Here is a 250557-nt window from a genome sequence, read left to right as displayed (position 1 = left end):
AACTGCTCAAAGATGTGAAGAGGCCAAACAAAGAGTCTGCCAATGCTGACCAATGAAAAACAAGCAAGGGGGTGATAAACACTGATAGTTACTTTGCACTTTTTTCCTCAGCAACCTCCATGTCTCTCTCTCTCTCTCTCTCTCTCTCTCTCTCTCTCTCTCTCTCTCTCTCTCTCTCTCTCTCTCTCTCTCTCTCTCTCTCTCTCTCTCCCTTTCTCTCTCTCACTAACTTCTTCATAGTGGAGTCCCTCAATCTTGCTCAATACTCATCCATCATTCTGTCAGCACTGCTGTTTCTCCAACCCTGTGCATCCAGTCATTCCCAGCCTGCCCGTGCTCAGGCCCGTATATGGCGGGGCCATCCGGCAGGGGAGCCACAGGGTTAAATATACTCTGAAGCTCCAAGAATGCCAAACTCCTCCAACTAACCTGCCAGGCGGAGCGGGGGGGGGGGGGGGGGGGGGGGTCCAACACACACAGTGGGCACATGTGCTCATTGTCTCATTAGCATAAGCATTTTCTGCAGAAATTCTAATGAATGTTTCTAAGACATTTTGTCACACATTAAATATACAGAAATAATAAAGTAGGAGGTGCAGATTAAAACAGCTGGAGAGAGACAGTTTGAGATACACTTTAAGATTGTAGTCTCATCACCTTGATTGTGTTGAACTTTTGATTTTTTCTAGACTAAATATAATAATTTATACGCTCGTGTTTCAAACAAGTTCCCCCTTTGTAGTTTCTACACTTTATGACAACAACATATATTCTTATATATCTGCTTGGCCCAGCACTTTTTTTTTGACTGTATGCCACACTTATACCCAGAAAAATCATTTAATGCAATACATGAAACTGCATCAATGCATCAAAGTGAAACATTCTGGATTTTGTTTGTGCATAATATTACATGTATTTCCTCGTAATTTGTCATATTTGCTTTGCTGAGATCACAAGACCGCATAAACACCTTTTTATATATTTTATTAATTCAGTTATTTGTTCAGTTATATTTTGTCTAGAATTTATTTTCCAACATTAACTCCTAAATGCAGTTTTAAAGCCCTCTCTTGATTATGTTGCCAGTCTAAAAGTTGTGAAATTTAAACATTCTGAGTCTTGAAATACTGGAATAAGTTTATTATCATTATCATTAGATGTGTAAGTTATTAATCAAAGAAGGTCAACTGCCTCTGTAACCTTTGAGTCCTTCACAAAAAACACATGATCTCAGTGTTCTTAATGGTAGCTACAGCCCTGTTTGTTTAGAAATGATGTCTGTTTGAATATAAGGTGCAGTCTGTAAGTATTAACAGCGCCGTCTGCACACAAAAAAAATTCAAATTGTTGGTCCCCGAAGAATCTGTGGGACTGAAGAGGTTTAGGACTGTTTGCTGTACAGGATTATTGGCTTAATGCGTCTGTAATTGGAAATTACAGCCGACACAGACTATTTTCCACACTTCTCTAGGAGACAAAAACAAATAATAAATCAAACTGAATTACATACAACCAGTCTAGTAGCTGCCACTGAGCCATTTTGTTGATAGCATAAGCCTTATAAAAGACTGGACAGGCTTCAGTAAACAAAACCACAACACAGATCTTGGAGACAGTGTGTAGTGTGTGTGTGTGTGTGTGTGTGTGTGTGTGTGTGTGTGTGTGTGTGTGTGTGTGTGTGTGTGTGTGCGTGCGTGCGTGCGTGTGTGTGTGTGTGTGTGTGTGTGTGTGTGTGTGTTTTCTTCGATCTTCTTGGCTCTGTTCCATTGCAAAGGCCAAATAGATCTTCTAAGAAGGAAGTGGCTCTTTATCAGTTTCCAATCTCTTCTTGGATGACTGAGGAGTGACTAGGGCAGAGGGGGGCGTGCTGTCAGGAGATTTTGTGACATAACACAGCAACACGAGAGCCTGGAGTGTGTCCTCACTTCGTTTTATCAGGGACGCACTTACTTAAGAGAGCACCCGACCTTTGTTAACTTCCAGGGACAGTTTTCGGGGGGCACGTGGCAGTAAAGTGATGAAGCGGGTGCAAGAGAGGACAAGAATTATGGGGTGGTGAAACAGAGAAGAAGGAGATTTCAGGCGAGAGATTGCTGGGATGGCAGGAGATGGGAGAATATTCACACATATGAGCTGAGATATGACAGTCACTATTAAAAAAGCTACTGTCACCGCAACTGTTGCAGCACTATTGTTTTGCCTAAAAGTATATATTTCAAATGATCACCTTGTATTTAATAAATGATATGAGCATCAGTAGATAATGCCAGACTTACTGTATTTACATGCCCCTTAAAACAGACTGTTGTAAGAGACCCAAGCTGTTTATACATGTTTCATTCATTTAATTACTCTAAAACACCAGCATGCATGGGTTTTGTTCAGTAATTTATAATATTTAAACTGTTTAAATGTAATGTATTAAGATTAAGAAGATTAAGAATGTATCTGATCAATGTAATGTAATTATATCATCATCTTATTTGAGTGTGGTTGGGTTATGTGATACATGACTGTATAATGTTTTTCTTTCATTTTTATATATTTTTATATTTACTTGAGATTGTAATGCCTGTTGTGCTCTATTAAATATTATTGTCTGGACCCCAGGAAGACTAGCTGTCGTCTTAGCGTCAGCTAATGTGGATCCTTTTAAATAAACACATTTATACTGTTGTGCAACCATCACCTCTCCCCTTTATTGTCTCTTCCATATATGCACAGATGTAAATTTAAATCTTCCAGAAACATAGTTAGAAAAGGCTTAAATTACCAAATGACTGGGTTTTATTGGCAAGTAGCAGCATTAAATGAATAGTTTAACAGTTTTACTGAGAGCTAGTTTAGAAGAGTTATTCTGCTGTCATATAATAAATATGAAGCTGGAACCAACAGGTGGTTATTTTAGCTTAGCATAAAGACTTGAAACAGGAGGGAACAGCTAGCCTAGTCTCTGTCCAAAGGTAACACCTACCATCACCTACAAAACTCACTAATTAACATTTTATGTCTCTATAAAGACAGGTGGGCTTTTAGGAGGGGGTTATGTGATTGACTGTTTCTTACCTGGGTGCAGTTGCCAGGCAACCAGTGGACACTCCAAGAGGTAACTTCCACCCAACAATTGCCGTTTTTCAGTTAGATTTTTGCTTTGAAAAATCATTTATCAATTATCAATAAGAAATGAAGTTTTTTGTTTACATCCTCACATCATATTTACTACTATATTACTACAGTGCATGTGAACACACTGTGCACACATTCCCACCTTGATGTAACCTTCAAGCCTCAGTGTAGCATCTAGGGGGGTCCACGCTTGCAGGGTGTCACATTCTCAAACCTCCCTGAAAGAACACCGAAATTCTGCCATTGTGTCATAGCTGCCTGCCCACATGCCCGCTGCACTATTTATACCAGAGGAGCACAACTGCTGCTATAGGTACAGTTACAGTGGGGCACTTCAAACCCCAGCTGCCCTGCCTCAGCTAATAATACAATGCAGTATACACGCTGCTTAAACACACACACACATACACTACTGCTAGCTCTGCTGCTACTTTTGGCCTTCGCCATCCTACCTCAAATTGGTCCCTGTTTCTATCACAGTGATGAGCAGCCACAGACAGCCAGCCATGACGTGCCCACCTCCCACACCGAAGCGCCTGCCAACAAGCCCTCACACACACGCACACAAGCACACACACACACATACACACACTGGTTACATCATGACTGAGCCTGTCTCCATCCCAGCTCCAAATCATTATGCACATAATCATTTTATGGGGAAGTACAACATGGAGTATAACTGCAGTATGTTTGTGAATGTAATGAAAAAGCCCAAGAATGCAAAAAAAGGAAAACTATTCACAATGTAGAAGATATTATATTTTTGTCATTTAATTTTGGGTTGAGATTTTAAACAGACTACAGAGCACTGAGGGGTCAACAGTGGAGGACGTCCTGTTTTAAGAATACTTGCCCCCTCTCTTGTCCGTGCTATCTCTGGACACTTAAATGTGCTTAAGATTACAACCACAACAGAAACATGTAACCCTAACCTTCTATGAGCGACAGGTTGCACCTTGAAAACATAAACATCTGACTTTTCCCAGTTGATATGAAACCATTGGTTAATCAAAGTCACATCAAGGTTTGCAAAGTAAAGTTAATAATTCACTGATGGAGGGATAACGTCAGTTTAATAAAGGAAAGTAAATTGTACTTCCTTAACCTGAACAGATCATATCTATGTTATTATGTGAAATGTTTGGAAAATATCAGACCATTAAATAGAATTGCCTCTACAGTTGTTTTACTTTGAGGAAATTGTTCATTAAGGGGTCACGTCCAGTACATTTATTAAAAGTTTAATTTATCTTCAGCAAAATTAGAAATCTGTCTTTACAACATTGAGGAAATGTCCTTTTGAATTCAAATCTCACCTCAAACACTTCCACCTCAAATGACTTTACATCCATAATGCACACCTAATCATTCTTTCCAAGTAATGATCCCAAACTAGCTTTTCAAGAATCACCTCCTCACTGTGTGTGTGTGTGTGTGTGTGTGTGTGTGTGTGTGTGTGTGTGTGTGTGTGTGTGTGTGTGTGTGTGTGTGTGTGTGTGTGTGTGTGTGTGTGTGTGCGCGTGTGTGTGTGCAGCACTATCACTGTGCAGCATTATCACTACTGTGTTTTATTAGCATTAGAGCGCAGTGCTTAGAATGAGCCGCAGTAACCTGATCCCAAAGGGAGATTGAGCTAAATGTCAGTGAGCCACCTTGAGCTTTGCACCACTATGGCAGCACCGCCGGTCAGAGGGGAGATACACAGCGGAGCAGCTTAAACACAAACTGCAGCCTGGGGGCAGAGAGGGAGACACATAGAGCGAAGTAAAAACAGAGAGAAAGAGATGATGAGACTGCAGAGAGATGTGATAAGGAATGAGAGAAGTCTGATAATGAAGGATGTCACCTGGTTTATTTTATGGTTATTACAAAATTCACTAATCTCACCTCCCTGACTGGGATGGAAATACTATAAATAATAAAAAAGACATCTCACAACTCTCCAGCACACCATGCTTTATCCACGAAATAAAGCTTAACAACATTTCAGACAGGAAGACTATCTTTTGCATGCTCACATCGTTTTTTATTTCTCATCCCTCAATTATTCTGATCCTTCTCATAGCTCATAATTTCTTGCTTTCAGTTCTAGGGCATCAATTAAGACGTCAGCTGTTCACATCACCTGGTCACATTTAACCAATAGCACATTGACACATCTTCTTTGTCAGCCTATCATATTGCAGCTGTCTTTTTAAATATGTTTTTTCCCTCTCTTGTCACAGATTCATCAGTGCATCACTTCATCAACCTCATCAGCCTGATCAGTCTCAGCAGAAATCATCAGCCATCACCTCCAGTGTCTGGACTCCATGGGGGGATCTATCTTGCTACTGCTCAGGACTGAAGCCCTTCGATTCAAAATCTCCCTGCAGAGTCCAAGCGAAAGACTTTTGACATTACCTAATTATCAATATCTGTATAATAAACAGCTCTTTTTGTTTCATTCTCTGGTCTCTCCTGATTGAAATGTTCTTGACTTTCTGACCTTCATCAAGATGGTTCCATTATATATGATTAATCAATTCATCATGTGACTGAAAAATCACTATATTGATTGACCAGGATGGCCACATGATGAATCATAATGTACAGTTCCAGAAATTCACAAGAAAAACACTGCAAAACATTTAGCTTACATATCCTGTTGAGATGCACATTTTGCAATTTTTAATTGAGGATATTAGAAGTTACTGATGTAACCAAACCTTTAGCATCACAAAAACATTCATAACTTCAGTCAGTTTAAAGATAAGATCAAAGTCCTTATCATGCATATTGAATTTTGATGATGCAGAGTTTCTCTTTTGCATTTGGCCAATGCATTATACCTTTAACAAAAACACATGCATGCATTTTTATCACTTCTGGCCCTGTCATACGTCGTAAAATGACAGCACAGGATGGGACAGGGTGTTAGTGTACATGGTAGAATATGCTATTTACATTTATATCCAATACACATTTTGTATCATACATACATATCTGATACAAAGTGGTGCAAGGGCTTGACATGACTTACCGTAGTATGATGTCACATCATGCGTCTTATAAAGTCTTATAAAACACCATAAAATGAAATGGTGTTGCATGTCATGTCACCCAACAATATCAGCATCACAGTCACAGTGTACGTGTTTACACTAGAACAGCTGTTTAAAATGTCTAAACCGATAATTAGCAGCTACTAATAGTTGTTCTTTTTTCATACATTATCAACAGCCTGCCTCTCCCAAACTGTGGACCTAGCATGCTTTCCGCAGCAATAAATGGGGCTTAAGTGAACTGAACTCACATGCTGTTCATAGATCCTAAAAGCTTCCCTCTCCCTCTCCCTCTCCCTCCCTATGGTTCTCTCCTTCACCCAAGCTCCTCTCTCCTCTTCTCTTTCCTCCTGCTTCCTGCCTGTCTGCATATGTGTGATTATGACGGCATTGCTCTATCTATATCACCATCAGGGCCATCAGGTCACTGGAGAGGAGAAAGAGTAGAGTTGGATCGTATGCATGATTTTCTTTAGTCCCAACACTGCTTCATATTAACATCACTGCTTTTGCTTTTGTAATGTACACCTAAGACATCAAAGGAGGGTTTTTTCTGTAAGAAGACATGAAAACAGAACAATTTCAAACTTCAAGTCTGAATAAGTTTGCAAACTACAACTGCAAAATCAGAAGCTCTTGTCTTATGTCCCCAAACATGCTCAAACATGCACAGAGTAATACTGTCATGTGTCCATCAACGTCCCCGACCTCTCATTCACAAAGTGTCACTGTGATGTTGCCCCTGCACATTGTCCTGACCATGCATGTTCTGTTATGCCCATCTTATTTCCAGCTTGCCGGGCAGTGGACCCCCTCTGCAGTTGTTGCCCTCTCCCACCCCCCCACCCCCCCGCCTATTCTTTACCACAGGGGCCATCCCTGCCCACCTATTTGTGACGTTCTCAGCCAATGAGGAGTGAGTGCATGGTGGGCAAGCACCAATGAGGCCACTTTTTCATCTGTATAAAACTTTTCAGGACAGTTTGCCGGGTTGCACTTTCTGTCAGTCCAGGGCTCCGAGAGGAGAGCAACAGCCCAGAGAGAGAGAGAGAGAGGGGGTAGAGAGAGAGCAAGTGTGAACGCAAGGGGGTTGCCAATTCTTAATCCCAATCCCACACTTCAAGAAAGTGGTGGGTGATCATTCAGCTTTCAGTTGTCCAATTGTTTTAACTTTCAAGTGTGAGACCAGCTCAGACTGATGTGTTTCTGTGTTTTTGCTTTATCCCCTTTTTCCTGAAGCCTCTCCGTTTCAGCAAGGATGGAGAACGCACATGCCAAAGAGTCACCGGACGTTCTGTCCCACTTTGGCGTTACTGAAGAGACGGGCCTCTCACCTGACCATGTCAAGAGGAACCTGGAAAAGTATGGCTTCAATGGTGAGGAGACAGAGAGAAAGAAAGAAAGAGAGAGAGGGGGGGAGGGGGAGGGGGGTGGATGGATGGATGATCACAAAGGAGCATTTTGGATGGAGCATTAAAGAGTGGAAGGAAAAGAGTAATAATGGTGAAAATGACTGAGGAATCGCAGAATTGGAAGGTGCTGGAGTAGGAAGAAACATGGATGAGTTAAATTGATTTAGGTTGGAAGGCACAGAGACAGAGACACAGTGCACATGAGAGGTTTAGCAAGATAAAATGACACAAACAGACTCTGAGGGAATAAGGAAGAGAAGGTGAAGGAGGAGATGTAGTGGGAGTTGATGGCTGAAAGATGAACTGGCACAGAGTGTGACTTTGTGATGGTCTAATTACGGGAAAGTATCTCAATGACACAATGTGAGAGTGATGTTTCTGCAGCAGGTGCCCCAGAGTTTCAGGTTTCTGAGGATAGCTACAGTGAAGACACTTTATTTTCATTTTGAGCGCAAAAGTTTGAGTTTTTTACTTTGAGGCTGTAAAGTGTGGTTGAAAGCTCCTGAAAAGGTCAGAAAGTTAACTCTGAGTTCAGATTTTTTTTTTTCAAATGGAGTAATTATGACTCCATCCTGACACTTGTGCCTATCACAGTAACAGAGACTGTATCCTTTACTGTCAGCCTTTTTTCCACAGCAGACAGTTGAACCTGTCAGAGCAGGAAAAGCACAGGTGTAACTACTATCATTAACGACTCCTCTGTTTCATGCAAGTGTCCCAGTGAGCTGCGACCCTGGAGATGGGACACCTAGATGGAGCAGAGCCATCATTTATGTTATTTATGACACCTGTGCTTTTCCCTCTGTGACACGTCAAAACGTCTGCTGTGGAGAGGTCAGTTTAGGGAAACAAAAGCTGCTTGACAAGAGCAGCTTACATAGTAAACATTAAAAGCTTTTATAAGCTTTTATGTCTTTTAAACTGTAGTATCAATTCAGTAACTCATGCTCAACCAGAACATAGTGACACTGTATTTGGTATGTCACAGCTGACAAGTGGATGGTGACAGAGAAACAGCAAACAAGAATAACAGAGTAATTCAGGTCATTGTAAAGGTCATTCCCTTGATATTAATTATGGGATGGATGTTGCAGGACAGATCAAGTCTAAAATAAAAATACCTGCACCAATTCAGTAAAAGATTTAAATTCATGAATAGAGAGTATTGATAACAGGTTGTTATAGTATGTGTTATAGGGAGTGGAATAGATTGTTGTTCGGTAATGCAAATTTCAGTTTATTGTGTGTTTTGATCTTTAAAAGGAAACTGTGTTAGCTTTACTGAAAATGATGTATTAAATGTGGCATGTAGTTACGCTGTGCTAATAATCTCTGTCTCTCCTCGCCTACAGAGCTGCCAGCGGAGGAGGGTGAGTCCACTGTAAACACCTGCTTTTCAATCCTACATGTTGAAATCACACATCCTGCTGATCAAAGGGCATCTTTTTACTTTGCACCACACAGACACACCTGTTCCCCTTACTTCCTGTGATGACAAGTCACAGCAGTCGTTTGTTTAACACCTGTCACTTCAGGCTTCTTACTCTGTAGTACCAATGGCTTGGCAATACATAGAGACACAAACAACTGATGAGATGTTCACGTCATATTCTGTGGCATGTAATGGAGATGATGTGACACATTTGTTGCTTTAAAGACTTCAGCTAAACCCAAGCTAGTATTTCTATTTGATCTGCCTGTATACAGTATGATGTACCAGCGCTTTTACAGCTGTCCGTCAATATGTCAACAAGTGATGTGAACACAAAGTCAGAGAGTTTGAACTCCATAGCATTTAATGTGGAGAGACATGAAATAAAGTGATGTTATGGAAGCAAATATTCATGATCAGCTTTATCACAATCAATGTTTAATTCATATGATCACACATTGTTTATTGCTGTGTGTGATTTTGTTGTTGTTTTTTTCATCAGGGAAGAGTATCTGGGAGCTGATTTCAGAGCAGTTTGAGGACCTGTTGGTCAGAATCTTACTGCTGGCCGCCTGCATCTCTTTTGTGAGTTTTACTTTCCCTTTTTCACATGATGCAGTGCATTTGTATTTGTAACACTCTATATATTTGTTGTTTTTTTTTTTTTACATAGTATCATAAAGACTGGAGTTTGTAAAATAATGAAGCCTGCAGAGACATTAGAGATTTTAAGGAGCGTAATGATGAAAAGACAGATTTAGTGTTTGTTCCACTTAGGTTAAAGATGTTATTTGATATATTTGATATTTGCTCACCTTTGCTACAATTGTAGTCCTTTTTAAACTACAACTTACTTACTATATATCTGATTATATATATATCTGGTCTTTCATTTTCAAGTCAAGATTAAAACCAAATACACAAGTATAAAATAAGACAATGATCTGGCATTTTTATCTTGAGAAATGCAAGAATCCAAGTCACTGACAAACATATTTCAGTTAATATGAAGTGTCTGGAAAAAGAAAAGAAAAAGCCAATGGAAAAATTAGAGAATACATTTACTGATATGTGTCAATTTAATATTCATATATATCTCATTATTTTCCTCTCCAGACTGTTGTCTAATTTTCTAATCTGCAACAAATAAAAGAGAGTTTTAACACAGAAATTCAAGCCTGAGAGCCCTCAAAGTTAAAGAATTGATTATTTCATCTGAGAAATTTAAACCCAACAAACCAGACATGTAGCATGATGAAGCTGACCAATAAGAAGGTGGCATAAAGAATTACTCCCACACTCAACAAGTTTCACAAATCAAATGGTTATGTTTAGGTCTATGTTTGACTCAGAAAAAAGTAATAAATCAATGTCATCAAAAATCTGCATCCCTCGGAATAAAGCTGAAACAACAAATATAAATAGTACAAATTTGGTAATTTCAGAAATGTACGTTACTGATCAATAAATAAACTGGCCGTGAAATAAGAATGTGCTGCGGTCCTCATCGTTGAGATCTGAGCCGTATCGTTTCTAACCCCTTGCCTGTTTTCTTTGAAATCACGCTCAGGCGGACAAACACAGCATGTACATCACTGAGTTATTAAATTACATTTGGACCCATGTCCTCACTCTCATTTACGCAAGGAATCCCTCTCTCGCCCTCCTCCCCTCCCTGTCACTCTCTCCAAAACTGTTTTGTTGAGAGTAGGCTGGACACATTGTCTTAATCCTCCATCTCTGCCCTCTTGCCTCCCTGTACAGCTGTCATTATGGCCTTAGAAGGCCTGACGGCTCTGTGTGTGTGTGTGTGTGTGTGTGTGTGTGTGTGTGTGTGTGTGTGTGTGTGTGTGTGTGTGTGTGTGTGTGTGTGTGTGTGTGTGTGTGTGTGTGTGTGTGTGTACGCACGCACATATGCATGGCAGGATATTTATTTTAAGAAAGTCTCAAGCCAGGACAAGAAACTGTATCCTTGAACAAAGGTCAGGGATGGAGGGAACGAGGGATGGCTTGCGGCAGCGGGAGAGAATGAGAGACAGAGGGACGGGTAGGGTGTGTGGGGGGAGTCAGGGATTGGGTTGCACAATGGCATTGTTTGTTACAATGACAAACGAGAGCAATAGATTCAGAGTCGTATATGGTTTCTGAAAGGGAGAACACTAAATAGTACAAGTACACAGCCATCCTATTCATACACACAGGAATGTCCTGCCGCTGCAACGTGCTGACAGGCTCTGACTCTCATTTAGGAGATCGATTGTGTCTTTGAAGAGAGGCAGGGTGAAGACAGACTGGAGCGAGCGAGCAACACAGCCTATTTTTGGGAAAGCCTTAGAAAAGATACAAGCTGGAGAGCAAATTAAAAACACAACAGATTACAATCATAAGTAAAAAAGTTACATGCTGTTAGGGAGGAGCGACTCTTTTCTCCTCTCTCTGGTTCGCTTTGCTGGCCCGTAACTAATCTGTGTCAATGTCAACATGAAGCTTTTCCAAAACAGACCTGTGTGTAGTAACATGGTACTCCAACCTCACAGGGTTTCACACGTGTTAGACTATATAGGTTCTGGAAAAGAGTCACATGTAGATATGTGGGGGAGAGATTTGACACATAGAACAATGACAAAGTTTAAGCCGGTGATGGTTCATAGCGGTCATACCATGACCATTTAATGCTTGCCAGCAGTAAAAGATAACACTGTCAGCCTGAGCAACAGGTGCACAGCAAACTGAAAGACAGCAAGCAGATCACCAACCAGTAACTAATTAGCCTCTTCAACCCTGGATGATCCACTAATATATCCATCATTACAGATGAAACACTTTTGAAGCCCACAGAACTTTAAAGATAAAAAAATACTGTTATGTATATCAAAGGCTGCATAATAGCTAACTAATATCCTTCACAGTATATTCTTTTTTATTTGACTAATTGATCAATTGTTGAGCAACCAAACATGTGAAAAATGTACCTCACACATTCCCAGAGGTCAAAGCAGCCCAAAACATTATTCAACTTACAATTATATATATTGCAGGTATACACTTGATGTTGTCCCAGAGTGTGTAAAAAGGTTTTTTTCTAACTTTACTGGTAATTAAAGTGAAAATAAAAGCTTATGGGTTAAATGTTGGTACTCTGTATGTGAAAACGAGCTAATTTAGTGCTAAATTGATATGACGATCAACATAAATTCAACCAACACTTTTAATAATTGATATTGTATAAGTAGCTTATTGAGCAAAAAGGTCAAATATTTTCTGGTTCCAGCTTCACAGATGTGATGATTTGCTGTTTTTTCGGTTTCATATCATTGTTAGATTGTTGTAAATGATTCATTGATCAGTTGGGAAAAAATAATTGATGCATTAAGCTCCAAACTAACACTGTCGCTAACTCTCTCTCTCAGGTGCTGGCTTGGTTCGAGGAAGGTGAGGAAACTGTCACAGCCTTTGTCGAGCCCCTCGTCATCCTCCTCATCCTCATTGCAAATGCTATTGTTGGAGTGTGGCAGGTCAGTGAGAACACACACACACACACACACACACACACACACACACACACACACACACACACACACACACATGCACAGGAACAATTGCCATCACAAGGACACATACCCGTCCCTGAATGCAGTCTTTTACACACACCTAAATAGACTCTTATACTTAGTAACAGTACATAATAAATCACACACAGCAGAGGCCTGTTCAGGTCGCAGTCCTTTGTCCTTTACGGTGAGCACACACTCCTTCCAGAGCAATGGCTGAGAGCTGAAAGTTCAAGGGAAGCCAGAATGAGTGGCATGACGTCAACAGGAGGTGAAAGGGTGAAAGGTTAAGCCAACTGACCGAGCAGAGATGAGTGGAGAGGAGAGGAGGGGATGGGAGGGGATAGGCGGATTGGGACCCATCCTGCCTTGAAAGCTCAGAATGCATTCTGCTTCGTTACAATCCACACTGTGCAATCCACAGTAAAAATACAGTGGGACGATCACGTTACCACAAGCCCGTGTCTGTGTGTGTGCATGGTGGAAGGGTTCATATCAATCCCGTGGCAGTCATTTGGAAACTATGCACAAGGATTCACACATGGGGGGTATGAGGGAGAATGGAGAGAGCGAGAGCGGCTGGCTAGGCTTTACACTTTGAGGCGGTCGGGGGGTAGCCTTACAAGAAACCACAGGCTGAACTGCAAATCAGGCTTTTTTACTTCCCTCATAAACCTGTTGTTCAGCTCCAGGCTGCAAACACACACGTTGTGACCACTAAAGATGTGTTAACTGTTAACAAATATAACTTTATAACATCCTATTACATGAATGATGAGTAGCTGTGAGTCTTCATTTACTCATAAAGTGTAAAAGGAGAGTATAAATGGTTGTGGTAACTATAAATGAACATTTTGATCTGCAAAGATCCATATGACATTGAATTTTTTTAATTTAATTTGTGTTTTTGAGCAAGTGTGCATGCTTTCCATGAATATCTTTAATGGTGAACATTAGAGAGATAATAGTAAAATAAAAGGCTAATGATTGCAACAATATAACAGACAAACTGAGACCAGTTTATTTAACACTATTGATAGTTTTGAGAAAAATGCAGAAATATTGTAGGAGAAAACATTATTTTTTGTTTAATACAACATACAGGTGCTGAAAATAATGGAGCAAAAACAAAAGAAATGGCACCACTGTATAATTCGGAAAAAATACAAGTTAGCTTTATCAAGTTCTCTTTTCTCATATTGTTTTTTAAATGGTGAACAATCCCAGCTGAACTTTGAATGAATGTCATTACTGATTATATGTTATGACCATTTGTAAATAGAAAAGCGTAACCAGCATAAACTTGTGATTTAGGGCTACACAAATAAAATTGGTTTGACATGGTTGAATGTGTCACAGTGGTGATGTGTGAAATAGCGTTATTTATACTGAATAAGAGAATACTGGCCCAGTTTATCTAGAGTTGGCATGACCACGTGTTTTGTTTTGTGTGTGTTTTTTGCAATAGGAGCGCAACGCAGAGGATGCCATTGAGGCTCTGAAGGAGTATGAGCCTGAGATGGGCAAGGTTTACCGGTCGGACAGGAAGAGTGTGCAGAGAATCAAGGCCCGGGAGATCGTTCCTGGTGATGTGGTGGAGGTTTCCGGTACGATTCCCTATTATGTAGAGTTTCTCATAACTGCCTTACCTGATACATTTATTCAAAGTCTATTCAACCACTGAAAACACTTAAAAACAGTTAGTGATTTGACAGCAACAGTTATATTCAGAGTATATATTGGCATCTAGTTGGTTGACCCAATCAAGACAATAAATAGACTTGAAGACTACTGAAGAACATAATAGTCTCAGCCCACAATTAAGAACATTATTATAGGTTGAAATACGGAAGAAAAACATCCCATAAAAATCCCATAACTTCAGCATAATAACGTATTTAGTCATATTGATGTATGACTCAAAGCAACTTTGCTAAATGTATCTATATGGTGTGAAAGGTCAGGACTGATGGTGGACTCATGTTGTGTCGGCACATGAGTAATGTAGGACAGGAAGAAGTATTTGCCCAGTTCCTCATACTCCACAATATGAGCCTATAAATACTAGTCCCTTTAATTTAGCTCTGATTATGCATGCAACACAGCTGAGCAGAACCATTAGAAATGGAGCCACCAGTCTGCTGAACAGTTGTTTCCATTCAGGAAAGGAGACAAGTAAGCAAAAGAAGCAGCTAGCATAGGGACATTTAAATTCAAATATATATGTGCACATAAATATAATAACTGTCATACTTGCATAGAAAAACAGTTAAAAAGCAACAAAATTCTTGTGAGGGAGAGATTTCTTCTTCTTGTATGTAAACAGTATGTAAATCATAAGTGGTAGGCATTGTACATGTGGATACTAGCTGAATAGTACTGTGTGCACTAAGAATATAAAAATATTCAGGACATACCTTAAGAATGTAAGCTGTGACTCATCAAAGATTTCTCAACCTTTCTGAGCAGCAAGTATTAAAAGATTCAACGCAGTTAAAGATTTGGTGATAAAGTCTGAGGGATAGTTTCAACCAAAGAAAACAAAAAACATCCTCTAGTAAATTAAAAAGTGGTTGCAGTTTGGCTTGTGCACATGTGAGTGACCGGCAGCCTGACATGTTTTTTGACCTCTGTTAAACATAAAGAAGTCTTATAGCTACTGGATCGCTGTCCGTTCATATGCTTCAACAGACTCACGTGCATGTAGGTCTTAGTGTATGTGCGTGAGTTTGTGTGTGTGTGTGTGCGTGCGTGCGTGTATATGAGTACAGGGATACTGATGTCCTTGAGATTGAACATGAGCCCTTTTAAGGCAGTCACAGAAAAAGGGGGTGGAGGGGAACCGAAGGAACTTGCTGTGGGAAGAAAAAAAAAACAAAGCTTGAGTATAAATACACTTAATATCGACTCGCTCGCTCCCTCTTACTCTGTTTGCTGTACACCTGTTCTTTTCATTTCATGATCTCCCCAAGGTCTCTCTCTCTCTCTCTCCCTCTGACTGTGGTATCAGTTTTCAATAACAACACTACCCATCCAGAGTGCTAAAACCAGTCAATCAACCCTGTGCCCCCTGCTCCCTCCATCCTGTTTTAATGCTGCGGTCAGATTGACATGAAGCTGTTTGTCATGTAAAACCTTAAAGAATATATAAAGAAAGGCTTTGAAAGTTAATAAAGTATCTCTTTTTGTGTATTTCTCTCCCTGTGTGTGTTTGTGTGGACTCTAGTTGGTGACAAAGTGCCAGCTGACATTAGGATCATCTCCATCAAGTCAACAACCCTGCGTGTGGACCAATCCATTCTTACTGGTAGGTCTTACATTACAAAAAAAGATGACATCTTCTTGATGCTTGCTTTCTTCTCTGATCACCCCACCTGACACATGAGTTGTGTCTCCTAGGTGAGTCCGTCAGTGTGATCAAACACACTGAAGCCGTCCCAGACCCCCGTGCCGTCAACCAGGACAAGAAGAACATGCTGTTCTCTGTGAGTCTCTCCTTCACTCCCTGCTGCTTTTTCACTGAGAGCATGTTAAGTGTTGGCAACTCTGTATGATCCTCTGTTTCCTGAACCCTGCTTTCTTTTACCATGGCTCGACTCTTTCTTTTTCCACCTGGTTGTCTTCATCAAACTGATAAACTCCCCTTGCTGTACATTCAAACAATTTTTTTTTAGTCAAGCCCCTTTCCCTTTCCTCCATCAAATAAACCTTTTTCATTGCAGGCATTTTCACTCACCATAGCAGCAAATGCACAGATGTATGGCTCAGTTGAATTTAGGTGAGCCAGTGAGCCATGACAATAAGCGAGCATACACAATACCAGGGCTACCCTGACACATCGAAATGGAATCATGTTATTAAATACACCTGTGCTTTCCCTATTGCAACATGCAAACATTTTTTAAATATGACCCCCTTAAAGAAGATGTATCTACATTTTTAATTTTAATATACTGGTAATACATTTTTACTATTTACCATTGGTTCAGATGGTATGTTTCATCCTCATCATGTTGCTAGATCTGTTCTGGCCAAAGACAATGAAAATCTGCCGTTTAATGCACACCTGTAACTAATTAACTTACTTCACTCAAACTACGAAAGTTGTTTTTTTTTTTACAGTGATGTGTTACTGTCATTTCATCTATGTCATTTATAACATTGTGCAGAACAGTTACCAATTAAAAATCACCTCATATTAAAACAAACCTGTACCTTCTTCCTCTCTCTTAAAATTCTGCTCAGGGCACCAACATCGCTGCTGGAAGAGCCACTGGTGTTGCTGTTGCCACTGGCGTCTCCACTGAGATTGGAAAGATTCGTGACCAGATGGCTGCCACAGAGCAGGAAAAGACCCCCCTGCAGCAGAAACTGGACGAGTTTGGAGAGCAGCTCTCCAAGGTGGGAGAGGCAGATAAACAAAAAGGCTTTCAGAAACAGTGCCGGTTTTTATTCATTTAGTGACGTTGTACAAATTTCAAGACCTATAGCTGTTCTAAATTACATCTCACACATGCCTCTGACTGTCCGGCCTCCAGGTCATCTCCCTCATTTGTGTGGCTGTGTGGATGATCAACATTGGCCATTTCAATGACCCCGTCCATGGAGGCTCCTGGTTCCGTGGTGCTATCTACTATTTCAAGATTGCTGTGGCTCTCGCTGTGGCTGCCATCCCTGAAGGTAAGCCCCTGGGATTAACTTCAATTTAGTTGCCCAAGAAGATTATCATATCTAAGATTTATCTTGTGTAGCTTGTCATGTGACACTGCAGCTACCAGTCCATTAAAAGTGAAATGACGACCATTGTCTCATGATTGGTCTTTACAATCTTACACAGTATTATACTTTTTTTTAAATATTAATGTGGATTTCTTTCAAGGTATGATCAGTCTAGTTTTGTCAGATTGTGCTTATATTTTCAAGGCCCAAATTTACAAATGTACAATAGAAAAGGACAAATAAGTTAACACACCACTTATCCTCGAGAGAGATTTGATGCTTTTATTAGCAGGTGAGAGAAAGCTGAACAGCCTAGACATCTTTATAATCTTCTATGTATTCTGCCAGCTCCTCCAGAGTGTTCTCAGGCCAGCTGGCATATCATGTCCCTCAGTGTGTCTGGGTCTAGCCTGGGATCTCTGCCCAGTCTGTTTTTTCTGACACCTAAATAAGCGTCCTCAGCAGGTGCCTGAAGCACCATATCACGCTGCTCCCAACCTATAGAAGCAGCTGTTCACATACAGGACACTCAACTATTTTTTTTTTATCGGATTTTCTTGGTCACTACCCAACTCTGAGAATGGATTTAGAGTTGGAAAGACATTTAGCCAGTAAATCAAGAGCCCCCATAGTCACTCAGCTCATACTTTAGTCCAGTACATTGTCCACTCTAACTACTCTGAATAGGACCCTAAAATCGTCAAACACTTCCACTTGGAAAACCAAATCCTCTGCTGCATGAATGGGACTGATTACAATTTCTGGGACAGAACTTGAGACGCTCAAACTTGTTGCCATTACATCACAGTCACCTGCAAACTGTGCCAACTCACATCAGAGGCCACAGTTTGATGATGCCACAAGGACAAAACAATCTGCAAACACAGATGCCACCAAAATGTCACTAAACTGGACTCTCTCCACAGCTCCTACACACCCTTATCACAGTCCACTGGCCTCATCGATTACACTAGATTTTTGCCAAGAATCTGGACAGAGATCTCAGGAGGACTGACTGGCTTGTAGCAGCCTCTCCCACAGGAATACCTTGGACAACACAGTAGTTTGGGTGTGCTCCAACTAGGGCTAGGGTATCGTTTAAAAAATGACAATACCAGTACCAATACCAATACCCTTAAAGTGATACCAATACCAATATTTTTACCACTTATGGTCCTCAGCCAAATGATTTCTACACAAATACATTGTTAAAGTGATAAAAGTATTAAAATTTATATTTTTGTGGCTTCTCAGTGCGCTGAACTGCCAACTCTGAGAAATACACTGCACTTGACGTCACCACCACAGACTATATGGGTTGTAGCTGGTAGCGGGAGTGGGGTAATCACACATTGCTGTAAATCACTTGCAGTGATTGGCTGTAAGCAGCAAAACCATATAAATGGGGGTTTTTTTAGATCTGAGTACAAAAAGGATAGAAGGCAGGTATCATTTGGCTGCAGAAGTTTTGATACTATTTGGTGAAGGGTTGTTTTGGACGATAGCTTTAAGATATCGTAGCTCCAACTGACTGTTAAAGGCCCTAAAATCCAGGTGTGGAACAGACATGTCCTTCTTGTCACCTGGTCCCTTGGCTTGAGAAGTTCCTCCTAATGTTTCATCCATATTCTAATCTGCCCTTTCTGTAATCAGCATGATTATGTATTTCCTCCGTGCATCATAGGCCTTCCCGCTGTCATCACCACCTGCCTGGCTTTGGGAACACGTCGTATGGCCAAGAAGAACGCCATCGTCAGAAGCCTGCCCTCTGTGGAGACCCTGGGCTGCACCTCAGTTATCTGCTCTGACAAGACTGGTACCCTCACCACCAACCAGATGTGTGTAACTAAGGTCAGTTCATAAACACAGGACATACATTTTTCAGTAAAGAGAGTCTGATGGTGAATGAAAAGGAGAGCAGATCCAATGTGTTTTTTGGTCATGTTTCCACACAGATGTTTATCATTGAAAAAGTGGATGGTGACAGCATTTCCCTTGGTCAGTTTGACATCTCTGGCTCAAAGTACACCCCTGAAGGAGAAGTGTAAGTGTCAAAAGAGTTCACACATAAACAAAGTAACCTATTCCTGAACAACAATATTGACAAAATGTTTTTTTACCAGAACGAGGAACGGCCAGTTTGTGAAGTGCGGACAGTATGACGGACTGGTTGAGCTCGCTACCATCTGTGCTCTGTGCAATGACTCCTCACTGGACTACAATGAGGTCTGCAGATAATTAAAGATATTTTGTGTTAATAGTATTTATGTCTACATATGACACACTGCTATGTTAACCCACTACTTACTTTCTTTTGTCCTTTCTTTCTTTCTCTCTCCATGATGCAGTCAAAGGGTATTTATGAGAAAGTGGGTGAGGCCACTGAAACAGCTCTGAGCTGTTTGGTCGAGAAGATGAACGTGTTCAATACTGAAGTGCGTGGCCTTTCCAAGGTGGAGAGGGCAGACGCTTGCTGTTCTGTAAGTTCACAAAAGATCCCATACTGGCTGTACTGAGGCATCTCACTGAAACAGAGAAAACAGAAATTAAATTAAATTAAAGTGTAATCTAAGCTTTTACATTTTAAAATTCATGTTTAGAGGCCAACTGGTGATGTGAAGCACCAGGTTGATTTTGTGATCTTTATTGTTTAGTTAACCGTATTTTCCTGCATTTTCTGACAGGTGGTTAAGCAGCTGATGAAGAAGGACTTCACACTGGAGTTCTCCAGAGACAGGAAGTCCATGTCAGTCTACTGCTCTCCTGCCAAGTCCGCTAAAGCCCCAGTTGGAAACAAGATGTTTATCAAAGTGAGTTTGTGAAACATGACATATACAAAAAGATCTATGACCAGAAAAATATTAAACATTATAAGATATAAAAGAAATCAATCACAACAGATCAAGCTTCTATATGTGAGGAATGGTCTGATTGGAGTAGTCAGATTGCAGTTTTCACCCCCTCTTTAGATGATATGGAATATTTTATTTTTTATGTACGTAAGCAAATGAAAATATTTTTTAAATGTGTTACCAGGGTGCTCCAGAAGGAGTGATTGAACGTTGTGCATACGTTCGTGTGGGCACCACCCGTGTACCCCTGACTGGCCCAATCAAAGACCACATCTTGTCAGTCATCAAGGAGTGGGGCACCGGACGCGACACCCTCCGCTGTTTGGCACTGGCCACCCGTGATTCACCTCTGAGGAAGGAGGAGATGAACCTGGAGGACGCCACCAAGTTTGTAGACTATGAGGTGGGTGATTGAGTAAGAAATTAGGCGCTACTTTGATGACACTACACAAATGTTGTTTAAATTCTTGCATGCAAGTAGCTCCAAAAGACACTAAACTTGTCTTTGTTTTTGTCTCCAGACTGATTTGACCTTTGTGGGCTGCGTTGGCATGCTTGACCCTCCTCGTAAGGAAGTTATGAGCTCCATCGAGCTGTGCAGGGCAGCTGGTATCCGTGTCATCATGATCACTGGTCAGTATTTCTCTATTGCACTCTTATTGTACAAGAACTCATTCAAAGACTTAAACTCACACTTCTTTTCTGTCTCCCCCCAGGTGACAACAAGGGCACAGCAGTGGCCATCTGCCGTCGTATCGGCATCTTCAGTGAAGATGAGGATGTCACTAACAAAGCTTTCACCGGTCGTGAGTTTGATGACCTCCTTCCATATGAGCAGAAAAATGCTGTCCGAAAGGCTTGCTGCTTTGCCAGAGTGGAACCATCCCACAAGTCGAAGATCGTTGAGTTTCTGCAAGGCTTTGATGAGATTACTGCCATGGTAAGAAGAAGAAAGATTAGCCTATCAATTTGTTGAGTCTATTGCGCTAAAAATGGAATGATATCGTTTGACTTGAAAGATGGATAGCATTTGAAGAACTTTTATGACACTCATCAATACATTATTCCTCTCTATTTTACCCTTCAACAAGACCGGTGATGGAGTAAACGATGCCCCTGCCTTGAAGAAGGCGGAGATTGGTATCGCCATGGGCTCTGGCACTGCCGTTGCCAAGTCTGCCTCTGAGATGGTCCTGGCTGACGACAACTTCTCTTCCATTGTATCTGCTGTTGAGGAGGGCAGAGCCATTTACAACAACATGAAGCAGTTCATCCGCTACCTCATCTCCTCCAACGTAGGCGAGGTCGTCTGGTGAGTAATTGTTAATTGTGATGATGGGGATTAGGTGTAAAAACAAGTACTTCTTATGTGAGATTTACAGAAAATGTGGCAAGAGGATTAGCCTGAGAAATGATGGTAACAGTGGTCACCAGTGGATCCTTCATTTGAATTAATATTTGCTTAACAACACTTTCAAAAATCACCTTGTTGGTCAAAAATGACCAGTGAGCACCTGGTCAGGGAGGAAAGGGCAAATCTACAGGGTAACAAGATGATTAACAGGATTAGAAAGCAGAAGGAAAACATATTTCTGATACACCAAATTATGTAAATGTTTTCATCTTTTACTCAGATCTTTGCTTATATCCATCCTTTCTATTCATGGGAAATGTGATGTAAACACTGTCATCACTAATACTCTCATGTGATCTTATATGAACAGAAATACAAGCCCAAATCAAGGATGAAAGGGATTGTGCCAAGACAATAATTATGTTTCTCATACCTCTCTAGTATCTTCCTGACTGCTGCTCTGGGTCTGCCTGAGGCTCTCATCCCCGTCCAGCTGCTGTGGGTCAACCTTGTGACTGACGGGCTTCCTGCCACCGCACTGGGCTTCAACCCTCCTGACCTGGACATCATGGGCAAAGCCCCACGATCCCCCAAAGAGCCCCTTATCTCTGGCTGGCTCTTCTTTAGATACCTGACCATTGGAGGTACAACATATTATGCTCTTGTCATTAGTTTTTATACCCGTAAATTATGTCAGTGCAGAAACGTGTTTACTTTGATACTTTGGCAATGCAGATAAATCCCTCATGTACTTTGACATTTTCGTTTGGCATTTCTAAAATGTGATAATGTCTTCGTTTAAAAGACAAGCTACATAAGACTCTGAGCTCAAGTGTTCATCTCAACAGAATCTGTAATTTTCATCGAAATTATTTTGTTACCTTGGCAACACAACAGCCTCATGCACCAAATCAACACTGACAACAGTATTTTCAAAACTTCTTTGGCAGCCATTGCAGGTTTACCATCCACATGTTCATTTAAGTGGATTTGAATTTTGCCATATGAACAAATATCAGCACTGCTGTTTTTTTGGATCAAAGCTTTCAGACTTCCTAATTTAGCGTGACAATATCTCTTCCAGGTTACGTTGGTGCTGCAACTGTTGCTGCAGCTGCCTGGTGGTTCCTGTACTGTGAGGAAGGCCCAGGAGTCACTTTCCACCAGCTGGTTAGTATTTAATGCTCTGTTATTACTGAACTTTATCTATATCCACCTCCTTCCGACCACTGTAACCAGAAACATTTCAGCTTCAAAGAGACTACCAGACTTGAGTTATTAATGATCTTTGTATCTACCCTGTCAGTCCCACTTCATGCAGTGCAGCGAGGACAATGAGGACTTTGAAGGGGTCCACTGTCAGGTGTTCGAGTCCTCTCCTCCAATGACCATGGCTCTGTCAGTGCTGGTCACCATCGAGATGTGCAATGCTCTGAACAGGTTTGACTACTGATTGAACTCACAGGGCATTGCGGGTGCTTCCAGCTGAGCACTTTTTATTCTTGTTCTTTCAGTTGGATGTTTGAGCTTCACTGTGCACAATGATGTACAGTATGTGCAGAGTTTGACACTAGAAGGCTAATTTCACATTCATCTGCTGAAGGGGGAATTTTCTTAGTGCTCACTGGAAAAATCTGTGCTTAATGGGGTGTTTATTTAAGTAACATTTTTAATGCTGCACTTTTGCTTGGAATCGCTACTTTTAGTCGTCTGATTCTACCTCAACAATATGCATACAAAACATCAGAAATTTGGCATTGTGATTAGCATGATTATACACACTTCATAACATGCTAGAAGCACATTGGTATGCAGATAAGTTCACATTATGTTTACATGAAGCAGCAGCACTTTCATGATATATTAACGTGTATGTTCCCTCAGTGCTGAACTGTTTTTGGAATCTAGTTTTCATGCTTATTCTTCACACACTTTTGTACACATTTATTTTCATGCATTCACCTCAACACACAGACACTCGTTCGTGTGCACTCACACATTTTCAGTCTGCATTAACATAACACTACGCCTCCCCATCCAACCCCCCACCCCTCCGTCCCCCAGCTTGTCTGAGAACCAGTCCCTGGTGCGCATGCCCCCCTGGAGCAACGTCTGGCTGGTGGCTGCCATGAGCCTCTCCATGTCCCTTCACTTCATGATCATCTACGTCGACCCCCTGCCCGTGAGTCTGGCCTCCTGCACTACAGCCCTCTTCTCTACATCAAACATCCATCCACTCCTCCCTGCACTGGCACACTCACACACCGCCTCTCCAGCCTCCATGTTCTCGCTCACATCATTGCCCAAATAACTAACAGAGGTGGCACACAATCAAACCAGAAGCTCAGCTCTGTGAGGCCTTTATGAACTTATCAAATGGTCTGACGAAATAGCTTTTCTTCATTCTTTCAGATATTTTTTCATGCCTTGACAACATTGAACATGTACAGAGAATATTTTCAAAGAATAATGTTTAAAGTGACCAAACAGAAGAAAACAGATACAAACTCACAGAAGGGAATTGTTCACAGTTTAAACACATTCTTACATGAGAGACACACAGACATATACTGATTATTATGATTATTTTGATGTTGCCATCCACAATAGTAGCACCTGTATAATTAATATACAGCTGTTTCTAACTAGAGGTTGTACATACAGTTCAGCAGTTTTAAGACAGTGTCGCTCTCTCTTCTCAACAGATGATCTTCAAGCTCACTCACTTGACTGTTGAGCAGTGGCTTATTGTGTTGAAGCTCTCCATCCCAGTCATCCTGCTTGATGAGCTTCTCAAGTTTGTGGCTCGCAATTATCTGGAGGGTAAGCTGAACATCTAACTGGTTTAGCATGTATTATTAATTAATGTATTTCAATTTTTGGGGATTAAAATTTAAACTGTACATACAATATAGTGCATTTTATAAGGAGCACAGATTATGACATATGGAATAAGGCATATTAACTACACATATAGGAAATTTTATTTCATTAAAAAAGGTTATTCTATTCCTACTGCATAAAGTGTTTGTTTAGGATTTGATGACAGTGTGCATTAAAATGTTGTTTTTATTGTACTTAAAAAGTACTATTAAAGTCTCCCATCAACAATAATCACATGAAATAACATTTTCTAAACCACATTTATTTTAATTCCTTACAGTACTAGAAAATTAGAATAACATTATGCAGCAACCATTTGTAGCTATAATAGTTGGGTACAGCTGAAGTGCTGTGCATAAATTGACTTGTGATTACTTGTGATATAAACGAAAAATATGTAAACATCCATCTATTCATCCTCCTTTGACATTTCAACCTTGATTTGTGCATTTCTGGTCTCTTTTTCCATTTATTTTTAAGTAAACATGTGCTCAATTAATGGAACCTGCAGAATAATTTAATGCCTTTTAATGTATTTTTAACTGTTAACCTATCTACCTTTACTTATTCCTTACACAGCTTTTATTGAACTCCACCCTCCTTTTTCTAATCTGTGCTGACTCTGATGACCTTTATCTAATTTTCCTGTCCTTTGATGTTCTTTTTCACCCACCGTTGCCTTTCTGACAATCCAGTCTAAACCCGTTTCCCCCTACTCCATATCCCTGTAACACAACAAGGTATTCCCCAGCCTCAACCTAAAGGTTGAAGCACTCTGCATTGTGCATGTCTTTCAATTTTCATGTTGGGTTTTATACAGTGTGTGTCTGTTCCCGTTTGTCTGTCTTGCTTATCTTTCTGGACTAATGAATTTGGATGCTGAGTGCATCTGTGGTCAGTCCTACTGACTCTAAATCTGTCCAAAAATGTCAGTGGAAATCTAATATTTATTATCAGCATCATGCATAGTATTACATAGTTGATGTTTATTGTTTATTATTGGAATCTTGCAAAAGTAATGTTGGGTTACTGCTTGAAGTAGCGTGTTGATCCTCGTACAGTAGAAATAGTAAATTGCTGGTGGGTAAATTCAGTGTGTTCTTGCTGTTTGACTTACTGCAATCAAACTAATATTGTGCATTGTGTTAAAAAGGTTATATGGCAATCAAAATGTTGCTGGATTGTGTTGTATTATTTCTGCAAGAAAATGTAATTATAAAAAGTTATAAAAGTTCTAGAAATGTGTAAACTGGGTCTGTCTGTTAGGTGTGTCCGCATCTTTGGTCCAAACAACTATTGGACAGATTTCCATAACATTTTGTACATATATAACCGGTCTTCATAAAACAAACCCTTGTGCCCCCATTAGGTTCACATTTATGATTTTGAGTGAAATGTCTGGACAATGAAATTTGTCCCTTATCTTTTCATCTAGCACCACCATCAGATAACTTCAATCTGTCCAATACTTTGGTGTATGACCAAATACCTGCAAAACTAATGACATTCCCATCAGCCTCAGCTGTACTTTGTGTTCTGCTAATTAAATAAATGTTAGCATGCTAAACTAAGATGTGAACATAGTAAATATTATCTGCCTAGCATCAGTATGTTATCAGTCATTAGCATTTAGCCTTGCACAGAGCTGCTAGCATGACTGTACACTTTTTTTTCACGTTTCTCATCCAAAGAACGTGTTAAAAATGCATCAAACTATTTAAATTCTCTTACTTGGCTCAGTCGCAAAGTGAGGAAAAAGTTTCTATTGAGTGTGGCAGGATTGTATGCAGTGAATGGTTCCCTATTAAATTAATGACACACAACTGATGAGTTTCTGTTTTTGTCCATCCAGGAAAAGTCTAGATGCAAAGTGCAACGAGTGCAAAGAGCATCTGAGGCAGAGAGAGCGCTCAGACACAGAGGATGGAGAGAAAACTCTGAGTGCTCCAACTGAGAGTGTGCCAACAGTCACTTGACATGTTTAAAGCTTCAAGTGGCATGAATACAAAAGAAAAGGCCATCTGAAAACACACCAAAAAAAAGCTGCAAAATTATTATTTTTCTGTGTATGTACTGAAATAAATATACAGTATAGATAAGAGTTATTAAAACTATTCTGTGTTGATTCTATTCTTAAAGAATAAAGATATGTAATAAAGAAACTGTCAAACTTGGACATCAGTGTTCAGTTTTTGTGTTAAGGTTTAGCACCATCTCATGACTTTAATGACGTCGTGCAGCAGAGCACGACAGGATTATCATGTAGTGAATAATAATCAGTGAATACCTGAAGACCTCTACAGCTGTTATATTAACATTCAACCTATTTTGAGTTTTTTTACTTGGTTATGATCACTTTTCTTACTTTTTTCAATTGGTTTCTGGCTTGTCAATGAGAAAATTGCAGCTATGATTAAAAATTCAGTAAGTAAAACAGGTAACATATAAATTAAATCTACTACATTAAACTAAACTAAAAAGTGTTTTTATATATTTTGTGTCCATATTTCAAGTTGTAAAGTTTATCTTGTTGAATCAGAAAAATTCAGACGTATCCAAGTAAATCCAAATATGTTAAATGTAAATTTTACAATATTTATCCTGTTTTCTTATTTATATAATTACATATATTACTTCAGAGATGTTTCTGGTGACCCTTCTGCATATTAAGCGACTCCGCATGTTCTGAGCCCAGGATTAATAAAAAAATAAATAATTATTTGATTATAAGCCTAAAAAGTTGAAGGAAGAAAAAATGTGACAACTTATCAGTGTGTCATTTTTCAGTTTGAATCAAGACAAAACAAATTGGCACATTTCTTAATTTTTACTCAGCTTCTTTCTTTTTCCACGTCATCATATTTGCTGGAAATCTAAAATCTACTGTGGTTGTAGTAAGAACACAAAGCGTTAATGCTAGGCTAAGACAAAAAGACAACAAATTAATATACTTAATAAAATCACATCTAAATTGCAGTTAATTTAGGGGAGTCCCTCTGTTTTGCATCACTTCATTATTCATTATTGCACTGTGATCCGTTGCTTCCAGAGGTCCTCATATCTCTTCACAAAGAAGATGCATAAAAGTCTGCATGTGAAAATCATCATGTAGTTTGCATATTAATTACCAAGAGTGCAAAAAAGTGTTGGACTGTTGAGTGTTTTTGCTGGAGTTGTGTCAGTTTTATGAACAGAATATATTTACATGTCTATTACTACAGTAATAAATGTGTTACTGGATGTATGAAAAAATGGAGTGTGAGACAATTTTAAGTAGTCACGGTTCATCAAAAATCACTTTGGTCAGCAAGCAACCGTTTCAGTCATAAGCAACTATTTCAGACACCAAACCACCATCTCTGAAACAAACAATTGTGTCTGTCTAGGAGTATATACACCTTCCTCAGTGTCACTATACAAGTGCTAGCAGCACCAGCTGTGATGATTCCAGTGGTCTCTCTACCACAGCATCAGTATTTCATGCGGCCATGGTCATTTGAGCTTTATTGGTCACTCTAGGGGGGGTTTCATCTTGGTCTCTGCTCTTTGGTTCCAATGTGACGCTCTGAAACTCACGAGGCTTCAGCAGGTGGGGCGCCAGGTTCACTGACTCCCTCCTCCAGGATTTCTCTGACCTGTTCAAGACTCTCAGCCTGCCGAATCAACTCCAACTTCACCTGAAAAGGGGAGCGAGACGTGAGTCAAATAATATATGTCTATTGATTTTAATCCTTGTGGATGAGTTTTAATTATTAGGGACTGATTCGTTTACGTTTCTGAAAGTCATTTTCTCAATTTTCTACCATCCTCCACTTCTTACCTGCAGCGACTGGGAGAGCTGCACAAAGTCCATCTGAACAGTCTGGCTGGTGTCGACCTGGGAGCGCAGGCTGATCACTTGGCTGCGCAGCTCCAGACACTGCTGCTGCAGGGCCGCCTGACAGCCAGAGAGAAGAGTAACATTAATGCCCCTGTGTTTGTCAGACCCCTAATGGTATTGGTAATATCAAAAATATATACTGTAGCATACATAGATAAATAGGATTCTAAACATCAAGTCTCATTTCAGTCATGTCAATTATCAATATATTGCCTACCACCAATAGTCATAAGTGTTCAGTTTTCTCATTATAAAAATCAGAATTAATATTTCTGCCCTGCCATGCCACTAAAGTTCACCACACACAGGATTTTCCACCAGTACAAATAACAAAAAAACAGGTTGGATTTACTTTATCATTAGTGAGTGTCTTGTTGTTGCTCTGTACATGAGAGAGTGCCACCCGCAGGGCTTCAAGTTCAGTGCGGCAGGCCAGCAGCTCAGCCTGCAGCTGATCCTTTTGTGCCTGGATCCTCTCGGTCTCCGTCTTTAGACTGGAAAGCTGCACTGTAGAAACAATCACAAAGCTCCATTAATATTAATGTTATTCTCTATGAAGCCAATTTATTATGTTGTTGTTATTATTATCAACACATAAAGTCTGAAGGCATTTCATGTATTAGCAAGTCTGGTAGATATTTCTTAATGGTGAACTAAAAACTTTCTCCCTTGTTCCAATGCTGAATGCTCATTAGATGTCATGTATATGAACGATTGCCTTGCTAGGTGCAATGCCAATTATCTAAAGGGGATTTAGGTAATTGGCATTGCTAAATACCCAAATCACCTGTGTGATTTTGCCATTTAAGAGGCATCTGTACTGCATAGTTGTGACACTGATGAGGGCTAAAAATATTCTTTCTTCCGGTCTTCTGTAAATTAAGTGACTTCTGTCGTTATTCTTCAAGAAAAATTACAATTAATTTCAAGTTTGGTTTAATTTTCCCAGTTTTGACGATCAATTTGATCAGTAACAATAATTGGGTGCTGAACAAAAGGGATACGAAAGTTAACAGTAAAATACATTTAAATAAAAATGTAAATTTACACCAGTCAATGGCTTACCAGATTAATTAGTTTGATTTGCTCACTCACCTTCTAAAACTTCTGATGACCACAGTGGCGAGTGACGAGCAGGCAGGAAGAGAGGAAATGAAGAATTAAAAATGTGTCACAGTGAAGACAGTATTCAAGAAAACCCTTGATAATAATAAAAGATATAAAGCACAGACCATACTCCTCTGCCCGGCTGTCCAGCTGCTCCCTCAGGTTGACTATCTCAATGCGAAGGCGCTCCTCACAGTGTGCCCCCTGCAGGTTAGAGCCCAACAGTGAAAACACAGCGCTGTCTCCTTTACAGCTGTGTAGCTGAAGCGGTGCTGGTTTCTGAAGTTCATTGACTAATCATTTATCAATCAGAAAAGTTCAAGCACAAACACTATCCGACCGCCTGTACTGCAGGACTCATCAAATTAAAAGAAACCAAAACTAGAACTTTACTGAGGGGATTTCTCCTCTACACAATCAAAAGCATCAGAATGGTTTCTGTTCCCTTTCCATTTAAAATGACATTTCAATGACAATGTGAAAATACCTGACTAATTATGCTACAATCCCTGTTTATGTGACTAGTTACTTAATTGATTCTAAGCTGGTTTTTATTACCAGCACTTATTGGGGCGGATAAACTGTAAACGTAATCGTACCTGCAGTGTTGCTGGGAATGATGAGCTGGACTCTGGTCCCTCATCCTCGACCTCCTCTCCTTTCAGTCTGGACAGCTCACTGCACATCTTCCTCTGGGAGAGGGACAGCTCGGCCTGGACTCACAGAAAAGCCATCGCACAAATGCAGGTTTGAACATGTACTGAATGAATATCTTTTTCTCTGACCAACTAATAACTAGCGGCTATTGCATAACTATATTTATGCACACTTGCCTTGGGAATCATGTTAATTCTGTTCAATGAGTGATATATGATGAATCATCACGCAGATGACATACAAATTTGAGTTTTTTTGCGAAAAAACAAAGATGTCTTTTATATTCTTGGCAACTTGACATTTTAAAAGGCTAATTTAAATAACACTTGACATAGTCATGTACGCTCTGCAGGATCGACATCATTATCACTCACCAGCCGACTCTGGACCGCGTTCTGTGATAGGCTAAAAGATTTCTGTAAATCCTGAAGGAGGGCTTCTGAAGTCTGGACCTGAGACTGGAGACTTGACACCTGAACAAACACACACACAAACACATACAAATAAATGATACAAGTCTGCACATCAGATCCAGTGTGCACGTGTGTGTGTGTGTGTGTGTAACTGGCTCACAGGTTGTATACTCATATTCAGAGGAGTGTCGCCCACCTGTTTGTGTGTGTGGTTGGTCTGTGTATCCAGTTCTTTCTCCAGCTCCTCCTTCTCAGCTTGCAGTCGACTCAACTCCCCACGCAGCTCTGACACCTGCCCAACAAACACAGCTTTATTTTCTATTTTCGTCCCTAATACAGTAAGTCCATCTTAAAATCAAATTCTTGCGAGTGTATTTGTGTTCAGAAAAGTGACAATAATCTAACGCAAGTATGAAAACAAACCTTTGGGACAAATATTACAGTTTAAAATCCAAACCTGAGCATTAAGTGCATCCCAGTCACTGTGCGTGACCAGCCGATGTCCAGCGGGCGGCAGGTAGATAGCTTCAGGCACCAAAGTTCCCGTGGAGACCAGCGAGTCGGTATCGTCCTGAGCGTGAAGTTTTCTGGGCAGAGAGGGAGTGTCTAAGGAGAAGGAGGACAACGAGGCAGAGTCGCAGTTCCGCAATGAAAAATACCCCTCAGTGGTATGTGCCGCCCCTTCTCCCTCTGCTGCCGCCTCGAGCTCCGCTGGTTGGCTGTGCATCCTGTCGGCATGAGACAGGCTGTTGGTGATGGAGGGCGGCGATTCATTACTGGCAGCTTCTGCTTCCATCCTGCCTTTTCTTCCACTGATCTAACAGGTGGAGAGAAACAAAAAGGGTGGGATTGAGTCAAAAAACACTTGTCAACAAATTTGGGAAAAGACACACAGTTGCACACTGACCAGGCTCTGTCCGCTGGCTCTCCTCCACTCCACTGGCTGAGACTGCAGAACAGCAATCCTGGCCTCATACTGCGCTGCTGTCTCTAAAAAAACAACAGGATAATTAAATAATAATAAAGACTTTCACACCTTAAACAAAGAGCACAACTTAGTATACATAACTGTTTCACTGCCCTCTGCTGAGTTTTTTTCTGCTCAATCTAAATTTTGTATGAAATATCAAGCAGAAAACCAACTGAAAGTGTTGGCCTCAATTCGAAACCACACAAATGGGAACCAAAAACGAGTCATATATCTGTTTTAATCTCTCTGTAAAGCACTTTTGTCAAACTCTGTTTTTTTAATGTGCTCTATAAATAAACTTGATTCACTTGACTCTAGTTCCCTTTACTCATTTGCACTTTTTAAAATGTTTTATCACCATCACGGTGATAAGTTATCAGCGGTTTCCAGTCGCAGTTAGTATACTTCTGTATTTACAGTAAGCAAGTTCAGGTACAATAATGTTTTTTTTTTACCCTCTCCCAAAAATTAATAACATGCTTCAACTAAGAGTTGAAATGCATAGTCTAGTCCTTGTTTGCCCAGATCTGCTTGAGGTTTCTTCCTTTTTAAAGGCAAATTTTTCCTTGCTGCTGTCTAAGTGCTTGCTCATTGGGAAATGTTGTGTCTCTGTAGAATAAAGAGTACAACCTGCTCTATGTGAAAAGTGCCTTGAGATGACTGCTATTGTGATTTGGCACAATATAAATAAAATGTAATTGTATAGAGAAAAAATAAAAGCCAAGGTCTGTCTAATGTTCTGGAGAGGCTCTTAAGTTGATGAATTAAAACAAAGCTGTCAAAAGTTGCTTTTTATTGTATTTGTTGCAAACTGAAAAGTTCTCTTTTCTTAAAACTTTCACTTATCCTTGTAAGTATGCAAAGTGTGCGGAACAATATTTTCTCTATGAAGTTGTTTGTGTTTGTCCAAAGAGATGTCAATCTTTGACTCATGACATCAGTTTTGCATTTTCCTTGAAGACGTTATGAATAAGGCTCCAAACACAAATGGCGTTTGTTACACTGTCAGTTACAGCTGTTATTATGTGAAATTATCATACCATGTTCACACAAAGACTGTCACAAACACACCTTTAATAGACACTTACAGTCAGACAATACACACACACTGACCTCTGAGAGCCTCTTGCAGAGACTGAATCTCTTGATCACATTGTTTTTGCAGCTCTGCCAGTTCCTCCTGTTTGCTCAGCTCACAGATAGTTGCCACACCCTGCCAGTGTTCGGCCTGAGCTCGGCACTCGGCTAGTTGGGCCTGAAGGCTTGTCTCTATGAAATGACAAACAGACCCTTCACTATGTTGCTTTGAGGGTTTTTGCTTCAATTGCACAAACATGGAAAACAGTGAGATGAAGACTCAGAAATACTAACGATAAGAGAACATTTTATCTAACATCTTTTATCTATATGTTGAGAAATGCTTTGCATCGTTCAAGATATGAAACACATTTACGGCATCTTCCTTGTTGCTCTCAAAGTGAAACTGCCTGACAGTTGCATAAATACTATACACAAGTCTCCTAACTAGTTAGTTTTTGCACCAATTGACCATTTTCTTACAGTTTCTGAGTCTATGACAGGACACATAAGTAGTTTAGTACACTGGAGATCATTGAATCCATAAATGATTCACATGAGTAATGTGGTGAAGACTGGAGACCCATAACAACCCAGATTGGAAAGCCTTTATCCAAGCTGGGTTCCTTTTCCTTACTCATAATCATGATCAACTGAGGATCAAATTCATTATTGATCCAGCCATTAATCCTTGTTTACATTCACAGACATCAGTAAATTGAGAAAAATGCAACATTAGAGAAGTTGGACCCTAGGAATGGTTGTCACGTTTCCTTAATAAGCTACTTGAATGATTTGTCGATTATTGAAAGGACAGGCTCACATCTTTTCCAAGACTGTCTTTTAAAAAACAATGGTCAGGTGTCCATATGAACATCGAAACAGTTTCTGAGTGATGAATTGATTCCTTCTGCTCATACGAGATCCCTTCGTAACATGATTTGAATGAGAGCCATAGGTGACAAAAACTACAGTACTGGTTCTGGTTCTTATTGCAAAGTTTATCTGAAGGTCTAATGAAGCTTCAGCAGTGTGAGTTCATCAAATCAGCTATACATCTTCTTAATTGACCATCCTTTTAGTACAAGATTTTCCTTCTTGGTGTTTTTCCAGTAAAACCAAGTAGGAATTTGGTACTTAATAAAAAGACCGTAGCTTTGAAAATTACCAACTGGTTTCATCAAACTCAGACTGTTAATGTCTCATATTAGCTTTAGATAAATCTTGGAATGTGTCTTTACACAGAATGAGGAATGTGGATTTTGTACCTGATCAGTTACATTGTAATCACTCAAGAAATTGATCTCTTAATGGCCAGTGTGAACAGGAGGGATGATACTGCAAGAAAAAACTGCATCAAAGTACAGATGAGCACCTGGTGGTTGTTTTAAGACAGACCTGAAAAATAAAATATAAAGATGTGAAGTACTCTGAAACCAAAGGCTCTCCGGATAAAGTTGAGAGAGGATTAATTAGAGAGAAGACAAACTAAGCTCCGATTAGGTGTGTGTCATATCCAATCATTCACAATAATATTTATACAATTTTTAATATATATATACAGTATCAGTCAAAAGTTTGGACAGACCTTGCCATTCACTTAAATGAGAAAACGTGTCTAAACTTTTGACTGGTACTGTATATATCACTCACCTATAGTTCTATGTTAGTGAAATATTGGATCATTTGAACATTTATTGAAGTAAAACCATGTGAGTGGTAAGTATAGAGGGAAAAATCACTATCTGGTGGAGCTGTTAACCCCGACTACACACTGCTTTTAATAAGACCTCAAAATCCAAAAAGGTTGAAAACCACTGATTTCATTTTCAACTATGTGTTGTTATATTATCCATTGTGTCAAATATTCATCTATAAAGTAACTAGAGCTGTCAGCTAAATGTAGTGGAGTAGAAAGTACAATATTTCACTCTGAAATGTAGTAACGTATAAAGTAGCAGAAAATAATACTCAAGTGAAGTACAAGAAGTTCAGAATTGTACTGTAGTGCAGTATTTGAGTAAATGTACTCAGTTACTTTCCACCACTGGCTAAATGACTTAAATGTGCTACACTTGGTTACTACTAAGTATAATTTATATAAAGGTCATATATAGTTATGCTAGCTAGCTGCTCTGTTACTATGACACACTTTAGTAAAGTATATGCTAGGATAACAGCTGTTCAACCAAGTTAAACAGAGGTCTCAAGTTATGCTAATATCTGCATTTCTGAGAGAAATGACAGCTGAACTGGATTTAAACTCACATTGGTAAGGACCACTGGACCCCACCCGGTGGATTATAAAGGACCCCGAACACCAGTTTGGACACAAATACAGTGTTAGCTCGCGGCTAGCTTCGCCCGTTCGTTTCTATGGCTGGAGATGCTAACAGCTAACACACAGGCCGATGGTTGGCCACCTGAACCACAATCAACAGGTTTCACTGAAGACGAGCAACAAGTTAGACTGAAGTTAGTGTATGCTGGAATTCAAGGTGTATAGGAGTCAGTGTCACCTCATATACAATCCTATTACATGACACAAAGCAGATGAATGTTTAACGCTGTGGTTTTTATTACCTGAGTCTTCACTCCTGGAGCTCATCTTCTCGTCAGACTGCTCCATCACCGGCGGCGGGGGGTCTGACGAGGAAAAAACACAAAAATACGACTATAAAAAGTGCGACAAACCTGAAGAAGTCATCTTGAAACGAGCACCAGAGCTTTTGGTGTCAACTTCAGGAAACAACTTTCCCCGGTCTAAGCCTGCGGAAACACGTCAACCTCCTTCCTGTTCACAGATGCCTTTCCCTCCCGCATGGAGTTTAGTTTCACTGCTTCTCTGTTTGTTCAAAAAAGGACACACTTCTGATTTTTTTTTTTTCATGGTGGTTTTTTGTTGTTGTTGTGTTGCATCCAAATATCCTCTGTGGAGAGTCATGGCCACTGATTGGTGACATCTGGAGGTCACTGAACTTAAATTACACTAAAAACACATTTTATATTGCAATATTTCTTCATTTCTTTTTTATTTCTTTTTGTTTGTTTGTTTTTGCAAATAAGATAATTACATAAGAAAAAATTGTGAAATATATACTTTTTTCTTCTTCCTATAGTTCTCTCATGACCCACAACATGTAAGTTTTCCATTTGATGTCATAAAATAAGAAAAAAAACAACTGTAATGATAATTGAATGTTTTAAATTATCCTTATGGTATCATAATGAGAGTAATTTTAAGGTGTCAAAGACATTTTCCCCCTAAATAAGGATACCCTCTGGTGGATGAATGCTGCTACTGGGGAGGTGTTTATGTTCATTTTAACAGTAGGCCTATTGAGTAACTCAGATGAGATATTTTATATTTTATTTGCATACTTATTCCTGAATCTGTCTTTTCATTTTAATGCACTGTATGTGATGATTGCTCACAACACTGACAATATTACTGTTCAACCCTGTGGCAAATTTGAAGGACAAATACAGTCTGAAAACTCCTTAGGAGACATTTATTGCTCCCTGCCCAAAAATAGAGAAAACACTGCACATCATTTCTGCTTTTTTCAGATCGCTTGCATTTCATTTATTGTTTTCTTTGCCAACTTGTCTTTAAGAGTGAAAAGGATGTTAGAAATGGTGTTACTGTGTCATGCTGAATTGTGCTGCAGAGTTGCTCTGTCATGGCTTCATCTGCAACCTAACGTAAACTTCTGTTTGCATTTAAAATTGTGCTTTCACAGTGCAAAGGACAAAATGGGCTTTGTTGGTCTGTTATCAGCTTTAACACGGTATTGGCCCTCGTGTCCTGCAGTATAACGTCCTCTATGTGGTAAGTAGGTTACATTTCATGCTGCTCATGGGAAAGGTCATGTAATCATAAAGTGTCATGTGTGTGATAGACGTGAAAGTAAAGAAATCAGTAAACTTGAGAGGGGCTTGATAATACCGTACATATTATGCTTAATAATCCCTCTGAGTAAAATAGCAAGGCTCTATTCTTAGTGACCAATAAACTTTAATTGTTTTAAATTGTGAAATAATTAACAGAGGTGTTTCAAAACCAAGCCTAATATTAAACTTGAAACTAGGAAACAGTATTTTATCAGCGGCAGCTTGGGAGTGTCAGTCTTTCTGCACCTGCTTCCTTTACTTGACAAAGGCATATAAATATAGGATTGATAGTTTCCTGTGTTTGCTTTTCAACAAAAACTGCCCTGAACCAGAAATTACTGTTCTCACCCAAAGTAGCAGACACTGGAAATTGTGGCTTTCAGATTCAAATCAAGCTTAAAAATCTATGATTATAGCTGAATCCTAACGCCCACCTACCGTGGCCAAAAGAGTGGGTGTATTCACTGAACTGATTAGACTCAGCTTTTCAGTCCTCATCTCTCTTACATGCCTCTCATTGATTTTCATCTGCTTATCTTGAAATCTGATATGAAGGAAGGCGTGCATCCTGCCTCTGCATCATCCAGGTGTGGCAATGCTACTGTGCAGCAGAGAAAACATGTACAAAGGGAATATGGCTACACATGTCTATACATGTTGTACATTTTGTGCTACACATGAAAGCTTGATTTTGTTTAAAAAAATACACATTTTCTCTGTAGTTGGTATTTCTCCCCCTTTTGTCAAGACACCAGTCCAACAGAAGATGACATTTTTGAGATGTTCAGGTTTGTGCCTGAGAAATGTTTATCCAACATCAGAGTCAAAAATGTTAGATGTACAAAGAAATGATCACAAATCACTGTTCTAGCGATTTGGTAGGGGGAAAAAAGTAGAATCTCAATAAAAAAGCTTTGTCCCTTACTAAGTTGACATTGCTTTTTATTTAAATCAGTTGTAATTAAAACACAGTCACAATGTAAGAAAGAGAAATACAAAATGTTGGTCTGGTACCGATAAAATGTTGATTGCTGGCTTGCAATCTTCATTTCCTTCTATAACAGGAGTTGTGCAGATAATTGAATATTCTACATATTAAGTAACAGACATTCACTGTGTGAACTGCATTTATAGCAAAACTGTAACTTCATGATACAAAGCAACCAAAGTACTGTATAAAATGCTGGTGAAAGTCTCAAAAAACATTAACTCATACAAAGTGACTCATGTAAACCAGTGCTATTTGTTGTTTAACCAAAATACAATTTCTCTGATAAAGCAATATTATAAATAGTTTGACAATTTTAAATATCTTAAGTGGTATAGGCCTGTATTAATAATGGAGTGGAGCAGAGGCACAGAGTACATGTATTAATGTTTACAAAAAAATAAGTGATCAGTCATAAGAGCTCATTTTGCCTTGAGGCCAAACCCTACTTCTCTGCAGGTAGTGTGTTTAACAGTTTGTACAGAGGAAACATTATCTAATAGGTAAATTGTATTACAGTATGCACGGCACCAGAACTCTGATGGGTTTCTATGAGTGTACAAAGACACAGCATTGGCTTTTTGAGTGACATGAAAGCTAGAGTGAAACATTGAAAAGGTGAAATTCCATTTGGTCCTATGTCACTGTGGGGATGCTGAGTCCTCAGTGTACATCTCAGTCTTTCTTCACAAGTCCATGTCATGATCGCTGACACTCTGGCGTAGATAATCTTCATATAGCTTCTTCTACAGGGGGAGAAAACAGACAGTTAAACATACTGCAATAATGCCTTTTTACTGCCAGTTACATTTCATCAGTTACACACACACTACCTTTTTGGTCTTGACCACCTCCTGAACATACTCCAGCTTCTCTTGCAGTTGCCTTTTCTGTTTGCCTGACAGGGTTGCCCGAGTCCTGCATAGAATTAAAAAGGGAAACACATCAAAGTCCAAGAATTCATAATTGTTATTAACATAAACGGAAGTTAGGAAAAATGTGTCATGAGCAGTGTTGCAAATCTACAGAGTCCTAATCACATTCAGCTGATTATGAGGAATCTGCTACCAGTGTGTGAATAATTAAAGCAGACACACAGACTAAAGAAGACAGACTTCCTTTTCAAAACTAAGCTAAAATCACCCACGTCATCCCATAAAGAGAAATGAAAGTGTCACAGCTGAGAGAGTGCAGTAAAAAAAAAAAGTAACAATATGAAGTTGAGATCAAATCAAAAATTAGACAGTAAGAAGTTGAATTAAGTAACATTTGTTCATTGGAGATAAATAAGCTGAAAACAGGACTGAGTGTGAAATTAACATTACATTATAATGAATTAGAGTGGTGACAGTAAGGTGTCCTTTAAGTAAGTGACAGCAGAGCTGGGTTTTTTCAAACCAAAGTCTCTGATGGCATTGATATCTTATTCCTCTACCTGAAGGAAAAGCGTGCGATGATGAGCATGAGGAAGGAGAGGAGGACCATTCCGCCACCGCCGTAAAGCCGCTGCTCCACTGAGAGTGACTCAAACACGGTCACTAAGGGAGTCTGTGAATTACAAGAGAAGCTAGAATTAGAATCAACTGCTATGAACATACACGTTATATCACGCACACGGTCACACATCGGCCCAATGAATGCAGTGAGCTCTCACCAGATAGAGCGCAAGTACGGCTCTGCCTTCTTGGCCCAAAGCCATCTCCAGCAGCTCCTTAGACAGAGTGCCCAACACCAGTAAGGCCATCAGAGCCATTGGGACGGTGAAGCCCAGCAGAGTCAGAAAGCAGCTCTTACAGCGCGCCCGTCGGTTCTCAGTGCTGGTCTGCCTGTAAGGGCAGAGAGTCAAGGTTATTCTGTGAAGGCAACAATGACTGATGCTGCTTTGTGTATCCCATTAATCTTTATGTTTGATAAAGTTATTCTCTGCACAAGATCACACTTACAGCTGGATTATTGACAAATCCTACCAAAGACTTTATATGATTTCTAAATATAAACAGGAAAATAATCTCATTAAAATTATGATCAGAATAAAAGGCTTCATGACACAACAGCTACTGTCAACCTGCATGCCTCTAGTGGCATTACAGGGAATAACAATACCTTAAACTACCAGGATCTCCTGAAAGGGAGTGGCATACAAAGAAAGTATGTGTGTGTGTCATAGACTACTCTCAGTGACAAATTTAAGACTAAAGACTAGTTGAAAGGGGACGGCTTGTCAAATTGGGGACAAAGGCAGTGTCTCCAACTGGTAAAACACTGATTTTTGGGTCAGCAGTTATGGATAGGGTTAAGGTAAGTCTCCAGGAAATTTATGTATGTCAATGTAATGTCCCCAGAATTTACCTAGGACAATGTGTGAGTAGGGTCATAGGCAACTTTTGGGAACAAATTTCAGAAGCATTAATTGGGGACAAAAGCTGTGTCCCCAGTTGGGAAAAAGGATTTTTGGGTCAGTAGTTAAGGTTAGGGTTAGGAAAGTAGTGATGATGGTTATAGTTAGGGTAAGTCTCTAGGAAATGAATGTGAGTCTATGTAATGTCCCCAAAAGAGACCAAGATCTTACATGTGTGTGTGTTACCTGTCATTAATGAGCATATCAGTGATGGCCTCGCTGATGGTCTCACAGTCCTTCTCCAGGGAGTTGAGTGTATTCTGGACTGTCTGGTTAATAGTTTTTTCAACGGTGCGACAGACCTCCTCAATCTGATTGACACAGCGACTTGGCTAGGAACAGGAACACGGACAAAAAATTGAATGGATACCAATCAGGGAGTTTATATTACAGGACTTTATTTGTAATGACACGCAAAGTTGAGGATCACCTCGTTACCTTGTTTGGATTAGGAATGTAGATGGTGGGCATGTCAAAACCACATTTGTTGAGTCCCGGCCGCTTGCAGAGCTCCTGAACAATCTGCATCATTACTCTCTGTTCCAGCCAGTCACAAAAAATAATCAAGTCAGTCAGAGGAAGACAGAGTAAGGACATCGTATCCTGCTTTTTAGTATCACTGACACACTATCTTTTAATTCTGTTAGAAAGGACTGGAAGGGATGAAAGTGAATGTCCATGTACTGGAGTGTCCTGTTCTCCTAGATACTTGAAATAGACCAGCACTGGTGCAGATACTTAACAGCAGCTTTCAGCTACCCACACACTTTTACATGAAGAGGGCATGTTCTACTTTGAGTTATCAGTCCTCCTAGAGGGGCCTAGGTCTTACAAAATAAAGCAGTGCACAGGACTTTTTTCAAGCCTTGGAGATGTAAATGGAAACTCCTCCTTTAGCTTCTAGAAAAGGTTTTTACATTTGGTGTCTGAATATTGTATTTCTGTTCAGCTGAATGTGGACATACCTGTCTGTCAGACTCTCCCCCGGCCTCGTCAGCTTTGCTCAGGTAAAAATGCAGCCGATCTCCGTGTTTCTCATTTAGGCTCTCCACAATGTTGAGAGTGCGCTTACACAGAGCCTGACCCATTGGGTCGAAGAAGACCAATATCAGGTCACAGACATCGCCTGAGAGTGACAGTAGGAAGGACAATTATTTATAACTCCTCATTTTGCACTATTTAAAGAAAACCATTTAAAATAACTCAGTTTCTCAACAGCAGTTGTCACAATGTCATAAAACAACAGAGAAGGTCAGAAACTGGTAACCCACCCAGCCACAGGATAACCTCATCCACATCAAAGGGATACTTCATATCACCATCCACCAAGCCTGGTGAATCCACAAAAGTCACCAGGCTGAACCGTTTCTGCCGCGACGTGCAGATCTCTGTGCTCAAGTACTCTGAAACACCTAGAAATCAATGGAGGGAGATCAGAGAATTGTGTTAAAAAGTACCACGGCAGTTCTGTATAATTTAACTATTAATGTTTGATATTCATTGCCTAACATTCAAACAATTCATGATGAAGCCAAAGTTCCCATGTAAATTGCAGCACAAAAAACCTGAATGAATACTATCTCTGTTTATCTTCAGTGTTTTAATAGGATATGAATTATGAGGGTGTTGCCACACTGATCCTGTCTGTTTCTTCATGTGTTGTTTTTTGTTGCTGCCTCCTCAACAGTGATATAACACTGAAGGAAGTCCAAAATTGTCCAATAACAAAATATACAACAAATCTCTTGGCAGTTTAGGAATGCATCAGTGTGGCAGCAGCCTGAGGGGAAAACAGAGTGCTATTGTGATGAATCTCCTGAACAACACATGGAGGATTGTGATTCAAGCTGAAAATCTTACCTTTGAACTGTTGCAGTGGCTTGAAGTGTGGATACAGATGAAGTGTGGCATTTCCCTGCAAAAAGACCAAAACCGAATCAGACATAGTTTTTGAACCAGGTGTCACGCTCTCCAGAAGTACTGAAATCAATACTGAACTTATTAAGGTTTACATAGCAACATAACAAAAAGTCACTATTTTGAGGAATAACTTTTAAAAGTAATGTTTGGACTTGACATTGCAATATATAATGAAAAAAAGATTTATATAATATATTGTAAGATTACCTTTTTTGGTCATTTTTTTGACCAAGACCAAATACACACCCATTTCACAGTAAGCGACTAACGTAAGTGTATTTGTAAGAGGGTACTCACTGTGAGAGATTCTCTCTTGCGTCCACTCGTCACAAAGCTGAAGCCTTGCGTCTCAATCGCCACTCCAGTGCGCTGGATGTGCTCTTCAACATACCTGACAAAAAACAAAGCAGAAGCAAAAAAGACGCTGGTATCAAACAACAGTTTGATGCACTGATAGAGTTGGGGGAGAAAAAAAATCAATTCAAGCTCTATTAGGCAGCAAAATCAATAGATTTGTGCATACTTTGTATTAGCTGGTTCAAGTATTGACAACAAGCTCTGTACTGCACTCATGCATTATTAACAGCATATGTAAGTTAAATGTTCCTATAAATTGCACGCAAAACTGAATGGTACAGACACAAATTATATTAGACAGACATAAGACTGGTAAGTGTACCAAGTAGACCTGTTATTTCAATAAAACATGCTATTTCTGTTGTGTGCAGTTTGTATTTCCTTGTGTTTAACTGGCTAGACAGACTTGCTCTTTCTTTCATCCTCTGAGACATACTGTTGTTAAATAAATATTACCAGTTGATGAAGGAGCTTTTCCCAGCAGAGTGGTTCCCCATCAGCAATACAGTGATCTTTTTCCTGGGCGGCAGCAACTTCACACCAACAGATTCAGCCACTGTGATCAATCCTGAAAACCAGAGAACATGGTCTTAATAATCACTTACAGCCAGTAGGCGATTTGAGGAGGGATGAGGTAGGATAGGATTCGCTTTGTTGGCAAAAAGATCAAAATGCATCTCCCTTGTTCAGCTGCCATCCTTCCTCTCCTAGTAGCAGAGACAGTGCAGGGGCAGAGGGGTTGTTTAGTCGAATATGTTTGTCCAGTCTGCCAGACTGATTGATCCTTATCTGACTGAAGTTTGTGCAAGTTAGAACCTATGGCCCCAGACCACGGTGCTGAACTATCAACAGTCAACTGTGTTAACAAATCACCTACTGCTTATAGCTATTTTCCACCTGGGGCACTGTTTTTTAAGAAACAAAGATGTTCATGTCAATCAAGTAAAAACTGGAGTCATCATGTGGTTACAGCAGCATCTGCAGAAAAGGATGGATGTGATTAACTAAACTATACCTCATTCATTCCATGACATGTCTCAAACTATCCCAAAACTCATATAGTTTATGAACTAACCTATGTTACATTACACAAATATGAGTGAGTTTGATAGTATTCATTCATACAGTTAACAACTGAAAAAAAGCAGAATTTACATTAATAAAACAGAAATATAACTATACCTGATTGTAAAGTATAGAAATATAAAACGATACATAACTAAACTTACATACACTCATACATACATATGCATTTACAAATACAACCATATACTTACATACAACCATGCATACATTTGAAATGTCATAAAGACAATATGAAACAAATCAAACAAAAACATAAAAGATAAACCCCAAAAACCTCAACTATCCTTATAGTGTAGATTAGACAGGGTGAAGCTGACTCAACAAGTTAACTAGCTTTAGTTTGCATAGAATCAGTCACATCTAAACTGATGCTTATTAGCTTAGCTAACGGTTAGCCTCCAGCACTGGGGATGCCGTTATGTTAATTAGCTGGTTGGCAGCCGGTGAACCACCGGTTTCCTATCTTAACTTTGTTTTTATTAAATGCGACCACCATGTCAAAGAACGACTAGAGCAGCGAGTAAAACAGTATGACAGCCAACTCACCGCTGTCGGGATCCGTGTAGAGCTGATGACAATCCCGCAAGATGCGCTCATCGCAGGACACGCCGCCAGATAGTGTCTCTGCGTTGGCAGCAGCTCGGTTTTTGATTTTTCCGGACATGGTTAAACAATACTGATATCAAACTTTCAGGTAGAGTCGTCAGAGCATCTACAATGAACGACACGTACTGCTATGACTGAACAAAGCCGGTTTGTCTTGTTTGAATCACCCCGGTCCGCTGACACCAAACACTGGCAGAAACGTCTCTCAGCCACGTCGCCAGCTTGTGGCTTATGTCGCACAGGTTTCTGGGTAATGTAGTTTGTCCTTTGAAAAAATATAAACTGACCAATCAATTAAATTAAATTAAAAATTAAATACGTAGCGTATTTTAAATATAAATACACAATTTATTTTAAAAAAAGTAATAGGGGTGTTGTCATGATTGTTAAAACCAAGGATGATCAGAAGTAAAAATTTCCTTCTTTTCTTTTGGCAGATCAAGTGCTAAATGTAGTGAGCAGAGTAAAATATTTGAATCACATCATCAGGGGTGATCCATGTGATGATGAAGATGTGCAGCATCAATGTTGCAAAATGTATGCACAAGCTAATATGCTGGCAAACACGTTTCATATGTGTGCGGATGATGTAAAGACAGCTCTTTTTAAAGGATATTGTACTCCACTCTACACAGCCCATCGTGGTGCAATTATAGCAAAGCAAAAATGAAGAAGCTTCAGGTTGCATTTAATGATGCATTCAGAATCGTGCTTAGGCTTTCAAGATGGACGAGAGATATGTTTGTTTCTAACAATATCCCCACCTGTCATGCTGTGTTGAGGATGTTAATGTACAGATTCATGGTTTGGTTAAATTAATCAAAAATGAAGTCATGATGCTCATTAGCCCAGCCTACACAAATTGACACAAAATACTCATGATTTTGGAAGCATTGGAACACATATCCTACTGTCTTGTCTTTGTATTGTCTTGCGTTTCATTTTATTTTGTTTTGTTGACCTACAGATGTGTCCAAAATAAAGTTTCTTCTTCTTCTACTTCTTCTTCTAAGTACCATCAATACTCAGATACTAAACAGCAGTATCTGGATCAAATGTCTTTTTTGTTTATTTTATTAGGGCAAGAAAAGCGGTTGAGTGCAAGTAACAAACATTTGGCTTAATACTAGATGCAGGTGTGTTAGTGTAGGTATGTATGTGTGTGTATCTGTGTAAGGACATAAAAAGGAGGGAAGGCTTAAAGAGCAGAAAAAAACTGCTGCATTGCAATTCTTAAATCTGCACCTCTTTGTCTGTTTACTGCGTTGTCCTTATATTTGAAAATGTATAACTGCGGCACCACATTATAGCTTGCTGTTGTGAATAGACTATAGGTCAAGGTCAGACATAAAAACATACTCAATTTAGTAAATGATTACAGATGTAGTCTGTGGAAATATTTAGGCCTGCATCTAGGTCGTGAAAAGAGCCATCCCTGTGCACACAGCATAGACACCAAACAACTTTCCATTGTAAGACAAACACAATGAACAAATATCTGTGTGATGCAATTTATTCCAAATTAAGCATATTTAAATTTCCATCCTGTTATTTGTGCATGAAAAAAACAAGTAATAAAACAACTAATTGTATTTTCATTAATTTAGTAGCACCTTTAGTAGCAGCTCATAGTGTGTTACACACATTTAACGATTAGTGTTTCTAGTGCAACCATGTCCGCTGAGACATAAAGACAGCTACTGTTACACATACTTAAGACAATGAATACAGTACACAATGATTACTTTATATAGATTTTATGAGGAAAGATGCACACATTAACTTAATGATTTGCAATTTTAAGTAAAAACAAGAACACAGCATCAGATATTTTAGTGTCACACACTAAGAATAATTCAGCATAAGTTTCTTTCTTGTTCATTTTCATAATTTAATTAACAATATTTGATCATTTGCTTGTAGAGAATCTGATTGAGAATTGCTCTCTCTATCTACCATTTATATAAATAAATCACATTTCACACTTCAGAGCCTAAGGTTAGAGGATTTTCTGACACTCAGTTTGCCAATTTAGATACACCACAACTCTCCACGTTGCACAACAACAAAAATTCTATAACTTCGGATACTGTAAATGCTCCAGTGATGCTGTTAAATCGCCTGCACGCACTTAGAGCCTACTGGAGTATGAATATGCATCTGTATGGGTGGGAATTTTTCAGATCATATCACAAAATGTACTTGTTAAAAGATTGAACTGTATAATTAGATAAGAACCTCCCCACGCATAGCTGCTGATGAGAGCAAATAAAAAGGACTTATAGGGTTTATAAGATTAGCAGTGCCTCGTAGAACTGTTGTGGAGCTAAATCAATGAACTGTTTCTTGTAGGAAGCTCCCACTTGATTAACCCAATTAAGGCCACATTCTTCTCGAAAGTGCTAAATGGACATCCTCTCTAGTTTGATAGAATAACGAAAACTTAACATGTAGTGAATCTCAAACTTTTATTTTAATGCAAACATGAGCATGTTTTAATGCTAGGTAAAAAATGTGGGATGATGCAGCTTTCTCTGAATATACTAACTCAATTAAGCTAATTATGCAGCTTGGCTTCCTGTTGACGACAGAAATGTCCGCATGTTACTGTTTTTATCATGTATCTTAACAGATACCAACCGTTTAAGGTGTAATTCTGCATCCCCGTTTCATCGCAAAGTATGGCCAGCAGTGAGATGACACGTAACAATGTGAACATTTGGAAAGGCAGGCTGTTCAGTGTGAAATGGCCTTTGCATCCACCATCTGTTACCACTTGAAAACATGTCTATCCTCCAGCTTCAGCCTGTCCGTGCTGAGCTTCGCTACACAGCCAGGCTGTGAGGAGATCTTCATATTCTATTCACATGTAAAGATCAAAGTCAGTCTGCACCATTTCGTTCTGATTGCCCCCCTTATCACACTTAAATTAATGTGGTATGTGTTATGCTCAGCAGCTCATTGTGTTTGTTCTAACACGATCACACTGGTTAATGGGATCCTTGTTAACATTGAATACATTAGCATAATTTGCTTCAACAGAAATAATGTGGTTAGCCTCGTCTTTTGCTGAAGTGTGCCACTGAGCAGCATCTTGCTTTTAACAGGCACATTTTTTTATGGATATGCACATTACTCTTTTTTTTCTTTTCACTGAGTGAAACACACGTTTTAAAATAGTAGGAAAAACTTTATAAGTTTTCATTCAATTCATCTATATTCATTCTACTATATCAATCTTAAACTTCACAGCCACAATGTTGCTTAATGTGTATAATGGACTTAAATAAGCGTGTCAGAGTAATGAGATGCATATTAGGCTTTCACTAGTATCACTTTGATTATTATGTTGCAGTTAGTGAGGGAGGATCCACTTAAGGTTAGGTGTCATGCATCATAAATCCTCTCAACGAACGCAGAGCAACAGCACTCTAATGTATCCTTTATCGTTATGCCAGACCAGAATCTTTTGTCCTTGGTTACCAATGTGCTTTCCTCTCTTTGGAAACCAACTCCAGGAAATGAGAATGATTCGCATAGAGGGGGAAGGACGAGTCAACATCAACCCACTGGACTTGTCCTGCGTCATCGCCAGCTTGCAACGGCAGCTCACTCACGCTGTCGCCTGCAGTATGACAAAGATATCTCATTGCAAAAAACCTGCATCTTTATTTTTTGCTTTGGAACGATAATAATTTATTAAAAAAGGTCTGCAGGTTTCTGGAGATGTTGTGTAATGAAGTAAAAGAGTATTAAAGTACATTTGAATTGTGAAAATTACAAAAAAAAGGATTAAAAATACAAAATACTTCACTATTATTGATACCTGTATCATCGTGGAAGTTGACAGCCACAGTCTCCATCCAAGCATTGTCAGTGTTTCTGGGATCATCCACGTAGCCTTTATAGACCTGAAGGAGAAAAATGACGACATTCATTTTACCACATGTACAAGCTCACTGTGTATACTATTAGTGCTCCTCATTCTTTAGTTGTTGACTAAAATCAAAGTCACAGTTTGCATTTTTCTTTGTCAAGTTACAGACCTGAAACCCTGACGATTTGAAGAGTTTGGTGATGCGTTCATGGATTTCCGCTTTCTTTGTTTCCGGGACTGCCAGCGAATTCAATGCTTCTTCCGAAAACTCCCTCTGCAGCGTGAGAGAAACCTGCTCCCCTGGATCCACCATCCCCTACAAGACAGGCATGTACATTTGGAAGTGAATTTGCGTGTGTTGTCTCTCAGCTTTCTTCAATTGCTGTGAGGACATCTCGTAAAAGTCACCAACCCCAGGAATGGCCCACTCCCCGCAGTCTCTCCTCTTGATGGACACAAACTGCAGGATCGGCCGTTTGGAGACTGAGTGATTTATTTTTGCTCCTTTGGCATCGATTTTCCACCTGTCAGACGATAATATACATCAGGCCATCGGGCATTCATAAATCTTGAAAGTGCTTAAAGTGTTTTTTTAAAGAGGTTTTTTCCTCTTTTGAATGATAGCAAATAGCAAATATCTGGTTATAACTTGTATAAAGTAAAGAAACGTTACCTGGTGACAATGGGATCTGCTGCATGATTGGGTCCCCATCGTCCCAGCAAACCTCTACAAGACAAGCCTGTGCGTCCGTGAGGATTTCTGGATGAGTAGAGGGTGAATTGGCTAATTAAGTCAAATTCATTTAAAGCTGTTTTGAGAACATCCATTTTAAAAAATGACTCGAAAGCTCAAAATGAACATATGCAATACAATTTTGTGAAGAGCACACAGATCACTTATTTACTCTAGCCAGCCATCTTGGCATGTTTGTGTGTTAGTATTAAAGCTTCAATAAGAAATGTCTTTGAAATTAAAATTTAATGAAAGGTTCCTGTAATGTGAAAGAGCTGCTAATACCACAGACCTCGCTGGGAATCAAGACAGACAGCACTTACTGCAGGTCATAAGTGTAACATTAGCCAAGTTGACACCATGCTGGCTAATTGTCTAGTTTCTATTTATCTAAACCAGTAAAACCAATCCAAATGACAGTGTGGGAAAAAAACGTGTAAGAAGCATTTCTCTTGGTATTCAACCACTTACAGCGGCTTTCCATTTTCCACTGTGTAGCTGCCCTCAAAGCTCGTTCTGTCCACATTACCGTCCACAGCGTTGAATTGTGGAGAGAAAGCGCTGCAAAAAAAAGCAAAAGTCATTAAACTGACAAGAAAAACACAACATTTGACACAGCTCTACAAGGTTACATCTCAAAATATCTCACAAAAGCCAAGAAAATAACATATTTTGGACTAGATAATAATGTATGTGTTGCTCACCCAATATCAGGGTCCGCCCATACTGGCTTATTTGCCACTGAAGGACTGGTGTAGCAGACTGGATCATACAGCGGCCAGTCCTGACTCCAGTCCACCTTGTCATCAGGCACAGGGAAGCGTTTGATTTTGGACCCTGGATATTGGGCACATCTTGATGTAATGTGAGGCGCTGCTGAGGAGGGCATTTTTTGAACACTTGTCACGTAGCGGTTACAGTAACTGGTACTGATGGGTCTGATGGTTTGACTGGTTCTGAATGGATGACCAGGCAAGCAGGAGACGGCAGGCCTGCAGAGAGAGAAATATGGGATGTAAAAATCCAGTAAGTCTTCGCTCTTCCTTCCCTGCAGCAGCATACCTCTGGAGCAACTACACATATACTCATAAGGAAACCCCAAACTTTACTGTTTGTCATTAGAGCTGCAGAATAATGTCATGACAAAAGGATGGCAGCTGTTACATTAGTTCACCCTGACTTATTATTTAAGTTTCACATTTCATATTAACATGATTCATATTAAATAAAAAATAAAGTATATGATTTTGCAAGATAAGTCACACTGGCTACTACTGTAACACTGGCTGAAATCATATCGCCTGGCTCTGCACATATCATCTGTGATCCAGGACATGGACAGAAATAGCTGCTGCAGCCTAGTGTTAGTGCATGACCGAAACTGTACAAATATCAGCAGCTTTTAGTTCAATCTTTGTGCATAACCGAAACTGTACAAATATCCGCAGCTTTTAGTGAAATCTTTATGAGTATATCATCCTGTCATACCTAACTCCGGAGCTGCATACGGTGTACGGAAGTCCGAAGAGGGTGAGCGCTAGATGAACGCGGCCGATCCAGTTCCGTCGCAGAATGAAATGTACCATTGAGGCAAATAATCAATCACTAGTACAAGAGGCACAAACACAACATGAGGGAAGTAACCAGGAAGTGCACCCTCCAGCGTAGTGACGTCACCAAAGAGGTGCGGCACAAGGTGCGATCGTTTCTATGGTGATCAAACAAATATAATAAATTAATACATCTTAGTTATGCGAGGTATTACATTTACAAACTAATTTATTTGATATAGTGTATATTTGACATCTATAATTTGTATACATTCATTCAAACATCAGAAACCCTGTTATTATTTTTTTTCGTTTAATTTGAACACATTGTTTTGCTAAAATGTCACAAAAAGTAAATTAATAAAATAAATAAATAAAATATTGAGAAATAAATACTAACTAATCTTTTACCATGTTGTTGTTTATGAGGTTTTTTAAGAGGATTTCAAGAGGAGCTCAAGAAAGGTGCTTTAATTCTGTTAAAGGCCTTACCTGTGGTCATAATACTTCCACATAACATGATTGAGAGGCATAAAGTTAAGTCAGCTCTATAATTCACCGTTCACATAATATTCAGTGGCAAATAACCGAATAAAATCGTGTGATCTCACGTGATGAGCAAGTAGGCCATCCTGAAAATCCTGCCAGAATGTATGTAGAGTATATACTAGTACCTCCAGGATTTTGAGGGTTTTCTTTAATTATTGTTTATGTGCTCTTTTTGCAGTAAAATTGCATGAATTGGGAAAAATTGCAAGGATTAAAAAAAACAAAAAACAAAACACTACCAAGAACCAGTCATATGAAAAGTCATATGCGATCACTGCCTTTAATAAAACATACTACAAATCACAGACACAACTATATTTAAGTGGTAATTTAATTGATTTAATTTAAATAAATTATTATAATAAATTATTATTAAAAGTTTCAACAGAGGATGCCATAAATGTGGTGGCTCACGGCTATGTCTTACAGTCAGACATAGCCTATTCACATTGTTTAATAAATAGTTTAATAAATAAATGTGATTTTATAAAACATTTAAAAGACTTTTTAAAGATGTATTGAATTAACTTTTTATGATAGTGGCCCATTTTAAAATCTGTGCTTTTAACACATTTTTGTGTGTATATTCCTAATGTATAAACTTTTTTAAGAAGACCAACTTCCACTACCGAGTTCACGTGATTTCCTGTCATCTGCAGAGGTCCAAGATTTCTGCCTCCATTTCCGCCATTTTGTCTGCAGCTAGGCGTGATGAGCCAAGTTACCATAACACAAAATCCTGCAATAGGTTCAAATCACCAGTGATCTGTTGATTTGTTCTTTTTTTGTGGAAAAATTGCGATAATTTAACCAAAATGACAAGTTCTCACAATTATTGCTGTTATTTCTTGATTGTGTGTTAAATACTGCGACTGCAAAAATCACTATTTCCTGGAGGGACTGATATAATGGAAAATTCTCAGAGTTGAACTGTAGCCAACTGTTGTGACCCCGCCCACACAAGTCACCCTAGTGAGCATTTCTAACGCACCTGTATTACTGTGGTTTGGCACGCGCATTTACGCTCGGTGCTGAGACCAAATCCGTGCGCGCGCACGAAATCCATTACCACTCGGGCAGCAGAGAGGGCCGTGATCGAGTCGCTCTGCTCCGACTATCAAACAATCCGCTCGTTGAAAGCCTCGGACGGACTAGAGACGGCGCAGCGAACAGCAGCGGAGCTCCGGTGAACCAGTGAGACAGAGCGGGACGCTTCGGAGAGGAAGGATGGCGGATACGAGCAGCACCGCGGCGGCCGGGGCCGCAGGCTCCAACAGCGCTGCTGCTGCCGGGCCGACGGGCACCGAAGGAGCGCCCGGGGCTGCGGGGGCCAAGACACCGGCCGAGTCCGTGAAGGGCCAGATCTTTGACGTGGGCCCCCGCTACACGAACCTATCGTACATCGGGGAGGGGGCGTACGGAATGGTTTGGTGAGTGGTCGTCGCTGCTCGGCTGCTGTAGCCTGACGTTAAATCAGAGTGCTAGCTTACTAAAAGCTGTCCTTTTTCATAAATACTCGGAGACAGAACACTGTAGCTGCTGTATTCTACAAGCCTGTATACGCCAGCTCAGTCATGATGTGTGTTTTTACTATAAATATCCAACATTGAGACATTAAAGCAGTCAATCCTGTGGTTAGCAGGTTAGCAGACTTATTTTAGCTACAGGCGTGGCTATGAGCTTTAACAGGAAACAAGATCGGGAGTGATTGCGCAGGACGTAGTTTGCTATCCGTTGAGAAATCTTTTGCAAACTGCATTAGACCGCAGATGTTAGTTACAAGTTACAACTACAGCCGGTTTATACGTCCGGCATCAGCCAATCACAATAATCTCTACTTGAAGTCTTACTGCTAAATATTCAGCCTGCAGCAAAAAGGCTGCTGCAAAAGATGCAAGTGGGATTTGGCAATTGTAGCGAGGCCTTTCCTCGTGTTATCGCTGTTATGTGATCTACAGCCTTGTGTGAGCACGTTGGGCAACCCTGTTGCACTTGATATCGATGCCAAGTCATCGCTATCGAGGCTGAACCGTGAACAAAATCAGATGTGACAGTGCAAAGTGGATGTTAGCAGGAGAGCTGGGCCCACACCACAGTGTAGTTCACTGTCATCCCCTAAACAGGAGTGTGACAGCATAGTGCTGTTGTGTTTGTGTCATCGTGGTCATGTGACTCCACTGTTGCAGCATTTGGTGTTTGTAAACATTGCCTACACCCACAGTGAAAGACAACGTATTAATGGCACGATTTCCACCATCATCAGTGATTTAGGTGTGCGGATGTTTTGTTGCAGTTTTAATCAGTGCTGTTTGTTCACGTCACATTATTTCAGCCAATAGAGAAGATACATGTGAACTGTGTTTAGTAATAAGATATAATGCTTTTAACAATAGGTAAGATGTGGTGTAACTGTTGTTCCTGTTGAGGGTGAATGTCTTTTTGGTTGAGTAAATGATAGGTTTTTTTTAATAAAATTAGGGCCCCAAATTTACAGAGGAATTAACAATAATCTCCAAATTTCAAGAAAAAAAACATCCAGATCTTTTCTCAGCACTGCCTGGTCTCCATCTACTCTCCACCTACACCACACTGAAACTGCACCTACACTGAGGCCTACACCTACAGTACTTCACTTCATATCACGGCAGAAAGACATGTGTCACATGTGCAGACCTGCTGCAACGCCCTTTTAGATCCTATTATCAGCCCAGTTTCTGATACCATCATTATGTGCGAGCTGTGCAGTGTGTAATATGAGACGTGTTCTTCTTCTTTCCACATCCTCCCTATCCAGCTCTGCTATGGACAACGTGACAAGCCAGCGCGTAGCCATCAAGAAAATCAGCCCGTTTGAGCATCAGACGTACTGCCAGCGCACGCTGAGGGAAATCAAGATCCTGCTGCGTTTCCACCATGAGAATATCATCGGCATCAACGACATTCTCAGGGCACGACACATTGACAACATGAGGGATGTGTATCCTTTTGTACGTTAAAGCAAGAGTCTCACTGCATTTGTCCGTGTTCATGCATGTGCCGCCCGGTTTGATTTAATTTAATTTAGAAATTGTGTTCTGCGCTTAGTCTTTGACAGTTGAAAGCATTTCACTCCTCCGTCACGTCATGTTACTACTTCTGAACAGATGCAACACACCGCAGTCGCTGCTGCCTAATTTTCTTTCAAATCAGTCAAGTCATTTTAAAAAAAGCACTGAAATATCACCAAGCCGCGTTTTTAGTGGTTAACTTACTAAAGTGTCACTTTAAACTTGTTAATTTTAACATTCAGTGGTCAGTAACAAATTAGTGTGCAGTGACTTAACTGTAGCGGTCCTTAACTGTAGCACTTTGTTTTTTCATTTTAATTGTGTAGCTTTGAGAATGCTCCCATGACAACACTTTTATTGTGTTACAGCACTTTTATTGTTTTATTGTCATAAATGATTGTGATGCATGGTGAGATCAAACCAAACAAATAAACAGCTTCAAGTTAGATTAGGCCATAAATTCACAGGTACAGTTGATATTTATAGTTAGACAAATGTTTGCAAACTAAATGTAGGCTATAAATGAAGTATAAAGTTGGATTGGTTTGAGCTTCTTGTGTTGCTGGTAATTATTTTGAATAACGGTTTGTACATCACAAGCATCATGTCATGGATGTTTTGTATATGTTACAATATTTCAGAGTTTAAAATGTACCAAATACTCAGTGATATGAAGGCATAGATGAAGCGTGTTTATGTAATTTCAGCTTTACCCTGCTAATTATATTTATCCAACACCCTTTAAATTGGATCATTTGGTTCAGATTTGATTCAGCTTGTCTGCTGTTATCATTCATGTCAGTCCTTCCACACAGCAGCAGTGACAGTAGTGACCAGTCGCACTGTAGGCACGGCCGGTCAGTGAGTTGCTGCCCTGACAGTTCTTCTGTGAAAAGCTGCTTTGTCCACTGAAAAAAGGGAGAGCAAAATGTAAGATGTCCTTGTGCTTTTTGTGGCGGTTTTGTTTGATCTGCTTCATTGCACCGCTTTGTTTTTGTGTGTAGTTGCTGACTTGCGATGTCTCTTGATTAGAGAAGGTGTGACCAAATCCAGGGACGACACAGACGCTAGTTAGTGTTTCAGTTGTATACGTAGCTCAGCAGGTAGGAGCATTGCTCTCCCAAATGTTAAGTGTCAGTGAGAAACTTCATTTTTCAGTAAGAATTTGCTTTGGTCACATTAGTTGATGATTTGATTTATGATTTGAGGGACACACTTATTGCACCACAGTTGTTTGCACCCATTTTACCAACTCAACTAATTTTAATTCTTGTAGTCTCCGTTTTTCCTACAAGATGTAAGTCCAGACAATCAGATAGATGATCATTTTGCTCAGACAGCTGTAAGCCGAATCAGTCAGCTGCGGAGTGTGATTCCAATGATATGTGTCGCTGCCTCTCTTAATATCCCAAATCGTGTGAACAAAATTTAATATGATGTATTTTAAAGCTGCACTGTCTGACTTTTGTCTCCCCCTTCGGGTAGTGAGAGCAATTACAAAAACACAGTGGACACATGCTTACGTCACAGGCTCCGCCGTAGCCTACTCTGTCGCTACAGTTGCAACTGTAAAATATTGGGTGTCATACAACCCCCACAAAATCACTTGTTTTACTATCAGAATTGGATCCGTTCAGTCCAATAACTTTTGGAAAGTCTAGAAGAGCCGCACGATTACATTTTTATCCCCGCTCAAGTTAGCAGAGCGCTAACTAGAAGTTAGCCAGCTTGGCCAGTGGAAGTCTCCAGTGTGCAGAGTATGAGCAGTATGTATTCATCCAGTCAGCGCAGGAATGTTAAACCCGACACCAGATTAAAAACTCTGTATTCTGTGAAATAAAGAGAGATTTTCCTGGCAGCAATAGGCTTTATCAGCAATGTGTAAACTCATTTGACAAGGGCTTGAATGTAGGAGACGTTCATTTATTTGTAAAGTCCCACACTGCAGGTTTAACTCCTAAATGTGTTGCTAGTTAATTTAGGTAGAAACATTCAGTCCTTACGTTTCTCCTGGTGTCAGTGGATACTTTCGGCCTTGCTGTTGTTTTTCTTGACCCATACGCACTCCCAGCTACATCGTGCAGACTCTGATGGAGACAGACCTGTACAAGCTGCTGAAGAGCCAGAGGCTGAGCAACGACCACGTATGCTACTTCCTCTACCAGATCCTGAGAGGCCTCAAGTACATTCACTCAGCCAACGTGTTGCACCGTGACCTCAAGCCCTCCAACCTGCTCATCAACACCACCTGTGACCTCAAGGTGAGCTGTGCTTCTAGACACACGCACCACCATCACTGGTGACACGTAGAATATGTATTTTGTCCGCAGCGTTTTCAGAAAAAAAGAGAACTTTTGGTATTTTAAAGAGGATATTTTAAAAATCTTCCACAGTGCATTGAAGGCAAATGCTTATTTTTAGTTTGCTACACAAGACCCATAAGTTTATTTTAAAGTGGCACCAGTAGCAAGTTACACCAAAAATCCCAAAAATGTTGGATACGGGGGATGGACTGACCTAAGTCCTTCCTTTCTTGTTATGACTCTGCACATGGAGCCAAGTTGTTACTATTTAAAGGTGACATAGTGCACATTTCCAGCTCTAAAAGTTTTTAAACTGAATTATCTTTGCATGATTTACAGTTTCAAAGAACTCCTTATTTATCCTATGAGGGCCCTTTTTATAAGGTTAGCCTCTGTCTGAAACAGCTGTTTTAGCTCCTGTCTCTTTAAGGCCCCCCTCCCGATGAGCCCACTCTAATTGGTTAACTCCCAGCAAATGCATCTTGGCCGACTTCCAGTGGCTTGGGAGGCTACATAAAGGGTAGCAGTTGGATTTCACTTATATTTCTTTGTTCTTTACTTAAAATATATACTTTTCAAATACTTAATCTTAGCAACAACAACTGTTTGTGGGCATGTTCAAACAATCTGACGTCATCACGATGAGGAGGTAGAGGTAACGTTATAAAAGGAGCGTTCTGCACAGGCAAAGTTTAAATCAATCAACACAAGTTTTGGAACTGTGGCCATATCAAACATAGACATCTGCCATTATAATAGCATATAAATCACAAAAAGGACAATATCTCCCCTGTTTAAAACCTATTACATAACTAGATATCAGATAGAGGTTTATATATCTTGTCTTATTAGAACTGTTTATTGTAAAGCTATGATGTTTTTAAATTATAAATACTGAGTCAAACTCAGTAGATAATCCATAGTAAAGAACTCACAAATAAAGGACTGAAAATGATTGGGACTTTAAAAAATGTACTCTTCTTTAATTCCATTTTTTGTTGTATGTATCTTATTTTAGCAGATAACTGGCCAAATGTGAAGTAGCCATAAGTAAAATACTCCTGTAGAATTTACAATGGAGCTTTTAAATATGGATCTAAACCAATACCATTTCTTGTCTGTTAGGCATCGTTACATAAGAATCGAACAGCGAGGGCTTTTTTCTAAAGGCGTTTTCCATAAAACAATACAGCAACAGGATGTTAAGTGTTTTGAATGTGAGGGGCGGGACTTCAGGTGCTCCTCAACTAGAAATATGCTTCTTTCTTCACATCCACAGTCATGGATATTCATATTCCCAACCTGAATAACTAGAAGATGAAGAATATTTATGACCCATGATCTATGAAATATTAAGATAAGTGGAACTAATTTATGCCAAGTCAAGTTACTTGGGATTGGTGGAAGGCATTCTGGGAATTGCAGGAAACCATTCAATTTAAGTACACAGCATAGTAGTTCAGATAATGGCTGAATTAAACACAGATCAGTGATGTACAGTCATGAAAAAGGATCGGAGAACTGACAACACATTTTAAAAGTAATAGTGAGCTGAGGTGATCAATCCCCAATTTCACTTCTGGTTAGTTAGTTCCATTAAAGACAAATTCAAAAATAACACACAAACATACGTATGCTGTTGTTTCCTTTTGGTGAAAAGGAGCTCTCTTTGCTGCTTTGTACAGCTTCAGAGTACACTTGTGAACTCTCAGCCGCTAAACATCAGTCCCTGGATTAGTTGATCATGTGGGAGTGAGTGAAGAACAAAGGCAGCACATGTTGCAGCAGCTCTCTGATATAGTCCACTCTGGGACAAAAACATATAAAGATATAAATCGCTATAATCACAGATACACTTTAAAATAATGTTACTCTATGTGGGCGTTATTTTAGTGCAATGCAACACAATACAATTGGTTTACACATTTTCTTTCAAATTAATTTTGACCAAAGAAAATAAATGCGAGAAAAAGGAAAAAAACATGAGAATGGACAGTTAGAAAAACATGGTCAAATTAATCCATGAGTTTCTCTCAATCTCTGTCATTGTGTACAGTACTAAGCTGAACTGAGCCCTGTTCTTTAAAGATTATACTCTTTTTGAGCTCATCAGGCCAAACCGACAGGCCCTGACTTCAGACGAGCTATTACATAACAGTCTGCTGTGGTGTATAACTTTTTTTATTTAGAGTACCTATAAGGGCAATTTTCTTAAATTGTTGTCAATTAAAGTTAAAAAAACGAGCTGGCAGACTGATGTTTCTGACCCTTCACCCTTTTTTTCGTCCTCAGATTTGTGACTTTGGCCTGGCACGGATAGCTGACCCTGAGCACGACCACACAGGTTTCTTGACTGAGTACGTGGCTACACGTTGGTACAGGGCTCCAGAAATCATGCTCAACTCAAAGGTAGGCGTTAGTTTGTTGAGCTGGTGTGGGTTTTGTATCAGAACACAGAGTTTCTCAGTTTGTTGACTGTCCGTATGTGTTACGTGTTCGTGCTTTAGGGCTACTCTAAGTCCATCGACATCTGGTCAGTGGGCTGCATCCTGGCTGAGATGTTGTCCAACAAGCCCATCTTCCCTGGGAAACACTACTTGGACCAGCTCAACCACATACTGGGTGAGACAACGTTTTCGCTCATTACTACAAAATGCTAACAGTATGAGAAGCCATATTGAGAGTGCCCCTCATTCTCCCCTCTGTGCAGGCGTCCTCGGCTCTCCATCTCAAGAGGATCTGAACTGCATTATCAACATGAAGGCGAGGAACTACCTGCAGTCCCTGCCCGAGAAACCCAAGATCCCCTGGGAGAAGCTCTTCTACAAGGCAGACTCAAAAGGTTATTCATTTGTAAATGTGGAACGTCAAGGGATCAAGCAAGAAATATATAATGAAAGTAACTAAACCTGTAGACTAATCTGGGTTCGTAGGTGTAGGCTAAATTACCCACAATCAGCGGCAGTTCAAGCAACAAAGCGTTTATCTTATCAGTGACAAAGAAAAAGTAGCACCAATATATGGTCGCTTGTAACTGCCTTTTAAAATTCAAACTCTATCCTGTTATGAGCCTGAAAATGCTTATGTATGCGCAAAGGGGATATGACACCATTGACAGGTGACCAGATGTAAAGGACCATTCATCTTATGAAAAAATGTTGGATTTCTGTGTGTTTGAAACTTGTTAGAGACATTTGAGATAATGTACACAACTCTACAAAATGCATAACATAAGTGCATCCTCTGAAGTGGTAATATATTAGACTGCAAAATTAGCCTGACATTAATATCTATCTATATAATATATTTTAACAAATTATTCCCTGTATCAATGATCAATCTGTCTGTTTTCTCAACTAGTAGATTAGTTGTTTAGTCTATAAAATGTAACAAAATGGGGAAAAAATGTTGATTACTGTTTCCCAAAGCCCAAGATGGCATCCTGAAATGACGTTGTTTGTCACGACCAACAGACACAACTTAAGATATTCAGTTTATAGATATATAGTTTCATAGAGAAAGGAAATATTATAGAAAATATTCATATTTGAGAAGCTGGAATCAAATAATTTGGACATATTTTTGAAGAATGATTTCAAAAAATATTAATGTGCTTGGTTTAGTGTCAGAATAATAAATAAAGTTTGATGTTATGTTCCTGTACGACCTGGTTACTGATCTAACTGAAGCTTTTCATTATTCATCCAATGCAGCTCTGGACCTGCTTGGCCGCATGTTGACCTTTAACCCCATCAAGCGCATCAGCGTTGAGGAGGCCTTGGCTCATCCTTACCTGGAGCAGTATTACGATCCCACAGATGAGGTACGATCGCACACACACAGGTCAACTTAAGATGGTTTGAGTCACTCCTGCCAAAGCGGCACTGCTTCTAGTGAAGAAAAGCAGCAGAGAAATTACTATAAAGACCAGAGAAGGAGCAGGTTTAAAGAATAATTACATTTTTCGGAATGGTGACAATTTGCAGAAAGTGAAGAAACACAACAGACAAAAATACACTTCAAGTCAACCACATTTGCACAAATGTTGGATGCAGAAGAGCTTAGTTATTCAAACATATAGTGGGCATGTTGTCACCATTGTTTTCAACCACAAGGTAAGATTTAATTGTGAGCCTCTCTGCTTAGTCCTGGGAAGCCTCTTAACCGTGTTTGGAATGCAATTAGTGTTGAGTTTTTTTCCACGGTTAAGCTCGAGAGAGAGGTTAAAGAATGTAATCACTAATCACATCTTAGTTTATGTAAATATAGACAGAATCCCAGCTGAGATACTGTACAGTGGAAAATGAAAGTTTCCTGGTTTACCGGTCTACTTGGTGGTACTTTTTCACAACATGTACTCACAAACACTGAATTTTGTAGCTTCACATGGCTTTGATATGGAAACACAAAGCTAACATTAAATTGCACTTGTCCTGTTTCTTTTATTTTCATATCTGAAACACATTTTGGACATTTTACTGCAACATTTGGGCCACAAAGCAGCAGCCTTAACGTTTTATTTTCTAAACCACCACTGTTGCTGTTTTTATTTTGACACTTCCATTTCTTATGAGTTTAATAATTGTGTGCGGGATGGTGCAACACTGCGATCGAAGTAGTATCACCACTTAGACATTGCAAGACTTAATTTTTTACAGTGATATTTTAAGGAAATTGCTCTTCTTTAAAATGTGTGTTTGTGTGTGTGTAGCCAGTAGCAGAGGAGCCTTTCACTTTCTCCATGGAACTCGACGACCTTCCCAAGGAGAAGCTGAAGGAACTGATCTTCGAGGAAACGGCTCGTTTCCAGGAGACTTACCAAGGCTCCTGAGACACTCAGGTACATGAACAAGTTAAACTGAATACATGCATATCAGTGTTCTGGAACATATTTCTAGTCTGAACTTGAGATCTCATGTCAGATAGCCTGATGGTGGTTTGACAGTGTGTTTATAAGAATGTCGTGCAATGACAGGAATTTACAGATGAGGAAAATTAATTAGTAATAGAAAGCAAATGCAAAATAACTTCAAAGTATCAGTTTGTGGCAGAAAGCCACATTCTTTATTTCATTTGTTTTATTCAAACTGCAAGAGCTTTGAGTAGAGATAGATGTGATGTGTGACCACTAGATGTCAGCAGAGAACAAACCATTCATGCAATATTCAAACATACCCAAACCTCCTCAGTGGCGAACCTGTTAACTGTCCCATAGCTACAAGAGGACAGTGAAGATACGCACAAACATGTAAGAATCATTCTTGGACACTGTTTTTCCAAAAATGGTGATTTCTGAGTAATGTTATCAGATAAAAAAAACCCAGTTTACATAATTATTATACAAATTGACATTTTGGTCAAAATATTAAAACACTTTTTGCAGGTAATTTAAAAAACTCAATTGAGAGAGAAATTATTCTTTGTTAGTTTCTTTTCAGCTTAGGGTCTTGTTTTCTTAGTTTTTGTTCTGAGCCCACTGTGTGTATGAAGCACAACAGAGAGACAGACAGCAGTGGAGAGTGGGAAAGTTACTAAACTCGTTACATTACAGTACTCTAGATGCAATAAAAGCTTTGTGAGTAAAAAGCCAAGAAGAGTTATTTATCAATACAATACGTGCAAAAAAAACAGACTCCAAATGACAAAAAATATTACTGTGAAGAGTGTGATTTGTATCACAACATAATAAAAAATAGAGCATAATTTGAAACAATGGACATTTCCTCTTTTCACATGATACATCGCCATATCACACAGCCCTATTTTATCATATTATTTTACACTATAGGGGAAAGTTGTAGTTCTCCTGCATCCTTCATTTTAACAAAATCTACAAAAATGCTTAATTTGAAAGAAATGTCTTTAGGAAGTAATTCAAGTCAGAACTTGTTACTTTTGGATTTTTGTAAGTGCATTTTTTCTTCTTTTTTTCCCCCCTTTTTAGCCCTAAAGAGTGACAAAGCCACCCTGAGGCTTGGAAGCAGAAGAACCCAAACGACATGCTAAAACAAAAGAAAACTGCATCTTCAACAAACCAACAAAAAGAGAAAAACAACACAAGAAATATGAACATTTAACTGCTTATCTTTCCATTTCCACTGCAAGAGAGCTAAGTTTAACTTTAATTTCTGTGGTTGGGTGGGGTGGTCGTGTCTGTTGTACTCATACTGTTTCAGTTTTGTCCATGTTGGACTCTTCACTCCTCTCATTACGCATTTATTTTTCCTGTTTAACGTCCCTCCTGCAGTAGCTCTCTGCCCCTCTCCTCCCCTGTCCTCTTTTCATCAAACTCTTTTTCAGCTCTCCTCCACCTGTTTGTCTCTCCTCTCTCAGTCGCGCTCCCTCATATAACTCATACTACTGTATTAACCAACACCATAACTCTTTTGTCTTGATCCATGTAAATTAGAACCAGAAAAAAACCGAGGGCTAAAAGAACGGGGATGCTAATCAGGTGTGTGTATGTACATACGAAAATATAAAAGCTTTTTTTTTTTTCTTTTTACGTGTGCTTGTCGCAGGTTTTCGTTTGTACACCGTTGTTTGAGTGTTTTCGGATCAGTTCAGAGTCGTATTTGTATGTTTTGGGGTTTATATTTGCAAGTCATTTTTGAACACTTGATTTTGAAACAAACATTCAATGTTTTTACTGGCATGTTGGCAGGTTTATAGATTTCTTTGTTGTCGCTCTTTTTTTTCTTTTTCTAAAAAAAAAACACAAAAAAAACCTGTGTATGATGTTCATATGAATGCATGCATTCCTGAAATTAACCAAAGTGGCAGAGAGATGCAAGGAACTTGTTTGGGAAGCAGCTATGAAATATATGTTGATTTTGAATTCTACAGTTTTTAAACACATTTTTCTTGCCCTACCTACAACTGGCAGACAAACCAAACTCAATTTGTGGAGGGTCTGTTATATTCGGGAGGCGCTACATAATTGGAACAAATCAGATTCAATCAAATATCGTGTGTTGATTCAGATATTACAACAGTGGTGCCCACAGCAGCCCCATTTTCCAGAACATTTATGGTGCTTTTATCATGTGAAAAGTTGTGTTTTTCTTACGTCAATCCTTCTTAACAGCACCCACATTAGCAGTAAGATAAGAAAAATGAAACTTGAGAAATTATTATTTATTTGGAAGTTGCAGCATCAGTAGAAACAGCAAATAGCACGAGTTTACAGATATAAGACACTGGTTCACAAACAACTGTACATTTTTGCCCCTTTCCACTAAATGGTAACGTCAAATAGCTGATCCAGTGTCAGAGTGACATTCCCATAGTAAATTACATTCCTGTAACAAATACAGCTGACTGTTTGTCTCCATCGCCCTGAAACCCCCTGAATCGTAAATGTCACTTAATTTAGCATTTTCTAGGGAGCCCCTATTCTGGAAAATGGGCCTGTTTGACAGCATCAGCCTCGTCATACTACCACCACCCTGTTTTTGTACTGCGTTCATATCTTCTAACGTTTTCACCAGGACAACTGCGTGAAGTCTAAAGTGAATGCAGGCTGGCACTTAACGGGCAGTGAAGGTCCAAAACTAAAGAAATGTAATGAATTCATAGTGGCCTCTCTCCAGAAGAGCAAGTGCAATTTCCAACAAGTATTTCCAGATCATGATCTCTCTCTCTCTCATCGCAACTCAGTGACCCTTTACAAGAACTGCATCTCTTTTACGACTACTGAGAAAACTCTACATCTTACAGAGTCATCAAAAACAAAATAGTCCAACCACAGCCAAGCAACCATCATCACTTCGTGCTTGTGTATATATTCCTTCCCCTTCTTTCTGCTCGTTTTCTTTTTGTGCTCCCGAGCCTGTGTGTTTTTCCGGCTACTTGTTAACATGCTGGATGTTGTTTTTTTTCTTCAGTGTGGGTGATAAAGTGCCGAGGTGATGTGTTCACTATAGGTCAAGGATCTTGTGAGGACGCCTGCCTGGCTAACTGTGCTAAGCTAACAGTGGCATGTGTATTGTTCCTGTCCGTCTCTGTCTCCCCCACCCCCCACCCTTCTCTTCGCTCTGGATGTGACTGTACTTAAGTGCTGCTTGGTGGAGCGCCACCTGTGTGGGTCCAGCTCAGTCTGCACTAATATTCGCCTGTTGCACTGGGACCAGTATAAAGAATGGACCAACACATGCACTGGATCCTCTCTCAGGGCAGGCCTGTGATGCTGAGTAGACCCAGATCTGGAGCGCTCACTGGCTTCACCCTCTCGCAGCACTTTTTTTTTTTAACTTCACAGGCTGTTTCTCTCAGAAGCCATATAGCCAGCACTCTGCGTGTGGGGCTTTTTGGTGCATGTGGTGAAATTCACTGTTTTGTTCACCCTCCCAACACTCACCACGCTTTACTCTAAGGGCTGTCTTCTCCCCCTCCTCCTCACTCTTCCTCCTCCTGCTTTCTGTTCTTCGGTGAAGACCGTCTAACCCGTATCACTGACTTTTCTGCTGCCGTTTTCCTCCTCCTCCCTCCTCAGAAAATCCAAGTCACAGGCAGCCATACAAGCTGGAAACTCGCTCACATCACACGTCTCAATCAGCACGCCTGCACTTTGTCTTTCAAGCCACGCTCGCTCCCCATCGAGGTTGTTGTTGTTGTTGTTTGTCATCCGGGTCGGTCTTTCCCTTCCTGTCTCTGTTCGCTAAGCTTTAAGTTTCACCTGCTGTGTGTGTGCTTTTTTTTTTGTCTGCAGTAATTTATGTCTGTGTACAAGCGTTTGTGTATCAGTAACATAAAGCCAAGACTCTTTCTCCTGTTCGTGTGTGTATGCATATGTGTGTGTGTGTATTTTGAAAGTGTGTACTGTTTCCTCACAGCTTGGACACTCTCCCTGCCGTTACCTGTGCTTTTATTGTTTCTTTTTCACCAACTCAGTCGCACCGATATTTTGTACGCATTACATATGTATATTTGCCCTCAAGCCAGCCGGGCACTGCTTGCTTTTTCTTTTTTTCCCATTTTTTCCCCCTGCCCACTACCTGCCACCAGACCAAACATCTCACTTGGGTAACCATGGGAACGAAACAAGAAGATCACAATCCACCTGACACACTCTCTCACACACACACACGCACACACACACTGACTTTGGTTGGTTTTGCTAGGAGGTGTCCTCACAACACGCTATGGGGTGATGGTCCTCACATGTATAGCAAAACAAGCATGTGTGAGTGTATCTGTGTGTTTGTGGAAAGTTGCACTTAAGCGCACCGTATACATTCACACGGTAACCACGAGTCTAACGGCCTGTCTGTCATGAGGCCTGTTTCCAGATATTGTTGTTTTTAAATGGCTGTTCTTATTATTGCTATTGTTGTTATATTGGTGAGTTGATGTATTTTCTTTTTTTTCTTTTTTTTTTTTTACATAAAAGGGAGTTAAAGTTGTATCTTTTTTTATTATTAGGATGTTTTTATTTCTGTTTTTTTCTTCCATATTTCTCTTATGGGCGTGATAATTATTATTGGCCGTGTTTTCAACCTTCTGAAATGTTTTTTTTTTTTCTTCTTTGATTTCCCCTTCAAGATCTTATAAGGAATTATTTTAAAAGAAGATATAAGTAGATTGTCAAAGAGATATGAGTTATTGAGGGTTATAGTCTGTATATTCTATGGGTATTATGAATTAAACGATTAACAAAGAAACAGAATTATATACATATAATTAAATAAAATTTCCTGATACTGTTCTGATTGTTTGTGATTTTTCCCCCCCTCTTATGATTTTTTTGTTTTTGTTTTCTAAGATGATGTCACTGAATTTGGAATAAAACTAACAAAGTAAGGCTGAGAGTTGTATGAACAACTACGTGGCATTTCACGACAGCTTTTCCCATCTTTCTTGCCAACATGTCTCAGCACGGCTTCCCCCTCCAGCCTTGACAATTCCCTTCAAAAGTGTTTGACCATTAACAAGGTGACAGCAGGCATGTGTGCTTGATGTCGGCACGAGCAGGAAAACAGAAAAGTATGCAACCATGATCCGTGTTTAAAATCGACCGGGATACCGACATCCTTTTGTGTGTCAAAAAGCTGCAAATATGAGAAACCGCTGGAAAGTTTTGCATTGCGCTGGAGTGAAAACATTACGTGTTGTAACGTTTCAGAGCAGACTCGGCCTGTCGCTCCATTGTTTGTCACAATCCAGCTTTGCCATTGAATGCAAACAATACAGTACTTCACTCTGCTGACTTTGTACTGCATGTATAGCGAGTGTGCATGCCAAAATGTTTTCATATTTCTGACCTTTGGGTTCACACATACTCACATCTTACACCACCTTTGTCAAATATACACAGGCTAAGGAACCTGCTGTGCTGCCTTTGTCTTTCCCAGTTATCAGCCCAACCCACTGCTATAAACTATGTCCGTTCTTCAACTCACCTGAAATCTGAACATTTACATATTATAGCTGTAAAGCAGAATAAATGTAAATAATTCTTATTTTCCTGACTTTGTACCAGCTGGAGGTTAATCATAAGGATAATTTAGTGCACTACCCGCTCCCAACAATGAAGCAGAATAAAATAAATCCTAGAAATGTGTTGGCAAGCATGCAGTGTCTTGTAAACTACAAGTGTAGCTGAAGTTTTGACCTCTGCGAATACGATTTTATTCAAGTGACATTTTTATAAAAATTGAATTAGCTTCTTTCTCTTCCTTCTTTTTCTTTCTTTTCGCTTCCCCACTGGGTTTTTTGTTACAGCTAGCGCTGTTTATTTTCTGCTAAGTGATCCATTTTCCCACACGCTAGTTGATAGAAACTTACCACATCACATTGTGACCTACTGACCAATCATCAGATGCTCAGCTGTCAAACTGACAAAACAGTCAAACCTAGTATGTTCAAAATGTAATATGACGTTTCCACCTGACAGCAGCATTATCCAATTGGAATAAAATTGTTTTTCTTCTCCATGCAGTTTGGAAGTAGGTGAAGTCATGCCAGCATCCCCTACTTTTCATGCAGTCCCCTCGTATGACATGCACACTGGTGTCCCAGCTGTACAAAAGCAGTGTAAAGAGGTGAAATATGCCTATTGCCACAGGCAGGGGAGAGGCCAGTGTGAGAGAGAGAGAGAGAGCTTGAGGTGAGGTGAGCTCTGGGTTATGAGCTGGTGCTTCATTAACTGATTTTACAGCTCTGAAGGATACGTGTGTCTTTGCTAAGATTAAAAAGGACATTTGCCGGTGAGGAAAGGTGGGGAATTTCTGTATTGTGACACCTTAGCGTCTTCTGTCTTACCAGTTTGTCGAGTTTTTATCTTACAAGCAAGACAGAACAACAAGGTTACTAACAGGTTGACTTCAGTCAAGCTTTTCGATCTGCACACGTCTTTCGAACCACAAAGGACATTCGTGCTAGTACACACCTTTCTTCCAGTTTTGTTTGCTGGTCAATGTCCTAATATACTCAGTGAGGTTTTTGCAGAGACTCCGTGAAGAGAATGAGCAGTTTTTTCTACTACATCCTCCCGGCGCTGGGAGGATACACGCTCACCTCGATGTACCTGCTGAAGAACCCCCACATTCTCCACAGGAAGAAACGCACAGCCTTCTTTGCCAGACACATCTCACACAGAGGAGGTAAGTGGGCATCTGTCAAAAGAAGAGATCCCTGACTCAGCAGGGCTGTCAAGAAGGATTATTGACTAAGAAGTAACAGAAGAGAGAGACTATTTATTTAAGCATTTCTGTTTTACTTATCCACATTTTCACTTTCATCAGAAGCACATTGTTGCCCTGTGGATTACTCTGCATGAAAAACCTTTGTAGTATTTCTGATGATTACAAAAAACATTTGATTATGATGTGAAAGTTTAAAAAAAAAAGTTATATCTGCTAAAAAAAATAATTAAAAAAAATCTGCAAATAAAGAAAGGAATGAAAATATAAAGTCAACAAACACTACCAGGGGAAATCAGAATCCTAATACTTTTTTTTTAAAGGTCTTTTTATTGAAAAAACATTTTATATAAAGAATATGTCAAGAAAAAGATATAGATAATAATTGAAATAGGAAGAAAAGAAGGGGGATTATGTACTTGGAGACTACCGTACTGGGTTTTCTCAAGGAGTGTCAAGAAGGAATGTCACACTTTGTAAAATTTGTTCTCTGTTCCTAGGGTAGTATAACGGATTTTCTCTAGTTTCAAACCGGGCACACAGTCTTTAATCCAGTGTGAGTGGGAAGGAGGAGCAGAGTCCTTCCACTGAAGTAAGATAGCTTGTCAAACCAGTTATGACGTAAAAGCTAATATGTTCAGTTTTGCTTTAGGCAAATCTAATCTGGATCATTTAATGCTAAAAAATGGCAGTGAAATGATTTGGCTCAGTTTGGAAGTGAAGGGTTTCTGAAATGGTTTGAACATGCAGAAGTCTGATGTCCAAAACTTAATCAAAGAGGGACACGCCCAGTACATGTGAAAGAGTGAGGCAGTTGCACATTTGTCACATGTAAGGTCAACATCAGGGTACATTATGCTAATTTGGTTTTAGATATGTAGATACAATACAATACAATACAATACAATACAAACAAACAAACCTTTAGTTGTGAGAGTGCATGTCGGGCGCACATGGAGGAATGTATTGATTAAGGATTGAGTCCCATGTGCCATCTGTAAACAGAATTTAGGTCTTGTCCCCAAACAGTCTTTATAGCTGCCATTGAGGGGCAGTGTAATTTTGAAATACGGTTGTAGAGGTTTGACAAGGTGCCTTTTGATATGAGGTTCACAGAAGGATGTATCAACAGTATTGACGGGATTTATGAGGGAATTGGAATATTAAATGATGTTCATAGTTAACTTAAGACCGCAGGATTCAAGGTGGAAATGCATCCAAAATCAAACAGAATGCTTTCCATAACCGAGGGTGTTTACCATTCCAAATGTATGATACTATTATTATAAGAGTTAGAGCCTCTAAGGGCCTTAAAAAGGATTTGAGGATATATTACAAGTGTCTAATTTAAAATCACTTCTTGTGTTGCAGTTAAGAGGAGGGCTGTATCAACATCTTTACAAGATATCTGAATACTGAGCAAATAAGACCGCTAATAACATGAATATTCTCAGAAAGGGGCTAACAGCAACACAAGTTAGACAAAATGAGGCTCAGTGTGAATATTTTCTATATTTTGGGATTGAATGGGGCTTTTTTACTGCCATCATGAACCCTCACTCCTCTGTTTGTTGCCAGGATGCGGAGAGAGATTAGAAAGCACCATAGAGGCGTTCACAAAGTGAGTATACCAAACTCAAGTGGTGACCTACAGCTCTGACAAAAGCTGTAAAAGATTCCAAATGCACTCAGGTATTATTACAAAAATAATGCATGGATTCTCATGTATTTTCTGCATCTTTTCCTCTGTCTCCAGTGCGGTGGAGGAGGGCACAGACATGCTGGAGATGGACTGTTTCATGACACGTGACGGGCATGTGGTAGTGTCACATGATAAGAATCTGTTGAGGCTGACTGGCCACGACGTCTCCATCTCCTCACTCAATTTTCAGGTGGGAGGACAGATCCAGCAGGATTGTTGGTTAGGGCAAAGGTCGCACAGCACTGGTCAGGACAATATATGGTCCAAGTGGTGGTTTTCTAGTTTATTCTGTTGCCCACCGTGTTGGTATGCACACTTTTTTTCATCCACGGTAATCTGTGTAAATCTTATGCTCTTTGTGTGCATCTAAATGATTCCTCAGACACAGTTTCTGAGTGTTTATATACTGGAACAGCAATGGTGCATGTGGCAATTCAGTTTGAATAGATGATTATCCTAAAATATGTTTATTCTTTTCATGGTTGCTGTTATAATCATTATCACAATGTTTGTTTGTTTTTTATTTTCATAATTACGCTTCTCTTCTTCGTCAACTCTTTTAGGATTTGCCTTTGTATAAGGAAAGACTGCCAGTGTTATTTTATACAGGTGAGTTTCTCCCTCTACTCTCTAATTCTCAATCATTAACAAAAAGCCATGTAATGAAGAAGTGGGTCAGTACAAGCGTGTGTGTGCGTTTATGTATGGTCTTTCATAGGCTACTTGCGCGGACAAATGTCTGACTTAGGACCAGTTAAATAGAGATGGTTTGTCCAATAGGGGACAGCTGATTTTTGGGTTACGGTTAGGGTTAGGTGAAGATTACGGAAAGTCTCCAGGGAATAAATAGAAGTATATTTTAAATCCCTATAAGTGACTGTGATCTCATACATGTGTGCTTCCGTGCGTGTGTGCTTGAATGCAATGTGTCACCGTCTTTTTAACTCCTACCATCCTTCAGGTCACTACAGCACTGGTACAGACAGGAAGTTTACTTTGCTGGAGGACGTGTATAGGAAGTTCCCCAGGGTTGCTGCTACCATTGAGATCAAAGAGAAGAACAGTCAGCTGATACACAAGGTCCTGTACACCCAAAAAAACAACATCCCTGACCACAGCACAATCTCAGCAGTTTCCTTAGAAAATGAAAGAAAGTCAAAGGGAAAAAATGTTGACAACTAACATTTAAACTGTGATACAATATTTGACATGAAAAGTGTTTCTCAAAAGGTTTAAGATAACTTTTAAGAAAATCAGGATAATAAAACATGGCTAAATTAGACAAAAACATTTAAAAAAAAAAAAAGTTAAACTAACTTAATAAGCAATAGAGCTAGCAATAATCACAATTATTCCATAAAATGGGTAACAAGTAGCTCTGTTTGAAGTTGATATACTAATTAAGTCTGATATGAGACTTAACCTGTTCTCATCTCTCTCTATTTTGTCCACTGCAGTTATACTGATGTCTCCTGCTCACAATTTGCACTGTAAAAAACAGAAATGCCTAAGATGTTTGTGTTTTTATCAATATTTTCTGTGCAGCTGTGAGTCTCTCTTGTTGTACGCTTTCTTTGTCATTCTGTCTCACCTTCATAACTCATCTGTGACCCTCCCTCGTCCGTCTGCAGGTGTCTGATCTGACTAAACGCTACAACAGGGAGGACATCACCGTCTGGGCCTCTGAGAGCTCCAGCATCATGAACGAATGCTGCAAAATGGTACATGAACCACCTGGGGGAGACAAAGTTACCCATGTAGAATCATTCTACCAAATGACAAACATCACTCCCCACTTTCAGAAAAACTATTTCTGTAGCAGTTTTGGTATTCATAAGTCTCTCTGTCTCTCCTTCTCCTCATAGAACAACTCCATGCCGCATGGTTTCAGTCTAAACCGAGGCGTGCTGCTTCTGCTGCTCTTCTACAGTGGCCTGCTACCCTTTGTGCAACTGAAAGAAGATTTATTGCAGTTCTACCTGATGAGCATCTTCAACAGGTGTGGCTGCAGACTTGTGTGTGTTCATACTCCCTCCTTAAAATCACAGCAGCACTTTTACTTTCATTTCTACTCAAACTATAACCCACTTCTCTTTATGTCTATGCTCAGAGTTTTGTGTGGTTTTATCCCTTCAGGTTTTTTCTTAATCTTATGTTACGTGTAAGATAAATGTGTCACAGTGTGAATGTGTCTATTGTATCTCTCTTTCTCTGTGTGTGGCAGGACATACATTGCTGAGAGACCAATCTTGAGGAACAGACTCTTCATCTATTTGGTAGAAAAGTGAGTGATGCTGAAGTTGCCACAGTTGTTCTTCTGTGGATTTAGATGTCTCAGCTGCTTCTGTCTCTTCATTTGATCTTAGACTGAATGCATGATGTTGAGTTTAGGTCTCTGTGGTGGGCATATCATCTGTTACAGGACTCTTTGTTCTTCTTGTTGCTGAAGATAGTTCTTTTTTACTTTGGCTGTGTGTTTGGGGTCATTGTCATGTTGCAGGATGAATTTGAGACGGATAAGATGCCTCCCTGATGGTACTGCATTATGGATAAGAATCTAAAACATCTAAAGTGTCTAAAACTTTTACACAGTCAATACATACATATCAAAAAAAGCCTTTATCTTACTCAAACTAAATATACAGCAGTTAATCTATGAGTTGCAACATTTTGGGGAGTAGCGAAGCAGTTTATATAAAAGCAAACTCAACTTCATGCAAAAACATACTATAGTACTTCTTTTTAAACTTCAGTTTATATAAAACACTCAATTTTTAATGCATTTTTTATGCTGTCATTCCAGAATAACTATGAGGAAGAGTCTCTTTAAGCACCTAGAAGACCGTGGAATTCAGGTATGACATCATTATCATAAATATACTACATACCTAAATGCAAAGTTTTTAAAGTGACAGGGATGCCTAGAAAACAGGGGTTGTGAAATATGAAAAGGTTAAGTAAAAAAGGGAACACACCATATCATTAGAAAAAAGTGTTGAAATACTTTGCTCCTCCACAGGGGAACTGAGATTTGTATTTATCTTCCTAAACCCTTTATCTGAAGATGTCGTCATTGATCAGTATCAGTGGATGCAAAAACCTTACACTGTTCTAATCTCCACATACAACAAAGACACTTTCAAGCCCGAAAACCTGTATGTCAACTGTAGGATTTAATTTAACACTAAAACATCATGGTTTAACTCAGGAAATGCTTCAGCAAAGACAAACAGTAAAGCTCACACAGCATCATCTTTGTCCTGATGTGACTAATCTCTGGCGGGATGAGATCACCCCCATCGTCAGGCCATGAGTGGTCACTGAATAGTTTGAGCATGAAAACAATTGAAGTCATATGCTGTGGCCTTATCAGTTGCTGAGGGCCTCACCACATCTGAACACTTGAATAACACATTATGAGGTAGTGCTTCCAAGAAAAGGTCCTCTCAGTATCATCCATTTAAACACAGAGGGGTAAGATTTCCTCCAGAAGAGCGCCACACTCCATGATATAATGCGTTAACATAAAAAACAAAAAATGTGCAAAGTGCATAAATCCATTGCATATGTTAGTATAAGTGCTGTTTTCTGTATGTTTCAATAATACAATGCTCAAAATTGCAGGAAGGATGACAGAGAAACAGTGAAATGTATGATTTGAACTTGAACAGTCATGTCTGTGATTGCAGGTGCATTTGTTTGTGTGCAACACAGACGAAGACATAAAGGCAGCGCTTGACCTCGGGGCCACAGGAGTGATGACTGACTACCCAACTCTTCTTTCAGATTATTTTCGCAGAAATAGAAATCAGGAGTGACTTCCATAATCATCCGATCATAATACCTACTTTTAAAAAAAGAAGATAGCAAGACTTTAAGAGAAAAGTAAATATAAATGATGCGTGAGATCAAATAGCAAAGTTGCTTATAGGCAAGAACTGCTCCCCTCCATTTTCCATTGTAAGAGGTTCGAGAAAAGGCTGCCCGCTAAGCTGATTGTTGGCTGTGCTTTCGCTAGAGCTGCTTCTATCACTGATTTCTAATAATGGCACCCACCACCACATTTCGTCATATGCAGATGATATGTTATTATGCATCAATGACACTAATCAATGTATCCCACGCATACTAATCATTTTTGACCAATATATACGTTTTCTGTACTTAAAATATATAGCAGAAAACGGCTTTATTACCACTGAAACAATCTGTCTCTCTACCTGTCCAAGTCTGTTCCAGTCAATAATTTTACTTATTTGGGTGTAGAAATGTTTCCTTCTATACAGACATTAATAATAAAATAATGATAATAATAATAACTTTATTTCTATAGCACCTTTAAAAACAAAGTTTACAACGTGCTTTGACAGACAAAGCAAAAGCAGTACAGTAGTAGTAGCAGTTCTTATGGTGAGGCAAGCAACCATGCATTAAACTTTCAACTATGTAGTGGGAGAGGCAGGTTGGGGGTCTGTCTCTTCCTAATTTCAAACATTGCTACAGGGCTTTTACACTTAAACCCTGCTGACCTGCTTGACACCAATGCAAGGGTGTTGTAGCGTGCCTTGGAGAAGAGTCTGGTGTCCTTACTCCCTCCAGGATCTTTTATATTTGAATCTGCCCTTCACTCCATGCTATCGTAACTATGGTCATATTATCAATCAATCAATCAATCAATCAATGTTTATTTGTATAGCGCCAAATCACAACAAAGTTATCTCAAGGCACTTTACACATAGAGCAGGTTCTAAACCGTACTCTTCAGGTTTTAATTTTAAAGAGACCCAACATTCCCACATGAGCAAGCACTTAGCAAAAAAAAACTACCTTTTAACAGGAAGAAACCTCAGGCAGAACCAGGCTCAAAGTGGGCAGCCATCTGCCTCGACCGGTTTGGGTAGAAAGGAGAGAGAGGAAGAATAGGAGAGAGAATGCTCCCTCAAATGCTCCCTGTATGGAGATCAGTGGAGAGGTTGCGTCTTGGAAATCTAATTTCCCATTATTTAATAATCCGAGACTACTGATTGGGAACCAGCCGATACAGTTTTTGCAGTTTTGGGAGAGAGGCATCCATGTACTCTCAGACATTTATGGATATGAAGGCCTAGGTTCTTTCCAAGATCTTTGGAAATGTAATCTACTGTGCTGCTCTTATTTATTTTATTTGCAATTACAGTTGGCTCTAAAAGCCAGTGGAGTTCCATGTTAAAGTCTTCTTCCATTAAATTCACTTCATAAAACCATACATTGCATTAGAGGCACAAGTGGTTTCTAATATGTATTTGTTCATTTCAAAGCATGCTTACAGGCCCCTGGCATTAGGTGCTTTATGGAGAGCCGATTTTCCAGATCTGGACTGATATTTGATTGACATAAAGTCTGGTCTAACATTTTAATAGCCTCCAGAAACCCTGATCATCTGCAAATTCATTAGAATTTTATTCATGAAGCGTATTTAACTCCCAGAAAGCTTTGTATAATGAAAGTGACCACTGATTCAACTTGTACTTTGTGTCATTGAGGCGACTGGGACTCCAGTCCAATGGATCCTAGGGTAGATGCGTGGGGGAGGACGGGAGGGAGGGGAACCACAGGGGGTAGGGTTTTGTTTTGCTTTCATTATTATTGTTTTGTTCTTTTTCCCCCTTCTTTTTTTCTTCTTTTTTTCACAATATGAACTTTTGCTGATTCTCATAATTGATTTCAAAATAAATAAAAATGTGATTGCAGAAGTGGTGTGTGAGACTCATTTCCTTGGCTGTGACAAGATTACTGAAAAGACTTGTTGGTCTGAACTATCGGTAAACTTTTTGTTAAACAAATCTTAATCACTGTTGATTAAATGACTTGTTTGAGGTTCATTTGTATGACCTCCACCCACAATCATTCCAGACACCGCCCAGAAGAAACAGCCATTGATTTTTCTCAAAACAAATCTAACTTTTGCTATGGTGAATATTTAACCAGCTTGACCACGTGACCTGATAACCTAATGTGTTGATAAGAGAGTAAATGTGACATTGTTTTGACTGTGTCTCATACTATTTCCTGCCATTATATGATTAGTGGGATTTAACAAATCAGGTAAAATTCACTCACATGTATGCTTAATTTGCATTTATGAGGTATTAAGATAAACACAAAAAGATCATATAAGGACAAGACTATTGGTTCCATGGATACACATACTGATGTAGTATCTAGACTTTGCTGTGCATCTGTTTTTAATATGGTATCTCATCTACAATATATGTGCATACAAATGAAGGGTTTACATGTGCAGTAGACCTCACCTGTGTCCTTGTTTTCCCAGGCCACGGTCAAAGTCCAGCCACACTGCTGTGATAATAATCAACCAGTCTGTTGGTGAAACAAAGACTGTATTTTTCTGACCTGGTTGGCAATGCCTTACAATGTGACGAGTGAGTTAATGGAATATAAGTGGATCAGTGAAGTCATTAATACAATAGGTGCAAAGAGCAAAGGTCTGCTTCCAGTCAACCAACAGAGAAAGGAAGCCAATAGGACACCAAAGTCATGTCAGCATGTCTTGTATGTTTATTGATATTAAGTGGAGTTTACATTCATGCAAATGCATTAAAATATGTAGATAGAAAATGCAGTACAGCAGTTGAATGTAGGACTCCAACTAACGGTTATGTTCTCAATTATTCAATGTTGTTTGCTTACTAAAATGTTGTTTTTTCCTGGCAAACAGCCAACAACCCAGAGATGTTCAGTTTACTGTCATAAAAAACTCAATAAACCAGAAGATAACATTTGAGAAGCTGGAATCTGAGAATTTGGACAGTTTTTCTTGAAAAGTTACTCAAATGATGAATCTATTATCAAAGTAATTGGCAACTAATTGATTAATGAACTAACTGTTGCAGCCTCTAGTTAAATGAGTCTATAAAATGTACACATGTACAAACATAACAAACAATCATATGTTCCCATTCCTTGTCCTTCATCTCAACCAGAACTAGTGACAAGCCAAAAGGGAAAAACAAAAATAAAAATAAATAAAAATTAACACATAAAGCAGTTTCTGGCCGAAAAGGTTTGGTCTGATCCCAAGTTACATAAAACGCACAAAACATCCATAACAATTGGCTACATACATAATGAACACACAAGAATATAGTGAAAAACACAAATACATGCACAGACTTCCTTATATATGCATTTTACAGTTTGTTTATGGGTTAGTGAAAGTGTCTTTGAGGAATATTCCCTCTGGCTGCAGGATGTCAGAAAGTCCACATGCACATGCACTGAGGAGGAAAGCAAACAGACAACCTCAAGTCAGACATTCAAATACATTAAGAAACCAAAGCAACTCCCCTATCCTTCCTGTCATGACCAAGGATATTCAAACTTTTCCTGAATCAAACAACCTTACATTCTTGTACAGTTAGTCAGTTGCAGTTTGCAGCAAGTCTACAGTGGGAAATGTATCCCAAAAACCCACAAGCAGGAAATGATAAGCCATTAACTGCATTTATGGAGCTCTACCAGCAACTAAACAGATAGCCACAAAGAGCTCATGTGAAGTCGATTCTGATTGGTTGACCCACATTCTCGACGTCACTGCTGGGCTCTGATTGGTGGACAGGGATTTGTTTTGCGCTCACTGACGCGCTTCGGACTTCCTCCTCTGCGTGTTTTCATAAACAAACCACATCTTAGTCCCGCCGGGGCCGCCGCACACAATCCTGTCAGTCTGCCAGCATTGTCGGATTCCTGCTCCCGTTTTAACGAAGTGCCGCGGAGGAAACTTTGAGAGGTGGTTTAACGTTAAAAAAAAAAAAAAAAAAAAACACACAGAGAGAGAGAAACGCGGGTGAAAAACGGGAGCACAAACCGGAGGCTGTCTGTCTTTATTGTCCGAGCCGTCAGCGTGGCGTGGTCGACTGCTGCACCGAGTCCTAAACCTTAAACCTGACCACATACCTGCTTTCATCGGATGCTTTGAAGACTATCTGTGGAAGAGCCTCGGTATTATCAGGTAAGACCAGGAGAAAATCCTGCACTGCGCATCTGAGCCACTGTTAGCCGCTGCATGTTGTGACTGTGCTGTAAAAAAAATAACAAAAAAAAAACACGCAAAGCTAGGTCAGAGCTAGTGGGGCCGACTCGTCCTGCAGCTGACAGATGTGTCAGGCCGTTTTTGTTTCATTATGTAGCGACTGACAGACAAACGGTGACCACCAGTGCTGGAAAGTACAGAAACGGTGCAGCACACGTTGCCAGCAGGGCCTGAATTTGGGTTACTGGTTTCCTCTAATGAAGCGAGGAGAGGAGAGGATTGTTTGTGCAAGCTATTATGAACCAGGAAGCAAGCTACACGATAAACCAATCTGCCAGGGGGTAACTCAACTTATCGAGTCAGTCTGTGAACATAAATGTTATGTCAAATGTTACTTTTATTAAGTGCGTCTGATTCTGAATAGTGACAGACAGATATGAATAAATGCATGACTACAGCACAGTTAGGCTGTTTGTTTTCAAGTGCTGCTGGCAACACACATTCATCTCTCTACTGCTATGGAAGCCTTTTTCTGCCAAGAAAACAAACTAAATAGCAAGATGAATTGTGAATTATGTCTATAAGTTTTCTACTTTTAAGTCAAAGTGATGAGGTATTAGGTCAGACCTAACATAGGAAGTCAAAAACTATCATAATGTTGACACACTGTATGGCAATTATGAGTTGAACTTTTCAATCTCTTACTTATACAATGTCTATATATAAAGTGTTGTCTTTGTTTTGTCTCTATTCCTTTAATCAACTTGATCTATAACATGGTCAGATTCAGAAGTTCCTAGAGCTCAAAGTTTTCTTTTAACATTTCTTAGTTTTTATATTCTGTTCATGGAGCGAAGGAAACAAAAGCAGCAAATCATTTGTTAAACTTAAACAAGCAGATCATTTGACAAAAACAAATTGATTGTTGGGAACTTGTTATCTGATCAGTAAATGGCCTGATTGATACAGTACTATAGTTTATGAAGATAGGTCAGCTCAGGTAACTTTCGGATAAAATTCTATAGTGTCTTATTGCTTTAATTAAATGTGTAAGAAGTTGTTGTAAACCCTGTCGGTGTGTGTGATGTTCTTGACTTCCTTGCTGATAAGAGTAAAGTTATTAAAATTTTTAAAAAAAGAGAACAACCAGCCAGTCACCTGATTGATCTGCATGTATCAGGAGTCCCAGCCTGTATACCTCCATCTCTAACACCATGCACAACATTCAAGTACCATCCTGCTGTCTTTCTCCTCAGACATGGTGAAGTTGACAAAGGCCAAAACGTTCCAGGCTTACCTGGACTCGTGCCACCGTCGCTACAGCTGTGTGCACTGCCGCGCCCATCTGGCCAACCATGACGATCTTATTTCCAAGGTCAGTATGCTGTCGTCCTTTTCATTTCATTTCAGTTGACTCGGACATCACTACATGGCTCTCATCTTGATTAGGAAGTAGGAGGGACTGGGAAAACTGGTATGAAACATCTGAGATCTTAAACACTAGAACTGCCAGAGGTCGCTGTGTGCCTAAAACTGGCAGGAGCTTACTGGCTATTGAATTTCTTATACTAAAAAATGCACTCTGTCATTGGATTTAGGAGTTGTCCTCACAAAAAAATGTCTGAAGTCATGAAATAAGTCTTATTAATCATAACCTATTGTTTCATAATCTAAATATTTTTAACGTCAGTATTTAATCAGTCTAAAATGACAATGAAAATGGGTGCTAAATGGAAATATTTGCATATTTTGGTGGTGTGATATTATTAGAAAACATTCATCACATAATATAACCCATGCTATTTAAATGACCAAATTGGCCTAAATAATAATGAGCCATAATAATAATAAACAACCAGCTCTTATTTAATGTTGCAACTAAATTGACAAAGCTACACAATTTCACCTAATTGTTAATTAAGAGAACATCACCAAGACACTAGAGGTAACCATTAAAGCTTTTTTTAAATTTATAACATGATAACACATATGTATTTCTCTTTTGGTTTCATTCATAAAAACAGGGTAAGACCTCGGGCAGATTAAGCTAAATAGCCCATTAACAGTAAACGGTAACATGGCAAAACAAATTGAATGAATAATCAATTAAATAAAAATAAGTTCTACTCTGTGAGTGGTTTTTTTTTCCAGGTCATTCTATACTTTAAGTATGACTTGATGTAATTGTCAGATGCCGTTGCCTAGCAACTTAAAATGTTTAAACATAAACTGTGTTGAAGTAAATGTATTTCATGTAAGGGTACATTTTACCCAATCACAGTTCTAGTGTTAAGTACCTGGACACTGAGATCGACCACCACCTGTCCTTCACACTTCACTCATCAAATCATCTTCACACTCAATATTGCATTGTGGTAGAACTTCCTCAAAGAGAAAAAAACAAGAAAAAAAAACCCTCATGAGAATCATCAAGCATGCAACTAAAGTCACCGGCACCACTTAAACCTGACTCCCAGACCTACAGTCACACAGTAAAAAGAAAGGCAGACTCCATCACTAAGGACCCTTAACATCTCCTTCACCACTATGTTCAGCTACTCTCATCAGACAGCAGCACCTCTGGCCAAAAAGAGACCGTACAACAACTCTTTTATTCCCACTGCAATGTCCATTTTAAACAAGGCCAAAGACTGTCACTACTTTTAATGCACACTTGCTCTCATCTATTTATGGAATTGTTTGTGTTTTAATGTAATCTTATATAAGTCTTTCATGGCTGTGGGTTTTAATGACATTTGTGAGCTCCTAACCTAAGACAATTTTCTATCATTATGTGAAGTATGTCAAAACTTCAACATAACATTAACAATATAATAAGAGGTTTCTCAATGCTTCATTTTGGAAATATTTAGTAAAGCTGGAAAAATCACAGTCAATAAATAAACCTCATGTTGTGTTTGTGAACTACATGTCAAGTGTTGTTTTCTTTCCTCCATGTCTCCTAGTCTTTCCAAGGCAGTCAGGGCCGGGCCTACCTCTTCAACTCTGTGTGAGTATTTTGTTTTAAAATTATACCTCACAACTACGTGACTATTCTTATCTCTGGTTATCAGGCGTATTGTTGATCAGGATTCATTCGCCCTAAAGCGATTTTCAGGCAGTTAGTGTTAGAATTACCATCACCTCTTTCCAAAGGCCTTACTGAAGTATTAATCATTGATATCAAGACTTTTCAGATAAGATTAGTTGCCCACTTAAGTGTCTTGATAGGTTGTAGGTACAGAAATATGCTCATGAATTTATTGTTTTCCCTGCATCTCATCACTGAAATAGTCTGGCGCCCTCTGAAAACAAATTCCTAGAATCAGACATGTTTGCACAAGCCTCATTGTCAACACATGATTTGATTAGCTACAGAGTGGACCTTGAAGTTGGGTGAGTTCACTTTAGTCATGCTCCTCTTGGGTTAGTAGGTCAGGCTCTCGCTGTAAGATCTGAGGGCCCCCAGTCAAGATTAGTTCAGCACTTAATCTTAAATTCATCAGCATCTATTCAATTTAAAGCTTGATCAGTTTAGATGAAACTCTGAAACGCTGTATTGTTTGGAAAAACGCTCTTCCCATGACTGTTTCATGAACTTTAAAAGATCTTGTAGTGTTTGGAAAAAGGTCTGTCTGTACTGTCATTGTGAACCCCCCCCCCCCATAAATCAGACAGGAGTTGTTGTTTGATGGTTCGGTTGTCTGGTTTTAGGGTGAACGTTGGCTGTGGTCCTGCGGAGGAGAGGCTGCTGCTCACAGGACTTCACGCCGTGGCCGATATCTACTGTGAAAACTGCCACACCACGCTGGGCTGGAAATATGTAAGTACACCTGCAAATAAGATGCTGGGTATTTTAAAGTTACTGCCAATTTGATATTATTGCAGATTACAGGAATAAAGACTATAGTTTGAAATGTTAGAGGAAGCACAGTGCTACATACAGGAGTCAATATTTATGAAAAACTAGCAAAATCTTCTTCTAACAACCCTGATGTGCTTCCCACCTGCAGGAACAGGCCTTTGAGCTGAGTCAGAAGTACAAGGAAGGGAAGTACATCATCGAGCTGTCCCACATGATAAAGGACAACGGCTGGGACTGAGAGGGAAATCTCCATCTTTCTTCATGACTTTTTTCAAAGTTGCATCCCCTTCGACTTTACAAGGGTTCCAGTGTAGCTTCCTCATCCCGCGTATGAGCCATCGCTGTGCCACACTTTCACTTCGTACGGCTTTGCCAAGAATAGCATGTGATGCCTTATCTTTTTCTGTTCTTCATGTGTCTCCAGCAGCCACGACAACACATTTGCTGATACTGCTATCCCAATTGCTAGTTGTGCTGGGACATGGAGTGAATGAGTGCAGGGTTTGTGTGTGAAAGACTGGGAGACAAAGTCACACAGGCACACAGGCACTCTCTCTCTGTCTGTCTGTCTGTGTGTGTGTGTGTGTGTGTGTGTGTGTTTGTGTGTGTGTGTGTGTGTGTGTGTGTGTGTGTGTGTGTGTGTGTGTGTGTGTGTGTGTGTGTGTGTGTGTGTGTGTGTGTGTGTGTGTGTGTGTGTGTGTCTGTGTGTCTGTGGATTTTTAAGCGTGTGTTTGAGTGATATCAGCGACCACCAAGAGAGTCTCGCTCTGTGGCGGTGAGGCCAGTGCAAGTCAGATAATATGGCATTCTTACACAAAGTATTTGGGTTTTCCTTTAGAGTTTAAGGTGCACACTTAGATGTGTCTGGCCCAAACCGAGAAAAGTAGTATAACCCATTTCTTATTATTTCCAGTGATCCAAGTGTATGGGAATGCTTAGAGCAGTGGGAGGACTTGTTTTTTTATTATCTATCAATGAAATTGATGTTTTTATTGTCAGATCAAAAATACTTGTTCGTATTTTGCCAAAAGCAATCAGGGTGTTGAATTAGTAATGTTTAAAGCCCGCAAAAGTATCCTGCAAGAATTCATACAGCTGGACTATGAGTGAGTTCTGTTTGTAGGTATACATTTTAGTGTGTGTGTGTGTGTGTGTGTGTGTGTGTGTACGCACATGCATGTCTTTCTATCTTTGAGAGAACCAATTTCTGTTCAAAACCAGCGTTGTGAGGACATTTTGGCAGGTCCTCACAACTTCAAAGTGCAAGACGTGTGTTAAGCCTTGGTTTTAAGGTTTTAACATTAGAACTGAGTTTAGGGTAAGGCTGGGTTTAGACACTTAGTTGTGATGGTTAAAGTTAGGCTAAGGGGTTAGGTAATGCCAATGAGTACTCAAAAGGATATAAAGACAAACGTGTGTGTGTGTGTGTGCGTGCTGAGGAGTTGTAAACTGGACGGTGTTGAGAAAAAATGAATCCGGGGTTCACATCTAGAGTTTCCACTGCACAGTTTTACTTAATGCTGATGAGATCTATCCTCCATGTGTTTGTGTATAGCCTAACACTGAGCTGCCCTTACAGATACATTTACTCAGTTGTGATTAGGATTATGTAGCATATTTATGGTGATTTTTAATGTCTGCTTCTTTCATTAAAGTGTATTATTTTAACCTGATCTTTCATTAAAATACAGTGTGTCTGTAACATGTGCAGTGCAGTTTTCTTTTGCAACAGATGCTTTTCTTAAGTTACTCACGTACCTCGTAAGGAATAGAGATACTTGAGTAAAGAGGACTTTTTGCATGATACTCTAATTATCGCCACATGATTTTTTAACTTCCTCTTTAATGAGGTATTGCTGGTGAATGTGATGAAACTGTGTTGAAATCAACTTTTCAAGTTCACAATTTGTTTCAACTGTAATTTAAGATGAAAACATTTATTAACATTTGCAGAGCTCTCATTTATAGGCAGATAAAAATCCAACTGAGTGCTCTGACTGGTCTGCAAATCAGCCAGCAGATGGTGATGTTGGTACTGTTAGATTGTAGGAATATTGGTACTTAAAATTATATCAAAATATCATTTATAAATGAAATTATAAATGTGCGAGATACCCTGCAGGTCATATTAGACTGCTGCAAATAATACAGTTCAATTCATTTCGTGCAAAAAAAACAACAGAAGGTATATCAGAGCTTGTAATAAACTAAAATGTTATATAAACACATTTTAGATGTATTATTCTAACATTGTTACATTATTCTGACATGTAAAATATAGAATTAGCTACTAGTTCTTTTTGGTATTTTTGCAAATCTGTTCTGTCCATTAAAATATGTTTCCTGAGTAAAAGTTCTCATTGGCAGATTATAAAACAAGTGAATTTGTTGTCTTGCACAAAAAACAAATGCAGAAAAGAAAACATTCTGTAATTTGTTTATTTACTGACAGTTTATTTGCTCTAATATTACTTTTATTCAACTTGTTAAATGTTTTCAAAGCACAGACAGCAAATAAAAAGAAAGCCCTTTTATGTATCTTCTCAAAATTAAACTTGAGGATTTGTGGTGCACTAAAGTTGTTCCACAACAGGCCATTATATTCAAACAACAAAGTAATGATTATGACGATTACAGAAATGTGACGATTCATATAGAAAATAATAGGTATTCTTCTCTTGCAGTATGGGAATGGTGGTTACTTGGAGCCAGAGCGGGTCACATGAATGAGGTCTGACCAGAACTAATACCTCTTTTAAATAACACAGGGTGGAAAGATTGCTGACAGTCATGTGTATGCAGAACATTTTCAGCCGTCTGTTCTGCTTTCACTTTTCAATCTACAAAAATTGACTGTTTAAATACATTTGCATGAGACAGCTGAAGAAGTTTGCTAAAGAGGAAATCGGAGGAAAGAGTTAATGAGAGAGAGGATATCTTGCGTAATATGTTGCTGCATACATGTCAGCTGTTCTACATGGTACACTTCCTTTTGTCCACCTAGTATACTGAATTGTATTAATTATGATTATAAGTGTTTGGGGAAATGCAAGAGTGTCGGCCCATTTTTGACATTTTAGTTAGTTTTAGATCATACAACTGGGGGAAACTTACGAAAAAAATGAAATTGAGAACTTTAATTTGGACCCATCTTAGACAATTTATGAAAAACCCTGATAAGCCTTATGTAAGTGTTGGAGCTGGAAGGTCACTGGAATTACATATTATAGGTGTAATTAGTAACGTGGTCAATACTGCTTGAGTCTGGGAAGAAATCTAATTTGGGGATTGAAGACTGATAAAAAACTCAACCTGCCAAAAAATGAATATAAATAAAGCTTATAAAATTGGCCGAGTATCAATGATATGCATGTATTTTCTATTTCCAGTATACAGAATGTGTATCTAAGAAATCACAATTTGCCATTTATTTATCTTTGGTCTATTAATTATCTCAGTTTATTTTAATCTATTTTAACTCTCGTGAATTTAATGATTTCCTTTACAATGTTCCCATTTGCATCTAATTTAGTCCTACATGAATTTATTATGTTTAGTTATTGCAAAGCAGGGGGAAATTTGGTGCCTTGCCAAGCAACCAAAAACAAAACCGTAAACAATTTTCTAGTGTAATATTCTAATTCATAATGATACAAATGTATAGAAAAAGCCTTTTCCCAGAGCTCTTGACTCTCAGTTTGATGATACTGCCCTGTATTTTTGACTGTATGGAAAAACTTTAACAAAACTTCAAAAGCAAGCCAAGACAAAAACCATGACATGTTGTTCTTACGCAAAATACCTCCTTCCTCTCAGGATAGAAACCAGCTGTGATAACTATCAAGACTCCCTGAGGGATGCTGTGGGGAAAATACACAATTAGGAACAAAATATGATCTGGTAAAAATGTAAATAAACTTTTTTTTTTTTTTTAAAACACAAAACCCCCCCCCCACGCACGCACACAGGACTACATGCAGTCAATGCTCTAAAATCTTTCCAGAGGAAGGAAAAAATGTTCTGAGGTGAATTTTGAGGTGAAATGTCCCTTTAGCTAACATCAAAAACACCCATTTCCATTTCACAGTGTCACCTTGACAAAGGTTGCTCAGGGACAATTTGCTTCAAGGATAAACAATCAGGCCTGTCTTAGTTTGTCTGACAGCTGGAGGGTGTCTAATGTTGATTTAAATGATGTTTCCATTGTAAGAACAACATACCTCAGGCACACACTGTCCTGTACAGCAGGATGGAGACATATATGATGGATGTGTTGTCACGACTCTGTTATCTGGTCGCCTCTAGATCATACCATGTATTTGTAGATGTATTTTTAGCATGTCGTGAAAGCGCAGGTGTTTGTGGTTTATTGTACAAATATCTATTTGGCACCTAATATTTAATACGCCAGCGTGTGGTGACTACAAGCGTTTCAACTGCAGGCAGTGCACTTGCAGCAGATCGTACCACATTACAAACAGAACAAACTAATCTCATCATATACTAGGATATTACACATTTCTGTCATATATAACAGCTGGGAAAATCAATATCAAATCAGAGTTATTTCTACAATGATTATCACGGTGTAATAAACAACAGAGGTTAGATATTTAAAGTGTGCTCATATCGAGCATCCCCGGGTCCGCGCAGGTGGATCCTTCCGCGATGGATGGTCACGTGATTTTTTCCGTTTCGCCATTTTCCCCCCTTCTCCACCGGTACTCTCTACAGACAGGGACGTAATCGCTTCTCCTCGCTCGGTGATTTAACCTGTCCATAGCTGACGGTGGGAAAAGGGTAAACTTAAGACAGCCTGCTTTGTAGCTGTATCTCCCCGTGAAAAGTGCGAGAATGTCTTCTTCTGAGGAGAGCCCCGAGTACTCGCCTTTCTTCGCCGTGATGGGAGCCTCTGCGGCCATGGTCTTCAGCGGTAACTACATCAGCTCCTTCATCTTCTTAATCATTATTATACATATTTATGTCCCTCTCCCGCTATAAATATATAAACACATTTTATGTATCTATAAATATGCCTATATGTTTATGAAGTCATATATATATTGTAGCGTTGAACTCTCGGTGGTTGGTTGTAGCTGAGACGGTCACGGCTCAAGCACCTGTCAGGGATGCGAGTCAGAGGCGTGGGGAAGGTCTCCACCGACATCACGCTGCTGACCATTAATAGCTCCTCACCAGCTGGGTTTTTTTTTTTTTTTTGATCATATCCAGCTGTCATGCTGTTTTCTGGTGGCTGCATGTCGGTGACGCAGACCCTCACCGAGGTAACAACAAGGCAGAGGCCAGTCTCTAATCTGTCAGGAGGGTTTATTTTGCAGCGCAGCAGAGGCCAGATCTGAATGAATTATTAGAGAAATGCGATTTTTTTTTGCTGAGAATGAACCAACATCCTGGCTAATGTAAGAATATACAAGGAAAATCCCATCCATCCGCCCATCCATTCATTCATTCATTCATAACCGTCTGTGTTTAGCATGGAGGATACACCCAGTCTGTCACAGAGACAATATAAGCCAGTGGCGGATTTAGTGATTTGGGGGCCTCAGATTAACACCGTCTTGCTATACTTCTCACCCTATCCCTAACTGGGAATGTTGGGATTGGCAGTGGTAGAAGAATCACTAAAACTATTAATGCCACACAGTAAGAGTAAAAGTCCTGTGTACATATTTTTTACTTAAAGCTGCAGTATATGTGAATTTAGTGTCATTTAGTGAAATGAACTTGGCAAAAAATTGATATAATATTAATAGGTATGTTCATATTAGTGTATAATCCCCTTAATATAAGAGTCCTTGTGTTTTGTTGCAGTTTGCATCTTCACCACTAGATGCCGCAAAATCCTGCACATTGCACCAGTGAATGAAAGGAATTATTAGCACAATGTACTTAAATTTACTTAATGGCTGTTCAATGTGGATATTTAATTCTGACTAATTTATATAATACTGGACAGTTTAATGCTATAAGAAAAATAATGCATCAGTACTTTTATTTGTTATATTTTGTGAGTAAAATTTGAATCTGCAACATAGCCACTAACATTAATCTGTCAGGTAAATGTAGGAGAACACAGTTTCATGTTTTGAATTGCTTGGGGACCTTTTGTAACTTATTTCATGATACAATGAGTTAGTTGAGTAACATAATTAAATATTTTTCATATCTAAGCATCATAATAAGATTATAGCTCTTTGGGGCCCTGGGCAGTTACCCACATTTCCTAATGGTAAAGTCCACCCTGCCCAAAACTGAATTTACAATATAATCTTACAGAGCTTTTGTGGTAGTTAAGTCAATCCGGTGATGTCAGTTTTATACAGATAAAGACAGCTATCTCCTTAATGAGGAATGGAGTTTTCGAGTTTGTCCATCTCATACAATTTTAGGTGAAGATATGGTATGTTGTTGAAGCGTCTTACAGCCCATGTCGGAGCTGCGTCTTTTGTAGGTTATGTCTGTTTGAGCTGACGTGTTTCTCATTTTAGGTAATGTAATAACAATATGGAGCAGACTGGAATAATAATAAATGTTCTTTATATCTATATGTACACAGCACTGCCTGGAAGCATGACATTGTCATCTAGTTTTGGAACAATGCCTTGACATTCCACTCTGTCCCTGATTTTAAAGTCTGCATTGAACTAAAATAGCTTAAGCAATCAAATAAAAAAAAGAAATAACATCAATTTTTTAACATAAGCATTTTTGATGTGGATTCTTTAAAAAATGTGGAGATTCTCTCTAAAGGATAAACTATTTAATGGTGACGCCCTTTTTAAATTTCCTCAAACACATCTTTGGCATCTCCGTACAGCAATTTCTTAATGACTTCTGTGGCCAATGTATCAGTCAGACGCTGTTAAGCATTATTTTCTACAGCACAGACATAGAGCGACACCTTAATCTAGGAGTATAATTTTGTCTGCAAAGCTTTCAGTCAGTAAAATGTTAAACCCATATGCCAGTAAACTCAGCATGGCTGCTGTTATACTGTCATAGCAGCAGTTTAACGGAGTCGCTCCAAGATTTTTCAGCATGACCATTGCATGGAGGGAAAACACGGTTAATGTATAGGAAGGAGGATAGGAAAGCTGACACTTCATAAACACTATAGCAACTCAATCAAGCATATAATAGCTGACAGCTGTATAAGCCTGAAGACCCATCGCACAGAAACATGATGTCCACCTCTATTCATTATATATAGGATGCAGATATACGGCACTGTGGGAAACCAGCCAGCCGAGGAATTGGCTCTTGATGCAAGTTAACACTATTTTAAAAAAGACCTGCAGAAAATATGAGCAAACCACTGTTAAAATAGACAGGATTTTTATAATAAAGAGAAGTGCTGTTCAGTGCAAAGTCGTGAAAATTGTTTTTTTTGCTCATTAACAGTTACTCATAAGCTCCATCACACCCAGGGCAGCAATTGAGAAGAGATAGAAGCAGTGTTGTGTGATTTATTTATTAATTAGCTTTCAGCGGGTCTTCATGATAAGCAGGTAACATCCTGCATTCATCGCTGCTCGCTGCTTGTGACCAGCACAGTCACATATGATGATCAGTAACTGTCCTGCACCGATTGCTGCTCTCCAGGTATCAGAGGCAGGCGCTGAACACTACAGATTGCCTACATTTCTTTTCATATTGAAGATCAAGATATTGATCAGTCATTGATTATCCTATGTTGGGTGATGTGTGTGTGTGGATGAATGACCACATGAGTTGAGCCACATACATGCAGGTTATGTAGTGAAAGCCGTGCAGTCATAGGGAATCTGTCATAACACCAGCAGTAACTACAGCCTCATAGGAATGTTTGTGACACCTTGTCAACAAAAACTGATCCCATTAAGCGTCACAACATGAGATTACTGTAGATTATTCTAGATTGCAAAGGTACACAATAAACTAACTGGAACACGTTTGCAGTTATGTGCAGCATTAATTAAGCAGTAAAACTTGAGGTGGCAGCAGAGCAGAGAGAGAAACATCTGGAGAAGCTAACATCTGTGGCACGAGTCATGAGCATAGTCAGATAATAAAATATTTCACGGGGTAGGGTTATATGAGGCAGTAAGGCGCTATAGTCTGATGAGCTGCAACTAACTATTCTCACTCAGCACCATTTGAAGCTGTAATGTTTCCAGTTTGAGTTAAAAAATGAAACCTCTCTGCCCTCAGGGCTCATTCGTTCGTGAAGATTTAACACTGACTGAACTGAACTGCTGAATTAACAGGAACTCTCCTTCCTCTCTCGTTCAGCATTAGGAGCAGCATATGGAACGGCGAAGAGCGGCACAGGCATCGCTGCCATGTCTGTGATGCGGCCAGAGCTCATCATGAAGTCCATCATCCCTGTGGTCATGGCCGGTATCATCGCCATCTACGGGCTGGTGGTGGCTGTGCTGATAGCAAACAACATTTCTGAGAGAGTCTCTCTTTACAAGTAAGATGAACCGTTTTTAACACACAACTGGTGCCGTAGTTGATCACGACACTTTAAGTCATATTTATACTTGCATATTATTTCCGCTGAAGTTATTTGTGTTAATTGAGAGACACATTATTTCATATGTTTTACTTCTCTTTTGAGTTGAATCACACACACGAGTGTAACCCCGAACCTCTTTAACTCATGAACACACAAAAACTATAAAGCAATGTCAACTGGAAGCTCTTTCTTACCACTAGAAATCCTGCTCTAATGATGAATATATGTCTAATATTCACAGGTCTCTGACAAAAACATCTCAACTCACTAAATGTTTGACTTCATTTTTGTTGTCCCATTCTTGTCTTGTTTTTCTGGCCAGGTAGTAAACCATTAACTTGTCTGAACTTGTTTTGGATTTGGCTAGCTGCAGCTGAAGAAGGAATTTGGTGAGAGTAGAGCGTCTGAACATCAGACTCTCTGTGGACTATTAGATCTAAAGTGAATCTCAGAGGGTTTTGCTCTATTAGTGATCACACTATGCCTTGATGAACCGAATTTCTTCTGGGAGACCATTAGAGTAAATCTTAAATTACACATTTGATTCATCACTCATATTTAATTAAGATTTTCTTGGGCTTTTTGCTTTTTATTTGAAATCTGGAAATCATGGAAGAGAAAGGGGAACTAATCAGTCAAATCAGGGACTTCTCCATTATATTGCATGCATCTGAATCATTAGACCCTTCACTGTTAATATTAAAGACTTTTGCTTAATGCAGTGCACTCTGCGGTGTCCGCTACTTTCCTGGCAATGTCACAGCGCCTACAAGATTTCGCCGAAGTGACTTCTGGCCTGGTTCTGATTCTCGTGCTCGTAAATGATCACAACCATCAGAATGTAATGCAGCAGTTTTCCACATGACTCACACCTTTTCTCTTGTTTTTGTTGTTTCTTCCGATAGGAGTTTCCTGCATCTCGGTGCTGGTCTGAGCGTGGGCCTGAGCGGTCTGGCAGCTGGTTTCGCCATCGGCATTGTGGGCGACGCCGGCGTGAGAGGCACCGCCCAGCAGCCCCGGCTTTTCGTGGGCATGATCCTGATCCTCATCTTCGCTGAGGTGCTGGGGCTTTACGGCCTCATCGTGGCCCTCATCCTATCCACAAAATAAGTGTGCAAATCAACATCATCTCATTCATTCCACATCAAAGCAGCAAGAACAAATAGGAGATTTTCACCTACTTCCATTACACCCCGCGGGTCTGGCAGGATGGGATGGCAACAGAAACATGTTGGCGGTCGACTTTGACAGCTCTGTCCTCAATAGATGTGATCTATCCATATTGTTTAAAGCCATCCAGTTGTGTCAGGTCCTGTGTGTACAGAACGGGCATGAAGATGTATTGGTTGTTGTGGGATGATGTGTGGACAGTCTGCCTGATGTGTTGTCTGATCTTAACCTGTACAGTGGTCCAGAGTCACTCCACCCCCTTGTAAATGTAGTAACCAGTCTGTGCTGTGAGTGTGAGTATCAACGTTTATCCCCCTGCCCAATCCCCCTCCTTTCATATTTGTTTTTTTCTTTTTTCTTTTCGTTTGTTTGTTTTTTCGTTTGTGTTTTTTGTCATTCTTGTTTGAGACCGCAGAAGAATTGTGCACATTAGTATTTATTTTTTTCATGTTCTTTTCGGGGACCATTTTTGAATCACCGTGGCGAGGAGCCGTCAAGACATGTTTTTATTTTTTTTCACTATTTATGGGAAGCTATGATGATTTTGACTTGATGAATCTGTCTAAATGGAATACTATTTATTGAATACCCTATATACATAAAAATATATAAATTATCTGTGTATAGTTAGATTAATTGCACTGTGGGTAATTGTTCAAAGTGCTTGGAATTCCTCTGGATGTAGTGTGATTATTAATGGAGGATGTCCACATGTTAACATGGAGTTGACAGTGTGTATGTGTGTGTGGGCGTGACTATGTGTGAATGACCTGAGTGCATAATGCGTGCAAGTGTATTTATGTATTTATGTATTTATGTTTACTATGACATTCTCAAACACTAGTATTGTTAACCAGTAGTGCTGCTGTCTTGATTTTTTTTTTTTTTTTTTGTTTAAGGTGAGAGCTCACTGTTCAGCCATGCCTGTCAGATTTCCAAATAAAACTCAACCTCCTCCAGAACATCCAGTGTCGGGCTTATTATGTCTGATAGGAAAAAAGTATAAAGAAATTAAAGAAGTTCTTTATATAATAACAGCATGAGTAAACTTACAGTAGCAACAACATTCAGATATTCAAATGTGTAATTAAAGTGCAACATTTTGACATCAGGTTCACACTAACTGACCAATACATTGATCACCGTCACTCAGTTTAAGTGGAAGAATGGAGTCGGACAACAATAGGTAAGAACAGCTGTAGATGTACTTATAAACCTTCCTGTATTTAACTTCTTTTCAAGTAAATTTACAATATTTCTTGTAAGACTGACTGTCTCACACCAGTGGTATTCTTGAAAACAGTTTTACTTAATTAGACCATTTCCTATAAACAATGTTTTCTATTTGAGCCAGGGGGTTTCTCATTAATAGAAATTTCTTTAGAGCCCTTTCATGTTTTCTTTTGCAGTGATGAGAAACATAAATGTTGTAGCTTATTTATTTTCAAGTATTGTTTCCCACTCTCACTAACTTGTATTAAGTCTACTAGATGGCTTGGTTGGATCTCATCTAAACATATGAATCATTTCACTCATATTGTAGTTAGATGTACAGAAAGTACAGTTAGCATCAACATCTGCAAAACGTGAAAAACATAAGTGGGGTATATGCTATGTAGGATTTTCTAAATGTATTTCTCTAGCCTTATTATATAAACAGACCCCATCCCCTTGTAGCAGAGGGTTGTTTAGTTGATTATGTTAGTTTAGTCTGCCTATATCGTTTATCCTTTATCTGACTGAGGGTTGTGCAAGTTCAAAAATATCAATAGCCTGACTGAGCTGTGTATTGATAAATCCATGGCAATGTCTGTGGTGCTAAGTAGCAATTACCGATTTGTAGGCTAATTGTGCCTTTTTTCTCTCAGTCCCACCCTTCTGTCAGTTTTGTCTTGGATCTATAATATTCTCTAAATGATATACTATAAATGCATAATTCTACACTATATTGCAGTCTACATAGTCTATAGAGTGGAGTAGTACGGGCACACCGCTGTCTGTAGTATTCCTACAATATTCCTATAATATTTCTATGATCATTCAGTAGCATCTTTGCTGCTGAGAATACCCCAAAGAGCAAGCCACCTCTGTAACTTAATATCTTAGGGGATACATGACTACAGATATAGATTTTTACTACAGATGTTTGGTGTAACCTGGGGGAGGAGCAGGCAATGTCACAAAGGAAATGACCCTGCACTGATCACAATACACTTATTAATGATCACAAAAAGCCTTATTAAAATACTTAATGTCCACATCCAGTAAAAGAAGTATGTATTTAGCCTAATAACAGTTCTATTAAATCAAAACTAGAATTGCAATTATAATATTAATAATTAGGACTAAATGGTAACATTGCAGTTATTGCATGGATTTTAATCCTTTCACACATAGTGGTCACTACAGTGGACAGCTATTCAAAAGATGTTTTCCCATATATGCATGGATTTTGATGGCATAGTTGCACTTCAGGCAGCACAGTGTACACTAGTGTATGATTCAATACTCTACCACTTCACCTGTAATAACTTTTTTGGTTGTAAATAAATTGATATATGTTATTATGATGTAATGTAATGTAATTTGAGGGAAAAGATAATGAATATGTTTCTGTTATTCCTAAAGAGAAATAATAACACTTAGGAAAATCATAATTCATGCATGAAAGGGTTAAAGTGGAAAAATTAATATATATACATTTATATTTAACTGAGTAATAGTGTGTCATAATTGTCATTTCTATCATAAACATAATTTGAAACGTTCTGTTGGGGATGTTGTAATGTATTTTGAAAGTAAAAAGCTTAAAATTAATTTTATTGTTAATATAATTACACTTTTTGTTTGTTTGTTTGTTTTCTTCGCCTCACTGTTGGCTGCTTTAACATTTTAATACATTTCCCATTTGAGATTAATAACGTACCTTTCTGTCTAGAAAGTTTTACGTGCAGTTTAAATGGAAGAAAGTGACAAGACAAAAAAAACTGTAAAAACAATAGTGAGAGGGTGTAAAATACTGGATGTAACAACCCCACACATGTCCTGTAGTTGAGATGACTTGAGTGTTTGTATGATGTGCAGCTGAGAGCTCTCCAAGAGAGCCTGGCTGTTATTGTTTACGGTCAGACTAAATGTGAAGTAGGTCACACAGAAAGGGGCCGAGACCCTCAATAAGCTGTCTGGAAAGAAGCGTCGTCGAGGCGCAGCCTGTCTCCGGTGTTGTCGGTGATTTAACGTGAATGCTGGTCGTGAACAACAGGCAGGTAAACATTAAAGCTACATTTTAAACCAGCGCAGATAGCAGCGCGCAGCTAAGCTAACCAGCTAGTTCACGCTAACTCCGCCTCAGATATTCACCCTTCTCGTTTTATTTGGCTCAAAAACTGTGAACGCACGACGTTCAACCTATCTATCGGTGTATTGCGCTGTATGCGCACATACTGCCAGCAGTCTGAGTTGAATTATTTGGACTCTGACCTTGTTATAGCCAGCTAACATGTTACTTGCATGGTGGGTAGCTAGCGTTAGCTGCTAGGTGGCTAATCAAAGCTAGTAAGGAAAACAGCATCACACACCAACAAGAGTAATATTATGACATTATATAATAAGAAATACCTGAGTACTGATATCAAAAAATTGTTATAGTGTGTGTGTACTGATACAAAGAGTATGCGTTTTTGTGAGCCTTTGCGGTTATTACAGTCCTACAAAGTGTATCAGTGGGCTACATTTTTTCGTTGATAAGATTAAACTCTTAATGAGTTTCGTGTATAAACTTAACATTGCAGTATTAAGTTGTAATACATATCTAAAAGATGCAGCAGATTTTTACTGGTGTAAGAAAACACTACTTTACAGCAGTTTTATGAAAGTGCCCAGTGAAGAAACCACTAAGTTATGTCATGCAGGGTCATTTAAACGCTCCAGGGGAGCTCCAGTGTGCACAAAGTTATAGCAGTAATATTAAAAACAACCCAGATTATATTTCTTCAGTCTTTAGTGTCTACTTCTATTGAGATAATCGTGTGCATTTTTCTCTTTCAGCAGCTGGACGGATGCTGTTCTTTCAGCATCTGGACTAAACCTGACCATAAAACTAACTGTCAGGACCTTCTGCTGGTGAGACTTTGTTGCTGCCATGTCCAGGCGAAGCAGGAACAGTCATGCATGGCGATATGTTTGGGGTGGAATACGACGGGATGCTGATGCCCGGGCACTTGTGTTGGCATCTGAAAGTGAAGAATGGAACTACGACCGTCTAGAGGTAAATACACAGGTGCTCTCTCTGGATATACATAAGAAGTGTTAGTGGATGTGTGTCATACGATACCATTAGTTAACAGTGCAGGAGACAGGATTTGTCAACATGAGAGGGCTGTCAGACACTAGTTTGCTTTTGGCCATTGTAAACAATATTTTTGTTGATGTTAATGTCTAATGCTAACTGTTCAGTTGTTCACATCCAGTGTATCAGAACACAAGTTTCCACTGATGGGATTGAAGCATAATGTCCACCTATCACTATCAAATTTCAGATTTGCACATATTTTTCAAAGCAGGCTGACATCGAGCAGTACTATGTTGTGACATAAGCAATGCTGCTGACATTTGCTCTGGCTGTCTGCATTGTTGTTTTCAAGTACAGTGATTCAGACTCCGAGGCCGACTTTTCAGCTGTAATGGTCCCTCCGGTCCCCAGTGCAGTGCCTGTCACCGGAGAGTCCTACTGTGGCTGCGATTCCCAGGCTGAGACCAGCTACAACCCTCGCCTGCGAGGTTTTCACCAAGTGAAAGACTGCCACTGTGGAGAGGATGACCAAGGTATGGTACAACTGCTACATTTCAAGGGATAATGATAGAATAATAATAATAATTTTATTATGATTTATTGGTTGATTAATGTACCTGAGTTACACAACTGCATTCAGTTATGTTATTATATTGTTTCATTGGCCTTGAATAAATTACTTAATGTCTTTGATGTTTAGAATTTGACTGGGTTTGGGATGCTAACAGTCGATCGACAGCAACATTATTGAGCTGCGACAATCGCAAAGTGAACTTCCACTCTGAATACAGCTGTGGTACAGCTGCAATCCGTGGCTCCAAGGAGCTGGCTGAAGGGCAGCACTTCTGGGAGATCAAGATGACTTCCCCAGTGTACGGAACAGACATGGTAAAGCTCTCCTCCTGACATCCTTACATTAAGTAAACTAAAAACGGAGCAAATGTTTTGTCTAAGACGAGGCTGTAATCAATGCAGTGATGTTTGTGTGGAAGCTCAAGCTTTTTTTTTAGTATTTGCTCAAGATATTGTTATTTATTTCTTTGCAGATGGTTGGTATTGGTACGACTGATGTCAACCTAGACAAGTACAGGCATACGTTCTGCAGCCTGTTGGGAAAAGATTCAGACAGCTGGGGTCTTTCTTACACTGGTAAGACTAACACAATATCTACATGGGCTGTGTAGCAAAAGTAGAACATTAGCAGAGGAGCAGCAGCAGCTTACTTATTACTCTCTATGTCTACACAGGAAGTATGAGTGTAGGTATCCTGTGTTTTTAAAGCCCAATACACAATCACTGTAGTTGTTCATGTTAAACAGAAGAAAGTATACACAGCGTGTAGAAATATGCTTTGGGCCATGGTTATTTGCACATAGCTCAAGGGAAACACAAGTATTTGTTCCATAAAACATGTGTGAGACAGACAACTGAAAAACATGGCTGAAATGCTGCCTGTGTAGACAAGCTTTTACAAAAGAAGTTGTGATTAATGCAGTATTAACTGGTTATTGCATAAATTGAATATCATCATTGGTCGTCTTCCTTTTGTCAGGCTTGTTGCATCATAAAGGAGACAAGATGAACTTCTCTTCCCGGTTTGGACAGGGGTCCATCATTGGAGTCCATCTGGACACGTGGCATGGCACACTGACTTTCTTCAAGAATCGCAAGTGTATAGGTGAGTACTGACAAGCAAAATGCAACACTGATCAGAGTGCCGGTGGTTTTTTTAAAATTACATAATCTGACTGACTTGTTTACCAAGTTTACCAACCGTAACAACTCTATCTGAAGCATTTCTCAAGAAATAGATGCTGATTATGTTTCTACACAGATCATAGGTCACTCATATGCAAATGTGTGCGACCTGTTTATGATATTCTATATACAATACCAGTCAAAAGTGTGTCCAAACTTTTGACTGGTACTATATAAAAATATTGATATGAGCACTTTTTTTTGGTGGATTCTGTGTAAATTAATACATATGGTCAACAGCGTGATATTGGATCAAAATGTTCCACATGAACATTAAAAATGTTGTCACCATTCTCTATTTAGGTGTTGCTGCCACAGAGCTACAAAACAAGAGGTTCTACCCAATGGCGTGTTCCACGGCAGCGAAGAGCAGCATGAAGGTGATCAGGTCCTGCTCTGCACCCACCTCCCTGCTCTACCTTTGCTGTGCCCGCCTTCGCCAGCTGCTGCCGGACTGTATAGATACCCTGGACGTGTTGCCACTGCCACCAGGCCTTCGCCACTTGCTCCACAACAAATTGGGTTGGGTGCTTAGTCTCAACAGTGGCACCACAGAGGATACACCAGAGGGGCCCGAGCGGCCGTCGTGCTTGCCTGTTCCACCGTTGGCTGGACCATCCTCCTCTGAGAGCGACTCAGAGGGTTGTACCTCTGACCCTGAAGCCTGTCAGAGGAAGAGATGCCGCTGGACTTGACTGGATAGCATGATTCCTACCTCCCCTCAAACACTGGCAGACGTTACTGTCCCGTGGCATCTACTCTAGTGTTACCTACCTGCCTCAAGCTTTCCTAAACATATGCGTTACCCAGTAGAGAAGAATAAAAACCAGGATTAGTTGAGCAGGGGGAGCAGTACGTACTGTAGGTGGGAAACTGACGGCGGTATCTCTGCCTGCACGTTTTTACTGTGATCTTCTCTCATGCCAATCACACGTCTTCATGCTCATCACACACTTAACATCCAAACCAGCTTCAGTGATAAGTGACAAGATGTGGCGTTATTTTGTTAGTCAGCATAGTTTGTTGCAAATCTGTTGCCATTCATGAATGAGGGATCAGTGACATGCGAGAGTGGACTGTACAGTGTAACACTGAAGTATGTAAGTATGGCCATATTTTGGTGGTCAGTGTGGTATATTTGCAAAAAAAAAAAAGGGGGTCAGAATTTAGGCACTATATAACTTTTTTCTGTGTTTTCATCTTGTATGCAAATAATGTATGTTGTTCTCAACCTAAATGCTATTCATGCATTATCACATCTGTTAGCTGTTTTACTGGCATCTGCAATTTTCTGTTAGGTTGCCAAAGTGAGAATTAACTGTGTCTCATGAGTGGAACAGACAGGAAGTGACACACAGACTTCTTAATGTCTTCCCCACTGGTCATAGCTGTAAAGATGAAAACTTTTAGTCTTGAGTCTTTTTTGTCTTACAAGGAAAATCTCCAACCAACTCAAACACATCTGATTTCTCATTTGTTTCTTCTTGAAAAACTTGTAGGAAAAAAGTTTCAAGTATTTGTTACATTCATGGCAACATACATCCACCCGTCAACAGCTTTTTAAAATCTCCTTTCCAAACATCATGCTACTTGTTTGTAGAAGCTATGGATGTCTTTTTTTCTAACAGATTGAAGCAGTGTACGTTGTTGTTAGTGTAGCTCTATAAGTCCAATGATGAGACAAGTATATTATTCAAATTAGACTTGCAAAAGTCACCTGTCATCACTGTTACACCTTATCATTTTTAAAAGTTTTAAAAGTTTCTTTCATTGACAAAAAAAAAGAAGAAATTTTAAGGTTAAACCTTTTGTACTAATGTGTTTACGTTCGTTTTGGTTACTCAAGGCCTTGTTACATCACTTCCTTTACCATCTCCCTTCGAACCCTTATTCATTAAGGTTTTTCTCTGTTCTAGTATCAAACACTCAGCGCCTGTAATCCAAAGAGGTGGCTGTTGAACTGTTCCTAGTTTTCCCATTAAAGGAGGACTGTGGCTGTGGTCAGCTTGACTTTGATTACAATGGTGACAGTTTTTCACAGCAGAAAATGGTTATAGAACCTTGTGTGTATGCTTAGTATGTTTCTAACAATAATCACTTTGTGAATATATGGCTAAAAACACAGTTTCCATGTTGTACCACTGTCTGACGACAATCATAAATCTCACTGGATATTTAGCTATATTTCGACATAACTGACTATTCAAACAAGTTTAGCCTTTTGCTTCAAAATAAAAAGGTGGATTAATGCTGCAGTAGTGGTCTGCAAGGTTTTTCTGATACAATTTGGTTTCTGTGAAGACTTGTCGCCTTTTGTAACAGGCTGAATTCAAGCTCAGCACATCCATATTGAACATGCTTACAAGCCTGCATATAAGCACTCAAAAAAATTTAAAGATTAACTTAATGAATGAATGGTTGCAGACAGGAATGGTTCTTCTGGGTCAGATGTGTAAATATTTCTCAGTTTTAGCTTGTTTGGAGTACCAAATTATAATGATATAAGTATTGTAATAGTGTTTGACCCAGTCCTCCGACTGCTGCATCAGTCACAAATCTCTGATCATGTTCACTCCTCAAGAGGTTGTTTAGGAAGACAGACTTAAAGACTTAAGGTACTATGCAATCCAAGCATCTTCTGTGATAACGGTTTCAGGAGAAAGTGGAGGATGGCACAACACCAGTAATGTAACCGCCAAGAGGATAGTTGTAGTCCAACAGATGTAATGTCTTCTTTCACAGTATTAATCTTCACATTGATGCATCCAAGCACTTTTTCTTACTGTTATACTGTAAATAGGAAAATTCTAAGTGTTTCTTCTATACCATGTCATATTAATAATACTGTATGTGAAGGCCTTTACTCGCCTTTTTCTGTATAACTTATCAGCATGATTTTCAGCTGAAAATAAAATGAATGCTAAATATGCACAAATTACTTGTTTTGTTTCTTAATTATCAAGGAAATTCATTGGACTTTTTCTCAACTACTTCTCCACGCTGGAGACAAATGATGGTGAGGGCAGACTACGGGGGCAGTTATTAATGCTGACTCACTCTTGCTGTGGGTTTCGGTGCAGCTGTCATGCGTCATCGTCATCTTGCCTGCACTGTGCATGTTATCTAGAAAAGATTTAGCTAGAACATCGTTTCATATGTCTACATTACCCAATGTTGGTATTAGATTAATACTGTGCAGTGCATGTAGAGCTCACAAACTCAGCTACTTATGGTTGGCAGGAAAGCTGTGAACAGGGGGGGAAAAAAAGGTTTTTATTAAATTAAAAATTAAAAAATGTCAATTATTCAATAGTCAAATTCCACAAAAATCAAACTATATTATTGAAAATTATATTTAAATCAATAGAAAGGCCCACATCATTTTTTAGAGTCATAAACACCATCTGTCTCACTAGCAGGTATTTAGAAAATGTGTCAAAACATTTCTATGTTGTTAAATATCCATTTCTCTGTTAGTGTACAAACTCCACTTAAAATCTACTCAATGTGACACACGCGGAACTAAAGTACACCGGCAGTTCACCCGGAACACTTTGCAGTGGGACCGAGTGAGCGGAAGTTGTGTGCCTTTCTTGCGTGCGGAGGTCAAGTTTGTTCTACACATCAGAGACACTCAGGTACTTTTAACTCCAGATATCTGTACACTTTAAACAGGATCGATAGTTCGGTATCAATTATTATTAATGATCAGCTGACGTCAGTGTGCAAGATGATTTAAAAGGTTTTTCACAATGAAGCTAGCTCACAAGTTAGCCTTGTTACATCAGGACTGTAATGTGTTGACAGTGGTGGAAGAAGTATTTAGATCCTAACTAAAAGCACCAATGCAGCAGTGCAACCAACATAGGGGTCGGGCCCCTCCAAAGAATCACCAGATACATATTGAGGGGTCGTAACATGATTAATGGGAGAGGAAAGAGGAAAAAACTGTTCTGATGCACAGATTTTTCTTTTTAATCTTTGAATTTTAGTGAAATAGTGGATGTTTGAAAATGTATTGAAATGAAACCATGTGAGAAGTTTAGAGGGGAAAAAAATAACTATTTGGTGGAGCAAAATCTTCATCTGAGTAAAGTAAATCACCTTTTCTCTCTGCAGGATAAGTGTTGACTGCTGTGTGTCAGTGATCAGACAGTCATGGCAAAGAAAAAGCAGCTTCGCCTCATAGCAGAAATGGCTCGGAAGATCCGGGCATACCGGGAGCTGAAGTCCCGGCCGAGGGATTCCCAGAAGTACGCCCTGGACTATGAGACCATGAAGCGGCCATATACTGGGAAGATGCTGCCTGTGCTGGCCTGGCAGGATGTCCGCAGAGAGAGCCGCCTCTTCTCCCTGCTGGCAGGCATGAGGATGTTCGGGGTGGGTCGCCTCTTTACCCGCAAGTCGTGGGTGGACGATCACACAGAGCCCAGCTACTGGGAGATCACCAAGGTCAAGGTGGACTACACATCTGAGGTGAGAGCAGCCACATTCATTCACTGGTACTGATATTAGAATAGGATTACTGCAGCCAAAAATGTTTCATTTTGCAACAGTTTTTGGTCAACAACAAGCAAAGAAACATTGTGCTATTTGTTTTTGTTTTGTTTTTTACTACTACCAATGAAGAGTCATCTTTAATCACTTCCTTCAATAAAAGCAAAAGGCATATCACAGAAACAAGTAGTTTTCGGTGCAAATTTTTACATTTCTTTCCTGAACATAAGAACCATGATATCAAAGTTACATAAAAAAGAAGAAACTAATGTATTTGAGTTCCATTAATAAGCCTTTATTAAATAAACTTTCACCTCAACATCAGCACCAAACAAAATCAGTCAATAACGCAATTAAAATAAGTCTAGTAACATTATAGTTTCATTTCCAAAGTGTTGATTTTTATGTTTGAGGTAGATTATGTCCATCTTTGCTGTCTGAACAACAAATCATCTTCCACTTGAAACCCAGCTGAATATGAAAGTTACCACAACACAAAATGCAACAGCTGTTTCAGATCACAAGCGGTCTCTTGTTTTGGCCGTTTCATGTGGAAATGTTGCAGTAATTTAGCAAATTTGCAAGCTCTCGCAAATATTGCAGAGATTTGTTAAATTTGCATTCATTATTAGGATGGCAAAATCGCAGTATCCGGGGGTCTGATTGTCATGCTAAATATGTGAAGGTGGAGGCTCTGATAAGATAAACCCTGTAAAATCTGCTTCTTCCTGTGTTTTCAGAACATGGATCATGGCAAGGCATGGGGAATCCTCACCTACAAAGGTAAGATTGCATCATTTGATTTATTTGATATGAATACAATTATTTTATAGGCTGATTTTAAGAAAAATAATTTAGACAATACTACTTTTGGGCCAACAGTAAGGCTAATTATCCACCAGAATTTAAGCATATTTTTAAAAACTTGACCTTCATATTGGGAAGTAAAATTAATAGATAGTATCATTAATATAATTCAAAAGTTAACTTGAAGAATTAAATCTGAAACATTAAATTAGAGCTGTAACTAACAATTACTTTCAATGTCAGTTAGTTTTATTTTCTTGATTAGCCTACTTTGTGTGTTGTATTGAAATGTTGGAAACATAGTGAAGAATTGTTCCCAAAAGCTCAAAGTGACACCTTCAAATGTGTCGTTTTGTCTGACCAACAGTACAAAACTCAGATATTCAATTTACAACGATCATAAATAGAAAAACTGAAAATAGTGAATGTATTTGGCATTTTTGCTAAAGGAAATGGCTTAAATGATGGGTGAGAGTGACTTGCACTCAGTATTTTCTTATTCATTTATTCAAATGTTTTCCTATTTTATAATTTATATATTTGTGTATGGAAGTATTTCTATTTTTATTTATCAGTTCTTTAGTTTCCAAGTATTTCCAGTATATCTAAAAATGTTCCAAATGTTTGGGAATTGTGAAACAACACGTTAGATATTGTATAAATAAAAAGCATGTATATATAACAGTAAACCGTAGGTGATAATGATTGTGTAATAAAACTGCTTTCAGTAACTTGGTTGCATTTTATACTTGGCAGGGAAACAGGAGACTGAAGTCAAGGAGTTGGACAAGGTGGTGTACCACGACTGGCGCCTGATTCCCCAACACGCAGAGCAGCAGTTCAGGGACTTTGAGCCTCTCCCGGAGCCGCCTGTGCGCCACGTCCCGTATCCTCCGCTGCTCCGTGCCATGCTGCTCGCCCAGCACAAGAAAACATACGGCCAGGCAATGACAGACGAGCCACTTATGCCTTTAAAGAAGGAGGTTGTGCTCAACAAAGACTATTTCCTCAGGCAGGACCTAGATAAGCAGAGGAAAGAGGGGACGTCGGTGTGAGGCTCAGAAGGGTTGTGAAACTGAAGGACATTTTGGACTCAATCAGTGTTGAGAGAAGTAACAAGAAAATCTTCTGTCCACGCCTCGTCTGCTAAATCCTGGACTCAGATTAGTTCTCTGCTGTTGTCATCTGGAGAAATCCTCTGTGTGTGTAAGATGTATCTGTGTAATGTGCTGAATATTAAAGTGATAAAATAAGGTGATTAATGGAGATTTTTTTAATGCTTTTAAATACAGCCAGGTAGCACTGAGAAACTGCTGTAATCCCCCAAAGAGAGAATGATGTAGCAGCGGATGTTGCCCATGCCCGGCTATGAGGATGGCAAGATTGTGTTGTCTGACACAGCAGCAGTAAACTTTGTATGGGTTCTGTGCGTGGCTGTCCTATCAGAACGATGTAGACACAGCAACCCAATGAGGATTTAGATATAGACACATTTTATTTGGATAATACTCATGCTCATAAAAATACATTCTCTGTTATTGAAGTATTCAGCCCAACTCAAGTAAGCAGGCTTCTAAAATTTCACAAAAAATTAAGTGCATCATGTTTCCATTACTTATTGGCACCATGTTTGCACAAGTGGATGCACATGGACTTTAGCATTACTGTGGAGAATTCACAGTAATGCTAAAGACAAGCCTGATCAACCCACAGACAGCAGCTGCAGTGTGATTTTTGGGGGACATAATATATGATATCTCACTATATGGCACTATGCTTATTAGGTCATCATTTCATAAATTAGATGTTGGGGACGTATTGAAGACTTTCTGCGAGGAAAAGAAAAAAAAGACAAAATGATAAAAATGACAAAGATAAATACACATGGTTACCACTCTTGCTCTCATGCCATTTTTATGTGGCACACACATCTGTAAAAAAAGCATCATTAGCTCTTACATACCCACATACTAATAGTCAAAGTGACAGAAGTTTCGCCCCCTGCTGGTCATTAGAGATAACTCGTTTACCACGTGCCCGCGCTTTATTCCTAGGCAACGTGCGCGCCCCCTTTCCGTCCGTCCTCCTTCTTACCTCCTTCAGGTTGCTCTGTCCACTGGCTGCAATGATTTGCCTGTTCCTGACTTTATTTTCCTACATCTTACGGCCAGGTTGGTGATATTCTTATTTCTACCTGTCACCTGTCATCCCCCGGCCCGCTACTGTCGTTTTTACCCGGATAAAATGCTTCCGAGGCCGCCGTGTGTCAGCAGGAGACCCGGGTAGTTCTACTGAGGGAGATTGGCTAACTTAGCTGCGGAGAGGAGCGGAGTTAACCGGTGAAACTGTTGATAGATAACACCGTTTTTCTAACAGAAGTGATGGAGAGTGGCTTTAAAGTGTGACTAGCAACATGTAGTCTGTGTGCTCTAATCTTAAAATAATCTTAGAAGATGTTTTAGCATGTTGCATGTCTTCTTTGCGTGTGTGCGTGAAACTACGCTGAGCTAATTAATCAGCCCGCAGCCTCCATGTGTGCTCCTCCCGGTACCCTACACAGTTGATTTATCATCCTATTAATAGTCCGCGTGTTAGTGAGCAGACAGCATTCAAGACAGGCCACTGCGGCGACATGGGGCCGAAAAAAAGGTCACGGAAAGATCTGCATGGACTTGAAGATTTGGTGGTTAAACACGCACGTATTGATGAAGCTGGTGAGATTCAGCACAGCTAAATAAAATAAAGAAAAAACAATGATGTAAATGTGAGGTTTGCTGCAGGACAATGCTGTCGGATTCAGCAGGGTTTAGGCGTTGTCATGAGAGGACTAAGTTTTTCCATCAGCTCTGTTGGCTTGCAGAGCTGGAAGTGGTCTGTGGAGGACCAACAGTGTCTTCTAAATAACTAACACATTACATACATCTCAGGAGTTGTATGTAGTTTTTTTTTTTTTATGGGATGTATGTCACTGACTCACTGAGTGATGAAGTTACATCATTGGCTGGCAAAAGGTTGGCACAGCCAAGCATCCCAGAGGGCATTTCGCACCGGCTGGCAGCAGTGGTGGAGATTTTAAACCCTAAACCTGTTGTCATTTTTTGCAAGACTGTTTATATGTCACTTTATTCATTTTTTTTTAAAATTTAAAATGTTTAAATATGTTTGGGCTGTTTTGCCTTTATTGGACAGTTGGTGGCAGAGAGGCCAAGAGGAAACAAGGGGAGAGAGAAAAATGGGTATGACATGCAACAAAAGTCCCTTGCCATACTTAAACCAGGGACGTTGTGGGTGTGTGTCATACATTGTAACCACTCGGCTATGAGGGTGCTCCACTTTATTAAGTTTTAATGTTTTCAGGCGAGAAAGGAAATATTCATTTCCCCAATATGTGGTCACTTTATCCACATTACGCCTATTTGGAAATTTGTTCCGATGTTTTGGAGATGTGAGCTGGTCATCTCAGAGGGGGAGCATGAACTGATCTGTGCCGCTCTTTGGTGATTTACAACCGGCTCTAATGTCTCTGGAGCATTTGGATATATGATATAATTACATACTTGGTATTGAGAAAGGCCATCAGTCAAAGCCCGGCATACTTCCTGCGGGCTTAGTTGCCATGATCCAGCCGTATACTGCACTTTGACCTAGTCTTGTTGAAGTTTAAACCTGTGCACTGCTGCATGGGAGGGGTTTTTATGTGTGTCCTCAGGGACCAAATAAACAGCATTTTCAGTTCAAAAATATTTTTTGTCCCCCAGGGGCAATTTGAGGCAAGAAACCCCAAATATGACAATGGCAGCAAGAGTTTAAACACACAAGGACTGATAGCAGCAGCCGGTCTACAACTGACCAACAATATCCAACACCACAAAGGCTCATATCATGTCAGAAGTGTCAACATGTGAGGCATGAATAATCAGTCTGTACACAAGATAAACTGACTGTTTTTTTGTACTGCAGTTGTTCACAAGTCTAATGGCTGGAAGCATGAAGTGTGGATGATCTGTTTGGACACTTCTCACTTCACGTCTCAGTCACTGCCTCCTCTGCTAAGGTGCATGAATGCTGCTCAAGGCTGAGTGGTGGCCCTGTTGTCTGTTTTAATTTTGACCTTGTGTTTTCCATCGCTTTAGGCTGGACTGGTGTGAATGAACGCACCTTCATTGCCGTGAAGCCAGATGGCGTGCAGCGGAGACTGGTGGGAGAAATTGTGCGGCGCTTTGAGAAGAAAGGCTTCAAACTGGTTGGCCTCAAACTAACGCAGGTATGTTTTATTTCTTCTAAAAACATTTTCTCTGGAGACTCATATTTATAAAATTGTTTTATATGAATATTGTGTGTGTGTGTGTGTGTGTGTGTGTGTGTGTGTGTGTGTGTGTGTGTGTGTGTGTGTGTGTGTGTGTGTGTGTGTGTGTGTGTCAGGCGACTGAGGATCTTCTTAAGGAACATTATTGGGACCTGAGGAGCAAGCCGTTCTTCGGTAACCTTATCAGCTACATGAGGTCTGGACCAGTCGTTGCCATGGTAAGATTCTTCCTTTTCTTTAACGTACATGTGTCCTTATTAGGGTTGGGTACCTTTCACATTTGAACCGATACCAGTACCGGTACCTGGTGCTCGGTTTCGGTACTCAACGATATTTCATTTTGGTACTTTATTCTAAATCTGTAATGCCTGAAGTATAAATTCCCAAAATTATTACTTAAACATTTTTTGCCGATTTATTTTGAACATTTTAAAACAATATAAAAGTATGAAAATATGAATATATAAAAATAGACTATTATTATCAAACACAATTATACACCGTACAATGTGTAGTGAAATGTTAGTGGTACCTGTCTAGCAAAGATAAAGATAAATTTAACGCACACAAAAAAATTAAAACAAAAGAATAAAGATATAAATATAAAGGGTGCAATTATTAAAATTATTCTAAAAATATTTATTCATGTGTTTCTGTTGTTAACACTGTTTTCCCACAATGCTTCTGTGTAGTTTTAGCGCCATTATAGAGTTACGCATTGTGAAACCATGACTGAGTTTAGTAGGTGTAATGATGTTCATGAGATTTCTCGACAAGCACTATTGGTGGTATTTTGCACCCATGAGCATGAAATAAAAACTATCAAACAGAGACACAATATCCTGCACCGTTTGGTTTGACGTGAATGAGGCCTAATGAGACAGAACAGTTTGTAAAGGTGCTGCAGTCTGATTTAACACAAATGAGTCACACTTTGTAATATTGTAGTCACGCTGCAGTCGTGTGTGTTTCTTCAGGTGTGGCAGGGTTTGGACGTTGTCAAGACCGCTCGTAAGATGTTAGGAGAGACCAACCCAGCAGACTCGCTGCCTGGAACAATCCGCGGAGACTACTGTGTGGAAGTGGGCAGGTAAGATCACCTGATGATTCAGCTCCTCTGATAAACCTACTCTACATGAGAGAGGGAGAGAGGGAGAGAGAGAGAGAGAGAAGAGTACTTTTAGGCCGTGTGCAGCCTCAGTGAGAGCCGACTGTTTCCATTCTGGTCCATATGAACATCTGCATCTTTACAGAAAGGCAGAGCAGCATTACATTTTGTTAATAATATATAGAATTGATGCATTTTTATATCTTTTACAGTCAGAAATACTATTTAACACTATTTCTATCTTCTTTGCACAAACAAGGACAAAAAGTACACAATAAATACAAAGGGCTTTTTTAGTATTGGGTGACATTATTCTGAGTCTGATCTCCTAAAGGCCCAGCGGAACCACACAGATGTTTTCAGTGATTCTGTCTGATTTGACGTCTGCTCATGTTAAAGTGTGACGGATGTTGTGCTCAAGTCATAGTTCACGCCATGAAGACCTGAATGTGACAGGAAGCTATACAGAAAAATAAAGAAAATAAACTTAGTAACACCTATTATTATTATTACCCTGATTCTGGCAGTAATGAAAGACTCTTATGACATTTTGTCATTTTGTCCTGAACACGTTTGTGGACTCTGTGATGCAGGAACGTGATCCACGGCAGCGACTCTGTGGAGAGCGCCCAGAAGGAAATCTCTCTGTGGTTCCGGCAGCACGAGTTGCAGTGGTGGGAAGACAGCAGCAACGACTGGATCTACAACTGAGACTTTACATGTACTGCCTGCATACTGTCCTGTAGCTCAACCAGTGTTTTTGTTAATTTTAATATGTAGAAGTGATAAGAAGGATCATATCATACCTCAGATGAATATTGTTTTGGCTTTAGTAGCTTGTAGCCACATTGAAAATGAGGTCACGTTGCTGCCTTGCTGGATCTCTCGCTGCTGCTTCTTTTTCCAATATTTTTTTCTATCTGAACCACAATAGAGGTGAAATGACTTCACCAAAAATGCACGCAACGAGCAATAATTTGATCAGTATCAAACTCTCTCATACTTAGTTTTTAAGCAATAAGCTTGGATTTGGAGCAATAGATATATAAGCATTTATTTAAAGTGCAGCACAAGAAACTGTATAGTGTCTATATAAGTATACAGTCAATGTATTAAATATATAATAACATCTAACCTATTCACCAGTTCAGTTTGTTTTACATTAACTGAAATTTGAACAAAGCAAAAAAATAATTTTTCCCCGTCACTTGAAACAAACTCCTTTCAGTTTTCACTAAAAAATCAGCCAGATGTTCATGTTACTACTTATTCCTCGCAATGTAAATCATGGATGCATCAAGAGAAATACATACAGTGTTGGAGGCGGTGCTTCGTTCATTCCTGTGAAAGCTGCTCAGTGGAACATGAAGCTAAAAAAGTTTGCCTTCCAGTTCTAAAATTACCTGGATCTTCCGGGATTATGTGGCACTCCAGATACTTCCACCTGCCATTTAGCCCTCCACTAACCTGAATAGGATTAAAATAATCAAATTTTGCGTCTTTTTTCCCTTCTTTTTAGACTTTTCATATGTTATAGGACCGAATTGATTCTGTTAGTCAAATGAGTCATTTCACGTAGGTTGTGATATCCACAGATTTCCGGATGTCTCTTTTACAAGTTTTTTTTGGCCAGGAAGTTGTAATTACACAGTTTGGCCACTATGTCAAATTTGTTCCTGGGGGCTTGATGAAAATCCATCATCTGCACCAGGATATAAAGATGTGATTTTAGTAAATTAAAAACTGGAGTATAACTTTGACCTGGGAGCAATCAAGCAACGCCACCAACACAATCACAATTTTCATTTTCATGTACCTTTTAAATTCAAATTCTCCAATGTTGTAACAGCAGATTATTGCACACACTTGGGACTACTTGAATGTATGGTTTGAAGTTTTAACAGCTTTCTCAGAGCATGGAGCTCTGGTTTTGGTTTTGTAATTTTATCATCTCAGGCTTGGTTTCAAAATTTGAAATGAAACCTTAATGCACCAATTTAAATGTGCTTTTGTGGTACGTGTGCTGTTGTCATTTTTCCAGCAACTAGCCAGTCTTGTCACATTCTTGCTTTTATAAAACACCATGATGCTGTATGGATTTACAGAAACAATAAATCATCTTGAAATCCTTTTTAAAATGTTGTTTACTCCGTTTCTGTGCTTTACTGAAGTGAGACGCACACACACACAAACACACATGAGCTGTACTGTTTTTTCAGCACACAAATATGTTTAATATTTAATCCACACAGATAGAGATCAATGCATGAATTTCCATACTGAACAAAGAGGATGGGCTTCAGCGTGTCTGGAGATTTACAATCATCCCTGTACACTTAATGACAACACACCACCGTGCACCTGCTCTACACTGAACCGTCCGATCAACAGCCAGTCAGATGAGGGAAATGAGCCGAACCCCTCGACACGTTAAGATCAACACCTTTCGACTGTGTTTCCTACAACCCTGTTCGCACGACTCCAGCATTTAGACGTAATATCACCAGATATTTCCTGTCGTTTGAGGTCTGTCACCACGCACTGACGGCTTTCATCGGGGAAGAAAATGAGCAAACGTGTCTTTAATGGTTACACTTCAAATAGAGGTGACTGCTAGGTGCAAAATATTTCAGGTAACAGCCAAAAAAAGCTCAGACGTCTGTGCTGAATTTGGAGTCATTCTGACTTTTCATTTGTTACATGTCGGCTTAATCTTCACTTTCCCTCAAAATTTTTACCTTTATCATTTCGTTGCTGCACCTGCTTTTTTTTTTAGGTTTTTTTTTTGGTACAATTGGTGCATGTGGGGGCTCTGGTCTTTGCTTTAAAACAAAGTGGAGGCTTCACAGATGACAAACTAAATGGAAGAAGAGGAAGAGTAACTCTGGGGCAGATGCAGGACAATTAAGGTAAATATAGAAGGAGATACGGTGTGCTTACAGGATGAATATAAGATCGATACAGAGGTGGGAGGTAGTTATGAGGCTGGGTTACAGGGCTCATGGAGATAGTTACAATGCCCTGGGTGGGACAGAAACAGGATGGCAGGCAGATTACAAGGTAAGAGGGGGTACTTACAAGGCATTAAAGTTACAAGGTGACGGGGCAGGAGGGGGTATAATAGTTACAAGGGGACGATACACAGCTTGGAGGGTCGTTTTAGAGCCGAGGGTGAACTTTTACATGACCGGGGATAATTACAAGGTGTGGGTGGCTGGAAGCTTTTGGGGAGAGGAGATGTTTTTGTTTTTTTAAGGAGATGGGTGGGAGAAGCATTAAAGCAAATCCAGGTGTCACTCAGGTACGTAAGACACCTGCCAGACGATGATGTGGCTCCGCTCAGCTTTGCACAAAGCAGGTTTCATCTGTGTAGCCCCGCCGCTATCTCCTTCTTCCGTCTCATCGTCCTCTCCATCGCCTGAGGAGAACAAATATATGCAGAATTTCAGAGCAGAATTTCCATAATGAAAGCTTATTGTGCTGGCAACACATTAAAGAGTAATGTGGCAAATGTTCAACTCATGAACAGCAGCACTGGTACTGGTTGGTAATAATCTTGAAAACGAGAGTGTTAGTCTCTACACAGAGTATTCGCTGCCCTCCAGTGGTTACCATGAAAGAAAAACAACACTTTTTTTGTTATTATTTATTCATTTACTTATATTGTGTATCCCCGAAAAGAGACAATCCAGTATATTCATGTCACTGATGCGTTATCAGGTGTGTGTGATGGGTGCACGTGTGATTGCTTACCTATACGGAAGTCGATGTATCCCTCTCCTCCACTCAGCACCAACACGTTTTGAACACTCTGGGCCTCCGTCTCTGGGGGCGCTGTGGAGCCCTGCCCCTCTGATGGACTGTCCAGCACACTGCCGTTCAGGGTGGCCAGAACATTACCTGCGTGACAGCGATTTAAATACTGGTTATCATTTGATGTATTTCTTGTTATATATTTTAAAAATGTTGTTTTTAAACTAAGGGGTCCATGTCAGTCTTTCATTCAATATCTTTAATTTTACTGTAAACAAGTTATTCAGCCTCTGTCTAATGATTACTTTATGTTGTACTTTTGTCTGAGCCAGATGTTAGACAAATCATAGTTATGAAGATTTCTATGTCTCTTTAAAGTGTTGATCTGAGAAATCTCCCTTTAGAGGAGTGTTGTTCAGTTTCAACTCAATGTCAGTTTAACTCTAGCTAGTTGAACTCATGAACTTTTTTCTAACCGAGGGTTGTTTACTGACCTTTGGAGTCAACTGTAAATCTGTTAAGGCACCTTATATTGACTGATCATGATATGTCTGTGACATCATCCTATAACCACTATGATCTGTTTGTAAGAAGGTGTAACAGTTTGTGGATGTGTCCATTTAAGGACCTGACCTCACATCTGGAGAGGTATAAAGCTGTCTGGTTTATGTTTGCAATCTTTAGAGAAAGGGCCGGCTGAACAACATGCTTTCCCTCAAAAATACAAGATCATTTTGTACTTGACTTACGGTACATTTGTACGATTGTTACTGATTGTGCAATGAACTGTACAGTGTTTACAACTGTTTGAACGATTAACAATGTCCCGGAGGAACATCTAATTGAATTTAGGTACACAGGTCAACAAGGACAGAATAACATTTAAATATAATTAATCTCATGATCCTAGTTGTTGACAGCTGTAGACATCCACTGGTAAACATCTAACTATAATCTGACACACTGATGACGCTGTCAGCCTTAACGTGTTGGTGGCAAATTGCAGTGTGTAAATTAAAGGTGGCTAGTAAGAGGGAGTGAAGATGATCATCTATTGAATCAGTTTCATTCCTACCGGGCACAGAGACGAAGAACTTGACGGCATCACGGTGTCCATGGAAACAGAGCTGGGCCTGTGCCATGGAGCAGTAGGGGATGAAGCTGCCGCTGCTTTTCTCAGAGCCCTCGTCACTGTACACATGGATCACTCCACCGGAGGATGTAGGAGAGACTTTATTGGCTGAAGGAAGTAGAGCCAAAGAGTGAGAAACTAACCAACCAGCAATGTTTAGTTTAGAGAAACACAAGCAGATCACATTTGGCAAAAAAAAAAACAACAAACTAAACATACTGCTAACACCCACAAAATACATGTACCCAGTGCCTACAGAACAACAGAAAAAAGAATAATTTCAAAACATTTAAGACAGATAAAACACATCATCTGCATGCAATAAATCTGCTACACAAACATACTGTATCTCTGATGCAGTATGACAAAGATAAATAGCATGCAAAGCAACCGGTGAATGAACGTACTGCTCATGATCAAAAGTGAAATAAACAAGACGTCCGCAGCGATGGTAGCAGCTCTGTTATGCTGAGCTGAGCTAAATGCTAAAATCAGCATGCTCACAATAATAATGTTAACATGCTGATGTTTAGCAAATAATGTTAACCATTAATACCATCTTAGCACAGCAAGTTAGCATGCTAACATTCGCAAATTAGCACAAACCACAAAGTTCTGCTGAGTCTAATGGGAATGTCGTTAATTTTTCAGGAATTTGTTCCTAGAACACCAAAGTTAGCAAGAAGTCATCTTCTCAGGAACATGAATGTACAAAATGTCATGGCAATCTTTCCAGTAGTGGTTGAAATATTTGTTGTTGGAACAAAGTGATGGACCAGAGGCAGACAGACAGAGACTGCCATCCTTAGAGGCCTGACTGAATGTTGCATTTGTCTCTTTGTAGCATAAAGAAACAAGCAGCTGTAACAACACCATAGAAGAGGTCTGCACAGTTTGAGGGGACATGAGGGTTTGACTGGGTAAGAGGAGGGAGAACACAACAGCAGGAGGAAGGGAGCGCTCCCACTTACCCCTCAAACCCAGGAGCTGTCCCCGGTGAAGGACCACCGCTACAGGAGGCGGAAGAGGAGCAGGGTGAGAGGAGAGCAGAGGAGAAAGAGTACAGCAACAGTAATAGTTACGACAAAGACTGTCGGGAGGGAAAACAGAAAGTGGAAAAAGAAGACGGGCAGTTTGTGGGAAGAGGAGGGATTAAGCTAAAGAGGAACACAAATAAAAAGCGCTACAGTGTGTGTTTTATGTGAGTCTGTGTGGGTGAAAAAACACCAGTAAAAATCACACTGTTTTGTTTTTTGATAGAAAACTGCAGTCTCCTGACTCTCATTTTAGTTCATTTACTTTATATTTGATACAATTTGATTATGAGGTTATTACAGTCATGTTCACTGCATTAGCTGAATTTCAGATAATCAAAAAAATCAACATGCATGACTTATTTGCTTTGGGCTAAAGGACTCTAAGATAAAATGTGCTTCTACACTAAATATTCAGGTAACTAACATAAAAAGAGACACAAAAAAAACATAGGACCACAAAGTAACCTTCATGGCGGAGATACTAACACAGCCTTTGGATGATTTTAAACTACTGAAAACTTTTTGAAATATTTTTGCGTATGTTTTCTGTTCTGAAACACTTAAGTTAACTCACTCTCTGTCAGTGGGATGGAGATGATCACACCGTTTCCGGTCCCTACCCACAGACGATTTCCACCGATCAGAAGAGCTGTGATTCGCACAAAAGAGAAGCCCAGCTTGCCAGTACCTGTGAATTACAAGCAGGTGTCAGTGGAGTGGAGCAACAGACTGAACGAGCTGCTGATAAAGTAAACTGCAGCTGACTTTGTCTCTGAGAATGAGATCCCCCCCCTAAAATGAGACATAGCCTCACCCAGCATCTTGCTGACGTATGGCTCAATATCCACATCCTGGAGGTGCTGGTGTGTATGTGCGTGGTAGAGTCGCAGGGTTGAGTCTAGCCGGATCGACACCCACACACCGTCACCGATCCACGCCAGCTGCCGCACCTGGCTCTCCCTGCGAGGGTGGGCGTCGAAGGACTTCTACAGAGATGTGAAGAAAATCAACACAATATTATAAGAACATTACACTTCAAAGAAAATGGCTGCACCATAAGAGAAAAAATGTGATTTGACAGTGGTTCATGACTCACCTCAATCTGCATGCTCTTGGGCTGAATGACGTGGATCTTGTTCTTGTAGCCGCACCACACTTTATCATGGACCACAGCCATGCAGCGGATGGAGTGATGAGGGCGGCCGAGGTCCATGAGGTGATAGTTAGACAAATCCCACTGGCCATCTGCATAAGAACACAAGCACAATGCAGAGCGTCATTCATGTGTAAAGAAATATTTAAGTGATTTCCAGTCGCATAAAACTGAACTTCTGCAGGCTTGAGAAAAGTTGCCCTTTGATTAATTCAAGAATGAATGATGAGACAAAAATACATGCAGCTTCTCTTAGTGAACGCACTAAATATGAAATGGAGCTCTGTTTGGAATATTTAAAATGCCAAATACCCTCTGATCTGTGGAATATGGCAAGAGTCCCATCAGCGAGTGCAACCAGCACACGACCCTTCACATGCCTGAAATTAGAAAGAAAACAGAGACCTTTGGAGACACAGAGATTTGGAGAAACACTTTCTGTTTCATAACGTTTGCCTAAAGATACACAGAACTGTCACAGCGAAGGAAATGCAGTAATGGGTTTCTTACACCAGACTGAGCACCGAGTCTTTGAGTTTGATGGAGTGGAGACATTTCTTCCAGTTTCCAACTGCTGAGTGGACATAAAGCCTTGAGAGGAAACAGAGGCAAGTTAATCCAAAACAAACACAAACTGCATGTAGAGTTCATCAGAGACACGTCATCTTGTGTTGTGTGTGTACTACAGTTGTGTAGCTTTTACAAGTATCAAAAATAATGTGTCTATTATGGTAGTACTGATTTAATACAGGGTAAAGAAATTACTGTGGTATGTTTTTGGTAGATACTGTGGGGCTTCAGCATGAGTTCAGCTGATGGACTCACCAGCCGTTCTGGGCCCCGAGCCACATGGTGGGGGCCACGCTCGTGTAGTTTTTGGCCTCTTCACCTCCATCCTCCGTCTCTGGAGGCACAGACGTTTCCTCTTTGGACTGACCTGTGCCCCTGTGAGGACAGACAGCAGGCACATTTATCTTTTCTAGTTTCAAAGTGGATAACCTGTTTTAAGTTTTATGCCTTATAAAATGATCATTTTACGTTTTATTCAAGACATTCATGACTACTGACTTTACATGGAAAGAGTTTGACCTCTTACCTGTCAGAGGTGTCTGCTGAACGAGGCGGGGGATCAGTGAAGACGTGCTCAGTGAACGGACCCGGAGGTCCAGATCCCATTGTGTGGCTGGCCGTCGACTCTGGAACCTCGGTGGCCTCGGTGGCTTCTTCAGCCGACTGGGCGGGGTGAATCTTTCCATTCATAGGGGGTGCAACAGGGGCTGAAGCACAACACCAATGAAATAAATGCAAAAAACGACATCGATACTTTTCTCACCTTTCTATGTTAACACAAAGGAGCATTTACGACGTGCCCACCTTGTCCTTTGTCCATTATGGGAGTGTCAGTGCGTGAGGAGCAATTGCTACGAGCAACACTGCAGTTAGTGGCGCAGCCCACTAGCGTGATACCAGCCAACATGCCCTCCACACTGCCGGTGTCCTCACCTCCTCCTGCACCTCCATCACCTGGATCCAACACAATCTCTCCTGCTGGATAGTCACTCTCACTGGCAGCTGGATACAAACACATAAACAAGGACACATGTCAACACACTGCAGCTCAATCTTTCTTTTTAGTACAAAAGACTTCACAACAAAATTATTGCAGAATATATGCTTGGAAAAGTCCTAAAATAAGGTTTGTAATATTAGGGTTTAAATTGTTTTTCTGAATTTATATCAAAAATCACCAGCAAACTAAATGACGACCATTTACATTTTTACTTTGTATTATTCAATATAGCTCTCCAGGAAATCCGCATTTCTGCAACAATGCAATAAAATATACAAAAAAGTCAAATCTATCATGATGACAGACTTACAAAAATACGACCCAATGGCTTTAAAATCAGCACTTCCTGTCTCACCTGGCACACTGGAGATACAGAGCACGTGAGCGTTGCAGACGTTGAACTGGTCGACCAGTGAGCCTGGCTGGTTGGCGTCGATGATGACCACCTTGCTGGCAGAGTGGGTGCTGGTGAGGATCCACACTCGGCTGCTCATGGTGTCTGTTTCCTGGAGCTCCTTCGACTGGGTGAGTAGAGGAGGGAGAGGGGAGTAATGCCATGATTCATTTGTAGGAAAACTATTTGCTCCATATTTCAGTCTTTTACTGAACCACACTCTGGTAGAAATGAAATGAGTAATTGTACAAAAATTGGAATGGGTGTCAGTCATGTTGAATCAGTGATTGCTGATCTACCTTCCTCTTCTCTGGGGAGTTGTGGCTGTTCTTCTTGTCACCTCCCTCTTCCTCAGCATGCAGGGGGTCGCTACTGCCTGAGGCTGCCTTGCCTGGTACCGACTCCTGGCTGATGGCCCTCCATCCTGTTAGGTCCACTCCTGCTGCACACCACAGCTAAAGCAAGTGCAAACACACACATACACACACACACAAAATTTAATAAGATGTAACTGGTCAGAGATTTAAGTTGTCCTTTGTCCCCTGAATTCCTCACCTTTCTGTTGGGGTCCTTCTCCACCAGAGGGCGACAATACACTGGGACGGGAACATTCTTCATGCGGTTGTCCTCTTTCTCATTGGTTGTCTAAAATCAGAGGTTATAAGTGGTTAGGAGACAAAGCAAGTTATGAATTATTGTCTGGTTCTCTCACACATATCCAACGTTACTGGACACTAATGGAAAATGTTTGTGTATGTACTGTATACATGTACAGTACATATACAGCAGGCACTAAAGGAAAACTCCACTGTTATCACCAATTTGTGACGTTAACTGCATTTCAGAGGTTATTTTATATCAACTGCTGTAGTCACATTCTTTCAGTCTATTTTCTTCTACAGTTCTTCTACAGATGACCCATACTTTTCCACGATGCCACTGGACCATCCCCGGAGAAAGTGTTTGAACTTCTACATCATACATGAGGATGAATAGCATAAAACTACCGAGAAGAGCGAGAGCTTTTCCAGTTGAGAATAATTGACTTGCACTACTTACTCAAAGCCTAACATGTCTGTAGGGAGTTGAATCAGAGATTAAATTGATATCTTTGCCTCTTCTATAATGGATTTATAATTTACATATCAGTGCAAAATAATGCATTTAGATTGAATCATCCACCAAAATATGATCTTTATGCCTATTTTATGCTATACTGATGTCATTCTGTTTTCAGAAATAACAGGAAATAAATGGCTCCATATAATTCCTTACTTATGCTGTCAGAATAATTTCAAAAATGCTATAATCATACAAATTCTGAACTCAGCAACTAAAATGTATTTAAGAGTGGATTTTTCCTTTAAAAGAACACTAAGATCAAAGCAGGAGTTAGGTGATGAAGACATCAGTGTGTTAAAGGGAAACTTTGGTATTTGCTCAACATGGACCCTGTTTTCCCATCATTTTAGCTGACAAGCACTTTTAGTGAACGTATATTGATGGTGCACTATTGCCCTGTCAGATTACATTGCAGCCTGTTTCACAGCTGCTGGCTGCACTGCTCTTGCTCAATACTGGATCAATTAAAAAAATTGTTGTCCCCATTAGTCCCGTAGGCACAACATTTGGGAAAATAAGGTCCAGGTTGAAAAATACCGAAACTTCCCTTTAAGTCGGACAGGTTGAGACAGACAGAGGTTAAATGTTTAAACGTCACAACAACATTGTCAGAGAGAAAAAAAATCAGTTGACGTCAACTCCACAAAGACAGGAGTTTGTTAGAGAACAGTCTCAAAGAGGATGTGTGTACAGTGCATGTGTGTGATTAGTTTGAGTTTATGAAACACAGTCACATCATGCCTCAAAATACAAAGATCCCCTTGATTTTCATGCATTTCTAGAGTGACATTTCATGGCAAAGTTGTACTTGGATCATACGTTGTAGGGGTCTTTTTTTAAAACATTCACATGGACTCATCACTGCCTCAGTTTGCAGTACAGAAAAATCATCTGGTTTATTCTTTGGTTTGTCTGTCTGTATTTCCTGGTTATTAGTCATCTGCTACTACCTAGGGGTCAAACCTTTAGTGGGAAGGTTAAAGTGGTGAGGAATCTGTAGAGATGCATGCTGGGACTCTGTCGGTCTCACTTGCCTGTGTTATTTTCTTCAGCGGGCTGTCCTGAGCGCTCTCCGTCTGACCACCAGTCTGTGGGAGACCAAAGTTAGAACCACCTGCCTACCAACACACAGCCCTCTGGCCTCTGAGCTGTTTCTGTAACATTTGCTAAAATCTAGTGTCCAGCTGTGTGGGGAAATTACTGAGCTTTAAAAAAAATTAACTATACATTTGCAATCTGTTTTAAAGTTGTGTCTTCTATAAGAAGCAATGGGCCAACATTGGTAGGGAAGACAGGAAGAACATTTTCTTGTTTTAGTCTTTTCATAAAATTTGTTGACAATGAGAAAAAAAACTGAATAACTGCAGCCTTTAATTTTCTTTCTGTTGGGAGTTTCAGCTAATTAAGCAGTTGTGATGTTTATGTTGCATTGCTGACCGTCTTCTGAAGTATATCATAGATTTTACTTGTATTATTTTATCAATAAAATTATCAACTTATAAAGAAGTTTCTCTTCTTTTCTTGAATAGATGGAAGCTAATTTCTTCACCTGTAAGGTAGGAAATCCTTCTACAAACATGTTGTTATTATGCTTTGACTTGGAAGATGGACTAAAACATACAAATAATCAGCATGGGCCTTTGTTTGAGTCATGACATGATCCTTTAAACTGGACCTTACATAGGACAAATCACCTGGCAGATACAGTCTTATTGATCTAATTCTGTTCGTCCGTCCGTACGTGCTGGGATGTACCAGTCTGAGCTGATAGGAGTGCTGCTGACCCTGATCAGATAGCATTTAAAAGCTCAATAAATAAAATTCACAAGAGTCTTCTCACAATATGAATGACAGGAGAAAAGAAAAAGTCAAAAACATCACACGTCTTAGAAGAAGCAGCTCACAGGGACAATGGCTTGTTACTAGTTGGAATAATGTTTAATCCTCTTCACTCCAACATGTAGGGATTAAAGTTAAAAACAGGGTTTTTTGAGCTCAGATAAGAGAAGCTTTTGAGCTTATTAAATAATTTCAATGCCTATTTTCATACATCACTTTTTGTAGGTCTGAAACAACTCTGCATGAGAAATTCAAGATTGTAAATGTGTAGAAAAGATTTGGGGTCCTGCTTTTGGGTGTTAAAGCAGGGTTTAATATTTGTACCTGTAACTTAAATGAGTGGGTGCATGTGTAACTTTAATGTCACAGTTTTCAGTTTTAAATCTGTTTGAATTTAATACGTTTGCACCTCCCTGGCTGTAAGTAAAGTATATACATCATCAAACAACTAAGAGGTTTTTCACTCCATGAAAACTGAGTTGTTGGTGAGTTTTAGATGTACATGTGGAGTCCCAGATGGGTCTCTGACCATGTGAGCCACGTGTTGTGTACCTGTTTAAAGCGAGACGGCACGCTCCAGCCACAGGCCTGCATGATGCCATCGTCGCGACGCATGTGCTCTCGGACCTGCCGGTACTGTTCACGCCGCTGCTCTCGGCGGGCCAACAGTGCCGAGTCACTGAGGAGAGACGCAACACCGTTACTCGCCAGTCTGAAAGCAACGGGGAGGGAGGGAGTGAAGAGAGAAAAAAGCGAAGCGTTAGCAGCCTGGCCAGCCAGCAGCAAGAGGCAGAGAGATGAAAAGATGGAGAGGAGAGGAAGAAAATAAAGCAATAGCAGTGGAGTTACTAGCACTTCTTAAACTAAGCTTTATTTTGGCTCAAGCTAAGCTAATTTTTCATCCTGATAAAGTGGAAATCATGAGAAGATTCTTCATATTTAGCATTTCTGCCTGCAAAGAAATAAAAGAGAAGAAAAATGGAAGAAAATGTGTTTTTTTGTGAGTGATGTTTCTGTGGCCAAAGACAAACTGAGACAATATGAGAATTCAAACTGTGTCATTCAATCACACTTTACACTCAAAATAGGCAGTTTAAAGAAATGTTTAACGAAATTTGAGGTCACATTCACTCTTGTGACCTAAAACTAAGTTTTATTATTAAACAGAACATCATCTTTTTGAATCACAAAAATCAGAAAAAAGGTTGTACTGTAACTCCAGATTTATGTGCACTGATGTGTTTTCTGTATTCTTTTCTTTTCTACAGTCCTGTTCAGAATATTCTCCCTATTTACGCATGAAAAGATTCTTCTGAAAGGGATCTGAAGGCACTGACAAGCAATCCCAGGTGAGAACGGTGTGAGAAATCAAATAGACTCAACACCTCACTGCATGTTGATTATTTGAGAACCTGCTGGAAGCTTTCTACTCTCCGAGCTGGCACAAGCAAGCAAGCAATCGGATGCTCAGACCGAAGCAAAAGTGGGAGGCAGATAAGGTAAGAGGGTTAGTGTGAATTGAAGGTATGCTGCTGTTTGCTGCTCACTCTTCGGGGAAGAACTCCAGTGTGCGGTTGGAGGTGGAGATCTGACACATGGTGTGGCTGCGTCGCTGAGAGAAACCAGCCGGTGATGGAGACTTGTAGTGGATGTTGACGCTGTAGTATGGCCGCTTGACAGGCGGAGGGCTGGACGATGTGCTGAAGAGACGTGCAAAGCTGGTGGATGCAGAGAGAGAGAGAGAGAGAGAGAGATAGAGGAGGAGGAGAAGAGGTTTTTACTTTTGAATGTTGTGTTATACCATTTTGTTTATCAGTGTGTTTCTGGTTATACTGCAATAAATAAGTTTATTAAAGGCAGAATCTCACAACTGCCAGATGGTGGACTTCTTCTTCTCTTGGATCTGAGGACCCTCCCGGGACGCCCTGAGAGGAGAGAGAGGTGTGAGGCAAAAAAAAGTAATAGTAAACTACAGACAAGGGCATTACTTCTACAGTTCAGTGCATTTTCATGAATTTTGATGCTGAATGTGGTATGTCCACTGTAAAGAAAATAACCTTTTTAAAGGTGTAGTATAGACAAATTATTAAGTTTACTATGCTGAGTTTAAACCTTGAAACCCTCCCTTCCTGAGGTCATCCACGTTGTTCATCACTGCATCTCTGTTTGTCTACCTGATCATCTCAGTCCACCGTACGGCCTCCTGCAGCTCCATCAGCCTCTCTTTGTACTGGTTCCTCTCCATCAGGACACGGGCCATCTCCACCCGAGTGAACCGCCGCCGCTGGGTCATCGTCATGTCACCGTCCTGCATGGGTGATGAAAACTGGACACAAAGAGCCATTTTCTAATTAGGTCTGAAAATAGGCATTTCAGTATAGTAATGTTGATCTTTTTCCAGATTAATCAAACAAAGAAAACTTTAATATGTGGTTTTAAGAAGCACGAGCGCTGCTAAAATATAAGCAGGAAAGTAATTGTATCAACCCATTCATGGTTTGTCTGATATTTTACTACAATGTGAGATTCAACATTTCTGAAGAAAACACATCAACCTGCAAAAATAAAGCCATCTTCATCACAAATGCAAACTGATTCCAAGTAAAGGAGGAATAACGGAGACGGTACAGTAGCAGTTTTACTCACATCATCACCTCCTTCATCCTTGGAGTCCCGAGACGATCCGAGAGCCTCTGCTCTTAACCTGCAGCTCCCAAAACAAAAACACATTTAAAAATCTGCTACACAGGTGGGATAGAAAGAGAAGCCACATGCATGCTGGTATTGAGCCTGGAAGTCCTTGTTTTGATATGGCTTCTGGAGCTGCTGTGGGCTAAATGTAACATGTTGGGGCATAACCAACTGGTACTGTTTGAGTTCACAGTGTTGCCTATACGTTCACAAATTCTTATACAGAGTTCAGTACAGAGTTCTGCACCTTATAGCTAGAAGGTAGTTCTTAATGTTTGAAAAAAAGTATTGTTTTGTGCTCTTAAGCTAAAAGAGGTGTCAGGATGGCCCAGTGTTTTATTGTTTTTATTGTTACATAGGAACTAGGCTTTGATTATTACTCCAGTCGTGACTCTCTTGGAAAAAAATCCTAATGTCCGTGCAATGGTTGAAAGACAAAAAAATATATCAAGAAACAAGAATAACATCCTATGTTATCCTGGATAAGTTTGGAACAGCCCCACAGTGTCTGGTTTTAAAATAAAAATATATTTTGTTGAGTCGTTGGATGCTCTCCATTTACGATCCTCAAATTTACTGCCATCCATTTCCCTCTGAGAGTCTCTGACTTTAAACTGTCTCATTTTTCATAGTCTCCAAAGTGTGTCCACAACACTTTGAGATTTATGTGAAGTGAAAAATGTTATTGTGAGTTTTCCAGATCGGCAATTTATGGCAGCAAATGTACCAAATCAGCTGTAACTGTAAGTAAAAGTCCTCTTTATTTTTGCTCAAATGTGATACTTATGCCTACATACTGTATGCTGGATACACTCTGCACTGATTTTCAAGAGTTTAAGAAGCACATTTTAACTGCAGGGTAAGTAAACATGGCTCAATTATATGATGAATTTGCTATATGCACAGACACTAATGAAACGAAATGAGTGAAATAATTATTATTATTACAATGAGCTCCTTTAAGATATATTCTTCTTTATAATAAAACCAATGAGATGAAACTCTGCTGAGATTAAAAAAACAACACAGAAAACCTGAGATCTGTATTCATATGTTTTTTCCTCTGGTGCTCATACTTGTACACCACTGAAAGTTATCAAAGCCTATCATGTTACTCCTATTCTGTGTCTGTTGCTAGGATGTATTCATTAGTTTAGTCACGTAGGGTCACTATGGTATGGTATGAATTACAGGTCAACAGTCACTTGATGTATTGTTTTCTACCTGCTGCGTTTCTATTATTGTAGCACCCTCCAAAATGTGTTTCTCATTACTTTAGCATTATAATTATAAATACGATGGACAAACACCTACTGATACACAGAAGAAGTTCTTTTACGTTTGACCTAAACATTTTAAAGCAGCATATTTTCTTCCATAAAACACAATTTGCTGTTATTTTCACCTCTTCAGTTCTTCCTCCAGCTCCTTCACTCTGGCGTCCACCTTGTTCTTGGACTGCCTCACCGCCTCCAGCTCCTCCCTCAGCCCCTCCTGCTCTCCTGACAGCTCGTCCACTTTGGCAATAAGGTCGTTTTTCACAATGTTGAGAGCATTTCTGTCAAGTAAAGAGCAGAAAGAAGAGGAAGTACGAGATGAAAAACAAATCTAAGAAACTTCAAGTTGGGTTTGTTGAACATAATGAATCAACTATTGGATTGTCTCACATATTTCAGTTCCTATTAGACCCCCTATTATAGTTTTTTTCCCTTTTGGATGAAGATCAACACCACACAAACACTCTCATCTTCTGTGTGTCTCTTACTTGGTCTCTAGGAGCTGTTTGTTCTCTGTCAACAGGTTCTCCACCTCCTTGCCCATCCCTGAAACAGTCACATTCATGTCTATGTTACTTATCACACACAATACACACTATCCAATCAATCTATTGATCTGCAAGCAGAATGCATTTCCCAGCAAGTTGTGGTGTCGCTGCCTTTTAGACCTGATGTAGGTCAAATGGTGGACAACCTCACAAAAAGCAAAAGGTTTAATAATCTAATACAATTTAAATTAATGGGCAGATTATTGATTTAAGCTCTTGTATTAACGAGGAGACAAAAACAGTATGAAAAGGAAGACTTCTTGTTAAATGAGTGAGCAATTTTTCTTTTTACTGGCAGACAGATGGACAGCTGTGAGAAGTCTTAGAGGGTCTTAGGTTATTACAGCATTTACATTAGCATTACTGAGCAAAAACTGTCACATTTCAGTGAGTTACTGACTGCTGGTGAGAAACACTTATGATGGACAAACAAATTCAGGAATTCAGTGTTAATGTTGTGGTCAACCTGTTCATTTTGTTATTAGGTATTGTCACGTACAAGCAGCAAGCACTGTGCAACATAAGCCAAGCACACACAAAATTTAAAGCAGAAATTTCAAGACTGACAGAAAATTCTGGACATGAGAACAGAAAAACAACAAGCAAAACAGAAACAAGAAAAAAACAATACAAACAATAAACCCAAAAAGCCAACAAGAGGTTCATATAATATAAAAGGCTGGTTGGGGTTTTGTATTGTATGCACAGATCACGCAATTCTGCAAAGTTCAGGTGGTAGTTTGTGTTCTGGCTGCAGAGGCAGACAAATAAGAGCTCAGTTTTTGGGGTTCAACTGGTAGTTTTAACCACACTGGTCTAGATAACAAACCAGTGACACCTGACACCTAACATCGTGGTGATTTGGTCAGCCTGAAACTATATTTTTTGTTGAACACTTATTTATGGAAAGTTGTTATGCTTCAACACTCTGCTAGTTATCATTTTAAAAAGCGGAGCTACGTCTCACAACAGCACCGTCTAACTGAAATCATCTGACTGGAACAAATCCATTATCAAAGCCACCTGAGCTTTTTTTCCAGACATGATTTTTTCTTGATTCAGGGTTCAACACTGCCTCTGTATCTGTATCATTAGACTCATGTTGATGTTGATTCATGGTCACCACCACTGGCCAAATGTTTTCTAAACGGCCCTTTGCAGGAGCTCTTTATTGAAGGAAAAGAAAAAACTCAATACGTAAGATGCAAAAGGTGGCAACAAATATAAATATAAAGCCACACAAAAAAGGAACCTGAAGGAAAAGCTAGAGGACAGGGAATGATATAACAAGCAAATGTGAGCAGAAAGATGAGCACAGTGATTCTGAAGGCAAGTGCGCCTTACCGAAGAAATCATCACGGACTGGAGGCAAAAGAAGAAGATGGGAGAGGAGAGAGGGAGGAGATGGAAAGAGGAAGCGTAGAGGAGGAAAAAGAGGAGAGAGAGGGTGCTAATAAGCATTTATCAAATTTGGATTTGAAGAAGAGCAGCAGGGACGAAAGGACACAAAATGTATTATCTGGCCCTCACACTGAAATAGGGTCAAGCAAGTGAATATTTATGTTACCTAACGCATAAGACAATCTATTCAGATATCATCTAATTCATTTTAAAGTCCCAGTGAAAAAGCATTCTTAAGATCTGTTTGCATCTCTGACTTAATGTCTTTCCTGTTTTCTTGTCATTTTAAGCCAATTGGATATCCGCCTGGAAGAGGAGTGCAGTTTTATTTTAACGGACTGAAGGATTTAAAAAAAAAAAGTCCATAACGTTGGCTGAAAATTAAAGACGTAGCAGTCATTTAAGACTCATCATTTCACTGTGACTTTAAAGAAATAAGAAACTGCTGTTTTTAATAGATATTGGGCACTGGCATCACCAAGTGGAACATTAAATCTACAGAAATCTGCTGATTCATATCTACTCTTCCAAAGTGAGTTTGGAGCACAGAGGAGGCTTGAGAGAAAAAAAGGAAAAAGATACCAACCAATGCATGTTCATATACACACCTGAGAACTCGCCTATGGGTGTCACCAGCAGACGCACATAAAGGGAAAAAGGAAACGGGTCAGAGGTTAACAGATGGTCAAAAAGACGGGTCCAACCTCCCTTCCTGTTTCTTCGATATAAAACTGACATCTTAGTTAAATAATGAGTATAAACATTAAATAAACTGCTTTGAGAATCGGAAAAATAGTATCTAATTATTTGAAATAGGCTGCATTACGGTGCCTCTGCGTCTTAATAAAAAAAGAAAGAGGAAAAAAAACAAATAAATTATAAAAGTAACACTGCATGAATGGGCAGCTGGGATTGGGGGATGTAGCCAGTATGGTTTTCCAAGGATGACTGTGCAGTGAAACAGGGATGAGCTGCTGTGTTCAAATCTTGGCCATGCAAGGTAAAAAGTAATATTCAGTGCAGTGGCACATTCACACAGCATCACATGGAGCTCCTGCCCTGCAGTTACGCAAAGCAAAACAAACACTGGCTTTGTGTAACGCGCATGCATCCGCCTTTATTTCCTTTTCGTTTGGGTTTTAACTTAACCATATATTAGCATACAGAGGAAACTTCAGGCTTCACTTTCATCACTTGGAGGTGAGGAGTGATCACCTCAGGTGGAGGTGAAGGAGGCAGCGCTTTCCTTCATTTTTAAGCATTTCCTTCGGAGTGAAATACTCACCACCGACCAAAAGAGAGGAGATCACCATCAGACTTTGCAAAGTGATTCCATTGCACAGTTTGTTTGACCTTTACTGCCAATCTTTAAGGCTTTCTGATAAATATATTAACTAAAGAGCCCAGAAAAAGTTATGACAATCAAGCTGCTGTTCGTACCTAGCAGCTCGGCGCCTGCATCCACATCTCCAATGATGTCCGACTTGGCATCTTTGATCTCGTGGTAGAGAGAGTCCGTGTTGATGCCGAAGGCCTCGTTCACTATGCCCTGAGAGGGGCTGAAACACACATATAGTAACATACTTTAACTTCAGCTATACGATTCAAGAATCTTCTATGAACAACAGGCAGTTTCATTTTGATTGTTATAGTAGGAAAAACAAAAGTTTCACTAATAACATTAACAAGATCTTTGTTATGTTCAAGTGTCCCAGAAAGCCATGACAGTGCAACAATGAGGGAGCATGCACAACACCAGCACCCTCAGCCATCATTAAGTGTATTATATAAACATGTGATTTTTCTAGTGTGACATGTCAATAGGGGCCCATCTCCACTGGTCTTGTTTTGATGAAAAACGTTAAAGGACCAACAACTTTGATATGTTTGAGCTTATTGACTACAAATCTTCCCTTGACACTTAAACAAGGCCAAATACAGACATGATGTTCATTGTGAGGCATTACCTAACTCAATAAAGCAAGTCTCTGCGAGATGGTCATTTCATGGAGCAATGAATGGAAATCAATTGCTGCCTTGAGATAAGATAAAAACACTGTTGTGTGACATAGACGTCATGTGAAGCGTTTTGTAGTGAGCTCAAATGTGCAAAAACACACGTATGGTCTGTTGACTTATTTAACAAAAGTAGGTCAGTTTGTAGTAGTGGGTAGTAGGTCAGTAGATCATGTTTTCCCGGGGATGACGACGGACATTGATCCTCTCAGCAGTCGGGTTTCTAGCAGCTGAGATGATTGGCTAGTCTCACCCGGCAAGCAGCTCCTCACATCTCCAAAAACGTCAGAGCTAATTTTCAAATACGTGTTATATGGATAAACTGAGCACATATTGGGAATCTAAATGTTTACTTTATCATGTAAAAAAAAAAAATTAAACTTGACTGTTACTGTCCAAAATGACATGCTGATGGTGACACTGATTTTCAGGATTTTCACTTTATGCGATATGCATGGTGTGCAACCACTGTGTAGTTGTACCTGTTTCCGCCTCCATACACACGGGGGTCCACACACATGTCCAGCTCAGGAGTAGAATCGATGATATCCTGAAATTCAGACCACTCATCACTGCTTCCCATACCTGGGAAAAAAGAGACATGCTGTAATTAAACCACAATGACATTTTCAGTTCAGATTCAGTTGACAAACATTTTGATTAAGGTTTTGTTGAAACACTTGAAACCATAAACGTGAGAAAAGGATGACAGTCAGAAGACATATTTGGCGACTTCCTCTTACCGATGCTGACATTCCTGGTTTCCTGGGAAACCTGCACTTCCATGTTCCGGCTGAGCCGCTTGGCACTTTTCCTGCGGTTCCCAGCTCGTACTGCCTCAAACTCAGATTGCGGGGGGAAGCCCTCGTTGATGGGGGTGACGGTGGCAGAGGGGACGGAGGAGGTGGGTGTGTTGGACTTGCTGCCTGTGCTGCTGGGTGTGGCTGCCACTGAGTCGGACTCTGATCCATCCTCCTTGTTGAGTGGCAGCAGTGGTGTGAGACGGTGACAGAGGAACAAACAAACAGCATTATATGAGCATCATATGTGGTGTGATGATGAAAAATGTTGACTGCTCAGTGACTTGCTGTTGCATGAAACCCATGAATACAGATAACTTGGATGTTTTTTCGAACTGCTTTTATTTTGAATTGTTTATATCCTAATATGCATTCATGTTAACCTGCATTTATACTCTCTGGATAATTTAATAGCTAAAGACCAGGAGGAGCCACAAGAAAGCAACACTCCATGCCATGTATTTAGAAAACTGACCACACACAAAGAGCTCAGCTGTGAATTGTTCTCTATTTTTTCTTACCGTGGCTGTTTCTCTCACTATATCTGTCATCAAACTGTATGAGCAAAGTTTAAATAAAAGGAGGACCACTTGGAAACAACGGCTCTGACTCAAAGTGTAAACTAAAACATGAGGACGCATGGTAGAAGCTCCACGATCACACAAAAAAATAATCACAGTTATAAAGAAAAGTCCATGGAACAAGAATATGGACCCCTGCTTGCTTGAGTCAACGTATATACCTAACAAATCTGACTTTAAAGGGCAGATTTCCAAATGATGGGAATTAAATAGTTTTCCTCTAAAGTGACACAAGCAGGCATGGGAGGGGAGGTGGTCCTTGTAGGTGTGGCTAGCAGGATGGGTAGCGGTAAGGCTGGCCCCTCCCTCTTCCACTCCCCAGGCCGCAGTTGTGGTCGTGGAGGAAACAAGACCGCTGTTGTCCCACCTGATAGGCGGAGCTGTAGGCCGACCAGCTGAGCTCGCTGACCTGCCAGATGTCTTTCCCCGGCATCATCTTAGCCACCCCGAGACCCCCACGTACCATGCCCTCGCCACTGGGGTACAGGCTCAATGACGGCGGGCGCTCCGCTTTGCTGCTGGCACAGGAAACACAGAGAGGAGATAGTTAGTTTCTCATTAATTAATTTACTTCATTTTTCCTCTCCATGGCCACAGGGTTAAAACAGACAACCACTCACATTCATAATTAGGATAAACTTACAAGAGTAATTCAACGTCTTACGAAAGGCGCTTAGTCACTTTCTTGCTGATGGTTAAATGAGAAGATCAGTACCACTCTGATGTCTCATGTATCGCTAAATATAAATCCAATAGTTACAGCCAGCAGCCAGTTAGCTTAGCTTAGCATAAAGACTTGAAAGAGGTGGAACAGGTAGTCTACCCTTTTTCCAAAGGCTGTTTGCCTCTGTCTCCAGTCTTTGTGCTAAGCTACGCTAACCAGCTGCTGGCTGTAGTTTCACACTTACTGCGGAGACATGAGAGTGGTGTCAATACTCTCGGCAAGAAAGCAAATAAATGTATTACACAAAATGTCAAACGATTCCTTTAAAGAACAGGTTCACAATTTTTCAAGCCTGTCCTAAAACACTGGTCAGGTGCTCAAATGAACACTTGTTTTTCTTGCTGTAATCATTCCTGCTTTTCATACTGGTGATTAAAAGATCCTAAGACAGACTAGAACAATTCTGAATTTGTCCTTTACGGTCTCCAGTTCGCTCAAACTACATGTTATTGGAGAAAAACAGAACATCCGGGGGCGATTACATTAACACAGGGAGAATATACAGAAGAGCAAAGGTTGCAATCAAACTCACATCCTGATATATTAAGAAAAGGTAATATGTAAATAGAGCAAGACAGGGATTTTAGGAGAAAGACTGTTTTAAAAGCCCTAGGCCTACAAGGAAAAGAAAGAGGGGCTCTGATGGCATGCAGTCCAAGTGCAATGTCTCTTTATTTAATAGAGAGACACTTATTGGACCAAATGCAAGTCATTCAAACAGGCAGAGCCAGCACTACAGGCATATACATAATTATATACCTCAAATATAACATCAAACAAAAGTTTAAAGGTATTTCAGGTATCATTTGATTGAATAGCTGATGAATGGTACCCAAACAAAATTGTTGTTTTTTGTGTAAAGTTCAATAAAATAAAAATGTTCCTTCCACATCCAACAATGATACAAATGAAAAATGTACACATCTTTTAGAAGATAACACTACTATATGACCTACAGCAGGCACGGATTATTTCTTCCTCACTCAAAATGAATGCATATCCTTATAATTGCATCATTTTTGCATTTAGTATATGAATGTTTTGCTTTGGGAGGAGGGACAGACAAACACACAAGCAGAGCAGACACAAACACATGAGGGAGAACCTAAACGGAGAAAACTGGAAAACATGACCTTTGAACCATTCCTTATTTCAACATTTGTTGTTCAAATGCAACATTATCGATACATTCTTGAAAATAAATAGCCTAGCAGTTACAGGCAACAATAACTAATAAGGCAAATGCATAAATTAACATTTCTTTGTTCAAGACGCTGAGGCATGGTTAAAGAATAAGAGGGGGCATCAGCAAAGTCCAAGCAGGCCAGGTTTAATGGCGGAGCTGAGGGAAAAGGTGCAAGGGCAGTTTGTGGGACCATGTTGGATTTACCTTTTCCTCCATGTGTGGCGTTGACTGTGCAAACAGCAGCACAGAGAGCAAGCCAGCAAGACAGACAAGACAGACAGACGCTGATTAGATAGAGACAGGAACATGCCATGACACATGAACACACACAGACACACACTTTTTCACCTTCATAAGTCAGTTCGCAAATATTTTTTACAGGTCTGTCTTGTAAAAAATCTGAAAAGAAGTTATATTTTTATACTTTTTATTAAATCAGCCTCTGATAATCTGACATTAACTAGATTTCAAAGCAGCTCCTCTTATTTTATCAAAAAGTACTGAATCTAAGCCTCATGGGTGCTTATAATGCAACCTAATCCATCCCGACAACTATCCCAAAAAAAATCCTTTGCAGACATCAGCTCTATTCAGTGCTCTACTTCTAACAGCCACTGAAGATTTGTAGGATTAGGATGCTTTTGATGAGACACTGTGGCTGAAGAGATTTTTAGGATACTGTAGTGAACAAGTTGAAGGAGGCAACTAATCTGTGGTTGGGCTAGAGAGGCTACACCAGATGTCCCGCTCCTCGTCTTGTTTCGTGTTCATAAATATTCAAGACTCATGAGCGAAAACTGCTAGCTGGCAAACGAACTCCAAACTTTCTTTCTTTTTTTCCCTAATTATTTCCCACATGGCTCATAATGGCTGCTGTTTGTGTACGTCGCCTCTCCTCCTTGTCCGTAGGCAGCACCAGCTGTTTATCGTGGCTCCCTGACAAACAAGTGCCAGCATCGACGCAGCGAGCATGTAGAAGCATGAACAGCCTGATACATTCAGGACAAAACATGAAACATCGGCAACAAGACGATGGGTGAACGTTACAGTTCGAATCAACACAAAGATATACACTCACACACACACACACACACACACACACACACACACACACACACACACACACACACACACACACACACACACACACACACACACACACACACACACACAACCTTTACACTCCCACACCAACAACACACAGGAACAGCAACTCACGTTCGTCCACAGCCAGGGCCATCTGATTGGCTGTTGCTCCCTGCTTGCTGCATTTTGGACCGCTCTATGTGCTCGACGTACGTCTGGATCATCTGTGATCCAGGATAGCGAGAAAGAGGTGTAAGAAAACAAGCAGAGGAAGATTACATGGACTGCTGAAAAACAGGTGTTGCATGTAAAAGGATCGCAGTGACTTAACTACAAAATCTGTGAATGACTCCACCTTGGTAGAGCTCAAAGGACCTTTACTGTAGCTTTTGCATATTGTTTTTTCTTCACTATAAATCACATGCAATTTATGTTAATGCCGACTGTTTTTCTCCACACACATTTTTGATGTTTTGTCTTTTTTCTATTTTCCAGGCAGGCATTGTTTTATACTTGATTTGATTTGAGTCTTGTGTAAGATAATCCATCTAAGTGCCAGCTTTGTAACATTATCAGTGCATTATAAGACAATTTATACTTTTCAAATTAATTTAAAGTGCATTTTACATTTAGTCATTTAGCAGACGCTTTTATCCAAAGCAATGGCTGGAGTGTAGGGAAAACATTGAAATAATGACATTGTTGGCAGTAAAGTATCTGATTTGTAGAAAATGACCTAAAACATGCAAAACCATTGGTATGCTCCTTAACTGTATGTTGTCTCTTACCTCAGTGTGGCGTTGGTGCAGAGCGTTGTACTCTTTCTTCATGTCTGATTCTCTCTCTTCCAACCGAGTGACTGAAAGTGACAGGAAAGTGTTCAACAGCAAGAAACTAGGAGGGATTTTACAGGTATAACAAGGTGAAAAAGTAATGAATTCAAATAGCTCCGACTCTAATTCTGCACAGTTGACAACATCATATGATATTTTATCACCAATTAAACATGAAGGCTTTGGCAATCAAATGTAACAGTGTAGAACTACAACAACTTTGTTATGTATTTAAAATGCTGAACTATGTGGGTCTACACTCCAATAAAAAAATACCAAGAAAAACACACACATTAAAGGTAGATAGGGAAGAAATACAACTTAAGATACAACAAAAAGCTAGTTCAAAAGCACCAACAATCTAAAAATATTATGTTCTCCAAAAGCAGTGTGTCCACTTCCCTTTCCATCTTCCCCATAGACTTACAATGGAAATGTATTCTTTATTTTCAGTGTAACTTTTTCTTTTAAAAAATCAGTTTCCTGGTAGAGGATTAGAACTAGACCTAAAGTGCTCAAATTTAGTCTAAATACCAAATTGGTCAAACTGGAAGTGGATTCAACCCCTATACTGCTTATCTAAAATTACCTTTTTTTAATGTGCCTTGTTTATTTTCCCCCTAGTCCTGACTTAAAATCTAAACATGGTGTTGGAATTAACTTTCACTCTACGACAGTGGCTCTAATTTCAGCTCTGTCCGGGATATTCATCAATAGGGGCCACATTATGGGAACGTAAATGTTTGTAGTAAAGGCGTGTGTCCACTCACTCTGATCAGAATAGTTCTTTGTCTTGAGCTCCAGCTGTTTCCCCTGCAGCTCCAGAAACTCCACCTGTATCTGCAGGTCCTTCTTCTCAGCTTCCAACGCATCCTCGAATTCAATGAATTTCTGATAGAAGACACATGCAAAAATTTGTATGAAATCAATTCACAAACTGTACTTCAAGTGACAATTATACAATATTTTAACTATTGTATACAGATTTTATTTGTGGAATTAATATGGAAACATGCTAAGATCGCTATACTTGTGGCTAGTACAATTGTACAGTAATTATGAAATTGTTTGCAGCAGCTATGTTGACCTTTCAGGACAAGGCTTAGGTTACAAATTTAAAAAGATTAACAAAAGCAGTGTTTGGGTGAGAATGAGGTAATTATTAAAGACTGAAGGTTGGAGTTGGTCAGCAACTCAATAAGAAATCTCCATTTGTCCCACATGTGCACATAAACTCTGCAACTGAGCAGCCAGAGGAGGTAAACACAGAGTTGCCTACTTCCTTTTCACACTGCCTGTGTTTTTTTATAAAGCTGTTCACAATGACGTCCTTTTTTCAGTGCAGCAAGTCCATGAAGTCTTAATACTGTAATCCTCTGACTGCAGGGAGACCATGGAACCAGGAATATGCAGCAGATATGCAGCACACAAAAAGGCAACGGCTGCAGTGTGATCACCCAGTGAAAATACAACTAGTGTTGATACTTCAAGACACAGGAAAACAACAATCCTTTGTCGTTTGCAGAGTGGATTTTAGCAGGGAAACGAACAAACAAGTCAGTCCCTTCAGCTACTGACTGCCTCCACCTCTGAAGGTGGAATGGAATGTGATATTGCACCTACGTGCTAGCCAATTTAACAAGATGGGTTTATGTAGCAAAACACCTTAATTAGTCACAGAAATGTAACTCATTTAAAGGTTAATTTGTATCATAGTATTAATTACCAAGCTGTTTGAACAGCCTGTGTTGTTTTTGCACCCTTTAAGACCAATGAAATACCTGAAAATCTATAACTATACACACACAATCTTCCCCATCTCTCACAATATTCAATATTCATATTTGACAACAGTGACGTCCTTCAAATCCACTTTGCTTTTTACTGCTTTTACCTGAATCAAACACTTAACCTCTCTAATCTCCATCCAGAGTATTTTCTATTAAAATACAGCATTATGAAAGTAAAGCATAGGTAGGACGTTTGTGACTTTGGGATTATGAAAACAACATTTGATTCATGTATACAATAATTACACAGGTTAATTAATAGTTTATGTATTTATGGCCTGGAATATTGTGTTTTTCTGTCCCGTATGAATTATTCATGAAGTGGCCTTGTGATGAGTGGAGGTAATGTGCTTCTCTGACAAACCATGGCTGCAGTAAGTGCTTTTGATTTCAGTGTGGTCACACTTTCAACAATGTCCCCCTGAAGAGAGAGTGAACAAACACCATGAAAAAAGTGACATGCCGTATTTGTCGACTCAAATATGCTTAGATGGCGGTTTTGGAGAACTGTGGTCGTGTTGAATCAAGAAGCCTATTTCATTGGTTGTCACTTCTTTTTTCTTTTGTCCAAATTATTGATCAGTGCTGACAAGTTTAATCAGGCGTTGGTGTTCATCTGACTAAAGTAAATCACATCAAGAGAGAAGGTGATGAGAAAATGATCAGATAGAGCTGAGTGATGGGTAATCTATTTCTGTAATCATACTGCGAGAAGTTAATAACACCGAAAACTGCGTAGCAACAAAGATGCAACGAAATGAGTTAACACCACTTGAATAACTGTGATGTGGGTGTCTTAGTGAAGGCTTCACGAGGAGACAGGGAGTTGTTGGCTTTGTTTACAATTAGCTAGAGCCTAATAACCTTGTAATCTGAGCCGCTTTTTACTCGTTGCTACCAGTGTCTTGCTCTCAGTGTGCACTATTGTTTTCCTCAGTCTCTGAGATTCTCTCTCACTCTGCCCTTTTTTGTCTCATCAGCCTTAGTTTTTTTTCTCTCTCTCTCTCTCTCTCTCACTCTCTCTATCTGTCCAAATAGGCCTGTGCGTTTACTTGCTCATCCTGCAGCTCTCTAAACCTCCGTCCCTTTCCGTTTTTTCTGCTTTTGTTGCTCTGCCTCTGCTCCTCATAAGCACAAATCAGGTTACAGTGCCAGGCTCCCTCAGTGTGCTCTGTGTACTATTGATTTCCTATAATACCCCACCCCTCACACGTCGTCCCATCCCCCATTGTGCCCTCATAACAGTCAGACAAAACGGTCTCTCTATTTATAAGTTATATTCAAATTTGACACCTAATTTGAGCTGAGATGTAAATTCGCTTCGGTCAACAGCTGCAAGCATAACCTTGCATTGAAAAGAGACATTAATGCCAAAACAAATCAAGACATAATATAATACATCTGACCAAAAAAGATGATTGAGTATTAAAATCTAAATGAATTGCTAATTACAAAGTTATTCAAGATACGACCACGTTTTTACAGTAAATGAGTTTGTCTCGTCATGAAATTAAAATAAGCTTAAATATGCTTACACTGAAATATTAATATCAACCAACAAGCCCTTTCTAAATTAACAGCTTAAAGTGAAAACAAACTACATAAACTGACATAGGGAGAAAACACTGAGGGGAGAACAGATGATGAACAGACTAAAAGCTGAGCTAAGCTGATACTAGCAGGGCTGCCAGTGATATGCTGAGGCCTCTTTGGATGGGAGGAGGATTAAAGTTGCTTTATGATGCCTGCTGGGTCCCATGGCTGCTGTGACACCAGTCACAGAAAGACAGTGGGGGGGGAAAGATTTGCTGGAGGTGGAGTTTAGCCGGTAATGTAATAGCTCCATATTGATGTCCGCGTTTATTGTTTGTGTCCCTGTTCTTGCAGAGTTTTCAGTCGTTAACGCACACTCTGAGTCGTGCTTACATCCTTCGCCTGTTTCAGAGCTTTGCTGCCTGTCACTTTATCACCCAATACTGTATGAGCTGCTATCAAGTCTTTACTTTCTGTTTGCATACTGTGTGCTTTTTACATTTGCATATGAGACTCAGCTCAAGTGTAAATTAGAAAAGAGGGTTAAAAATCAAACAAATGCCTGGTTTGTAGGTGTGTTACTGTTGTGAGAAGAAAGGTTAGTATTGCAGTGGTGGATGTAATGTTAGTGGAGGTAGTTGTAATAGTAATAATAGTGGTAGAAGTTGTTCTGACAGTAACACCTGCAAAATTACAAACTGAGGAAGGTCCAGTAGCAGTACAGATGTATTAACAGACATAGTGGCAGTAGTGGTATCACAGCTGGAATACAAAAGCTTCATACTGCCATCCACACATAACACTGTTTGTTCAACCTTTAAGTAGTGTTTACTTATATGTAAGGTAGTCTGAATGCATGTTAACTCTGCTACAACCATATCCTGAAGAAACATTCCTCCACTAATATGCCAATAGCATATCTGTGACTGTACACTGACCTCAACATCTCTGCTTACATGGTATATCACTTAATTATAGCAGTAAATCAGCCAAACAGATTTAGATTAAGTAGTTCACTGTTCCCTGAATTGTGAAGTATCCTATAAAGCATTTCATTTTGCAGGAGTTTACCTTGTTGCGTAAAAACAAACTCAGAAATTATTTAGTAAATGTCTACTCCTCTGATATTAGTGTAGTTTTGATTGGGGTGCTATTACTTTCACTTGAGTAAGGTGAAGTACTTTTACAAAGCCACAACTAGTTTTAGCACATCTTCAACAAACTGAGTATTATAGGCAGTTGTGCTAAAATAATGTATCACGTGCTTCTAAATTTGACTATAACAGAGGTTTTTTAACAGCTCTAAGTGACAAAATAATGACTAAAAATATACTCAACACTGTCATGTCACAGGCCTAAACATGAGTCACATGTCTGATTCAGCCTCCCTGCTCAGACAGGGCACCGTGACTACGGAGAAGCAGCAGGAAGTTGGATGTGATGATGCGGCTGGAGGCCCAGCCAGTGCCGGGGGTTGCTCACCTCCTCTGCCTGCTTGCGCAGCGCTTTCTCCCTTTCATACTGCGTGATGAGCTGCTCGTTGTCCTCCTTCAACAACTCCAGCTCCACTTCGTGCTCCTGGTTTTCGGTCAGCACCCCGTCCAGGTTCTCCAGGACGTTCACCACCAGCGGCATCAGCTCCTTTACCACCTCCTCATCATAGCTGCGGATCAGCCGCTCGAACTCCCGGTAGATGCTGTTGGCCAGGCCCGACACCCGCTCCGACATCACGGAGCCGGAGCCGTAGTCGTCCTGATACACCACCTCGTCTATCTGCAACTCCATCATCTTGGCAGCTGGAGCCGGCTTCTGTTTTCCAGATGAGGAGTCTGCGCTCAAACAGTGTTTTAAGGCCTATAAGGCGAGACCGTTAAAGGTTTTGGATCCGGTCAGGACAGGAGATGGGGGGGCATGCAATCACAGTCTTTCCCCAAATAGAAATAATAATAATTTTAAAAAAAAACACTTATGCCATTTTGCAGCAGCGCATATTTACTTCATTCAACTGGCTGCTGTTGTGTGTGACGGCGTATAACCTTGAGATCGGTAGTGAAAATATATTTATATTTTGATGTAAAGAGGGCCCCCTCCTCCTCCACGGCCAGCCCGTCGTATCGCCTCCAGACGCGGCCCTGCTATCGCTCTCCTCCGGCAGAGAGCATCTGATCTCAGCGGGCGTGCAGTGGGCCAGCCTGTGGATCGGCCCTCGCTGAGTCCATGCCGAGGAACCAAATTCCCCCGTCGATAATATTGCACCTGCCTCTCAGCAGCCGCAGCCATGGACCCCAGCCATTACTGGCAGGGGGAAATAAATAATATAATAAATAGTTAAATAAATAATCTAACGCTCCCGGTCCCCGCCGACGCCCGATCCGCCTCTATAACGCCGTTTCTTCCATGTTTTGTCCCTCCTTTGCAGCGGTCCGCCGATGCTGCTGGCCAGGCTCGGGCGTTGATGGTGATGTCTCCCTATGGGAGAGGCTCTCCCTGCTGTTCAGAGGAGCCAGCTGACCGACTCTGGCTGACGTCACACCGTCTGCATTGAGCGAGCACACTGGCTGCGTCAAGCCAGACATGTGACGCCGGAAGTCAGCTTCGAGGATTCAAAATATAGCTGCAGAGCGGTCATGATCATGTGGTTTTTGCATAATGATACATTCTCAGCTTTTCAACGATGCCAAAAATGATATATTTATTAATTTTTACTTTTCAATATAGCTTTTACGACCAAATTATATGAATATTTTAAAAATAATTTAAATAGCAAGGGTCCCCTCCACACATGTATTAAGACATATAAATATATTCTGCTTGGAACTATAAGGTATGGCTGATATGGTTTTTCCATTGAAAATGTGTAAATAGCTTTTTAAAATTCTTTAAATTACATCTGCTCCCTTTTCCTCATTAAAAAGTCCAGAGTCTATGACTATGTAAATATTGTTAATTTCAGAAGTTTTCCTGTTGGACACAAGATGTCACCTTGTTCACTGTAAAGTCCATTCTCAGTGTTTGTCCACTGGAGGCTTCAAGTTTCCACATCACAGTTGTGCAAGTTAAATACTGGAACACGAGTGGCTTCCAAAGTAGTTGTGATGTCACAAATCGTGCTTGTAAGCCCCTAAAAATCTGATTTTCAATAAGCACAGAGAAGCCGTCCAATGTCAAACAGTGCACAGTGAAGCTCAAAGAAGAAGAAAACATTTTTTTGAGAAGAGGGGGACTTTAAACATTATGTAATTATAGACGAGCTCACTTCTGAAATGTCTGATCTTATAGACACTATGAAGCCTATTGTAATATTTTTTTTTTTTTAAATAAGATTTTATTTGGTATCATCATAAAGATCATACATCATAAAAATGACCCTAAAGCAAATAAACAAAACACACATTTCACAGAGGGACAGTTTTTCCATTTTAAGTACATACAACTCATTATACTTCTCCCCATATGTATTTTTTCTTTTATTGGGTTAGTTTTTTCTTTTTTGCAGCTGTTATTATTATAAATATTTTGTAGTTATACTAATCTGTAGTCAGGAATGTAGAAATATAGAAATTTACCAATCTACCAATACAAGTCTTTTTGTTTTATTTTGTAAACAGTCATATATCAATTGCCTTAAAACTCAACCTGGCTGTAATGTGTCCGTCACTGTACAACTTGAACTCCTGCTCGATTCATTGACACCCACAAAATCTCAGATTAATTTCTTCAGTGGTAGATACAGCCACATCTTTTATATTTAAGGGGCATGTTTAGAGGATCGTATGCACTGTATTTTGGAGGTTAAAACAGGAAGTTGTATCTTTTGCTTTACTATCTTTGCCCACTTAACACAAATCTGCTGCCATACTTGGTGCCAGAATTTAATAATAATGACAATGCAATCTCCAAACATGAAATACAATACTTCACAATCTACAAAAACAATAGCATGTGTTCCTGACTGATAAAAAAAAAACCTAATTATTGCTTTATTTTTAAAGTTAAAGATGCAGTTAAAATGTGTTAGTCCATTATAAAGATATTTCCCATCTGACAGAGTTAAAGAACCTCACTTTAAAGCACTTACGTTTTACTGCCAGCTCATCCACTAAGAACAGCGAAAAGTGTCTGAACGGTGGCAACTAAAATGTGTCTTCTTTTTAATTTAAGAGTTGTGTATTCGAAAGGATTTGTGCTGAGGTGCTGCCAGCGACAGCCCGATCAACTTTACATACACATGCACATTAAAGCTTAGTTTAACGGTGTCTTCACATGAGAACTAGCTATGAACATTATAGGTTAGTACGAAGCAGGAAATTGAGTCAACATTTCTGTTCCTGAAAAGAATATCCCTTATTACGCAGTTTGCTTATACAGTGAAAACTGATGAAACTGCTGCTCAGAAATGAGAATCAGCCGTCAAATCATCATTGAGTTTAAGAGGCTGCAAACAGGAAACATGTTTCTTAGCATAATTATTTCACCTTCTGAAAGTATATTTTTTAATCTACAGTCAATCTTTGCAATCTAAGCAGCATTTTGATGTTGTAGTTTCTCAGTGTGGTACTAATATTAACTGTTTACACTGTTGGGTAGTTTAACCTATAACAATGCAGCACATTTTTATAGATCACCATATGTTCCGTATTAAAAATGTAATTTATAAAGTTACCAGTGATTCAGTTGTCAGTACATGTCCAGCAGTTGTGTATAAGGTGGAATAGTTGAATTAGAGTAGAAGCATCAAGTGGCATAAAATATTAATCAATTGATAAAGTGCAGTATCTGAAATTTGTGAAGTACAGCACTGAGTAAATGCACTCAGTTATGTTCCACTACTATCAACAGTGAATTCAGCAGAAATATTAAGTCTTCAGAGGTGCATTCATATATTTTTTTCAATAGGTGCTTCTCCCAATCCTTGACTTGAAATCCAAAAGTCAGCCTTCAGTATGTTGATGACTTGCTATTTACTTCAAAAGATGGCGCTGAGGTGCCACACAATGAATGCTGTTCAATACAAATAAATGACATTTGGGATCAATATATCAGCATGTTGAAATGAAAACATGAAGAGATAACTTTACAGCTAAACTAAATTAAAATCAGATTTTTTTGCACCTGAAAGCCAACATGGACTTGCCTCATCGGTTTTTGATCAAGGCAGGAGTGGAAGTTGTCTGTCTACACTCAGGTCTTTTCAGGTACTATACTGTATATATATTTTTCTCTTCAAAAGAGATGAACAAAGATGTCAAATCTTTGCATAAAGAGAGAAGAATATCTCCCATATGTATATTTTGTACATGTTTAAACTAATTGGATGTTAAAATAAACCAAGAAGCATTACTGCATGCATTAGATCAAAAACATAAAGCTCATCACAGAAGGCCTGATGAGCATTAGCGCCTGACTGATACTAGATTTTTGGAGCTGATGCTGATATTGCCGGGTAATAAAATTCTGATATTGAAATATTGGCCGATAATCTTATACTTACAGAATATACATAAACATATTTTTTGCAATGATCCCTTAAATATGGTCAAAGATTTGTGACAAAGATGTGTATTGGAAGTATGATACTATACAGTTTACCAATAAACTTTATTGTATAAAATGATATAAATGAACTCAAACAGTAAAATTCACTATGAATCTAATCATTATAAATAGCTATGGTTAAAGAACCACATAGAACAAAAACATATCTACATATAATTAAGAAAAAGGATCAAATATATAAAATCCTACCTGTATAACAACATATATGCCAATACCAATGTGTACTATGTATGTATATGTATATGTATACACACATACACATTAGGCTGATATCAATTAATAATATCAGCTGACAGATACATTGATGGGACTCTAATGAGCATCAACCTTTGAAGATGGTCTTGTGTAATATTTAGTCCTTGCCTCTGTAGATTTGCATTTGCAGTGCAACACTAATATTATCATTAAGTAATAATTATGCCCTGATTAGACCAGTGTCTTAAAGTAAAAAGGAGAGATGGTTAAAAAACCAAAAGATACCACATACTGGACAGTATGTCCTGTATGAAAATCACTTCCAGACAGTAACATTTATAAAAGGAAAGGAGTCCGGTCGAGAGCAGACGTCTTTCACTTAAACAGTCGTTGAGCGAGTATAGCCTGGGCTATTGTTCGTAGTGGAGGGGATTGACAATGGAGACAAAAACTGGTCAATGAAGCAGAAGAGTAAAAAACAAAGTGGGTAGATAAGGGGCCCGCTGAGACAAATCAATCTTAACTGCTCTCAAGTTCAACATTTCTTTACAGCTCTAGAAAATGTAGAAATACTCAACATTTCAGGAAAGTTTAATCTTAAATATGTGTAACAGATTGCAGGGTGAGGTTAGTAAGTTAGACTTCGGCCTCACATTGTATATTTTCAGACTTGCCTTGCAGTGCTGGCAGGACTTGAAGCAGGCCGTCACTGGTTTCACATGTACATGTGACGAGGTCTAAATGATCACACCACATATGGCACTCTTCAGGTTGCTGCTCTGAAAGACACACAGCAGGATTAATGTACAGTATGCACGTCAAGCCAGTGTTTTGAGATAATCACAACAGTTGCTCAATAATCAAGATGATTCAAGTCAGAAAAACAAGAAACAAGCTAAACCACAAAAAGGTAACAAACTTTTATTGACTCCATGTCTTTTTGTCAGTTGGGTTTTTTTTTCATCAGCACAGAGCTTCAGTTGTCCTTCTTGTTTCCTTCAGTAGGTGGCACTGAAATACTGTCAATATTTACATTTCACACTATTCATCAGTTTTCTTCTGAGGACTTGCAGCAGAAGGTGGGTGGTCCTTTAATACCAACAACCAGTTTTTGAGGTTTAGGCCTACTCATTGGTGTTGCACCAAAATGAAGAAAACAGACTCATTGTTACATAAACTTAAATAAACCCGGTGGTGGTTTGAGTTGTAAATGAACCAGAATGTGTTTGTGCAAAAATATTCTCATATATCATTTCATTTGCTCAGCCACTTTAGATCTTTATATTGTTTTTTTGTGGTTTAACTTCTACATGGCCACAATAAACAACAAAAGACATCACATTTCTTTAGTGATTATTTGTAAAAATGTACAATTAATATCGCACAGTGATGGTAGTTTTAACAAAGATAAACGCAATATGGATTCATGCTGAAATTTCACATCTTCTACCCAAGATCAAGGCCAACCTTCAACATGAAAACAGGTGAGATCAGATGAATGGAAACACCTGTATAGCTGCAGTGCTCATCACTTATCCCATGTTGTTGTTATTGCATACAATGCACCCTGCTATTTACTCCTCTGTACTGTTATTTGAAGTCAACTGAGTCATGAGTTGCTTGTCTGTCTGCTCTTTTGTCACGCATCAGTTCACAGTAATTATGGTTACCCTGCTGCCCAGATTCTCTCCTACAGACAAGCTGCATGTGAAAAGAGCTGATTATTTAAGGTTCTTGCCATAATCATCTAAGTAATGCCAACTCCACATTGACCTGTCATTTTTGCCCACAACTGAGATTATTATGGCAAGTGTAATATTTTATGGTTGACATAATGTGCACCTACAAGCTCTCATTTAGATGGGTTTGCAATAGCTGCACACCTCAAATGTTTATCAATAATTATATTTACAATTAAAGGAGCCCCATTTTTATTGTGGACAGCTACAAACTGGACTCCTATCATTCTTTGTATTTGTTGAAATGCCTAATGGACAGAAAACAAGACAGTCAGGTAGACATGCCAGCAGCTTTGTGAAGTTGTACATGGGCATAACCCAACGACAGGCAGACATAATGCTGCTAGCATGGCTAAAAACAGTAGTGTTTCCCCCCTTTGAGGAAGAATGCAGCCATTTTAATATGGAAACAAGCAGCTTACACAGAGTGCAAGCTGGGCAAATCATTAATGAAGTAATTCAAGAATTAACAATAAATCTCTATAAATATTCTGAGTGCGATTGTTTATTTTGTTTATTTTCCAAAAAACATTGAAATAACAAACTCCAAATGCAAAACAACAGTTTTTATTGCAATACACAGGATTTTTTTCTTCTGCTGCGCTCATTGCCTGCCAGGCACATCAACATACAGGGGACAGGCTGGCACCAGAATACCATCAATGTGCATCATGAAGTGGGAGGAGAGGTGATTATTAATGAGCCCACCTGGACTCAGATAGGCCACGTGCTTGTCCAGAGGTCACTTGTCTTCAGCCGTTTTAATTTAAAACATAAAACAGAGGCCTACCCCAGGCAAATTAAAGGCATGTTCTCAGATAAAGCAAGCAATGAGGACAAAGCAGAAAAGTACCTGCACAATACATTCGCAGAAAATCAAAATGGAATCAAAATATCATTAAAGAAGCAGAAATATTTGGGAGTAAACATTTTCATTCATTGTTTAAATGTCAATTTTTTGTGTCTCTCCCTGAACAGAGTTTGGGCTCTGGCAGCAGATCATTTATATGAGACACATGTTGAGATGAGAGGGAGCAAAATTAAGTCACAATTGATGGGAAGGCGAGAGAGTGAATGCTCAGCTGATTGCAAGGCTTTTGATTTTAAAGTAATTCACTGATGTCTAACGTGTTATTACTTTGAAAATAAACTGCCAAACAAAAGATTTGATGCTGTGATTGAATAAGGATCTGGTAGCTCGTGAAAAAGGTGGCACTCGTGGAACTCCCTGAAACATTTTACATTGGTGAGAACATCTGTTCACCCCCTCCTGACTGAAAGCCAGCATACCAAGGTTTAAAATAGGTATCTTGCAATTAGAGCAAATGTTTGCAATCAATTTACGCTTTTGATAATGGTTACACAAAATCATTTGAGTTCAGGACCATTTAAAGCTGAAAAAACACACAACCAGTCTTTCTTCTGATGTCTAAACAATTCTTGAGATGCAAAACATGTTTTCAGAATGAAAAGTAATTGTGACTTGAACTACATTTACACATGCAAAAAAAATTGTGAGAACAGTAACCACAATATTGAGACTTAACAGTTAAAGTGATTGGGTAATAGTTAGCCTGTTGATTGAACGGTTTGTGATTGTATGATTGCAGGTTTCAAGGTACAGGAAGAATTGAGCAGAGAGCTGGAAACCAGAAAGGAACTGAAAGTGCAAGAAGTTGAGGGCAACATAAGACCAGGAATCTGTTGTCAAAACAAAAATTCCTGATCTTTGATTAGTTGTACAGGTGGAATAACCGTGAGGGGGGAAGGGGTGTTGGAATGAGAGAAGATTAACAGCAGAGCAAACAAAGAACAGGGAGGAGTGGTGTGTTCAGCTGATCAGTAGAATACCACACTAGACTTTCCTCCGGGGGGGTTCAGGACCTTGTTGTGAGAGCGAGGTTTGGGTCCCAGGTGAGGCTCGTGGTTCTTCAGCAAAGTCTCGTCAGGAACTGACGAAGAGGAGGAAGAAGTGGGTGCCGGCTCTGGAGAAGGGGGGACAGCAGCAGCAGCGGCAGGGGTAGGGGCAGGGGCAGGAGCAGGGGCAGGAGCAGGAGAAGGAGCAGCAGCAGCAGCAGGCTCCTCTTTGGCTGGCACGACAGCTGGGGCGACAGTTTCCTTCTTCACCTCAGGTTGGCTGACCTTGGCCTCTGGCACTTTAAGAGAAGAAAGTTCTTCATAGATATTGCCAACTCGGAATTACAAATGCTAAGAGTCTACAGCCACGCTCGCAGCTCTGCGAGGCTGTACTTTGTGTTTTCAGCCTAATGCCAACGTCAGCATGCTACCATGCTCACAATGACAGTTATTTATCTGGTGTGGGCAACATTTCTAAGAGTCATCATCTTAGTTTAGTATGTTAACATTTGCTAATCAGCACTAAACACAAATTACAGCTGAGGCTGATGGGAATGTCTTTAGATTTACATGCATTTGGTAAAAAAATAAAATAAAATCAAGTATTAGACTAATTGAGATTGTGATACAATAATGGAGCTTATAGTTACAATTCCTCCTGACTGGACCATTAACATCTGTACAAATTTCATAGTAACTGCTCTATGGTTGTGTAAACATTTCACTCAGAACCACAAATGTGAAACTTGCGGTAGTATGAGAGAAAAAGTCTGGGGAAAATAAATGTCTGTACCAAATTTTGTCAAAATCCGTCGTGTAAATCTTTTTCACTCGTTGAGTGAGGATTTTGACCTGCTGATGTAGCTAGAAGGAAATAATAATAATAATTTAAAAAATTAAATAAAATCAGTCAGTAAGATTCATGCTCTGGGGAACCACTAAGCCCCAAACAAAATTTCATGGCAGTCTGTCGACATATTTCAGTGTGAACCAAAGTGGTGGAGTGACTGACACTGTCAATGCCTGGAATCACGCTGCCATCATGGCTAAAAACCAACAACACATTTTCCTTAGAGAACGTAATGAAGAGTAATGCATTCAATTATACACACACAGGTAATGTATTTTTTCCTCCGATCCAACTAAAGACACAGGTTGAGATTTCATAAAACCCCTAAACGGAAAACTCAAAAACCTTTTTTAATAATCATATGATGTGGACTGGGGGACCAAAAGGAGACACCGTTTTAAAAAGATCTAGCTATAGTGTAATCCCTGTGATCTACATAATGACAGTCTACCTTTCTCAGCTACAGTGGGTAGAATGACTCAACATAAAATCAATTCTGCCACAAAGAGATCACATTTTTCATTATGAAACAAAGTGAAACTCACCTGATGATTTAGGTTCAGGTCCCACATTTAGATTGTCCTGTTAAAAACAAAAGATAAGGAATGTTTCACTTGGTAATTAATGAAAGAACTTAGCACAGACTTTCTTCTTCCTAAAACAAAGCTAAAGCGGCTGCTAAAGTAAAGTAAATACATCCAATAAGTCGATATAACTGTATATGTGAACATGGACTTGAATGCCAGTTGGCCTGCAGTGCCATGTAGACAAGGATAACGTGCCATGGGATGGGCACATTTTTCAAGTCATACTACAAGGCCGAAAACAATTTGGGGCAGGGGTTCCCAACCCCTTGGGCCGTGGACAAGTACTCAGAACATTTACTATCGGGACAGAATGAAACCATAGGATTTGGGGGGAAAAAGCTGAATAATTATATTATGTCATAGGGTATTATGATGAGAGTAAATACCTTGAACTTGGCACAGTCTGTGCTGCATTACCTCCTTCCTCTCTAATGCGTGTTTTCTCTCTTATTACCAACCACAGTTATGTAAAACTGATAAATTAGCAGATTTCTTAAAAAGTTGGGCGCTTAAAATTTACTGTGTCACTGCTGAGACTGTTAAAATAGACTCAGTGGTCTCAGCTGACGATATTCTGGTTGCATAAACTCTGTTGACCTATGCAGAAGCCTGCTTGGTACAGTGGAGTATGTATCACACATTCAAAAGAGAAATATAGGATAAAATGAAGCAACAAGCATTGACTTTTGGGCTGAATTTACACAATGAGCAGCAGATAATGAACAAATAATCAATTTGTGACAAACTACTCTTTAAAACAAACAAACTTACTGGCTGATGTGTCTAAATTACCATGAGTCAGCAGAGGAATAGGAAAGGAAATACAGCACAAGTCTAATTGGAGAGAATATTTCATACATGGCCTACCTTTGGCTTATTTGGGTGGCTTCGGGTTGGGCTTTGGACAGGTGCACTTTCTGCAGCCCCAAATATGTTGCTGGAACGTCCACCTGGAGGTATGGGTCTCTGTGGTTGAGCTGGAGGTTCAGGTTCCCCAAATATTCCGCTACTCTTCCCACCTGCATGAAATATTACCAGAGGTGTGTGCAATGTTACAGCAGTGACCATGACAGAAATCCCACACTCAACTTTTATTTTGATGATTAATGAACTGCACTGCCCCCGTTTCACATCCTGCAAATTCATGACACTGTGGCAAAATGTTGTTACGTATACAGGATCAAGAGATATTTTGACATCTATATTGAGCTTCTACATGACCAATCTCCCTTCAGCGACAAACTATGTACATAAGAAAATGAATATATCACACCTGGGTTGCTAATAGCACAGTAAAATATTGAAAGGGTGACCCAGCAGTGCCGGCTTGGAAATTCACTTTCCAACAAATCTGATTATACCAGATACTTAACCGAATCTGGAGGTCGGGTTAAGCCCAGGCACAGAGAACAGAGAAGGTGCCTATCACATTTTATTAACAGTTTTCACACCCTTGACATTGATAGATGCTTCGACTGGACTGCCACTGCACATCCGTTAGCCCAGACAGGCTGGTCTGACCTGGAGGATTAGAACGTCTTGGTACACTCTGGGGTTCCTCTGGTGGAGCAAAAACTTTAGAGGCCATCTTATTTGGTCTTCTTGATGCTGTATCATCTTCATAGCCACCGAACAGGTTACTAGAGCCACCTCCAGGAGGCTGCAACACCCTGCAGAAGAAAAAAAAAAAAGAGTAGTACAACATCCATAGGATAATATTTATTAATGCATTAAGATTAACTACTTAATACAGGTGTGAAAAGACAAGTAGACTGTAAATAATGTTAGGTATTTTTTCATTGTTTACTTAAATTTCTCTTACTAGATTAAGGCCATGACGATGTGCCATTTCATTAACACTTATCTGAGGATCTGTCAGTCCATGACAAATATAAAAAGGGGACACTAATGTCTCTGAAACGACTGAGTCATGATATTCATGCTTACACTTATAAACATGATGTCATACTTTTGCCCTAGTGCATACAGGGTTGAGTAGGAAATGGTGCGAAAAATAAGATAATAATAGTAACATTATGTACAGTAAAGCAACAGCATTATCAAACGCTGCCAGATAACAGGACATTTGATAACACGGCTAACTACTCGGGAAGGGCGCCACAGCACTCCTCCATAGACTCGGCGTGGTGCTTTCTCAAGTTAATCAAAAGGCCACAACAGACTTTAACTCGACTATTAAAAGATAATTGATCAAAGAGCTGACGCTTTTCAGATCAGTAAGAGGAAACTAAATATCCTTTAACATGAACAATGTGGCCGCTACGCCGGAGTTGACGAGTACAAAGAAGAGCTGTCTCAAGTGGCTTCACACTTCCGCAGCAGACAACGCCTGGTCGGGTTAGCTTGGAAAAGGCTAGTCCTTGACGCTGACAACTCGACTTCAGCGACCACACAAGAGACTCACTTCCAGCTGGAACAGGGCTGAATGCTAGCGTTGTGTTTTAAGACATTAGCAGGGGATTAAAAGCCAAAAGCCGTGAAGAGCTCCTGTCAAAAAAAAATACATGTTAACCTACATTGAGAGAGTAGCTGACCGAGCGCCCAAATAGACCGCTGGCCATCTCATTTAGAAATAACCGGCCTCTAAACTACAACATATTCTTCACCTTGAGCTCGGTTTCGACCCAGTCTCCAACCCCTGGAACATGTTCGTCGAAGTCATAGTGGTTCTGTTTTGAGCCTTCAAGTTTCGGAAGACAACTTCGTCAGTTTGCCAACTGGACGAGCAGCAAGTTCCTCCTGCCTGCGACTGCCCAACCAAACTCCTTAGTGACGAAATGCAGCGTCCCCAGCTGTGACGCAGAGGAATATAAAGCGTCTGTTGAGGGTTGAGGTGCGCTCGTTTCAGTACACAGGACGCCCCCCTCAGTGAAGATCGACTATGATATTGTAATTCACTGAGTCTTTTGACACAAAAATTTGGTCACGGCAGCACTGACAGCACGGTTGGGTTTTCTACATCTGATTTATGCATGTACTGAAAACATATCACCTGTCGCAACTCGTAAAAAAACCGCAAATCTCCGCCCTGCTGGTCCGTCATAGAGCCATGAAACAACCACATCCGTGTGTGCTACCTCGATATGTAACACTTGTTTTGCTCACCGGGGCGCTTGGACTGAACAAAGAATTTTCACTTTACCTTAGGCTGAAAAATCAACCGCTGTAAACTGCAAATACTATTAAATCAAAAGCCCCTGTGATGTATTGTATGTGTATTGCAGTTATCAAGTTGTATCCTAAGGCGAAGACAGTGTTTTGCTGCCTTGAATTCCGAATCCGCTTATCAGAGTGAAATTCGGTGTATACTGGTGTTTAATACAAACATAACCTATGAGTTGGGCCTGCTGATTTGATCTTCAAAATGTCAATCACATTGTGGGCGGAACCTATAGTTAGAGCGCCAAAAAAAACTGCAATGCAGTGACGCCAATCTGGTTGAAATGAAATTAGTACTAATGAACAAAAATGTAACACTATTTAATCGTCAAACCCGCTTTGAAGTTAAAAACATTTTTTTTATATTTATTTACTTTATATATGTATTTACTTTTTTTTTCTTGTCGGGAAACTTAAAAGGCATGACAGGAAGAGCATGGCGATTGGTCCTTCGCAGGGCCGCTCTCAATGACGATTGGTGGAGCCTTCTGCCAATCACATTTTAACCGTCGTCATGGTGTTTTTCTGACCAATAACAGGGTTTGTTTTCGAGTCGTAGTGGGCGTGCCAATACGCGTGGAGACTCGCTGTGCTGGAGCTGTCATCGGTAACAAGCTGGAGTGCTACCGTCAGCTAAGGGATGCTAACCAGTATCTCTATTGGGAATACCAACAACAGGCTTCCACTTCAGGTAATTAAACATTGATAGTGTTATCAGTAGCAGGGTTCAGGCTCTGCTTGAATTATTAGTTTAGTTACAAGCAGGTTCTTGTAATCTTATGGATTGTTTGAGTGCCGTAACGTTAACGCTAAGTTAGCTAGCCAACAGCAGCTGCCATGCTAGGTAGCACGTTATGATATGACCACAATTCATTTCATACAGCTAACTACAACAAAGTTAAATACTACTTTTACTATAATTAACTTTAACTATTGTCACATTGCATTACTTAAGTGATGTTAACTCTCTATACCCGCTGTTAACATACTACAGGCACTGTGCTGTTAGGACTGTAACACTGTAGGAGAGTATGTATAGGTAAGTATAGATATTCATTTACTGATGGAAGATTTCACTTAACTTCAAGCTACACTGAAACGATGTTTTGATGCTGGGTAAAAGTTAAATTATCACAACATCCATCTATTAACATTACAATGAAGCTGTAAGAATTATAGATAATGCAAGTAAACATCAATTAACTTAACTAGTAGTTTCGGGGGGTTATTGTTATATATCAGTCATATTTTGTGTCTGGATGGCGTTTAACTGAGAGTTTGCGTTTAGATGACACACAACAGATTGTGTGGGAATGTAGATAAAGAGGTTATTTATCATCACTTTCAAACTTCAAGCCACTTATGGCCAATTAATCTTCCTTTGTTATAGCTTTCTCTTGCTGTCACCTCTCTGTGCTGCCTTCCTCCTGGTTATATTACCTAATAAATAATAATACTAATAAATAGACTGGATGCTGACAATCGAGAAAATCCAATACATTTAGTATTGTGCCACCCATAATAACACTATTTTACAAATGTAATACACCAGATATTGGTTCGCATCGGGCACACAAACCTACTTTCTGTACTGATTTTTAAACTTGTGATTAATTATTTGGCGATAGTATACTGTTAGAAAATGGAATATCATAACAATTACAGGATGCATATTAAATTAATCGTTTTGCAGATATAATTTCTGCAAGGCGACGGTGACGTATGACAAGCAAAGTCCACTTGCACACAGGTTAATACAAACTATCTGCGCCTATCAGTTCAAATGAGCTCAGCTGATGTTAACGGGAGAAATCTTCTTCATTGTATCCTGTAAATATCCCACATTGGTGTGTGGTATAAAAGTTTTATTTCTTGTTTGAAAGAAGCATTGAGTAATGTTGTTGCTGGTAGAAAACAGTTGAACTGCGCAGAGAGTTCAGTTCAGTCGAGGCAGGAGCAAGGAGAGGGCAGAAAGCGGAGAGATCGGTCTAGGATTTATTATGCCCAGTTTGACCAGTAATTGCCAATATAACCAATCGGACCCATGGTGAAGAGAAAGAAGACGTCGCCCACTACCGAAGATCACGAAAATGGGTAAAATTGTGTTTGAAATAAACACTTTATTTAGAGGGCGAATGCACCGAGAGGTTTTCGTTGTCGTTTCTGCAGGGCGCTAAACTGAAAAGCGCTCGCATTTGAATTTAGTTGAAATTCAACCTTAAATATTGCCCATAAGAGCCGAAAGACAGCTGTTAAAACACCGCAGTCAGTTAATGAACTCATTTGGTTGTTTAATAAAATTGATGTGAATAGGTTAAATGCATATATTTGGTGTTGTTTTGTCGGGACTGGAGAGGGGATTTGAAACAAACAGCGGCGGCCATGTTGAGAGACAGTGAACGTCGTCTTTAGAAGTTAATTTTTTCACACCGCTTTGCTCCTAATGTGACAATTTCCCCCCTGAATGTGTTTTGGCAGCATGACACCGGGCTCCAGGGAGGGGATCGGTGTCGATGGGAGGAGGAATCCGTCCAGAAAGCCCGAAGGTTGCGAAGAGGAGGAGAGCGGAGAGCAGGCGACCGAGGAGCGCAGTACAAAGGGAGACGACGGAGTGGAGAGTCTTAATCCATCAGCTCCGGGTTTCAGCCCCGGTTCAGCTCCGGTTCTCCCAGCCTCTCCGCCGAACCGAACCGGACTAGGCTCGACCCAGCCCTCCACGGATCCCGCCCCTCCGTGTCACGATCAACATCATTTTCTCCGATCAAGTGTCCGACCTCCAAGCAAACGGATCCGGAAGGATTCAATCGGCTCAACCATCAATGGACATGGCGGGGCAAAATCGAAAGGTACCATAGGTGACCAGCTCAGAGGGGATGTGGGATTAGCAAAGTGGGGGGTCTGCTCTCAGGTTTAGTAGTGTCACTTTATTTACAGTTTGTTTATCAGTGATGGGTAAAGTGACGCAGCTTTTGTGCTGTGCAGTCCCTCCGGGCCACTGGCTGGCATATAGTCCGGGTAGAGCTCAGGCTGCTCCAACACAAGTTGCAACATCCATCCTGTGAAAAGGAGAAAAGTCACAGGCCACAACTTACTTTTCAGTTAGATTGTAACTTGACTATTTTCAGTCGCAGTTTCTTGGAAACATGACGTAGTGAATTTAAAAAAGAAAGGTTATTAATGACTGTTGTAAACAGAGTGAAGGAAAAATAAATCCCATATTCATAATATAAAAATTGTATTTATACACTGATCCAACCAATTTGTGAATTACAGTTTTTGTATTAAAAAAAAAAATTTAAATGTGAATTTTAATAATAATTGTCAAAATAGACAATAGTGATGTGACAAACAACCAAAGATGTGTTTGTGGTGTATTCTCATTGTAGGAAATAACAACCTGCTGGAGCAAACTGGCTGACACTTTGTCTGTTACACTGTGAGAAATATATATGCTAAAGTCCTCTGTGAACTGACAGTAATATTTAATATCTGAGTATAGAAGTAAAACTCTCAGGCAGACTGACTTTTAAATGCATTAAATGATTGCCTTATTGAATAAAAATATTGATCCCTAATATTAATAGAAAAATGTCTTGAATAAATGTATCCTTTAAAATTGGGCATCCTTGTCCTGATCTCCATACCACAAATCTCACAAGACAGGTGGGGTAGTAGGGTGGGGCAGAAGCATTAATATCCATTATGTGTGAAACCTGCATCACCTGAGGTGTCCTCTGCTCATGTGAAAGCCCGTCACTGATGTGGTGTCAGCTAGAAACCTGAATATTCCTTACTCCAGAATTTGTATTTGCTCATAAATTTACAGAGAAATTAGTACTGCTATGCTTCAGGTGTTTTATTTTAGTTTTGTGTGTGTGTATGTTGCTAATCAAGGACAATATTTGGGTTTTTTATCTTACTTTTAAAAGTTCTTTATAAATGAATTGGACTCAGATCGGACAGAGGTGAACTGTGACCATATGTAGATGAATTAATTTGCTCTGACAGGTATGACTAATGGATTTCGTTTGTGGTTGGAAAAGAGAAAGTGATTATGATTGTTAAATCAAATACATACACATTGCGCAAGTGTTGACAAAGGAAGCCCTGTTTATATTGATTTGATGCTATGGTTCACATCTATTTTGAAAGAGGCACATCTTAAGTTAGTCCGTATGAACCGCACAATGATTCGATTTGTAAATGAACACCCATTTTGGCTGAAAATCGACTGTTGCCTTTACATAGTGCAGTGCTGCAACAGCCTCTGTGTTTGTGTTAATACCTCCTGGCGTTGTGCTCTGTGCTCAGCTAAACTTGGCCATTCAAGCCCACCACGAGTTGATTTTGGAACCGCGCACTGTAGACCTGGCCATAGGGACTGATTGCTTTTCCTGCCTCCTTGCCAGAGCTGTACCACGGAAGGGGAAGCTCTGCAGGTTGTGCGTTGTAATGGCAGTGGGTGGTTTTGTATGCATGGATTTTACCATCTCCCAAACCACGCACCCCAGAACTACAATTGTACGTTTTTCCTTTGCTATACAAAACAAGCAGTGCGGTAAACCAAAACATTCTTACTCTGATATTTAACTTGTGTTTTTCCTCTGAATGTTTGATGATGGATTTGTGGGCTCCTTCTCTGTGTAACACAGGGGCTGAGAATGGTTCTTCCTCTCAGGGGGCAGTGGGACAGTCGGGGCCTGTGGCCGGCTCTACTGGGGGAGTGTCCAAGGCGTCCAAGGGCCAAGGGTCTGCTGACAAGGAGGAGCAAGCTGGTAACCAGAAGAGGGCCCGTCGGCAGTGGGAGTCTTGGAGCGCTGAAGACAAAAACAGCTTTTTTGAGGGGCTCTATGAGGTACAGGATGGAAACTAATGGGCTGTGATTACTTATTATTATCATTTTACAGTAAATGGGCAAAAAAGGCATTGATGTTTATTTATTTTAGGACACTTAAACCAAGCTAAAATATCTCTTCATTTCTTTTGACATCATCTACTCATTTTTTTCTGGTGTACAGCACGGGAAGGATTTTGAGGCTATCCAGAACAACATTGCAATGAAGTACAAGAAGCGAGGGAAGCCTGCCAACATGGTGAAGAACAAGGAGCAGGTCCGCCACTTCTACTACCGCACGTGGCACAAGATTTCCAAACACATCGACTTTGCCAATGGTGAGACGCCATTTGTGTTTGACACCCTAACAATACAAATATGTGACTTTTAGCATTGCATCTTGTCTCTCATATCCGGTTTGTTTAAGTCATCAACGAAAGCTGTCAGAAATGTAAGCGTGGCATTCATACGAGTCCTGGATTTAAATGGGGCTTTAGACAAGTATAGTCCAGGTCTAGTTTTTCAACAATTCTTACAGTGATCTCTGTACAGCTCTTTGTTAGGCTGGGTCACTTTAAGTACCAAAACATACCGTATGTAAAGGAATTTCACCAGATAAGCTAAGCTTTCCCATACAAAAAGCCCTCAATGTCACTGTCCTGTTATCTTTCTCTAACATGCGCAAGCCTCCTGGGTCGCTAGTTACAAGGGTGTTATGACTTGTGTTGTCTTTCCTCCTTAGTGTACTCCCGGGTGCTGAAAAAATCCTCTCAAGAGCTGTACGGTCTCATCTGCTACGCCGAGCTCCGCAAAAAAGTCGGAGGATGTAAGTGAGGGCTGCACACGTGTTTGAAGGGACTGTGTGCCTTTTTTAAAGATGTTTGTGCGTTTGAGTGTTTTTGCTGCTGGTAGTTGGGGACACAAGGGATGTGATTAAACGCTGCATGCTCCCAGTCATGGGGGACAGCTGATCCTGAGGGATGATGTTGTAAAACGGAGCTCTCCTTTTTGTTTTGTCTCCGACAGTAATGGATGATAAGAATGTGGCAAAGCTGAACGAACTCATCCAGCAAGGGTAAGTCAGTTGCACATGCACACATCTGGGATTGACAAGTATGCTACTTTTGATTTGATTTATTTTATCACATCTGCAAAAACACTCTTTCACCTGTGGAAATATAAGTCTGAAATTTGTGCACATCATTCTGTTTATTGACAAGTTTAGTTTCTGTTTGTTTTGGGGTAAATTTTGGGCTGCATGAGGATGATGATAATATTTAAAAGCAAACATTGTGATGCACATAAGTGAGTTTCAGGTAGTCGCTGACTGTCACATACACGGATATGTATCATGGGGACAGTCGGAGATCATGATGACTTGTGCCAAATGCAAGAAAAATCCATCACAACAAGAAAAACTCATAACTAATGACTGACTAATAATTAAAGGGAATTATAAAAAAAATGGTCTCAAAACAAGTTGAATCATCACCTGTTAGTCTAACAGAAGTGACAACACACAAAACACTATTACATACTACACTGCTACTATATAGTAACACGTTTGTTATTTTTGTCTGGTCCAGTTGTTGAGGTTCTATTTAACAAGCTGTATTAATGTGAATTATTAGCACACTTGAAAAAATGCAGAGAGACAATGAGCACTGCAGTGAAAAATGTAGTGTGACCCAGAAAAGTCGTCCTCTAAAAATAATCAAGATTTCTCTGCTGTTCTGTCTGTTTGACCAGGGCCACCACTGTGCGCTCCAAAGGGAGGAACCTTCGAATCAAAGCACCCATGTGCCGTGCACTGAAGAAACTTTGTGACCCAGATGGTGAGCATGTGCACGCACGCCCCCAACACACACTGTACATACATACCAAATACAAAGTAAACAAATAACACTGCTGAAAATATAAACAATGTCAATGGCGAGGCACAGGGTTTGTGGGGGCGGGGCTTTGGCAATAACAATGGCAGCGTGTGGGCTAGTGGCGTTTCCATGGTAACACTGGGAGCAGATTGAGCGGGAGGGAGATGGTGGAGGTGACTGGTTGGACCAACTGTCATCTACCAATAACATTCATTCACCAAAGTTAGAGAAAAAAATACTTTAATCAATGATAAAAAAAATCTTAATCCAACCTGTCTCACATTTGGCATCTTTTACCTATACTTAGGCTTTTTTTTAATGCTATAACAGTCCATTAAGTATGGACGCCTGCTCTCTCCCAGTGAAGCCCAGCAAAACCTTTTCTCTGAGCTCTGCCAGTGTTTTTCAGTCAGTCTCACTGTGTCTTCATGTCCCTGCAGGAGTAAGTGATGAGGAGGACCAGAAGCCGGTACGTCTTCCCCTGAAGGTGGCAGTGGAGCTCCAACCACGTAGCAACCACTCCTGGGCCCGCGTTCAGAGTCTCGCTCACAACCCTCGCCTCAGGTCAGACATGCTCATCTCTGTGAGGAGTCAATAACAAAAAAACATTTTCAAAAGCGTATCATAGAAAGCGTGTCATAAAAATGTATTCATGATTAACTTTTTACGGCTGCTAACTGCATTTACTTCTGTTCAGTATGACAGTCATGAGTGTCATATCTGCAAATGTATTATGTCGTAAGGCTGCTGCAATAACTGTTTTGAAAAGTCCCTGTTAATGACATCTGACATTTGTAATGCAAGAAAAGCCAAACTCACATGGTTCTTTACATTACACCCATGTTTGCTGTTGTTTTTCAACAGCAGAGCTCATTAATGTAGTGCTTTCTGGCCAATGACACCTAGTTTTCAGATGTTGGAGTTTACATGAATGCATCACCAAGGTGTTTTGAAAATGGTCTGTGGTCACACTCACAGCACCACAAAACTGCAGCAAAACCCCCCAAAAATATGTTGAAGCATGAAAACTTAATTACACAACCCATTTTCATTCTGGATTATCAGACTACAGCAGCTTGTAAATTAACAACTCTCTTTTTTTTTGTCTTTTCCAACACAGGATGGTGGTTGAGCTCCACAGGAAAGTCTCCAGTCTCATTGAGTATCTGAAACAGAAGTGGGCGTACCACGACCAGCGGATTGTATCCTTTAACACATCATTTGATTACAAATTTGGTAGAGCATTATTAGGACCAATTTGCTATCCCATTTCATTAAGTAAAATGGTGTTGAGTGTGCCGAGGCACAAACAAATACAGAATTTCACAAAAATCGTTATTTTATCATTTATCTGTTGTACAGTGTAAAATGTGTAATCATCCGTGGAGTGTGAATAGAGCAGTGATACTGCACTTCAGCTGCAAACATTTGGGAGGACATTCCTGTTTCTATCAGTTATATCAGAGTCCTTGACACTGGCACTTTCAGCTCAAGAGTCTGATGGAGAGGGAGGCTCTGGAGGGCAGCCAGTCCAGCACAGCCTCTTCCAGCAAATCCCAGCCGGAGGAGCTCTTTCTTTTTCCGGCTGAGAGCAGCACCTTGACGATGCTGCCCGGTGTGGCACGTGTGGTTCACTCCAAGGCCTCCTGCACTGTTCACTGGCTAGAAAGCGGAAAGAACCGGCCTAATGCAAAGGAGCTGCCCACTGCCCAGATCCTGGGAATACACACTGCTCCACCAATTCGGACTGGTGCAAAATCTGGACGAGGAAGCACTGCCGCTGCTGCTGGAGTTGGTGGCGCTTCAGTAACTGTATTGAGTGACACACGTCGGACTGAGTCCCTAAACCCGGAGCCTTCATCAGACAGTTCTGCAAAGATAGAGGAGAAAAGACCACTACCTGTCTCTGTCCCTGCTTCCTCTCAGCAGGCTCCCAGAGAAGATGGAGCTGGGATGGGCCCCTCTGAAGGGAGCAAGAACTGCACTGGAGCAGAGACCAGTACCTGCTTATCGTTGACCAAAAGCAATGATAAGTTGTGTAGTGGTGCAGAGAGCTCATCGGAGCAATCTAAAGAGGAGCAGAACAATAGCACTTCTTCTCCAGAGGCCAACCAGACACCTCCAGGCAAGCCACCCGTGGCTGCATCAGAGGAGGGCATGCCGCAGGGCTCTGCCCCGGCGGCCAAAGAACGGACTGCTGAGCAGATCAGAGAGGAGGGCTGGAGCCCCCGTGATGCAGAGAACGTCACCCTGGCTGAGCTATACTTGATGTTAGGAAAGCCTGGCAAGCTGCAGCTGGAGTATGAGTGGCAACCTATCGCAGTTACTGACAACACCCAACAAAACGGACAAACCTCGGCACAGACTAAGCCTAGCAGGACACACCGCGTGTTGCGCTGCCTGCTCAGACTGGTTGCAACTGAGGTCAATCCGAAACCTTTGGTAGGGATTAAATGTTACTTCTCACAATGTAGATGCTGGTTGCCAAATAACGTTTTAAAATGTTTTGTGGGCAGAATATCCTATATTACTGTGTTTGATTTGTCTACCAGTGAAACAGAAATGAACTTGTATCATAAGGCAGATGATTGGAAACGTGCATCGCAGTGGCATGAATGAAGGCAGCAGCTTAAAATAGATATTGTTATTAAGTGGTCTTCAATCACGTGCAGCAGTTGGACAGCAGCATGTGTGGTGTATATTCTGTGGATTCATAAAACTGCATGACTAAGTGTCTTTATCCACATTAAATCCTGGATGAATAGACACATTTAACACTGGTACAATGTCAGCTGATTTCAGAACTGGCAAAGGGCTGTAAATTGCTCTTTGCGCCACCATTAAACTCTTGTAAAAGAGTACATGTAAAGCCAGATGGTGTCATTAATGTGTCCTCTCCTCCAGGCTCCAGAGCTGTGCTCCACAGCCACATCACCACTCAAAACCCATCAGGAGGAGCAAAACCAGGCCCTCACGCCTCCAGGAAAGGGTCCATTAGCAGGTGTTCGCAGCCCCAGCTGTGGCAGACAGCAGGCCTCTATCCGAGGGGCCAGATTACACCTGCCAAACGTTGGAGGCTCAGGTATCAATGTGCCTTCATTGCCCGGCCTAAATTCCATACTACACGCATTAAATGTGCATTTTTAGTGTAGATTATTCCCTGTAAAGAGTGTAGTTCCTAGTACTGTATCTGCTTGTCATTTGCACAGCTATATTCTGACCCACGTACGTCTTCTTATTTTATTGATTATGTGTGTTGATGGTGCTTAAGTTGTTTATTAGACCACAGGAAGTCATTAGGCAGTGCATCGCTTTCATTTACCACATTTTCTAGTATTGTAAGCACAGCACAAATATATTGTAGTAGTTGTGTGTTTTTATTACATTTTTATGTTCCTGTCCTGTTTAGGTGGTCGTAATCTTCCCCGCTCTCTGCTGGGGTCGACAGCAGGCGGCGATGCAGAAGGTGGTGTGTTCGCTGTACCCACCACGCTCCCCCCCAACAGTTCACGCCACAACAGAATGTTCTCCCCCAACAAGGAGGCAGAATTGGCCTTAAGGCAACAGCTCGACTCCATCAGTGTAAGACAGAGCAATGTATATTTTTTTTTTACAACAGAACTACGAAGTCCACATTACAATGAAGTTGTTTGTATTGATTTTTTTTTTTTTTTTTTTTTTTCTCCTTGTAGATGCAGTCAGATCTTTTTCTTTCTAGACCGCGAAAACCTCGAAACAGACAACTTCGGAAACCACTTGTGGTTCAGGTAAGAAGAAACAAAAAGGTGTTAGTTTATCCATTTAGTTGTTTGTACTTTTAATGTCTTTATTATGGATCTCTGACATGTTGTGGATCACACTTTTTTTTTAAAACAAACAAACCTGCATCTATTTAAATTTGTGCTTTTTTGTCCACAGCGAACTCTGTTACCCCGAACTACTGGAGACACTCCTCAGCATGTTTGCTCCTTCTCCATCCTCTCCAACTCCTCTGCCACAGGTACGCTTTCAAACATCTGGATCCCACTGTGAAATATTGTATGTTTGGTGCTGTGGGACAGTGAGTTTTACTTTTCTCTATGGTGTAGTGTAAACCTGTCATTACTTTACACTACATAACGTGTGGTGATGTATGTGTTACTATTCATTGTGCTCATTACACATAGCCAAATATAATTTCTCTGTCCGCTAATCTCTCACTGTCTTGCTTCCTGTTTCTTCCCTCAGGAACTGGATCTTTCCGGCCAATCCAGACCCGTCTGACTCCTTCCTCCCGCCCTCTCCCCAAAGCTTCCCCTGCTGCCTCCAGCTCTGCAGCGGCCAATCAGCTCTCCAGTAAGTACCGTAAAAACCTGTGTATAAGTCGCACCTTTAACACAATTTTTTTTATTTAAAAGTGGGGTGCGTCTTATACACCGGTGTGTCCTATTCACCAATAAAATACAGAGAGAGGTTGGATCTGGATATGATCATAGGTATGAAAAAGGCAGTCCACACTTAGAACAATAACTATAACAATAACTATAACTGTAAACATAATGATGTGAGCGTCCACACTTATGAACGATAATGTCCGTACTGAACCGTAAACAGCGGTGTCAAGCACTCGCTGTCCACTACAGCTGTGTTGGGAGCTAATGAAAATAGACCCGTTAATGCTGTATGTTGTATGGAAATATGATTGTGTGTTGAACAGGGTTAGGGTTAGTATTTCAGACACTGGTTGCTGTGATGTTTCAGTATTTACAGACCAAACTGGTGCTGAAGCGCAATGTGTAAAAGCGCGACTCGGGTGCAGTAGTCTATTTGCGCACAGTGACAGCTCTGATGAAGAGTTTTTGGGACTTGAGTAAGCACACAGGTACACACTGTATTAAATATGTAAAGTTACTGTGTTCTTTTAAAAGGTTTAAATGAAACTCAGCCTAACCCAAACCTGGTCTGAGTTAATATACCGGTCCAGTTCAGTTAAGCAAATCACTACCGAACCATTAACCATCAACCCCCAACACACTGTTTCAGGTGTAATGTGTGTTTTAATTGATTTCTAATGAAAGTAAATTGAGAAAGTTTTGAAGTACAAATATGTTTATAAATGAATAACTACTGGTGCATTCAAATAAACCAGTCTTTAAAAGGAAAAGTGTTTTTCCCAGCATGACAGCCCCCCCCAAAATAGACTGCAACTTATACACTAGTGTGACTTATACACCGGTTTTCACGGTACCTCATCTATTAATGAATCCATTTATCTCTCCTATTTCATGTTTTTGGTAAATTCCTGATAGATTGTAATTATGTTGTACTGTTGAAGTTTAATCAGTTTTACCTTTTGTCATGTTACGTGTCACGTTTATTACGTGCAATAAACAATATGCTTTTTACTAAATGCCCTCAACAAAATAAGAAAAAACACAGTAAAGTTAAACCACCTAAAGAGAGTTGCACATTTTTGTTCTACATGTTGTCCTTTTGCCTGCCACCTACAATTTATATAAGTGATATTCCTCCTTCACTTCTAAAATTAAGTTATTTTTGTTTGAGAAAGAGTTCCACCGTCTCAAATGATATAAAATGATTGGCCTCTTAACTCCCACATGATCTCCAACAAGGTTTTGTACAAACACTCTTTTGTGCAGGGCTAAAAAGACAAAAACAACATTCTTTCCAGCTAAACTCTCCTAGAGGAAGAATTTGAGTACATTTAAGTCTTCATATCCTCTCCGACCCCTCAGATTACCGCCTGCTTCCTATTTTTATATTCAAATTGTTGTTGAGATTATTTGCTGAATACAAACATGTAGTTTGCAGTTTATTTTCTGGTAAAATCCCTTTTGACATGCTAGTCTGAAGCATTGTAAACACTTATCAGGTCTGTGCAGATGTAACAAATCCCTTGCTTTTATACGCTGTTTCTTTCCTCTCTTAGGTGCCATCGACCTGGCAGCCAAGTCTGCAGGCATCATCCCTGGCAGTCCCTGTCGGGAGCTGGATTCTCCCGCTGTTGATAACAGCACCCTGCTTGGCACCACGCCCATTGTAGATGCTGAACCGAACTCTCAGCTTCTACAGCACAATGTCCCAGAGGTCAGGAGCACACACACACACACACACACACACACACACACACACACACACACACACACACACACACACACACACACACACACACACACACACACACACACACACAGAGTCTCCTTTTACCCTGCAGGATGCCACAAATTCTTCGAGACTATAATTCAGTTATTCACCAAATTCAGATTTTATGATAAGTTTGGTTACAATGAACCATATAAACATCAACCTGTTTCCTTCATCTGGAGATTTTAAATAGGTTTTTGTGTGAATGTAAACACACTGTCAAGATTTTTTCTGATTACATATCATTTGATTAGATGTGCGGTGGGAATAATGTATTCATTCTCAATACCAGATCCATGCTCGTTAGCTTTGGATCACTGCTGACTGAAGAGACTGCTGTGTTTGTTCTGGCAGACAGTGAGAAATAGAGAAAACTCACACATGTCGACCTGAAAACTCCTCTAATAATATAAGAAATAAAAGCAGAGAAGATCTAACAAAACCGTCCCGTTAAGTGTTCATCTTGTTCTCTCCACAGAATGGTCTGCCTCCACCGTCTCCTGGAGTGACTGGTGGTGGAGACTCGCTCCTCTCTCCACCCAGCGTAGCCTCACTCCTCGACATCTCTCTCCCCGGCCCCCCTGAAGAGGCTCTCGCTCCCGGAGAACCTCAAACACACATCAGTGACTCCATCATTGAGCTCGCCATCAACTCTGCCCACTATGGTGCGTGTATGTGCTGATATCTATTCTTAGAAACTGGCAAAAAAAAAAATTGACAGACAAGACAGGAGTTGAGTTTTTTCTTAGACTCGACCGCAGTCAGTTTATTGAAATGACAAAGAACAACAGGTTGTGTTTTCTTTGGAGAGGTTGATTAATGTGAAAGACAGTTTTAAAGTATTTAAAGTACTCTGCTTAAGAAACATGTCGACATGCAGCGGACTCCACTCCCGAGCTGGCGTCTTGAACGTCGTGTATCTAATCTGACAGCCGTTGTCCTATCCTGCTGCAGGTGAGGAGACGGCTCTCTCTCCAGCCAAGCTGAGCAACAGCGACAGCTCCAAACTGTTGACCTCATCTCCCTCAGTCAGCCCGTCCCGAGGCTGGATCCCATCGCCCAGCCATGACCCCCAGTGGTATCCCAGCGACTCATCTGACTCCACACTGGGATGTCTCCTCTGTAAGTCTATTAGTCGTTTAAACACACACTAACAGATACTAAATATAATTGAATTGAATTGAATATTCAAAATGTCTTATCCAGATTACTGAACACACAAAGTCTATTTTTGCCTGTGTTTGAGTGGGAATATGGTGAAATACTCAAAGCCTGGTCAGAGTGACTGTAACACAGTAGGTAGTTTTGAATACATGTCAGATTAATAATGGCATCAGTAACGTAACAAACGTTCACAAAGGACTCTTTGTTCAGTCAAATATTCATTCTCTTATTAATTCACAATAACACTGACACAGCTGCACATTTCCTCTTGCGGTGTTGTCCCATGAACACGCCTTTGTTTCGACTCTATTTTTGTGCTGTCTCCTCTATTCACTGTCTCTCTGTCTCTCTCTCTTTTTTTCCTTTCAGCCAGCATGGTCTCTCCTGATAAGGGCAGGCGGACCACCCTAACCCCCTCTGGCCCCTCCAGTGGCACGGCTCTGCTTGGTCCTAGCCTCCTGGACTGCAATTCCCATGATTCCTTTCAGTCCCGTGGCCTTCCTGATGTGGCAGAGGTAAGTTGATGTGGATTTTTGATAAAGCACGTTGATGAATTTCCGCTTTTTGTTCTTTATGATGCCTACTTGACATGTCACTACAAACAAACAGCAAACAGGCCGGTTGAACTACAGAGGTCAATGGTTAAAAGGAGTTGTGTTTTTTTTTTCTTTGTATCTTCTGTCGTGCCTGCAGATGGACTCTCAGCTTGCTTGTATGATGAGCGAGAGCAGCGTGGACTACATCGCTCGCTTCAATGACCTGGCTCAGGAGCTGGCTGTGACCGAGCCCTCCATCCCACCGCCCTAAGAAGGAGGAGGAGGAACTGGCTCCACCGGCACAAGGCCATCTGGAGGACATCTTGGTGTCTAAACTGTCGTCGTGCTCTCCCTTCAAAGGAGGAAAAATAACAGCAGAGAATGACCAAACCCCAAAGCCATCCCTGCCCTGTTTGTAAAAGTGCAATAATTACGGTGAACCGCGACCATTGTTCAAAGCGAGTTAGAAACGCGTTGGTTTCACTGAACTGTTCTTTAAGGTGAAATGCCCTTTAAAAACAAACACTTTAGAAAAACAGATGCGTTTACAAAAAACAACCTCATGTACAGGAAAATACTATGCCATATCTGAACAAAAAATATTTTCACTGATCTTTTATGTCTCTTCCTGCTCTTTTTGTGTGTCTGTCTGTCTGTCTGTCTTCTTCTCTCTCTCTGATTTACCCCCCAAAAATGTGTATATCCGCCAAAATGTGCAGTTCAGATCCCAGCTGGTGGCAAACCGCTGCTGGTAGGGGACTTTAGAAAAATAATGGCAGCGAGAAGGAGGTTGTTTCTTTGTGGCCTCGGTTGCAAAAGTAGAGCACAACACGGTAGGGAAGGTAGAAGTAAAAAAATCCTTTGCCGTCGCCCTCCATTTCATGTGCTCTTCATCTCCTATCAGTTCAGGTGTTATTGGTTGTGTTTAAGGAAGAAAGCCTGCCCCCCCGCACGCGTGTGTTTGGAATCAGGTTCTTCATTTTGTTATACAGTCAAAAAACGGCAGCTTTCGTTTGGTTGACTACATTTTGGTAGTAACTCTACAGATGTGATCATCAGTGACTCCATGAATTTTGTGCTGAAATCATATTGGAGTTCATTGTCAATCGCTTATAATGTCTAAAGAAGATAAGACCCGTTGAACTTGTTGCATAAGCGGGTTAAGAAGAAATAACATACTTCTACTTTCTTCCTCTGCATACTTGGATTCATCTTTCCGAAGTTCTGATTAGTTCAAACTAAACAAATAAAAACAAGCCTGTTTTTAGTCAAGGCTCGAACCCAAAATTTGACCAACCACATTCATTTTTTATTCAGGCTAAAATGAAAAATGTTTTGGGTACCTCCTGGTAGTGTTACACTCCGTTTAAACTCCACAGGAGCTAGCAGTAAGTATGTAATCTAACACTAAAGCCATAGCTGACACTCCACTTTTTGTACTTTAAGTCCTTTTTAATCACCAGTAAAACCCTTTGATTGGTTGTGCTCAAAACATAATTCCCCACTGGTTGCAATTAAACACTAGGGCTAAGGTCAACATGATTGGCTTCCAAACATCATCTTGCCTAAGCCCGGTCTGCATGTGATGACGTTATGAGGTTAAAACATGTTTCAAGTGCTTTCTGTTACCGTTTGATGCACTGTTGTTTACAGCAAATACACACAGACCACATGATCCTCATCACATCCAGATGTTCTCTGAACTTCAATTTACCAGCATCGTCAATATGCAGTATTGTAAACATTTTTGCCTCAGTGTGTTCAACTTCATCTCCGTGTGTGAAAATTGTCGGAGAGCTTATGTCGTCATTCCACAAATGGGATTTAAAATGTTGGTCTCCTTTGAGCACCTTTTGGGGGGCTTTGACGCTACAGTGTAAAAGCTCTTATGATTATTCATTTGGGAAAGGCTTTATCTTCTCACACTAGATTAAAAAAACAATGAAGATGGTTCTTAATGAGGAATAAACAGCAGGTTTTATCTTTGAATCTGGCATGTTTTTTTGTTTTTTTTTGTTGAAGGATTTATTTGTACAAATGGCAATTCCAGTATTCACTGCGCTTTTGTAACATAATGTAAATTGTTATTTGGACTATTTATTGTTAACATTTCAGAAAAATGTTTCTGTTTAACTTAATATTAAGATCTAAAAAGGAAAAACCTGTTGTTTAAAGTTTTCAGTTTGTAAAAGGTGTTTTTATTCTGTGTATAAAGATAGTTATAAAAAAACAAACAACTTTGTTTCTGTGTTTTCAACCTGTTAAATTCAAACTTAATATTTTGTGGCCTTTGAATTATAATGTGTTTAAGGTTTTGGTTTATCTTTGGACCCAGTAACTCAGTACTGGGTCCAAAGATAAACCCCCTGTTAGGAGGACTATGTCGTTTAAAAGAAAACATATTTCATCCCAGCTGAAACATTTGTTAAACAATTAAACCCTGAAATAAAACAGCAGGAATAATATTGCTCATCTGCTGGTTATTACATGAAATTGGTTGAAAAGGGAATTGGACTGAAATAAAGAGTAATTTAACAAAACTCAAACAGGAAATCAAACTGAACACTATAAAAGATTTTTAGATGCTGCGTTTCCTTCCTCTACATGTATTAAAAGCTCTGTTCTGAAATTCACATTCAGGACTGTACTCTGTAAACCATGATGAAGATGACCCAGAAACAAGTTCTACCATATCTAGAAACTGTCTTCACGGCAACTGTTAAATAAATCCAGAACAGCATCAAGATACTGTCATCAAATCCTGCATGTCTGTCCTTAAAGTTAGATAGGGAGGATGCGACTTTTTTAGTCCCGATACCCGTATTGACCGATACTGAGTACCAATCCAATACCAGTGTGTAGTTAAGCTGTATAAGCTGTATGCCGCACTGTATGGAAGAGAAACGACTGGGATCATTCTGTTATGTTTGAGGCAACATCAGACTTGACCTAAACATTTGCTTCCTAACTTTATAAAACAAAATGTAACAACTGGTTATCCAGGATGGCCAACGTCAGGCTGAGTGAAAACCGCTCACCAAAGCAGAGCCAAACTAAGTTGAACCTGCTTCCTGACACAGGCCTCTGGTCAACCACAGAATACTGAAAACAAACACCATTAGAACCTGTTACTATGTACTTACAAATGTTTGGTTTATTTCACACATTAGACTAGCAACACAGTAAACACGCCTATTATGGCTGTTCCCTGAAAGTGTTCGTGGAGTACTGCATGTCCTCTCAACTCATGTCCTTTCAGTTTCATATTTTGGTCTGTTTGCATCTGTGAGCTGCAGGGTCCTCACTCTTCTTTAGGTTTCTGCTCCTTGCGGGCACGAGAGGCCATGAGCTTGAAAAAGAGCGCGGGCCACAGTGTGCGGAGGTAGATGGCGAGGGTGGGCAGAGGTCCTGCCAGTACGACATCTTTGCTCCTCTTACGGACTGCCCTCAGAACTGCCTGAGCCACATCCCTGGGGTCCCGGCCTGTTGCTGTGGCCTTGTCCAAAACTGAAATCAGCGTTGCACAGACAAGAAACAAGAAGCATTAATGATTTATTCCATTTGATCTTATTATAATCTTCCATTTAATTTAGTCTTTAAATCCTATGTATACATCCATTGTGTGTTTCTTTTATAATTCATGCCTTTTCATATGTGCAGCTAGCATTGCATTGTTGTTGAAAGGTGCTCTACAAATAAACTTGCTAATGCTTTTTGTACACACATCAGTCATACAGTGCAGCGAAAAAGTGTTTACCACCTTCCTGACTTCTACAGTCACATATTCATCACACTGATTAATATTTCTTTGTCTTTCCTGTAAACACATTTACACACTTTTTTTTCTCTCAGCCTCACCTCCATACTTGGACCCATCTCCTGTGACAGCGTTGAGCGACAGGTTGGTTCGGATGTACCCAGGACTGATCACAGACACTGAAATCCCATAATGCTCGACCTCTGCCCGTAAGCAGTCAAAGTAGGCCTGCGTGGCGTGCTTCGAGGCTGCATCTGACCACAGTGAGCACAAACCAGAGTCCCACTTCATTTCCACTCAAACTGACAGGTTGAAAAAACATCTTGAGTTGTTTTTTGTTTTTTTTGCTTTAATTAAATAAGTAAAGGTGACTTACAAGCTGATCTGTAAGGAATGGCTATCTTGCCCTGGACACTGCTAATGACGACAACATGGCCGCTACGCCGGTGAATCATGGAGGGAAGGAGAGCTGTGACGGGAGGAAAGAAGAAGTAAACAATAGAGAACACCCTTGAAAAATGTTAAATATTGTGCTCTACTATAAAATCGGAAAATGTCCATTAAAATCTATTTATTGTTAGTATATTGTCATTATTAGTATGTGAATTTCTGCCTTTTTAAACACCACATACTTCATCAATCCTGTTCAGGTTATAAAAAAGCTATTAAACATTCAACAGTCCAAGCTTTGCTCCTCATTAACCTTGAGTAAGAGCAATGGGCCCAAAGTAATTTGTCTCCATGACGTCCCGCTGCACTGAAATGTGGGTATCCAGTATGTTGCCACGGTAACTGATTCCAGCATTATTGATGAGGACGTCCACTTGTCCGTAACACCTCAGGATCTCCTCTGCAGCTCTGTCCACAGAGTCTGTGTCCGCCAGGTCAAAGATAACGGTGCTGAGAGTGTGAGTCTGGTGGTTGAGCAGAGCACAACAGTTATCTCATCTCTCGCTGCCTTCATGTAATTAAATCACTGGTCAACATCTGGTTTAAATAATGTCATTAGTCTGTAGAGTGACTCTCCGCTGACAATGAAGACAGACTGCTCACCTGGACCTTTATTTTAGTTTGGGGACTGTCTGTATATGCTATTATCATATGTATATACGTTGTGTACATTATTCAGGTATCAATACTAGTAACCTACACTCAATGCTGACATCCATGAACACAGACATAGAGATAGTCTATTTATGTATTTTATATCATTTAGACTTAAATAGCATTTGATTCTTTAACATGTTTACCTCATTGTTTTCTTACTTTATTGTTGGCTGCTGTAACATTAAAATACTATGTATGTCTATCTATCTATCTATCTATCTATCTATCTATCTATCTATCTATCTATCTATCTATCTATCTATCTATCTATCTATCTATCTATCTATCTATCTATCTGTATGTCTATCTATTTTTTTTAATTCCAAATAGGAATCATGATTACTAAAGCTATCTTGAGAAAAATTATACTTTTTTACTTCAACATTTTGTTTTAAATTCAAAATGATTTACATTAGCTGTTATACAGTTGTAAAGTGTAGTGAAGACAGAGCAGGGATTCTGGTTAGAATACATCTCAGACCATCAGCAGCCTAAATGGTTTAAGAACCAGAAACCTTTTGGTCTGACGCTGTGTGAGTGTGTGCACACACACCTTACGCTGTTTCTCTGTTGAACTTGCTGTAAGCTCCTCAACAACCTGCTGCAGGCGGTTTGCATCTCGTCCACACAGCACAAGCCGTGCTCCTGCAGCGTGAAAGACCTGTGCACACTCTGCAATACACATACACAGACAGGTGTGGATATACGTGATCTCACCACTGCTGCATATCAGTGAGACTTGAATTGTAGAGAATGTCTTGTATGTTAGACACCGACCTTTCCCGAGTCCAGAGCTGGCTCCAGTGATGACAACCACAGTGTCCTGCAGAGAGGCTCCGGCTCTGAGTCGGACGAGTATCCGGTACATCATCAAGACCCCAACACCTGCTAAAGCCAGCGGCAGCACTCCTCCTCCCGTGATGCGCTCCATGGCTGACAGTCCCAGTCCCTATGAGAATAGCTATCACTGCTATCATGCTTTAGACCTACTTTGTCTGGGAATCAAGTTATAGGTGATTCCTGAGCTCCATTAAAAATAATAGGCTACATTAAATTAGTTAGAAGAATAAACATCTGCTGGTTACAGATATAAAAATGTCAAGTTTAGCTTTGTTTTATCAGCTCTGTATCATCAACATGATTATCTGAAGGTTTTTATTACCTGAACATCACATTCAGGGGGGAAAAAGTTAGTTGCAGTGCAACTTTTTGTTGATTAACTGGCTCTGTGAGCTATTTTTTGTTGGAAATAAATAAAAAATAAAACATGACTTTCAACGAGTGTGACTTTGACATGTGTGCTCTGAAAGCTCTCATGCCAAGAGGATTGAGGATGTTTTAATGTCCCCATTTAGTTAAGCCTCTTCTATTGGTTCTGTTTCCAAAGCACAACACAAACAACAAGCATGGCAGCAGTGACAAAAACTACTACTAAATATGATAGCACACACTCAATCAGATTAGATCACAACATTTAAAAAGTGTTAGAAATGTATATACAAGGAAGAAACTCAACATGAAACAGAATAAACAATGATCAGAAAATAATATAAAATTTAGTCAATAACAAGTTTCCTTGTACTACGCTGCTAATGGAACGATTTGCATAGCTTCCAGTTTTGTATTAAGTATCTCAGAAGTACAATTCAGCAATTATAACACTCAGTGTTGTTTTTTACCAGGTGGATACTCAACACCTGAGTAATTGGGACGGAGTGAAAAAAAATAGAGAACATTGTGGACTCTTTTCTTGTGCGTGCTTTCTAAATGTCCTTCTCAAGTCTGTCATTGCAGATGTGCATAACCCTGATTGTGAGCAAAACAACTAAACTATCGTACAAGACATAAATCCTCGTATTTACACTACAACTTCCCTAGATTACAATTTGTAATCGAACTAGATTATACAGCACCTTGCTGCATAAATGTGTGATTTATGACAAAAATAAGTACTTATGCTGAGCTATTTATTGTTTGAAACCATGAATAAACACATTTGCATGCACCAATTAGAACATTTAGTGACACAGGCTTGGTTTATGTTATGATAATATACATATCATATAAAATATGTTAGATGTAAAAACCTTATTTACAACAAAACACACTGAGCTTCCCATGAGCTGCACAGGCGGGCTAGTAGTTAGTGAACTGAGGTAAATGGATGGGTATGCTAATGCTAATGTAATTTAGCTTCAAAACAGTAACTAACTCATACACTAGTGATAGTGTTACATTCACTACAGCTCACCTAAGTAGTTGTTCCGTTGTTCAACACAACAGCAACAGCGTGGGTCGGTGCTTTGGGCAGTACCGGGCTCGTCTCACAAACAGGACTTACTGACTGGTGTGTACTACCGGGGTCGGTCGTACCTACATGGTAACCCTAGATTATTCATTCTCGCGAGAGTTACACGCATAGTTCATTCATTTTGCACGTTGTTTGTCATTTTAACAAATAATTATATGTTACGATGTGGCAACGCTGTGGTTAAGATCTGGTTAGACACAAAAAAAATACTGGGTTACAGGCAATGAAAGATCATGGTTTGAACCACTCTCGCGAGATCCTTCGCAAAGGTAGGGTTACCATGTAGACGCGACCTACTGTCAGTCGGTGTTCTCCTTATCCGAGAGGAATGATGGGGATTGAAGTTCGTATACGCCTGATTATTGTAGCATTGTCGTAGCACTTAAGGCCTTGTAAATATTTGTCCTGGGTTTTTTTTTTCTACAGAAGAAAACAAGCAGACAAACGGGCTTCATTTTTGACTTAAGTATATTTTTCTTCAAACAGCTGAACTACTAGGACATGCTGTTCTGAAAAGGCTACTGAGATATTCAAGTTTATTAAAGGGGCCTGTCACAATTGTTTCCCTTCTCTAATGGAAAAAAGATTCACTGCAAAGAGTATGACTCGAGCCTGTGGGCAAATCTCTGTATAACATTTCAGTTCACTTCAGCAGATTTATGATATTATATGATTTGTGCATAACTACCAATGCCTATGTGTCTTCTCTTCTGTATCTTTTAACTTCTTACATTTGGAACTTAACTTTTCTTATACATCATATGTGTCTAACTTTTCTTCCAAGCAGCCTGAAAAGAAACAGGAATAGGTAAAATATATGTGGGAGCAACTGGGAGAAGGGACTTGACTGAATACTGACCTGTCATCCAGCCATAGTAGCAAATGTTTTTTATGACTGGGATATTTCTATGCCACCAGACCCATCAGTGCTACTCTAAAATGGCTAATAAACAGCCAGTCCTGTGTATAACAATAAGTCCTGTGTAGCAGCACTGCTGTCAGAAGCTGTTCAGCTGACAGATAATTAGCCTGCTCTGGTCACAAATCAGCTAACTGATGAGGTTTTCTCTGGCAGTCCCTCTGAGCACTCAGTCCTCTGCTTCAGCGTTTCTGTCTCCTCACATCAGATTTGCTCAGCCCATAAAGTAGATGTAAGGTGTGAGGCAACCGCACTGGGATGTTTTGCATACTCTGTGTGCTTGAATGCATTTAATTGTATACTTTATCCTGCGGTTTTTCCAGCTCTAACACAAAAGCAAAGCCGAGCAGTTTGCAAATTGAATCTTGTCCACATTACAGGCAGCGACCTGCGTCTCAGTTGTCTGAGGAGCTACTGCTTTTAAACAGTACACAACAGTTAAGTAACTATACAGATTACTGCAGTAAGCACCATTTACGGAGGTAAAAAACACAATAGCACCTGGTTTTAAAATTCCTAGATTTTAGTCAGGTGAAAGATATTTAAGTGTCAACAGTTGAATATTTAATGAACTGAACTCGGCTGTTGTCTTTCTAAACCAGCGTAAAACATGCTACAAATCCTCCGTTCGTATCAGAAACTGCAGACAAAATACTGTGATGAAGTGAAGGCAAAACTTTAATATTTATGTGATTAATTCCTACCTATCAGAGTGGCCTGTTGGCACAATGATTGATGACATTTACTGAAACACCTCCAGAATGTTCAAACCTTTAAAATTACAGATGGATTTAATGTCTGACACACTGTAAAATCTGTTGAGGGATTTACACCAAACTTTCATCTCTAGCAAACTCTTTATGAACAGACATGCCTTAAAGAGGAATGTCTGCATTGCAATCTTCATTTATTTTTCATGTCTGAAATATTCAACTGAATATCGTTACACATCTTACAACTCATCCTTCACTTCATCTCATGAGCAGTACTCGTTCTGGGACCCAAAATCTTGAAACTGCTGAACAGCACACACACCACTGGATAAACATTAATGTGTCTGAATTTAGAATTTGCTGTGTAATTACTCATTGTAGTGTCAAAACGTGTCGATATTTAAATTTCTATTATCAGGGTTTGACTTGATGTTAATATAATATACATTATGGGAAGGATTTAACCTCTACATGTGTGAAATGGGACTTCTCAAAAGTTAGTCTTTTTAGTGTTTGAAAAGAGAACATTGAGCCACAATCACTGTCACACACGATCTTACTTGCATTCTTCTGAACAAGAAAATCTACATGAACAGGACACAATCTCAAATAAGTTGCAGTTATTTGCTCTTTTCTGGACATCATTTAGAATCCATTTAATGAAAAAAAGTAAAATAAAATACAGAAAAGTGAGTTTAAAATATCCTAATGTTTAATGAAAGGGTGATGTACTGATCAGCAACAAAGGGGTACAGTAAAACTACGAGGGAACGGGTAAAGAGCTTGGTACTCAAAACATGTCTGTCCGTCTCAACCGCAACACGAGTCAGTCCAGAGGAACTGCTGCCATACCCTTGTGCACGAGCTTCATGTGTGTGAAGGATGCAGGTGGAGGGCACAGGGAAGGAGGCGCAAGGGTACTACAGAGATAGGTGTGCTGTTGTTGTCGTCACATAGAAGTAAAGGAAATGCAAGGGAAAAAACAATTCCTTCTAGTTTTAACTATATCCCTCTGATCAAAGTTCAAAATGGAAGCACCCACCATGTGTGTGGAGCTAACTGCTGGGCCTGATCATGACTTCCACTTTTCTTACATGTGGGGGTGGATAGGTTCTGTTTTTTTTCTTTGTTTTTTCCTTTTTCTCCATTGGTTCTTAAATCCTCTTCAGAGCGCTCTCATACCGCATAGAGTTCGTAGATCTTCTTGGCGCAGTACGCCAGGGCCGCCAGTGCTATCGTATTATGGAGTCTCTTTCTGTGGACGTCATCCCTGCGTACCAATACCACGGGCGTGGAGGAGGTCAGCGTATGCAGGGGCAGCCGCGAGAGTTTTTGGCTGTCATATTCCACCTGGTACTTGCAGCAGGGGTCAAACTGCCATGAAATCCCGTAGAGGGCAGCACAGGCAACACTGAGGGCGCCGGCGGGCAACGCCACATAACGCGAGTATTCAACGGGCAGTGAAAGTGGCGTCAGGAGGCAAGCAGCACCTGACAACACAGCCGTCTTGTGCAGGCAGTTGCCCACTGTAATCCAACGGGCCGTCTCATCTCCGATGCGTGTGGGCTCGATAACAATGTATTTGTACTGGGCCTCCAGTGCCTGCTCCAGCTCATACTCAAACTGGTCCTGTGCATTCTCGCCGTTGTAGATCTCGTGCACAATGTAGCAGTCTGTCGCCGCCATCACTCCCCTGTGCAGACGCAGAAACACAAGCATAGGAACAGTGAGAGGAGGGATAGGAAGTAGAATAAAAAGGCTCAGTACGTCTGAGACTTTCAACACCATCGTCTCCTCTTTTTGTAGATGCATCATATTGTGTGAGATAGTGAAGACGATGAACATTTCAAGCTGGTTATTTTATCTGAATGCTTTCTTAATTGATTCTCCAGAGGGTTAACAATATCACAACACAATCTGTAACATAAATGGTATATCTGGTTTTATTAAATACAACAACAACAACAAAACATGTCATGTATGTTATCTGCTTCCATTATACATAATTATAATTGTAAAGTGCATGTTTCTTCTTCATTTTGTCCTTGTGAAGAACTTTGTGATCTGAGTTTTATAAACTTTAGTGCTCATTAAATTACTATTAAATTCCACACAATTTCCATGTCCAATAACTTGTCAGTGTTTAGTTTAGGACTGCAATAAATTGTTATTTTCATTATCAATTGACCTGTAAATTATTTTCTCCATGAAATGATTAGTTGTTTGGTGCATAAAATGTCAGAATTAAAAAAAAAAAAGTCAATCGATGTTTCCTCAAAGCCCAACATGCAACCTCAAATGTCATCTTTTGTCTTTACCAACAGTCGACAGTTACTGTCATAGAAAACTAAAGTAACCAGAAAAGAAAAATAAAGAACATTTTTTAAAAGGACGACTCCGAACATTCAATTGATTATCACAATAGTTATCCATTAATTTAATAATTTCCAACTAATTAATTTGTCAACTAATTGTTGTCTGTATAGATTACTGAAAATTATACAATATTCATGAAAAACTGATGTCTACGACTCCCAGAATATGAGCTGAGGGGGAGTGAGTGTGAGCACACTTTATAGAAGTATGATGCTCATTTCAATTCATTCCCACAACAGTTGCGGAAATTCCCAAATGTTTGGATTTAACCAGATTTTACAAAATGCACATTGTAATTTATTTATTTTAATTAGAGGTGCTTCTTTTTATTTATGTTTTTGACTGTTATGCAACACAACAACACGGCCAATTCCTTGTATGTGCAAACCTACTTGGAAATAAAACTGCTTCTGATTGATACATGATATGTTTCAGCTTGAAAAATAAATTACAATTAGTTGTAATAAGTTTTAATTAATTTTCTATCTGTATTTTTCGTCGTGCAAATGGATTTGTCTTCATCTTAACTGTATGTTTTCTCTAAAGAAGACAGAAACATGTATGTGTATCAGTATAAACACTCTGAGGCCTTCCATTGCAGCTTGACAAAAATGTACAATAACTAAAAGACAATAGAATAGATATCTGCAAATGGATTTTCCTTCCTTTGAAATATGTTCTCTGAAGGAGACAAGTGTCATCTCTCTGAGGCCTTCCTGTGCAGGTTGACAAGCAAACACAAAGCTTTGCTCGGCTTCAAAGACTGCGGGACATTGGCTGAAGGGATAAAGGATTTTAATGAGTATTGGATACTCATTAAAAGGTTGTAGGGTGACCCGAGCAAAGGGACATGATGTGTCGGTTAGATAAGACTCGCTGACTTAGCTTGCATGGTAGAAAGTTGGAGGACTGGCCGGGTAAGTTGAGGAGGCTTTTTACTTTCAGGCTATGTCGACAAACATTCAGCGTAGCTAGTAAACTGTAGCATGTGGGTCGTCCGCAACAATGCACTGCTAAACGCAACTTAAGCACAAGTTGTCGGCTCGTGTTGAACAACCAAAACATCACATGAGCTGCTCGTTTCATTCCTGGCTAATATCGTCAGCTAGCTGTACACGTTAGCCAGCTAATGTTAGCTAACCGTGGGATAAAATTCACAGTTGTCGCGCTCGCCATTCAACTTTAAGCCCGACACCGTACGCATGTTCGGGCTCTGGCGAGTGGTGACAAAGACCAAACGATGTATCACATTAAAACATTGTCGTTTAACGGCCAAGATGTGGAGTAACTGACCTCTCCCTGCTTACTGGGACACCGCGCCTCCTTCCCAGCGACGCCATGTTGGAGATACAAACCGTGATTGCAGCTGACGTATGAAAGCGCACAGCCTTTCGGGTAATGTAGTATTGTCAACGTCGTCGACGTATCGCTCGAACGCGCCTGCGCACTACATTTCCCATGATGCTATACAAGTCCGGGGTACCTGCCTTCACGTATTTTATAATAGCGCAGTGAAGTTTGAGAGGTCAGACCTTAAAGATGTAAATAAATCCAAAAACAAATGAATGCAAGTTAATAAAAACATTTAAATAAGTAATTATACAAAATCTGATCAAATAAATCTACAAGACTATGGCACATTTAATTATTTAACTGTGCAAATACACACAGCTTAATCTGTTACACCATATTATAGTATAATAAAGTGTCACAATATATCGTTTTTGTAATAGGACAGGTGTGTTTTTACGTACCCATAATGTGCCGTCGCGTGCTCTGTCCCTGTGTCCTCGTGCGGCTGCCTGTGTCCGCGTGCTGTAACCTGAAGCTGCTTTAGATGAACAGCTATATAATGGCCACGTACAGGAGTGTGCGTGTGTGAGATCAGCTGAAACCAAATGCAACGCCGGTGACAGTAATTGTAACAGCTTTACGATCCCGGGAGTTAAATGACGCATCCGTGACGTATAAACACCAACCAAGATCGATAATGAATATTGGCGATGTTGTCTGGGAAACTGTGGCTTTTGAATAGTGTTTAAACCAGGTTGCTAAACTTTTGTGGCAACTTCAGGGGCTTATACGATCCCCTCCAGACACGTTTGAAAATGCATGGAAAGTACTTAACTGTGAAGCCAATAATGCATGACTGTACGTTTTATCCACAAAAAAAGGTTAAATTAAAATGACATCTCCTTCTCCCTCATTAAAAAAATGCAGAATTTCTAAATATGCAAATATTATTTATTTCTAAAGTTTTCCTGCTGTAAAGTCAATTCTCAGTGTATAAGCACTGGAGGCTTCAAGTTTCCACATCACACTTGTGTGAGTTGAATATTGGCCCGAGATTGTCTCCAAACTATTTTTGATATCACAAATCATGCTCAGAGAAACTTTCCACTTTCAGCAGGTGGATGTGAAAATAACCTTCAGGTGTCAAGTTGTGCACATTTATCACCACTGAAGCTCAAACATCCAACTGAAATAACAATAAACAAAACTCATTTTGGAGTGTAGGTTGACTTCAATATCCCATCAAGAATATTTTAAACTTATGTAAGACATTTGGAGAGACAGAACCTGCTTATTTTTTTGATTGGTAAATGATAACTCCTGTTATTTATTTAACTAATAATGAAATAAATATCAACCAAGTCATCAAGAGTGAAGATAATCAATGCAGACAGGATCATTAGTCCATGTTTCCCTAACGCACCCCAACCTCCTCCAAACCAATTAGCTGCTCAGTTGTTATTTATGGAAATTTTAAACAGATCTAACTACTATTTCAGTGTTATTTCAATGTCCACACAGCCAGGAATAAAACTTTTTTCCCCCTAAACTCTCGGTCACAGCATGTGCTGACTTAAGCTGGTGTGTCCTGTTTAGTTGGCTTATTGGAGTTTACTGGTTATGTTACAATAAATGTATTAAGACAGGTGACATAAATTAGTAACCCTATGTGAGTGTTTGCTTCCATCTTCAACACATATGTGGATACAATTGTTATGTACCAAATCATAATGTCTATTTTTTCAAATTAGCTAAACTATTCCACAATCTTTCTAAGTAGGCTTAATCTGGTTGGGAATAACTGCTTTATATCAAGCCTTACAGTTATAGTTAACTGGATAGAGTTCTACCAGATACGGCTGTTTGTATGGTGAAGTGACGTTAACAGAGTGAAACATAATCATTAGTCATCATTAGTTTACATGGATCAAAATGGCACTAGAATCAGACTACTGCTCTTTTTTTTCCTTTTAAGGACACTATCTGCCAATGTAATTCTCAAATACACCACCGGATGGCGCCAAAGCAAATATTTTTCAAATCCTAGACCTAGTGGCTTTAATTGTCCCCCTCCTGCATCAACGGATCAGGAACATGCTGCAAATTAGTTGGGAAATGGCTTTGATAGATTTACTGAAGTGCTGAGGGAGAAAGAAGCAACAATAGCTGGCAAAACATGAAGTGTAACTGTAAATACAACTTTCATATTTTCAGGATATGATCATTCAGACTGTGATAAATGCACTCTGTATAAAACAAATCTCTTTGAACTCGGCTGTAAGCGCATCTCAGTGTGTTTCACCATAAACACATACTTTGACGTGAAGAACGTGCTGAGTATTTGATTCATTTATTTGTAGACAACAAGAATTGACAAAAAAAAGTTTCAAGCACAAAACATAACAATAATTGGTACATTTTGACGCATGTGGTAGAGCAGCAGCCCAAAACTGTTAAATCAGGCAGTCGTGAGGAAACTTACAAATACAAACACAAAAATGAAATAATACCTTGGCCTCTCAATAGGTGTGTGCCACCTACTGCAAAGTGTTACAAAGGGAACTTTGTTTCCTGCAGTTACCTCGAAGTGATTCTTACAGCAGACAGGCTCTGCCTTGCATGTTGATGTCTGTCCTGCCAGTGTGTGTTACCTGAGGTATTTTTCTCTTTCAACACTCGAGATTGTCAACAGCAAAGGCTCCTGAAGAGCCCAAATAGAGAAACCACAGTAAAACATTTTCTCAGTTAAAATTTTCTTCTGTGATGATCTTTATCATTTTGACATCAGTAGGCTTAAGAAGCCTTGTGGGAAGATGGAAAAAAACAACAGATCCAAAAACAAGGAAAATTGGTGTGTAAGCTTCAGCCATCCAGTCTTATTTTCCTGAATGACAGAACAAACGATGTAAATGCCCTGAATATAGTTAGCAGTGCTGTTTTTTAAAATGCTGGTTGGAACAGAGATATTTATCGACATCCACACTAAAGTATTGCACCGCACAGTGACGGGCTTCAGACCCACTTTTTCACATGTGTGTTTTTAATATTCAAAACATACGATGGAGAAAATGATGAGTTATGTTTTGAAGCTTGGTCAGAATTGCCTTTGTAGGTAGTAAAAATCCTCAATTTGTGTTCTTTGGTTCTGAATCAGGATCTGTTTATATTATGTTGGAGTCATTTATTTTATGGCTCTAGACAGGTGGGTACAGTAACACTGGAACCAAATAATGAGTTTGGGGAAATAAATGTCTTCAAAATGTAGATTATACAACTTTTAACTACCCATTACCCACCAAAATTATGCATATACCTCTTTACAGTTAGTTAGAAAAGAAATACATCTTTTGAGTAGCTTTACATTTTCAAAGATGCTTTTTAGCACTCACAGCCTACCAAATAAGCATTTTAGCCCTAAGAAACTCAATTTCTAAGATTGAAGGGAAAAAAGATAAAAAATGAAACCAAAAGAAATATCAAAAGGGGGTCAAAATATAAAAGTCGTCAGCATCCGAGTGTCAATGAAGCAATTATTGGTTCCATCAAAATCACCACGGACAAAGACACCTGGGTCGGTCACCTTGTAGCGCTGCTCACAAGCAGTGAGTCCGAAGGAGGACAGAAACACATGACTCCCATGTTCTCTCTTTACACGCTGAACCCTTTCATCCAGCCAGTGATGTGTTTACACCCTGAAGGTTTCTGTCTGAGGTAACAGGCCGTCAGATTTGGTTAGTTTGCTTGCTCTTCTTTTCTTTTTCTTTCTTTTTTTAACAAGTTGTGACCAGCTGATTCCCTTCATCTTTCCGGTGAGTGTTTGTCCTCGTGTTACGGAGAGAACTGACAAGGCGACCCGACATTCACACAAAAGTCTTGTGAGACCAGTTGCCTCTATATTCACTCAGTGTCATGTGTAACAATGCCTGGAAGGTCTTTTGTTGTTTAACAGCCTCTAACTCCAAAGCATGGTGCCATATTTTCTCTCCCTGGGAGTCTCTTTCTTGTCTTTTGGCACCATGTCGGGTCATTGATAAATATGTTCGAAGTACTGAGGCTGAGGATTTTCTTTGACATATTTCTGAATGTACCAGCAGGTCAAGTGGGCTTTCAGATCCTCTTCCACCACAAAATCCATGGCTGCCTGTCATCACAGAAGCACAAAATCACAATCTGACAACAGTTTAAATGGAAATTGTGGCCATAGATTTTTATTTTTTAGTATTCACTGAAGAGCTGTAATGATGTGTCCTTTTATTTATCGATAGAAAATGTATCGCCTACTATTTTGATAATCTATTAATCGTTCATTTTGTCATTTTTAAAGAAATAAATGTCCAAAGTCTCTGATTACAACTTCTCAAATGTGAATATTTTATGGTTTATTTACTTTCAGTGACAGTTCATTAAATATCTTGTGGAGTGTTAAAATGTTTTCAGACATTTTATAGAGCAAATTATTAATCTTGAAAGTAATGGACAGATTAATCAATAATTAAACTAATCGTTAGCTGCAGCCCTATCTCATTATACATCTTGTATTGCACACTTAAAATCCAGCTAAAGGACATGTGCTGGAGTCCAGATATAACTGATGAGATTAAAATCATTCAAATAACATCTTTCTTTCACTTTTTATATTAAACCAGGTTGGTCGGTTACATGATGTATTTATGAGCACATCATCCCACTGACTTTAAACTGTAAATGAGGTTTGAAGGTTTTTATGTGAGACATGTTGAAATTACAATTAATGATCCACATGTAAACAAAAGGTAGTCCAATCTAAACAATTAAAAACACGATTATTATACATATAAAATACTGTTTTACATACATACTTAAAATTAATATGTTGGGCCTTTTAGACATGAAAAGTAACTTTCTCTCTTCTTTTAACACTGAATCATGACAATAACCAGTTTTAAGGGCTTTACCTTGGCCAGGTGTTTGGCTATTCCTCTCCCCCTGTAAGCGTCTGGAACTTCGGTGTGTTGCAAGTCCACCGTCTTCTTCCCAACGTATTCATACAGAAGAACTGCTCGGTCGTGAGATCCTGAAGGGGAGACACACGTCAACGCTATCATTTGTTTGAAGTTTGTCTCCACCCAGTTTCCTACAGCTTACATACAGCTACTTCACCCCATTTTGCTCGGGGATATTGATGATACTTTAAAGTGCAGTTGTAAATGTTCAAGGATAAACTTTATATAGCTGATTTTCACAATTTGCTCACTTTGACATTTGGCAACAACACAGTGAAGCTACAGGACATTAACAGTATCTTATGTATGCTTCACAGTTTTATGCTGGGCTAACTACAAAGTCTGGGCACTAAAAGCATGAGATGTAAGAAGCCAAAGTTATTGATCTAGTTGGCAGCTGCTGCTTGCAATCTACAGTACCAGTCAAAAGTCATGAATGGGAGGGTGTGTCCCAACTTTTGACTGGTACTGTATAATACTACAACATGTCCACTCAGTTAGACAACACACAGGAGTGATTTAACTCAGTACTAGTGAACACTCAGTCCTCTGATTTCACATGATGTGGTGCCACAGTCAACATATAATATCCTTTAAAAAATAACACACTACCTAGCCGGGTACAGACAAGTGTTTGTGGAATAGAAAGGTGTTGCTGGATGGAGAGAGACACATTGATAAAGACCATTCAGAGAACAACAGAGAGAACAGATGACATCATCTAAACTGTTTAATGACTGACAGTTATTTCCTTAACATTTAATGAAACTGACCTGGAAATATACGCACATAAACACTCCTGTATACAGGTCTGGGACATAAATCGATACCATGATATTAGACTAGATATGATCTTATATTTTGCATATCGTGATATGGCGATAAGTGTTGTCTTTTCCTGGTTTTAAAGGCTGCATTACAGTAAAATGATGTGACATTACATTACTGATGATTATTTACCAGAAATCTCATTATTTCTCAAATATTTTGTAAAAGCACCATAGTTATAGTCATCCCTACATTATTGTTGCAACAGAGATATTTGGTCCAAAATATTATGATAAATTCGTATATCCTCAAAAACTGAAAGATCAAATGCCAAAACATTAGGGGTTTGGATTCAAACTAAACCAAAACAGTATAAATCCCTACTTTGATATTACACCAAATAAAAAGAAGTGTCACCACTCATTTTTGGATCTTACTAAAACGAACTAAAAGATGTATTCAAAAAATTAGCAGTGGTAGGTCTTTTAAACGTGACATTTGGGGTCACTACAAGTTGTTGTTTCTCTCAGCAGAATTGCTGATGTGCAGAAATGCCACATAACCTGTCTTCTTTTGTGGCTGGATTCTACTGAAGGTTACATATTTACTGTCAAGAAAGGATCGAAGAAAATGTGCCAAAAAAGACGTCGACCAAATACTGATGTCTGCTCAGCTCCTGACACGAAATACAGCCAGAATAAAGCCCTGACACCCCCTGTTTGTGAAATGGCAGCTGGAGTTATCAGTGAGAGCACGACAAAGATGTTAGCAGCAAGGAAAGCTAACTTGGACCAACCCCGGAGCTAACACTAGCCAGCTACCCGTGCTAACATTACTTTTACGTGTTGAACGTACCATTGAGTCTTATGACAAACTGGCGACGCTTTCTATCGTGCTCCACCTGGATCTGAGAGTTTGCGTCGAGGGCTTGTGCCGCCTGTGCCATAGTAGTAGCTGGCTAAAAGTTGACGACTATTGCGATGTACTGTACGGCGTTGTTAACCAGAAATGGCTTCAGAGAGATGAGGGCAAAACATCCCAAGTACCCCTGACTGCAGACCGCAGACCTCCTTGTGGGCGGGGTCCAATGTTTGACCCCGCCCATATTTACGTTTGACGTCATCCACATCGATCTGCAGTCAAGTTAACGCTTACCAGACACAACATGATACTCTTTCAAAGTAATACTTCCGGTTTAACTCATCTTCAGTCAAGTTAAGGCTTACCAGACACAACATGATACTCTTTCAGAGTAATACTTCCGGTCACATGACACGCAGCCAATCAGCGGCGAAGAGGTCAGAGAGGAAAAACAATGACAGCAGCTCTGCACATCAACCATTATATTTTCTTTATTATCTACATTTTACTGTAAATAATGAACTGGAATGACTGACTGTATAATTTGTTAAATAAATAGCTCATTACATATTAAAGATGTTATTTTATAATTGAATGTAAAGACTGTGTGGTCTTGTAAAGAACTTTGTGATTTTGTTATTAAAATGGCATAGTTATTAAATGTAGGGGACATAAATGGTTGCAACACTCATATTTCTCTAGAAACCAGAAATCAGAATTGCAGGTAACTGTTTGTATGCTGTCACGGTCATGTCCTCAGTCTGGCTCTTGTCCCTCCACCAGTCGACAAGATGCCCTCTGACCTTTTCCCTGTTTGTTGAACTGGAATGAGTGGCAGTAGCACCTTGAAGTTCAAATTGAAGTGTGTTTTCACACTAGTTGTGAAATGTGACTGAGGTGTTTGACACACCTAGTTAGACGTCAACAATGGAGCTATTTATACACCAGGCAGTTCATTCCACGTCCTCTTTATTTACATTCAGGGCATTTAGTAGATGCTCTTATCCTGAAACTGGCAGGTGTTTGTTCAATGGCTGCACTGTCTTTAACCCATCCTTAACACATTATGAAAATGAGTTTGTTAACATCTGTACCTGTAAATTTGAATAATTTGCATTCAGAGCCTGAATGTGCCATATTAGAAGAACTGCGTCATCTTTGCAGTTAACACTGAGTGAAAGTGTGTGTCATGCCAGAAGACAAAGCTAACAATATAAAGTAGTTTTAAACTCTAGGAAGAAAAAAGAAAGCAATTTTCACTTACCTCAGTATCAGAAAAAAATATGCTGTAAAATTGTGAGTTTTCTTTGGGGCTGCTTGTGTGTGTGAGCCTTGGACCAAAGGTAGGTCTTCACATCTGATCACCTCTTATTTGTGCAGTATTCCTGTTAAGATGTTGGACTGAAGAAGTTTTAAGTGTCAAATTAACCTGTTTTATGATCAAACCCAGTCTTTCAAATGTAATGATTATGATCATTCTATTGTTAAATTATGAAAAATCTCAGTTATTTCAATTTTACTTGTGTTTGCTTTTTCTCTTGATATATATTGTATGTTCTTAGTAATTTTCATGTCACAATTATGTCTACTGCTTTACACTTTTTGGCACTTAATCTCTCACTGCATTATGTGCTCTAGACATTTATTACTAAATATTGACTCTTATATGAAGTATCTTTTGAAGTTATAAATGTACATGATTGTATTTTTTGTGGACAAAACATGATTTTATTCAGACATGTAATGTATTTAAGAGATTGACTTTGATGGGTCAGAGCAGGTCACAGCACTCAGATCCTCAGTGACAGCTGTGTGTCTTCAGCCACAACAGAATCCTTCTTGACTGGACTCACTGTAAATTAGTTCATGTGATCCTCTTAACACTGCCGTTGTGGTCTGTGTTGATGTAAAATACATACTGTGTCTTCATAAAAACTTAATAGACATTTGGAGTACTTTGTGATTCTTTAAGCAGGTGCTTGTCAAGTTCACTTAAATTACTGTAGTGTGAAGTAATCCTATTATGCTGTTGGCCTAATCCTGCTAAACTCTAATGGAGTTTGTCAACTCTGTAAGGGATTACGTGTGTGTGTGTGTGTGTGTGTGTGTGTGTGTGTGTTGTATGGACCTATTTGGGATTCGTTCTCTTTGGTTTTTGCCACAGTAAGAGGGAGAGCACGTCTTTTTACAGATGGATAACAATATCAGCCCGAAGTTCTCTCATTTGGCTCAATAGTCCAATTCTTATTCAATATATTTTCACTGAACTGCTGAAAATGTCCATGAAGCAAAGGTAAGATTTATCAAGCTATTTCATATATAAGATTGAAACATAATTTATCTGAACTGATCAACCTCCAGATGATGTAGGGTGTAGTAGAGCTTCACTGTTTCTGTTAGTAGCCTATGCCATTTTTCTGAAATGAAATGTATTAGTTTAAACAAAAATCAAAGCATATTTATCATTAACATTGTGGTGACTATAAAAACAACAACCTACAAACAATATCTTTACATGACAGCTGAAATACACACGTGGCTGCCTTCCTGTTAACTCTGGCTGCTACTTCACTACGAATCAGAGCTTCCCGCTAAATAGCAGAGAAAGACAGTTTGGTCATAGCTGTTATTCACTAATTGTGAACAACAGCTCAGGAGGCTGATTTGGTAGAGATGATAGTATTATCAGGCTGATGGGAGGCCCATAGAATTCATGATTAATAGCACTCATTTAAAACCATATCTTCATGAATATTTCATCATGAATAATTGCATCTGTCTTGAACTGTACTTTTAATTGTGTCCATATAGCTTCAGTGTCTAATAAAAAAGAGACAACAGAACAACATATTTTGAGTTCATGAAAAGAATCTTTCTTGTGGTTGTGACACCTCCAAATGAAATCATGGACACACAGGTTGAATACAGCCAGATAAAACAAAATGTTATAATTGAGTCTCATTGAATAATGACAGTATTTTGTTTAAATGCTGAACACCTGCACTGACTTGTCACTTCACCCAGTTTGTTTTATTTCAAGCAGGTGGCATGAGACCCTGGTAAACACTAAAACCAACAAACCAATACAGAAGAAAGGGGGAAAGGTGGGTACTTGGTTTATTTAGAAATTCAAACATGCTTGTCAGGTCATTTAGTGATGCTCATGATCTTAAATAATACATTTTGTCTGAATAAGGAGACACTGCTGCCTGTTTTAATACACTGATTTGAAAACACTGTTGAAACAAAATTAATCAAATCATTATTTAATCTTACTCAGATATGAGGGATATGAGGATGAGATTTTTAATGTTGGTTGATGGTCAGCTTTACTGAAAAACATGATATGGATTTTATCATGATAAATGAATGATTTGAACATTTTAAATAACTTATGACTGTAGTCTGTAATACATCATAGCAATATAATTAAAATCCAAACTTTTGAAAAATAAACCTGATACATTAAAATAGGGACTAAAATACATTGGTTAAATGAATCCCAATGTATGATTTTCTGCAGTATTGTTTTTATATATCAAATTCAGCCATTAATCACTGGGTCTTATGAGGCCAATAAGACTCTAAAAATACTATTTGGCGCTCAAACTCTGGACTATATTCATCAACAATGTCACATTATGACAACAAATGAATTAGAGAGAAAAATAGTACATTTTGCAGGGGTTGTAACAAACAAGGCCAAAGTGTGCTGTATTTGACAAATATGTTCCACCTCTTTTTTAACTGCCTCTGTATCAGTGATGGCCAAAAATAGAATGATTTGGTTCCTTTTTGCTGATCTGTTTTTTAAAGGTTCGTAGTATCTTATAACAACTTCCTCCAGCACAGTAGCCAGTGTCAAATCTTAATTATTGGACTGTATTAACAATATTCTGTGTTGATCATTTAGTATGGAGAATTTCCTCAGAGTGGGTGCAAGTTTTTGGATTTGGTTTGATTTATGTAGCCATTAATGGCTGAATATCAAGTCAGCGCAGTTAAAACCTGCACAAGTTGCTAAGTCAGGACTCTTGGAGCGTCTTCTAATTGATTTCTCTGTTGTGTGGTCCAGCAACAGATTGATTGCCTCTACAGTTGATGAGGTTGCATCCACTGAGACTGGAATAGACCGCCTGACTTTCCAGTGCTCAAGTGTGATTAGGTTTCTGCCATGTGTATGTGTGTGTGTGTGTGAACACAATCACAGCATTGGTCAGATGGTTCTTAAGGAAATTAAGAGATCTTGTGAGGATTAAAAGGTTCTCTCCAGTGGTGATTGGATTGTATGTGTCAAAGAGTCTAATTTGGGATGGGGACGAGCAAGAGGTGTGAGGTTTAACATGTAAATACTGTCATCCTCAAAACAAAAAATTACTTTCTAATGTCTCGTTATGACTTATTTTTATACATTATTAATGTTATGCTCTGTCTCTTCTTTCTCTCTTGCAAAGGACCCAGCAGCATTAACAGGTCCTGCATCAAATGGAGGTAAACAGGCTGGAAGTGGGACGTCTAAACCCCGTGTTAGTTGTCAAAGGAGCAACAGCCTCAGCGGCAGAGCTGGTGACTCTGTTGCTATTGGCAGCAGGGCTGGTGGCAGTTTGAATAGAGGCCTCAGCCACCAAGGCTGCGTTGACCACCAGAGTACCAAACAAGCGTCTCGCCCAGGCAGACCAGCTCTCCGCCTTTGCAGCAGCCGCAGCTTTTCATCCCTCCACACCTCCTCCCTCACTGCTGCTCCGTTCCTGAGAAGCAGCCGCTCTCTCAACAGACTCGACCAAAGACCCATCAGAGAAGGTAATTTTATTCTTATTTATTTTTTATTTCATGTTTGTTTGATTTTGTGTCTTATTTTGACCCACAGCTACAAAATGATTACATTAAAAAGCTCTGAAGATTTTTTAAGAAAAATGTGACAAAACAATTGAAATTGGAATACAGCTGTTGTTTGCTCTCAAACTGATTTAGATCATGCAGGTAAAGAAAGTAAAGAAGTAAAGAAAGGCCAGTCCTCACAAAAGAAAGTCCTGGACTGTAACTGCCGGTCCTACTCTGAGGAGCATATCAGGTTTGTTGTTGTATAAAGCTTTTTTAAGAATTTCAGACTCATTATTATGCTATATTTCCAATTAATCATGGTATTGATGTGCACTAATCAATTCATGTTTTTGACATTAAAAGGTATAATAAAGACCAGTGTCATGGCGATAATGCTGAAAAAATGGACAGCTCATCTGAGCAACTGGAGTGTTCTTCCTCTGTGGTATCCAGCACTGCGTGTCATCATCACAGCAACAAAGTAAAGAAACAGGTATATTTAGCTTTAATTTATATAACAAGATTTCTACTGTTCACTGCTGATGCTGTACTGAAGGCTCTATGGGCCATAGATACCAGGAAGTCAGTGTGTAAGGGCACCCTTTATGTTTTTATGTCTCAGCACCAGTTAAAATACATAACATTTCTTTTTTATATTGACGCATGAATAAATGTCAATGATGCAGTGACCTTAGGCATCCAGGTTATTAGTTGTCCTTCTCATTAAATATGTTATATTAATTAATAAGTTAATGCCTGTTTGTGTGTACATGTCATAATAACAACATTGTGATAAATGACAAAATTAAGCTTTATAGTAGCATCTATCTATCTAAAGATTGCTTATTACATATTTGGAAATGGTTGTAATATGTTGGGTGTAAATCAAAATAATTTAATTACACTGTGATAATATGTTAATAACCATAAATAAATCTGCAAATGAGCCTTTAAAGACAATAGATTATCTACCATTAACTAAAAAATTTAATGAATAATATGTCTCTGTCCACAGACCAGAGATGGAGTCCAAGCACTTTGTACCATGACCTCTGACATGAGACGCAACTGGGTCCAGGCAATGTTGAAGAATGTGAGGCCTGGTCTTACACCTGACATCACAAGGTAAATAGAGTTTACTTCTAAAATTTGGAGTCAAACATGAGAGACTATAGCACTGAATTCACCGAAAGTTTACATCATGTAGTATCTTTACTATACACAAAGAATTTCTCCATTGTGTACTGTTTTCTACCAGCTCCGTTTTGGACCATAACCCTCAACAAAAATCCCAGGAACCAGACTCACAGTCAGCTGAGGTTTTCTGTAAAGAACAGGAGACCAAACTACAGCCAGAGAGAGATCAAAGTTCTGCTGACGGAGACTCTGCATCATCCACAGTCTCCTCTTCTCATCTGCCTTCACCCTTCGCCTCCATGACTCCGTCTCCCATCAATCCTACGCACCAGGAGGGTGAAGGCGCTTCTTGTCATCAGTGTCCGCTTCTCGTTGGAACCACACAGACTGGTGAGTCAGTGATCAAACTTAAACAAATAAGAAATGTCCTTTTTTTCAGTGATTGATTGTGAAATGAAAGGTCCACACTGAAATTTGATGTAGATTTTTGGTATATTTTAATTTGTTGAGGGTGGCCATACATTGCAATTATTCTTATTATTACATTACATTCAGTCAGTGAGTTGTGGATACATTCCTAATTGGAACACAAAAAATGTATGTGAATGTAAAATGTTACTAATTTCAAGAACTGCAAACAGTTCTTCAATTTTGGAAACATGTATTATAACACTAATTGCTCCACACACATAGAGGGAGAGATATCTCAACATATGCTTACATTACATAATGTATATCACATTGTACTGTATCTATTTCTGTGGATGGCTCTCACTGCAGCAGGTGTGACATTGCGTGCTGAAGAAGGTAGAAGTGACAGCTCTACGTCCACAGCGGGGCTGTCAAATGATGACTGTCTTGATGAACATTCAAACACGCAGAGTGAAACTGAGCAGAACAGCCAGCAAGTTAAAACCACCACCCAGATGGGGGAGAAACAGGTAGCAATAAACACCATCTGTGACTGCATGAAAGGGAAGGAAAAGCCATGTGAGCAGCAAACTGGCCAACTTCTCAAAGAGGTGAGACAGTGTGAACAACTGTAAAGTTCACAAATATATTTGAAAGTTTGTTCAAAGCATGTACACTTAAATCATTCAAACATGAATACATGTATAGAGTTTTTAACCATGTACTATATTTACAGCTGGAACAAACACAGAGGGAATTGTCTCGTCTCCAACAGTTAAACAAGAATCTGCAGGATGAGCTTCACAAAGAGAAAGAAATTAATTCAAGGGAATGGATTTGTCCACAGGTATAATACAAAAGACTCTCAGAAACAGAGATATTCACTGTCTTTAGTAGCACTACTCAGTTTCAAGGTGATGTCTTCAATCCATCTAAAATATTGTTGGTTTACCATAAAACAAGATTTGGGTGCTTTTACGTGACTGAGAAAAGATGTCTGGTTGTCGTAGGAGGGTTGAATCGAGGGCAGCTGGACTTGGTTGAAGATACTTGAAGATGTTTTACCTTACATCCAAGGGGCCTCTTCAGTTCTAACTGACTGGTGGGGAGTCCCAGGTATTTAACCTCTGTGAATTCATTAGAAGGCTTAACAACCATTCACCTTTGGCATCGTGACAACTCCAACGACTGTCGTTTACACTTGGCCTCAGGTGACTCCAACAACTGTTAAAGACTGTCGTTACAACGGCCAGGAGCACTAACCAAGTGGTATCAATGACCTCAATATGACCCAACAGAAGTTAAATACCTGGGACTCCCTAAGCTGACTGCTAGATGGTTTGCTACACAGAACCATCTGAAAAATTGTCCACTGCCAATATTTGTAAAAGGGGAGGCACTTTCAAAAAATACTTAAAAATACAAGTGATTGGATGAACCACCTGTCTATCAACGCCTTACCTTGCAAGGCAGCAGGGTTAGCAAGATCACAAGATCACGCAAGAATCCTCAAAGGACACTGATTTGTCCAAACTACCAGCAGTTCGGACACAAATGCATAACTTGCCTGATAAGATGGATTGTATCTTCAACCAAGTCCAGTTACCCTCAATTCAAACTTCCTTGAGTGACTGAGAAAAAACATTTTGGCACCATGTTTCTACAGGTTACATGTACATTATAATTAATGTATTAAAATTAAAGATTATTTTGTTTTACATTATCAGCAAGGATGTTATACCATGCAAAGCACAATTATGTCCTAATTATTGTTCATATTAATCTTTGCTGTTTTGTAGAATGAGCATCTTACAAATGCCAACTCATCATCGGAACAAGCGCTGGCTTTACAGCGACTCCAAAAAATAAACCGTGACCTCCGCATTGAGCTGGAGGCACAAAAGAGAAGTCAGGAGGAAGCCAGGGAAGCTGAACTACAGCGAAGAGCAGATCTCTTAGCTCAGCAAGCACAGTTACTGGTCACAGGTGATGCCACAGCACTTGCGCAAGCACATCTGGAGGAAGATCGCCGGCGGTTCCATGAGCAGCAGGTGGAGTGGGAGCATCTCATGGCTTCGTTGAAGTCCCAGCTGAGCATCAGTGAGGAGCAGAGGACGCAGGCTGAGGCCCACTTGATGCAACTGCAGCAGGAGTTGCAGAGTTACCACAATCTGCAACAGGAGGCAGATCAACAGCAAAAACGTCTCCAAGACATGACAGCTCAGCTTCGTAACAATGAAGAAGCACAGACTCAAAAAGAGGCTCGCCTGCAGAAGCACCTCATGCTCCTTCAAGCAAGTCAGGACAGGGAACGGAGAAGCCTGGCTGCTAGCCTGGCGCAGGCTGAGCAACACTCGCAAGACCTCCAGGAGAGACTGGATAGAGCTGAGCAGCATGTGGATAGCCTGAGCAAGAGTCAGACATGGACCAGGGAAATTGAGGAAGCTCAACAACAGCTACAAGAGGAGCTGACATGCACAGTATCTGCTGTGCAGAGGCTCCAAGAAGAAAGAGAGCAGGTGGGCTGTCGCTGTCAAGAGCTGCAGAACCAGTTATCTGAGGCAGATGGGGAGGTGAGCAGACTGCAGAGCCGCTTAAAAACTGAAGAGACTCACTTCTACAATCTTGAACACTCATATGAGAATGTTTCTGAGGAATTGCAGCTGGCCTTAGGAAAGGTGCAACAAAGGGAGTCTGAAACACAGGACATGCGAGAAGGCTACGAAAGACTCCTCGACAGGAAGGAGCAAGAGCTGAGTGAAGTTTTGTTGAAGATGGAGGTCTTAGGTAATAGTCTGGAGGAGACAGAGGTGAAGCTGAATGAAATGTTGAAAGTTTGTACATGTGGTTCTTCTCAGCTGAAGGATGAGTCTTCAGATACTGCTCTGCATAATGAGAGACGACAGCAGACGACTGAGCCTCTAACTGTGAGTGATGGTATGTCAAAGGCAATGGATAGTGGTCAGTTTTCTAACAATTCAAATGACATAGATGTCCAGATAAACGGCAACTATTCTCATGCAGACCATGCAAGAACCCGGTCTCGCTCCATTGATGCTTCATACCAGTACATTGTCACAGCAGGAGATGACCCAGAAAGGTTTATGTCTGTGATCCAGTTACTTGAAACCAAGCTTTATGTGACAGAGGAGAAGCTACGGGACATCACACAAACACTGGAGGAACATCATAGTGACAACAGCTGCCTGGACCCCCAGCTTTGCTCCCAACTCACTCAGAGCCGAGCCACCGCCCAGCACCTCAGTCTGCTGCTTCACAGTCAGGCCAAGCAGAACCAGCGCTTTGCCCAGGAGACAGAGAACCGCTGCAGGACATTGGTTGACCGGTTTCAGGTTGCACTGAACATCATACAAGCATGCAGGGAGAGGCTTCAAACCACACAAACCAGCACCACGGTTGATATGACGGACTTTGAGAGGCAACTAGCCACTGTTGCTGCCTGCCTTCAGCAAGGAGAGAAAGAGGCAGGGAAACAGCAGTGGGAGTCACATAATGCCAGCAAAGCGGAGGACAAAATTCTCAGTGATAAGACATTAGTTGGAGCTGAGAACAATATTGGTGTAAACACACCACCCTCAGAGGATGACATGGAAAGTGTTGCAAAGTGTTTAAGGAGAGAATTAGTTGTAGTAGAAAAAATGGTGTCTGTCCTTAGTCAAAATGGCATTGGCCAACTATCTTCACTGCCAAGACAGCATGAAGGGGGTGTTGCACACAGGTACAAAAGCATAATATCCCAAATAATAACCTTAAAAACAGAAAAAAAGACTCAGTCAGGGATAGAAGAAGGTGACAGCCATGAATCATTAGAAAATGCCATTGGCAGAGTCTGTGCTGAAGCAGAGTTCATTTATGCTGCCTTCAAATTTCAGCAGCAATCTGAGAGTGTGACTCAAGAAGAAGAGCTTCAAAGGGAGGGGTTGGCAGATATCAGTCATCCAGAATTGGCTACTTATGAGGAGCAAGTGAAGGGAGAGGTCAGAGGTTTAGAAGGTGCCACCAAGCCACTTGACAAGGATGAATCTGATGACAAAAAGATAGAGGCAGAGAAAGAGCCAGGCTGGTTAGAGAGACTTATATCCCGGCTTCAAAGAAGGGCTAAATTCTTATGCCAAGTCTGCCAGGAGATCACTGATGGCAACGGACTAGCCTGTAGTAAAGATGACAGCTGGGGAAATTATTCTGCTTCAGACCTGAATTGGATGCAGGAGCAGGCAAAGTTGATCTATCTGTCAGACAGGCTGCATACAGATGTAGAGCAGGAGTTGCACCAAATTGAGGTGTTACAGGGCAAACTGCAAGCTTTGAGCCAACAGCAGGATATCTCATCAATTGATGAGGAGGAGGTTTTTAATGAAACCTTATGTCAGCTTCAGGAGGACAACAACGTACTAAGAGAAGAACTAGAGCGTGCTGAGCAAAAGATAATATCTGTAGAGACTGGGAACCAGAGACTCCTACAGGACATACAGAAGATTGAGGATTACCATGAGGAGCGGATGCAAAAACTGGAAGCAGAGTTTCGAGAGAAGATAAGGGAACTGCAGCAGATCCATGAAGAGGAGATGAAACACCTGCATGGTTACTACACCAAGGCTTGTTTTTCCAAAGAGAAACTGACTGAAAGAGCCTCCTCTCCACCAGACCAGACTAGAAAGGTACCTTCTACTCATTTGGAGTTTGTTTTATAGATAAATCTAGAAAAAATGTCTACTTCCTTCACTTAAATTTAAATCTTGAATGCCATTTGATTCTCTCCATTTTAGTGTTCCCGATGAGAAAAACTGAATTATAGTGCAGTACTTTAGCGTTAGGTGATCATTTAGCTTGATTTTCTTTGCTACTGCACATTTTTTATGGATATTTTATTTCCACTGCAGTATGTTAATAAAATATCAACTTTATCTAAAAAACAGACGTATGTGTCTGACATCAAAAACATTAAATAGCACACACAATCACTATGTAACACTATATAACATCTCTATACACACATACACATGTAAATATCAATTGAGAACTCTTTCTATGTTTCAATTAGGGATCTTGTGATCGAGGTTTCACTGCTATGGAGGAAATGCACAGGAAGCTGATAAGTGATATGCAGCAGCAGCATCAGATGGAAGTTGCAGCACTTCTGAAGGAGAGAGACCAGCTGCTGCAGGAAGAGACATCTGCCACAATGGCAGGTAAAGGTCTTTCAGCAAAGACACATGCATAAAAAGTACTGTAGGCCAATTCAGTCTGTAGAAACTGAATGTCTCTTTTAATTACTGAGGACAGAAACCCCCTCTAAAAGTATGGTGACCTGTTGGTTGAACTGGAGTAGTTGTATATATGTTACAAATAAGTTTTACTATCTTGAGATGAATCTGCTTGTACTTACTTGATCACCAAAAGGAGGACTTTAATATTTGTCTACAAGAAGCTTTTGTCCATCAAGAAAAGTTAGTTGAGTGTAAGTTTTTACTAAAATGAGCAGAAATTACATTTCTTCGAGGAATAATGGTAAACAATATTGGGGTTTACAAATTGTCACATCTTGTGTTTTTACAGCCATTGTTGCAATGAGAAGAAACCATAAAGATCAACTGGAGAAAAGCCGAAGATCTCAATGCATCAAGGAGAGTGGTGACATAACACAACTGCACTCTGAATATGAGTGAGTGACCACTGGTTCTTTCACAGTCTTTGTTTTTAACCACGTTAGCAGCACATCAATGTCGTTGTATCTGTTGGTCAATCTGCCATAACGGCCCAGATTGAAATATCTCCACAACTATTAGATGGATTGCTGTGACATTTTGTAAAGACTTCATGGTCCCCAGAGAATGAATCCTACTGACTTTGGCAATAATGTGACTTTTCCTGTAGCACAACCAGCAGTTTCTTGATAAACCTTAACATCTACACAAGATTGACACAAAACTTATGACCAGCTTTCATGATTAATCATTAATTAAGTGATCCTGTACACTTACGTTAGGCTTTTTAATTGCAGCATTTATTGCAGAGCTATTGTATTGAATGAAATTACATTGCAATATTTATGCTATAAAGTAAACTGGTAACTCATTGAATATGGAATATGGTGTGTGCAGAAACACTTCTGGTGGTTCCTCTCTTTCTGGATTGCTCACTGCAGTGTTGCGGCCGACTCAGTAAACAAGCCCTGAATTGGCTGTAGGTGCGTTGTCCTCATGAGTCAATTATTGCCATCCATGCTGCTGAGAGATCGACTTGGACACAGGTGTTGTTGTGGCATCTGATCATAATAGCAAATTCTGGATCACAGATCACAGATTGGTTTGGAAGCATATAGATGCCACGTACAACGTTTAAGGACATGTAGGCCTAGCTCTTATATGATAATTCTGCTCACTTTTATTTGTTCACTCAAGATTTGCATTATTAAATAATAATAGTACCAAAAACTGCTTGGGAAAAACACTAACACGTACCCTAACACTAACACTAACACTAACACTAACACTAACACTAACACTAGCCACAGTATCTTCATCATTCCTGCTGTCCTGATTTATTTGTAGCTTCATTCTGATTTTGCCATTTTTGTCTTGTATAATGTAATTTCCCCCCTGCTTGCCTTGAATATGCATCATCATATTTGTCAGTTTTTACCATTAAGAAGAATTAATCATCAGTTATTAGCCATTGGTGCTGTGCTGATGCAACAGTTTCCTACGATTTTCTCATTATATCATTTTTATTTGCTATTCATACTATTTAAACAAAATATCGGTTGCTTCCTTGAACAGCTTCTGAATGTTTCTGCCAAGTGTCATCTGTGCTTTTGCTTTGCCTTTGCAGGAAAGGGATCCAGTTATTGCGCAAGGAGCTTGAGTTGTTGTCGCTTCAGCACACTCAGAAATGCCTGGAAAACTCTCAGCTAAATCAAGAGCTGCAAGATGAGAGAACATCCTTGATTCAGTACCAGAAAGAAAACCAGGAGCTCAAAAAGAATCAGGTATTTCACAGATTGTACTTGGCATGAATATGGGTGTTGACTGGAATATGGATAAGATGTATGTTTGTTTAACAATGCCTGTATCAGTGATGATAATCAACAAACCTGTAATTCATCATAAAGAAAATGAAATTGACTGAAATTGACATCAACTACCTATCATCATTTTTCTTTCCAGATATAGCTAAATCCAATTTGTATTCAGTGGCAAGTCTACATCTTTCATAAGATAAACAGTGTATAACAATTTCCAAAGCAATCTATCAATGTATCTTCTCCCTCTGCCCCCTGTTATCCTGAAAGAGAGAGACAGAGGACGTGTCTCATCTTCTAAAGCTAAATAGGAAACAAGCTTCACAAGCCAACGACTTCTATGAGATGGAGGTAAGTGTCCAGAAAACAGCCAAAAGACTGATGTCATCCTGTCTCCTTAATGTCTTTCCTTTAGTTTGAACACTTTTAGTTGGTAATGTAGTGATGATCTCAATAATACTGCAGGAGCATTATATGGAAGCCCCTTCATGTCAGTGCTGAATTCGTATTTAATTGGCAACATGAGTTTTCATTTATTTGTGATGCTATAAGTGATTTGTTCATATTTGCAGCTTTAGTTACGGTTTTTACTTAAGTTTTCAGGTTATTTACTTTTGATGAATCCAATTTAGGGTTATACTGTACATGTCATTATACAGTATGCTGAGAAGAATGAAAATGATACATTTCCATTTGTATTTACTATAGTATAGTTTGCAATTATCATCATCTCTCTTTTACTATACCAACTGTACACACAACATACATCAATGAAGAACTGTAACTTATGTTGTTACAGGTGATTCTGCGGGCGAGGGAAGCAGAGATGCAGTTTCTCCGACAGGAAGCTCGTTCTCTCAGGGAAGAGTTAAAGGTGGCTCGAATGGTACTGAACTCTTTAAATCTCTTGCTGTAAGAAGCTGAAGTCAAGTTTTTCACAAAAGTCCTCTTTAGTGAAAAAAAAAAGGATTTATTAAAGGATTTATTTTTTATTTACTAAAATTACTGGAGACATGTAAAAGAAACAAAACAAATATGTGTCAGCAAATCTCTCCTCCAATTTAAATAAAGACATACTGGCATACTCTTTTGCAAATCAAATTATGTCATTGTCTCGGGATTAATGAACAAAAAAACATGTTATACTTTTTTTTTTAGATGTTACCTCTGTAAATGTTTAAAAATGACAGAAACTTCCAACTTATGTGAATGTTGTGTCACAGGACAAAATATACGCCCAGCACAAGCTCAAGGCCCTCTATAAGAACAGCCAGGATGATGATGTCACTTGGTCTCCTGACAGAAATGCCTCAAGACAAAACCTCGGTGAGACACTGAAATGTATAAAATCAATTCTTCCATTTCTACTCACACAAATATTTAATTGTGTAGCATTTTGTCAGTTAGTTAATGAATAGCGATGCCTTTTTTCATGGGAAACTTAATGTCATTTAATCAAAACATGCTTGTTCTCATTGTCCTTAATTCCTACCCTTCTATTTTCTCAGATGACACTGTGACAAACACAAGTAATGCTACGTTTCTGAAGAATACAGAAAAATCCTCCCTCACACGTCAGATCAGAGGAGGGAGATCAAAGGTAAACATGTTGTTGTAGCAGAAGGAAGCTTTCTAGACACACTTAAGTTTATATTTTTTTAAATTTAAGAATTTCTACAGACTTGCATGGCAAATGTAGCAACATGATAGCTTATGTAGCACACAAGGAACATTACCACCTCGTATAGGTAAAATAGACAAAATCTGTATTTACTTGTGGGAAGCTTTTGGGCTCTGCATGAATAGTCATTTTGGATTGTGGCTTTTAGGACTGCAACATCAGATCATGAGTTTTGCCATCAATTTTCCTGTCATACAAAGTATTTTAAAACTAACTAGAGATTAAAAACGTTCACCCCTTTTTAAACTCTTCTCTTTTACCACTAATTTTTCATTTTTCTGTATTTGGCTTTCAGAGTTTGAAAGACGGCCTTTCTGCCCAAGAAAAAATGAAGCTGTTTGAGACATTCTGATCCAAAGAAGATGAGACGGCAGGATCTGTGTCTCAGAGTAAAGCTGCTGTTTGTTCAATAATGGATAAGAAGTACTTTTTTTATGGACTATGTGTAACTTCTGTGTGTTATATTATGTGTGACTGTTTTACTGTGTAACAGGTGAATTCATTGTTGTCTGATGTGATGTTGATGTGCTACATGCTATGGAAAAGAGCATTCAAGATTTATATGTACAGTATGAGTGTGTTTATGTATGTGTGAGAGAAAGAAAGAGAAAGCTGTACCACAAGAGGGAGCAAAAACACTGGCTTGTCTAGATCAACATTTATTACAGTTAAGTATAAAATATAACAGTAATCATAGTGAATTTTTATTTGTATTTTTATTCACAGCCCAGTAAACGACACTGTGATTTTGTACCTTATAGACACACTTCCTGTGTTTCATTAAATGTAATAATTATAATTATAAAACTTGTATAAAAACTGTGATTACCATATTTTACCACTAGATGTAGCATTATACAACTTTTACACACCCTGCAGAAGTAACAGAGGCCAGTTGTGAGACAAAGCTGATGTCACCATTTTGTATGCAAAACTACTAATTTGTCTCTTTTTCAGAACTGAAGCACATTGTTTGTCGTCCTTGTCTCTCACTGACAATAAATAACAACTGTGACACTGAAAACGAATGTAATGTAAAACAGACTCAAATAAAATGGATACAGTTGAAACAAGTAGATATAAGTGCGAAAATAACAAACTAATGCAGGTCTCTTCTGATATGTTAGGTTGAGAAATTATAATAAAACTGAAAAGCTGTGTCAATATGTGCCTCTAGATTAGGCTACATACCTTATATAGAGGTTAGTGTCACACAGTTCGTGTAATATGATAATAACAGCCTGATTGAATTACTGAACATGAAAACCAAATGAAAAAACAACATTGCATTGTTGACGTTGCTGAATTAAAAGCGATATAAGTACTATATGCAGAGAGTCCTGAAGTCTGGTGAACACACAGATGTGTAATGTCATCATGCAGTGACAGCTAGTGACACAAGTGAGGAGGCTGGAGCAGGAAAAAAAACACGGATGTCCGCTCTCAAATGGGACACACTTACTGTATACTGTAGTGTTGAACCTCATTAGTGGAGCATTAAGTCTGCACAGAGTCTGGAAGTGACTACGCATTTCTGCAAAGTCTCCAACACCCAACCAGCTGTCAAACAGGAGGAGGAGTCCCTGGTTTTAAAGCAGACAGACTCTGAAAGTTTTGCTCAACACCTCTGAATGACTGTCTTATGAACTACTATTGCTTCATGTAGTCTTTTATGAACATGCTGTTGACATTTAACGTGCCTCACATAACTGAGATATGTGTTACAGCTTGCCTCAGATAACCCTTAAAGTTTAATATGTGTAAACCTAGAATTATCTGGAATGTTACAACAAGAGCTTTTATGAATGTGTTTTTACCATACTGTAATTAAGTCTGTCTAACTTTATTCTATGGAGCAACAGATCCATAATAATCACAAATCACATCTCCAGATATCTGATTTCTTTGTAAATCATCATCATCATCATATCTCCAGTGTCCCTGCAGACGACTTAATCTTGATAGTGCTGTGCTCTTTGGAGTCATATTTCTAAAAAGGAACATCACACCTCATCAAACACCAACACCCATCTTTCCTTCCCTGTGACTCCAGTGTGAGAACCTCCAGTCATGTGAGCCGACACATTGCAAGACCAAAGTTAATGCTTAACGTTATCCATCATGGATAAATCTGCAGCTGTGAGCTTTTTTGGCTCACTGTGACAGTTGATACAAAATGCAGCCTTAATAGTAGAGCAGCACTACACATCAAGAACATAAACTTGAACTGAACAACTGAGTAACCTACTGTGTTATCTAAAGGAGTCAAAGTTTACCATTAAATTATATTTACACAGTAATAATATACATAAAGGTTCATTCTTGACTTTAGAAATAACAGAAATAATGCCAGAGTAATATTATTATTAATATTAATACCACTTTCTAGCTTTTTTTGAACTTGAACATGACATATGTTTGAAAGCTAGTAAGTGGACCTTGAGTTAAAGGGAAGCTTCAGGATTTTTCAACCTGGACTCTTTTTTCCCATTACTTAGTGGGGATGACAGTTTTGAGGTTGGTCCAGTATTGAGTGAGAGTGCTTCAGCCTACAGCTGTTAAGCACGCTGCAATGTAATCCTTCAAGGTAATTATACCCCGTCAATGCTCGTTTTTCCACTGATAGGCTCAGATTATTATTATAAGTGTCTGACAACATGGAAAAGACCATACAACATTATTATTTACGTTTCACTTGATCAAGTCTGTTTGTTATTGTGTCTTACCAAGTCTCACTCAAGGAGAATTCTCGTTATGAAATCTCATGACAATTAGTTAAAATTAAGTTATCTGATTGGCTGTATAGAAACAAGTCATCCATCTGTGTAGATGAAGAACTAATGATATTCCTATAAATTAATGCAAACATAGCAGCTGTCATCGTGAAACAAAAAAATTATAAATTTCTTCTGTTGAGTTTCAGATTTGTTTTTTTTTCTCAAAGGAAAGAAAAAGGACAGGTGATATACAGATTAGATATGTATACTGTAATAGACAAAAAAATTGCAAATACTTTTCTGTGGGAATTTGACTTTTTTTGCCAAATTATGTTTGTGGTTTTTCAGACTTGATTTTAATTTATTGAATTTTTAAAATATAATTAAAGATCTTTTCTTATATCTCAAGAATATAATAACTTGCATTTAAAATATTTGGTAGTGTAACAAGATGTATAAAAGGTCAAAAATGTTGAGCACAGTTGGAATCGTTGTGTTATAGGAGGTCCAGCATTATCTCAGATTAGACAGTAAGGTCATTTCTGTACTGTTTCCTATTGCTATTATTAGTCTGACGTATAATGATTCATGAAAAACTATATCTGTGATGAAATTTGGGCTGCTGGTGTTGCATGAATTCTGTCCTATAAACCACAGTTTCCTTATTTTCCAGTTTTTCTTAATATTGATAGAGAAACATTACCTAACTGAAATTTGAGTCTTCATGTTGTTTAGGGTAGCCGTGTTAAGGGTTGTTAATTATCATGTGCTGTCAGTCATTTCACACTAAATAGAATAAAAAAAGTGAAACTCATCCGGAAAATATAAACTTGCGTCTGTTTCTGCATTCCTTTGTGTGTGAAGCATGTGTGTGTGTGTGTGTGTGTGTGTGTGTGTGTGTGTGTGTGTGTGTGTGTGTGCGTTTGTGTGTGTGTGTGTGTGTGTGTGTGTGTGTGTGTGTGTGTGTGTGTGTGCGTGTGTGCACCTGCAGGGTTTGTTCTGAGTCGAACTGCCCCACAAACCAGGTCCTCGTGATGACTGATCAGCAGCTGATGTAGAAACAGCAGCACACAGGTGCACCTGCTAAGGCTGTAAAAATAAGTGGTCCATTTAGTCATGCAAAGATGAGTTACTGCAACCAGCACAGAAGCTCCGATCAGTGAACACAGCCTGCTACATACACTTCAGTCCTGTTTACACTGCAGTTGATTTTTTTTAATCCCACATGTGTCACAGGTCTGTGTTTGTGTTTTCAAACAGTGAAGAGCTGCATAAACTATTTTTCATTCTAATTTCGATCACAGTGTTATAAAATCATCCCCAGAGGCGTGTGACCTACATGCAACTTGTTTGCTCAAACTAAAATTTATCAGTGTTTCCATGACAATGGACAAATCCTACATTGTTCACCTAAAAGAAATATAAATTGGCACCAACATCAGTTTGGCAACACCAGCCTCAGCATGGAGGAAGATGGTTATTGGTATTTGGGGAGGCACTGTAAATGTGTTAAAAACAAACAAGAAAAGTTTGGTTGGTGCAAAATCATGGAAATCTTAAAAATCTTTTAGATAGAATGGTCCAATAAAATCAGTTCAAGGATATGCTGTGGGTTAGCTGCACATCTGCTAATGACTGACTTTTCTACAGAATTACATTACTTATGATCAAAAATTCATACATTTATTTCTTACAAAATTACCTTTATGTATAATAATCTATGTGAAGTTGAATGATAGGATGGTTTAACTGAAGTTGTTGCAGCAAAAGGCACCTTGATTCATCCTCTAGTCCTCTCAATACGGAGCTTACCTGGTCTCCCTGTGTTCACTTTACAAGGTGAGAGCACTTTATTACTACAAGGCAGGATGTTGATATGGCTGATCTGGAGCATATTTCCTAACTGGAGCAGGGAGGTAAATGATCAACCTCCTAAAAAAGTCTTGTGTCTTGTCTATGTGCTGTGTTTCTTTCTGGTCGGTGGGTGCACAACGCCTCTCTTCCCCCACTCACAGGTTGGTTTTGTCGGTGTTGGCTGCCAACAGAGACTCTCGCTACTGTATTTCTAGCTTTTGTGTTTGTTCTCTCTCTCTTTTTTTTGATCATTGCTCTGTTTTACAGGCCTTTAGCCATTGTGTTTGAGGTTTTTGCAGCAATGTTAAGATGGACGTCGATAGAAATTATTTTTTTCTGCTGTTATTTTTAACTATTTTGTATCCATCACAGGGAACACTGTATCCAAATGTGGTAGCCCTTTACATCCTAGCTCAATATAACAAGGTAATACTGGGCTAATACATGTAAACTATGGAGGTAATAACCTGGAAATATCTTGTCACATAATAATGCAACTAGCAATAATATTTATATTTTTATTACTGTAAATAATGTGGTAAACAGACTAATTTGCAAAATTCTTCTTTTTATGCAGAGACCAGGAAACATAGTTTAGTTTTACATCAACATTCATGGTTATGAATATTATTAGCTGTCCCCAACATGTTACCCCCTTGTTATTACTCTGTTGCAACATAAAGTGCTTTCACTAATGTTTGCTGAAAATGATTTGACTGATTTCATCAATATCAATGCAGCCATGGACTCACTTTCAGTAGTGCGCTAAGATATATTTTGTTATATTTAACAGTTGAGTTGGCAGAGACTAACTTACTCATGTTGTTCTGCATGTTGTTTTCTCACATCAGAAAAATGCATGTGAGGCTTCAGGTTGAATTTGTTATCTTAACCCTGCACCCCTCTGCTGTTGCATCCGCCGGTAAAGCTCACAAAGATATGGACACTAAAGAAACTCCTAGTTTTGATAGATCCCAACTTTTAATCAAGCAGTTGATATAGAGGCAATTTGTTTGAATTCAATTTTCAATATTATTATTTTTTTTTTAGACATCAGTCGGTCAGTATGTTAAGTAAACTGTACTATCCAAAACATAATAAACTAAAACATTTTTTAATGAAAGTTACACACAGTGTTAAATGCCACCTCACCTGACAGACCACTTTGGTTGAGATCGTAGGTCATTATGAATATGTTGTGTGTACTATTAAGATGAAGACAATAACACACAAATTAGTTTAAAAAAAACCCAAAAGTGAATAAACAGGTCAACTGTGTGATTGATTTAATTCTCATCAGCAATCACAGGCCACCACTTAGAGCTATAAATAATAGAACAATGAACAGGAAGTACAGAAACACAGTAAGTGAGCACTAACAGCGGGAGTGCTGCTGAGACCAAACTAAACAGACGGCTACACAGTTGTATAATTAGAGTACCTGCCATGCTCCTGATCCTGAGTGTCCTGCCAGAACCAGGTCTGACTGAGCTTTGAGTAAACATCCTGTGCTCTGACTGGTGTCTTTACCACACAGGTATAACCACAAGATGACGTAACACTGAGATAATCAGGAGAGTTTGCTGATAATCTAAAAGGTAATCAAGTGTGGTCAAGCCCATGTCCAGAGTGTGGTCATGTCTGGCCCACTTTGTCTTGCCGCAGTGAGGCAGCCTTTAAATAACTTGAGAGGTATCAGCTGTGGGGTTTCTCGGTCCCGATAGCACACTTCACATCCCCATCTGGTCTGCCATCTCCTAACTGAACCAATAACCTATTTACAGCCCTGCCATCATAATAACACTAAAGTAACAGTGACAACAAGTGGAAATAAAGCTTGATTTGCTAGATTTTTGGTTTAAATGTGTTCTGCATTTAATCACAGTTATCCTATCTGCATATATACACTGCATTCAATACACTTTCTGATAAAGATTTTACTCAATTAATGTCTGCTTTGTCTTTTAAAGAAATTTTCCTAATGGAAAAAATAGCACTTATAGGTGCAGTGTGTAGAATTTAGTGGCATCTAGCAGAACAGACTTGGCAATACAATATTAATAAGTATGTTTTAATTAGTGCACAATCACCTGAAAATAAGAATTATGTTGTTGTTACGTTAAAATGAGCCCTTTATATCTACAGAGGGAGTGGACCCTCCCCCAGGGAGGCTGCCATGTTGCACTGCCATATTTCTACAGTAGCATAGGAAAGACAAACCAATCACTGGCTTTAGAGAGGGTTGTGTATTTTTCACAAGTTTTGGGACCACCATAAGTCCCCCTAAACACTTGGAGCGAGAGTATGAGTGGAGAGGTATTTAGGTGGTTGCAATCTGCAACCTCACCACTAGATGCCACTAAATCTTACACACTGGTCTTTTAAAAAGGGTTAGGGTTAGGGCTAGGTTAGGTAATTAAAGAAATTATAACAAATTTAGACAATTTAGATAAACAGGCGTAATTATCTGTAGTCTGCTGCCTTAATTTTAAGATAATTACACACTAAATATACTGTACATTAACACTTCCTATATGCAGTATCTTGCGTTGCATGTGAGATGCGAACATACAGAAGTCTTACAGCTTTAGTGAACACAAATCCAACAACATACTTTTAAAGGTCAAATATTACTTCCTGTTGTAATCAGAAAACTGATACCCCAACTACCTTGGCTTATTTTCCTTGGAGGCCATTATATTGCAGTTGTCACACGCACCTTCCACAAAGCTCTCTGCTTTGTAATGGCCTCTCGTGAATCTGGGACAGGCCAGAACTGGAATCACTAAGCCTGTTTCTGTCCTGTGAAACTAACAAAGGAATTACAAACTCCTTGGCGGAGCAGTGTTGTGGAGGGTTTTTCAAAAACAAGGATGGCGTACGATGTTGTTTGCACACAGGACATAGCAGTGGTATTTCAGTCAGGGGTGTTTGGGAATGAATTGTTGCACATAAGTAGCATCCGCGTGTCTGTCTTGAGCCTTGGTCCGGAGTCAAAAATCTGGAGAAGTTTTGGATGGTTTGCCATGAAATGTTGTAAAGACATTTGTGGACCCTGGAGGATGAATCTTGATTAATGTCCTGACATTTCAAGTGCCAAAAGCAGATCAAAGTTTCCACTTGTGTGACACTTCAATTATTGACAGGATACCTTTAAAAATAACAACCAAAATCCCATCAGCTTCAACTGTAATTTAATATTACAGTAATTTTAGATTGGCACCAGTCCTTATACTGATTTCCTGCTTCGTCCGGACATATACAAATAAGACAGAAAAGAAACTGCCTACATCTGCTTTTGAAAGTGCAGTATGTTCAACAGGACAGGACACGCTTTCTGAATGAGTCAAAATGGAGACCACACCACCCACTCTATGATCTGTTTGGTGTTAGTTAAGAAACAAAGACAACGTTACAGAGCAGGACAATGAATTAAATGTTTGAAAATTGTCTCTATTTTCATAAATTGCTTAATAGTGGTTAGATTTTACTTCTGAGCCAATAGTAAACTCAATGTGCCAGTCCTGTTATCTATTATTCTGGCTTTAAAAAAATAATCAATATATAATTTAAACCCAATTAAACCCAATCAAAACCCAGATAGTTTAAAAAAAAGTAAATGTTCAGTTCATTTCTGGGCTCTGCAGGACACATCAGTCTTAATATAAAAAGCCAGTTGGTTTTTTCAAATACGATCATTGCTGACCAGCACTGGTGCAACACACACGTTGTCTCCAAATGCCAAGTATCTACAGTGACACCGTGAAAGGGAGGGGGAGGACGAGAACTGAGCAGTGAGCAATAGTTCACTGGATGTGGGATACGGAGTGGGATCTGCAGCAGAACAAGATCAGATAGCAGTATACTAAGAAAGTGTGAGACGCTGTGGAAGAAGAGAGAGACTGTCGACTGCTCATGACTCCAGAATAAGCTGTGAAGAACTGATTTTTGACTGGATTGGACCTTACAGTCCATGTGAGCCCTATATACATTTAATTTGGGATATCAGAGTAGCAGTGATTAACTCAATGTGTTATTTTGAAGGGGCAAAATTATGACTTCAGAGCTTCACTAAAGTCACGTTATGATTTCTGCTCTGTTTCTGATTCACCGGTTATCAACCGAGCAGTAACTTTGGAGGACTTGACAGTAGGAGTGATTGTAATTCTCGCTTTATTCAATGGAAAAACAAATGCGTTAAAACAAGAGGGGAAAAACATGAAGGTGCTCTGTGGTCATCTACTTTTCTGCCTCACAAGGATAGAGTGGTTCTACCCTTAACAGAAGAGAGGAGTTAAAGAAACTGCAGAGAAACATGCAACAGTTTGGCTAAAAGAGCTGGAAGAAAAGAAAAGTTGGAAATCAACAATCAACGGTAAAACTTGCACACAAGGTAAGCTTGCTTTTGTACCATAGACAGAAAAGCTAAATATATTATTACCACTGACACCTTTCCTTAGACTCACTGACTCTGAATGTGTTTTGATGTTGTGAAGGCAGCAGTGAAATAGACTAATCTCTGCTCCAGTGTTAAGATCACAGCTCAGCAGGAGTGTGACTCCTGACAGAGCTGAGGAGCAGTCGCTCAGCATAATAGATATTAATATCCTTTGGTCATTCAACATCCTGCTTCCTAGCAACTACAGCAATGAGAAACGGCAACTGCTACATTACACACACACCCATGCCCATGTACAAAACAATCAATCACAAAAAATTCTCAAATTTGTTGTTATAAATTGTCATCCTGGAGTCTGTAATGCTGGTTGAAAATTTTAAAAATGGCACTTGCTACGGCTGCAGAACTGGTGAAATAATTTAGTTAACTTCTGAAACAGAATGTGATGTCATGCCATTAATACACAGGCTGTTGGTTTTCTGTGCCAATAATATTTTGTTCTATTACGGTATGGAAGGAGTTTCATTTTTTATTTTTATTGCCAGACCTCCTGCCAGACCACCAACCGCAAATTTGTTACCGTCCCGTTGGACATTTTTGTACTATTAAATGGGACATATTTGCTGGACCTTTTGTAGACCACTAACCAGACATTTTTGTCTGTCAAGTTGGGCATTTGTGTATTATTAAATGGAACATTTTTGCTGCATTATACCATTTTAACCCAAATCATAATATTTCCTTAACCCTAACCGAGTGGTGTTTGTGCCTAACCCTAACCATTTTAACCAAAACTATGGGACTGACGTATCACCTGCAAGCAAAAACGTTCCCCCAATTTCTGAAGAATTTGAATTTGATCTTGTGATCTTGCACAATCATTACCAATTACCAATGTCCATGCAATAATTACGCAACAACAATAAACGGACGACTGACCTGGAGGAATCCATACCAATAGCTGCTTCCTTTAATCATACCTCAGCTTAAGGACAAAAAGTATATTTTAAATTCATCATCTACTTTTCCATTATTTTTTGTACAATCTATTTGGTAACTTACCTGCTCTGTTACTACGGGTTATCAATGTCCATCTATTCATTATCATGATGGGGAGACCTGCACAGCTTCTGTTCTGACCCCATTTTAAAACTTTATTAAAGATAAAAATCCCAGTTGCTTTACAACTGTACCTTCCCTAAGTGCTGAGGCACATTGATTGTGTTTCCATCTTTTGGTAAGAAACACAAGAGAAAAGAGTGCACCCTATCAATCTTGGAATATTTTAGTGTTCAGAAGTTCTAAAAGATTAAAAATATAATCAAAATCAGTAATAATCTAAAAGGTAACAGTAAACATTTCACCTTCAACTCGCTTACAGCCAGTTACTGACCAGCATGTGACCTTGTGCTGACCTGTGGTTGAAGGCCCTACTCGGGGTCCCTCGAGTCCGCATTGTGATGGTGTGGCAGCGTCTTATTTTAAGACCTGAAATGAGTGAAGTTCCATCAGAGTCAGAGTCAGCCAGAGTCTACAGCCAGAGCCAGTGGATTAAACCTACAATAATAACAGTTGAACCTCAATGAAGCAACATTTCTCATAACAAACTACCTTTATTGCAGCATCTTCAAATGTATCTTTAACTTTTGTACTAATTCAGGTATATAAAATTTGATGTTTAGCCATTCTCAGAGCATGTCTTTAGGCATGGAAATGTCAGTCTGTTCCTTGGTCAGTTTGCTCTAGTACAACTATGCAGCTGACATTTGTGGGGTTTTTTGTGTGAAAATGAATCACTTTGGTGATTCTCTGACTTTTCATCTAGCTCCATCATCGGATTGAACATTTTAAATATCCAATTATAACCAACTTCAAATCTAATGACAGTCCCAACATTTCAGCTTTACTTTGTGTTTAGTGCTAATTAGCCAATGTTAGCATGCTGACTAGTGATGGGCAAAGCAGTTCTTTTCAATGCACTGGATCATTAGAATCAGTTCATTAAAAAGATTAATTCAGAAGATTCGTTCAGTGCTCCAACTGCGTAGTCCCACTCACTGAACTGAAACATGACTGAACGTTCAGTTCAGAGCTTCGTCTTATTCATACTGACCATTAAAAGATCCCCTCCAAATGTTTTTCAGTGTCATATGAGTGATATGGATTCACCCATTTAAATAAGTCAAATCAAGTCGATATGTTTCACATTTAGTCTTTTTAATCTAAATTCCCTCTCTGTGTCTTGAAAGCAGTGTAAGTATAAATACAAGAAATGTAACTGTAATTTTGATTTGATTTAACTAATTAAAAAAATAAATTTTAAATAAATGTTTGCACAGAAGGAGTCTTGTGGATTTTGTCCCCCCCTAATTCATATTGAAAGAGCCTTTGGAATGGATCTCATAATGGCCAGTATGAACAGGAGGAATGATTACAGCAAGAAAATATGTGTCAATGTTTATTTGGGCACTATTTTTTTTAGGATGGGCTTGAAAACACGTGAACCTCGATCATTCAACATTCACCATGAAGAACTTCTGTGTAGCCTCACAGAGCTGCAAGCTGGGCTGTAGACTATTAATATTATAACAATAAAAAGCGTAATAATTATTAATGAACCGTTTAAATCGAACATATTTCAAGCGGAAGGCAAATAAACCAAAATGTCCTCTGGATCACAATGATCTCCTTCTGTGTGATGTGTTTATGTGTGAAACAGCTGGATCAGCTGGACCCCAAAATATTTTATCACACCTGCAGTTAATACAATTTATTTTTAAGACTGATTTTTATTTTGATCATCAATGCAGCTCAAGTTGGATGTGCTGAACAGTGCAGTTGTGATAAATCAGGATAAATTTACCTTTTTTAGAAATATTTCCTTCATTAGCTTGTCTGAAATGATTCCATCGATTCTTACCGTCAAACCATTTGTATCTGAGGCTGCCTCCTCTGTGATACCCAATGTTCTGCCCCATCTTTTTCAGCCCATATTATTTTCCGGCACAATCCTCACAGGGGAATCACACAGCCTCATCACAGTACTCCAGTGACTCTAATAGCTGTGCCAGCTGGAAGAAACAGAAGATACGTCATATAAAATGGCAGGGCATTGGATTAGCTGGCTATTTCTGTACCTTGTTGATCAGAGAAACATGTATTGTATATTATTACCAAGAGAACAGGCGAGAGAGGTAAGACAGAAAATCAAATGTATGCTATGAAAGTATATTCAAAATTAAATGTATAACAAAATCTTTTAAAGCATGGTTACATATCTTACACATATACCACATTTTCAATACAGAAGGCAATTTTAAACTCTACCTATACCTTTATCATTTTAATGTTTGTCATAAATTGTATATCAAGAAAGCCTAAAACACATATTACAGTGAATTACATTCATCAGTTACACTGGCTGAGAAGAAATCTCAGTTACTAAATCAAGAGTCAAATATTTAAGTGAACAGTTACTTTTACAAGATAAAAACTTTAGAGATCAGTCCTAAAACTTTTACAGATGATAGTTAGTGACTCCTGAGAGAAGTCTTGATAATTTCAATGTACGTATTATTATTATTATTATTATTATTATTACTATCATTATTATAATAATAAATGTGCCTATAATGCTGCAAAACATTTGGAAATTGGCATCCTGGACTGTTACATAAGATCAACCTGCTGGGACAAATACATAAACAGCATTTGGTGCAGAAAAAAGGGTTTAATGGACAGATATTAATACTACTACTACTAATAATAATAACAATATTTTCTGTCCTTTCTTCACAGGAAACTGCAGTCGAGCCTTACCTCTCAATTCCAGTTGACGCTGAGTCTGTGTTGGACGGAGCTTCGCACTTCCTGTGAGCCTGGTCAGTTTTGTATGAACTGGGCAGTGTGAAACTACGTGGCTGTCCCCACTGAGGCATGAGTGTGGGAAGGGCACACAAGCACAGCTTCCTTTCCTGTGAAGAAGAAGTAGGCCTGAGACTTAGTACAATGCCTGCTGTGGGCAGCTTCGGCAATGGCAAAATCCACACGAGACGCAAATACCACACCCGGTTTGTCAGCAAGGCTGGGCAATGCAACGTCCATTTCTCAAACATGGATGAGAAATCACAGCGGTACATTTCGGACATTTTCACAACTTGTGTGGACATCCGCTGGCGATACATGTTCCTTGTGTTCAGCCTGGTGTTTGTGGTGTCTTGGCTAATGTTCGGCCTGGCATTCTGGGTCATTGGCCTCCTACATGGTGACATGGACCACGATGGTGGGGACGACAATTTTGTTCCTTGTGTCATCCAGGTCAACACCTTTGTGGCAGCTTTCCTGTTTTCCATTGAGACCCAGACAACAATCGGATATGGATCTCGCTGTGTGACTGAGGAATGCCCTGCTGCTGTCTTCATGGTCGTCTTTCAGTCCATTGTTGGCTGCATCATCGATGCCTTCATGATTGGTGCCATCATGGCCAAGATGGCAAGGCCCAAAAAGCGTGCAGAAACTCTGCTGTTCAGCCACAATGCTGTCATCGCCATGCGTGATGGTAAGTTGAGCCTCATGTTTAGGGTTGCAAATCTAAGGAAGAGCCACGTGGTGGAGGCTCATGTCAGAGCCCAGCTGGTCAAGCCCCGTTACACAGAGGAAGGCGAGTATATCCCTCTGGATCAGATTGACATGAATGTAGGCTATGACAAAGGCACAGACCGCCTGTTTCTGGTTGCACCCCTCATTGTAATTCATGAGATCGATGAAGAAAGTCCACTGTTTGGCATCAGCAAGCAAGATCTAGAAACAGCTGACTTTGAAGTAGTTATCATACTTGAAGGTTTGGTTGAGGCCACAGCTATGACGGTGCAAGCACGCAGCTCTTACCTACCCTCAGAGATCCTTTGGGGTCACCGCTTTGAGCCCCTCATCTTTGAAGAGAAGAGCCAATACAGGATAGATTACGCCTACTTTCACAAAACATACGAAGTACCGTCCACCCCAAGATGCAGTGCCAGGGACATAGAGGAGAGAAAGTTTCCAACGTCTGGCGGCAACTCCTTCTGCTATGAGAACGAGCTGGCCTTCATCAGCAGGGATGAGGAGGAGGAGGGAGATGTGGAGAAAGAGGAAAACAGGATTTGTTCATCAGAGCAATCCACCCCTGGACATGAAACAGTGTCCTCGCGTAGAGAATCTAAAATTTGACATTTGGCGATTGCTTACCAGAACATCAGTGTTTTGGTTTGTTGTTCTTGGACGCAAGTATCATGTAATGTATGAAGAGACCAATGACTGTCATACTAAGGCATGAGGACACCACTGAAGACCGTTCTGATGCAGCTGGAGGAAAAGCAGGACCGATCTCCAACATACTGGCAAAAATGAAACACATCACGTTTCTCATTGGAAAACTTTTTGCTTTTACTTCCCTGAGATGGTTTTTCAGCTTCAGCAAATGCAAACAAAAACTGTCATGTTTCAATTTGCAGATGATCCTAACAATAAAGTGCATGACTATAGCATAGTTTTGTATTAATATTTTCAAAATGTTGGATAATTTTGGTGGGACTGTCTGTATAAGTGCTGTACATAGTCTTCAAATATAGAGTTCATAACAGAGTGTGGAGTGAAATTGACACTTTGCAGACATTTAGAAAAGCAAAACTCGGGAATATTTCTCCAGAATAATTCTCCTTTTCCCATCTGGAAAAAATGCAGTGGATATTCATCTTAATGATATAACTTATGTGAACAGTCTCTAAATGTTCTACATTATACTATATCAGTGGATGACTTGGTTAGTCGGTAACCGATATACATATAGGATTGATTGACACATGACAAGGTAGAGTCATTCCGATTATATAAAGGAAAAACAAACTTGATGGTGAATTGTATGGTTTTTATTCATACTGCCAGGGAAAATTATTCATCTCTGTATTTATGTGTAAGCCAGAGGGAATAAGTATTGAATAAATGCTCGCTAAACCCTGTCCCCTTAGTTACTGTTGCTAGTCCTGTCACGCTTTACGTTCCTCAACAGCACATGATGTTTAAGTGATAATGGAGGCTGACCAATTAATTTTTTACTTTCAACTTTGGATACACTGGATAGCCTCTACCAGAAGGCATTCACAAAAAGTGACAGAAACACTAGTGTAACAAACAAAAAAAGAATACAAGTTCAAATCCTGCTTTCTTCCACACACATAGCCAGTCACTGCATGAGGTGATGAAGATTTTCGGTTCTTGAAAGTTACACAAATTATCAGAAGTTAATGAAACAGCTCTTGCATTGCAGTATAGACCTAGTATTGTAGCTATTAAATGCTTAAGGCATTTTTTTGTCTTTCCAACTCGTATGTTTTACTTTTAACATCGCAAGAGAAAAGACTTCAAGGATTCAGACTAAGTTATCCCTCTCTCAAACATCCAAGACCAGCTTCCACTTACTGGTTAAAAGTAATCTGTAACCCTACACAAAATAGTATAGTTTGAAAAGTTGCTGGGTTAGGTTAATTCTGTGGGTAGGTAGCTTGTTGACGTTAGAACAAACACACTGTTCAATCCATTCCTTACACCTTTTCTTTGGTTGTGGTGAGGGTTAAAAATACAATATCCTCCAAAGCACACCACTCCAACATGTGGAAAAAAATTACCGTTGCCTAGCTTTGTTTGGCCGTCACGATTCGGCAACGTGATCTCATGGGTGTATACATGGTGTATACATAGCACGCCATTTTAAAGGACATTTCTTGTATCATGTTTATGCATTGTACACTTTTTGTGTGTCATTTATTGCTGTTGGTTAGGTTTAGGCACAAAAACCACTTTGTTCAAGTTAGGGAAAGATCATAGTTTTGGTTAAAATGATCAGTAAAAAGTAGTAAAAATGTCCGGTTAAAATGTCTAGATGTGACAGTAAAAGTGTCCGGTCTGGTCTCCAGTGGTCTTCTGCTGCTTTTGCAACTTTTTTTGTTAAAGATTTATTTTTGGGCTTTTCATGCCTTTAAGTAACTGGCAGAGAGGCCAATGGGAATCAGGGAGATAGAGAGGGGAATGACCTGCAGCATGGGTCCCTGGCTGGATTTGACCACTAGGGCGCTACTGCTTTTGCAACTTTTTGCCTTTTATACCTATCGAGCCATACACCCAACATCCATCCAACCGGCCTCCTCCTAATAAGCCAAAACTACCTTAAAAAGAAAAGAAAAGAAAGTCACATTATATTGATGTCATCTGACATACATAATTTCCCCTGTCACTCACACGTAACTATTTACTACCACACTTTTTTTCATAACTAAATTTAAGACCTAAATGGCATGAAATGGTATGCGCAAAGCAGAAAATGCTTAGTGATAACACGCAAAATGGCTTAAGAAATTGGCTTGTTATTCATAGGCTATTTAGTGATACCAGGCTGGTTTGATCTTTTCAGATGTGGTATGTAACCTAATGGGAAATAAAAATATAATTGAGCGTAAAGTTTATATTTTACAATTGAGCCATTTTCTCCTCATAAATGTGCTGCTGCAGGTCAAAATGCAGTCTTTATGGCTTGTGTCATATATACAAAATACAAAATAAGCAAAGACAAATAAGAAGCACTCAAAGTTAAGCCATCTCTGTGACCTCAGGACATAAAATCACTTCAAGAACAGGAGAATCTAAGTCTAATCCTTCACATATTGGTAATCAAAGATTTATTCTGGATGGTCCCTCACAGGCAGCAGAGGAGTCTAATTAAAGTCATTTGAAATTAAACTCATGTCAGATCAATGACCTGTGGGAGACTGAGTGGAGTAATACTGTGTCACATCTGCGCTCTATATTGAGTTTAAAAGCCAAATCCAAAAAACAAATAAATAAATAAACAAAGAAAAACCCTGACACACATTTTTTTTATTTATTTATTTTTTTTTACAGATTTGACTACATGTATTATTGTGGGTCACTAAAATAACTTTTAACAAGCTCTAAACCAGATGTAGATGCATTTCATGTGTGCTTCACTGTGGGATAAAATGAGATGGTACATTTTAGTTCAAGATTTTAAATGGATGTGAGCCACGCAACAGACCACGATGAAATGAGCTTGAAGATTTGGGACAATAAAAATGTCAATCTGTAAATCAGAATTTAAACAAATCAAACTTTACCCTGAGAAAACTCTGGAAACTCTGTAAGTAAAATTGTATACATATGTATATATATATATATATATATATATATATATATATATATATATATATATATATATATATATATATATATATATATATATATATATATATATATATATACATATAGATGTATATTTATATATATATTTCAAGAATAAGCTTTCACCTGACCTGTTCATGTTGTGATAAATCACACCCACAGCTATAAATAAATAAATGAGGTGTTTGGTAAATTTGTCCCTGTTCTCTGCCTGTGACACTGAATTATGATCATTCTTTCTTTCTTTCTTTTTTTTCTGGTAATAAAGATATTAGGTCAGGTTGTATACCACTGTATCACTGATCCCAGGTGAGATGAATTAGTTTTCCATGTGGGTCCATATGGGGTTATCTTTTACTCCTGACTGCCATTTCAGCAAAACTTCAACACATTTGTATTTATATCTTGCTGACTTGTGCTGAAATAAAGGCATGCTCCACAAAACCAAAAGTGGTGGTTCTTTTGCCATTTGCACTAAAAGTGAAGCACAGCGAAAATTATTAGATCCTGTAAATGTGTTAGGCCTGTATTGTAAATAAAATGTTTTTTTGTTTTCTTTTGTTATATGACCTTTGTGCTTGAATAGAGGCTAAGTATTAGCACTTTATTTAATATCATAAGTTGCTTGAGCAAAGCTAGAAAAAAATACTTTCTTTCCTTGATGGAAAAAACATCTACAGATTTGAACCTCTTCTTGTCTTCCACAAAATGCATTGAAGCAATCTTGACTCTGAGTTTCACCTTGTCGTCTTCTTGCGGGGTTTAGTTTGTTTTGTGAGACAACAGTTTATAAAGAAGAAAGAGACATTTAAAAAAATATCTCTTGATTACTACAATAAAATATATCAGAAAAAGCCACTAGTTCTCTGTTTTCTTCATTGAAGATGGACAGGGATAATTTAACAATAATCTGCTTAATGCAATTGTTGTTGAGTTACAACAAATAAGTACAGCGGGGAGGGAACGTGTGAGCCAGCTGTTTGATAAACACAGAGGAATGGAGTGTGATTTATGACTGTGATTTGGTGGTGGACAGTATCTGGTTGGGGTCAGAGGTTTCTTCTTTCACTGTTATGCAACCAATAAGGCATGTCTTTGCATACAGACAAGGCTTGGCAGTCTTGATTTCACTGCCCTGTAACCTTGAACGCTGGAAAAGAGCTTGAACGCATGCACACACACAATCACACAAACCTAAGTGACAATAGCTTTAGTTAAATTGTCAAATATCAGAGTATCAAAATAGGATACTCATTGTATTGTTATGACCAGTGTAACAGCTTATTTTCTCTCTCTACTGATCTTTTAAAGACACAATCAAAGTTTTGTTTTAGCAAAAATTCCTTTTACAAATTGAATGGACAAATCTTGAGATTTTCTCTATCATTCTTACCGTCAAATATAACATGCAGAGCCAAACCAAAAATCAACTGATCCTACTCACAAGGACTGCAGTGCGTGTGTATCCAAAGCCTGATGTATCTTATTCCTCTGTGCTGTAGACCTAAGGTGTTGTCCAAAAGCTATTAAGAACACGTCAGTGATCCACACTGTTGCATTGGGTAACATGTTCCTTCATTATGAAGAGTACTGACAGAGTAGTTTACTTAGAAAAGTGCCCAAAGACCAATCACAGCAATCAGTCTTTGAAGAGTAGTTCTGTGTAAGGCAGACACCACTTGTTGTGCCACCTATCACAACTTTCTGACTTTGTGTTGAGGTTTCATGAGAAATTTACAATGTGGTTCAAAGTCAAGAGGTTGTGAACAGAACTGTGTTCCTGCACATGTTCAGCTGTGTCTGCCATACACTAAACTACTCTCTGAAGATTTAAAATATGATTAGTGTTTGGAACCATTTCTAAACAAACTAATGTGCCCATGAAGAACAAGTCACCCAATGGACAACGGCAGAGGTCTACGGTCCAGAGGAATAAGATCTATCAGACTCTGGATAAACACTGAATACTTGTAAGTAGGATCATTGTTGGTTTGGCTCAGCATATGAGATTTGTTGACGGGAAAAAAATCAGAAAATCTCCAGCCATATCCTTTAAGTAGAATATGATTGTGTGTGTTTGTTTGTCTAGCCCAAGCACATGCCAAGACAAATTCCAAACAATGTTTCATTGGCATGGTAATAAATTATTGAATCTGAATCTGGTAGGTGGTGGGTACCTCATCCAAAAATAATATTATCCATATCTGGTTTTATTCAATTACCATTTATTATGAGTAGTCAGCCAAAGAGTGGGTGTGTGAACTATTAAACTGTTATCCTGGCACCAACAAGTCCCATCAGCGTGACATTTAACAGAATAAATTATTCTACCCTTTCATGCTTTTGACTTTCAGGGAGTTATTTTACTGCCAAATGAATCTATAATGTATTGCTTTAAGATGAGATGTGCTGATGGAAAGAGCACCGAGAATAAAACGGGATGCTTCCCACCCACTCTGCGGTGTTGGAGGATGAGAAGCCGAGGAGGGTCAGTCTTCAAACACGCAGAGTGGGTTGTTGAAAGAAACATTCAGCCCTAATTGCAGCAGCTCTACTATTCACTGGTTTCCCTCAGCTGCCAGAAGGAGGTGGAGGGTGGAAAAAAGTAACATGTTGCAACACAAACAGCTGTACTTCCCTTCCCGAAAACCGTAATTCCAGACATTTTAGAAAATTAATAATATTAACAATCAAGTCTCATCATCAACATATCAACTGGGTTTTTTTAGGAACCAACAAGAAAGCTTTGGATTTTGGTTTAAATGAAAATTTCTCTCACTGGAGTTTTAAAAGCATTTGAGATGTAAGTTAGACAAAAAAAAAAGATTTGTGTGGTTTTAATATAAGTTGGCAGTTGTGTAATACAGTCTCTGCTATAATACAGTATTAACTTTTAAAAAGTATCATTATCAATAAGATAAAAAAGATACTTTGATACTATTTGTTTCATTTTTTACAGGATCTACATGCATGGAGGCTCTAATGTGGGGAAGCTGACAAGGTGTTGGTCAAAATCAGTGTGTTTCGTGAAATGACGGTCCTTGTCAAAAATGTCTGGAAATGAAAAGGCATAACTCCCTTCGTCCTTTGCCCGGGGACGTGACATCTCATTGTGACAAGACAAGTCATGGAAACCAATCTTAGCATCTTTTCCCCTTTGTGTACCTACCTCTTGATATTATATTGCAGTTTCTTTTTCCATTCACAGTAAAATCAGATCGCCTCATGTTATTCTTTTCAGGGTGGGGACAGCTTAAAGGTTGGAGAGAGGTGAACTTGTGAATGGAAGATCGCTGGTTGGAATAACCGCCCTGTCTGGGAAAAACTGAGAAAGGAAATTGAGCCACTGGTTTAGAAATCAGGCTGGATATATGTGTGTAATTTAAACTATTTTCGTACTGCCTTTATTGCAGCTGTCCAAAGGAGATCATGTAAAGTTGTAATTGAATTTAATGTTGTCTCTGCACACATACCTTTCATTTAACCTCTCTGTTTATAAATGTCAAAAATTTAAATTTGTATATGACACATGCATTACTGGTGTATAAACAGTTCATAAAGCAACATTAATACAGTATAACTTAGCTGTAATCACATCACAGATGTAATAATATATGATTATATATAGGAACACATACTTAGTTAGTTATAAACTATTAACTGTTTATATACATTTACATATCATTAATAGCTTGGTCTAAAACTGTTTATGAAGACAGATCCTTTCTTACCTTGAAAACTGTGAAAAGAAAAATTGCTTTTATTTAGCCACATTTTATAGCCTTCATCACCTTATGAAGTTTGCTGAATTGTAATGCAAAGAAGTATGAAGATGTATAAATAAATACATATTTAATTTATGTGTCCATATTTAATTCATGTAATGAATGGTCAATTAATGATTAATCAATCAATAATCAATACATCATATGTTGTATTCATGGGACAGCAGTGTTATATTTCTTTGTCATTATCTGTTACAGTTGTTTGACAGGACGAGGTAAAGTTGTTGACCAATTTACCAACCAAACAGTAATGTAGTTGACGCCCTCACATCTGGTTACAACTACATTAAAAATCCTTTATGCTGCTCATAAATGTTAAATGGAAGTACCAATACAAAAATATAAACTACATTACAAGTAGGAGTCCTGCATCCAAAACCCTACTTTAGTATTTTATACGCACAATATACACCAAGTATCAAAAGTAAAATTACTCCTTCCCTGTGACTGTTGCACATGTAGTATTTAACTGTTGTAGCTGGTTGGAGCTTGTTCTAATCACTTAATGTACTGTTAGTTTCATCCATGTGGTTCCCTAATGTTGAGTCAGCCCCACTCAACTTTTTATCTACAAAAGGTCTGTCTATATATTATATATTATTTATTATATATTATATATTGGATAATATTGCCTCTTTGGATCTTATTTAATGACATCAGCTGAGATTTTTAGAGGGAAAATTTCTTAGGATATACAAAAATATCATGTGTTTTTATTATGTAACCTGAAATATAATAGTAACTACAGCTGTTAAATAAATGTACAATTAAAAAAAGTCAATCTTAAAAAGGTACTAAAAATGAGAATAAATCCTTTTCAAATACAGTGACGTAAAACAATGAAGTGCAGTACCTCAAAACTGTACTTGAGTAAACATATTTAGTTACTTTCCACCACTGTAACCTAATGTTACTGAAAGCTGACAGTGTAACGCTCTTCATCCCTCTGACGTGTCTACACACTGTGAGGTCGTCAACGTCAGCAACATGTGATGGGGGCAGTTTGATGAAAAGGGTTAGGGTCACATTCAGTGTATCAGCAACTCTCACAGGACAGTTAAGGCCAGTATCACTGAAACATACTAGAGTTTACTGTCTGATCATATCTCTTTAAGTTATTTTGCTTATGGAGTCATTTGTCCTCCAGCTGAGCACATCACTCAGTGGTATTCGCTGCTCCAGCCTCGACTCTTGCAGACGTACAGTATTTGATTACAGCAACAGGCTGATTGGATTACAAGAGGCACTGACTCAAATACCTACAGCAAACACAGAGCAACAGGAGAACTTCCTGTTGGGAATGAGCATGCAGAGAGGACACAAACTACTCACCCAGTTCAAGAACAACAGGGTCAGCCTGGTTTAACACACAGAAGTTATCTACCAAAAGACACCATGCATTCAAAAACTATTACTATAAGACTCACCAAAAACCCTCCAGTAGTGTCTCATTTCCGATCTCCTATGTCAACCATTCACCAGATAATCTTAGGCTGATGCTGTTTTTCTACATCTACTCTCACATAATCATCTTTCACTGATGCATTTCATGGATTGAGTTATTTTAACAGAATATTAACTTATTTATTTTATTACTCAATTTTAAAACTTTCACAGATGAGGCTGTAAAAGAACAAAAGAGAAACTATATTTCATTTTACTGTAAAGATACTGACAGATTGTAAATGTGGGCTCCCACCTTTTAACATAATGATAACATATTATTGGACAGGTGGAGACAGTTAACATGTGAAATCACAGTAAAAAAAAAAATCAGTTGACATGATTCAGCATTTAACCAGAACTTGTACTTTATCTTGTATGTTGAATATTTTGCATCTCAGTTAAATGTTTGTGTTCTGGTAAGATGAGTTTCCATTACCTTACCTTTTGTTTAAACTTACTTTTTAGCCTAACAAAGGGCATTTAGTAGAGGAAACTGTACATTTGGCTTCCTAATACTGTTACTGTGATTAATAACATTTTGCCATCAGAACTGTGAATGTAGACCTGGAAAGTTCTTGAAGCACCTCTTTGCTGCCCCCCTGTGGCTTATACAGCCTGTAACATGCAATGCCATATACTCTGTCAGCTAACTTCAATAGATTTACAGTGGTGCTTTAAAGTCAGCGAACCCTTTAGAATTAGAATGTCTGCATAAATATGACACAAAACAACTTAAAGACACATCGATTTAACAAATGTGACAATATAAAAAACACTTGTTCATTTATTTACTGAAGAATATGATCCAATGTTATAAGGGGAGTTGAGTGTTTCAATCAATGTGATGACAATCAGGTGAGAGTCTGGGAGGCCTCGATTTATTAAAAGAAGAGAAATCTGGATCTTCACTGTCAAAGTCTGAGCTTCACAACACGGGTTTGTGGAAAAGTGCCATGGCTCAAACAAAGCGATTTCTGAGGACCTTAGAAGAAGAGTTGCTGATACTCACCAGGGAAGGCTGGAAAGGTTTACAAAACCCTTTATAAAGAGGACATCCAACACCAGTGTTATCCTCCCCAGGAGTGGTCAAACAACAAAGATCATAGGAAACTAAAGGCCTTTTTTTTTTTTTTTTTACAGTGGCTACAGTCAATGTTCATAAGTCCACCATCAGGAGAACATCAATGTTAGAGCTGAGAAGAGAAAGCCACAACTCTCCAAAAAGAACACTGCTGCCCATCTACGGTTTTCTCAAGAACATCCCATCTATGAAACATGGTGGTGACAGTATCATGCTTTGGACCTTCTTTGCTGCTTCAGGACTAGGACAGCATGCAATCAACGATGGACCTATGGAATCTGAATTGTTCTGGCAACTTCTTCAGGAAACAGTCAAAGTATCCATGTGTGAACTGAAGTTCAACCGAAAGCGAGTCATGCAGCAAAATGGTGATCAAGAGATGGTTCATCCAATCACCTGCCAAGTACTTTTTTTTCAAAGTGCCTGCCCTTTTCCGAACAGTTTCCATGGACGACTTCTCAGATGGTTCTGTGTAACAAACCATGTGGTGGGTCAGATTAACCAGCCTCTGAATTGATACAGTTCTGTGAGGAGGAATGGCCTTAACTTCCTCTGAGCCGATTTTCAGGGCTGATAAATAAACTAACTGGAAACATTTAGTTGAAGTCATTGCTGCAAAAGGGTCACGCCTGTTACTGGAAGCAAGGGTTCACATACTTTTTGCCTCATAGAAATATATAAGATTTGATCATTTTCCTCAATAAATGAGTAACATTTTCATGTCATTTGTTTAATTGGGTTCGGTTTGTCTAGTTTTAGGGCTTGTGTGAGAATCTGATGTTTTAGGTCATTTATGCATTAAAAAAAGCTTTAAAGGGTTCAGAAACTTTCAAGCACATCTGTAATAAAGATTCTGTATGAATGTAAGTTAGTGTTTCAGATTTCTTTCTCACTTATAATATATATGTCTTTTTTGTTTGAGAATTGCCTGGCTAGACATAGCCGATACTATAAAGCGGAGGAGGCATTTTTATTATTAAATACATTTTATTACATAAATGACAGATGACAGTCTGGCCTTCAAACACATAGACAGTGCTAAATATTTCATGTATCTTGGTTCAGTAGAGCTTCAAACCAGAGCCATGCAATCCTTTTGAGTTCTCTTATGTTCATGTGAATGGCTTTTTTGTATTTTATATATTGACAATTATTTGATTTGACCAGATATAGACACCCACACACCCACCCTCCCTCCCTGATCCCTAACCTCCCCCCCCAAAGCTAAGCCCTCTCTGCAGAGTTTCCTCTTCAGCCCCAGTTGCTGCTCACGTCATCATCTGTCATGGTCATGATGTCTGTGACCAGGCCGGTGCCAATGGTTCTGTTTCCGTCTCTCAGAGTGAACCTCTGGCCTTTCTCCAGGACCATTGGCTGGCGGAGCGTGAGCATCAGGGAGGTGTCCTCTCCTGGCATCACCATTTCCTGGAGGAGACGAGAACAATACGCAGGAGTGTGATTAATCATAGTTACTATTCTTCAACATGCAGCTACTAGACTCCATTGTTTATAAATAACAGAAAAGTGCAGAAATTTGTAAAATACATGTACTGGTAGTAATCTGTCAGTCAGACAATGTTTCTGATCTGAAACATCATGAAGTTAGACATATGTCAATGTCTAATACATGCACAAGGTGTGGGAAGTGTTTGTTTAAAATACTTGCATACAGCTTGACACTATTTGACAAACATCCATGTATTGACATGCCAAAAGACACACAAATAAATACACACATACCTTGTCTTCAGGCAGAGTGATTTTACAGGCCATGTCCCAGGTTAGCGAGAACATGACGGGCATGAAGTTAGAGACAAAGGGTTTGTGTCTGCCTCCCTCTTCCTTACTCAGAACATACACCTGTAACATAGAAAGCATGAACATGACACAGTCCACATGAACGCAGTTTCGCTTACAAACTCAATTGAATGACCTCTGTGTCATTCGTGTGGCATTTGGCTGGTCTCCCAGTTTGCTGCTCTTTGCCCATTAGATGTGTATAAGAATTGATGGATGTGTCTATTAGAAAAGCCATGTAATAGATGTGACAAATGAATCAGCAGAAAAAAACAGTGTTTAGATCAGTGGTCTCCAACCCTGCTCCTGGAGAGCTACTGCCCTGCATGTTTTAGGTATCTCCTCACTCTAACACACCTGATTCTAATAATCAATTCGTTATCAAGCCCTTTGACGAGCCTCAGCTGCTTGATAACGAGTTAGAGTGAGGAGATACCTAAAACATGCAGGGCAGTAGCTCTCCAGGAGCAGGGTTGGAGACCACTGGTTTAGATGATAGTTAAATGCAACTTTGTGCTCCCAGACCTGAGCCTTGACTTTCTGGTGAGGCAAGATGGATCCTGGTTTGCACATCACCATCCCTCTCCTCACATCCTCCCTCTTCAGGCCTCGGACCAGAGCGCCCAGGTTGTCTCCTGCCTCAGCCCGGTCCAGAGACTTGTGGAACATCTCGATACCTGAGCCCGACAGAATGGACACCTAAGTCAGATTTTTGTATGTAACATATGCTTAGTTGCACCAGTTGCAGCAGTGCAGCAGTGCAGCAGTGCAGCCTGACTTAAAAGAGTATTCCTTACAGGTGCAGAAAGGTCACAAATTAAAGGAAAAATCAAAGTATTTCAGCCAACAATCACAAAAACAGCTGTAATGATCCTTGGCATCAATCCTATAAGATATGATTATTTTTATTTTCACTTACCAGTAACCACAGATTTGCAGCTGCGACTGTGGCCAACAAACTCACACTCGTCTGCTTTCTTGATGATTCCCCTCTCCATAGTGCCTGTCACTACTGTACCCCTGCCTGAAAGACACAAATGGTAACCAGTTTATTCACAGTAAAGAACGGTTTCGCAAGCTACCTTCATCTGTTATTTATTACAACATTGAGTCAAATATCTGCAGCGGTCATCTCTTTTTCGTACCTGGGATTGAATAAACACCTTCGATGGGCAGAAGGAAAGGTTTCTCCAGTTCTCTTTTGGGCAGAGGAACGTAATCATCAACGACCTCCAGCAGTTTCATCACTGCGTTCACGCCCAGCTCCGGCTGTTTGTTCTGAGATGGAGCGAGACGATTATTCAGGCACATCACAAACTCACATTAAATACTTATATTATACTGAATTCAGTCACCTGTCAGAAATGATGGAGCCAAATTCTGGCAGAATTCTGAGTTTGTTGATTTTTTATTTTAACAATAGCTAACCGATCAAACCTCACCTCCAGAGCGCAGAGAGCAGAGCCTATTATGACGGGCGTGTTGTCACCGTCGTAGCCAAACTCCGTGAGCAGCTCACGGATCTCGATCTCCACCAGTTCCAGCATCTCCTTGTCCTCCACGGCATCCGCCTTGTTGATGAAAACCACCACGTGCTCAACGCCGATCTGCTTGGCCAGCAGCAGGTGCTCGCGCGTCTGAGGCATCTGGCCGTCGGTGGCCGCCACCACCAGGATACAGCCATCCATCTGAGCTGTGCCCGTGATCATGTTCTGAACAAGGGAAGAGGTGGAGGAGGATTAAATGGGATTCTTCTTTATGAATCACTAAGAAAGATGAAGCTGCATCAGGTTGGGCAGTTTATTTGTCAGGCAGATTACCTTGACGTAGTCAGCGTGACCGGGGCAGTCTGTATGAGCATAATGTCTGTTGGCTGTGGTATATTCTACATGAGAGGCGTTGATGGTGATTCCTCTAGCCTTCTCCTCAGGGGCATTGTCAATTTCCTCATACTTTTTAAAGCTAGCTCCACCGGCGTCAGCCAGCACTAAGGACCCCCCCCCAAAAAAAACCAAGACAGTCACATTTCTGACTTAAAGTAAGTCAGTGGAGCTAATTCAGTACATGTGGTCATCTGAGTCAATGTGCGAGTAAAAAAGGACGTCAGTGATTTTACCTTTTGTGATGGCTGCAGTGAGGGTGGTCTTGCCGTGATCCACATGACCGATTGTTCCGATGTTCACGTGGGGCTTTTCTCGGCTGTACGTCTTCTTTGCCTCTGCAGCGAAGGTCCGCCGACTCAGAGGCACAGCACACTGCAAGACAAACCCAAGAATTATACAGCAGGAAGATCCCTGTTAAACTGGCGGAGCGCTTCGGGCTGCAGTTAGTGTGCACACTCACCAGTTTGAAGGAGCTGTGCAGGAGGCTCGGCGAGGAAAGCTGAAGGCCTGAGAGGGAGAATCAAAATGTAAGATAACAGCTGATTATTTCATTGTTTCACTCTTAAAATGAACTTCTTCCGCCATCCAAGTTTTATATTTTATTTAATGTTTATTTGCAGGGGAACAATTATATAGTGTGAACATATGCCACATATCACAGCATTTATAGCCTAAGATAGTTTGCAATGCCTGTCCCTAGATGAGTTTAGGAAATACATAAAACTCAATACATGTGCACACATTACAACATGAAACTCATCAACAAAGCAACACAAAACACCATAAAAGTATCATAAAAGAACAATCAGCAGATCACTCATGACTACTTGACTGATCCTACTTTAAAAACTGTTTTAATTTGAGTTTAAAACGCTCCGGTCATGATCCAATGTCCATGTTGAGTTGAAACCTCCAAACAGGAGAAGCCATCTGAGTAAGAGAAGATTTACTAAAGGGCTCCTTACTATTCCCTAACACCTCATGTTAGTGAACTCCTGAGAGGAACGAGCAGGTTACTTACCACCAGCAGCCTGGTTACTTAGGCTTTTATAGCTTTTAAGGAGTTTAAAGAGTGTAAGGCTGACTAATTTAATAAAAGGATCAAAACATTTCTTCAGAACATGACAATGGTGATCTAATAGGTTTTACAATGCCACAATTTACTTACGTGTTCACCAGATTTCATCATTGGTACTATATTAACATCAGTTTGACGCATAAAGCATCTCTGACATTTAATTTAGCAACACAAAGACAATCTTTAGAGAGCTGAAGCTACACCTGCATTAATCCATCAGTATTTATTGACGACAGGAGCCTTTAAACCAAAGAGGAAGAGTCTCCTTCACATGCTGTCAGCTGTTTAAGCACCACTGTCTCTCTGTGATGTTTTGACCTGTTTATATCATCATGCATTAGCAGCACTGCTAGCTAACACTCACAGTAACGTGACCTTGCTCTGCTGGAGGAAGACACAGCATCATCTCTTTCTCTTCACTGGCGACATTTCCACACATGCAAACAACCCTTTCTAACATGTGCAAAACAAATCACAGACTTATGAACCAACAGGCTGTCAAAAAATTTATAAAGAGTCAAATAATGATTGTTTTACCAGAGAAACAAGCACGCAGCCCCACGAGCGCCGCCATCTTGGATGGTTAGACAAACCAAAGACGATCAGTGAGTGAAAATAGTTCACTGCTTCCTCTTCTTCTTTTGGAGGTTGGCAAACTAGGTTACAGGTGAATTACCACCACCAACCGGACCGGGTGTATGTAGTAAGTTATTAAGACAAGATGAGATAATATTCATTTATTAGTCCCACGATGGGGAAATTTACATTATTGCAGCAGCAAAGTGGACAGTAAAAAAAAAGAACAAAAAAAGTGTTAATAAAAAAGAATAAAGAACAACACACAATAGTAGTATAGCCTTAAAAATATATATAGTAAAATAATAGTAACAGTAACATTATGCACAAGAGTAATATTGGTGTTGAATGATAATATACCTGAGTTTGATATTGTTATTGCATAGATTTAAAGTGAAAAAACCCCATATATAAATATACAAATTGCACTGTTGAAATGTAGTAGTAGTATACCTGAAATACTAATATTGCACAGTCATGTACATTAAATGTATTATTATTAGTATTATTATTATTATTATTATTATTATTATTATTATTATTATTATTATTATTATTATTATTATTGTTGTTGTTAACTCTAGCATGTGTCAAGTAAGTGTATCTTCAGAGAGAGTTAATAATAATAATAATAATAATAATGACAATAATAATAATAACGTCCCACACGTTAATGTATTACCGTTAATGTTATCTATCTGTATTAAACGCAAGACAGGAGAAGGTAATCTCTGGGAGCTGATGAACCAGGACACTACAATATCATATCATCAGACAATTTTGTATTAAATTTGATGATGATGGTAGCAATATGCAGTAAGACCAAATTGACACAAAATAAAGGAAAGTGAAATTTTGCTAGTTTTAGATCAGTACTCTCATTATCAGACAGCCAAACATAGTTTACATTTCCCCACGTTTTGCTCTGGACAATAACCTGCCATGCTCCATAATTTTGTTGAAATCCAAGAAGAAAGTGTTATATATTTTACATCATATACAAAAACATCTCACATATATTCTTATCTAATCTTACATATAACACATCATAGACATTATAACATTAAATATTATAACAAATTTAGTTCCCATGAGGGATGTACTCCTCTCACTTCCACTAGCACTCTCTGAACGACGTGCGTATAAGCGTCACTACGCACACACACACACACGTTTACCGTAACTACGTTAGTAGAGAGTTTGCAGTTGTGCGTTTTGAATATTGAGGTCGTATTACTGTTCAGTTCAGTTCTGCCACATTTTAACTTCAGAGGGCTGAGTTGATGCTGAAATCTTGGCGACTGAGGAGACTGAGGCTAGACTGAGAAATATGGCCTGAAAATGTCGCTGACCAGTTTAGTAGAATCTTTACGGTAGAGCATGGCAGCTCCGTTGCAACTCGTGAAATCAGCTAGCTAGAATATTCTAGCTCATTCATGTGTCTGTGTTTGAAGGCTTTTAAAGGCGGTGTTCACTTGTTTGGAAGTCAGAAAGAAACTGTGTGCCCATTTATTCAACACACTTTTTAGGACGCTTCAAAGGTAGGTTGGGAATTAGTGTATAAAACATCCAGTGTTAAACGTAGCTAAATGAAGAGCAGCAGCTAGTTGTGTCAAAGTTTACCATGTTCCTGATGATGTCAATTAAGACGCTGATGTCTGGGTTTGCTTCTTGTGTATTGAATCGATATCCTCACCTCAGTGTCACTGCAGCTTGATATGGATCATTTCTGCATTTGTTTTACTGACTTGTTTTTGCTGTGTTTTTCTCTTCAGCTCTTTCAGTAAAAATCATGGCAGAAGACAGACAGACCGACAGAAGATATCCCCATAACCTTCAGGGGGTCCTGCAGCTGGCAGTAGATGCTGGCTCTGCTGCAGAAGGACCTGCACCTGTTCAACCAATGTCAGAGGAGGTAAGTGCCTCTTCATTATAGGGTGCAAACCATACAAAGCCATTTTCAAATCAGGTCTGAGGGGGATACAGTATCATCTGTCATCAGACCCTTGATCTGAATAAGGATAAACTCCCTGACAAAACCTTTTGATGGGGAAAAATGGGGAAACCTAATGAATCAGGGTTAGGGTTAGGGTTACAGGAGGGATCCCCCTCCCAGGACGGACAGATGTGCAATAGATGAGTGCACAGAATAGAACACGAAAGAAAGAAAAGAAAGATGTAAAATATATAATGTGATCAAGAAGAGGCCAAGCTTGAGTTTTAAAACGGAGGTTTTTGTTCAGAATGAGAACACTCTCACGCTCTTTCTTCGTTCCAGAGGAAAGCGTGGCTGACAGAAGCTCTCGCAGAGGTCTGCAAAGGGCAGGCGGATGAAGTAGCGCAGATGAAGCAGTGCTTGGCGGTCCTATGCAAAGACGAAATGGGCGAGAGGGAGAGAGACGGAGAGGAGGAGAGGGACGACGAGGATGAAGATCAGCGGGAAACAGCCTTCGAGATGCTGTCGGAGTTGTGTGAGAACCTGGACAATGCTAGAGGTTTGTAATAAACTGCATGACACCTAAACAAGAAACAAAACCTCACAATCGTACTTTCAGGGGTCTAAATAACGGTAGTCGTTTTGGCACATGACATGACATAATCCTATAATGTTATAATAGGTATCAGAGTTGATATAGTCAACATTTCTACAGATAAGAAATGATGTTGGAGCAGCTAGAAGGAGGTTTGGAGTTGCTACAATGTATCCTGACTGTACCCTCTTTCTGCTTCACAGATCTGATGATTCTGGGCGGACTGGAGTTGTGTGTCTCCCAGTATCTGTGTCATCCTCAAAGTGGGTTGAGGTGGCGCGCTGCCCAGCTTATTGCCTCCTGTGCTCAGAACATGCCACAGGTGCAGGTCCACTTGCTAAGCATTGGAGCGCTGCCAAAACTGGTGCAGCTGACAGACTCAGATCCCCACCGCACCGTCAGAGTAAAAGCCCTTTACGCAGTCTCATGTGAGTATCTGAGAGCTCTGCTGCACACAGGCAGACACCGCTGCAAAATTCACTATGAAACATTTCAGACGAGATCGTCTCCATGGAGTGGCACGAGCTGTAACAATGTCCTGTTGTGATTCCAGGTTTGATCCGAGAGCAGGAGGAAGGACTCCAGGCGTTCCTGTCCCACGATGGCTTCTCAGTGCTGATGCGAGGCATGCAGTCGGAGAACGAGAAGCTCAGGACCAAATCGGCGTTCCTTCTGCTCAACCTTTTGACGTCACATCCTGAACAGAAAGGTATGATTGACTGAGGCATTTGATCAGGAAAGTGTTGTTAAACTAAGATGACACTTGGATTACTTATTTCGTAGCAGTGCAACCATGATCTGTTTCCTCAGAGCTTCATATGACACCAAACTTCTTACGTTTGTTTGATGTTTAGCAGCTGACAGGAGGAGCTTCCAGGATATTTTCTTTTTGAATTAATTAATTTGCAATTTCTAAATAATAAAGTGATTTAAAGATGAACTTAAATGAGCAAACAAAATAAATTTTATTTCCTGTAGCTTTAGTCACAAAGAGATCTCTATTAAATTGCATTACTCTTTTATTGAGGCAAATACACTTAATGACCCTAATCATTCCTGTCAGTCTCTGCTCTGTTAAGCATGGTAGTACTGACAATGTAAAGAAGCTTCTGCCCTGTTTACTGCGACTGGGACTTCAATTCACTCTGGCTCTGATATGTCTTAAACTCCAACATTGTTTCTTTCTCTTTTGTTTCCCGACAGACACAGTTGTCTCCATGGGTATGGCACAGCAGCTGGTCTCCGTGCTCCGCACACCACATTCTCCTTTCCATGAACATGTGCTTGGTGCCCTTTGTTGGTAAGAAACATTCTCCTATTTACTATGTCTTCACTATCTACAAGTTGACATTATAATATAAATCATGGTTCAGTGTAGTAACTATGCCTGTCTTTATTTCTGATGTGTGTCTAGTCTGGTGGAAGACTGTCCGCAGGGGCTCAAAGACTGCAGAGAACCTTCTCTGGGTCTGGAGGACTTACTCAGACAGAGAGCCAGAGAGCTCCAAGGAAAAGAAGAAAGTCAGGTAATTCATGTTATTAATGGCAAACTACACAGTCAAGATGGTAAAAATAGGTTCAAGTGATTCAAACCTAAAATTGTGGTTTAGTTTAAGAAAGCAAAAGATGGCTATTAGGAAAGTCATGTTTTATATCATTTTCATTTTGAAGTGCTAACCAGATGCCAAAATGGAGATACTTGGCTTATATAAATGAATTAAAATTCACAGATAAGTAAACTAGTATGTAAAATGAATAGTTTAGTACCAGGTGTAATTGTTGTCCTGGAAATGATGATTCTAAAAGTTACTTTTTTTTCCAACAGGAAGAACTGGACTTTTGTGAGCGTCTGAGGATAACGTGTTTCCGTAAGCAGCAGTCAGATGAAAGTGGGATGGATCGCTGAACTTAACCTAACATGTTTCGCTATCAGTGTGCTAAGATGTAACAGAACATTCACGATCTGGATCAATCTTCCGTTTTTGTCTGTTACAGCAGTTGCATGTAATCCAGATGCTGGATTTTTACTGTGTAAATAACTCATGTATAAAATACTGTTTTCAGGCCTTCATATCTTAAATGTACCAAATATCTCCATTGCAGATAGTATGTATATTATTTTCTATTTTAATTGTTAATTAAAATAATTTAGAGTTAATTCAATAACGTAGTCGTAACATTTATTTAATTGTAATTTGGTTTGCGAAGCCATTTCATTTCAGTTGGTTGTTTCTTAAAACATGACGCAGAATTATGGACTTTTTTTTTTTTACATCATATTTATTTATTAACAAAACAAATAGGAGTATTTTATATACATATAATGACTAGTTCACAAGTGGAAAACATTGCCAACACATGCACAACCTACACATGAACATGGATGTTATGCAAAATCACTGATCAAAATGTTTTTGGCACAAATCGCAGAATACAAATATTCTGAACACATATTGATTGAGTGTCTTTCAGTTTTCTTTTCTAGACTTATCTTCTATGTATGATGCAAGCGTCTATTTTGCTTCAAGTGCTGACCAGTAGGAGATATGTTCTTTATCTGTTGTTCTTTTCATTAATATGCACAGATTTTCAAAAACTTCTAAGACTTAAAGGGAGTATTTATAGGCAGATTGGGGTTTTTACCAGAGCAATAGATGTAAGTTAGGTACTTTAAATTTTAGCGATGTCGTAGAGATGCTGGTTAGGACCTCTTCCATTTTGAAAAATCATCTTCTTCACCCACTGCCTTTATATCGCCCACAGCGATTAGAAGCTGTGCCAAGTAATATGTCACCATGACAATAGAGTTACCATGCTCCAGGTCTGCTGTCGCCTTGAAAACTTGCATAGCTAGTGCAATGTCAGACACCATGAAGATCAAAGCTCCCAACAGTGTTACTGGATGACGGGTCCTAATAGCTAATGACCCCATTATAGTAATTAACATTGCGTAGATCCCCACACCTGGAACGAGCAGACCTGAGTCTTTATCCTTCTGCAGATATGGATATATGTAAATGTAGAAACATCCGCCCACCATGAACAGGATCAGATATAGGAATCGGAGCCAGGAGGGAGACGAGCTTGGTGCATAACGAGCCGAGAGGAAGGTGAGGGAGTACAGCAGATGAGCCACAGCAAATGCACCCATTCCTGAAATAGATACAAACAATACTTGACTAACGTATAAACTCTGAATAAATAAATTACTTGCAGTATGCACTCTTACATTTAGAGATGTTGAAAAAACATTGAAATATTTTTTTTACCATGAGAGTAAATACAGTTCTGTATACATGTACTGTACAGTGTAAATACTAGAGACCTAACCATGAGCTTTTATTTCACTTCTGGCTTTGACCATGGATGTAAATGTCCACATTGCAGTGTATCTGCTTCACTTGTGTACAAACAAGGCTCTTACCATGGATAAAAAGTTCAGGCCATACCAGGCAGATGTCACCAATAGCAGAAAAGACTAGTCCTCCTACCACACCTAGTACACTTTGACCTCCATTCCAGGTTAGCACTACTGCAGCCAATAGGAGTATTGGTGTTGCTTTGACACCTGCAGTCATAATGGATGCGGGGGAGTTGGGAGTCCACAGGTAGAAGTACACAGCTGTGGCAAAAAAGAAAGGCAAGAGAGAAACAAAGAGAGCATAGGACTGATGGAGAGGGAGGTACAGAGAGAACAGACAGAGAGGAGAACAGGGGAGATCCGTCACAACATGAATATGCACAAGAGTAGTGATATTATACAGTGTAATAAGTTCCATATCAAATGAGTTGTATTACGTAGCATGCACATCAACAGACTATCTATTATGAATAAGTAAATGGTTTGTAGGTACCAGATTTCTCTTCTGTCGCCTGTCATAGGCATGGGTGTCAAGGATGTCCATCTTCTCCAACGCTGACCTTGGCTTTACCTTCAGTTTTCTTCTGCTATTGCAGTTACAACAGAGATGGTCACAACAACATATAATCCTTTGTTTTTCTTGTCTTCTTCTGCTGTTCCCTGTTTCAGTCCCTCTTGGTCGGAGGAATCTCTGCTGCGTCTCGCAGTCTGTTGGTGATTCAGAGCGGTGAACTTTAGACTGATCCCTGCTGTCTGATTGCACTTTGATAATCAATGTTCTCACTGTTTTGAGTTCTCATGGACAAACTACTGACCTTTGACCTCTCCAGCTGAAGGCATTGGTGACATCAACACACAAAGGGCAAAGTTGAACAAGGCAGAGTAATTTTGAATAATAAACTTCCATTTATGGTGCGATTGCTTCCTTACTTTATTATATTATGATATGGCATTAATACACGCATGCTTGGATTTTGACAGGTTGAGAGTGTAGAAATAACCACATTATTATCTGGGAAGAACATAATCCTTTTAAATCATGTATCTAAACATTGTAGGTGCTTAAAGATAACAACTAATCTGTGCAACAGCTATTAAATAATAAAGGGAAATAGATTTACCAGCAGTCACTATGTGAGGGCTGATAACAACAACAATGTTTAATATAAAAGAAAAAACAACATGCTGATGTGCAATATGTGATATGTGTGATATTTTGGGTTCTTGCGATCAAAATATTATCTTAATATAGTAAAAAAAAAAAAAAAAATCAGATTGCATTGTTTACTAGATGGCCACAAAGCTTTGGATTTCTCCAAAAAGACAAAAGAACAGAAACAACAACTATGCAACATCAGATATAAAATCAATACACTGTTAGAAAATAAAAAAATAAAAAAGTATATTGCATCCAGGACAAATTACTTTAAGATAAGTGTATTGATTGGTGTAGAGTGCATGTAATGTAAGAATCACTTTTTGGCCCGTCTGTCTTTAAAGTCTAGTTTTTCACTGCTCTTTGTAACAGATTTTTAATGCATCTGACATCAAAAATGTTTAAATGGATGGAAATGGAGCAACATGTGATACCTCCACAGACCGAAGAATTAGTAATGATTAACTATGGCCTCTCTGAGTCAAACTTTGTACCGTGCTTGCCCACAGCTCCTAGATTTGCAGACCGCTCGCTGTGCCTCACACATTGGGAGACACACAATTCTGGAGAGGTGTGGGATTATCGGGTGAGTAGAGCAATAAATAGTGAGTGTTTCATGCTGGTCAAGGAGAGCTTGGAGGAGATAGGATGTGAAGTAAAAAGCAGACATGGATGTGTGTTGGTTTGTGTTGTCAGGTCGCAGGTGAATGTTGTTTTTTCATTAGCATGTTTGCTTTCTCTGCACAGGACATGGCAGCCAGCATTTCTTTTCAAAGGATTGGAGTTGTAGGATATGGACATCTAGGTCTGCAACCCCCCCCCCCCCCCCCCCCCCCACCACCACCACACACACACACACACACACACACACACACACACACACACACACACACACACACACACTCATTCACCCGTACACTTTCTGACACACATCCTTATGAATCTCTGTTTTTTTACGCCTAGACTATAGGTTTAGGTGTCACCTGGTATATAATGAATATAATGTCACAAAAATATGATGATCTATCTATGTGTTTGTGTGTGTGTGTGTGTGTGTGTGTGTGTGTGTGTGTGTGTGTGTGTGTGTGTGTGTGTGTGTGTGTGTGTGTGTGTGTGTGTGTCTGTGCAGGACAGTACCTGGTGGAAAGGATCCTTAAAGATGGAGCTGCTCTCGGTTTAACGCTCGCTTTTGTTTGGAACAGAAATTCTGAGAAGCTCAAAGGTTTCATTCCTGATGAACTCATACTTGGTGATCTATCAACCTTTGCAGACAGGTGCAGACACACGCACACACACATAACACAACGTTAATGTGCAAAACACAAAATGGGCATCTTGTATTATCTTGGTGCTATCATTGATAACATGTGTCTAATGCCCTATGACATCTTTTTTAAACTGTGTGACTTACAGGAGGTGTGATGTGATCGTAGAGGTGTGCCATCCTCAGATAGTAAAAGAATTTGGGCTTCACTTCCTGTCTCAGTCTCATTTCATGGTGAGATTATTCTCTATCTGTTTTGGTGGTTATATTACTTCTTTTTTTTTTACATTCTACTATTGCTGATTTTGTAGCACAGCATTTGTAGCCTCTATCTGGAGAGTTATTTGATAATGTATTAGAGTGAGAAAGTGAATAGATTTGAGTGTCTGACATAGAGATTTGTGGATTAATTATGCATTTCATTTCACCCATTTTCATATTATGAAAGAAAGAAAAGGCAACAAACCAATTTAACCCTTTTATAGAGAGACATCAATTAGCTTTTATAAATCTTGATAAATCTTGAAAAATCTGTATTGCTCCTTAACTGAAATGAGACTTAACAGAGACAAGAGTAAGATGAGTGATAAGGTGTTTACATGTTTGTCAGTGAGGACAGCTGGTCTATTCTAACAGGAGGTTTGCAGTGGTTATGTTGTGTTTTTGGGTGCATTGTTGTCTTTCTTGTCTTTGACAGATACAGTAAGTATGATCACTGGTCAAAAATTATATTTACATCTTACATATTTCTACTTTAAACTCTTGTGTGTATGTTACTCTGTGCTGAGATAAAAAAAAAAATAGATGCAGTATGCATCCTGATAGGTCTTGAAAACACAACACAAAGCTTTAGTAGTTTTCACAGTTAATTCCAGAATCCTGTTTTGAACCTTTACTTTCCCCTACTTTCAGGTGGGGTCTCCCTCCGCCCTCTCTGATCCTGATCTGAACCTGAAACTCCGTCAGGCAGCTCAGTTACATGGTAGGACACTCTACGTCCCCAGTGGTGCGTTGTGGGGGGGCCAGGACATCCAGAGGCTGAATGATAGTGGGGCCCTGAAGGTAACACTTGTGTAATACAGGCGTGGAGTTACATGGAGTGGCAAAGGGACAGACAGGCTGCAGTGCTCAGTCTTCACATGATTCAAGATTGAGAATAAAAGAATGTCTGCTGCTTCATTTTCAAGTTTCAAGTTTTCAAGTCATAGTCAAGTTTTGTTTGCTGCACAAAACTCCAAATGAAAGAATTCACTGATGCCAAATTAGTTCTTTCAACACAGAAAAATAATCTCATCTGAGACTTTATTACAGTAGGTTAAACCTTTTGCACTCTTATACTACATGTTGAATAGATGGTAACAAACATACTGATCTTAATATTTAATCAAAAGCATCTGTTACCAAAAATGAAGGTTACTCACCACACTTAGTGCACTGCTGGATCCTCACAACACTCAATAACATATACATGTGTATATAAATAAGGAAAATGGCCTGCAGTAATTTTTTAGCATCAACAATTTGATTTGCTTTTGCTTGAGTTACATAAGAACACCAGTTTCTGAATGTGACTCAGCACTGTCTTTCTTCTTCTCTGTCTCGGCTCCTTTTCAGGCTCTGTTTATAAGAATGTCCAAGCATCCATCCTGCTTCCGGCTGACAGGAGACATCCCCCCTGACTGTACGGATGGAGAGGGCAGGCGTGTTTTATTCAGAGGCTCTGTGGCAGAGCTGTGCCCTCTTGCTCCCAACAATGTCAATACCATGGCAGCAGCAGCGGTGGCAGCAGGTACACTTGGCTTTACCGGTGTTCAAGGAGAGATTGTGTCAGACACAGCGTGAGTACCCCTAAAAATCTGATTGACGTAATGCAGCCTTTCATTCCTGCTTGAATCAACCAATTTTATACCTCTTTGTGTTCCAGGTTAAGTGACTATCATGTGGTGGAGGTGGAGGTGACTGGGCCTGGTGGCTTCTCAGTGCACACAGTGAGGAGGAATCCAGCCAAGATCGGTGCAGTAACCGGCAGTGCAACGTACGACTCCTTCTGGAACAGTTTACTTGGTGAGACCTGCATTTCATTCCAAACTCTTTCAAAGAACCTGATACAAAACACCAGCACCTCTTTATGACTTTCTGGGGACAACTAGTCCATTTTGCTTCCAGTTACAATATCTTAAAAGTATCCAGATCCTTTACTTCGATAAAAGTACCAGTCTAAAAATACAAGTAAATGTCCTGAATTAAAAACCCTACTTAATTAGTAGTACAGCACAAGTATTATCAGCAAAATGTACTTCAAGTATCAAAACTTCCTCTGCAAAAAAATGGTGACTGATCCATCAGTGCATACATCAAGTATCATTTTACTGGTATGGCTGACTGAAGTGTATTTTATAAACACTTTGGTAGTTTAGTCCAGTGGTTCCCAGTAGGGGTCAGACCCCTGCTAAGTGTCACAAGATAGATCTGAAAGGTCATTAGATGATTAATGGGGTTGAAAAGCTGATTTCATTGTTAAATACTAAATAATTAGATCTGGCATTTAATTGGAAAACTACCTGAGAAGTTTATAGAGAAACCTCTTTTTGGAACTGTTCATCTGAGACATGATGAGGGGCTTCAGGTAGACACAGTAGCAAGCCAAAACAGGGTTTAAATTTAAACAATGCATTTGATATGATAATTGTGTTTTTTTATGTCAAAGCTTTATCTGAAAAGTAACTACAGTTGTCAAATAAGCAAAAAGTATATTTCCCTCTGAAATATTGTGGAGTAGAATTATAAAGTCAAATCATAACATGGAAATATTTAGGTAAATTATGTAAAAATACAAGTACAATACTTCTATTGTACAATACATGTAGTAAACTTTCTACCACTGTCTTCTGGAGAGTCTTTACGAAACAATAGTCCATCTGTCATAAAATATCTGTTGAGATCAGGATCAGGAAAAGATCTAATGTTTGAAAGGTGAATAAGTGAATTGTGATTGATAGATTTGGTTCTTTTTTCTTCTGTTTCTTTTCAGTTTGCAAAGGTCATGGAGGCAAGGTTTACCTGTGCTGAAGCCGGTGACAACTGTGTTGGAGTTAATACTCCAGAGGAAGAAGATCCATAGATAAATCAACAGGTGGACAAGTTGTGTGGCTGGTGGAAGTGGATGAGTGTGTTTGTTACCGAGCACTTGAAACCCCACAGATCTTTTGATTTTTGTGTTCCAATAAACTACATGCAAACAAAATACAAAAGAGCCAGTAATGGTTTGTAAAACACTGATAGTTCTATATATTTAATCCTTATTAGAAGTTCATCTGGTGCAAGATTGTAACAAATGACAGAAGTCTTACAGGGAGTGCGAGTATATGTCAGGTAAAACCATTTTCATTCTTCCGTAACAGACAAACAGTCAAGACACACTCTATCTCCTATTCCTGCCCTTTCTCTCACATCCTTCACATGAAAATATGGTTGCCATCTCAGGACACAGTCCCTTTTTTTCCTCTACTTGTCTCATCTCAATTCCTTTAACAAATAAATACTTGCTGAAACAGGCAAACCCAGGAATAAGCATTCCCACACAAGCACACACACAGACGGATAAACAGGAGTGCACGGTTGTTCATCTGTAATATACACTGACAGGCTGTGACACAATAAGGCACAGAAATAAAATGAAAACACACACAGGCTATTCTCAAAATGAGAGAGCTGATAGATTTGTTTTTAGAATTGTATTCTGATACTATTTGTTGTTGTGTTTGTGTGTTTTCTACATTTTATTTCCATTCTGGGAGGTTTTATAGTAAACAAGGCATTTTAAAAGGAAGAATATGCTACAACAATGTGGAGAATCGAGCTTGAAACACTACATCATCATCACACTTTTAAGCAAAACATTAAAAGTAAAAAGGATAGGTGCTCTTTATGGCTGCTCACATGAACTTGCACTGTCCTTACATGGGCTTTTTTTTTCCTGCACTGAATGTGTAAAGATGACACGCTGGTAAAAAGGAGGATTGTGTTGTTTTACCTGCTCAGACCCACCTTTGAATCAAGTATAAAAGCCCCTCCAGAGACTCATAATAATCCTGTTATTTTTTCATTGCTCTATACCTGTGTTATCCAGTGTAAGTATCCTACAAAATCCAGCAATTGTGATCCCCCCCCCCCCCCCCTCCCCGAGCTGAGCAGTCATTTAGCCCTTTCTAGCTGCTGCATTTACTCCACAAAGCAAACCACTTATTGAACTGCTGGTGTAACTGAAAGAATACCAAAACATGTCAAACTGGTAGATCGTTTAAAAAATTCTGAGGTACGCACACAGGTCGGGAAGACACTGACAGTGATGCAATTTTCACAACATGCCCATATTAAATTTATATTTTATCACTCGCGTTCACACAGCTGCACTCATTTATTAAGTGTGTGAGTACATGGATGACTTCAGTGACTGCCACAGATAAAGTTTCACTAGTGAGGTTTAGTATGTACTCTAAGTGTTTCTGTGTGTGTGTGTGTGTGTGTGTGTGTGTGTGTGTGTGTGTGTGTGTGTGTGTGTGTGTGTGTGTCTCAATTTTTGTCGCTTGTGACACCATCAGTGTAGCCATTGGCCCCATGGACAGAAGGAAGCTTGTTTTTAAATGGCAGGCTGTAGGGCTGGCGGATATTCATCCTATCCTTTTCTGCCTCCAGATCCTCGTCGTAGCGTTCGTCTTCTTCATCGTTATCCTCAGCCTCGCTGTGATGGGGGGAGGAATGGCGGGACAGAGACGGGGACGGCGGCACAGAGGCTGGTCGGGGGTAACGGAAGCCTGTTGTCTGAGGAAGAGAACAAGAGCATCAGAGTGTCTGTCAGAAGCTGCAGCTGAAAGGATTTCACTTCTATGAATGAAATAAAAAACGTTAACATTAAAACTAAGCACATCCTCACGCCAGACACACAAGTTAAAACTTACCGAGGTTGGGTCATGAGGTTCATACATGAATGTGTCAGGGTAGGCTTTAGCCAAGGCCATATGACGGGCAGATATATAATACTAATGCCAAACAGAGGAGAAAGAAACATTGTTAATTCATTTCCAAAGGTGTCACGTTAACAACACTGATCCTCTGAATCTGATATCTCACCCTGCCGAGGTATCTCCAGTCCAGGAGGTCACTTAAACGCTCAGTACGGTTCCTCTGGATGATCCGCTGGCGCCGACTCTGCTTGCAGAACTGGAACAGGAAGGAAGTGAGCTGGTTACACGACTCGTCCACCCCTCGGTACCCGCCTGTCCAGGATGTAAATACCTGAAAAGGGAAACAGTGTGATGTCAGAGAGATCCCTCTTTAAAGAGAACATTTTGAGAATGATTTAACAATGATTTTACATAAAAAGAAACGCACCGTACGCTGAGGGGTCTGCTATGTGCTCCTCCATGAAACAGCCAAAGCCTGACAGGTTAGTTGAGACGGATGGGATTCCCATGACGGTGCACTCAGCTGACAGAAGTAGAAGTCTGATTAACATTTGGACATAATATATCGTATCTCTGCATGTACATAAACCTTATCGGTATGCATGAGTCATACCTGGTGTGTAGCCCCAGGGCTCATAATAAGAGGGGAAGACACCGAGGTGGCAGCCTCTTACAAACTCCTCATAATCCATGGGAAGCAGCGGAGAGGTGGATGAAAGGAACTCAGGATGGAAAATAATCTAAAGAAGGGAGAAGCCATTCAGTATCAGAGCTGGTTATATGAGTATTAGCAGCAAACTGTAAGTCTTGTCCACAACATGATGCTCTTCAGAAGTTACAGAGTGGACTGAAAATTACAGCAGAAACTCACAACCACAAATTGAACTGAGTATTTTGTATTTATGTGACCTTATCTACATCCTGCCTGTACAATAATAGAGTAGATAAAAAGGTGAGAAGAAATCTACAGGAGTTAAGAGGTGATCATTTTCTTTACTGAGCTCTGACATACCTTGACACGGTCAGCAGAACTGTTGAAGAGTCCGATACGGCGGACACAGTTAAGGATGGGGTCGCTGCTGTCCTCCAACATGTTATGAGTACAAATTGGAGGCTGGCACTGTCTCTGAGTCGCGAAGATGGCGCGTTTCATAATGGTGAAATCCTCCTTGTCAAGCATCTTTGACACATCTGGCAGCTGTCCACTAAACAAAACAGCAGGAATTAGACTCAATGATGATGCTTGATCAGCTGAGACCAACCAAAACCAATTACAATACCATATTTAGTAGCATGAATTCAGTAAGACAGCTTGTTTTGACAATGATGTAACAAAGTCTAAGTATATCCAGAACTGATGTGAAGAATCTGATTTTGTTATAAGATATGTCACTCCACATCTCACGGGTTCCATGAGGTGAAAGTGATAAACTTACACTAGAAGTGACTCATAAAGTTTCTTTCCGAAGCGTTCCTTCACAGTCTGAGCAGTATCCCTGTAAGAGACAGAAAAAATGAGAATCAAAAGACAACTACAAACACTTTTCCAGGTTCTCTGCTAGTTGAGATAAACCAGAATCTGTCTAGATACAGATGAATGTAGCACTTTGGTGGTCTGGCCCAAAATGTTCACTTGTAGTTAGTTCCCATAAAGCCACCTCACCAGAGCTGCTTCCTGACTGCCTGGCCTTTCAGGGTCTCCACATTAAAGTTGTTTGTACGAGCAGGCATGATGAAGAATGCGATGACGGTCACGTCGCTATGATTGACCTGGGACAGGCAGACCAGACATAAATATGGGGTTACACATAACATTTTAATACATGTGTATATCTTCTGAGACAACCAGACAAACACACACTCACTCTCAGTAGATAGTTGAGTCGAGCCAAAGCCTCCAAGAAGACGTCGGCTCCTTTGTTGGAAAATTCGTACCTTCCGGCAATGAAGAGGAACAAACACTTGTCCAGGTTGAAGTCAAGGTGCCTGATGGTCAAGACAAACCAAAATCTGTCACATGATCTGGATGAGTGTTGCACTTTGGCTGTCGATGTACAAGTTCAGTTACAATTACTTTGAACTATAACAAAATAAGTAATGTTTCCACCTGAACAACAGAAGATACCTCCCAACAACTTAACTCTTATTTCCGAACTCCCCCTTACTATTATATTTCATTCATCAATGATTCAATGTTCATCCTCTCTTAAATTGCTGATAACATTTTGACTGTGATATTGTTATGTGTGTTGTGGGAACTCTGACCCGTAGAAGTGTCCCCGGACAAACTCCTGAATCCTATTCTTGCTCTGAGCGTGGAGGTTCTGAAACTCGTGCACAGCTGAGAACTTCTTCACGTTGAGCCCATTGGGAGTGACGAAGTCTGTGCATGGTGGGAGAGATTATGGACAATAATGGGAGACGCAAAGAGAAAGGAGAAGAGAAATCAATTTAACTCACTTTGTTCATTACAATGAAGCAACATTGAGGCATGCAATACAAAACACAGCCAGAAGACACTGCATCTCTGTTCGAATGAGACCTACTCGCTCAGCCAGTGATAAATGAGAACAGAATGAACCGATGAGGACGTTTCTGAACACAGTGCCACACATCAATTCACCTCCACACACCTGGTTTCCTCTTGAGCAGGTACTCTGCCTCGATGGCTGTGATCTGTGACACCGTGGTGAAGACGTGGGCACAGTGTGCAGCTGCCCGCTCAATACAGTAACGATGGTAGATCTGTCTATCGCCTGCTTCCTTATCCAAGTTGAACTAAACCAGACACAAAAGGGGACAGAGAGAAAGTAGAATGTAAATATATATGATAGAATATCTAATCCATTGCATTTCTAATAATAAAAAAATCACTTGTATCTGTGTTTTTTTAATCATTACATTCTTGAATAAAAAAATTAAAATACACGCAGCTGCACACACACCTCTGAAATTCTGTTATAGAAGTCCACATTTCCAGCACAGAGGTAGCGTCCCAAGAGTGTGGCATGAGTGGTGAAGACGGTTGCGACGGACAGCTGTCTCTGTCGACACAACACCAGGCCCAGGCCGGCCAACCACTCATGGAAATGGGCCACAATGTGTGGTGGCTCCGCAGACTGGGCTATGTACTGCGATGTGGGAGAACTGAAGGTCAATGTGGACAACACACTCACACACATATTACACTCAAACACAACATTTTCTTTAAATGCCTTCTAGGGTTTTGATATTCCAGGGCTTCAGGCTATCTGAATATTCATTAAAACACCTTTTCAAACAAAACACCAGGTATTCTAAACAAACAGCTAAAATTCATCACTCATTTCTTTCTTATATACAGTTCAGTTTATATAAGTTCCTGTCAATTGTCAGGTACTTAGTGTGAGCTCCTTACCTCTCCCAGAAGCCAGACTGTCAGGAAGCCGAACAGCACGGAATCGTTGGCCTCGCGGTCAAACCATGGCACGCCGATGCCACAGTTCTCCCACAGCTCGCTCTTCCAGGTGTCCAGAGACCAGGCGGTGTACGCAACATCAATTAGAATAACATAGGGACTGCCCTCAATAAGCCAGCGGCCAAAGTAGATCTGCAGGAAGCAGAGGACGGGGAAAATTAAATAAGAATACTTTTATTCTATCTTGTGTGATGCATTATCTTGCAGTAGAAACCACTGTGTAAACCACTCAAATCTTAGGACATGTATAGTTTAACATTTATAATACAATATAATACAATTGAAGAATATTTAAGTGGGATGCATGACATAGTTTAACATTCAGAGTCTAAAGTATCTTTAGAGCCTGACTAACTCTGACACTGGCTGTTTCTTGGACAGTCAGAATGTGCCGTGTGATTCAAGGTAAACCAGATAGGCTTCGTTGAAAAATGCTACACTATCCCTTTAAAATAGTAACACTACCACTCTGAGCCATGACCCATAATTTCAGAGCACTGCCAGAGTGACACAGCTTAAAACACACACACACACACACACACACACACACACACACACACACACACACACACACACACACACACACACACACACACACACACACACACACACACACACACACACACACACACACACACACACACACACACACACACACACACACACACACACACACACACACACACACACCTATTTCTGGAGTGTTTGTATGAGGGAGAGACAGAGAGACATTGATACAACCTCTAACCTTTGTGGGAAAATGTCACGGGGTTTAGAGGCATGGACAGGAACAGAAAGCTGGGCAGAGAGTGAGCAGGTCTCATATGAAAGAAGGGCTGAGGGTGATCTCTACCAGGGTTTTTTTTTTTTAAGTGTAGTGAACATTATCCACATAAATCTCACTCTATAGTCACTCCAACTATGTGCAGTGAGAAAGACTGCCCTTGACTGGTACATACAGATATAACTCAGTGTGTGTTTACTGTGTATGTGTGGTAGTAGTACCTTACACCCGCTGGAGTTCATCTTGTCAATGGTTCTCTTCAGCACGGGGTTAGTGGGCTCGATCAGCTCCACCTGAGTGCGCACGTTGCTCTCCACATAGGGACCCACCAGGAAATAGTTCTCCCCCCATTCCTCTGCGGTCAGACGGGCTTTGGTCTGGATGACAGTGTAGATGCCTCCGACTTCACAAATGCAGCAAACGTGCCACACGTACGCACACAATGTGGAGACATATGTATAATGTGATAATGTGATATGAGGCTATATGGTGATAAGTTGTGCACTTCTCTTAAAAAACAGATTCACCCTAAAAAGAACAAGCTGTGTACATTAAAAACCCATAAACATGAAATTCTTTATATAATCATATTATAATACATATATTGTTTTCCCACAAATACATGTGCACACTTTATTACCTTTATTAGCAACCTCCCACGCTATTTCAAAAAGAACAGCGTCCTCCAAATCAAACTCCTCGTCCCAGTCCTCCATCCCTGACAGGGATGTGACGGACAGGCTGCGAGCGAGCGGCATGCTGGGTAAACACAAAACAAGCACAGTTATATACACAACACACACTGTAATCAAGAATGGGAGCTTCTTACAGTATCACTTATTTAATTAATTCACTGACATCCCCCTAAAAGTCCTGAACCTGAAATGTAAACAAATGGCTCTAATCTGTTGACACAAAAATAGTCATCAAATGTATTATCAGGACTTTAAACTACTTGCTTGTGGTGACAGAAACTGGATAATTTTAATTCTTATTCTTAATTCATTCATGTAAGTTTCTCTGAATAACAGTATGAGGCAAACCCCAAGTCTAACTGACACATTTTTTAAAACAGTGCAACTTTCTCTTGACCAACACTTCCTCTTACACCTGCCAGTGTGTGTCATCATCAATGAACCACAAAACCCTTTCACAACTATTCAACAATACTCGCTCTCTCTAGTGGAGCTTGGATGACCATCATGGCAGTCACAAAGCGGATAAAGATACTTGATCCTTTCATTTGTTTCAAGCCGTTGGAGTAAATGTTTCTGAATATGTTCATGTCCCTGGTAACTTAATAAGTGTAACCTTTGGCTGTTCTCACAGGAGCCCCTGGTCAAACAGAGAGCACTGGTACATTGAGTAACATAGATCCAACATACTTCGAGCATATGTGTGTGCGTGTGTGTGTGTGCGTGCGTGTGCGTGTGTGCGTGTGTGTGTGTGTGTGTGTGTGTGTGTGTGTGTGTGTGTGTATACAGTATTTGCTCTGTGTACAGTCTGTGATGGTCAAGGGCTTCTTCTGGATACCTTCCCATGTAACTACATAACACACATGCACCCACACATGTACAGTCATGCCTCTGGCATACTACATGACTCCTGTTGTGCAACATCTACACTTTGACTTAATGAGAGTAACATCTCAATCTGAACTGGTCTACAACACTAGGCATTCAGTGTGGGGGCTGTAAATCCCAACTAAATGCCTCCTGCTGTAACAGAAAAGTTTAATTATTTGCCTTTTTTTCTATTTTATGAGGCATTTAAAAATAGTAATAAAGGGAGGACAATCAGACTGAGGGTATGAGTGTACTGACTCAAAATTCAACTTTGTGTTCAGTTCCTGCATACAGAGATGGTGCAACATCCTATATAAAATGGGGGAGTGGCGTGAGAAAGGATGCAGAGGTGGAGGGAGGCACAGACGGAGGTATGGATCAGGTACAAACTTGATCCAACCGTTCACGCTGTGTCACTTGTTGGTATGCTTCAATGAAATGACCTCAACCTGTGAAACTGACACATGTAAAAATCTACAAAACAAGCACAAGTTTGTTGTTCTTTTACACCGCTCACCTGTAATTCAACCTGTGTATACTCTATGTGCTGATCTCAAATCCCTTTTGTGCCTCCCTGATAGCAGTGGACGAAGGGACAAACAAGATAATAGCCTGAGTGAGTGGCTGAAAGTTCTCCACTGTCCACGGCCTTGATAAGAAAGAGCACCAACATTACAAGAAAACTAGTTCCAGTAGATGTCAAACATTTTCACTAATAATTTTAATCTATTTTCACCCAACTAGACTCACATCAGACACCTTAAAATATAATTTATGTACTATGGTGCCCCATCTGATAATAGGTTTATATTTAGATACAAGATAGCCTATGTACACTGTTATTAATATAGAGAGTAAACCAGTACCAGTGCTGAAATTAAACTTCAGCCCATTTCTTGGGAGCCCCCTGGGATTCCCTCTGGGCATCCTCACCTGTACTTGAGACCACTTTATGGATGTTCTGTAATGGACTACTGGCACTAGCATGAACATGTCAATGCAATAATCAGCATCATTCTCTTGCTCATCTAATGACTATTTTTGATTGTATCGTTTGGTGGGCCTACAGCTCTGACAGGGGACAAGAACTCCCCCGATGTCCCAGATCAGGCTATGGAGGACGCGCTGCACGCCCACCTCCAGCAACAGCTGATCTGTCTACAGACGACAACAGCACCACAAAACCAGAAGAAAAGTGCACGACTGGACATGCCTGTCACTGTCTGTGTCGTCTGTGTTTTCCATGACTTGTTCTCATGGTAGTGTGAACGTGACATCAGGCACTCGCTGCAAACCAGCTGCGGAAACGCGCAGAGGACACCACGTCCTGATGCGCGCCCGCGTCCATTGAGGAAGTAATCAACTATTATCATTATAAAAAATATACACAGATGTCTACTCACCCTTCGGTTTTGTCCCAACTTCACGAAGATGAAATAATCATTGGCAGCTGTCGCAGTCAATCCAAAAAAAAAGGAAAACAGCGGGGAGTGAGGGAAAGGGGGGCGGGGGCTTTAGTTAAATGCCAAAGACTCACATTGGCTCTGTGCGTTTACGTTTCTATTGAGGGACAGGACGGCCGTGGCCTGCGATGAAGGAGGAAGGCAGGGTTGGTGAATGCGGGGTGTCTACTGTTGCATTATTCATGAGCTTCACTCCCATTGGCTTCGGTCTCTTCTCTGTCTCCGCCTCTGAACAAAATGTGACGGGAACTGGGCGTTTTCCTCAGCTGAGAGACGCAATTGGCTGAGCAGAGGTTAAAGAGAGCTGCAGTGGTTGGTGAATTATCATTTCATTTCTGCAAAAGAGGGGAGTCATGTGCAACGGGGCAACTTTTTCTTTTTTTTCTCCAATGAGGAGGGAGAGAAGCAAGTTATTTATAATGTCTTTTCTAAGGGTCATGGAGAACATAGTTTGGGGAATACAACGTGACCAGTGACATTAAGACACATAACCCCTCTGCATATCTTTGTGATCTACCCCACAGTAACCTTAATAGCTATTTTCCACCCACTGCTGTCTGCCTGACCACCCCAACCACTATACACCCTTGATCAGCCTGACCACATGGGCCAAATGGTCTGGGGCTATATTGGTGAAGCTGCTGAAAATAAATTAATGGCCTGATGTCGCCTGCTTTCAACGAAGATTTGCACTGCTGAGGTGTAAATGAGCATGAAACTGTCCTGCAGGCTGCAGCCACCTTCAAAATGTTTTGTGTAGTGTGGCATGACGTCTGACTTCCTGTGTGTGTGTTTATGAGTGTTAAGAATGATTAAACGATGAAAAAAGAAAAAAGGTATCATAAGGTATCAGCATACATTTGTTTTTGCTTATGATGCCTTGATTTTTAATCGCAGAAAAAGTTGAGTTTAAACAGAAAAAGCATTACACCAGATCATGTTAGGTTAGCTTTTAAACATCACTCCAACTGTGAACTGGGGATCACTGGTTTATGGTGATGTACACATTACTAGAGGAAACTTCAAAACAAACTGAATTTGGAGATATGCATTCTTCCAAGGGACTCATATGTCATATGTCTCATATGTTATTGATTGAATTAATGTGTCAGTTTGTGCAATGACTTTGTTCTCTGATTGTCTGTTTTGAAAGAGAGATTGGTCTCAATAAACAGAACTTAACTCTTTAACTTTAAGTGACTCAACTCTTGAGTATAGAGTGTACAACCCATTACCAAGACTTTCAGGATACATCCATCAGTATATGTGACTTTACTTTCTATACCTATCATCCAAGTTCATCATCATTACCCAGAGTGAACATGACCTTTAAGTGCTGCTGCACTCCTCATGTCATACTTATTGTATTTATACTCCAGAGACTGGCATCAGATAATTATTTCAAATATCACATTATAAAGATTAAATAACAAGTAATATGTATACAATGTCTTCAAGAGGGACAGAAAATGTGGCAGGCAATGATAAACTTGTTGAAGTTGAGCACATTTATTCTACAAGTAGGAAAATATATATTTATCACATTGTCAACAGCAAAACATCAAATTGCCCCCAATAAAGCAACAACAACAAAAATAATGAGAGTTTTGAAGGCAAAAAAACCACTGCTTCACTTACATGCAATTTAAAGGTGCGGAGCAACATTAATCTAGTTTCAGTAAGTATAAATGAGTAAAGCAGTGGTAAAGGTAGCATCTCACGATCACAAACTCAGCCACTCGTTAGTTTGACTGGCTGTGAGATGTTGCTGTTGGGTAGATTTGGTTTATAAGGACACTGGCAAAACAAAACAGTATGTTTTAGAAAGCACGACAGAAACGTCAGATAGGTTGGATTATACTCTACTGTACTCTACTCTACTCTACCACACCATACTACACCATACCATACCATACTTTACTATACTATCATATGATACCATACCATACTATACTATCACACCATACCATACGATACCACACCATACTTTACTATACTATCATATGATACCACACCATACCATACTATACTATAATATACTATACTATCATACCATACCACACCATACTTTACTATACTATCATACAATACCATACTATACTATACTATCATATCATATCATATCATATCATACCATACCATACTTTACTATACTATACTATACTATACTATACTATACTATACTATCATACCATAATATACATACCATACTATACTATATTAAAAAAAAAGAAAAGAAATTAAAAAAAATAATGCATTTTATTTAAAGGCACCTTTCAAAGCACTCAAGGACACCTTACAAGGCACATAAAACACAACAGTACATCAAACAATATAAATCAGGTAACATTTAGTGCAAAGATAAAGAATAATAACTATCATACCATACCATACCATACTTTACTATACTATCATACCATACTATACTATCATACCATACCATACATACTATACTATCATAGAATACTTTACTATACTATACTATCATACCATACTATACTATACTATACTATACT

The 250557-nt window shown here is 39.6% G+C and overlaps 23 protein-coding genes across 28 annotated transcripts; 12 read left to right on the top strand and 11 right to left on the bottom strand.

Annotated features, from left to right (window-relative positions):
• Positions 1–7434: 7434 nt before the first annotated feature.
• On the top strand, positions 7435–26475 carry atp2a1 (ATPase sarcoplasmic/endoplasmic reticulum Ca2+ transporting 1). Its single transcript, XM_062438454.1, has 24 exons — positions 7435–7552; positions 8941–8958; positions 9523–9605; positions 12431–12535; positions 14040–14178; positions 15798–15878; positions 15971–16056; positions 16817–16972; positions 17110–17251; positions 18975–19141; positions 19246–19334; positions 19414–19516; positions 19639–19770; positions 19975–20100; positions 20327–20545; positions 20664–20775; positions 20859–21082; positions 21234–21454; positions 21938–22140; positions 22581–22666; positions 22803–22936; positions 23561–23678; positions 24202–24319; positions 26269–26475. The coding sequence occupies exons 1-24, from the start codon at positions 7435–7437 to the stop codon at positions 26331–26333; spliced, it is 3045 nt and encodes a 1014-aa protein (XP_062294438.1). The 3' UTR covers positions 26334–26475.
• A 712-nt stretch (positions 26476–27187) lies between these two features.
• On the bottom strand, positions 27188–35227 carry rabep2 (rabaptin, RAB GTPase binding effector protein 2). The gene is made up of 12 exons (XM_062438453.1): positions 35067–35227; positions 32520–32675; positions 31344–31426; positions 30894–31253; positions 30633–30728; positions 30398–30496; positions 29966–30079; positions 29492–29570; positions 29355–29366; positions 28612–28766; positions 28200–28316; positions 27188–28056 (listed from the first exon to the last, which is right to left on the bottom strand). Exons 1-12 carry the CDS (start codon positions 35110–35112, stop codon positions 27952–27954), a joined length of 1422 nt encoding a protein of 473 aa, XP_062294437.1. The 5' UTR covers positions 35113–35227; the 3' UTR covers positions 27188–27951.
• A 2095-nt stretch (positions 35228–37322) lies between these two features.
• Positions 37323–43937, bottom strand: si:ch211-11k18.4 (uncharacterized). Its single transcript, XM_062439134.1, has 12 exons — positions 43673–43937; positions 42497–42608; positions 41981–42074; positions 41624–41678; positions 41035–41175; positions 40729–40889; positions 40202–40300; positions 39950–40095; positions 39020–39191; positions 38801–38913; positions 38199–38283; positions 37323–38111 (listed from the first exon to the last, which is right to left on the bottom strand). The coding sequence occupies exons 1-12, from the start codon at positions 43788–43790 to the stop codon at positions 38052–38054; spliced, it is 1356 nt and encodes a 451-aa protein (XP_062295118.1). The 5' UTR covers positions 43791–43937; the 3' UTR covers positions 37323–38051.
• A 1536-nt stretch (positions 43938–45473) lies between these two features.
• nudt9 (nudix (nucleoside diphosphate linked moiety X)-type motif 9) lies at positions 45474–49980 on the bottom strand. The gene is made up of 8 exons (XM_062437919.1): positions 49831–49980; positions 49047–49334; positions 48814–48903; positions 48283–48369; positions 48022–48133; positions 47779–47925; positions 47559–47643; positions 45474–47357 (listed from the first exon to the last, which is right to left on the bottom strand). The coding sequence occupies exons 1-8, from the start codon at positions 49926–49928 to the stop codon at positions 47212–47214; spliced, it is 1053 nt and encodes a 350-aa protein (XP_062293903.1). The 5' UTR covers positions 49929–49980; the 3' UTR covers positions 45474–47211.
• Positions 49981–51493: 1513 nt separating this feature from the next.
• Positions 51494–65497, top strand: mapk3 (mitogen-activated protein kinase 3). The gene is made up of 9 exons (XM_062437918.1): positions 51494–51871; positions 53236–53418; positions 55560–55749; positions 58084–58200; positions 58299–58413; positions 58502–58633; positions 59505–59614; positions 60503–60631; positions 61736–65497. The coding sequence occupies exons 1-8, from the start codon at positions 51669–51671 to the stop codon at positions 60620–60622; spliced, it is 1170 nt and encodes a 389-aa protein (XP_062293902.1). The 5' UTR covers positions 51494–51668; the 3' UTR covers positions 60623–60631; positions 61736–65497.
• A 1758-nt stretch (positions 65498–67255) lies between these two features.
• On the top strand, positions 67256–72953 carry gdpd3a (glycerophosphodiester phosphodiesterase domain containing 3a). The gene is made up of 10 exons (XM_062439250.1): positions 67256–67394; positions 69012–69054; positions 69190–69325; positions 69699–69744; positions 70097–70215; positions 70767–70856; positions 71001–71134; positions 71360–71419; positions 71939–71990; positions 72825–72953. Exons 1-10 carry the CDS (start codon positions 67256–67258, stop codon positions 72951–72953), a joined length of 948 nt encoding a protein of 315 aa, XP_062295234.1.
• Positions 72954–76815: 3862 nt separating this feature from the next.
• Positions 76816–82734, top strand: ypel3 (yippee-like 3). Of its 2 annotated transcripts, none has more exons than XM_062439423.1 (5): positions 76816–77146; positions 78424–78542; positions 80134–80177; positions 80882–80990; positions 81181–82734. In XM_062439423.1, exons 2-5 carry the CDS (start codon positions 78426–78428, stop codon positions 81268–81270), a joined length of 360 nt encoding a protein of 119 aa, XP_062295407.1. In that variant the 5' UTR covers positions 76816–77146; positions 78424–78425; the 3' UTR covers positions 81271–82734. The 2 variants fall into 2 exon arrangements, with proteins under 2 accessions (XP_062295407.1, XP_062295408.1); XM_062439424.1 differs by lacking the exon at positions 76816–77146 and adding an exon at positions 77490–77525.
• A 2998-nt stretch (positions 82735–85732) lies between these two features.
• Positions 85733–91685, top strand: atp6v0ca (ATPase H+ transporting V0 subunit ca). Its single transcript, XM_062439398.1, has 3 exons — positions 85733–85965; positions 89325–89508; positions 90459–91685. Exons 1-3 carry the CDS (start codon positions 85887–85889, stop codon positions 90661–90663), a joined length of 468 nt encoding a protein of 155 aa, XP_062295382.1. The 5' UTR covers positions 85733–85886; the 3' UTR covers positions 90664–91685.
• Positions 91686–93789: 2104 nt separating this feature from the next.
• On the top strand, positions 93790–99702 carry spsb3a (splA/ryanodine receptor domain and SOCS box containing 3a). 2 transcript variants are annotated; one of them, XM_062439539.1, is made up of 7 exons: positions 93790–93989; positions 94771–94990; positions 95367–95547; positions 95715–95902; positions 96061–96163; positions 96567–96692; positions 97076–99702. In XM_062439539.1, exons 2-7 carry the CDS (start codon positions 94865–94867, stop codon positions 97465–97467), a joined length of 1116 nt encoding a protein of 371 aa, XP_062295523.1. In that variant the 5' UTR covers positions 93790–93989; positions 94771–94864; the 3' UTR covers positions 97468–99702. The 2 variants fall into 2 exon arrangements, with proteins under 2 accessions (XP_062295523.1, XP_062295524.1); XM_062439540.1 differs by lacking the exon at positions 93790–93989 and having other exon boundaries at positions 94910–94990; positions 95372–95547.
• Positions 99703–100340: 638 nt separating this feature from the next.
• mrps34 (mitochondrial ribosomal protein S34) lies at positions 100341–103334 on the top strand. The gene is made up of 4 exons (XM_062438900.1): positions 100341–100410; positions 100892–101248; positions 102010–102052; positions 102833–103334. Exons 2-4 carry the CDS (start codon positions 100931–100933, stop codon positions 103129–103131), a joined length of 660 nt encoding a protein of 219 aa, XP_062294884.1. The 5' UTR covers positions 100341–100410; positions 100892–100930; the 3' UTR covers positions 103132–103334.
• An 823-nt stretch (positions 103335–104157) lies between these two features.
• On the top strand, positions 104158–109622 carry nme3 (NME/NM23 nucleoside diphosphate kinase 3). Of its 2 annotated transcripts, none has more exons than XM_062438902.1 (5): positions 104158–104247; positions 106210–106340; positions 106499–106600; positions 107360–107472; positions 108084–109622. In XM_062438902.1, exons 1-5 carry the CDS (start codon positions 104202–104204, stop codon positions 108199–108201), a joined length of 510 nt encoding a protein of 169 aa, XP_062294886.1. In that variant the 5' UTR covers positions 104158–104201; the 3' UTR covers positions 108202–109622. The 2 variants fall into 2 exon arrangements, with proteins under 2 accessions (XP_062294886.1, XP_062294885.1); XM_062438901.1 differs by lacking the exon at positions 104158–104247 and adding an exon at positions 104709–104790.
• A 95-nt stretch (positions 109623–109717) lies between these two features.
• On the bottom strand, positions 109718–138302 carry mapk8ip3 (mitogen-activated protein kinase 8 interacting protein 3). The gene is made up of 30 exons (XM_062439323.1): positions 137439–138302; positions 133404–133524; positions 132589–132659; positions 131933–132024; positions 129268–129322; positions 128167–128398; positions 127906–128008; positions 126848–126966; positions 126016–126027; positions 123947–124004; positions 123587–123739; positions 122137–122194; positions 121665–121798; positions 121359–121415; positions 121038–121208; positions 119986–120169; positions 117085–117174; positions 116829–116984; positions 116491–116656; positions 115940–116137; positions 115662–115842; positions 115391–115510; positions 115076–115156; positions 114878–114945; positions 114509–114657; positions 114227–114398; positions 113987–114100; positions 112319–112483; positions 111244–111390; positions 109718–110908 (listed from the first exon to the last, which is right to left on the bottom strand). Exons 1-30 carry the CDS (start codon positions 137742–137744, stop codon positions 110784–110786), a joined length of 3858 nt encoding a protein of 1285 aa, XP_062295307.1. The 5' UTR covers positions 137745–138302; the 3' UTR covers positions 109718–110783.
• Positions 138303–143945: 5643 nt separating this feature from the next.
• Positions 143946–149864, bottom strand: jpt2 (Jupiter microtubule associated homolog 2). 2 transcript variants are annotated; one of them, XM_062439164.1, is made up of 5 exons: positions 149368–149864; positions 148262–148410; positions 147608–147759; positions 146699–146735; positions 143946–145596 (listed from the first exon to the last, which is right to left on the bottom strand). In XM_062439164.1, exons 1-5 carry the CDS (start codon positions 149421–149423, stop codon positions 145286–145288), a joined length of 705 nt encoding a protein of 234 aa, XP_062295148.1. In that variant the 5' UTR covers positions 149424–149864; the 3' UTR covers positions 143946–145285. The 2 variants fall into 2 exon arrangements, with proteins under 2 accessions (XP_062295148.1, XP_062295147.1); XM_062439163.1 differs by having other exon boundaries at positions 143946–145602; positions 149368–149853.
• A 637-nt stretch (positions 149865–150501) lies between these two features.
• cramp1 (cramped chromatin regulator homolog 1) lies at positions 150502–166980 on the top strand. Of its 2 annotated transcripts, none has more exons than XM_062438072.1 (20): positions 150502–150611; positions 152399–152766; positions 154573–154775; positions 154939–155092; positions 155497–155580; positions 155781–155829; positions 156504–156589; positions 157069–157192; positions 157749–157830; positions 158117–159070; positions 159533–159710; positions 160038–160210; positions 160321–160395; positions 160547–160628; positions 160856–160963; positions 162558–162715; positions 163251–163437; positions 163727–163894; positions 164306–164451; positions 164630–166980. In XM_062438072.1, exons 2-20 carry the CDS (start codon positions 152400–152402, stop codon positions 164741–164743), a joined length of 3492 nt encoding a protein of 1163 aa, XP_062294056.1. In that variant the 5' UTR covers positions 150502–150611; position 152399; the 3' UTR covers positions 164744–166980. The 2 variants fall into 2 exon arrangements, with proteins under 2 accessions (XP_062294056.1, XP_062294055.1); XM_062438071.1 differs by lacking the exon at positions 150502–150611 and adding an exon at positions 151890–152014.
• Positions 166981–167604: 624 nt separating this feature from the next.
• Positions 167605–171704, bottom strand: dhrs7b (dehydrogenase/reductase (SDR family) member 7B). Its single transcript, XM_062438070.1, has 7 exons — positions 171588–171704; positions 170114–170285; positions 169890–170008; positions 168933–169143; positions 168606–168698; positions 168331–168483; positions 167605–167979 (listed from the first exon to the last, which is right to left on the bottom strand). Exons 2-7 carry the CDS (start codon positions 170265–170267, stop codon positions 167774–167776), a joined length of 936 nt encoding a protein of 311 aa, XP_062294054.1. The 5' UTR covers positions 170268–170285; positions 171588–171704; the 3' UTR covers positions 167605–167773.
• A 1540-nt stretch (positions 171705–173244) lies between these two features.
• Positions 173245–176996, bottom strand: tmem11 (transmembrane protein 11). Its single transcript, XM_062438069.1, has 2 exons — positions 176949–176996; positions 173245–174972 (listed from the first exon to the last, which is right to left on the bottom strand). Exons 1-2 carry the CDS (start codon positions 176993–176995, stop codon positions 174456–174458), a joined length of 564 nt encoding a protein of 187 aa, XP_062294053.1. The 5' UTR covers position 176996; the 3' UTR covers positions 173245–174455.
• A 2322-nt stretch (positions 176997–179318) lies between these two features.
• Positions 179319–183707, bottom strand: natd1 (protein NATD1). Its single transcript, XM_062438068.1, has 3 exons — positions 183554–183707; positions 181883–182001; positions 179319–181089 (listed from the first exon to the last, which is right to left on the bottom strand). Exons 1-3 carry the CDS (start codon positions 183642–183644, stop codon positions 180973–180975), a joined length of 327 nt encoding a protein of 108 aa, XP_062294052.1. The 5' UTR covers positions 183645–183707; the 3' UTR covers positions 179319–180972.
• Positions 183708–211557: 27850 nt separating this feature from the next.
• On the top strand, positions 211558–212829 carry kcnj12b (potassium inwardly rectifying channel subfamily J member 12b). Its single transcript, XM_062438306.1, has one exon. It carries the CDS (start codon positions 211558–211560, stop codon positions 212827–212829), a length of 1272 nt encoding a protein of 423 aa, XP_062294290.1.
• Positions 212830–223360: 10531 nt separating this feature from the next.
• tufm (Tu translation elongation factor, mitochondrial) lies at positions 223361–227518 on the bottom strand. Its single transcript, XM_062438630.1, has 10 exons — positions 227458–227518; positions 226303–226349; positions 226076–226214; positions 225780–225946; positions 225402–225671; positions 225105–225237; positions 224879–224983; positions 224485–224636; positions 223903–224022; positions 223361–223587 (listed from the first exon to the last, which is right to left on the bottom strand). Exons 1-10 carry the CDS (start codon positions 227492–227494, stop codon positions 223414–223416), a joined length of 1344 nt encoding a protein of 447 aa, XP_062294614.1. The 5' UTR covers positions 227495–227518; the 3' UTR covers positions 223361–223413.
• A 1385-nt stretch (positions 227519–228903) lies between these two features.
• hspbp1 (HSPA (heat shock 70kDa) binding protein, cytoplasmic cochaperone 1) lies at positions 228904–232341 on the top strand. The gene is made up of 8 exons (XM_062438322.1): positions 228904–229037; positions 229272–229411; positions 229775–229991; positions 230231–230455; positions 230581–230736; positions 231231–231327; positions 231442–231553; positions 231853–232341. The coding sequence occupies exons 2-8, from the start codon at positions 229289–229291 to the stop codon at positions 231931–231933; spliced, it is 1011 nt and encodes a 336-aa protein (XP_062294306.1). The 5' UTR covers positions 228904–229037; positions 229272–229288; the 3' UTR covers positions 231934–232341.
• Positions 232342–232528: 187 nt separating this feature from the next.
• On the bottom strand, positions 232529–234301 carry tmem86b (transmembrane protein 86B). Its single transcript, XM_062438323.1, has 3 exons — positions 233882–234301; positions 233452–233695; positions 232529–233180 (listed from the first exon to the last, which is right to left on the bottom strand). The coding sequence occupies exons 1-3, from the start codon at positions 233930–233932 to the stop codon at positions 232729–232731; spliced, it is 747 nt and encodes a 248-aa protein (XP_062294307.1). The 5' UTR covers positions 233933–234301; the 3' UTR covers positions 232529–232728.
• A 731-nt stretch (positions 234302–235032) lies between these two features.
• Positions 235033–239059, top strand: aspdh (aspartate dehydrogenase domain containing). The gene is made up of 8 exons (XM_062438316.1): positions 235033–235130; positions 235292–235349; positions 235674–235818; positions 235958–236042; positions 236721–236870; positions 237423–237646; positions 237733–237872; positions 238840–239059. The coding sequence occupies exons 2-8, from the start codon at positions 235295–235297 to the stop codon at positions 238875–238877; spliced, it is 837 nt and encodes a 278-aa protein (XP_062294300.1). The 5' UTR covers positions 235033–235130; positions 235292–235294; the 3' UTR covers positions 238878–239059.
• Positions 239060–239069: 10 nt separating this feature from the next.
• On the bottom strand, positions 239070–248076 carry gys1 (glycogen synthase 1 (muscle)). The gene is given in 17 exon segments (XM_062438308.1): positions 239070–240629; positions 240767–240847; positions 240939–241079; positions 241081–241103; positions 241200–241295; positions 241386–241512; positions 241785–241977; positions 242209–242268; positions 242436–242542; positions 242638–242758; positions 243038–243155; positions 243406–243550; positions 243718–243903; positions 244170–244361; positions 245235–245416; positions 245654–245772; positions 247982–248076. Coding segments are annotated over 16 exon segments (2139 nt in total). The 5' UTR covers position 245772; positions 247982–248076; the 3' UTR covers positions 239070–240380.
• Positions 248077–250557: the final 2481 nt, after the last annotated feature.

This window comes from Scomber scombrus, chromosome 18 (genome assembly GCF_963691925.1).
Source record: "Scomber scombrus chromosome 18, fScoSco1.1, whole genome shotgun sequence".
NCBI lineage: Eukaryota > Metazoa > Chordata > Actinopteri > Scombriformes > Scombridae > Scomber > Scomber scombrus.
Note: the sequence above shows the minus strand (reverse complement) of the source record. Positions and strands in the feature narration are given on the sequence as shown.

Coding starts and splice junctions, on each gene's coding strand:
- atp2a1 (XM_062438454.1), top strand. CDS start 7,435: ATGGAGAACGCACATGCCAAAGAGTCACCGGACGTTCTGTCCCACTTT. Junction 16,057..16,816: donor AGAAGAACATGCTGTTCTCT/GTGAGTCTCTCC, acceptor AATTCTGCTCAG/GGCACCAACATCGCTGCTGG. Junction 19,771..19,974: donor GGGCAGACGCTTGCTGTTCT/GTAAGTTCACAA, acceptor ATTTTCTGACAG/GTGGTTAAGCAGCTGATGAA.
- rabep2 (XM_062438453.1), bottom strand. CDS start 35,112: ATGGAGCAGTCTGACGAGAAGATGAGCTCCAGGAGTGAAGACTCAG. Junction 30,497..30,632: donor CCAACCACACACACAAACAG/GTGGGCGACACT, acceptor GTGTTTGTTCAG/GTGTCAAGTCTCCAGTCTCA. Junction 29,571..29,965: donor CATTCCCAGCAACACTGCAG/GTACGATTACGT, acceptor TCTAACCTGCAG/GGGGCACACTGTGAGGAGCG.
- si:ch211-11k18.4 (XM_062439134.1), bottom strand. CDS start 43,790: ATGTCCGGAAAAATCAAAAACCGAGCTGCTGCCAACGCAGAGACACTA. Junction 41,176..41,623: donor GCCACTGCAACAGTTCAAAG/GTAAGATTTTCA, acceptor ATTGATTTCTAG/GTGTTTCAGAGTACTTGAGC. Junction 38,112..38,198: donor AGGTGGTCAAGACCAAAAAG/GTAGTGTGTGTG, acceptor CTCCCCCTGTAG/AAGAAGCTATATGAAGATTA.
- nudt9 (XM_062437919.1), bottom strand. CDS start 49,928: ATGGTACATTTCATTCTGCGACGGAACTGGATCGGCCGCGTTCATCTA. Junction 49,335..49,830: donor GTATGCAGCTCCGGAGTTAG/GTATGACAGGAT, acceptor CTCTCTCTGCAG/GCCTGCCGTCTCCTGCTTGC. Junction 48,904..49,046: donor TGGGCGGACCCTGATATTGG/GTGAGCAACACA, acceptor TTTTTTTTGCAG/CGCTTTCTCTCCACAATTCA.
- mapk3 (XM_062437918.1), top strand. CDS start 51,669: ATGGCGGATACGAGCAGCACCGCGGCGGCCGGGGCCGCAGGCTCCAAC. Junction 53,419..55,559: donor ATTGACAACATGAGGGATGT/GTATCCTTTTGT, acceptor ACGCACTCCCAG/CTACATCGTGCAGACTCTGA. Junction 58,634..59,504: donor CTACAAGGCAGACTCAAAAG/GTTATTCATTTG, acceptor CATCCAATGCAG/CTCTGGACCTGCTTGGCCGC.
- gdpd3a (XM_062439250.1), top strand. CDS start 67,256: ATGAGCAGTTTTTTCTACTACATCCTCCCGGCGCTGGGAGGATACACG. Junction 67,395..69,011: donor ACACATCTCACACAGAGGAG/GTAAGTGGGCAT, acceptor GTTTGTTGCCAG/GATGCGGAGAGAGATTAGAA. Junction 69,745..70,096: donor GCCAGTGTTATTTTATACAG/GTGAGTTTCTCC, acceptor ACCATCCTTCAG/GTCACTACAGCACTGGTACA.
- ypel3 (XM_062439423.1), top strand. CDS start 78,426: ATGGTGAAGTTGACAAAGGCCAAAACGTTCCAGGCTTACCTGGACTCG. Junction 78,543..80,133: donor ATGACGATCTTATTTCCAAG/GTCAGTATGCTG, acceptor CATGTCTCCTAG/TCTTTCCAAGGCAGTCAGGG. Junction 80,178..80,881: donor GCCTACCTCTTCAACTCTGT/GTGAGTATTTTG, acceptor GTCTGGTTTTAG/GGTGAACGTTGGCTGTGGTC.
- atp6v0ca (XM_062439398.1), top strand. CDS start 85,887: ATGTCTTCTTCTGAGGAGAGCCCCGAGTACTCGCCTTTCTTCGCCGTG. Junction 85,966..89,324: donor TGCGGCCATGGTCTTCAGCG/GTAACTACATCA, acceptor TCTCTCGTTCAG/CATTAGGAGCAGCATATGGA. Junction 89,509..90,458: donor GAGAGAGTCTCTCTTTACAA/GTAAGATGAACC, acceptor TTCTTCCGATAG/GAGTTTCCTGCATCTCGGTG.
- spsb3a (XM_062439539.1), top strand. CDS start 94,865: ATGTCCAGGCGAAGCAGGAACAGTCATGCATGGCGATATGTTTGGGGT. Junction 94,991..95,366: donor GGAACTACGACCGTCTAGAG/GTAAATACACAG, acceptor GTTGTTTTCAAG/TACAGTGATTCAGACTCCGA. Junction 96,693..97,075: donor CAAGAATCGCAAGTGTATAG/GTGAGTACTGAC, acceptor TTCTCTATTTAG/GTGTTGCTGCCACAGAGCTA.
- mrps34 (XM_062438900.1), top strand. CDS start 100,931: ATGGCAAAGAAAAAGCAGCTTCGCCTCATAGCAGAAATGGCTCGGAAG. Junction 101,249..102,009: donor AGGTGGACTACACATCTGAG/GTGAGAGCAGCC, acceptor CTGTGTTTTCAG/AACATGGATCATGGCAAGGC. Junction 102,053..102,832: donor GGGAATCCTCACCTACAAAG/GTAAGATTGCAT, acceptor TATACTTGGCAG/GGAAACAGGAGACTGAAGTC.
- nme3 (XM_062438901.1), top strand. CDS start 104,709: ATGGGGCCGAAAAAAAGGTCACGGAAAGATCTGCATGGACTTGAAGAT. Junction 106,341..106,498: donor TTGGCCTCAAACTAACGCAG/GTATGTTTTATT, acceptor TGTGTGTGTCAG/GCGACTGAGGATCTTCTTAA. Junction 106,601..107,359: donor CTGGACCAGTCGTTGCCATG/GTAAGATTCTTC, acceptor GTGTTTCTTCAG/GTGTGGCAGGGTTTGGACGT.
- mapk8ip3 (XM_062439323.1), bottom strand. CDS start 137,744: ATGATGGAGTTGCAGATAGACGAGGTGGTGTATCAGGACGACTACGGC. Junction 114,946..115,075: donor GACTCGGTGCTCAGTCTGGT/GTAAGAAACCCA, acceptor TTCTAATTTCAG/GCATGTGAAGGGTCGTGTGC. Junction 114,399..114,508: donor CCAAGAGCATGCAGATTGAG/GTGAGTCATGAA, acceptor ACATCTCTGTAG/AAGTCCTTCGACGCCCACCC.
- jpt2 (XM_062439163.1), bottom strand. CDS start 149,423: ATGACTTCGACGAACATGTTCCAGGGGTTGGAGACTGGGTCGAAACCG. Junction 147,760..148,261: donor AAGACGTTCTAATCCTCCAG/GTCAGACCAGCC, acceptor TATTTCATGCAG/GTGGGAAGAGTAGCGGAATA. Junction 145,603..146,698: donor ACCTGAACCTAAATCATCAG/GTGAGTTTCACT, acceptor CTTCTCTTAAAG/TGCCAGAGGCCAAGGTCAGC.
- cramp1 (XM_062438071.1), top strand. CDS start 151,965: ATGGTGAAGAGAAAGAAGACGTCGCCCACTACCGAAGATCACGAAAAT. Junction 154,776..154,938: donor TTTTTGAGGGGCTCTATGAG/GTACAGGATGGA, acceptor TCTGGTGTACAG/CACGGGAAGGATTTTGAGGC. Junction 160,211..160,320: donor AACAGCTCGACTCCATCAGT/GTAAGACAGAGC, acceptor TTCTCCTTGTAG/ATGCAGTCAGATCTTTTTCT.
- dhrs7b (XM_062438070.1), bottom strand. CDS start 170,267: ATGGAGCGCATCACGGGAGGAGGAGTGCTGCCGCTGGCTTTAGCAGGT. Junction 168,699..168,932: donor GCCCATTGCTCTTACTCAAG/GTTAATGAGGAG, acceptor CTCCCGTCACAG/CTCTCCTTCCCTCCATGATT. Junction 167,980..168,330: donor AGATGGGTCCAAGTATGGAG/GTGAGGCTGAGA, acceptor CGCTGATTTCAG/TTTTGGACAAGGCCACAGCA.
- tmem11 (XM_062438069.1), bottom strand. CDS start 176,995: ATGGCGTCGCTGGGAAGGAGGCGCGGTGTCCCAGTAAGCAGGGAGAG. Junction 174,973..176,948: donor GTCCCAGTAAGCAGGGAGAG/GTCAGTTACTCC, acceptor GCGTCTGCACAG/GGGAGTGATGGCGGCGACAG.
- natd1 (XM_062438068.1), bottom strand. CDS start 183,644: ATGGCACAGGCGGCACAAGCCCTCGACGCAAACTCTCAGATCCAGGTG. Junction 182,002..183,553: donor GTTTGTCATAAGACTCAATG/GTACGTTCAACA, acceptor TCTCCCCTTCAG/GATCTCACGACCGAGCAGTT. Junction 181,090..181,882: donor TAGCCAAACACCTGGCCAAG/GTAAAGCCCTTA, acceptor CTGTGATGACAG/GCAGCCATGGATTTTGTGGT.
- kcnj12b (XM_062438306.1), top strand. CDS start 211,558: ATGAGTGTGGGAAGGGCACACAAGCACAGCTTCCTTTCCTGTGAAGAA.
- tufm (XM_062438630.1), bottom strand. CDS start 227,494: ATGGCGGCGCTCGTGGGGCTGCGTGCTTGTTTCTCTG. Junction 226,215..226,302: donor TGCACAGCTCCTTCAAACTG/GTGAGTGTGCAC, acceptor TTTGTCTTGCAG/TGTGCTGTGCCTCTGAGTCG. Junction 224,023..224,484: donor ACCAGAAAGTCAAGGCTCAG/GTCTGGGAGCAC, acceptor TCTATGTTACAG/GTGTATGTTCTGAGTAAGGA.
- hspbp1 (XM_062438322.1), top strand. CDS start 229,289: ATGGCAGAAGACAGACAGACCGACAGAAGATATCCCCATAACCTTCAG. Junction 229,412..229,774: donor TTCAACCAATGTCAGAGGAG/GTAAGTGCCTCT, acceptor TCTTCGTTCCAG/AGGAAAGCGTGGCTGACAGA. Junction 231,554..231,852: donor AAGGAAAAGAAGAAAGTCAG/GTAATTCATGTT, acceptor TTTTTCCAACAG/GAAGAACTGGACTTTTGTGA.
- tmem86b (XM_062438323.1), bottom strand. CDS start 233,932: ATGGACATCCTTGACACCCATGCCTATGACAGGCGACAGAAGAGAAAT. Junction 233,696..233,881: donor GGCGACAGAAGAGAAATCTG/GTACCTACAAAC, acceptor CCTCTCCATCAG/TCCTATGCTCTCTTTGTTTC. Junction 233,181..233,451: donor GCCTGAACTTTTTATCCATG/GTAAGAGCCTTG, acceptor TATCTATTTCAG/GAATGGGTGCATTTGCTGTG.
- aspdh (XM_062438316.1), top strand. CDS start 235,295: ATGGCAGCCAGCATTTCTTTTCAAAGGATTGGAGTTGTAGGATATGGA. Junction 236,871..237,422: donor ATGATAGTGGGGCCCTGAAG/GTAACACTTGTG, acceptor GCTCCTTTTCAG/GCTCTGTTTATAAGAATGTC. Junction 237,873..238,839: donor CTTCTGGAACAGTTTACTTG/GTGAGACCTGCA, acceptor GTTTCTTTTCAG/TTTGCAAAGGTCATGGAGGC.